This window comes from Triticum aestivum, chromosome 3A (genome assembly GCF_018294505.1).
Source record: "Triticum aestivum cultivar Chinese Spring chromosome 3A, IWGSC CS RefSeq v2.1, whole genome shotgun sequence".
NCBI lineage: Eukaryota > Viridiplantae > Streptophyta > Magnoliopsida > Poales > Poaceae > Triticum > Triticum aestivum.
The window spans coordinates 28517021-28805378 of NC_057800.1; the positions used below are offsets into that span (position 1 = coordinate 28517021).

At 45.2% G+C, this 288358-nt stretch overlaps 1 pseudogene; it reads right to left on the reverse strand.

Annotated features, from left to right (window-relative positions):
- Positions 1-224827: 224827 nt before the first annotated feature.
- LOC123057709 (cytochrome P450 84A1-like) lies at positions 224828-227110 on the reverse strand (annotated as a pseudogene).
- Between the last annotated feature and the right edge of the window lie 61248 nt (positions 227111-288358).

Sequence of the window (288358 nt, forward strand, 5' to 3'; positions counted from 1 at the left end):
CGAAAGGCAACTATGAGCGCATTATTGCAAAGACATGGGCCGAAGCGGAGCGGTCGGGAAGTACAATCAGTGATCAAAGGCTGAAAGAACGACGAGCAGCTGGGAAACAAATTGCCCAGCTCGGCGAACAAGCGAAGCAATCGTGCCCCCCGCTCAAGGTGCCTAGCGACATCGTCGATCCGAGGATGGTGCCCGGTTATGGCAATGTTGACGATTACCTGCCCGACGATGTACATTATGATCCCATGGAGGTGCAGATACACAGATACGAGTACGGGAAGCCTCTCGTCAAAGATGAAAAATCTTTAACAACGATGATGCGAAGATTACATGATTGGTACTTGAAAATCTGCAGAGAGTCTGGGGGGAGGAGTACTTTGTATGCGAGAGTTAAACCGGAGCATGACCTCGTTGGAATTGAACTGTTGCCTATTCCATTTGAGGAGTTCTATCAGTTTTTCAATCAATTGGCCCTCGATAAAACAACGATCACCTGCTACTGTCTGTAAGTACTACTACTTCTGTCATTAAGTCTCTCTATATAGCTCATCTCTTTCATTGCATGTATTTATAATTATCCTCACTATATTATGCAGATTGAAGATCGCCGAATTGAAGAAAAGACAAATCGGTGATATTGGGTTCGTTAACACATATCTCATAGATGCAACTGAGGTTGAACATCGTCCCGAAGATACCGAGGCCAACTTGCTACGATCATTCAAAAAAAATGAAAACAAAGATATAATACTCTTTCCTTACAACTTCAAGTGAGTGTTACTGTCTTGTGCATATTCGGTTTCCCTTATATATTAGTCCAGGTTATAGTAATGTAATTGATGAGTTATGCATGCGTGTGCAGTTTCCACTATATTCTCCTAGAGATTAGGCTTGAGCAGGGAGTAGTAACGTCTTGGACTCTAAACGAAAAGATCCCCAGGAGTATGCGGACATGACTGAAATCCTCAAGAAGTAAGTTAAATCGATCATTATCCACCATATCAGCAACTTTGTTCATTTCCTGATATCAAGTAATTGTTTTCTTTGTCCGGCAGGGTTTGGAGAAAATTCACCAGAAAAGTTCCGGGACTGCCGAAGGAGCTGGAATTTAGACACCCGAAAGTAAGTACTATAGTAGCATGTTCCGCGCATCTCCTAGTGATTCAAGCGCTAGTTTCATCAATACCATTTAGCATTCTTGCTTATCAGTTTGATTGACCTCTATTTCTTGTAAAGTGGTTGTGGCAGGAACAAGGGAATGATTTCTGTGGATACTACGTCTGCGAGTCCATCCGCCACACGACCTGTGAGCGGGGCGGGTACTCTGACGAACAATATGAAGTACGTAAATAACAACATTCACAATTTTATTTTATTACCATCATTTGTGTTGAGTTTCATTCATTCATATATATATATGTATTGACCCCCTTCTTCAAATTAGATGTTTCAGAAGCGGGATGAACTCCTAGCACCATTTCGCATGCGAGCAATTCAAGAGGAATTGGCGGCATTCTTTCTTGACCACGTGATCACTGAAGACGGAGAATACTATGTGGACCATGAGTCCATATGATTATATTTGTAAGAGATAATTATTGTATATATGTAGCCGGTAGTGTCGGATAGATATACGAGAACTTGTTGTTCGACCAATCTCTCGGAGAAGGAGAGGTGGTCGATATCACTACTCTCTGTATGCATATATGTTCATGACGATCTTCTGTTTCCTTCGTTTGCTTACTAGCTAGCTAGCGTGTCTAGTCCTCTCTATATGTATGTATAGTATGTAGCGTCGACCAAGCACGGACATAAGAGAGGACACTTCTCTCTATTAATTATAGCTAGCTAACACAATATATGGAACACCTAAATTAACCCCCCAAAACCCCCCAAACACCCCCCCTTTTAAAAAAAACAAAAACCCCAACCACAAAAATGCTGACGCGTGGATGCCTATTGGTCCCGGTTGGTGCCACCAACCGGGACCAAAGGGTCTCCTGCCTGGGCTCCGCGCACAGGCCATGTGGAGGCCCATCTGTCCCGGTTCTGGATTGAACCAGGACTAAAGGGACAGGGCATTAGTACCGACCCTTTAGTCCCGGTTCCAGAACCGGGACAAAAGGCCCTTACGAACCGGGACAACAGGCCTTTTTTCTACCAGTGTAAGGACACTGATCCAAAGCATCTTGCCACCACATCCTCTAGGCCACACATGATAATGTGTCCTAGCCGAATCTATAATTTATGAAGTAACCCTCATCATGCTATTTCTTTGTGTTTTTATTTGTTGTTTTATATTTTATTAATTAAACCATCCTATTAATAAAGCGTGAGGCATGCTAGTTGCATGTCTTATGTTTACGTTGATAACTTGTCATTTTTTTGGTATAGCTTATCTCTATGTAATTTACAAATTGCCGGAGATTGCCTTTTCTCACTTTTAATACCTTTGTTTTTCATAATCATCATACAAGAAGTATGGCTGATAATACTATTTTTTTATTTTTAATCAGGAAAGCAACGCTACAAAAGTTCACAAGGAAACAACATATTGACATCATTCCCGAGGAAGGTTGAGTAAATAATATTGCCTGAATCTTGTAACAGTAGAGTAGGGTACAATAAGTGAATTGGCACCCCTAGAAGGGCCACCTACCAACTGTGGCTAGGCGATATACTAATTTTCAAAAGAATAATTGTTAGCCAAAAAGGAAAATAAGTGGGGTGTCAGCCATGGAAAGGCTTCAAGTAACCAAGTTTTGTGAACCTGCCACATGATATATATTTTTCCTAAATGATAACTGCCACCCGTCATGTGCATGGCACTCCAGTCCTGACGTTTTCCGATGGAAATTCCAATGATGCAAGGATGGTAAATTCCTGTGACACAGGGCAAGTTTCTGTCAGAAATAAACCAAAGCAATAAAATTTCCATGCTTGACAACTACAGTTGCCATCCTTGCGTAACAAAACTTGCCGTCGAAAACCTTGGGAATTGCCATGTGCTCATACTTGATGTGTGACCATTTTTTTTGCATGAGGACATGTTAATACTGCTCATGCTTTAGCCATCCGTGATGATGAAGACTTCCCTGTGCCTCCTAGTCCTATGAAAAACTAATACATTGGTATTTCACAGAGCTTCTTAAAATACTACGTTATGATTGCTCCACTAGGAAGGTCAAAAGAACCAGTTTGGATTTTGACCTTCAAGTATCATATGGGGGCTTTGGATGAGGTGGTCTGTGGAACCCTGGCGGGTGGGGGGTTTAGTTAGGGGGGGGGGGTAAATGGACGGGTGGATGAGGGACGAACTAGTGGGTTATATAGTGGGCAGTGTTGGGTACCATACATGACCATTCTTTGTAAATAAGTTACACATTTAAAACCTTCATTTATGGTGAGTCCTACCAATAACTATTTCGACCATCCGTAAATAATGAACCAGCAATGGCAGACAATGTTGTTGTAGTGGACGTCCACATAACTACTGAGCTTAGGGAGTAAATAGCATAAAACTACTAGTTTACAGGCTAGGGTTCCAAAAAACTACCACTTTTTAACTTTTCTCAGAAAGCTACCAGTCGCGAGGTTCGCTGTTTCAAAAAACCCAAAACGCCCGTGACTAGCGATTGAACCGTTTTTCTGACCGCCCGGATCCACATGTCAGGCCACCTGGCCACGCGCGCTCACGGCGCGGCCGTTGACGGCCGTTAGCCCGCGCGGTCCAGTCGGAACGAAAGGAGCTGGTCGGGCCGCACTCTCTCTCAGTCTCCCGCTCCTCTCCCCTCTCCCCCGCAGTGACCTAGGTTGGCGATGGCGGCGACGCAGCCAAATGCCGTCGGTGGCGAGCTATTGAGCCAAGGCGTCACCGGCCAGGAGGGCGGTGGACATCCAGAGGTGGCCCCAGGGCGAGGCAGCTCGAGCTTGCCGGCGCAGCGGTTGCAGCAGCCATCACCGCCCGCGGCTGAGGTCGATCCGGCGTGCTCAGATCCGGCAGTACGCGCGGCTAGGGCAGTGGCGAAGTCCATCCACGCGGATCCAGAAGGCGGCCACACTTGGGCTTCATCCTTTGGTGGAGTGAGGTAAGAAATTTCTGGCACTTCATACCTTTAGTTCAAATTACAAAATTCTGGGTCCTTTAGTTCAATTTAGAACTAGGGTTAGTAATTGTTTGTTCTTGGCATGGTACATTGTTTTATTGGTTAAGTCAGTTCAGAAGAAAGTGCATTTGGTTAGTTCATTTGGTCAGTGCATTCACTGTAATTAGAAGAAAGTTTAGTAATGTTCAGTACATTTAGTCATTGTTTAAAGTTTTAGTGAGTTAAAAATTAATTGTTTGTCAATTTAATCCTACAGCTTAGATGATGAGATTTGGGACATGAGGCTACATTTTCAAGGAACAGATAACATGGAGAGAAAGTATTCAGTTTCTTCAGACATTAGTTATCTGACCATATTAGCATTGGCTGAGTTGGAGGGTTATGGAATGGATGCTTGTCTGACTTATGTAAAGGAAGAGGGAAAGGGCTTGGAGGGGGTGGAGGTCCTGGATAGTGAGGAGGCATTAGAGGACATGCTTGACTGGTTTGTTGATAAGAAGATCCTGAACATCACTGTCAGAAAGCCTACTGATCCAAGCCCAGCAGATGTTAACATGGATCACATCATGCTTGAGGAGCAGATCCCCATTGATCATGTTGGTGAACCTGTTGTTTATAGTGTTTCCCAACAAGGGGTCCTGTATCCACTCCCTAATGCAACTTTGGCAGCAGCAATCCCTGAGGAGCCCTATCTTAACACACAACAGAGTTGTAATTTCAACAAGGGGAAAAATGTTGTGGAAGAAGAAGAAGATGTAGAAGTAGAACATGATGAAGATGAAGATGAGATGGACAAATCCTCTTCAGATTTTGAGTTTTTTAGGGGTGATTACAAAGGGCAGAATATATCATACAAGGCTTGGTGTAGGGGTGAAGATGAGGCAGGCACAGGGACAAGCCATAAGACTAGGGGAGAGGAAGAACCTTCAGATCACTATTGTGGAGCAAACTCAGAACCTTCTGAGTTTTGGGAGGAATACCAAATCCTTTCTGAACATGAAGAACCCTCAGTTGTACCAGAGAAAGGAGCAAAGAAGCTTAATCCTGTCAGAAATCCAGGCCCAACTAGCAAGTCACACAGTGAGCCTGAACACATCAAGTTTGAAGATTGGGTGCCTGAACCTGATGAATACTGCTTTCCAGGTGATTTTGGTCTTAGTGATGAAGAAGAAGTTCCAAGGTTGCCTTCTGGTAGGAAGAGAAGGTTGAAGAAGAGGAAGGAGAGGAGGTGGTATGATCCATCAGTCCCTGATGCACATGAGCAGTTTGCATTGCATTTGTGCTTCCTAAATGTTGTGGAGTTCAGAGAAACACTAAGAAATTTCCATGTCAGGACACTTAGGAATTTTGAGTATCACAGAAATGAACCAACTAGGGTTATTGCTTGGTGCTCTGATAGAAAGCAAGGTTGTCAGTTTTATATAGTGGCCTCTAGAATAGCAAATGAGTCTACTTTCAGCATCAAGAAGATGAATTTGGATCACACTTGTGGAGCAAGTGGAGAGAGCACCAAAGTTACAGTAAACTGGGTTGCCAAGGTTTGTGAGGATACCATTAGATCAAACCCTGGAGCTGGTGTTGAGACAATTATGTCATACACAAAGAAAACATTTGGTGTTCATGTGCCTAAAAGCTTGGCATATAGGGCAAGGAGGCAAGCAGTTGAAGTTGTGCAAGGAGATCACAGACTCCAATATCACAGACTAAGGGACTATCTACAGTGTGTGTTAGATACTAATCCAGGCAGTAGATGCATAGTGACAACCAAAGAGGACCTAGAAAATCCAGCTCCTACCCCTAGGTTCCACTACATGTTCTACTGCCTTTTTGCATGCAAAGAGGGCTTTCTCAATGGATGCAGGCCATTTATAGGTACCTGATCCTTACACATATATCTAAGATGGTTGCATTCATGTTATTTACAACTAATGTGATCATATTTTCAGGTTTAGATGGTTGCTTCATCAAGCTCAGCACTGGACAGCAAATATTGGCAGCTACTGGCAGGGATGGGAACAACAACATCTTCCCCATTGCATTTGGTGTTGTTGACAAGGAAGACACAGACAGCTGGACATGGTTTCTCACACAGCTGAGAACTGTTATTGGAAGTGGGAACAAGTTTGGCAAGTACACAATTATGTCTGACAGGCAAAAGGTATGTTGAATGCAATCAATGATGTATTCCCTGACTATCATACTTATCCATCATTCTAAGCCATCATTAATTCATAATTAACAGGGATTGTTGAATGCAATCAATGATGTATTCCCTGACTCCCCACAGAGGTTCTGTCTTAGACATATATATGCCAACTTTCAATCTGCTGGTTTTAGAGGGGAGGAACTCAAGAAACACTTAGATCAGGCTGCCTATTCCTTCACTAAGAGTGGTCATGAAAAAGGGATGGAAAATTTGAAGAAAGAAAGTTTTGAAGCTTGGCAGTGGTTGTCACAGATACCAGACCATACATGGGCAAGATATAAAATGAATACTGTTTGCAAAACTGACCTAGTTGTTAACAACCTCAGTGAAGTCTTCAACAGAATGATATTGGATGTTAGGAACAAGCCAATCAGGACTATGTTGGAGGGCATAAGAACAAAGTTGATGATCAAGTTTCAGAAAACCAGAGAGAAAACAGAGTCATGTAGATGGGAGATTACACCAACCTACTCAGAAATTTTAGAAGAAGGCAAGAAGTGGGCTAAGTATTGTGATGCATACATGGCAGGTGACTAGTAGCTCTGAGAACACATATTGTGTTAACTTGAACAACCATACATGTGACTGTAGGAGGTGGGGCATGACTGCTGTGCCTTGCAGTCATTCCATTGCTGCAATGCAGAAAGTGAAGCTACATCCTGAAGACTTTGTCAATGACTTCTTCAAAAAGCCCATGTACTGTGAAACATACAAGTATATAATTTTCCCAGTTCCAGGACCTGACCACTGGCCTCATACACCTGGACATGACATATCTCCACTAGTGTTCAAAGAAAAGAAGGGCAAAAAGCAAACTGCCAGGAGGAAAGGTGTATTTGAGGTGCCAGCAAAAAAGGATACCTCAAGAATTGGTATTGTCACATGTAGCAACTGCAAGAAGCAAGGGCATAGGTTCAGCAACTGTGGTGACCCTTTGAAGCCTAAGTTTCAAATGAGGATGAACAAGCACCAGGTCATTTGAGGCCATGTCTCATTTCATTGTCTCTTTTCATTGTTCATTTTCTTACAATGTTTCTTAATTGTGTAGGAAAATAGAGCAAATTACTCTCAAGCTGGTTCTTCTATGGCTACAAATGCTCAGAGGCCTCCAAGAGTACCTGCTGCTACTACACCTGAAGCAAGACCAGCTACAGCAAGAGCTACACCTTCTGCACCTTCACCAGCTCCAGTTTCTAATTCTAGGCCTAGGGCAAGAAAAAGGGCTGCTTCAACTATTCCAGCAGCTACAGCACAAGCACAACCAGCTAAGAGGACCAGGACTAACACTTCTTCTCCTGCTAAGAACACCAGATCATCTACATCTTCTCCAGCAAAGAACACCAGATCTTCAAGTGCCCAGAGAAGAACTTTCATTGCACCAAGGCAATCAAATTCAACTGTTGTCCAGGAGGGGTCAAAGAGGATCAGGAAGCCAAGTGGGAGGCTGAAAGACTATTTTTATGCAAGTGGTAACTAGCTCTTGGATTTGGGTAACTTGAGTTCATTTGGCATGGTTCATTGGCATGGTTTGTTTGTTGAACTACCATGGTTTGTAACTTGAGCTCTTGGATGGATTTGGGTCTACTATGGTCTGTAATAACTACTATGGTTTGTAACTTTATTTTGTTTCAGAGATACTCAGTCAGTTGAACTACCATGGTTTGTAATAACTACTATGCAGTCTGTTCATTCAGACAAAGATTCCTTTGTTGAATCAGTCAGTACATTTAGTGAGTGTATCTTCTGTCAGTGAATTCAGTCAGTACATTTCATTGAGAGTAGCATAAATTCATTGAGAGTAGCATAAATACATAGATAGATTGGTCAGAGTAGCATCAAACACCACTTATTACATAGAATAGATCTTACATAGTACACCAACATAGAAAGATAGATAGATAGGTATATAGATGGATGAGATGAGATTGACATATCAGTCATATCGCTCGAAGAAACGGACCCACTTGGCCCTAGTTGCTGGATGAGGAGCCATGACTGCCCTCATCCTTGCCCACCTAATGATCTCCATGAATGACCTTCCCCTGCCACCAGTGAAAACCAGCTCCAGTTCTTCGTCATTGCACTTCTCCAGTACCTTGTCGGAGAGTCGGCGGTTGAACTCCTCTTGCCTGCCTCCTCCTCCTGGGCCGCCTCTAGTGCCCTCTGCCTGCGCCTCCTCCTCCTCTGTGCTGCTGCTGCTGTCCTAACATCCACAGCCTCCCCCTCCTCCTCTGTGACATCTCCCATGTCAGGATCCATCTGTAGGGTTTCTTTTGGGTGGCGGCTGGTGGAGTGACTGCGAAAGGGTGGGGGTGGGGAGGGGTTTATATTGACAGATGGATGGGGTTGGGTTTAGTAGGCCTAGGGTTGCATTTGGTCAGAGAATAGTGGGCCACTAAGCCCAATTACCCACAGAAATAATATATGTAGGCTAACAAATAACATCTAAAAGATAGAAGATCAAGTTGAACACTTAATAGCATACAAGATCCATTTCCACAACTTAGTAGCATAAGAGATCCATTTTCCACTACATAATAGCATAGGAGATCCATTACAACACTTAATAGCATAGGTGATCCATTACAACTTAACAACATAGTAAATAAGGTTCTTACACTAGGTTAAACTTCACATTCCCCCAAAATGTACACCCATAATCACTTGCAGTCATGCCAGGCCACATCCTTATATAAAGGCCTTTGGATGTACTTACTTCACCAACATATCAAAGCCACTTCAAGACTCAAGGATGGCCTTGATTTGCTCTAACTTCTCCTTGCTGCCATACCCTTCTTTCAGCAGCTCAGCAACAACAAGCTCAAGCTTTGCCTTCTCCTTCTTAAGAACATCTCTGTCAACTTGAACATCCTTCATAGCCTTCCTGGTGTTCTTGATGATATCAGCTTGGCTCTGCAAAATGCACCTCTGCTCTTTTGCAAGTTTGAGCTTTTCCATCTGCACCTCCAACATAGCTTTCTCCTCTAGCTCCTTCTTCTTCTTCTCAAGTTCTTCCTCCTCCACTTGTTTCTGGTGCACCTTCTTGTCCACCCTACCATCCTGCCAATCAAACATCTTGGATACATCATCAACAAACTTGGTGTACTCAATGCAAAGCTTGTCATTTTCCCTTTCATGTTCACTCTTAAGCCTGGCCAACTCCTTCTCAAACTTCTCCTTGTCCTGTACCCTTCCAAAGTTCTGCTCATGGAACATCTCCCATAGCTTGCACAAACATCTCTGATGAAGAACAGTTGGCCAAGGCCCATCAACCCACTCTACAACACCACAATTCACACCATTTTCCTGCATTTATAAATGTGATAAGTTATTACAAATGGACTAGGAGCTTATTTCAGTTCCATGATTAACTTGTATATACTTGATAATTTCTAACAATGAATAACATAAATGAGATATGATAAGTTATTATAATGCCATGATTAAGTTTCCAAAGTAACAAAAATACATAGCAGAAAAATGTTTATTGGCATCATATCAAACAAAGTGCTGCATCATATCAATCATCAGTGACCATACATAGCAGAAAAGTTTATTGCCATCTAACCTGGACTGGGCAGCCATAGAAACGCCTTCCTGTTAAAGGCCCTTCAAAAGAAAGACGCTTAATAGGCCTCATTTGATGCGGAATGCACTTGGGATGAGCAAGCTCAAGTTGGCCACAGAAAAGGGGCTCCACAGTGGTGTCTGGTTCCTCCTGCAACCAAAATAACCAGCAAACACTAGTTTCAATCTGCACTCAACCAGAATATACTTGCACGCTTCATTAAACATGAACACTAAAAAAATCCCCAACTCAGCATGAACCCTAACACTATACTGAGATGAACCCTAGCTTACATCAATCCTACAATCAAACCCCAGCCTCACTATTGAACAAGAATCCTACAACACCAACACTACACTTAGCAAGATCCATGGCGGTAGCCTAGGCCTACTAGCACCTAACCCTAACCCTAGGTGGCAAAGAACTTACCATAAGTCCCATGTCCATGCTGACGACCTCGCAGTCCTCCTCCGAGCTAGTTTCCTCGTCGTTCCAGGAAGGCATGGTGGCAAGGAGGTCAACGGCGAGCCACCTCAAAGACGGCGAGCGGCGGCGAGCTTGTACTGGAGCAGGGGAGTGAGAGCAGGGGAGTGAGCGAGCAGGGAGAGAGTGAGTGAGCAGGAGCGCCCGACCGACCGAGGGGGTTTATTTACCCCCGTTCCGACCGGGCCGCACGGGCTAATGGCCGTCAACGGCCGCGCTGTGAGCGCGCGTGGCCAGGTGGCCCGGCATGTGGGTCCGGGCAGTCAGAAAAACGGTTCAATCGCTAGTCACGGGCGTTTTGGGTTTTTTGAAACAGCGAACCGCGCGACTGGTAACTTTCTGAGAAAAATTAAAAAGTGATAATTTTTTGGAACTCTAGCCTGTAAACTAGTAGTTTTATGCTATTTACTCGAGCTTAGGGCATGTTTTGTTCATAGGCAGACTTTTCTTACTAAGTTGCAGCATGCCACCAAAAATGTGATGAACAAACTGGTCGTGACAAGGACGTATTTGCTTCGTAGCGAAATATCTGCTAAACTTTGCCACATGTATGGCAGCTGGTCACGATAAACCGCTTCCGAGCCCAGACTCATCTACAGCCGTGCTAAAAAAAATTCAAAATAAATACTAGATGGGGCTCATTTGAGATCTCACAATGCTTTCTTTCACTTGATTGTATGATACAAACAGAGGTAAAAACTTTCTGGAGCCGCTCATCCCTCGACAAATACGTGGAGTCTCTCACATACTACTCCAGGTGCCTTTTCAGTTTCAGCAGCTAAGAAGACTGATCAAAATCTAAAGAGAAAGCAAAAACAGAGGAAGAAAACAGAGCTGCCCGGGAGAAGCAGAGGCAGTGTTCAGGGATTGATGAACTGCCACGCTAGCTAATCCGACTACCTAGTACCTGCCGAGAGCGGTAGTGGTGGTGGTTGGGTAGTGGTGGTAATCCATGGCAGCAGTTCTTGCTTCTTGGAGGCGCCCCGTGTGGCCATCGTCGCCGACCTTGTTGTGCCAGGCCACGCGGGATCGCCGGGAAGCTTTGACGTCCCGACGTCGGCCTTGTGCTGCGTGTAGGCGGCGTAACCAGCACCGTCATGATAGGCCTTGTGCCCGGCTTCGTCGACTGCGGTGGGCGGCCTGTTGTGGTAGGCTGCCTTCTGATCGGCACCGGCGTAGTAGTCGTTCCTGTTGTTGTTCCCTCTGCGGCCTCGGCGATGACCGCCGGCCTCGTTGCGGTTGGGCCGCTCGCCGCCGTAGTCGTCCCTCCTGCCGCCGCCGAAGCACGAGCCGAACTCGAACACATTCTTTTTGTTGGATTAGCACTGCACCGAGGAGGAGGAGGCTTAGCTGGCTGCAGTGGCTGGATTTCTGGACTAGTGGGTGGTGGTGGAATGGATGCTCCGGAATGACAGTTTGCTACGGGTATATATACCAGACGAGCGAGCTCGTGTCGCAGGACGGAGATGGGACTCTGGTTCACACTCGATGCGACTCCCACGCCCAGTTGCTGCTGCTATGGTCAGATGGATGAATGGATGGATCAGGTTTGGGCTTGGGCCTTTGGGCTTGGGCACGGTGGTGTGGTGGTCGGGGTCGTGCTCCCCGAACCCAAGTCATCAGGGAATAAGAGGGAGGAGATAGACGAGCTGAGCGCTTGGGGAGCGGATAGGGTGGAGTGGTGGTCTGCGAGAGCGACGCGTCCTGGCGGGCGGTGCCGCGCCGCGGACAGCATCGGACGATTCCCGGAGGCGGGCGAAGATGCCACGGGCGGTACTGTTTGGGTTTGGCAATCCACGGCTGCAGGGTGGCTCGTCTTGTTGGGGTTCTGTCCTCGGCCTGCTGCCTTTGCGGACGGCAAGACGGACTGTTGCCGATGCTCCCCTCCCTCCAGGCCTCCAAGGTTCATTGATCTGTTCCCAACTCGCTGTTAGAACATGATCTTTTTTTTTATGCGAGGCGAAAGACTTATCATTTTCATTGATTAAGAAGAAAGTGAGAATCGTCCGATTCATTGACGGAAAACTGAGGCAAAACCAATACAGCACAACCCTCATGACATGGGTATCACCGACCAACCTTACCACCTACACGAAACACATAGCGTCATCGTCATCATCAGTTGCCCCTGAAAGGGTGACGGCGACTTCACGATAAAGCTTCATCATCAAAGCCAACTCGCAAACAGCTGCATAGAAGCCAAGACGGCACATGCCAACAAAATGCCACACCGCTAGCAACCGGCAGCTCCGGCTCTTTTTTAACACGTGGTGGAATTTGGTGCTAGCGTTGGTCATGTGCCAAGTCTACAACCTATGTAAGCAACTGGAACAGAGTGAAGGGGGGGGGGGGGGGGGGGGTAAAGCTCTCTGGGAGGGATTTTTGTGATTAGCCATGGGTATCGAAGTTCGATGTGGCGGAAGTTCAAACTCCCCCAAACACCCCCTTTGTTTGATGCCGGTTTGTGGAATTTCGGACATCCAGACCAATTAGGACAATTTTGTGGACTGTCGTTGGATGAAAAAAGAAGTCCAGGCAGTCCAATACGGGCATTTGCGGGGGATTTGGTGATCTGTGTTAAAGGTGCCAAATATACTCCAATAATCCACTTTCCGGCGCCTACTTTTCTCGCCCCCGTAGCGCAATGTCGCCCGGCTAACCACAACACCGGAGGGAGTGGTCGACGGGGTCGCGGAGGCGGCCAGCTGTCCCATTCTTGTTTGATAACTTACACAACTTTTTGCATACGAAACTCATTTGAAGAACAAATGTAAACTAATTCATTGGACTTTGCAAACCATAAAAATTCTTCAAATATAGTTTTTGGATCTGCTAGAGATGCTCCAAGAGGTGAGAAAGAAGGGAGAAGACACTATCTGGGCATCTTCTTAAGGTACTTCCGGTCGTGCCACAGCAGGTAGCATCAAGGTGAATTTACAAGTGATTTTAAGCCGGTCTGTTCTGGTTTGGGGCAATGATGCTTGGCCGGTCGGGTTATGCTTCTTGTTGTGGTCAGCTATTGCATCGCGGACGGCGGGATACTGATAATTGTCGGTGCTCACTCTGTGTTTAAGTGATGTCATCAGCCTCCAAGGAAAACAACAAATATGACGCCGGAAACATCCGACTCACTTGCCAGGAAATAGAAAAAACAAACATCAAATGGATAATTACCTGTCCATTGCTGCTGCATTCTGTATGCCACTGCCTTTCTTCTCCTACTCGCATGGTGGAATCTGCTGCCCTCTCTCCTGTTCTCACTAGATATGGCCAAATGATTGATCAGCCACTAAACCATACGCATTAGTAGAAAACAGGGCTTTGGTTCGGGCAGGACAAGCCCATTAGACTGTACATGGACTCATGGGGGCATTCATCCCGGTTCTTTAGCCCGGGGGCGGCCGGGGATTCGTGGGCATTGGTCCCGATTCGTATGGACCTATTTGTTCCGGTTCTAGGCACGAACCGGGACCAATGGGCCTCGCTCCTGGCCCACAAGCATTGGTCCCGGTTCTTGGCTCGAACCGGGACAGAAGGCTGGGCTTTAGTCCCGGTTCCAGCGACGAACCGGGACAAATGAGTTGCCTATATATACCCCGTCGCCGCAGCAGAGCACTCCACAATGCTTTGTTTTTTCTAGCCGGCGAGGAAAGGGCATTTGGGTGCTCTAGCTCACCTTCTATGCACATGAGGTGTTCGATGAAATGCCCGAGCCACGCTACTTAAGTTTTCTCCTCTCGAAGCTCGACCTTCAAGCTCCATTTCCTCCGAGATTTGCATAGGTTTAGCGGTCCGTCATGTCCCGTCCCTGTCTTCACCGCCGTCGATCGCCCGCGCCGATCTCGTCGCCGGCACCACCGCGGTGAGCCTCTTGTTCTTATCTTCTTTATGAAAGAAAATAATTCTTACTTTAGATAGATACTTGTCTAATTTTCTAACTTTTATTATTGCTTGTTACTGTATAGTGCGATGGTTTTGGTATCCGCCCCGTCGACCCTCGTCCTGTCTATGATTCAGATGTGGTATATATATTATATTTTTATAACTATTTGCTTCATTTATTGTTTTTGACAATTATGCCGACCAATGTGACATAGATTTTATTTATGTAGGAGGTAGTTGAACCGGAAATCCAACCGACCCTATTGTCGAGAGGTTAAATTTTGTTGTAGAAGAAAACAATTACTTGAAGGAAAGGAAAAAAAATTGAGCAGGAGAAGATGATATTGTAGTTGCATGTTGCGGATGTCGTCGATGATCACAAGATCAAGATGGATGCAATGCGGTTGAAGGTTAGAAAGATTAGAAAATATGTCATTCATGCCGAGGCTTGGTATCATTATGCCGTTGGATCAATTTTTACCTTGGTTGTGATTACGATCACATTTGTTATTGCATTGAAAGGTTTTACATAGTTTCAATGCATGGTTTAACTAGATGCCCTGGAGAGCTATATGTTGTTCAATGAGAACTATGTATGTACTTTATTTTTAATGCGATGATGAACTTCTATTAATTTGGCCACTTTATCTATTGATGAGAGCTATATGTACTAAAATTATGATGTGGCTTTGAATGGTGCATTTTGAAGACAGAAAAACTATGGAGTTCAAACAAGTTAAAAAAAATGAAGTCCCTTTGTAACAGACGAGTTTCTGTATCAGACGAGTTTCTGTATGAAACCCTCATACTTCGAAAGAGATTGTCCGTTTTGTACACGAAGTGCATCCAGTTTTTGCCGTAATCATCTCTACTTTCTTGCACATGCTATGTGGGTGAAATGATGATACTACGCCAACTTTCAACCTTTTCAGAGTTAATTTGAAATGCTTTTCAATTTCAGGGTCTTGTAGCTCAAAATAATTAGTAAATGCATGAAAAATAACAAATGAAGTCAGAAAGGGTTGAAAATTGATGATGTGGCTTTGAATTGTGCATTTTGAACACATAAAAATTCTAGAGTTCAAATAAGTTCAAAAAAATGACATCCCTTTGTAACAGACGAGTTTCCGTATGAAAACCAGATACTTCGAAAGAGATAGTTCGTTTTATACCCGAAGTGGATCTAGTTTTTGCCGTAACCCTCTCTACTTTCTTGCACATGCTATGTGGATGAAATGATGATACCATGCAAAACGAAAATTAACTAAAAACTTTTATAAAACTCTAATAGCAAAAGGACTGAACTAGAAAAGTTTTTATAAACCTCTAGTATTTTTTAAACTAAAATTATATAAAATTCATGCCACTAAAATTATCAAAGTATTTTCTGTTCAAAACATGAAAAGCAGAAAGAAACAAAATAAACTTTAATAAAAACGTAGAAACAAAATTAAATAAATTAAAATTTAGTAAAATAAATAAGTAGAAACAAAATAAAATAAAATAAACTTTAATAAAATAAATAAGTAGAAACAAAATAAAACAAATTAAAATTTAATACAATAAATAAGTAGAAACAAAATAAAATAAAATAAACTTTTATAAAATAAAGAAGTAGAAACAAAATAAACTTTATAAAAGTAAAATAAATGAACTTTAATAAAATAAATAAAAATAGCAACAATAAGTTTTTTGTTATAAGTAGAAACAAAATAAAATAAATAAAGCAACAAAAAAATGTAAAAGTGCCAACTACTGGGCCACCACGGTCTGAATATGAAACCCTACCATGGGCCAGGATTCAGGCCCACAGAAGGCCCAATAGGCCCATCAGGCATAGCAGTGACAATTAGGCCCGTAAGCCTGCAATCGAGAGGAGCTCGAGAGGGGTGTGGCCGTGGGGCTAATAAACCACTACGCGCCCCTCTCAACGAGCGAGGTGGGACTAAAATTTTGGCCACGGGGAGCACGAGGCCTTTGGTTCCGGTTGGTGGCACCAACCGGTACCAAAGGGGGGCATTTGTACCCAACATCCGGTACGAATGCCCCCCTTTGGTACCGGTTGGTGCCACCAACCGAAACCAAAGGCTTCCGCTTCCCGCCCTTTGGGCTGCCGAAAACTAACCTTTGGTCACAGTTGGTGGCACCAACCGGAACTAAAGGGTGCATTGCTCCCGGTTCGTGCTATGAACCGGAACCAATGCTCTGGGTATATAAGCAGGCCTTGTGAAAATTTTCACTTCTCCTCTCGCAGTTCCGCCTCGACGACGCCGACGACATCGATGACGCCAGGCTGCTGCGCGCCCCCGTCCGCCGTCTCCATCGTCGCCGTCGCCCTTGACCCGGCCTCGCCGTACCCTGCCCTGACCTCGACGCGCCCTGCCCCGACCTCGCCGTCGCCGAGCCCTACCCCGACCTCGCCGCGCGCTGCCCGGACCGAACTCGCCGTCGCGCACGCCGAGCGCCCTGCCCCGACCTCGCCGCCGCTCGCCTGCACTGCGAGCGCCTCACCGCACCGTTCCACCTCCTCTCCCCCTTCTCCCCGCGCCCCAATGCCGCCGCGAGCCCGCGCCCCAACGTCGCCGCCCGCCCCGACGCCGACGATGAAGCAGGCCCCCTGTGATCATATATATTTATTTTTTTGTTCATATTGTAGTAGTAGTAGTAGATGATGATGATGATGATGATGATGATGTATGTATGTTCATAAGCAAAAGTTAGGATTCTTTTCTGTTCATAAATATTTTTGGTGATATTATTGTAGAATATGCAAATGTTTGTATGTTCATATGCAAAGAATATGTCATTTTTTATAAAACATTTATGATTTTTTTGTTGTAATTTTATTCATAGATTTTTTATTTTGTTCCTAGAATTGTTATTTTTTTTGTAATTTTGTTCATAAAGTTTTAGGATGAAAAAAAGAAGAAGACATAAAAAGGGAGGAGGAGGAGTTTCGTTTAGTTTAGGATTATTTTAGTTTATGTTTAGTTTAGGAAGAAGGAAAAGAAAAAGGAGAAGAAGAGGAGAATAAATAAGAAGAGGAGAAAAGGAAAAAAAGAGGAGAAGAAGAAAGGAATAGAGGAGAAGAAGAAAAAATAGAATATTTTTTCTATTTTTTCTTCTTCTCCTCTATTCCTTTCTTCTTCTTCTTCTTTCTTCTTCTTCTTCTTCTTCTTCTTCTTCTTCTTCTTCTTCTTCTTCTTCTTCTTCTTCTTCCTTTTCTTAATTTTTATCGGGTATGCCGTTATCAATATACCCCCTCCCTAATAACTTCGACATGAGTGGGGGAGGGGGGAGGGGTCGCCGAGGGTTCGAGGGTCACAGAGGCACTACTAGGGAAAACATTATATACATAATCTTAGCAGCAGCACGGCATAAAAAGAGGCGCTGCTGCTAATTAGTAGCAGCGCGGTTACGGAAAGCGCATTACTGGTGCAAATTTAGCAGTAGCGCGTGATGTTTAAACTGCGCTGCTACAAAAATCCACCGACAGTACACAACGACCTAAGTTTACCGGTAGCGCGGCGTCAGGAAGCGCGCTGCTGCTAATGCCATAGTAGTAGCGATCTTTTTAGTCACGTCGCTACTGCTAATTTTGAAATTGTCCACACGGTTGGCCTGTTTAGCAGTAGCGCGTGATAGGAAAGCGCGCTGCTGCTACACTCTTAGCAGCAGCTCACTTTTGCTCCCGCGCTACTGCTAAGACGTAGCACCCACCACCTTTTTCCACCTCCCCCTCCCCATCTCCTCTCCTCCCTTTCCCCTACCTCCCACATCCTCCCTCTCTCACTCTTCTTCTTCCTCAATACTTCTCCCCCCATTACTCTCCCTCTTCTACCTACCTTTCTCTCTCTTCATTACTCCTAGCTATAACTACACCACCTTTATTAATGCATCTCCTTTCTCTTTTCCTTCCGCCTCCACTAGTTGAAGTTGTCTCCTCCCAAATTAGGTAGCTAGGTAGATGTAGCATTTAGTTCAGTGACCTATTTGCCCCTAACTAGATCTATCTTTGTCAAGAAGAGATTTGTGCACTTTTGATCTCCCTACAACATCATCTCCACCGTGTGCTCGATCCCGAGATAGAGGTGATTAAAATTTCATGCTTTTGCAAAATTGAAATATGTTTATGTGTGTGTGATATGTTTATGGAAATTTTGTGTGTGGCATGAGTTGACGCCAAATTGTGCTTTTGAGTTGCCTATGTTTTGCCGAAATGTCGATTTATTTCCGTTTCGGCGAATTCCGGGCAAACTCTAGATCTATATATGTCCTATTTATAAGGAAGGTCATGCCGAATTTTTGTATGACTTTGACGAATGCACGCATTTTTATAATCAATTTGTTTATTATTACCGTGCAGAGTTGACGATGGTCAGTGGAACGATGGTGGACAGGTGGTTGCGGTCGGCGGTGCAGGACATGAAGGAAAATAACCTGACAGAGGTTTTATGTCCGTGTCGAAAATGAAAAGGAATAGTTTGGCTCGACCCCCATGACGATGGTCGCGTCGAAGCGCACCTGCTCATGACTGGTTTCATGGATGGCTATACTCGGTGGATAATGGAAGATGAGGATGACGATGTTGAGGATGCCGACGGGGCAGGCAATGATGACATGGGGCAAGACGAAGAGATGATCGATAATGGCGGCGTGGAAGAGGCCGGACATGGCGGCGGAGAAGCGGCCGGACATGGCGGTGGAGAGAACGACATGGACTCCACGTAGCAGAGTTCGTCGGTACTAAGTTCAATCGGGTGGGACCGTGATGTTCAAGCATTGCCTCGCAAGGAGACGAGTACCGAGAGAGCTGCTTCTAGAGAGGAGGCTAAGCTGGAGCAACTGGTGGTAGACTCGAACACTCCATTGTATGATGGTTGCAATCTTGAGGTGACCCACTTGAGTTTCACGCTTCAACTCCTGAAGACGAAGGCTAAAAACAAATGGACCGACACTAGCCTCGATGAGCGTCTCAAGTACCTAAAGGATGTTCTTCCCGCGGGTAATCTATGTCCTAGTAGTGTTGATGAGGCCAAGAAGATCGTGTGCCCTCTTGATCTGCCACACGTTAGATACCATGCATGCATCAATGATTGCATAATTTATCGAAAGGAGCACGCGGAAAAAACAAGCTGTCTGGTGTGCAATGCTTCTCGATACAAGAAGGCTGGGAAGAAATGTCCCTAGAAAGTGGTATGGTACTTACCGATCACTCCCCGTCTCCAGAGGTGTTTTGTAGATCCCAAGGAAGCAAAGCTAATGCGCTAGCACACGGAGAGGAAGAAGCCCGACGATGGAGATGATCCGAAGCTGAGACACGTCAAGGATGGAAGCCAGTGGAGAGCATTGAACAGCTTCTATCGATATTTTGGATGTGATGCAAGGAACATCGTGCTCGGCGCGTGTACCGATGGCATGAATCCGTTTGGCAATCAAAACACCACACTACTAGGAAAAGGGCCATAGATGAAATTGACACTAATGGCGCACCAGAGAAGTGGTGCGCCACAACTATATACTAATGGCGCACCATGTGGTGATGCGCCATTAGTGTGGAAGACACTAATGGTGCACCAGGCACAAGGTGCGCCGCAAGTAACATTTTTTTTCATTTTTCCAAACATACTAATGGCACATCCGGGCAGAGTGCGCCAGTAGTAGTTCTAACTAGTAATGGCGCACCAGCCATAGAGTGCGCCACTACTGTATTTTTTATTCTGTTTTTTGCAAAACTACTAATGGCGCACCGTTGCAAAGTGCGCCATTACTAGTTTAAACTAGTAATGGCGCACTCTGCCATGGTGCGCCATTAGTATATATATTCCCTCCACCTCCTTCTCCAAGCTTGTCGGCTGCCTCCTCCTCCTCACCGAGCACAACCTAATGACCTATGAGGCGTACGATATCAACGGCTACACATTCTACACCGAGGACAAGGACATGAAGAGCGATGGTTATCAGAACTCCGGGGTAACGATGGAATCCTACACCGGTAACGACAAGGACAGATACTATGGAAGGATGGAGGAGATCTGGGAGCTGAGCTATGCTGGAGAGAAGGTACCGATGTTCCGTGTCAGATGGGCCAAGAGCATCCTAAAAGAAGACCGGTGTTTCACCACCATGGTTATACCCGAAGCCAAATCGAAGACCGCGGGCGCAAACGTCACCGCGAAATTTCATGGGCACTTTTTGATATTTTTTGATATCACCAAGACAAATACTTTTTGATATCATGAATATTTTTAAATTTCATGGGCACTTTTTGAATTCATGAGGACACTCAATCTCGATCCCCATCCATCTCGATCTCGATTCCACCCGCACCCTCCCCCGCTAGATCCACCGCCGCCGACGACCCACCACACCCTCCCTCGCTCCACCGCCGCCGACGAGCACCCCCCGCACCCTCCATCTCGATCTCGATTCCACCCGCACCCTCCCCCGCTAGCTCCACCGCCGCCGACGAGCACCCCCCGCACCCTCCCCCGCTCCACCGCCGCTGAAGAGCACCCCCCGCACCCTCCCTCGCTCTGGTCAAATTATGTATGCAAGAACAAACCTTTAAACAATTACTAACATTCATAACAAAAATTATTTATAACATCACCACAAATAAATCTTAACTTGGTTTACCCACTAAACCAGTTTCAATCATTCTATAAATCAGGCATAATAACTAACAAATATTTATCAGAATACAAATACACAATAATTATTTAAATGCATGGATTACTGTTTCATATTCATATTCATTTATTAAAAAATAATTAAAAAATATACTAATGGCGCACCGGCCTGGTGGTGCGCCATTGTTATCTAAAAAAAGATTTCTAATGGCGCACCGGCGGTGGGTGCGCCATTGCTATCTAAAAAATGATTTCTAATGGCGCACCGACGGGTGGTGCACCATTAGTAAGCTTCCCCCCTATAGCCAGATCCCATTCGTCCCTCTCTCCCTCGCCAGACTCACGACGCCGCCGCCTCGACCCACGCCGGACTCCACCCCCGCCGCCCCCGCGCCCCCGCGCCCCCACCCCCGCCGCCCCCGCGCTCCCACCCCTTCCGCCCCGACCCTCAATGTCTTCGCCTTCCTCCTCGCCGTCCGCGCCGAGCAGCGACGCATCACCGTACGCCCCCCGACCCTCCTCCTCCCCTTCCCCTCCTCCTCCTCCCCTTGCCTCCCGCCTGCGCCGGGGCTGACGGCCCCTTCTCTATCTCGCAGGGCAAGGTCTCCGGCGCCTCTACGACACTGACACCTCACCGTCGATCCACGTCACCTCGTCAACCCCGGCCCCGCACGAGCTCGCCATCGTCTTCCTCTCGGTGAGCTGCACCGGTTCCCATGCCCCCCTTTCTGTTAACTGAACATTGTCAGGTTTAGGTTCTGTTAACTGAAAAAGTTTAGATTCAGAAACTTTGTTGGACTGATAGGAAGTTTGTTGAACAGAGCAATCTACACCTATAATTTCTACTGTTATGCCTTTGTTACTCCAGTCAAAATTTCAGTCAAAATTTTCCTATCAAAATTTTCAGTCAAGCACAACTGATCATGTAACTTGAGACCTTGCCCTGCGGCATTATAATGTTTGATGCCTGCATCAACACTTCTCTGTATTGCATGCGGTTGTTATAGTTGAGGGTCAAAAGTAGGGGTTAGCTTTAACATGATTCGCTAGTGCTTTCATGACAGAACACATTCTTTGAAAAGGGGATATTCTGAAGTCGATGCTTTCTTGGGATGGGAATAATAGTCTGAAATACACCTGATGGAAACCTTTGTTGATTGTGATCTCTGCACATGTTTAATGTCTATGCTGTTGTGCGGCTGTTATGTGTGTCTATGTCGGTGAGCTTGTGTTATGCACTTCTGCGTTTGACAAGTAATGACTTGCAAAGATGATGATCATCTTGCTAGTTTGCTGGGTTTTGTCTCCGACCATTGTGTCGTAATGAATTTGCAGGTACCCCGAGAGGCCCTTGAGTTTGCCGGAATGTTGATTAACTTCCGTTCTGGCAAATTCGGGTACTCCATATGTCCTATTTTCAGCAAAGGTCATGCTGAAATTTTCCGTGAATTTGAGCATGACTTTGCTAAAAATAGGACATATGGGGTACTTGCGACTAATGCATGGGCCGGGGTATCTTAGTACTTAATTAAGTAGGATCAACTGCTCCTTTATTCTTGCTGCATTAAACCATAGGTTTTAGGGTGCCTCGGTGTCGATAAGAACCTAAATGATGAAAGCTTAGGCTTTTAGGGTGCCTCGGCATCGACAAACCCTAAATTATAAAACCTTGGCTTTTAGGGTGCCTCGGTGTCGACAAGAACCTAAATGATGAAAGCTTAGGCTTTTAGGCTGCCTCGGCGTCGAGAAACCCTAAATGATAGAAGTTTAGCTTTTAGGATGCCTCGGTGTCGACAAACCCTAAATGATGTAGTTTTGAATTATGAACGCAGGATATGTCGTCATCGGACGACGAAAGTCTCCCGGGGGAGTGCGACTGTGTGACGCCCGGATAATCAAGCTACAGTAATCCCCTACTAATGATGACACATCACCTCTGTCACTGTAATTAATCTCGGGTTAATTCGAAACTGTTTCAAATTTAAATCCTAAATCAATCAAACGACAAAAGTTTTCAAAATATTAAACTAAAATGTTCGGGCTGTGCCAAAAATGGCATAGGTAATTATAGTGCAGAAAACACATTTTTATAAAATGCCTAAATACTTTTAAATGAATTAAACGGAAAACAAATAATCAGAGTTGGCTACGAGCCTATACGCACTAACCATCTACGTGGGAGTAGTTATGGGTATCCCGGCGTCGTGGTATCAGCCGAAGCACTTCGTGACGCCAGCGACTGAGTGGCGCGCGCCGGATTGGACTGGAACGCCACTAGGCTAGGTCTGCTTCCGGCCGCGTACGCAACGTGCAGGTGTGCTCAGGGCGATGGGCCCAGACCCCTGCGCGCTTAGGTTTAGACCGGCGTGCTGGCCTCTCTGTTGAGCCTAGGTGGGGCTGCGACGTGTTGATCTTCCGCGGCCGGGCATGACCCAGGAAAGTGTGTCCAGCCAAATGGGATCAAGCGTGTTGGGTAAGTTGGTGCACCCCTGCAGGGAAGTTTAATCTATTCGAATAGCCGTGATCTTCGGTAACAGGACGACTTGGAGTTGTACCTTGACCTTATGACAACTAGAACCGGATACTTAATAAAACACACCCTTCCAAGTGCCAGATACAACCGGTGGTCGCTTTCTCTCAGGGATACGAGGAGGGGATCGCCGGGTAGGATTATTGCTATGTGATGTTGCTTGGAGGACTTCAACCTACCCTCTTCTACCTGTTGCAAGACGGAGGTGACCAGAAGCGTAGTCTTCGATAAGACTAGCTATCCCCCTCTTATTCTGGCATTTTGCAGTTCAGTCCACTGATATGGCCCTTTACACATATATCCATGCATATGTAGTGTAGCTCCTTGCTTGCGAGTACTTTGGATGAGTACTCACGGTTGCATTGTTCCCCCCTTTTCCCCCTATCTCTACTCGATTGCTGCAACCAGACGATGGAGCCCAGGAGCCAGACGCCACCGTCGATGACGACTACTACACCGGAGGTGCCTACTACTACGTGCAGCCCGCTGACGACGACCAGGAGTAGTTTAGGAGGATCCCAGGCAGGAGGCCTGCGCCTCTTTCGATCTGTATCCCAGTTTGTGCTAGCCTTCTTAAGGCAAACTTGATTAACTTATGTCTGTACTCAGATATTGTTGCTTCCGCTGACTCTTCTATGATCGAGCACTTGTATTCGAGCCCTCGAGGCCCCTGGCTTGTATTATGATGCTTGTATGACTTATTTTATTTTAGAGTTGTGTTGTGATATCTTCCTGTGAGTCCCTGATCTTGATCGTACACGTTTGCGTGCATGATTAGTGTACGATTGAATCGGGGGCGTCACAAGTTGGTATCAGAGCCGACTGCCTGTAGGAATCCCCCTTCCAACTCCTTGGCCGAAGTCGAGTCTAGACATTGAAAACTTTTACTAACATGACTGTGTGTCTTACGGGCACACGTCACCATTGGGTGGTAGTAGGATCTTTTACTCCTCGACCTTTACTCTGGGACTCTGATCTCTCCTCTATTCGGGTTAAATGAAGTTTACTAAATCTAACAATAGGATCTCGTTATCACTTTCACCCGGAGAGCCCCTTGTTACTGATGATCGTCTGCTGCACCAGGAGACCCTGAAGATACTCTCCGCTGTTAACCCGAGAACTTGTGTTCATCGCATTTGCAATTCCCCTTCCACCGCAAACCCTTATGGATAACTACTTGCAGTTGTTATTCTTACATTCATCCCCAGTTGGTCTTGTTATTACAAGATAACCTGAAAACTCGTCGTTGTTTTGATAATCCTTTGAGCTTACTGCCTTGCTGTTCTTTGTCACCTGAATACCCCTACGGTTAAATATTGCACTTATCGAGTATCCGCTCATCCCCAGTTGTTCATGAGTTTCACAAAAGTCTTCAAAACACTATTCGATCTTCCGAAAATCCTTTGGAGCCTTTGGCTCTTGAAATTCTTGCTTGCTCGCATTATGGTTAATCCCATAAGTCTCGTAGTCTTATTGACATTCCTTGTCATTGTCATTTTGGGTCTATTGACTCAATATGTTTGCGAATACGCGCAATCATCACTGATCCTTATAAATTACCTTTCCGGCTGAGCTACCATTCTTTTAACTGGAATTGGTTCTCGACCAGTCCAATTGTCGTTGATTGTATCCCCAATTCTATTCAGCTTATCCATTCTTGATCAGAGCATTTGCTCCTGATCCCTTGATTTGAAAATCATAATTACTTTGCTAATTAAGCGTTGAACTATTCAGCTGTTCTATAAACCGATGCATTTGCAATCTTTCTTCCTCTGATTGGGTATCGATACTTATATCAGCCCCATTGTAGATCGCCATATCCACTGTTGGATTATTATCCGACAGTGTCCTTCACATTTGATCACTTTGTGAGTTCTTCCCCTGATACCTAATGCCTTTGTTAAGTTGTATCCTCCGCTTGGCCAACCATACTCTGCTTTCGGGCTTGTGTTATTTACTCTTGAAACTTGTGGTATATGTTTCTAAGAAGCCACTAAGGGTTGAACATATGCTTTCTCTAGACCGTGTGAACCCAAAAGTTTTCACGAGTCATACTCTTCTGGTGCTTCGCCAGATAAAATTTCAACACTGCAACTTAATCGAACGCGAGAAGTGGATGAAAGGTTATGCATTGGAGAAGTGGGAGTCGACCTTGAACTTTGTGTTCATGCCCATGGACCCGATGTACATCTTCTCATCGAAGCTTCTTTTAAAATTAATTATCCCCTTGATATAAGTTCATCTTATATCTGGGGTATGGCCTTTTACAATCGTGGTTCCGACCATGTTCTCCTTTAAATACCATTTTCGGTGCAAGTGTAAGCACTTGTCTTCTGTGGATCAATACCCCGGTACAACCTTTACTTTGATCTGTCGTCGAGCATTACCCCATGGTATCTCGAGATTATCTTGGAACTGCATAACTTCCTATGAGTTCTTCATCAAGTACTACATACTCACTGATTACAATTTTTCATGGGCTCTGAGTTATTAAACACTCAAAGACACCGATAACTGAACCGAGTCCGCATTACGGTTCAACAACTCTTACTAATATTCTTTACTTACGAGTTTGTACCCGATCATGTCATTCCTAGCCTGATCGGCCATATCATTACCATGCTAAATTTTAACTGTGCTACCTGGTCCTTAATCCCGGAGCACAACTTTTGACAATGAGCTAAGCTTACGTCGATCTTCCTCGTCATATCAGTTCGCCTTGAACAACAATCTTGATTTCAAGTTTGTGTCGTACCTATGGTTCCAATAACCTCTTGCTTCATCATTCTTTTGACTTGATGTGATCACGGATCGATTACATCTTCGTGGAATCTCTCGACAAATGTGTCATGATCACCATCTACATTATGATGCTCTTCCAGGATATCAATTGAATTAATGATGAGAAATACCATCCTTGCCCTCGATGATTTGTGTTGTCATCGACCTCTTTATTGCGTTCCCTCCAACAAAAACTTGTTTGTGTTCTGTGTTATACCTCGAGTTCCTTGCTACCTAGCATTTGTTCTTCTTTACCATGGAGTATTACCATCTTTTATGTCAAGAAGGTCATGAGGATTACTCCACCTCTTAAGAATTCTTGGTATGGTGATACTTCTCACCCTCACCATTCTTTCTTGGTACCCGTGTTGTTTCTAACCGGAATACCGACAATTGAACTATGAGGTGTGAATTCAAAACTTCTAGCAACCCTATTGCTTTGAAGTAATGGTCGAGTTTCATTCTAATTCTTTTGTTCGTCAAGTCACCACTCTAACATTGATCGTGCAACCCAACCCATATTCAGGTGCACCTTTCAACCAATGTTTAATTGAGTATGTTTCCTCGAGCATACATCATTATACCATTTGATCTGACAAATGTTATCTCCTTGTTCACATAATTGTGGAAATCCATCTTGTCGGAAATCTCGATGGATTATCGCCGAGCCCATCAGCCACCTCCTCCTCTCCTTGGTTTAATGATGAACTATTGTTTCAGGAACCCACTCCCATAGTTCATTTCCTGAGAATCCTGAAATGTCATTTCGTCTATTTGTGTTGCACCTTTTATTCTCGGACATCCTGAGTCTGAGGTATCATTACACCAATCGGATCCGAATCTCGGTCAGATATGATGGTTGGGACAACTTTCCAAGAGTTATGTTGTTGGCCCTTTGATGACCTGGTAACAGGATGTCATGCCTAGCACCCCCCCTGGCTGGAGGACCTATCATTATGGTTTATTTGCAAGGATAACCATTCTTCTTGGAGGAAATTGTAAGACCTATGTTATAAACTGTTCCTGATGGATCCATTGAGTATCTAAAAACCGGCCTTTGCTTGAAGACCATGTCAATGCTATCTCGAAGCATGTCTGTGATACTCTGATTTTCAACAAGAACATTTGAAGCCCAATGCTAAATGTTTCTTGCTCAATTATCCAAACACCGTTGTATGGGTAATGTCATGAAATTTCTCTCCCCTACCTAAGGAGTTTTCTACATAATATCCTGTCATGGATATCTTGCTCTGCTTGTCCTTGGGAAGGATATACCCCTGATATACATGTTTAACCACATTTTCCTTCCCGTTGTTTTGTTCAAACTTTCTTGTAAACTACTTAATCGAGCAGTGGTAATCCCCTGCTTAGGTAAACACCTCGGTGTACCTTCCTGTCTGGTGTAACCCTGTTTCTACTATTGATGACTTCCGGTAACCGCCGATGGACGTGAACTTTGCCTATTGGTCCGCCTCGTTCAACGAGCAGGAAGGTGGTTCTCTTCGTCCCTCGCCCTTGGTACCAACGTTGTTGCCGACATAACTGACATGGTACTCTCTGACATGCCTTGCTATCATGACCATGAAAGATGTCACTGCTCCTATTAAAAAATAATAATAATAATAATAAACCACATGGTGGGCCCATAACCCACAGTTCCACAGGATCGAAACCTGACTGTCCTGTACACCCCCTATTCCCAAAGTTATTCCTCGCGCGTGGACTCGTATGTAATTCACGGGCCACTGTCCTAGTGATCTATTCTGGTATCAGACGCAATACTTACTCTCGCTACTCTGAACCCCTTTCTCACTCTGGTTCAGGCTTCGAGCAAATATCTATCCGCTTGGAGCCTCTTGTGGTACCTTCGTACCTTACTCTTGAGGTATTTCATATGTTCAACTCGTGAGATAATCTTATACTAATTCATGGGTTAACCCCAGATTGTTTCCCTCAAAAGCATTATGTCGTAGTGAGCTGCCCCTTATCCTTTCGTAAGTACGATGGAGTTCCCGAAGAAATGATGACAAGTTTATCATGATGCATCGGAATAAAGAATTGAAGACATCAACGAAAGGGATTAACTTCTTCGAGAAGATCCGTTAGAATATCGTAACCTAGTCTTTCCCCTTACTCCCCTCTTAAATCTCGGGACGAGATTTCTTTTAGTGGAGGAGAATTGTGACGCCCGGATAATCAAGCTACAGTAATCCCCTACTAATGATGACACATCACCTCTGTCACTGTAATTAATCTCGGGTTAATTCGAAACCATTTCAAATTTAAATCCTAAATCAATCAAACGACAAAAGTTTTCAAAATATTAAACTAAAATGTTCGGGCTGTGCCAAAAATGGCATAGGTAATTATAGTGCAGAAAACACATTTTTATAAAATGCCTAAATACTTTTAAATGAATTAAACAGAAAACAAATAATAAGAGATAATGGAAAAAAAAGGAACAACAAAAAAAAGGGGAAGAGAAACCCCCGGGGCTCCGGCCCAGCAGGCCACCGGCCCAACTGGGCCACGACCTGCCAGGCCGGCCCAGCTCCCCCTTGGCCCAACCGGCCTCCCCATAACCCCCATCCCCGAAACCCTAACCGCACACCTCCCCCCCACTCCCCCCGAAATATCCCCCCTCTCCCCCGATCTGGATCGGGAGGAGACCACCGCCGCCGCCAGGTCCCGTCGCCGTCGAACGCCTCCTCGTCCTCCTCCTCGCCGGTCTTCCCCGACCGCCCCCGAGCCCGCTGCCTGTTGCCCTACTCCCCGCCGTGAGCGCCCCCCTTCCTTCCCCTTTCCCCGCGGTCACCGCCCGCGCTCCGGCGCCACCGCCGCCCGCGCCCTGCCGCGCCGGGCCGTCCCGCCCCCGGTCCCTCCCCGCTTCCCCGTGCGGCTCCCCTACCGTGGCCGCCGCGCCCTTCCCCCCTGGTCGCCTCGGCCAGGTGCACCGGCCCCGCACGGCCGCGCCTCCCCCCCCTCACGCACGGGCCTCGTCCCGCCTCCCGAGCTCGTGCGCCGTCCCCTGCACGTCGTCGCCGGCCCTCCACCGAATCGCCTCCCCCCCGGCCTCTTCTCCCTCCGGCTATGCCGGCCCCTGAACCCTCCCCTCCTCTCTGTCCCTGGCCGCCGGCGCCCGCGCCCAGCTCTCCCTTGCCGCCTGGGCGGGCTACACCCGCACCCACCGTCGCGCCCTGGCGCCCTGCTGCTCCCTCCCTCGGCGTTTCCCCTCCGATGGCCGCCCGGCCATGCCCCGGTCCTCCTCGCCCGCCGATTTGGGCGAACGCCTAGTCGGGCGCCGCAGCGCCCGACCCGCTATGGCCCTCTGTGCCACTGACTACAGGGGCTCGCCCCCAGAACGTTAAGAAAAAAAAAGAGAATTAAAAATAAATAAAAATAAAAATGATTTAATAAAATTAATTATAAGTTAATTATCTAATGAATTAATTAAGTTAATTAATCCAGTTTAATTAATTTAATTAACTAGTTAGGTTAATTAAATAGTAATTAAATTAGCTAACTGTAATTAACCTAAACAGTGTATGACAGGTAGGTCCCACTGGACCCACCTGTCAGGTTGACCAAGTCAACTCTGTTGACTGCTGATGTCAGCATGACATCATGCTGATGTCATTAATCTGTTTTCCGAATTAAGTTAAATAATTAATTAAATTCCAGAAATTAATAAAATCTTTCGAAAATCATATCTTTTAATCCATAACTCGGATTAAAATATTTTCAACATTAAAGTTGCTCAGAACGACGAGACGAATCCGGATACGTAGTCCGTTCGTCCGCCACACACCCCTAACCTATCGAACCCGCAACTTTCCCCCTTTGGCTCCTCTGCCCGAAAACACGAAACACCGGGGATATTTTCCCGGATGTTTCCCTCCTTAACCGGTACCACCTCATACCACGCTAGGGCACGCCTAGCATCGTTACTTGTCTTGTCATGCATCGATATGCATCTGTTTACATGGTATTCATTGTTTCTTCCCCCTCTTCTCTCCGGTAGACTACGAGACCGACGCTGTTGCTGCCCAGTTCGAATACGGAGTTGACGACTCCTCTCTCTTGCCAGAGCAACCAGGCAAGCCCCCCCCCTTGATCACCAGATATCGCCTATTCTACTCTATACTGCTTGCATTAGAGTAGTGTAGCATGTTACTACTTTCTGATTATACCTATCCTCATGCATAGCCTGTCCTTGATACTACTGTTGTTATCTTTACCTGCAATCCTATATGCTTAGTATAGGATGCTAGTATTTTCATCTATGGCCCTACATTCTTGTCCATCTGCCGTGCTATACTATCGGGCCGTGATCACTTGGGAGGTGATCACGGGTATATACTATATACTTTATACATGATACATGTGGAGATTAAAGTCGGGTCGGCTGGTGGAGCACCCGCGAGTGGATCTTTGAGGCGGAGCGGCAGGGCAGGTTGAGACCGCCTAGGAGAGAGGTGGGCCTGGCCCTGTTCGGCGTTCGCGGATACTTAACACGCTTAACGAGATCTTGGTATTTGATCTGAGTTGGCTACGAGCCTATACGCACTAACCATCTACGTGGGAGTAGTTATGGGTATCCCGGCGTTGTGGTATCAGCCGAAGCACTTCATGACGCCAGCGACTGATCGGCGCGCGCCGGATTGGACTGGAACGCCACTAGGCTAGGTCTGCTTCCGGCCGCGTACGCAACGTGCAGGTGTGCTCAGGGCGATGGGCCCAGACCCCTGCGCGCTTAGGTTTAGACCGGCGTGCTGGCCTCTCTGTTCAGCCTAGGTGGGGCTGCGACGTGTTGATCTTCCGCGGCCGGGCATGACCCAGGAAAGTGTGTCCGGCCAAATGGGATCAAGCGTGTTGGGTAAGTTGGTGCACCCCTGCAGGGAAGTTTAATCTATTCGAATAGCCGTGATCTTTGGTAACAGGACGACTTGGAGTTGTACCTTGACCTTATGATAACTAGAACCGGATACTTAATAAAACACACCCTTCCAAGTGCCAGATACAACCGGTGGTCGCTCTCTCTCAGGGATACGAGGAGGGGATCGCCGGGTAGGATTATTGCTATGTGATGTTGCTTGGAGGACTTCAACCTACCCTCTTCTACCTGTTGCAAGACGGAGGTGACCAGAAGCGTAGTCTTCGATAAGACTAGCTATCCCCCTCTTATTCTGGCATTCTGCAGTTCAGTCCACTGATATGGCCCTTTACACATATATCAATGCATATGTAGTGTAGCTCCTTGCTTGCGAGTACTTTGGATGAGTACTCACGGTTGCATTGTTCCCCCCTTTTCCCCCTATCTCTACTCGATTGCTGCAACCAGACGATGGAGCCCAGGAGCCAAACGCCACCGTCGATGACGACTACTACACCGGAGGTGCCTACTACTACATGCAGCCCGCTGACGACGACCAGGAGTAGTTTAGGAGGATCCCAGGCAGGAGGCCTGCGCCTCTTTCGATCTGTATCCCAGTTTGTGCTAGCCGTCTTAAGGCAAACTTGATTAACTTATGTCTGTACTCAGATATTGTTGCTTCCGCTGACTCGTCTATGATCGAGCACTTGTATTCGAGCCCTCGAGGCCCCTGGCTTGTATTATGATGCTTGTATGACTTATTTTATTTTAGAGTTGTGTTGTGATATCTTCCCATGAGTCCCTGATCTTGATCGTACACGTTTGCGTGCATGATTAGTGTATGATTGAATCGGGGGCGTCACAGACTGGTGCCACGACGATGAAGGTCTGTGCGACATGCCTCACATGGACGATGATCGGCACTTCAGCATTAAGCTCGAGGAGAGCTTCGAAGTTGAAACGATACACAACGACAAAAAGTGTTATTTTCATAATTAAGCATGATTTCAACTATTTCAACGTGTAATTTTCATCTTTTACAATTCGAGTATAGCTTATCCCATGCCATGCAAGACGCTATGTCTTGGAGAGGATGGATTTTGAAGACCATGAAATTTCTGAAACAAAGAAAATTCACCTAAGGACTCATCATGATGTGGACTTTGAAGTAAATCTATATAATTCTGAGAGCGTAACCCATTTTGGTTGCAAAAATTGGGAAGCATTTTGCAAGATGTATGGTTTTGATGAGGGTATGCTTATCACCATGGATCTTGGTAATCCTGACATCAACCAAGACAATATGGACATTTGGGTCCTTGTTGATACGCCTCCAGTTCTACCGCTATGTGAGTTTCTCAAACATAGTTATTAGCTAATTTATATTGTTTATTTCAAAATAGTTGATAGCTTATTTCCATTGACAGGTTATTTTTATTGTTCAAAGAATGTGCGGGAGATGGTAGACAAAACCCACTACACCGATGGCTCCGAATTAACAACTTATAAGGAGAAAAATCATCTGGTTGGATTTTGTACTGACATTGAGAATTACAATATCCACAATCAAACTCCTCAACATTATGGTAAATGCGTGCCACTAGTGCATGTGTTCAACTACGGTAACTATCATGGAGATACCCTGGTAAGATTTTTACTATTACGACATTCGTGCATCTTTTGCATACTTCTAAAACTAGTACATCATTGCTAACTATGAAGTTATTACTATGTTTTTCAACAGATAATCCTAGAGAATTGTGTGCCTCATTTGATGTATAAGAAAGGTAGTCTTAATGTTTTAAACATACAGCCAGGTCATCCTACGAATCTCAACTGTCCATACGAGATTTCTAAAAGAAGTGGAGAGATGAAAATCAAAGGATGGAAAAAATGTATGGACAGTCGTAAGGAGGTTCTTGGAAGCAAAAGGAAGCAAAGTGCAAGAATTGGAGACAGGATGTTCTCCATTCTCCATAATGGAGAGTCAGGGTCTATATTGTTTTATGCTATTTTAGCTTAAATAGGGTATTTAGGTCCTGCCTAATACTGATGATCATGTGCCAAGAACAATTAAGTAGGGTTGGTTCGATGACTATCAAGATGATGATCATATGACTTGTTATTAATAATGAGTAGAAGTTGTATGATGATGATTAGTAGGACTTGTTAGGATTAGTATTACTTCCGACAAACTCGCTACTCACGGTCTCGAGACTTGTAATGTTCTATCTTTGTTCGGTCTTTTGAATTCGGAGACTAATATGATGAATTGTATTCGGAGACTAATCTTCTATTTTATTCGATGAATCTGCTCTTGCTGTGGGGTGCTGTCTATATTCTGTCCAATAATATATTTTGTAACCTGTGCAAGATTCAGAAAAGTAAAAAAACATAATATTCATACTAATGGCACATCACCCAACAGTGCGCCATTAGTATGCCAGATACTAATGGCGCATGGTGTTCTATACTAATGGCGCACTGCGTGGTGCGCCATTACTATACCAGATTACCGGTGCGCCATTAGTAAGAAATACTAGTGGCGTGATACTAATGGCGCACCAGTAGCGCACCATTAGTAGGCAAAACTGGTGCGCCATTAGTAGCCCTTTTCCTAGTAGTGACTTCATCCCGCTGAACCTTTTCTTGTCCGTGTCTAGATATCTGCTTATCTTGCCACAGTAACTGGAACTAACTTTGACTCCGGTAAGGCACTTAAAGAATTGATTGATGTCAACCTGACTTAAGGTGAAGCAAGAAGGGGGGCAATAATCCTCTTTCTTTATTTTATTGCCCTTCTTCTCCCGTGCCTCTGTCTCGGTCTCTGTCTCGTCAGACATTTTATGGGGCGGCATGTGCAGATCTTCCCTGATTTTCAAATCTTGCAAGTCTTTTCTTGCCTTCGGTCCATCCTTGGTCTTATCCGGCATGTTCATCAGTGTTGTGAGCAAGCTCTCAAGGACATTCTTACAGATATGCATTTGATCAAGGGAATGAGGTGTATCGAGTTTGTGCCAGTACTCCAAGTCCCAGAACACAGACCTCGTCTTCCATACCTTCAGCAGCGGCTCCGGCGCCTTTCTCACTGTCTTTCCCGACGCGGGGCACTCCTTCCAGTTTTTCAACAGCTTATCGATTTCGGCACCGCTCCGCTTACATGGAGGTCCTCGATGCTCAGCGTGACCATTGAATAGATCTCCATGGTTTCTCCACGGGTCGTCCTGTTCAAGCCATCTTCGATGCCCCATGTACATGATTTTCCCAGACCCGCCATCTTTCCTTGACGTTATAGTCCCATGACTGTTGTGTGATGATGACGCAGATACTACCTGTTGCCCTTAGAGGGATAATGGACAAGCACGTCTGTGACACGCTTATTGGTCTCTGCAACTTTTTTGATGTCATCTCTCGAAAGTCGATCAGTGTGAAGCAGCTCCGAAGGCTATAGGAAGAGATCGTTGTGATACTGAATGAGCTTGAGATGTACTTCCCGCCCGCGTTCTTTGACATCATGGTGCATCTGTGTGTCCATATTGTGGACTACATAATAGACCTGGGCCGTCATTCCTGCACAACATGATGCCATTTGAGAGGATGAATGGGATCCTCAAAGGATTCGTTCGTAACATATCCCGTCTAGATGGAAGCATCGTCCAGGGCTATTTGACACAAGAGTGCATCTCTTTCTGTGAGAATTTTCTATATGGCGCAGACCAGCCGCCTGGTGTTAGTGTTGGTTTGGCCGTTAACAAGCATGATGGGAGGCTCGAAGGAGAAGGTCACTGCAACGGTCGCAGGGAATTGCACGTGGCATACTCAGATCGACGCAGCGACTTTGACTGAGCAAACTTGGTAGTGCTACAACATCTAGACGAGGTAGATCCTTTCGTGGCACTGCACAAAGAAATTATCGCAAAGAAGTATCATGACCGGGGGCTATGCAAGACAGACGCCGAAGTTACTAGAGATCACAACTCCACTTTCCTGCATTGGTTCAAAGAGCATATTATTGCTAATCCCCCGGAGGAGGGCTCTAAGGATGGATTGCTCATATACGCCTTAGCACATGGCCCCTCGCCCAACCTCGTAACTTATTAGGCATATGATATCAACGAATACATGTTCTACATGGAGGCCAAAGATATGGACAGCGATGATCAAAACTCAGGGGTGACGATGGAATGCATGACCGGCAGCGACAATGACGCAGCTGAACGATTTTATGGAAGGGTCGAGGAGATCTGGGAGCTTGACTACTCTGGACTGCACAACACGACGATGTTCCATGTTAGATGGGCTAAGAATGTCGAAAGAGAAAACCGGATTTTCACTACCATGACTATACCCGACGCCAAGAGCGCTACCGTGAACGCTATCGCAAAAAATGAGCCATGGGTACACGCTAAGCACGTGACACAATGCTTCCTCATAACCGACCCATGCAATCCCAGTCGTGTTGTCGTGAGGAGAGGCAAAAGGAACATCATTCGAATGGATGGAGTCGCCAATGAGGAAGACTATGATCAGTACGGCAACCCAATGAGGGAAGATGACGATGATGATGAAGTATACGTCAAAAGAAGAATCAATACTACATTACCTAAGAAAAATCGTACTCCATGGAAAAGCCAAAGTCACAATGAGGGGCTCAATTATTCTTCGACGAACATGAAGGGAAAGAAGCTGACTCAAAAATGAAAACGTCAGCGCTGAGGAATCGGTCAAATGATGTAATATATATATATATATATATATATATATATATATATATATATATATGTTCCTATTTTGTATACACACTTAGCCATTATTATGCATGGGTCCAATGATGTAATATATATGTTCCTATTTTGCATACATATTTAACCGTCAAATGATGCAATATATATCGCCTTCCCTTCGTTCACTGCTCTCGGAAAAAAAAGTGAGAAAAATAAAGGAAAAGAAAAAGGGAAACTGGTTATAGCAGTAGCGCTTTACTGAAAAAGAGCTACAGCTAGTCAAGGTAGCAGTAGCGGTTTCTGTATAAAACCGCTATAGCTGCCTTTAATAGTAGTAGCGCATTTTGTCTAAACGCACTACTGCTACGTCCACTTAACCCAAAATTCTCACTCTCCCTGCTTCATCCCGCCTCTTTTCCCCCAAATCCCCACTCTCTTCCCCCCGTCGCACCGCCGCGCCCGATCCGGCCCCGGCGCTCGCCCCCGGCGCCGGCGCTCGCCACCGACCCAGGCGCTCTCTTCCACGTCTCGGCTAGTGTTGGTTTTCCCTGAAGAGGAGGGGGTGATGCAGCACAATAGCGTAAGTATTTCCCTCAGTTTTTGAGAACCAAGGTATCAATCCAGTAGGAGGTCACGCGCAAGTCCCTTGTACCTGCACAAAACGGTAGCAACTCACAACCAACGCTTAGGGGTTGTCAATTCCTTCACGGTCACTTACGAGAGTGAGATCTGATAGAGATAATATTTTTGGTATAAAGATGCAAAGTAAAAAGTAAAAGCAAAACAAGTAAAATAAAGTAATGGAGATTGATATGATGAGAATAGACCCGGGGGCCATAGGTTTCATTAGTGGCTTCTCTCAAGATCATAGATATTCTACGGTGGGTGAACAAATTACTATTGAGCAATTGATAGAATTGAGCACAGTTATGAGGTTATCTAGGTATGATCATGTATATAGGCATCACGTCCGTGACAAGTAGACCGACTCCTGCCTGCATCTACTACTATTACTCCACTCATCGACCGCTATCCAGCATGCATCTAGAGTATTAAGTAAAAAAACAGAGTAACGCCTTAAGCAAGATGACATTGTGTAGAGGAATAAATTCATGCAATATGATAAATACCCCATCTTGTTATCCTCGATGGCAACAATACAATACGTGCCTTGCAACTCTTTCTGTCACTGAGTAAGGACACCGCAAGATTGAACCCAAAGCTAAGCACTTCTCCCATTGCAAGAACTACCAATCTAGTTGGCCAAACCAAACGGATAATTCGAAGAGACTTGCAAAGATAACTCAATCATACATAAAAGAATTCAGAGAAGATTCAAATATTATTCATACGTAAGTTGGATCATAAACCCACAATTCATCGGTCTCAACAAACACACCGCAAAAAGAAGATTACATCGAATAGATCTCCATGAGAGAGGGGGAGAACATTTTATTGAGATCCAAAAAGAGAGAAGAAGCCATCTAGCTACTAGCTATGGACCCGAAGGTCTGAAGTAAACTACTCACACTTCCTCGGAAGGGCTATGGTGTTGATGTAGAAGCCCTCCGTGATGGATGCCCTCTCCGGCGGAGCTTCGGAATAGGCCCCAAGATGGGATCTCGTGGATACAGGAAGTTGCGGCGGTGGAATTAGGTTTTGGCTCCGTCTTTGGTCTAATGGGGGTACGTAGGTATATATAGGAGGAAGGAGCACGTCGGTGGAGCTCCGAGGGGCCCACGAGGTAGGGGGGCGCGCCCAGGGGGGCGCCCTCCACCCTCATGACCTCCCTGGAAACTTCTTGGAGTAGGGTCCAAGTCTCCTGGATCACATTCGGTGAGAAGATCACGTTCCCGAAGGTTTCATTCCGTTTGGACTCCGTTTGATATTCTGTTTCCTCGAAATACTGAAATAGGCAAAAAACAACAATTCTGGGTTGGGCCTCCGGTTAATAGGTTAGTCCCAAAAATAATATAAAAGTGGAAAATAAAGCCCAATATAGTCCAAAACAGTAGATAAAGTAGCATGGAGCAATCAAAAATTATAGATACGTTGGAGATGTATCAGGCATCCCCAAGCTTAATTCCTGCTCGTCCTCGAGTAGGTAAATGATAAAAAGAGAATTTTTGATGCGGAGTGATTCTTTGGCATAATTTCAATGTAAATCTTCTTAATCATGGTATGAATATTCAGATCCGAAAGGTTCAAGACAAAAGTTCATATTGACATAAAAAAAGATAATACTTCAAGCATAGTAATCAAACAATTATGTCATCTCAAAATTACATGGCCAAAGGAAGTTCATCCCTACAAAATCATATAGTTAGGCTATGCTTCATTTTCGTCACACAAAGATGTTCCCAACTTCTATACCCCTGATGACAAGCCAAGAAATTGTTTCATACTCAAATAATCTCAAACTTTTTCAACCTTCACACAATACATGAGTGCGAGCCATGGACATAGCTCTATGGGTGGTATAGAATATGATGATGGGGATTGTGTGGACAAGACAAAAAGGTGAAAGTCTGACATCAACGAGGCTAATCAATGAGCTATGGAGATGCCCATCAATTGATGTTAATGCAAGGAGTAGGGATTGCCATGCAACGGATGCACTAGAGCTAAGAATGCTCAACAAAAGAAAACTAGTGGGTGTGCATCCAACTTGCTTGCTCATGAAGACCTAGGGCATTTTGAGGAAGCCCATCATTGGAATATACAAGCCAAGTTCTATAATGAAAAATTCCCACTAGTATGAACAAGACAACTTATGAGACTCACTATATGAAAATCATGGTGCTACTTTGAAGCACAAATATATGAGACTCACTACATGAAGAACAAGGTGCTACTTTGAAGCACAAGTGTGGAAAAAAGAGATAGTAGCATTGCCCTTTTTATTTTCTCTTTTTTGGGCCTTTCTTTTTTTTCTTTTTGGCCTTTCTCTCTTCTTCTTTTTTGATTGGGCAATGCTCTAATAATGATGATCATCACACTTCTATTGATTACAACATAATGATTACAACTCGATACTAGAACAACATATGACTCTATATGAATGCCTCCGGCAGTGTACTGGGATGGTGCAATGAATCAAGAGTGACATGTATGAAAAATAATGCATGGTGGCTTTGCCACAAATACGATGTCAACTACAAGATCATGCAATGGCAATATGACAAAAGTAAAGCATGTCATGATGATGATGATGGAAGTTGCATGGCAATATATCTCGGAATGGCTATGGAAATGCCATGATAGGTAGGTATGGTGGATGTTTTGAGGAAGATATAGGGAGGTTTATGTGTGAAAGAGCGTATCATATCACGGGGTTTGGATGCACCGGCGAAGTTTGCACCAACTCTCAATGTGAGAAAGGGCAATGCACGGTACCGAAGAGGCTAGCAAATGGCGGAAAGGTAAAAGTGCGTATAATCCCTGGACTCAACATTAGTCAAAAGAACTCATATACTTATTGAAAAAATTTAGAAGTCATCAAAAATCAAGTACTACGTGCATGCTCCTAGGGGGATAGATTGGTAGGAAAAGACCATCGCTCGTCCCTGACCGCCACTCATAAGGATGCACAAGCCAGGTACACTTCATGCTTCAAATTTGTTACACAACTTTAACCATACGTGCATGCTACGGGACTTGCTAACTTCAACACAAGTATTTCTCAAATTCACAACTGCTCAACTAGCACGACTATGCTATTATCACCTCCATATCTCAAAACAATTATCAAGCATCAAACTTATCTTAGTATTCAACCCACTAAAAAGAAAGTTTCACATATCTTGAATACCAAGTATATTAACATTAAGCAAATTACCATGCTATTAACGACTCTCAAAATAATCTAAGTGAAGCATGAGAGATCAAGTTTCTTTAAAACAAACCACCACCGTGCTCTAAAAGATCTAAGTGAAGCACTAGAGCAAAAATTATCACGCTCAAAAAGTTATAAGTGAAGCACATTGAGTAAACTATCAAGCTCAAAAGATATAAGTGAAGCACATAGAGTATTCTAACAAATTTCAATTCATACATGGCTCTCTCAAAAGGTGTGTACAGCAAGGATTATTGTGGTAGACTAACAAGCAAAGACACAAATAATACAAGACGCTCCAAGCAAAACACATATCATGTGGTGAATAAAAATATAGCTCCAAGTAAATTACCGATGGAAGTGGACGAAAGAGGGGATGCCTTCCGGGGCATCCCCAAGCTTTGACTTTTTGGTGTCCTTAGATTATCTTGGGGGTGCCATGGGCATCCCCAAGCTTAGGCTCTTGCCACTCCTTGTTCCATAATCCATCAAAAGAATTCACCCAAAACTTGAAAACTTCACAACACAAAACTCAATAGAAATCTCGTGAGCTCCATTAGAGAAAGAAAACAAAAGACTACTTTAAGGTACTGTAGTGAACTTGTTATTTATTTGTATTGGTGTTAAACCTACTGTATTCCAACTTCTCTATGGTTTATAAACTATTTTACTAGCCATAGATTCATCAAAATAAGCAAACAACACACGCAAAACAAAATCTGTCAAAAACAGAACAGTCTGTAGTAATCTGTTACTAACGCAAACTTCTGGAACCCAAAAAATTCTACCAAAATTAGACGACCTGGGCAATTTTTTTATTGATCTGCAGCAATTGGAATCACTATTTTATCACGTTCTGGTGATCTTTTACAATTCGGGCACTCAGCACAAGGATTCTGGAAATTACAGCAAGATCAAATAACTATCTTCCAAGAAGATCTAATAGGTTTAATTTGGCACAAACACTAATTAAAAGATAAAACCACATCTAAACAGAATCTAGATGGATTATTTATTCCTAAACAAAACCAAAAACAAAAGACACAAAATAAAATTGGGTTGCCTCCCAACAAGCGCTATCGTTTAACACCCCTAGCTAGGCATAAAAGCAAGGATAGATCTAGGTATTGCCATCTTTGGTAGGCAATCCATAAGTGGCTCTCATGATAGATTCATATGGTAATTTTATTTTCTTTCTAGGAAAGTGTTCCATGCCCTTCTTTAAGGGAAATTGGAATTTAATATTCCCTTCCTTCATATCAATAATTGCACCAATCGTTCTAAGGAAAGGTCTACCAAGAATAATAGGACATGAAGGATTGCAATCTATATCAAGAACGATAAAATCTACGGGCACATAATTCCTATTTGCAACAATAAGAACATCATTAATTCTTCCCATAGGCTTTTTAATAGTGGAATCCGCAAGATGCAAGTTTAGAGAGCAATCATCAAAGTCACGGAAAATCTAGCAAATCACACAAAGCTTTGGGGATAGTAGAGACACTAGCACCCAAATCACACAAAGCATGAAACTCGTAGTTTTTAATTTTAATCTTAATTGTAGGTTCCCACTCATCATGGAGTTTTCTAGGGATAGAAACTTTCAACTCAAGCTTTTCTTCATAAGATTGCATTAAGGCGTCAACAATGTGTTCGGTAAAGGCCTTATTTCGACTATAAGCATGAGGAGTTTAGCACGGATTGCAACAAGGAAATACAATCAATTAAAGAGCAATTTTCATAGTTAAATTCCTTGAGATCCAAAATAGTGGGTTTAGCAATATCTAGATTTTTATTTTTTTCAATCCCTTTTTTATCATTTTCATCATCAGGATCTAAAAACTAAGAATTCTTAGAATGCCTTCTAGGTAAGGGAAGATCATAATCAGATTCATTAAGATTCATATTGCAAAACAAAGATTTAATAGGGAACACATCAATAACTTTCAGATCTTCATCTTGATTCTCATAGTTATTCGGTTTAGCGGCCATCTTATTGACTAAGGTGGCTTGCATATCCGAAATTTCAGCGGTCATTTTTTCAAGATGAGCAATTTGGGCTCTTACACCATCAAATTCTTTGGACATATCATCGAGCTCTTTATTCATATAACTCATAAAACTCTTTTGTTCCTTAAGATCGTTTCTAAAGAAATTATTATGCTCAAATTGCAAGACCATAAACTTCCTGACATTGTTTTTGATATCTTTTAGCCTTTTAAGGTGAAGATCACCAAAATTAGGTAAGGCCATTGTGACGAACAAGCAAGCAAACTAACACACGAGCAAACAAAAGGCAAAGGGAAAGAGAGGGCGAATAAAACGGCAAGGGTGAAGTGGGGGAGAGGAAAACGAGAGGCAAATGGCAAATAATGTAATGCGAGAGATAGAGATTGTGATGGGTACTTGGTATGTTGACTTTTGCGTAGGCTTCCCCGGCAACGGCGCCAGAAATGGCTCGTTGACGGGAGAGTAAATCTTGACTTGACTTGGCGTAGGCCTCCCCGGCAACAGCGCCAGAAATGGCTCGTTGACGGGAGAGTAAATCTTGACTTGACTTGGCGTAGGCCTCCCCGGCAACGGCGCCAGAAATGGCTCGTTGACGGGAGAGTAAATCTTGACTTGACTTGGCGTATGCCTCCCTGGCAAAGGCGCCAGAAATCCTTCTTGCTACGTCTCGAGCTAGCGTTGGTTTTCCCCGAAGAGGAGGGGGTGATGCAGCACAGTAGCGTAAGTATTTCCCTCAGTTTTTGAGAACCAAGGTATCAATCCAGTAGGAGGTCACGCGCAAGTCCCTCGTACCTGCACAAAACGGTAGCAACTCGCAACCAATGCTTAGGGGTTGTCAATCCCTTCACGGTCACTTACGAGAGTGAGATCTGATAGAGATAATATTTTTGGTATTTTTGGTATAAAGATGCAAAGTAAAAAGTAAAAGCAAAACAAGTAAAATAAAGTAATGGAGATTAATATGATGAGAATAGACCCGGGGGCCATAGGTTTCACTAGTGGCTTCTCTCAAGAGCATAGATATTCTACGGTGGGTGAACAAATTACTGTTGAGCAATTGATAGAACTGAGCATAGTTATGAGGTTAACTAGGTATGATCATGTATATAGGCATCATGTCGGTGACAAGTAGACCGACTCCTGCCTGCATCTACTACTATTACTCCACTCATCGACCGCAATCTAGCATGCCTCTAGAGTATTAAGTAAAAAAACATAGTAACGCCTTAAGCAAGATGACATGATGTAGAGGAATAAATTCATGCAATATGATAAATACCCCATCTTGTTATCCTCGATGGCAACAATACAATATGTGCCTTGCAACTCTTTCTGTCACTGAGTAAGGACACCGCAAGATTGAACCCAAAGCTAAGCACTTCTCCCATTGCAAGAACTACCAATCTAGTTGGCCAAACCAAACGGATAATTCGAAGAGAGTTGCAAAGATAACTCAATCATACATAAAAGAATTCAGAGAATATTCAAATATTATTCATAGATAAGTTGGATCATAAACCCACAATTCATCGGTCTCAACAAACACACCGCAAAAAGAAGATTACATCGAATAGATCTCCACGAGAGAGGGGAGAACATCGTATTGAGATCCAAAAAGAGAGAAGAAGCCATCTAGCTACTAGCTATGGACCCGAAGGTCTGAAGTAAACTACTCACACTTCATCGGAAGGGCTATGGTGTTGATGTAGAAGCCCTCCGTGATGGATGCCCTCTCCGGCGGAGCTCCGGAACAGGCCCCAAGATGGGATCTCGTGGATACAGGAAGTTGCGGTGGTGGAATTAGGTTTTTGGCTCCGTCATTGCTCTAATGGCGGTACGTAGGTATATATAGGAGGAAGGAGCACGTCGGTGGAGCTCCAAGGGGCCCACGAGGCAGGGGGGCGCGCCCAGGGGGGGGGGGCACCCTCCACCCTCGTGACCTCCCCGGAAACTTCTTGGAGTAGGGTCCAAGTCTGCTGGATCACGTTCGGTGAGAAGATCACGTTCCCGAAGGTTTCATTCCGTTTGGACTCCGTTTGATATTCTGTTTCCTCGAAATACTGAAATAGGCAAAAAACAACAATTCTGGGCTGGGCCTCCGGTTAATAGGTTAGTCCCAAAAATAATATAAAAGTGGAAAATAAAGCCCAATATAGTCCAAAACAGTAGATAAAGTAGCATGGAGCAATCAAAAATTATAGATGCGTTGGAGACGTATCACTCGCCCCCGACCCTCGTGCGCTCGCCCCCGACCCGCCGGCCCTCGCCTCCCTCCTCTGCTTCCTCCCCTCCCAACCTCGGCCGTCGTCGGGCCTGCCTTCTTGCCCCTGCACCCTCTGTAAACCACCCCCCTCTCTCTCTCTGTTAGCTAGGGTTCTTCGGTTAATTTACTTAGGTTTTAGTTATGTTAATTAGGTTATCTATTTAGTTCTGAATTTAGATAGGTTTCAAAATTAGCTGAATTTATATGCAAATTTGAACTGGACATGTGATATGTGGATATGTCATGTTTTGGACATGTCATGTTTTGGTAAATGATCAGAGTGGCCTATGTTACGTCGGAATGTTGATTCATTTCCGTTCCGGTGAATTTCAGGCGCTCGATATGTCCATTTTTTAGCAAAGGTCATGCCGAAATTTCCCGTGAATAAAGGCATGATTTGTGCTACATAGTTGGCATATCGAGTGCTGGCACATAGATTTCTTTTTGTGTCATTTCTCATTTATTCATACTTTTAGAAATAAATGAGGACACTTAATCATAGGAAACATGTCGAACAACGAAGAACTGGGCCTTCTGACCAAGATGCATGCGAGATGGATTATTAGGGTGCACAAGACTACCTCAACTGTTTGACTGCTAAGCAAGGTTTGCAGGTCCGCCTCGATGATGGTACTGACGCCGACATCGACACCGACGGCGCCGGCACCGACGGCGGCACCGAGACTTGTGGGGAAGGTACCGGCAGGGAAGATACCGGCGGGGAAGGTACCGGCGCCGATGCCGCTACCGAAAAGAGGAAGCATAAGAAGCAGAGGATACGAAAACCTAACAAACTAGGGATTGGACGACTTGTGATCACAAAGATGGCACCTGGCAAGTTTGAGCCGTTAGATCCGGAAGAACCTTGCAAGTGCTATGGGAACCAAGTAGGATGCATCCTACTGGAATGCGCGAGCATCAACGACGATGACTTAAGGAGTAAAGAACATTTGACGCAGTTGCTCCTCACGAAGTTGCACAAGAGATTTAAGTTCCCCGACTGGGATAATAACATAGAACAACCGTGGGATGATCCGAAGATGAAAAATATTAACAATCACGCCATGGGCATGTTCAGCAATGATTTGGCCTCCTGGAAAGGGAGGGTGAAACGAGCTATTGAGGCTGAGGAACCCCTGTCCAAGATTCTGGAGGAAAATCTGACACTTACGGAAGAGGAGTTCAAAAAGTTCAAGGACACTTGCTCTGCCGAGGACGCCAAGGCTAAGGCTGCGAAATTCAAGAGCCTTCAGCAAAGGAACACGGGGAAGCATCGCCTTGGAAGCCGTGGCTACCTCGGTAAAAGGCCCATATGGGATAAGGAGGACACGGAACGTGAAGCCGCGGGTCTCCCAGACCCCTTCGCGAAGTTCACCAACCCCTTGGAGTGTGACTTCATCAGGGCCCGCTACAAGTGGGACAAGGAGAAAAAGGTTTTTTACACGGACCAGATCACGAGGAAATTGATTAGACTACTAGAGAAGCAACACCAGCTTGCAGCCGAAAACCCTACTTCTCCGATGAGGCCCAAGTGGGACACCCCTCTCAACCGGGCCTTGAAAAAACTTACGGGACTCCCTTTGGGCCAGTGGCCGCAATATGGTCGTGTGCACGGCGCTGGAGACAGCACCACGTGGAAGGTGTTTTACAACGAGGGCCCGGAGGCCAAGAAGCAGAAAAAGAAGTTTAGTCAGGCGGACATCGGCGCGAAGGTGAAGCTTGTGTTCGAGAAAAAAGCAGCTGAGGACGTGAAAAAAGCATCCGAGGACAAATATGAGTTGCTACAGCAGGCAGTCAATGCAGCTGTAACTGCCTGCAGAAATGATTTTGCTACTAACTTGGTTCCAGTTATCATCAACTGGATGAAGGAAAATGCAGACAAGATGGTACATGATTTCCCGTTGCCCAGTTTCGTTGGGAGCAACTCCATGAACAACAACACCATCGCACCATCACTTGCCCACGCAACCGTGCCTCCTCTTGCAGCCGCTCCCGCTCATAGCAGCTCGTCCTCAGTCTCTGGGGCGCTCGGTGGGCCTTCGTCTTTGGCTGAGCTCGACGCCATCACGGTAATTACATGTCGCACCAACATATATATATATATATATATATATATATATAATATTCCATTTTTGTTGCCTTTCAGATGTTTTACGCCACAGACATATGTGCTTGCAGGCGAAAGAAACCCCGTGCACCATCTACTTGATCAAAGGCTAGAAGGTGGACGTGGGAAAGGTGATGATAATGGACCCCTTGCAACCCACGTTCCACAACCAGATGATCTCCCCTGGGCACTTCAGGGTTAGCATGTCCAGTGTGAAATCGGGGCACAAGGATTTGCCTCCTCCAGTACAGCATGTGGGAGCGGATGACGAGACCCCGCCACGGATTGGAAGCTGCAAGGGTTGGCTGCTGCTATGGCCGAAGAATCTTATTCATTTGGAGCCGGCCGAGAGCACACCAATAACCACACATCAACAAGCATGTGCGGAGACCACCACCCCGCCTATGCAATTACCAGTTCCTATAGTGCCGGGTGAGAGCGGCGGACGATATGATGAAGGGGGTGCAATAGTACTGGCTGATGTAATTTGTCCTGTGGAACAGAGAATGGATGATGAGACGGAGGTCGACTCTATGGATTTCCTCAATACAAACGCGTATGACTGTGACATAGAATTGATGAGTCAACCATATGATGAATCGGGCTATCAGCTTGATAATGAGGATATGGATGATATGCCCGGGCAGGAAGGTCGTAGCAGGGATTGCAAAAAGTCTCTCTTCATGAAATCCTCACAGGACACACCTGAAGATGCTGCCTCAACACAGGATCAACTAGCCGGGCACGAGGGTCGTACAGTACTTAGCCCAGGAACACTTGGGCAGGGGTTAAGGAAGGGCCTAGAAGGTGTGCCCAAGGAAAAGGAGAGAAAGAGATCGGGGAAGATAGCTGCCTCTAAACAAGCCAGAGCACATAGCAGCCAGACGATGCATTCTGAAGAGCGTGTACCCGTGAAAGGTGCGGCCATGTTCCATCTCAAGGGCGAGCCGATGCTACCGCCGAAACCGCTGGAGGCACTATCAGGGGATCTCAGGAGATTGCACGACCATGTGCTGTCGACTGAGAAAAGCCTACTAGCCTCAAATGATCCAGTATATCCGACATACGCGGCTTGTGTGCCTGAGGGAAGTGCTACGTCGAGACACGGCCCGCGGAGGTGTTCTTCCTGTGATTTGACCATATCTTTGAGATGTTTCTGACAAGGCGGCTCGATTTTACAATCGTCCGCCTTTTTGCGCTACATATGAGCTCCGTCATGAAGAGTGAAGAAGTCTCACAAATTTGTGTGGCGGATCCATACTACATGCACGAGTCTTTATTGAGTCTCGGCGACTTTGAGCGTGATACTGCTAGGGAGTACCTCCAAAACTTCATGGTACAGAATAAGGACCGGGAAATTGTCTTCGTGCCTTATCATCCAAAGTAAGTCAGTTCCGGACAACCCTTTCATACATTTCAATCATTCCTTCTCTTTCTATGGGGAATAATTTGAGGTGTCTTTTCCCCGCAGCAACGGGCGCGCCATCCTTATCGTTCTTTACCCGCAAGTCTCCCACGCCATGTATTTTGACCCTTCTAGAGACTATGAGAAAAAAGACTACACCCACATAATGAATATTCTAGATGATGCTCTGCAAGGCTTCAGCATTAGAGGTGGCCACATGCAGATCAGGAAACAAAGGAACAAGAAGATGGGTTTCGCACATAAAACTAACTTCTCCTGCATCCATGTCCCAAAACCAAGCAAGAAGGATGGATTCTACATTGTCCATCTCATGATTCAGTTCAACACGGATCACCAAAAGCTTCGCATGAGAAGCAGAAATGATGATCATGTCCACAAGTGGCTACAATCTCATGGAGAAGCGGATTATAAACTTAGAGATGACTTCTTTCGCATCCAAAGGTACTTCTTTCGTATACCTTTGTTTAGATGGATGACGTTGTAGTTGCAAGTATACGAGACTTGCATGTATCTCTATTTTCGAGATGATGACAAGATACCACTTTGTGTTGGATGATGATTATGATGAGACTATTTGTATGTCTATGATATGATTAAATTTGTGGTCTCACAGGCATTTATATGTGTATCATGATGGCATTTGTATGTGCTAAAGATTCTTCTATAAAGCCTGTTCAAATACAAAACAAATATGCCAATTTTTTACTAAAATTAGCAGTAGCGAGTGGAGAAAAGTTAGCAGCAGCGCGGTAGTAGCAGTAGCGCGTACAGGAGAAGCAGGCTAGAGCTATTAGCAGTAGTGAGCTTCCACTAGGAGCGCTGCTGCTACACTTGTGTAGCAGTAGCGCTTGTGAGCACGCGCTATTGCTACGTGTTAGCTATAGCGCCTTATTAGTAGAGCCGGTACCCGCGCTACTGATACACCTAAAACTCGCGCTGCTGCTAGCCTTTTCCCTAGTAGTGAGGGGTCGAGGGTCGCCGAGGGGTCGAGGGTCGAGGTGTCGTCGTATGGCATCATTGTCGATATACCCCCTCTCGACCGTGATAACTTATACCACGGGAGCACCCCCCGGCCCTCTTGTTCGACCAAAACTCTCGAGGACACCCAAACCCTAGAAAAAACAATGTCGGTCTCCTACCCCCTCCCGCCGCGCCCCTACCCGACAAACTCTCTCGAGGCCACCCAAATTTACCAAGTTAAAAGAGCGTTGTCGTCGAGGCCACCCCATACCCTTGAAGCGTTGTCGAGGCCACCCCAAAGCCTTGAAGCGTTGCCGAGGCCACCCCAAACACTAGAGAAGCAGCATCGAGGCCACTAATATGATTCCTTATTGTGATTAGCTAGCTAGTTCTACATTTGCCACTAATATATCCATCTGTCATGTTTAAATAATAATTGCCATGTTGTAAATATTTGCAGAAACTATGGAGCACCCCCGAGACGAAGCAACAGAAGCGGTGTTGTTTCTCAACAAAGTGATGTCGTCATGTTGTTTCTCAATGAAACCGATGGTCTGGAAGGACAGGGTGAAGAAGCAGGCTATGATTATGATGGCTCCGGTGACACAATGCCGGTGCAAGAAGGAGACCATGATGACGGCTCCGGTTACCGAACCGAGTCCGACCAGGTATATATATTAGTTAAGCCTGTGCTGACTAGCTAATTGATGCATTCATTGTTTTGGTATATGTATGCATATTAATTAACTCTCGTCTTTCTTCTTTTTTTAGCCCTCCAGATCGAGCACAACTTCGGTAAGAGACGAGGCCCGAAGAAAAAGTTGTGCTCGGATGAAAGGTTTGAGATCACAGCAATCGCACGCGATGGCATGCCGATTGAACGCATCCGAACAAAGGAAGCATTTGCTGCTCAGTGCGGGGTTCTTGTTAGGGACAAGATCCCGATCAATATCCACCAATGGTTAAAGCCTAAGAATGAAGACCCTGAGGTGTCTTATGTCTCTGATATGCAGAAAGATGATCTTTGGACCGCGCTAAAGGCAAATTTCACCCTACCGGCAGAGGAGGATCCGGAGAAGCCAGTTAAAGAGAAATTGATCAAGTCTCATGCTCTTAAGAAGATGTCAGAACTATTCAGGAGGTGGAAGAATGAGCTGAAAACATCGTTTGTCGATGAAGACAAGACACGAGAATTCACCGGCTGGTATGAGAAGATCAGAGATCACTAGCCCGCATTTGTGGCCCAAAAGACATCGGACAAGAGTAATAAGATGTTAGTGACAAACAAGAAAAATGTTGCGAAGAAGAAGCATCACCATCACATGGGGTCAGGTGGCTACCTCAAAGCCCGGCCATTGTGGGCCAAGGCTAAGAATGACCTGATTGATAAAGGGGTCGAACCAGAGATGAGGAACTGGCTAGACTGTTGCTGGACTTGGTTCTTCGGGGTTGGCGGATCCTTGGACCCTGTATCAGGGGAGTGCGCTTGGATGAACGAGCAACTGAGAATACCCGTCACGAGGCTTCAGGAGTATATCGAGGCAGCGCAGCAAGGGACGTTCGTTCCAGACAGAGAGAACGTCGAGCTCACAATGGCCCTCGAGAATCTTGAGCACCCTGGACGAACACGAGGCACGCCAGGCTCCATTCCATGGAGGGCTGGGTTTCTAGACGCAAGCGGTTACAAATGCCAGGAGAGGAGGAAGAAAGTGGAGCAAATCCAAATTCAGGCGCTGCACTTAAGGGTACATGCTATAAAGCAACAAGAAGAAGATCGCAACAAGTGACCCGCCGAAGCTTCCGCCGAAGCTACCCCGCCATCTCGGCGGAGAAGCAGCGTGGCTTCTGCTACCTCTTGAGCACTGCGTTGGATTTCCTTGAAGAGGAAAGGATGATGCAACAAAGCAGCGTAAGTATTTCCCTAAGTTTTTGAGAACCAAGGTATCAATCCAGTAGGAGGCTACGCGCGAGTCCCTCGTACCTGCACAAAACAAATAACTCCTCGCAACCAACGCGATAAGGGGTTGTCAATCCATTCACGGTCACTTACGAGAGTGAGATCTGGTAGATATGATAAGATAATATTTTTGGTATTTTTATGACAAAGATGCAAAGTAAAATAAAAGAAAAGTAAATAGCAAAGGAAATAACAAAGTATTGGAAGATTAATATGATGAAGATAGACCCGGGGGCCATAGGTTTCACTAGTGGCTTCTCTCAAGAGCATAAGTATTTTACGGTGGGTGAACGAATTACTGTTGAGCAATTGATAGAATTGAGCATAGTTATGAGAATATCTAGGTATGATCATGTCTATAGGCATCACGTCCGAGACAAGTAAACAGACTCCTGCCTGCATCTACTACTATTACTCCACTCATCGACCGCTATCCAGCATCCATCTAGAGTATTAAGTTCATGAAAACAGAGTAACGCCTTAAGCAAGATGACATGATGTAGAGGGATAAATTCATGCAATATGATAAGAAACCCCATCTTGTTATCCTCGATGGCAACAATACTATACGTGCCTTGCTGCCCCTACTGTCACTGGGAAAGGACACCGCAAGATTGAACCCAAAGCTAAGCACTTCTCCCATTGCAAGAAAGATCAATCTAGTAGGCCAAACCAAACTAATGATTCGAAGAGACTTGCAAAGATAACCAATCATACATAAAATAATTTAGAGAAGATTCAAATATTGTTCATAGATAATCTTGATCATAAACCCACAATTCATCGGTCTCAACAAACACACTGCAAAAAGAAGATTACATTGAATAGATCTCCACAAGAGAGGGGGAGCACATTGTATTGAGATCCAAAAAGAGAGAAGAAGCCATTTAGCTAATAACTATGGACCCGAAGGTCTGAAGTAAACTACTCACACTTCATCGGAGAGGCTATGGTGTTGATGTAGAACCCCTCCATGATGGATGCCCCTCCGACGGAGCTCCGAAATAGGCCCAAGATGGGATCTCGTGGATACGGGAAGTTACGACAGTGGAATTAGGGTTTTGGCTCCGTATATGATCGTTTGGGGGTACGTAGGTATATATAGGAGGAAGGAGTACGTCGGTGGAGCAACAGGGGGCCCACAAGGGTGGAGGGTGCGCTTGAGGGGGGGTGGGTAGGCGCGCCCCCTACCTCGTGGCTTCCTCCCTTATTTATTGACATAGGGTCCAAGTCTCCTGGATCATGTTCGGTGAGAAAATCACGTTCCCGAAGGTTTCATTCGGTTTGGACTCTGTTTGATATTCCTTTTCTTCAAACCCTAAAATAGGAAAAAAACAATTCGAGGCTGGGCCTCCGGTTAATAGGTTAGTCCTAAAAATAATATAAAAGTGGATAATAAAGCCCAATAATGTCCAAAACAATACATAATATAGCATCACTACAAACAAATACACTTCTGTGATGATACGTGTTTGTCACAGTAGGTCGCGTTTTCTATCATGCATGTACATCCATGACGATTTTATGACAGAATCAAGATAGTCATACCGGTGCTGTCGTAGAAGTGTTCCATGACATTACCAAAATTATCATCACGGAAGTGTCCACTTCCATTACCATAAATCGCGCGTCACAGAAGTGCTTTCGTCAAGGGTGACCGACACGTGGCATCCACCATAACGGAACACCGTTAAGCTATCGTGTCGGGTTTTGGATCTGATAACCCGTTAACAGCCCCGACCAATGGAGATTTTCCACGTGTAAAATCATCATTAGCTGGAGGAGACACGTGTCAGGTCCGTGTCGGCACAGGTGTCACTCATCCAATGGGCGAGACGCGCCTATGATATGTTGACACGTGGACTGGCCCATCAAGTTTAAATGGGCCGTCCCAACTGATGGCCCATAAGATTTTGCGGACCATAATGGGCCGGCCCAGCTAAAGGCCCGCGAGATTTTGCGGACCATAATGGGCTGGCCCAGCTAAAGGCCCACAAGATTGTGCGGGCCATAATGGGCCGGACCAGGTAAAGGCCCACAAGATTTTTGTGTGCCATAATGGGCCGGCCCAGGTAAAGGCCCACAAGATTCTTGCGGATCATAATGGGCCAGCCCAACTAAAGGCCCATGAGATTTCGCCGACATTAATGGGCTGGCCCAGCTGTAGGCCCACAAGATTTTGAGGACCCTAGTAGGCCGGCCCATTAACTGGCTATCATGTTTTGGGCCAAATGCTGGCCCATATTTGATCCGGTCCATTAATGGCCTGCCATGCTCCGGGCCTAATAGTGGGCCATATGAGATCCGGCCCATTAAAAGCCTACCACGTTCAGGGCCAAATTATGGCCCAGATCAGGTCCAACCCTTTAAGAGGCTTTGGGCTCAATTATGGCCCATATCAGATTCGGCCCGTCAACTCACTAGTAGAAAAAGGACCTAATGTGAGACACATTAGTGCCGGTTCGATTTTGGCCCGGTACTAATGGTACCATTAGTGCCGGTTCGAACGGCTATGCATTAATGCCGGTTCGTGTTGAACCTTTAGTACCGGTTCGTGCCACGAACCGGTACTAAAGGGGTGGTGGCAGGCTGGCGTCAGGCCGGGGCCCCACGATCACCTTTAGTACCAGTTCGTGGCACAAACCGGTACTAAAGGGCTATCCTTTAGTACTGGTTCGTGCCACGAACCGGGACTAAAGGGGTCTGATCTATAGTCCCGGTTGGAGACACAAACCGGGACTATAGGGCAATTTTCGAACTCTACCCCCCCCCCCCACGTGTATCGCCATTTCAGTTTAGAAAAAATCAAAAAATAAAATCCTTCGAGAGGTAGTTATATTACTACATCTACTAGTTAGGAAAATTTAAAACCTAAATTTGGACATGTTTTGCAAAAAGTGTAGGGAAAATGTAAAACAGCTATAACTTTTGCATACGATGTCAGAAAAAACATATAATATATCAAAAAATTCAACACGAAAATCCGCATCCGATGGAGACCGCCTACGGCCTGTTTGCAATTTTTTAGAATCCTCAAATTCCAAAAGGAAAAAAAGATATGGTCAAATTTCAGTTTTTTTTAAAAAAGATTGGTTAAATCTGGTCAAACTACTTATTCAAGAAGTATTAATGTTACTACATAATTATTCAAGAATATTAGTGTTACTAAATAAGTATTTCAATTTTTTGAATTTTGGTCAAATCTGGTCAAACTATGGTCAAATTGTGGTCAAACTATGGTCAAACTTATTCAAGAAATATTAGTGTTACTAAATAATTACTGTTTTTTAGAATAATAGTTTCAAACTCAAACGGTGAAACGTGTGACCTAATGCTCAAGCTAAATTGCTGAGGGTTAATAGGATTGACAACTTACATTTGTCAGGAAAACAACAAGTGCAGACTTGGAATGTAGGGGGAATAGAACTCTGAAGTTAAGCGTGCTCAGGCTGGGGGAGTGAGAGGATTGGTGACCGGCCGGGAAGTTAGGCGATTTGGAATGAGTGATCCACACTTGAGCAGTTAAGAGGGGTCATTAGAGACTAAATCATCAAATAATTTAGAAAAATTAAAAATCGAAAAAATCAAAAAAAAAATTCCAAATTTTTCAAAAAAACAATTAAAAAAAAACCTTTAGTACCGGCTGGTAACACCAACCGGTACTAAAGGTCCCCCATACCAGGGCGCGAGCTCACGCCACGTGGTGGCACTTTACCGCTGGTTCGTGCCAAACAGGTACTAAAGGGGGGGGGCTTTAGTGCCCACCCTTTGGTGTCAGTTATGGAAACGGCACTAAAGGCCCTTACGAACCGGTTTTAAAGCTCCATTTTCTACTAGTGACTGGACACTATGCTTTTGGGCCCACTTGCTAAAGGCCCACTTAGTAATTCAGCCTGATATTAGTTTTGGCCTGTTAAGGGCCTGTTTAACATTTCGGCCCTATATTAATTTCAGCCTGTTAAAAGCCCGTCATATAGTTGGGCATAACTACGGCCCGGTTTGCATCCGGCCTGCTCGCAGCCGCTATCTGATTGGGCCAAACAAGGACCGAGACAATTTTGGCCTGTTAAAAGCCCGTGATTTGATTCGCACAATCATGGGTTGGGGTTCATTTCGAGCAGCTGCCGGCCCATGAGCTGTTTGGCACGTTTCAGGCCCAACCTACATCATGATTGCATGACGGCCCGATTATGTATCGTAATTTCACGGTTTGGCCGGTTTACTGCAAAGACATGATATATATACAGTAAAATAACTGCAGCATCGTGAATAATAAAAAACCTAGACTATACAATAAAGAAATTACGGCATATTACATCCACTGGGCATCAAAGTTCGCCACTATGATAATAAAGCACAAGCAGACAACAGACTACATACACCGGGCATCAAAGATCGCCACCAGTGCAAATAAACATGCCGACAAAATAATAGACAAAATCAACAACACTTCAATAGAGTTCAAGAAAGGTTAGCCCTGCTGGGGAGCTACAGCGCAAGCAGCTGAGCAAGATGATGGGACTGCGCTTGTTCAACACTTATATCTTCCTTACTCTGAAAGATAAACAAGCAGATAGATGACAGGTTTTGCACATAAAAGTATCAGTGCTGACAATTCATCACATTTCTTACTGACGAATAAAGTGACACAATTTAAAATTGCATCAACACAATTTGGTATTGGTCAGGTCAAGACATGGTAGGAAGTGACATTGTGAAGGAGTTGCCAACTTCAAGACACCACTGGATTACAGATCAAGAACTCATAAGTATCAATGGTTAGTGTGCTGTCAATTTATACCATTTCAGATTGGCAAATAAAGAGACGGCTTAAATAATAGTAGAATGATATGACATTGTTCATAGTTAAGACATTGCAGAATATGACATTGTGCTATAGTGGGTAGGTTCACCACACCACTGGATTACAGATGAAGAACAGAAGCATACATGCAGTCCAAAAGAAGATCACTTGCTCTGTGTAGTTTAATTTACATGGTATGAAGAAAGAACTTGATTGTACAACTGAAAACTTAAATTGAGAAAGGACAAACTTTTGTTTATGAACTACATAATAAACTTTAAACAAGCAATTTGATGCAAACACCAAAAATAAACAGTTGTTGTAGTCATGCTTAACCAAATATATACAACAAAGTTTGAAGGCTTGAGATGGACAAACTTACATTATTGGTGAAGACAGGCCCTATAAAGGTCTTGTCCATGCTGATGGGGGGGGGGGGCAATTCAAGAAGTTTACCACAGAATCTTCTTCAAAAGCATTGCCTTTATTCTACATTTTGTTAAGAGTAAATATAGATGTGATAATATACGAAAAAATGGAGAATATTTAAGATAAGATGAAGAGTGGTGCTACATAACCAAGTAGCTATAAATGTAAGTGCAGTGATACAGGCAAAAGGTACAACCAAGAGCAATGCACAGCTAAACTTCTTCAGTGCCAACCTTATGGTAAGAGTAAATATACATTTGATGTGTAGAAAATGGAGGGCAAAGGAAAATAAGCTGCAGAGTGATGGTACATGAACAACTACCTGTCATTATAAGTACACTGACAAAGGACAGCATGTACTTACAAGAACAATGCAGAGCTAAAAAAACATTGACATTGGATATATTCTACACTAATGTAACCATTCATACCGATCAGATAATTTGGAGCGAACAATTGATAAGCAAGCTATCATGCATACTACTGTCACATAATGAACCAGGTATGTATGCAAGTACAGTGATACAGGACAACATGTACTAACAAGAGCAAAGCAGCAGGCAGCATATTTGCGATATCCTATCGTTCTTGTCAAACCGGAATTCTTCTTTGAGTAGATTTCCTGCAAAAAAGATCCGCAAGGCACATGCGGAAAAGTAGAAGTTCAAATTGTCATGTGATTTCATAGACAGTACCTCATCCTGGGAATGAGACCAGTGCATAATAAAGTTTTTCCATTCAATGTCTTCTAAATTTAGCACAGGAGACTTCACCGGAAATTCGTTTATAGACTTGCCATCAAAGAGTGATTTCCTTAGGTAACACCGATACTGCTGCAATGCTTCTTTGAAAAGCACAAGCATGCTTTGCTCGTCATGACTATCCAGATTGACCCTCGCCTAGTTACAACAATGTAATGTAAATCATTGATGTGTTCAATCAGCAGAAAACAAGAAAATAATAACAATGAATAATAGCACTTACACGTAAGTTGGACAGGAAGATGTGAAAATGGTGTTTGTCTTCGCAATAATCTTCCCATGATGGGAATATATGCACGTAGTCCCTGACAACATTGAAAGCATTGTCCTTTAAATTGGGAATAAATGGAATAGGTTCCAATCTGCGGGAATTGGCCATCTCTGCAGTTGGGATAGGTCTTCGGCCGGTGGACTGCTGTACTTTTTGCTGGAGTGGGATTTTTCTGTGTTACAGCTGGTGCTATGGCAAATGAAATCGGTATACCTTTTGCTGGAGTGCAGGTCCTCTGTGGTGGGGCTAGTGGTGTGGCCAGTTAAGTATGGGTATAGTCTGCTGGAGTCGGTCCTACGTTTTGTGTCTCTGGTTGTATAGCCAATATAAGTGGGGTGCTGTCTGATTTCTCCGGCACCACCATGTTTTTCAAAGACTTTGCTGGTGCTCCTTCATGTTCGGCAATCACCCTATTCCTTTTTGATGTCTGATGCACAAGAACAACATTTGAGTGAAAAAACATGGTATGATGACAGATGGAATATGTATTGATAATGGATGGGCATGGCATCTCGACATATATGATGAGTAAACTAAGCAGATGGCGGTGCAACAAAGTAGAAGAAATGCAAGACAACATATGCAAGATACCCGCAATCAATAAAACATTGCCAAATTAGAATAGGCACCTTGATGGGTGAACATGACAGGCCATCTGCCTTTGACTCCTCGAGGTTAGAATAGTCATTAGGATCATATTCTGAACAAGAATCAACAGGTGGGGAGCGTATGAGTTTAATTGCATCCAGAATGGCACTCAGTGCCTTGGTGCCAATTTTGTAAGTCATTGCAGTGTTTAGCTTCAAGAGTGGACTGCTGCTAGTGCGACACAAAGCAGCTACATAGATCATAGTGTAGATATAACGGGAAAACCTCAAGCATCAGAGTAAAATCAGCAAAGTGGAACTTGTTGGAATATATGTGCTAGTATTGCTGGTACGACTAGAAAGGCTTCGGATACCAGCTCTCTTCAAGTGAAGGTGCGTTACTGTTAATACCAGTGTAACTCTCAAAGGCGACACAGCTCCCCGCATTTCCTTGCTATTCTTATAGGATTCAAGTGGGCAGGCCACTACAAATCCTAATCCTATATTTACAAGATCCTACGCATCAAAGAGGCTCAAAGTGTCCATCACAACCGACCGTATAGACCTCTACACTGCAAATGTCCCTGCTCATCTTCAGTACAAGGAACATACTGTACTACTATCGTACTCCCGCCGTTCCAAAATATAAGTCTTGGTAGAGATTTCCACTATGGATCACATACAGATGTATCCAGATACATTTTAGAGTGTAGATTCACTCATTTTGCTCCATATGTAGTCCATGGTGGAATCTTACAAAGACTTGTATTTAGGAACGAAGAGAGTACATATTAAAGAAGAACGAAAGAGGAACATGGTAAGGAAGAGCAAGCAGATTTTGGATAATAAAATGTTGGTTGCGCAGTGCCACACATGATGAACTAGAGCGCATTAAGAATGCAACTCCCAGCTGTCTCTCAACCATTTCAGGCGGTTGGATGAAGATCCTATGTATCCTAACCCTTCTTCTTCCTCGTCTCTGATTCTTCCCATACAAAACACCGCACGGGCCGCCGGCCGGACCACCGCCCCCCACCGCCTGTGTTCCCCCACCACCCCCACCCCCACCCCTACCCCAACCCCCACCTGCATCGAGTTTTCTTCGTTCGGCGAGGCCCCACAACCACCCGAGCCCCTTCGATCGCACCGGCGAACTCGGGCGAGCTCTGAAAAATCGACTGACCCAATTTTGAAATTTATCCTACTGTGATTTAACTAGTGTGGAATATAAAAGGGGAAAACCATAAGCATTGGGAGTATAGTGTTGAGCGTGCCATGGCGGATCTGAAGGTGCAAACCGGACAAAGCCAACTTCGCAACCAAGACAAGAAATCAGAGTAAAGCAGTGTCGATCTATTTTCTTGCTGCGATAAATAAGTTGAGCAGATACAAAAGAGTACCGCCTCTGGTGCGGCGCCGTGTACGCATTTGCTGAGAATTTGACGGTGCTGCGGTAGCGATGGCTGTCGACGGCGTGAAAGCAGATCTAGGAGGGTAGACGGTGGCGGTGGGGCGTGGTGGATGAGACGGTCGTAGGAGCGGCGCCGGCAAGGTGGACGACGGCGGGGATGAAGCGAGAGGACGGGATGTAAGGATCCCAGTCCGAAGCCGTGGATGGGAGAGGTCGATCTCTTGTAATGGACGGTGGCGTCGGGGTATCAGCTCCGGCATGGTGTAGTAGGACGGCGGTGGATGGGGTGGCGGACGGCGGCGGACGGAGGAGGGTGGGGTGGAGAGGGTGTTTTGGCGCCCATGGAGTACGAATGGGAAAAGGGAGGTAGAGAGGAAGGGGGGAAGCATGTATTCAGGGCGCGCTTGTCTCAAATGCGAGGAAATTTACAAACTTAGCCCCTGTTTCAAATTTCTACTACATCACATCAACATTAGTCGGTTGGGGATAGGACGGTAATCTCGCATACACCGTATATTTGCCGACGAGAGTTTGTTTTTGGTGCCCATGGTGTATGAATATGAATCGGGGAGGGAGTCGATTTCGGCCGAGGGCACACTGTGTTTTGGCGCCCACCGTGTATGAATCCGGGTGGGAGGCAGTTACGTCACGTTTGGGTGAAATTACAAACCTACCCCTATCGAAACCTATAGAAATCCAACAGATAGGCTTTGCGTGGCAGGGATAGGCAGTAGTGATTTCCATCTCGCAGATTTTGGTTTCGGGCGGTTACTGCGACTTTGCCCACTTCGTTCAAATTTTGCAGAGTGCACGTTTACCGTGCCAACTCAATTCGAATCCCGTTTGTATTCTATATTTTTTTGGGCGGGATCCATTTTCAATTGGAATTACATTCTATATACATCATTTTTTATATATACTTTCAAAAGCACAACAAAGAATTCTGCTCCTTTACATGTATAATATGATTTACAAATACAACGATCTTGAAATCTTAAGGTTGAATTCGAAAAAAATTAACCAAATTATGTTCTACTAAAATGTATGGATCAGTAATATCTACATATTAAATAACATAGTTGTGCGTGAATTCATATGAGTATGCATGTTTGATAGATCAATTTTTGTTCGAGTATGGATTACATGTATCATCATCCCGAGTTCAAATATTTGAATCCCTTTTTTGTTCACTCCTTTCATGCCCATCTCTCTCGCATGCATGCTCCTTCAGGTAGCTATCACTCTCTTTTCTCCAGCTCACCCGCACGCTCACTTCATGTTTCTCCTATCCTCGCAAACATGGTCTCTCGACGTCTTCCTTGAGAAGTGTCAAACTGTCCCTATCATTATACATTACACGGTTTTCATTATCTCTCACGTCTCTACTGTTCTTTGGTATCACTCGGTACCTAAGCTTTCTTTTTCACCGCCACACACACAGTCTCCACTTGTCTTTAACTTTGTCTTTCTCTCTATGGGATTCTCTCACACACCCTATATGTCTCTACATATGACTCATACCACTAAAATTACACTCTCTCTCTCTCTCTCCTGTAGACACAACATTTGTTGCGGTCTCCTTTTCGTCTCCATCCCAGACTGACATTATTCATTTGTTTACCGATCAGACAACCCCGACTACCGTCTCCTCTCTCTCTCTCTCACAGACACACACACAACTCCTGGTTCCACTCCCCTTCCCGACTACCGTCTCTCTCTCTCACACACAAAACTCTCGCTTTCGCACCCTGACTCGTATTTCTCTCACAAACATTTATCGACTAGCTAGCCTCTAGATAGGTTTATACACCCGCACACTCATGCTTCCACCATCGCATACATGTCTCTCTCCCGCTCCTTGTATCTATGTAGATTTTTCTTCCCTTCTTGAGACACACACTCCTTGTGTCTTTGTCACACATGCACTCCATCCTCCTCCACTCTCCCTCTCTCTCACACACGCATGGGCTTTTTGCAACAACTAGCAAGATGCCCATGCGTTGCACGGAACATCAAGATGCATTTGTACGAGTAGTTTATCTTGTGGGGGAAAAGGATGAACGAGGGAAGGCCTTATTTGCAAATGTGGAGAGGGGTGTGGGTATCTTTTTGCAAAATTGCCATAGTTTGCTTCCTATCTGTCAGATATAGATCAGACGGCCTATATTGCAAGATGGCAGGCACACGATCATCACTGACAATGCTTTTTATAAGAGTAGGGATGAAAAATAGAGTTGGTGATGATGGCAGGCCTGCCATCCTGCAATGTAGGTCGTCTGATTTATATCTGACGGATAGGAAGGAAAATATGGCAACTTACCCACACTCTTCACCACATTTGCAGATAAGGCCTTCCCTCCTTCATCCTTTTCTCCCACAAGATCTTGATGTTCCATGCAATGCACGGGCATCTTGCTAGTAAGAGTAGAAATTAGACATATACCACTTCTCGAATCTTGAAACCAACAACATTCCTCCCTTATCTCATCAAAACCGCCAAAGGAATATATTTTGAGTGAAACATAACATATTTTTAGTGACATATGTATTTCAAAACTAGACTTTTTTTCTATCAAATTGGTGAATATGTATTAATCAACTTTGATCGTGTGGCAACACATTGGCACATTGCTAGTACTTATTATAATTTTTTGGACACCATACAAACGGTGGAGTACATATACGAAGAGAAGAGGTGCACGCACGCAGTCGGCCTCTCGCTATCTCGCACACATGAGTGTTACGTAAAGGCGACGTTAACAAATAAACCCTAAAACCCTAGGTGCACGATTGATGCATTCGCGGGTACCGGGTACATGGTGGAGCACCTTTGTAGGAATAGTCAGCTCGTGTGATAATTTGATCCGTAGGAGTTGATGGTCAGGACCACAGGTGAACGACTTGGAGCGCGGTTGCTCGCCATTTGCCACAGATCGAGTAGCCACGTTTAAAATATCGTTTTTTAGCAGGGTTAATTTAATCTGCATGCATGACTCTCCTCCCCCCACGCTCGTCCAATCCGTTGTGACCAGCAATATTTCCACCCCTTCGCTCCCCCGTAATTTACTCCAACAAATATGCCCACGTAGCTGTTACTTAACTGCAGGTGCATTGGGTCACTGACATATGGGCCCAACAGGGGTCTGGCCCACATGTCAGTGACGCAACTGGACCTGCAGTTAAGTCAGTGCAGCTCAGTCCATATCTTACGTAGGTGTGCCATTGCTCGCTATAAATACTGCGCCTCCCACGATATCGCTATCTCCTCCCCCTCACGTTCATGTTCATCGCTATCTCCTCCCCCTCCCTCTCACGTCGACCACCATGGCATCGCCCCTCCCAAGCCCTAGGAGCCCCTCGCTGCACTGTGCGGATGATCACACATCGCCGTTCCATTCCTCGCCGCCACTATTTGAGGAGGACGCGTCGGTGTTCCGCTCCACGCTGCTACGCGACGCGTCACCGTTCCGTTCCTCGCCGCCACTAGTCGAGGAGGACGCGTCGGCGTTCCGCTCCTCACCACGACGCGACGCGTCGCTGTTCCGTTCCTTGCCGCCACTAGTCGAGGAGGATGCATCGGTGTTCCGCGCCTCGCCATGATGTGTCGAGGTGGACGCGTCGGCGTTCCCAATCTCGCTAGCACACGCGCCGGAGGACGCGTCGGCTCCCCTCTACGAGGAGTATGCGGCGCCGCTCGCCGAGCCCCCCAGCCTTGAGGAGCTTTGGAAAGAAATGGATGTCGCCTTGTGGGAGGCTTTGCCTCCAGCAGAGCGCGCCAAAATAGAGGCGGAGAAGAAGGCCGAGGAAGATAAGCGCACCGCGGAACAAGCTGCCTGGAAGGCCTATGTCGCATCCGACAGAGTCAGGCAATTGACTCTTTGGCAGAAGGCTAGTGCGAGGGTCGTGAGGGTGGCGGAGGATGCCCGTGTCGACGCCCTGAGTGCAGTCGGGCCCAAGCGCCTCATCTACGCTTCGCGGTACGTGGACCGGGTGCACGCTTCCAGCGAGGAGGAGTATCTGTTGGTGCCGGATTACCACACCGGTGAGACCGCGCTCGCCCACCGGCAAGCCGCCAATCAGCACCTCGCGAGTTGCGAGGCTGAGGAAGAGGCGTTGTGTCAGCGCGCTGGGAAACGGCCGCGCACCAGGGCACTTGTGGTGCACCGCAAGCGCTCCTGCGAGCGCCGTGGCTTTTAGGAGGAGTATAATTTTTGTTTCATAAGGCGATCTCATTAGTTTTGGGACGCAAATGATGAATCACGAACGTTCAGGAATTTTTAGTGTCCTTAATTAAGTATATAAAAGAGAAAGTTTGGAAACCTTGTGCATTCATACGCATTTTGCAAGTACGTGCATATAGCACAAAGTTTACTATATACTATCGCACTACACGTCTCTCTCGATATATGCTTGCAGACTGTGCTACTCCCTCTGTCCAGGTCAATAAGTCATATTTGGTTGTGCAGCGTGACCAAGAAGGAGGGAAGACTTATACACCTAGACGGAGGGAGTACTACTATTACTTATGTACTCCCTCCGTCCGGGTTTATTAGCCCTCTCAGCATCACAAGCATGTCCCCTTTTATAAGGCCCCGCGTTGGAAAGGTGCATGCATGCAACCATTTCATTGGTTGTATTGAAAGCTATTATTGTTGGTGCCATGGCTGAAAAGTTAATACACTTCATGTGTGCTTTTTCATTGGCTGCATGCATGTGAGAGAGTGCATCGGAGTGGAATGGAAGAATTAATGTGAGCAAATTACTATGTGTCTTGGTCTAAGGGAAGTTGTCTTTAGGACTAATAAACCCAGATGGAGGGGGTACGTGCAAATGCACGTTTTAACATTACGATGCGGTTTTTGTAAAAGTAGAAAAACAACACTAGTCAAGCTTGTGAAACAATTCAATGCAAAACAAATGCAAAAATGCTCGTTTGATTGTTTACTTTTAGCTTCCTTCTCTGTGGTTATTTCTCTGTCGTACTTTGTACGGAGTATCTCACTGGTTGGAAAGGCATGCAAATTCCCAAACCGCTTCCTACACCCTGTATCGAATTTTTGCCTAACAAGTTGTGCCGTGCAATGGGAATTCCAACTTGAGTACTACTACTAGTAGGAGTACCAGGGGCCAGTTCTTTTAGGCTTCTACTCCCTTCGTTCCTAAATATTTTTCTTTCTAGACATTTCAAATGACTACTACATACGGATGTATGTAGACATATTTTAGAGTGTAGATTCACTCATTTTGCTCCATATGTTTTCACTTGTTGAAATGCCTAGAAAGACAAGTATTTAGGAACGGAGGGAGTAGATTAGTAATCCCATAATTACTACCTCCATCCTGGTTTATTGGTCCCCATTGTAATCTGTGTCAAATTTTGATCATAAATTTAACTAATGAAATGTTAGTGCATGTCACATGCACTACTCCATCCGTCTAGGTGAGTAAGTCATCTTAGGTTGTGCACCGTGACCAAGGAGGAGGAGAAAACGAGAAACATTAATGTTTATTTGCTAATTAATAGTATTGCATGCAATGAACTAACCACTGATGTCGTGTTTGATATCTCAAGTCACTAAAAGCATGCACACTCTTTATCTCTTATTAGTTGATATGTCAAGAAACAAGAAACGAGGTAGAAGTTAATGCACCGCGCCTAAGTGTTTTGAGATTATTTGGTTTTCCTAAGATGACTTACACACCTAGACGGAGGGATTACAATGGTGAGGAATAAACTAGTTAAATCTTTGGTCAAAATTTAGCACAAATTACAATGGTGAGGAATAAACCAAGACAGAGTAGTAGTTTAGAAGCCCAAATAAATGAGTGAGGCGCCTTATTGTTACTCTCCACTGTGACTAGTCTTGTGGGAAAAGTTGGGGAAGACGCCAAAAGAACTGGCCCTAGGAGTAGTAGCTAGGGATCGAGTGTGCGAGATGAACCTGAGAAAGTAAATGCAGAGAGATGAAATGCAAAAAAGACAGAGGGATGTGATGGTTTGTTGTTCGTTTATTTTACCAGGCCACTTATTACTAAGAATGGTTGGGATTTGTGATATGACGGCTTTACTGCCGCGCCACGAGCGGGGTGAGAGTTGAGACTCCCGTGCAGCGCCACTCTCTACACTTGTACTACATCGGTCGTGGTTTATTAGTCCCCCATTGAATTTGACTAGAGATTTAACTGACAAAATGTTAGTGCATGTCAACAAGAACTATGTCGTTGGATTCGTATTTGAACATAGTTTTGAATGATATAATTTTAGGTGACATGCATCAGCATTTATCGTACTATATATAATTTTAGTTCAATTTTTGGTCGTACTAATCTATAGTAGCAGGTTACTACAAGATTTAATCCGAATAAGCACAAAATAAATCATGAATTCTACCACGATTTCAAACAGGAAGGACAGAAACACATGCGGTGCAACGGGAGCAGCACCGTTGGCGTTGAGGTTGTCGCCCATGTCCAAACACCACGTAGACACGGTCTTTGAGCACGGTTCATAGTCATTCCACGCTCGGGCATTGAAGTTTGTAACTATTTTAGATTAGAATATACTACTCCTCCAGTGCTAGTAGTAGAGCAGAGTCCTACTCTACTACTCTACTCAAGCAAGTTAGGCCATAGCACTGTAGGAAGTACCTGTACTGTCATCACTCAAGCAAGTTGTCTGGCATCGAGATGACCCTACGATGCTGGTATCTGTCTCATAAGTCAAGCAGTGTGCTGTAGTCATCATCACCTGTCCACTTCCCACAGCACATATTCACTTCTCCATCTTTGTCCGCACATAATCTCGTCCAATCTTACATCCCCGCTAAGGCGCCTCCCCCCTCGTCTGAAACCCAAGCACTAACAATGGCAGAACCGAGCAGCGTCCGCCGAAAGAGTGACTGGAATTCGCTCCCCATAGAGGTAATCAAGCTCATTGTTTCGCGTGTGCACAATCTCAGTACCATGCTGCTCGCCGCGTGCTCGTCGGGGTTGTACCGTTTACTAAAAGCCCTCAGGCCGGAGATTTTTAAGCTAGCTCCTTGCTTGCTGATGCTACCTGATCTTGAGAAACAGCGTGTCATGCAGCATAACGATCGTAGGGTGGCGAGCATCAACGCCCTTGACTGCGATCCGATCCCCGTCAGCCTCAACTACATTAACGGTATGTACTGGGTCGGCATGAACACGTCTTGGATGGTGCTCATCGACGGTCGTGGCAGCTGGATGCTCGTGGAGGTCTACACCCGGTGATTGATCCCCCTTCCTTCGATTAACATTGCACTGCTTTGGCACCGCGGCCCAGAATATTCGGAATCTTACAGTAGCCAACATGATACCAAGTTTGATTTGCTCAAGGTTGTAATCTGCCATGTGCCCACAAGATTTGTGAATTATAAAGACTTTAGGCTAATTGCGTTCTTCAACCGCGGTCTCGCCTATCTGACAGGTCACTGCGGTAAGTGAATAAATCTGCACGTCCATCGCAGGATCATACATCCTCCATGGTTTTCTGATGCCATTGAACACAAGGGCTTCATTTACGCTGTTGACTCCTTCTATGGCTGGACGTATTGCTGGCCTACTCTAGTCATCGCTACAAACGGCTGTTACAGCAGTATGTTACTTTCCTATGATATCATGATGGCTTGCTTATATTACTGTCAACATTTGCTGAAAAAATATTCATGCTCATAACATGATGTTCTTATGATTGACTAACTCAAGAGCCTTTTTTATTTGACTCCAACTTGATATGATGTTGTAGGCCGCCTGGTGTCCCTACCCTTCCTAATCCCAGAACCTTTCAAAGAAAAGCGGCATGGCACAGTTGCAGGTGGTTCCTGGCTCGATCATACGACGGCGAAAGATTGATGATAGTTCGCACGTACCGGACGTGTTGTTTCACGGATACAATCACAGTCACTGCAAGGTCTTTGAGCAGGATCCCAGCTTCTCTGGGCCTTCAGGAATTTTTGACTGGAGGCTGGTAAGTAGCATTGGTACACGCTCTCTGTTTGTCGGACTGAATTATCCGATTAACCAGGAGATAACCGACAGCAAGGATCATGATGGCAGCGCGATTTCGTTCATCAGGCAAAACTATGTGTACACAGCATACCACGCGTCTCTGCATGCACCATACCCTGATATGTCCCGCCATGCTCTGCAGCCCAAAGTAGGATAGAGGGTCGCAAGTATCAGACTTCGACCTACTGGCTGGAGTTTCCCCCGTCAGGCACCCATCTGGTTCAAGCCGTCAGCCAATCTCCACAGCTTAATAAATAGTAATGTCTAACTGAGCAAGTTAGTTAGATGCGTACACTTGGTGCAGTAGGATCTTTATTTAGTTTGATGCATACACTTGTTCTTTTTTGGTAGCCCTTTTATAATGATGGCTGATGTTTGGTTTGGAAGAGAGAGCTGCGTCTTCACTCTTCTAGCATGCTTACTACTTCTGTTGCACCCCCAGCCCTGGTTACTGCTGCTGCCGTTTTCAATGTACAATCAGTAGTATATTTCGTCTATTGGTTGAATAAATGTGTTGTTAGAACGACAAACACAATGATTTGGAAGTCATTGCATGGTGCGATCCTTTAGTGCCCCGCACCGTACGTAGCCCATACAATTTTTCGTATGGAACACATTTTCCACTTGTTGATAACATGCAACCCACTGATGAAGGCCCAATAGAGAAGCCCATAATTAACTGGAAGGGAGGCTCTCTCATGAATCCGGCCCAGGTACATGCTCATGGACCCCTAAACATAAATAAGTAAATAAATAAATAAAGCTAAATGCTCATGCACCAGTTCTTTGGGAAAATAGGCAGCCCAGTATTTCTTTTTGAAGAATACCCAAGCTAGGCCTATTTGTTTTCTCTGAATTACTGGCCTGCAAATCTTTCAAGACGAGGAGGGATGCATTCCGACCTGACTTAAGAGTATGGTCAATGTCTGTTAAAAATAATATCAAAAGGGGTTGAAAATTCCAAAAAATTATAGCAAATGGGATATAAGTTTCTTTTTTTGTTTTTGTTCTTCACTGATATCTTATACGTATTTCATTGGATTTAACATGACATAGTACTAATTTATTTTTAAATTTGTTTTAGTATGGCTATTAATTTTTGGATTAAGAATATTTTGTTCCCCAGCAATAATTTGCGAATTTTCAAAATTTCCCACATATATAGTTAATTTTTTGACCCTGGTACTGACCAGAAAATGGCCAGCAATTCTAAAAATGGAAAACGGGTTGCAATAAATTCCATATGAATTAGAAAATGAGTAAAAAAATATAAAAATAATAGCAAATAGGCTGTACAAGCCACAGATTTCGAGGCTGACTTGTTTACGCAAGACTTTGGCAGTGAACACACGATTATAGCAGCAGTGACTGTTGGATGTCCATCCAACGGCCGACTAGCGCCGGCGGGACTGCCTGCTCCCTCCTCTTGTGGCCCGCTGTGATGCCGCGCAGGGTTCCCCGGCCCACCCTACTCCCTCAGCTGGCCTCCTTATTACGCGAAAAAAATGATTCCTCCCACTAACATCTGGGGCGCACCGGTTGGGAGGCTGACCTGTGGGCCTACTAAGTTAACGCGTACGCAAGGCTTGTCAACTTAGTCAACAAACGATTCTAGCAGCAGTAACCGTTGGATTTGAATCGAACGGTCCTGTTGCTTCTTGAATCGCTGCTCTTCTTGCACCAGCCGCCCAAACCAGCGTCGGGGAGACCGCCTGCTCCTGCCTCTAGTGGCCGGCTGTGCTGCCGTTGAGGCCTCATCGCCCCTACTACTCCCACCGCTAGCCAGGCCCTGCGGCAACGGCAGCTTCACACCAGAGCGAACCAGTGAACCCTCATACTCCTCTCCGCGTGGGCATCCACTGCCGCATCTTCCCCGGCTCCGCGTCGTCCCCTTCCTAGGCCTCGCTGTCGTCCACCGCCTTGGTGCTCCCGGCGCTGCATGGTCAACATGGTCAACGACATTCCATCGGAAGAGTACTGTACCTGGAGAGGCTGACAGCTGGTTCCACGGCCACAACCCCGTTTTTTTGTGATTTGCCAAGTAAGTCGCTTTGTCAAGCCTGTTGGGCTGCAAATCTTTCAAGACGAGGAAGCTTTCATTTGGCTGGCCGAGAAAATGGCCCATCAGTAATGAGAAATGGGCTGTACATTTTTAAAACACATCGAACCGGCAATTAGTTTCAAATATTTTTTTTCATTTCGATATTTTAAATTACATTATTTTTTATGCGTGGAGAATTTGTTGGATTTTATATTGATATACATTTATTTTTAAAATCAGTTTGAATGTGAGTCGAAATTTCGGGATTAAAAACAGTTCAGACCGCACCGAAATATGCAAAATTTCGTATAATTTTTTAACCGTGGCCACAATATGGGATGCAATGCTAACAAAAAGAACATGGGCTCCAATTTTTTTAATAATTAGCAAATGGGCTATAAATTATTAGAAATAATGGTAGATGGGCTGTATGCTGTTTTCCACAAATTTGAGGCTTTCCTAAATAAAAAGGTTGACGCACAAGCAGTGACTATAGGCTGGCCATCCAACGGCCGTCGTGCTTCTTCAAGCTCTGCTCTTCCTGCTCCAGCCGCTCAAACAAGCGCCGGCGGGACTGCCTGCTCCCTCCTCCCTGCGGCCGGCTCTGCTGCCGCGCAGGCCTCACCGCCCCACCATACTCCCATCGCTGGCCTAGCCATCCCTCTACTCACCCACACCTGCTGTTATTCTCCGGCGACGGCAGACGAACCAGTAAACCCTCGTACAGTCGTACTCCCCTCCGCGTGTCAAACAACTGCCGAGTCTTCCCTGCCTCCGTGTCGTTCCCTTCCTAGGCCTCACCATCGTCGACCGCCCTGGTGCTCTCGGCGCGGCCTGGTCAACGTGGTCAATGACCGACATGCATCTGAAGTGGACTGTACGTGGAGAGGCCGACAGCTGGTCCACGACCGCACGCAAGGAAATGCCTCCTTATTATGCGCAAAATAATGATTCCTCCACCTGACATCAGGGACCCACCGAAAGGGCCTCTGTATTTCGTGAAAAAAACATTACCGCCGCTGACAGCTCGAACCCACCAGCTATATCTTTGCACGCAAGGAAGTGCCTCCTTATTACGCATAAAAAAATGAATACTCCCCTTGTTAGTTGGGACCCAGTATAGTGGCAGGCTGACTTGTGGGCCTACTAAGTTGACGGGGACGGAGGGCTTTGTCAACTTAGTCAATATGCAAGATTCTAGCTCCAGTGACCGTACGATCTCCATCCAACGGCCGTAGTGCTTCTTCAACCTCTGGTCTTCTTGCTCCAGCCGCCCAAACCAGCGCCGGTCGTGCATCGTGCTCTTGCCTCCCATGGACGGCTACGATGCGGCGGAGGCCTCACCGCCCCCTACTACTCCCACCGCTGGCCAGGCCATCCCTCTACTCACCCACACCCCCTGTTATTTTGCGGCAACGACAGCCTCACACTGCAGCGAACAAGTGAACCCTCGTACTCCTCTACGCGTGGGCATCCACTGCCGCGTCTTCCCCGGCTCCGTGTCGTCACCTTCCTAGGCCTCGCCGTCATCCACCGCCCTGGTGCTCTCGACGCGGCGTGGTCAACGTGGTCAAGGAACGGCTTCCATCGGATGTGGACTGTACATGGAGAGGCTGATAGCTGGGTCCACGGCCACAGCAAGGAAGTGCCTCGTTATTATGTGCAAAATAATTATTCCTCCACCTAACAGCGGGGACCCACCGGATGGGCCACTGTATTTCATGAAGAAAACATTCCCCCCCTCACTGCTGGGACCCACTGGCTACATCTTCGCACCAAGGAAGTGCCTGACAGTCGGGACCCACCTGGTGGAAGCGTACGTAGCTTTGTCATTCTGGTCACGAACGTGTACGTACATATATACTGGTGGATGTAGAGGCGTGCACGTGTCGTAGTAGAGGCGCATACGTAGCATGTACACGTACGTACAACAACCAGGGTGCAAGAAACAAAATACGGCCACGTATGTGTACATACGGGCGGGGTCTCGAACGCCTACTCGTGCATACGTACGGCCAGGGCTCGTGTACATGGCTGGGTCGGAACGGAGAAACAGCGTCGTCGTCCTGTTCATGGGGAGGCAACGGAATGCGTTGTGTTCATGGGGAGGCAACGAAATGTGTTGTGTTCATGGGGAGGCAACGGAATGCGTCGTGTTCATCGGGAGGCAACGGAACGCGTGGGAGCCAACCGGCTGGGTCCGAACGGAATGCGTGGTCGTGTTCATCGGGAGGGCTTGGACGAAACAGGCGATGGAAACGAGGCCTGGCGTACCGCAAAACGGAGGAAACAGACCTCCTACGTTCAGAACGGGGTCCTGTTGATCGGGAGGGGTGTGGTGTACCACAAAACGGAGGAAACGGACCTCCTACGGTCGAAACGGGGGTCCTGTTGATCGAGAGGGGTGTGGCGTACCGCAAAACGGAGGAAACGGACCTCCTACGGTCGAAACGGGCGTCTGTTGATCGGGAAGGGGTGTGGCGTACCGCAAAACGGACGAAACGGACCTCCTACGGTCGAAACGAGGGTCCTGTTCATAGGAAGGGGTGTGGCGTACCGCAAAACGAGACTCCATGGGATACTGTTCATCTCCACCATCGACCTCCTCCAGCCTCCACGGGCTACTGTCGACCTCTTCCAGCCTCCACGGGCTACCGTCGACCTCCTCCAGCCTCCACGGGCTCCTGTTCATCCAGCCTCCACCGCGTGCTACTCCACCGGCTACTGTTCAACCACCCCTCCACGGGCACCCCTCCACCGTCTACTGTTCATCCAGCCCTCCACACCACGGGGTCCTGTTCAACCACCCCTCCACCATCTACTGTTCATCCAGCCCTCCACATCACGGGGTCCTGTTCATCCAGAGGCAACGCCACCGCTCACTGTTCATCCAATCGATCGGCTTTAGTTAGCAGAAGTAGCGAAGGAATCGCTCAATCAGGTTCAGTTAACAGCCATCGATCGATCGCACGGGTTCAGTAACGCGTAGCCTGCAGTGCAATCGCTCGGGTTCAGTTAGAGCCAACGCCTCGGACACACACACATGTACATGTACAAGAGAAACACGCATCGTTCGGCTCTCGACCTCCCACCGTAACTGGGAACTCCCCGAAATTTCCTCCCCCTTGCTTCTACCATGGTTTTTCTGTCATGGACGGCCCAAAGAATGTCATGCAGCTGCGTCTCCGGCCCGCCCAGGATGAAAAGCCCATTTTCTGTCATGATTTTTTGTCCTAGAAGTAGGAGCCCACCACATCTATGATGATACCGGGTTTTGTCACAATTATCGTCATAGAAGTGTCATATGTATGACAGAAATTTTTTGCGTTCGGCCCAAAATGTCACGGATGTGTCTTTTTTTTTGTAGTGCATGGAGCAATCAAAAATTATAGATACGTTGGAGATGTATCAATCCCCAAGCTTTGGCTTTTAGGTGTCCTTATATTATCTTGGGGGTACCATGGGCATCCCCAAGCTTAGGCTCTTGCCACTCCTTGTTCTATAATCCATCAAATCTTTACCCAAAACTTGAAAACTTCACAACACAAAACTTAAAGTAGAAAATCTCGTGAGCTCCATTAGCGAAAGAAAACAAAAGACCACTTCAAGGTATTGTAATGAACTCATTCTTTATTTATATTGGTATTAAACCTACTGTATTCCAACTTCTCTATGGTTTATAAACTATTTTACTAGCCATAGATTCATCAAAATAGGTAAACAACTCACGAAAAACAGAATCTGTCAAAAACAGAACAGTCTGTAGTAATCTGCAGCTAGCGCGAGATCTGGAACCCCAAAAATTCTAAAATAAATTGCTGGACGTGAGGAATTTACAAATAAAAATGGCAACAGTTCTCGTGAGCGCTAAAGTTTCTGTATTTTTACAGCAAGATAACAAGACTTTCTCCAAGTCTTCCCAACGGTTCTACTTGGCACAAACACTAATTAAACACAAAAAACACAACCAAAACAGAGCCTAGGTAAATTATTTATTACTAAACAGGAGCAAAAATCAAGGAATAAAAATAAAATTTGGTTGCCTCCCAACAAGCGCTATCGTTTAACGCCCCTAGCTAGGCATTGATAATTTTAATGATGCTCACATGAAAGACAAGAATTGAAGCACAAAGAGAGCATCATAAAATATGTGACAAACACATCTAAGTCTAACATACTTCCTATGCATAGGCATCTTATTGGCAAAAAAATTATCATGGCAAGCAAAAACTAGCATATGCATGGAAGAGGAAAGAAACAATATCTCAACATAACGAGAGGAAATTTAGTAACATGAAAATTTCTACCACCATATTTTCCTCTGTCGTAATAATTATATATAGGATCATAAGAAAATTCAACAATATAGCTAACACATAAAATATTTTCAACATGATCCACATGCATGCAAAGTTGACACTCTTCCAAAATAGTGGGATTAACATTAACTAAAGTCATGACCTCTCTATACCCACTTTTATTAATATTGCAAACATTATTATCAATCTCATATTCATCATGGGGCTTAAATAAATTTTCAAGATCAAAAGAAGAATCACCCCAATCATGATCATTGCAACAAATAGTATTCATAGCAAAACTAGCATCCCCAAGCTTCGGGTTTTGCATATCATGAACACAATTGACATTAAGAGAATTTATAATGACATCATTGCAATCATGCTTTTCATCGAAGGAACTATCAAGTATGGGTGCAATAGCAACGATATCATGTTTAACATAAGGAACTATAGCAAATTCATCTCCATAAATATTGGCATCATGGCCACAAGAATAGCAAGCATCATGTTCATTAAGGGATATTTCAACCAAATCATCAGAATCATCATGATCTATAGATTCATGCATATCATTATTTTCTTCCAAAGCAGCTAGCGGTCATTCTTTCAATAAATTCTTGGACATAGACATTATGAGCAAAGTTTTCATTGCTATATTTAAGTATGATGGAATTTTTAGATTTACTGAGAGTAAAATCATACTTTTCAATCAAAGAAGCAACTTCATGAGCACCCTTAAAAACGACAGATTATTCAATTTGTTTGATATCATAGTAACTATAGACACCCTTTGCATAAGAAGATAAGGTAGCAAACTATTAGAGCAACAAGTAAGGAAGGTGTTTTTTAGGGTTCTTAGAGCAATAAGTAAAATCACAAATTTCACAAAGATTCCAAGAATAACATAGCAAACTATCTATATGATACCATAAGAGCTTCCCTTTTTTAGACAAATGATGACGCACAAAATGAGCATGCTCATCTAAAGATTTCCCATCAACTAGGCTAGTTGGGGTTACAGCACGAGCGCATAAGGATCGAAGATGATCCAAGTAGAAAACTTTAAGTGTATCCATAACAATAGATTATTATCAAGCAAAGATGCAAGCAAATAGAAGGCACATCGTAACACAAGAAAACAAGCAACGGGCAAAAAGAGGAAAATAGAGAAAGAGAGGGAGGATAGAGAGAGATAGGGCGAATAAAATGGCAAGGGTGAAGTGGGGGAGAGGAAAACGATAGGCAAATGACAAATAATGTAATGCGGGAGATAAGGGTTGTGATGGGTACTTGGTATTTTGACTTTTGTGTAGACTCCCCGGCAATGGCGCCAGAAATGGCTCATTGTCGAGAGTCAAATCTTGACTTGCGCGAACCTCCCCGGGAACGGTGCCAGAAATCTTCTTGCTACCTCTTGAGCACTGCGTTGGATTTCCTTGAAGAGGCAAGGATGATGCAGCAAAGTAGCGTAAGTATTTCCCTCAGTTTTTCAGAACCAAGGTATCAATCCAGTAGGAGGCTACGCGCGAGTCCCTCATACCTGCACAAAACAAATAACTCCTCGCAACCAACGCGATAAGGGGTTGTCAATCCCTTCACGGTCACTTACGAGAGTGAGATCTGATTGATATGATAAGATAATATTTTTGGTATTTTTATGATAAAGATGCAAAGTAAAATAAAAGCAAAGTAAAAAAGCAAAGGAAATAACTAAGTATTGGAAGATTAATATGATGAAGATAGACCCGGGGGCCATAGGTTTCACTAGTGGCTTCTCTCAAGAGCATAAGTATTTTACGGTGGGTGAACGAATTACTGTTGAGAAATTGACAGAATTGAGCATAGTTATGAGAATATCTAGGCATGATCATGTGTGTAGGCATCACGTCCAAGACAAGTAAACCGACTCCTGCCTGCATCTACTACTATTACTCCACTCATCGACCGCTATCCAGCATCCATGTAGAGTATTAAGTTCATGAAAGAGAGTAACGCCTTAAGCAAGATGACATGATGTAGAGGGATAAATTCATGCAATATGATAAAAAAACCATCTTGTTATCCTCGATGGCAACAATACAATAGGTGCCTTGCTGCCCCTACTGTCACTGGGAAAGGACACCGCAAGATTGAACCCAAAGCTAAGCACTTCTCCCGTTGCAAGAAAGATCAATCTAGTAGGCCAAACCAAACTGATAATCCGAAGAGACTTGCAAAGATAACCAATCATACATAAAAGAATTCAAAGAAGATTCAAATATTGTTCATAGATAATCTTGATCATAAACCCACAATTCATCGGTCTCAACAAACACACCGCAAAAAGAAGATTACATCGAATAGATCTCTAGAAGAGAGGGGGAGAACATTGTATTGAGATCCAAAAAGAGAGAAGAAGCCATCTAGCTAATAACAATGGACCCGAAGGTCTGAAGTAAACTACTCACACTTCATCGGAGAGGCTATGGTGTTGATGTAGAAGCCTTCCATGATGGATGCCCCCTCCGGCGGAGCTCCGAAATAGGCCCCAAGATGGGATCTCATGGATACAAGAAGTTACGGCGGTGGAATTAGGGTTTTGGCTCTGTCGGTGTCAAAACCGGCGGATCTCGGATAAGGGGTCCCGAACTATGCGTCTAAGGCGGATGGTAACAGGAGGCAGGGGACACGATGTTTACCCATGTTCGGGCCCTCTTGATGGAGGTAATACCCTACGTCCTGCTTGATTGTTCTTGATGATATGAGTATTACAAGAGTTGATCTACCACGAGATCAGAGAGGCTAAACCCTAGAAGCTATCCTATGGTATGATTGTCCGTTGTGCTACGAACTAAAACCCTCCGGTTTATATAGACACCGGAGGGGGCTAGGGTTACACAACGTCGGTTACAAAGGAGGAGATATACATATCCATATTGCCTAGCTTGCCTTCCACGCCAAGTAGAGTCCCATCCGGACATGGGAAGATGTCTTTAATCTTGTATCTTCATAGTCCAACAGTCCGGCCAAAGGATATAGTCCGGCTGTCCGGAGACCCCCTAATCCAGGACTCCCTCAGTAGCCCCTGAACCAGGCTTCAATGACGATGAGTCCGGCGCGCCGTGTTGTCTTCGGAATTGCAAGGCGGGTTCCTCCTCTAAATACACCACGGAAGAGTTTGAATACAAGGATAGTGTCCGACCCTGCAAATTAAGTTCCACATGCCACCGTAGAGAGAATAATATTTCCACAAATCTAATCTATTGACACGTTTTGACAGCATGACATCATGCCACGGCCCGGTCATTATTTGAACTGTTTTTCTTTAACCAGCCCCGCACATAACGCAAGGCGGTTTCCTTGACAGGTCTTGTCAAAGCAGAGATCGTGTTCCCCTTATCACGGGATTCTCATCAATACAAACGTTGGTAACCCAACCGTGCATATTGGTATGACCCCTAGATCTTAGGTAAGTCTCAAACGACCACGAGGAGGACGCCTGGTATTCACCCTCTTTATAAAGGGGATAAGGCTCTTTTTTCCCTCCCGCGCTCAATCGAATCCTTTCCCCGCGTCGAGTTCTAATACCCAAAGCTCAGGTCAGGTACTTCAGACCTTCAATCATGTCCGGATCCAACCTTCAAGGTTTGTGGATGCCTTCCTCCGTCATGAAGGAGGACATCAAGAAGTTGAGGGAGGCTAGATATCTGACCGCCAAAATTGCGCATAGGCTGCCCGCCCGAGGGTAGGTCATCCCTACTCCCGAACCCAACGAGAGCATTGTGTTCGTCTCCCACTTCCTCCGAGGACTTGGCCTCGCTCTGGATCCCTTTGTTAGGGGTCTTATGTTCTATTACGGGCTGGATTTTCATGATCTAGCCCCGGATTCCCTTCTTCACATCTCGTCATTTATTATCATATGCGAGGCCTTCCTCCACATTACCACTCACTTCGGCCTGTGGCTCAAGACCTTTGATGTGAAGCCGAAGACGGTCGAGGGGCAGTACGCAGCGTGCGGAGGTGCGGAGGTGCTTTAATAAGCAAAATTGCCGACGCTCCATGGCCAAAGCGTTCCTTTCCAGAGGTGTCCGGATTGTGGCAGTGGGAGTGGTTTTACGTCACAGCTCCCCGAAGTGCCAAATGGGTAGCTGCCCCCACCTATCGCTCGGGCCCCCCACCACAACTGATGTCATGGATCAGCAGGGGGCTGAGCAGGGGTCCAGCCAAGGACGTGCCAATACTGCAGAGCCGTATCCGAGATCTCTTCGAGGGAGATTTCAGTCTGGTTATGGTAATGCAAGTTATGCTAGTTCGTCGAGTCCAGCCTTGCAAACGCCGGCCCCTCCGCATGTGGGAATTCAACCCGGAAGGACCACACACTATTCAACATTTCGTTGGCATGACGCACGAGGAGATGTACAAATCGTTCTTCGGACCCCAAATAGAGTGTCCGGACACCACCGAGGACGTGGGCCTGAGCTGCAACTGCCCCGCTGCCCAAGTAAGTAATCCCATGGCCGAACACACTGTCCTTTTATTTATCATGGCATCATTCTGAAGAATCACTCTTTGACCATGACTGGATAACAAAGGCGAAGATGATCCGGTGTTTGGCCCCCCTTCCTGAGGGCTTGGACAATCCGGTGCTGGAAAAGAAGCTCGAGCCAGCACCTTGTCTAGTGCCCTCAAGGGAAGATGAAGGGGGGAATAAAGAGGGCGAAAGTGGGCCTCCTTCACTACCTATTCCAACCGAGGGAATGAGCGCCTCCGCGAGGGAGGATAACCCAGGGGAAGAATCTGACATTCTTTCTCCCCGGGGAAGGAAGAGGACTACCTCTAAAGATCCGTAAACTAAGGTTTCCAAACGGGATAAGAAATCTCTGCCAGAGGGTCCTGCCTCGGAGGGTATTCTTGCCGCACAATGTCCGCGCGGGGATCAGCCATCTACCGAGCTGTAAGTAATCAAAAAGTACTTAATAGTGAAGATAACCTACCTTACTTCCTGATGTGTACTACAAAACCTTCTTCTTGTAGACGTTGTTGGGCCTCCAAGTGCAGAGGTTTGTAGGACAGTAGCAAATTTCCCTCAAGTGGATGACTTAAGGTTTATCAATCCGTAGGAGGTGTAGGATGAAGATGGTAACTCAAGCAATCCTGCAACCAAATAACAAGGAGTCTCTTGTGTCCCCAACACACCCAATACAATGGTAAATTGTATAGGTGCACTAGTTCGGCAAAGAGATGGTGATACAAGTGGTATATGGATGGTAGATAAAGGTATTTGTAATCTGAAAATATAAAAACAGCAAGGTAACTAATGGTAAAAGTGAGCTCAAACGGTATTGCAATGCGTTGAAACAAGGCCTAGGGTTCATACTTTCGCTAGTGTAAGTTCCCTCAAGAATAATAGCATAATTGGATCACATAACTATCCCTCAACATGCAACAAAGAGTCACTCCAAAGTCACTAATAGCGAAGAACGAACGAAGAAATAATGGTAGGTACGAAACCACCTCAAAGTTATTCTTTCCAATCAATCCATTGGGCTATTCCTATAAGTGTCACAAGCAGCCCTAGAGTTCGTACTAGAATAACACCTTAAGACACAAATCCAACCAAAACATTAATGTCACCTAGATACTCCAATGTCACCTCAAGTATCCGTGGGTATGATTATACGATATGCATCACACAATCTCAGATTCATCTATTCAACCAACACATAGAACCTCAAAGAGTGCCCCAAAGTTCCTACCGGAGAATCACAACGAAATCGTGTGCCAACCCTATGCATAGGCTCATGGGCGGAACCCGCAAGTTGATCACCAAAACATACATCAAGTGAATCACGTGATATCCCATTGTCACCACAGATACTCACGGCAAGACATACATCAAGTGTTCTCAAATCTTTAAAGACTCAATCCGATAAGATAACTTCAAAGGGGAAACTCAATCCATTACAAGAGAGTAGAGGGGGAGAAACCACTAGTAGAAAAGGGGGCAACGGTCCAGGCCGGGTCAGCCCATTAGTCCCGGTTCAGTCTAGAACCGGGACCCATGGGGGCATTGGACCCGGTTCGTGAGCCCAGGGGGCCGGGTGGGCCACGTGGGCCATTGGTCCCGGTTTGTCTGGACCTTTTGGTCCCGGTTGGTGGGACGAACCGGGACCAATGGCCTCGCTCCCGGCCCACCACCATTGGTCCTGGTTGGTGGCATGAACCGGGTCCAAAGGCTCCCCTTTAGTCCCGGTTCATGCCACCAATCGGGACCAATGAGGTGCCTATATATACCCCCTCGCGTAAGAGCAGAGCACACTGCTCTGTTTTTTTCTGGCCGAGGGGGAGAGAGCTTGGTGGTGCTCTAGCTCACCTCCTATGCACACAAGGTGTTCGATGGAGTGCCCGAGCCACACTACTTAAGCTTTCTCCTCTCCAAGCTCGACCTTCAAGCTCCATTTTCCTCAATATTTGTCTTGGTTTAGCGGTCCGTCACGCCCCATCCCCGTCTTCACCGCCGTCGATCACCCACGCCGAGCTCATTGCCGGTACCATCGTGGTGAGCCTCTTGTTCTTATCTTCTTTTTGAAAGGAAAAAATATTCTTACTTGTATGTTTACATAGATACTTGTATTATTTTCTTAATTTTATTATTGCATCTTATATAGTGCGATGGTTTTGGTCTCCGCCCCCGTCGGCCCTCGTCCTGTCTATGATTCAGATGTGGTATATATATTATCTTTATAACTATTGGTTCATTTATTGTTTATGAAAATTATGCCAACCAACGTGACATAGATTTTATTTATGTAGGATGTATGTGAATCAGAAATTCCAACTGACCTATTGTCGAGAGGTTAAATTTAGTGGAAGAAGAAAACAATTTGTTGAAGGAAAAAATAAAAAAAATTGAGGAGGAGAAGATGATATTGGAGTTGCATGTTGCGGATGTCGTCGATGATCACAAGATCAAGATGCATGCAATGCGCTTGAAGATTAGAAAGATTAGAAAATATGCCATTCAAACCGTGGCTTGGTATCATTATGCCGTTGGATCAATTGTTACCTTGGTTGCGATTATGATCGCATTTGTTTTCGCATTGAAATGTTTTACATAGTTTCAATGTATGGTTTAATTAATTAGATGCTCTGGAGAGCTATATGTTGTTAGATGAGAACTATGCATGTACTTTGGTTTTAATGTGATGATGAACTTCTATTAATTTGGACACTTAATTATATATAACGCACGCAGATGAACCGACAATGGATGTACGGTGATAGACACACCTCCGAGTACATTAAGGGCGTGCATGAGTTTCTCGATGCGGCTGAGGCAAACAAGCAGAATGGTTTTATGTGTTGTCCATGCACTGAATGTGGGAATACGAGGTCTTACTCTAACCGGAAAATCCTTCACTCCCACCTCCTTTACAAGGGTTTCATGTCACACTATAATGTTTGGATGAGGCACGGAGAAATAGGGGTTATGATGGAAGACGGCGAAGAAGAAGAGTACAATGATAACTATGTGCCCCCTGAATACGGTGATGCCGCAACGGGGGGAGCTGATGAAGATCAAGAGGAACCAGACGATGTGCCCAATGATGCTGCAACGGGTGAAGCTGCTGAAGATCAAGAGGAACCAGACGATGTGCCCGATGATGATGATCTCCGCCGGGTCATTGTCGATGCAAGGACACAATGCGAAAGTCAAAAGGAGAAGCTGAAGTTCAAACGCATGTTAGAGGATCACAAAAAAGGGTTGTACCCCAATTGCGAAGATGGCAACACAAAGCTCGGTACCATACTGGAATTGCTGCAGTGGAAGGAAGAGAATGCTGTGGCTAACAAAGGATTTGAGAAGATACTAAAAATATTGAAGAAGAAGCTTCCAAAGGATAAAAAATTGCCCGACAGTACATACGCAACAAAGAAGGTCGTATGCCCTCTAGGATTGGAGGTGGAGAAGATACATGCATGCCCTAATGATTGCATCCTCTACCGCGGTGCATACAAGGATCTGAAAGCATGCCCGTTATGCGGTGCATTGCGGTATAAGATCAGACGAGATGACCCTGGTGATGTTGATGATGAGCCCCCCAGGAAGAGGGTTCCTGTGAAGGTGATGTGGTATGCTCCTATAATACCACGGTTGAAACGTCTGTTCAGAAACGAAGAGCATGCCAAGTTGATGCGATGGCATAGTGAGGACTAGAAGAAAGACGGGAAGTTGAGAGCACCCGCTGACGGGTCGCAGTGGAGAAAAATTGAGAGAAAGTACTGGGATGAGTTTGCAAAGGACGCAAGGAATGTATGGTTTGCTTTAAGCGCGGATGGCATTAATCCTTTCGGGGAGCATAGCAGCAATCACAGCACCTTGCCCGTGACTCTATGTATGTATAACCTTCCTCCTTGGATGTGCATGAAGCGGAAGTTCATTATGATGCCAGTTCTCATCCAAGGCCCTAAGCAACCCTTCAAGGACATTGATGTGTACCTAAGGCCATTAGTTGAAGAACTTTTACAGCTGTGGAATGGAAACGGTGTACGTACATGGGATGAGCACAGACAGGTGGAATTTAACCTAAAGGCATTGCTGTTCGTGACCATCAACGATTGGCCCGCTCTCAGTAACCTTTCAGGACAGACAAACAAAGGATACCACGCATGCACGCACTGTTTAGACGACACTGGAAGTATATACCTGGACAAATGCATGAAGAATGTGTACCTGGGCCATCGTCGATTTCTTTCGACCAACCATCAATGTCGAAAGAAAGGCAAGCATTTCAAAGGCGAGGCAGATCACCGGAAGAAGCCCGCCATGCGTACCGGTGATCACGTACTTGCTATGGTCAATGATTTACACGTAATCTTTGGAAATGGTCCCGGCTGACTAGCTATTCCGAATAACGCTGAGGGACACACACCCATGTGGAAGAAGAAATTTATATTTTGGGACCTACCCTACTGGAAAGACCTAGAGGTCCTCTCTTTAATCGACGTGATGCACGTGACGAAGAACCTTTGCGTGAACCTGCTAGGCTTCTTGGGCGTGTATGGGAATACAAAAGATACACCTGAGGCACGGGAGGACCTGCAACGTTTGCACGAAAAAGATGGCATGCCTCTGAAGCAGTATAGAGGTCCTGCCAGCTACGCTCTTACGAAAGAAGCGAAAGAAATCTTCTTTGAATGCCTACTCAGTATGAAGGTCACGACTGGATTCTCGTCGAATATAAAGGGAATAATAAATATGCCAGAGAAAAAGTTTCAGAACCTAAAGTCTCATGACTGCCACGTGATTATGACGCAACTGCTTGCGGTTGCATTGAGGGGGCTTCTACCGGAAAACGTCCGATTAGCCATTGTGAAGCTATGTGCATTCCTCAATGCAATCTCTCCGAAGGTGATCGATCTTGAAATCGTACCAAGGCTAAGGAGTGATGTGGAGCAATGTCTTGTCAGTTTCGAGCTGGTGTTCCCACCATCCTTCTTCAATATCATGACGCACGTCCTAGTTCATCTAGTCGACGAGATTGTCATCCTGGGGCCCATATTTCTACACAATATGTTCTCCTTTGAGAGGTTGATGGGAGTCCTAAAGAAATATGTCCGTAACCGCGCTAGGCCAGAAGGAAGCATCTCCATGGGCCATCAAACAGAGGATGTTATCGGGTTTGGTGTTGACTTCATTCCTGGCCTTAGGAAGATAGGTCTCGCTAAATCACGGTATGAGGGGAGACTGACTGGAAAAGGCACTCTTGGAAGTGACTCAATAATATGCAGGGATGGATATTCTTGGTCTCAAGCACACTAAACAGTTCTATAGAACTCTATCTTGGTGACCCCGTATGTCGATGAACACAAGAACAGTCTGCGCTCCAAACACCCGGAGCAGTGCGACGACTGGATTACAAGTGAACACATCAGGACTTTCAGCAGTTGGTTGGAAACACGTCTCAGAGGTGACAACACTATTTGTGATGAGCTGTACTTGTTGTCTAGGGGACCATCTTTGACTGTATTGACTTACAAAGGATACAAAATAAATGGGAATACGTTTTACACGATCGCCCAAGATTAAAAGAGCACCAACCAAAACAGCGGTGTCCGCTTTGATGCAGCAACCGAGAGCGGAAAGGACACATATTATGGTTACATAGTGGACATATGGGAACTTGACTATGGACATGATTTTAAGGTCCCTTTGTTTAAGTGCAAATGGGTCAATCTCTCAGGAGGCGGGGTACAGGTAGACCCACAGTACGGAATGACAACAGTGGATCTGAAAAATCTTGGGTACACTGACGAACCATTCGTCCTAGCCAATGATGTGGCACAGGTTATCTATGTCAAGGACATGTCTATCAAACCGAGAAAAAGAAAAGATAAGGAAATGAATACATCATACGATGAGCCAAAGTACCACAAAGCGCCACATGTCTGAATATTATGCAAAGTTTCAAGAAATTCCTCCCTTCAATGTCAAGGCTGACCCAAGCATCCTGATAAACGATGAAGATTATCCATGGTTATGGCGCAATAAGCAAATGACACAAGCGAAGAAAAAGTGAAGACTTTCTCCCGCAACTATTATGATGATACCATGCCAACTTTGTAACACACGAGCATGCTATGCCAACTTTTTCAGAGTTCATTTGAAAACTATGAATTTAGGTCGAATTTTCTCTATAGGTGCATCTATGTTCATTTTTTAGTAAAGTTAATCACAAACTTGTGATTCACACAAATTTCAAAGAATTCTGATTTTAGCTATTCAAATTTGAAAACTAATGGCACTAACAGAAAATTTATATTTTTTCTAAAACTAATGGCACTAACAGAAAGTTTATAATTTTGCTGACCTAAAAGCAAAAAGAATTAAAAAATAAAGCAAAAAACAAAAGAAAATAAATAATACAGAAAACAAAACAAAAAAACTGGAAAAAAATAAAAATAGCAACAATAAGTATTTTGTTGTAAGTAGAAACAAAATAAAATAAATAAAGCAACAAAGAAAACAAAAAACTAAAAAAGTGTTTTCAAATTTGAAAACTAATGGCCCTAACAGAAAGTTTATATTTTTTCTAAAACTACAAGCAAAAAAGAATTAAAAAATAAAGCAAAAAACAAAAGAAAATAAATAATGCAAAAAACAAAACAAAAAAATTGGAAAAAATAGGCACTAAAAGCAAAAAAATAAGTGTTTTCAAATTTGAAAACTAATGGCACTAACAGAAAGTTTATAATTTTTGTGACCTAAAAGAAAAAAGAAATCACTAAAAAACTATAAGTATTTTGTTCTAAGTAGAAATGAAAAAATAAATAAAAAAAATAAAAAAATGCCTATAATATTTGTTATGACTAACTAAAATTACCAAATTGAGTATAATGAATAAACACAGTAATATTAAATAGCAGGAAAAAGAATGACTCAAAAATCAATTTTTATAGTAAAGTTATTCATAAACTAGTGATTCACACAAATTAAAAAAAATCAAATTTAAAGTATTCAAATTTTAAAACTAATGGCACTAACAGAAAGTTTATAATTTTTGTGACCTAAAAGAAAAAAATCACTAAAAAACTATAAGTATTTAGTTCTAAGTAGAAATGAAAAAATAAATAGTAAAAAAATGCTACCTACTGGGCCACCACGGCCTGAATATGACTAGAAGCCCATCCATGGGCCAGGATTCAGGCCCGCAGAAGGCCCAGCAGGCCCACAGGCATAGCGGTGTGAGATTAGGCCCAGAGGCCTGCAGTTCTGAGGAGTTCGATGGAGATGGCACGACAACGCTTATAAACAGGTGCGGTCGCTCCTCAGCTAGCGAGGTGGGACTAAACATCCCACCGCACCGCGGCTTTGGCAGGCGCAGGCCTTTGGTCCCAGTTTGTGGCACCAACCGGGAATAAAGGGGGGCATTGGTCACGGTTGGTGACACGAACCGTGATCAATGCCCCCCTTTAGTCCCGGTTGGTGCCACCAACCGGGACCAAAGGCCGCCGCTTCCCGCCCTTTGGGCTGCTGAAAAGAGGCCTTTGGTCCCGGTTGGTCGCACCAACCGGGACTAAAGGGGGCATTGGTCATGGTTCGTGCCACGAACCGGGACCAAAGCCTTTCCTATATAACCAAACACTTGGGAAATTTCCCCCTACCCGCCATTCTTCTCCAACCCCGCCAGGATGCTGCGCTGCTCCTCGATGCCGGCCCCTGCCCCGATGTCGCTGTCACCTTCCCTAGCCGCCCGAGGTCGCCGTCGCCGCCCGCTCGCCGTCGGTCGTGCCCTCGCCTGACGCTGCTCGCCGCCCTGCCCCGACGCGCGTCGCGCGCCCCGACCCGCCCGTCGTCGTCGCCCTGCCCCGCCCGTCGCCGTCGCCCCTGCCTCGCCCGTCGCCATTGCCCTGCCCCTCCGTTTGTCCGGCCGGTGCCCCTCCCCTGTTTTTTTTCATATATTATATGCTTGTGTATATTGTTCTCTGATTTAGTACATTTTAGGTTAGTTTCATTTCTAGAAAAGTTTTATATATTTAGGAGAGGAAAAAGGAAAATAAGAAGAGGAAAAAGGAGAAGAAGAGGAGAGGAAGAAAAGGAAGAGGAGAAGAAGAGGAGAGGAAGAAAAGGAAGAGGAGAAGAAGAAAAAATAGAAAAAATTTTCTTCTTCTCCTCTATTCCTTTCTTCTTCTCCTCTTTTTTTCTTCTTTTTTTTCTTCGATCTTCTCCTCTTTTTATTTCTTCTTCGTATTCTTATGTTTTATCGGGTCTGTAGTCGATATACCCTTCCCGATAAGTTCAACACGAGGGGGGGGGTCAATATACCCCCTCCCGATAACTTCAACACGAGGGGGGGGTTGATATACCCCATCCCGATAACTTCAACACGAGGGGGGTCGATATATATACCACCTCCCGATAACTTCAACACGAGGGGGGGTCGATATACCCTAAATAGTAAGTATCGTCGGTGTGAGATACATGTGGCCGTCGGTGTCGGACAGTACATCCACGTCCCACAAGTGATGCGGGCGTCGACCCGCGTCACTTGTGGGACATGGATGTAGTGTCCGACACCGACGGCCACATGTATCTCACACCCACGATACTTGCTATTTAGGGTTTCCACTATCGCTCGGTGACCCTCGACGACCCTCGTTCCCGAAAAAAAAGAAGAGGAAGAAGAAAAAAAGAGGAGAAGAAAGAATAGAGGAGTTCTTACTCCTCTATTCTTTCTTCTCCTTTTTTTTCTTCTTCCTCTTCTTTTTTTATCCTTGAAGCATTGTCGAGGCCACCCCAAACCCTAGAGAAGCAGCGTCGAGGCCACCCAGAACCCTAGAGAAGCAGCATCGAGGCCACTAATTAATATTAGTTCTATGTTTGCCACTAATATATCCATCTGTCATGTTTGAATAATAATTGCCATGTTGTAAATATTTGTAGAAACTATGGACACCGCCCGAGACGAAGTACAAGAAGAGTTGTCGGGGGACATAATCGCACGAGGAAGTGATGCCGTCTGCTCGTTGTTTCTCAATGACACCGATGGTCTGGAAGCAGCTGGCTATGATTATGATGGCTCCGGTGACCTAATGCCGGTGCAAGAAGGAGACCGTGAGGACGGCTCTGGTGACCCAATGCCGGTGCAAGAAGGAGACCGTGATGACGTCTCCGGTGACCGAACCGAGTCCGGCCAGGTATATATATTAGTTAAGCTTCTGCTGACTAGCTAATTGATGCATTTATTGTTTTGGTATGTACACATATTAATTAAGTCTTTGTTCTTTTTCTAGCCCTCCGGATCGAGCACAACTTCGGTAAAGAGACGAGGCCCGAAGAAAGAGTTGAGCTCGGATGAAAAGTTTGAGATCATAGCTATCGTGCCCGACGGCCAACCGATTGAACCCCTCCGGACAAAGAGCGCATTTGTTGCTCAGTGCGGGGTTTTTGTTAGGGACAAGATCCTGATCAGCATCTTGCAATGGTTAAAGCCGGCTACAGAAGACCCTGAGGTGTCTTATGTCAATGATATGCAGAAAAATGATCTTTGGACTGAGCTAAAGTCAAATTTCACCCTACCGCAAGAGGATGATCCGGTGAAGCCAGATAAAGAGCAATTAATCAAGTCTTTTGCTCTTAGGAGGATGGCAGAACTATTCAGGAGGTGGAAGAAAGAGCTGAATAAGTTTGTCGAAAATAAAGAGACACCAGAATTCAAGGGCAGATATGAGAAGATCAGAGATCACTGGCCCGCATTTGTGGCCCACAAGACATCAGAAAAGAGTAAGAAGATATCGGCGACAAACAAGAAAAATGCTACGAAGAAGAAGCATCACCATCGCACGGGGTCAGGTGGCTACCTCATAGCCCGGCCTAAGTGGGCCAAGACTGAGAATGATCTGGTTGATAAAGGGATCGAACCAGAGACAATTAACTGGCCAGACCGTTGCCAGACTTGGTTCTTCGGGGCTGGTGGAACCTTGGACCCTGTATCAGGGTAGTGCATTTGGACGAACGATCAAACGGACATACTAGTCAAGAAGCTTCAACAGTATATCGAAGCAGCGCAGCAAGGGACGTTCGTTCCAGACAGAGAGAACGACGAGCTCACAATGGCCCTCGGGAATCATGAGCACCCTGGACAGACACGAGGCACGCCAGGCTCCATTCCGTGAAAGGTTGGGTTTCCAGACGCAGGCGGTTACAAATGCAACGAGAGGAGGAAGAAAGTGGAGCAGACCCAACTGCAGGCACTGCACGCTAGGGTACAAGCGATGAAGGAACGAGAAGCAAATCGCAGCAAACGAACTGCCGAAGCTTCCCCTGAAGCTACCCCGCCATCTCAGCAGAGAAGCAGCGTGGCTTCCACCGAGCTGCTTCAGCCGGAGCATGTCTTGACAGCTCCCGCCAGCTATCCCATGGATGCTATCACAGAGTCTCAAAATTGCCACCTTATGACGCAATGGATTAATATGAAGGTCAAGGCGGCTGTTGGCTCTATTTTTCCTACTGAACTCGGTGCAACTTTTCACTGCTGGCCAATTCTAGAAGGATATGCTAGGGTGATGGTGGATGAAATAACGGAGGGATTTGAGGACCTCCAGCTTGACCACCCTACCGGCGAAGGGGAGACTCGACTGGGTTCTGCTCTGAAGACTCCATGCCTATGGCGGAAGGAGCTCATCAACCTTCCGAACTGGACGCCTCTGCCTCCTCCTCCTCCTCCGGCGAGTCAGGGCACTCCGCCTCCTCCACCGCCTCCTCCTTCGGCGAGTGACGATCAGGGCACTCGGCCGTCTCCTTCTCCGGCGTGTGGCGGCACTCTGCCTCCTTATCCGCTTGCGCCGGCGCGCCCGAGCAGCCAGCCTCCTCCTTCTCCGCCTCGTCAGCAAGGGTGGAAGAGACCTGCCGCCGCTCCGGCTACTCCGGCGCGTCGTAGTCCTTCTCCTCTGCCTCATAAACCAGTAAAGAAGACAACCGCTCCGTCTGCTCTGCCGATGTCTAGCAGTACAGCCAGAGGCGGGAGGGCATACAGATTCGGTCCTTCTCTGAAGACTCCAGAGAAGTTACCATACGAGAGGACCCCGGAGGAGAACGCCGAGATCGCGCGAGAAGAAGTGAGGAACTTCTTTGAAGGGGTGAAAGCAAAGAAAAATCCACCTCCGGAGGAGAAGGTAGATTCGGTGAAAGCGAAGCGCACTCTGGCTGCCCTGACAAAACCACCCAAGTCTTTGCCAAAATGAAACTATGAGCGCATTATTGGAAAGGAATTTGCTGAAGCGGAGCAGTCGGGAAGTACTGTCAGTGATCAAAGGCTGAAAGAGCGACGAGCTGGGAAACAAATTTCCCAGCTCGGCGAACAAGCGAAGCAATCGTGCCCCCCGCTCAAGGTGCCTAGCGACATCGTCGCTAATGATCCGAGGATGGTTCCCGGTTATAGCAATATTGGATATTACCTACCCGACGATGTACATTATGATTTCATGGAGGTGCAGATACAAAGATATGAGTACGGGAAGCCTCTCGTCAAAGATGAAAGATCTCTATCAACGATGATGCGAAGATTGCATGATTGGTACTTGAAAATCTGCAGAGAGTCTGGGGGGAGGAGTACTTTGTATGTGAGAGTCAAAAAGGAGCATGACCTCGTTGGAATTGAACTGTTGCCTGCTCCATTTGAGGAGTTCTTTCAGTTTTTCAATCAATTGGCCCTTGATAAAGCAACGGCACCTGCTACTATCTGTAAGTAGTGCTACTTCTGTCATTAAGTCTCTCTATATAGCTCAGCTCTTTCATTGCATGTATTTATAATTATCCTCACTATATTATGCAGATTGAAGATCGCCGAATTGAAGAAAAGACAAGTCGGTGATATTGGGTTCATTAACACATATCTCATAGATGCAACTCAGGTTAAATTTCATGCCGCAGCTACCGAGGCCAACTTTCTACGATCGTTGGTAATAAATGAAAACAAAGATATAATACTCTTTCCTTACAACTTCAAGTGAGTGTTACTGTCTTGTGCATATTCGGTTTCCCTTATATATTAGTCAAGGTTATAGTAATGTAATTGATGAGTTATGCATGCGTGTGCAGTTTCCACTATATTCTCCTAGAGATTAAGCTTGAGCAGGGAATAGTAACCGTCTTAGACTCAAGACGAAAAGATCCCCAGGACTATGCGGACATGACTCAAATGCTCGAGAAGTAAGTTAAATTGATCATTATCCACCATATCTTCAACTTTGTTCATTTCCTGATATATCAAGTAATTGTTTTCTTTCTCTGGCAGGGTTTGGAAAAAATTCACCAAAAAAGCTCCGGGACTCCCGAAGAAGCTGCAATTTAGACAACCAAAAGTAAGTACTATAGTAGCATGTTCCGCGCATCTCTTATTGATTCAAGCACTAGTTTCATCAATACCATTTGGCATTCTTGCTTATAAGTTTGATTGACCTCTATTTCTTGTAAAGTGGTTGTGGTAGGAACAAGGGAATGATTTATGTGGATACTACGTTTGCGAGTCCATCCGCCACACGACCTGTGAGCGGGGCTACTCTGACGAACAATATGAAGTGCGTAAATAACAACATTCACAATTTTATTTTATTACCATCATTTGTGTTGAGTTTCATTCTTCATATATATATATGTATTGACCCCTTCTTCAAATTAGATGTTTCAGAAGCGGGATGAACTCCTAGCACCAGCTCGCATGCGAGCAATTCAAGAGGAATTGGCGGCATTCTTTCTTGACCACGTGATCGCTGAAGACGGAGAATACTTTGTGGACCATGAGTCCGTATGTTAGGAGATTATATTTGTAAGAGATAATTATTGTATATATGTAGCCGGTAGTGTCGGATAGATATACGAGAACTTGTTCTTCGACCAATCTCTCAGAGCAGGAGAGCTGGTTGATATCACTTCTCTCTATATGCATATATGTTCAGGACGATCTTCTGTTTCCTTCGTTTGCTTACTAGCTAGCTAGCGTGTCTAGTCCTCTCTATACGTATGTATAGTACGTAGCATCGACCAAGCACAGACATAAGAGAGGACACTTCTCTCTATTAATTATAGCTAGCTAACACAATATATGAAACACCTAAATTAACCCCCAAAAACCCCCAAACTCCCGCCCCCTTTAAAAAAAGCCCCAGCCACAGAAATGCTGATGCTTGGATGCCTATTGGTCCTGGTTGGTGCCACCAACCGGGACCAAAGGCCCTCCTGCCTGGGTTCCGCGCACAGGCCACATGGAGGCCCATCTATCCCGGTTCTGGATTGAACCGGGACTAAAGGGACAGGGCATTAGTACCAACCCTTTAGTCTCGGTTCAGGAACCGGGACGAAAGGCCCTTACGAACCTGGACAATAGGCCCTTTTTCTACTAGTGAACATCATAAGATCCAACTATAATAGTAAAGCTCGCGCTACATCAAGATCATATCACCTCAAGAACACAAAGAGAGAGAGAGAGAGATCAAACACATAGCTACTAGTACATACCCTCAGCCCCGAGGGAGAACTACTCCCTCCTCATCATGGAGAGCACCGGGATGATGAAGATGGCCACCGGAGAGGGGTTCCCCCCTCCGGCAGGGTGTCGGAATGGGTCTAGATTGGTTTTAGGTGGCTATGGAGGCTTCTGGCGGCGGAACACCTGATCTATTGTGCTCCCCGATGTTTTTAGGGTATATGGAGATATATAGGCGGAAGAAGTACGTTAGGGGGGCCACGAGGGGCCCACGAGGGTGGAGGGCGCGCCCAGGGGGGTGGGCACGCCCCCTACCTCGTGGCCTCCTTGAAGCTTCCCTTACGTGGACTCCAAGTCTCCCGGGTTGCTTTCCTTCCAAAAATAAGTTCTGTGAAGTTTTAGGTCAATTGGACTCCGTTTGATTTTTCTTTTCTGCGATACTCTAAAACAAGGAAAAGACAGAAACTGGCACTGGGCTCTGGGTTAATATGTTAGTCCCAAAAATCATATAAAATAGCATATAAATGCACATAAAACATCCAAGGATGATAATATAATAGCATGGAACAATAAAAAATTATAGATACGTTGGAGACGTATCACTTCCGAAGACAATAACCGATGCTTATAAATTGTGTTCCAAATTGTAGCCCTTCTCGACTGAGTTCATCTTCGGGGGATCTTCTTCCGGAGATGATGGGGAGCGAGACGCCTCCCCCGGACTCCCCAGCTCAAGAAGCGGGCGACCTTGAAGTGTCGTCGCGAAGGGTATCTCCGGATCCACTAGGGCCAGAGGATAACCCTTTGGCTGCCCGGAATCCCCAATATCCGACTCCTAAGGAGAGCGACAGCAAGGGTCTGTACAGTGTGCGGTCGGACGCACTGAAGGATCTTCTGGGGCAAGCTGTCATCTCGGAAGCGTATCGTACGCTAATGGGTACGGTAATTTAAAGGATTTCATCCGCTGAATGCGGTTTGCACGAAGCTTTTATGAGTCTGCTGAAAGGCTTCGAGGTACGTGAAATAATGTATGCCTTTAACAGTACCACATACGTTAGGTATGCCCATGCAGATAGTAGCCCCTGAGACTCTGGTTGTCGTCGAGAATGGCGACAAACAGAGGATCATAGTCCCAGGTAATAACCAGACCGCCTTTATGTGCAGGTGGTTGAAGCTCCGGTTGCTAGCCGGACTGATGGGTTTGCCGAACTAAAGCGGCAGCTAGATGCGACAGATGCCGACATCGTGCTTTTCAAAAGCGGCTTGACGAGGCACAAGGTGAGTGTTTTTTCCTCGTGATCGTCACATAATAAGAGCAGCATGATGCCAGTATCTTTAATATCACTACAAGAAATATGTCAACTAGTGATCTTCCGTCAGTGACCCTAGAAGAATTGGTCATAGATCTATGACCATTTCAGACCAATTGGTCAAAAGCTGTTCGGGGGGGTCCAAACCCTAAACTATAACGACCATTTTGGTCAGAAAGGTCGTAATTTCCTTACACGAAATGATCATAAAGCAGATAGCACTGGTCTGCTGCCTTATTTCTACCTGATCATGACCAATATAGATGGTCATAACCTTGTAAATTGTGGTGGGTTGCTATGACTAGGCGCCACCTCATCAGTTTTGCCTATGTGTCATGTCCATGTGGAAGTTTTTGCCCTAGGTTGTGAAGCAACCTATATTTCTGTCATTCCCAAAATTCCCAAAAAAATTCATAAATTCTTTGGGTCATATCTTCATCAAATATGTAAAAAAACCTTCCTTGCCTAGTTCAAAAATAATTCAAAAATTTTCATTTTCCAATTCTGTTCAAAAAAACACTTTTTGAAGGAAGTACCACTTTGGCATGTCTAAATGGTATCCATTTTCTACAATGCTTTCCTATGCCCAAATAACCATCCTCCACCAAATTCCAGCTCAATCCATTCATTATTTTGAGCCCAGCTTCAATATTCGTATTTATGTCCAGTGTGGTACTTTGCAAAGCAAGTATGACCTAGGGTCCTCCTTTTGAGATGAAAATTTGTGAAGACGGTCTTCTTAGTAACTGATCATCCTCAGCCAAAGCTCACACACATTAGCCATGTGCATTTCCCGTACCGCTAATCAAACACTTGGCTTCTTATTCATGTTTGTGCATCGATCGGTCTCCTCGTGAGAATCTTATGTTGTGATTTTCTTCTTAGCACCTACCTAGGGAGTGCCCAACCCACTAGACATGCCTAGGACACCCAGAACACATGGCAATGCCACGGTCACGCGGTGACCACGCGACAGGCATCCTAGTTTACGCGCTCTAGAGTTGGAGCCCTCGGCCACCGTCCAAACCTCGACGTATCGCCACCAAACCATGTATATATGATTAAATATGTCTTTATGTAACTAGAAATGATTTGTGGAAAAAATAAACAAGAAACTATGATGCAGCTGCAGTTCAAATTTGACCCGCTTCCTACTGAATCGGCAGGAATTTGTCTTTTTCACCAGAGGTGGATCAAAACTTTTGACACCCAACCATTTTGTCAATTGTGCATTATATATGGCCTAGTATTTCATAAAATTGATTAGGTCCAATGTTGCAACAAATATATGGTAGGTCCTTCACAAAAAAACTCATTTTGGGCACTCGGAAAAATGGAAAATGAATTTTTCGTGCAAAGAAAATGAAAACTTCCTTAGGCAACATTGTTTGTCATCCCAAGATGCACCCTTGTGCACGATACGAGGTCATTTAAACAAACTGTGCCATGAATGTGGCCATAAGATTGATCATTTGGCTTGATAGCCATGAATCTTCACGCATGATAGCTCATTTCTGAGAACACTTTTTTAAAAGAATTGTCGTATTACTAGTTTATTATTTTTCCTGGAAACTTGGTCACATATAATGATATAATGCGAAGGTTTTCCATTTTTTTGACTTTTTTTGAATTTTTTATGCCCGTTCCAAAATGCGGTCAAAACGGTGGGCTTGACCGTTCCTGTCTAGTGGTTGAATCTTGGAAATATTTTGATGTTTCTCTGATTAACTAGATATTTATGTACCTAGAAATGATTTTTGGAAAAAATAAAGAGCAAACTATAAGGTAGCTGCAGTTCAAATTTGACCCGCTTCCAAGTGAATCGGCGGAAATTTGTCTTTTTCACCAGAGGTGGATCAAAACTTTTTACACCCAACCATTTTGTCACTTGTGCATTAAATATGGCCTAGTATTTTATAAAAATGATTTGGTCCAATTTTGCAATAATTATTTGGTAGGTCCTCCACAAAAAAAACCTCATTTGGGACACTCAAAAAATGGAAAATAGCTCTTTTGTGCAATGAAAGTGAAAACTCCCTTAGGCAACATTGTTTGGAATTCCAAGATGCACCCTTGTGCACAATATGAGATCATTTGAACAAACTATGCCATGAATGTGGCCATAAGATTGATCATTTGGCTTGAAAGCCATGAATCTTCACTCATGATAGCTAATTTCTGAGAACACTTTTTAAAAATAATTTCCGTATTACAAGTTTATTATTTTTCCTGGAAATATGGTCACATATAATGACACAATGCGAAGGTTTTCCAATTCTTTGATTTTTATTGAATTTTTTATGCCCGTTTCAAAATGCGGTCCGGCGGGAATGACCGTTCATAGCTACTGGTTGAATCTTGGAATTTTTTTTGGTGTTTCTCTGATTAAATAGATACTTTTGTACCTAGAAATGATTTTTGGAAAAAATAAAGAGCAAACTATGAGGCAGCTTTAGTTCAAATTTGACCCGCTTCCTACTAAATCGGCGGATATTTGTCTTTTTCACCAGAGGTTTATCAAAACTTTTGACACACAACCACTTGGTCAATTGTGCATTAAATATGTCGTAGTATTTTATAAAAATTATTTGGTCCAATTTTAAAATAATTATTTGGTAGGCCCTTCGCAAAAAAACCTCATTTCGGGCACTCGGAAAATGGAAAATGCTTTTTGCGTCCAAGAAAATGAAAACTTCCTTAGGCAACATTGTTTTCCATTCCAATATGCACCCTTGTGCACAATATGAGATCATTTGAACAAACTATGCTATGAATGTGGCCATAAGATTGATCATCTGGCTTGAAAGCCATTGAGCTCCACACATGATAGCTCATTTCTGAGAACACTTTTTAAAAAGAATTGCCGTATTACAAGTTTATTATTTTTCCTGGTAACTTGGTCACATATAATGACACAATGCGAAGGTTTTCCAATTCTTTGATTTTTATTGAATTTTTTATGCCCGTTTCAAAATGCGGTCCGGCGGGAATGACCGTTCATAGCTACTGGTTCAATCTTGGAATTTTTTTTGGTGTTTCTCTGATTAAATAGATACTTTTGTACCTAGAAATGATTTTTGGAAAAAATAAAGAGCAAACTATGAGGCAGCTGTAGTTCAAATTTGACCCGCTTCCTACTAAATCGGCGGATATTTGTCTTTTTCACCAGAGGTGGATCAAAACTTTTGACACACAACCACTTGGTCAATTGTGAATTAAATATGTCCTAGTATTTTATAAAAATTATTTGGTCCAATTTTAAAATAATTATTTGGTAGGCCCTTCGCAAAAAAACCTCATTTCGGGCACTCGGAAAATGGAAAATGCTTTTTGCGTCCAAGAAAATGAAAACTTCCTTAGGCAACATTGTTTTCCATTCCAATATGCACCCTTGTGCACAATATGAGATCATTTGAACAAACTATGCTATGAATGTGGCCATAAGATTGATCATCTGGCTTGAAAGCCATTGAGCTCCACACATGATAGCTCACTTCTGAGAACACTTTTTAAAAAGAATTGCCGTATTACAAGTTTATTATTTTTCCTGGTAACTTGGTCACATATAATGACACAATGCGAAGGTTTTCCAATTTTTTGATTTTTTTTGAATTTTTTATGCCCGTTTCAAAATGCGGTGAAAACGGCGGGAATGACCATTCCTAGCTAGTTGTTGAATCTTGGAATTTTTTGGTGTTTCTCTAATTAAATAGATAATTTTGTACCTAGAAATGATTTTTGGAAAAAATAAATAGCAAACTATGAGGCAGCTGCAGTTCAAATTTCACCCGCTTCCTACTGAATCAGCGGAAATTTGTCTTTTTCACCAGAGGTCGATCAAGGCTTTTGACACCCAACCATTTGGTCAATTGTGCATTAAATATGTCCTAGTATTTTATAAAAATGATTTGGTCCAATTTTGCAACAATTATTTGGTAGGTCCTTCACAAAAAAAACCTTATTTTGGGCACTCGGAAAATGGAAAATGTTTTTTTCGTCGAAAGAAAATGAAAATTTTCTTAGGCAACATTGTTTGCCATTCCAAGATGCTCCATTGTGCACAATATGAGATCATTTATTTGAATTTTTCATGTAAAAAAGTAGAAGAAAAACAAAAGAATACTGAGGTAGATTCTTTTTTGAAGCATAATTTGTCTTTTTGATGAGAGGTGGATCGAAAGCATTTTACATCTAAAGATTTGGTCAACTGTACATAAAATGTTGTCTCATAGTTTTGGAAAATGGAGTGGTGCTGTAAACATTTTTGGCACACCGAAAATAGAAAATGACCCCCACCCTAAAAACTCATTTCTCATAACAATTTTTAAAAGATATTTGTCTTATTCCAATTCCAAGTTTGTTAGTTTTCCTAAAACCTATGTCACATTTGGTGACACAATGAAAATGTTTCCTTTTGAATTTCTCATCTCATAAAACTGTTTATGATTCAACACCTTTTTTTGAAAAATAATATGATTCAACACCTTATTTTTAGTCGATTACGACCAATTTAGAAGGTCATAATGTGTACTAGGTTCTGATTGGTCCATTGGCATGTCACGCGGATCATGCTCAAACGCCGTCGGATGCTCTCGGATCCGACGGCAGCCCTTTCTCCCTCACACCCCCTCTTTGTCTCAAAAAAAGAAAAAAGAAAAAAGAAAACTCCCTCAGCCTCTCACCCCAGGAAACCTAGCGCTCTAGATCCGCCACCCACCCCTCGTCTCCCACATCGCTGCCGCCACCCCGATCCCTCCCCTCGTCTCCCATATCGCTGATCCACCGACGCTCTCGCGACCTCGATCCCGATCCCAGCCCCGCCTAGCTCCTCCTTTGGTTGCATTTGGCTTATAGCCGAGGCGGAGCCGCGGAGGAGGCGGTGCTGCTTTGCTTTGCTTCGCTTCACGGGAGGGAGGGGAAGTCGGCCAACCTTCCCGCTGCCAGTGTCGACATCGGGGTAGGTCGCGTCTCCGCCACCCGCAGGTGAGCCGCCGGCCTCCTCTTGCCCCTCCCCTCCGCCGCCTAGGGTTTTTGTGCTTCACCAACCAGAGCTGACGAGCATTTCTTCTCCCCGTCCTGTTGTTCGTCGCAGCCACAGTCACCGCCGCCCCCTTGCTCCTCCTCTCTGGCGAGCTCGTCGACTCCCTCGCCGTGGAATCCGCCGCTCCTCCCGCTTCCGCACGCCCGCAGGTGCAGGTGAGAAGCACGCACCCCCACCTCCCCCTCTCCGACTCCCGCAGCAGCGCCATCCCCTGCTCGTAGTCAGCAGTTAATCGGTGGGACGGAGGGCCCGCGCTTCCGCCCGGGCACCGTATGCTCCACGACGGACGTTCGTATTTGGGGTCGGGATTTTGACCGGGAAGGTTGTGCGGTGAACTGCTCTTGGTCGACATATCATTTCTACAAATTTTGGCCGTGATTTGGGATCATGATTTTGGCTGGGATTCACGTCCCAGGCTCCCGGCTGTTCTGTTCTTAGTTTTTATGTATCATATTACTTGAGCTCCTAAGTTACTGATGTGATTCGTGGATCATGGCAATGATGCTTCCTAGTGTATTGCGAGCAGATATTGGATGGATCAGCAGGGGAGCAAATATTCAGAGCAGCTATTGCAACTGATTGCTTAGTTATCGAGTGGCATGCAATTTTACTTGACTTGTTCTTAGTGCGTTGCTTAGCCCAATATGTGTGCACATTGATGTAAGATGAGATGTGTTGTATGATGTTCCTTTACGATGACAGGTTCTGTATGCCTTGCAATCGGATGCATTTGTATATCAATCTTCTACTGATGTTGAGATTCATTTGCTAATCGCTAGTTTACTCATGTTCTTACTTACTAGTGTGCTTCATGAATGCTTGTTAGCATATTCTGAGCGAAAAATCTTACTGATTTTCTTAGTTTCTGAGCCAAATTGGTTGCTGAATCCATTATGTATCTGCCAACCCTTGCTGAGTGTTAAGTACCTGCTGGTTGTTATTATTGCTCTTTTGTATGAAGGAAGTTAGTGTTTAACATCTATCGCTTTAACGCCTAACGACTAAACAATGTTTTGTTTCTGGTTAGTTAGGATGATTCGTCCACTTGTATCCATTTTCCTGAACTAATTCCATGTATTAGTTCGTTTTAGTTTAATTTTTCTGATGCGTTTGTGCGTGCGTGTGTTTAACAGTGACCTCGGATCTGGTTAAGGGAGCCAAGGAGAAGCAGCTCAAGGTCAAGGGCCTCGATTTGGGCTGATTTACTGATTTGGTTTCCTCTGCTGGTGATGCTTGTTCCTGAAGGCGCTGGCCATGGAGCTGGTGCAGTCCAGGAAGGCGGTCAACCACCTCTACGAGAACAAGGCCCAGCTCAACTCCATCTCCATGCACCTCGGCAAGATCGTCGGTAATGGACACCCCTTGCATCGTATCTATCTTTCTAGATAGCATTAAGTGTGGTAACATTTAGTAATCTACAGCTGCTGTTCATGATGCTATGACAAACTCTGAAATCTGGTACTTTAGTCAAATGTGCTTCCTTTTTGAAGAACTGTGCACCTTGGCGAGCTCGTCGGTAGCAAACAGTTTCTACTGGCCTCGTATCATTCTATACTAGTATGGATAGATATCATCCAAGTTTGTTGTCTACTGACGTCTGCTGGTGTCTTAAAATGCTTGGGAATAGCCCGTCCGTCTGGACATGCAGTTAGTCTAAATCTGTTTTGGCAGCTAACATGCCTCGTCATTCTGACTACCTGCTTTCTCACTTCATGGCACTTGAGAACATTCATGTTCTGTTTTATCCATTCTCACATTCTGGCATATATTACTTCAACGATCTCACAATGGCGGTTTAGGACATGCTTATCCTTGAAAAAAAGCTGAGCTCAGGCAATACTAATGTTTATATCTATCATTCAGTACTACTATTTATATCTAATCAAGACCTTATGATTTACACATGTCGGGTTGTCGCAGGTTCCATGGAGCCCCCTCCCCTCGTTAAGCTCGGCGCCAAGAGCGAGGAGCTGCTCTTCACCTCGCCTCGCCTCGCACAAGCAACGTTGTCTGGTTGCAAGAAAATATTCCCGTCTGCGCTTTCACTAGTGTCGACCCTTGCTTTCATTGTTAATAATACACACATGCTCCACAACTAATACAGAAGATGCATTTCCATCCCATCTAGTAGGTGCTGACTCGATGCAAACAAATAAAATAAAATTAGTAGGTGTTGACTGCTCACACCCCATATATGCTCAACGATGCTAGCTGCTATACCAATGTGATGTTGCTTGCTTGATTGATGACTTGTTGTCACTAACTAGAAAAAAGAAGAAAACCTTGTCAATTTATTTGAGGAGAATCATGTATCCCATTCATTAGACAACCAATACTACTACTTGTATTTGCATGTTTGCTTGCTTGCTTGCTTGTAGCACTATCAAGTGTGAGGAAATCCAGTACTAGGATGTGTGGAGCTGGGACGCTGTTGGATCATTAGCACTTGTAGCACTATCAAGTTTGTACTGATTGCAGATAGAAAACCTCGTAAATTTGTTTCCGTAAGCTAAACTTTGTGATTTAATTTCTGGAACCTAAACATTGTAAGTCTATTAAGAAGCTTGAGAAAAATCAGTCCACAAGTTAGTTGAAGTCACAAGTAAGTCTATTAATAACTTAGCACTGGTCAAGTTAGTTGAAGTCACAAGTGCTATGTCTATCGACTTAGTTTTCTGCTGGAAGTCAAATCTCCTAAACACTAGAATGCCTGAAGTGTCAGGGTAGCAAGTACTAGCCCTATGCTTCATTCTATGTACCGTTCTGGTGTCTGTGCACGTATGGGCTAGCTTTTTGTGTAGAATAGTGAGTTGATGCTTCTTTCTATAGAAATACAACATGTTAGCTCTATGGATGTTTATGTACCTGCAACTTCTGCCAGCTCTAACTTGGTTATATAACAGTTCAATTCAGTCAATCTTTCGGGTGTTGATACACTACTGTGCAAATTCTATGGTATGTGAGTTCCTTCTATTGCTGCAAGCATTGACACAATATGTCATGTGCAGGGAGCTCCGCATCCGAGTCTTGTCCATCGTCGACAGCAAGGAGCTGGGCCACGGGGGCAAGCAGCGCTGCTGGTTACTTGGGGCACCATGGTGTGTGGCGGCCTATTTTGCTTCCAAAAGCAGTACTGTTTATTTGAAATTGAATGATGTACTCGGCTACTGCCTAGTAAAAAATTGAATGATTGTCATGTACTGTCTATGATGTAGTGAATTGTAGGAGTGAAATGAAATTTTATCTGCTGTTGTATGTGTTATTTTCCTGTAATGATGTGTGCATTTTACTTGAACATTAAGTTCTCCAGAAAATGTTCTTACTAGACCTGATAGTGGCCACGGCCCAAATATACTTGTACTATTAAGATGCCATGGCCCAAAATAACCTGGGCTGAAAAGCTATTCAGAAGTACTATAAGAAGGCCTCGAATCAAATAGAAAATAGAAACAAAAAGGAAACAAACTATGTGGAAAGGTAAAGGCTCATGATAGAAAACGCCCAAAAACATTTAGGAAAAAAAAGCATAAATGGGCTGAATTGTTGGGCTAGGCCCATGTAGAAAACTGAATTGGACCGGGCTGAATCTTGTGCCACATCAGCTTGCCACGCTGGATGCCTACGTGTCCTAGGGAGGTTGCTAGTGAACAAAACAAAATAGTAGACATATTTTGGTCATAAACGTCCATGACCTTCTCACAGAGAAGGTCGTCAATTTTAGTTTACGACCGACAGCTTTTGACCTTCTGTTTTTGGTCAAAAAAGGTCGCAAATGAAAAACAATGACCTTTCAGTGACCAATAGTCAAGGTCACAAGTTGACATATTTCTTGTAGTGTATGTTGTGACTGCAGATGGAGCTGCCACCGTGGAGACCCTACGGGCAGAGCTTGCCCGAGCCAAGGAGCAAGCAAGGAGTAGCAATGCGGCCGCTTTAAAGGAGGCCGAAGAGTTAAGGGGACGAACAGGCCGCGCATTGCGAGAGCAAGGAAAAATAGCCAAGATGGATGTAGAGTTAAAACATGCTGCTGACCGTTACCAGCTTCTTGAAGAAGAAAACCGGGCGAAGGCGACGGACCTGGAGAAGGCCAGGGTGGATGCCAAGGAAGCCCACTCCAAAATTAGAGCGACGAAGGAGGAGCTGAATCAAGCTGCAGATATCGTGTCTGGGAAGCCCTTCTTGTTGCTGACTAAGTTCGGAGATCCGAAGTATGCTCCTCTAGACCAGCTATGGAGTTCTGCGGACGCTTACATGGATTTGGCTGCAAGTGCTGCTGATGCGGCCGAGTACTTCAAGGATCGGAAAGGTCCCAAAGTGGAAAAGCTATTCTGGTCACAGTTTCACGCTCCAGTCCATCCACTGCTGTTGAATGAGCGATTGGCCGGGTGGGCCGAGCTCCATAAGTTGTCCAGACTTGCCATGAGGTCCATTGTGGATCACCTGTGGCCGGGAGGGCCAAGGCTGAATATCTACTTTAGCTTAGTGCAACAATTCCTTGGTGTTGTGACACGCATCGATGCTGTAAAGAGATCGGGTGCATAGAAGGTGCGCGGATGGCCCTTGCCTGTTTCAAGACATACTGGGCGGAGATGTAGACCACCACTGTTATGGCATAGGGTTCGACCATAGGCCGGGTGGCTGCCGAGCACTACTTTGAAGAAGTCCTTGAAGGCGCTCGTTCGATAGAGGCTCAGTGCTCAAATAATATTATTTTGCAGTGACATGTAGTCCCATTGTACAAACAATGTTTTACTGAATTAATCAAGGCTATATTTATACTTTTGCCCGAAAGTACTATGATGCCTCCTGTGCAGCCGTTTATGTATATATGTATATAGCCTGAAAGTTTGCAGTCGTCGGCTTCCGCCCCGACACATATATTGCAGGGGTGTTCGCAAAAGATGCATATCCACACTTGATCCAACGTCTTGGTCCGTTAAGGAGGTGATAGCGTAGCGAACGAGGCAATCAGACTATATTGCTTTAACACTTTCACTTAGCCATAGGAGTTTGACAGTGGGGCTACTATATAGCCCCTGGTACTTCTGCGCTCGTCCAAATACGGGGCGCGTACATACATGACCGGGAAACGACCCTTCATTAATGCAGAGGAATCCCGAAGATTCCGATCACTCATCGAGTGGTTGAGCAGTCTCTCGCTATATCATGATAGTCAGTTTTCGGCTTTCTCTACTGAGGTGCTCATCCGGATGAACCAGGGCACAATCGCAGTAAGGTACCAAAACGTGGGAGCCAGGCAAACCTAACATTTGACCAAAGACATGATTCGGAGCTGATGCTTATAGGGCAAAACTCACTATGCCGAACACTCCCTAAGGTGTTTGGTCTTTATAACATATACCTGGCTAAACAATGCCCTTTATAAGAAACCCCATGTGTCCAGGTACGTGCAAAATCCTGGTGTGGCCACATGCCAATAACGCCGACATCCTTCTCGGTTGTGTGGAGTATCTGGAGGATGTGAGAAATAAGAGACATTAAAAAAGGTTTATGCAGGGTCTTAATCTAAAAAGAAACCTTTGGGTGGGTCCCTGCTGCACGTCTGCGCCTATGTCTCCCTTGTGCCGTGTCCTTGACGGGTGTAGCATGATTGTCATCTGCAAAAGGAAAGAACTTAGGTGAAAGTTGCCATGCCAAAAAGAAGAATGAATTATCAAAATTCTAGAGAAGCCTTGTTGAGCCGGGCTGGCCCTCATTACACGCGGGAAGCCCCTGGTATCGTTTTATGAGGGTTCGAAAACCAATCTCATGCATGTATGATGGAACGCCGGACTCGTCTAACCGTGTCCGTGGTCTTGACGACCTGCCATTTTTTCTGGTTGGTGAGGCCGTCTAGTGTGCGGCTGTTAGAGCCGCCGCGTCCTCTTCCGTACGCAAAGAACGGTTGGTATTTCCGCTAACTATGATGACACCTCATGGACCGAGCATCTTGAGCTTGAGAAAAAGCATAATGCGGTATTGAGTTAAAGCGAGCGAAAGCCGCCCTTTCGAGTAGTGCTCGAAAATCACTCCGGAATGGAGTGATGTGGAAAGTTAACGTTTCACTTTGGAAGTTATCGGGAGAACTGAATACCACCTCTACTAGTAGAGAGCCCGTGCAGTGGGCCTCTTGGCCTGGTATTACTCCCTTGAAGGTAGTATTACTGTGGCTTATTTGTGTCGGGTCTATCCCCATTTTGCGGACTGTGTCCTGATATATCATATTTAGATCATTGCCGCCGTCCATGAGGACCCTTGTGAAATGGTACCCATTTATTATTGGGTCTAACACCAAGGCCGCCAGTCCTTCGCGTCGGATATGTGTATCGTGATCCCTTCGATCAAAAGTGATCGGGCAGGCCAACCAGGGGTTGGACCTAGGGGTGATGGGCTCTATGGTGCGTGTGCATCGGAGTGCGTGATTGCTTCTCCTCTTTGTCACATGGATCATGTTTACTGTTTTAACCTTTGGTGGGAACTTTTTCTGTCCTCTGGCGCTTTGCTGGCGAGGTTCATCCTCGTCTTCGCTTGGTGTCTCTTCCCCTTTGTGTCGGCGTTTAGCTTACCGGCCTGCCTTAAGACCCAACATTCTTTGTGGGTATGATTTGCAGGTTTTTCTGGGGTGCCGTGAATCTGATAGAGTTTGTCAAGAATTTTGTTTAGGCCATGTTGTCCTTCTCTGCTGCCTTCGAAAGGCTTTTTCCGCTAACCTGGTCGGGAGCCCCTGAATCCGGCGTTTATGACCGTGTTATCTGGGCTACCTTCTTTATTTCGACACTTGTTTTTATTGCGTCGTGGTTTACCATTACCATCCCTGACTTCGGATGTGCTTGGGTCGCTGGTGCTGCTATGGGCCAACAAGTTGTCCTCACCCGCACAAAAGCGGGTCACGAGGCTTGTTAGGGCTGCCATTGTTCTCGATTTTTCTTGACCGAGCTGTCTGATGAGCCATTCGTGTCGGACGCTGTGTTTAAAATCTGCTAAGGCTTCGGTGTATGGACAGTTGACAATTTGGTTCTTCTTGGTGAGGAACGTGTTCCAAAGCTTTCGGGCGGACTCCCCGGACTGTTGGATTATATGACTTGAATCGTCTGCATCAGGAGGTCGGACATAAGTCCCTTGAAAATTGGCCCGGAAAGCGTCCTCGAGCTCCTCCCAACTTCCAATTGAGTTTTCAGGGAGGCTTTTCAGCCAGTGCCTAGCTGTCCCTTTAAGCTTGAGTGGCAAGTATTTAATGGCATGGAGATCGTCTCCACGAGCCATATGAATATGGAGGATGAAGTCCTCTATCCAGACTCCAGGGTCTGTGGTTCCGTCCTACGCCTCTATGTTCACCAGTTTGAATCCCTCTAGGAATTCGTGATTTAGAACCTCATCAATGAAGCATAAGGTGTGTGCGGCACCCCTGTATTGGGATGCGCCATGGTGTTCGGATGGTCGCGCCGGATTGTTGACGCAAGTTCTCATGTAGATCGTGTGTTAACTTATGCGTGACTTTGTTAGCCGCTCTATCACGTTCATAGGGTGGTGGATCCGGCCGGTTGGGCGTATCACTTTTAGGCTGTATGGGCTCTAAGGCCTCATCGTCGAATTTCGATAATAGCTTGCGCTTTGGATAACTATTTGGATGGTAACTTCCACCATACTTTGTTACTTTGTTCCACTTGCTGTTGAGCGTATCTTGTGCGTCCTTGAACCTTTGCTTCTGTTTCTTCAGGCTTCTGGCTGTGGCAATAAGCCTTCTGTGGAGGTTCTCTTGCTCCCAGTGTGTTTCCGGGATGATGCGTGCATCTTCATCCGGACTGTTTTCTTCCCTAGACGGGGATTGATGAGGCTTATGTTTGGCGTCATCGTGTTCAGACGTCGGATCTGTACTATGTTTGCAGTTTGCATCTTGATCGTGTTCTGCCGCCGGGGTGGTCCAGTTGTCGTCTCTTCTGGAGTCGCATGGACTATTATTATCGCTGTTTTTGCTATGGCGGGACTTAGAGCGGCGCCGCTGACGTCGACGCTTGGGTTGCTTCTTGGAGGTGTCATCCTCCGCTGTCTCATCGCCGTTGGCTTCTTTGGTGGTGTCCACCATGTATATATCATATGATGAGGTGGCGGTCCAGTACCCCGAGGGCGGTGGATCGTGTTCGTATCCGGCTTCGTCGTCCATACCGTCGAAGTCTTCGAAGCCGAAGTCGAGCATGTCGGTTAAGTCGTCGACAGTGGCTACTAAGTGGGTGGTCGGTGGGCAGCGAATTTCTTTGTCGTCTACATCCCATTCAAGCCGGACATAGCTCGGCCAAGGTTCTCTTGACAGGGAGAGAGATATTAATGAATTTAGCACATCTCCAAAAGGTGAGTGCTGAAAGATATCCGCGGAGGTGAACTCCATGATCGGTGCCCCGTCGGATTCGACGGGCATGGTTGTAGGCGGCTCGGAGTCCGTGGTCGGGGATAAATCCATTGCTCTGGTGAGACGGCTCTCGTAAGGGGTGATGTCAGTATCTGGCTCTATCGCCACTGAGAGTGCGGCCTCCATGGTGGGGTCCATCCCTCCACTCTCGGATGGCGTGATTTGCTCGGGATTAAAGGCCGGAGTAGCTACGGATGCGATCTCCCGAACACTATCCGACGGTAGAGTTACGTCTTGCTCGTCGGGACTGTGCGACGCGTCCGGCATGGGCTCGAATCCGTCGAAGATCAAGTCTCCGCGGATGTAGGCCGTGTAGCTCAAGTTTCCAAATCTGGCCTGATGGCCAGGGGCGTAGCTTTCGATCTGCTCAAGATGGCCAAATAAATTGGCCGGTAGTGCGAAGCCGCCGAATACGAAGACCTGTCCGTGGAGGAAGGCCTCACCCTGGACCGCATCACCAGCGATGATCGAAGGAGCCATCAAGCCTTATGGCGACGACACAGTGGAACTCTCAATGAAAGCACCAATGTCAGTGTCAAAACCGGCGGATCTCGGGTAGGGGGTCTTGAACTGTGCGTCCAAGGCGGATGGTAATAGGAGGCAGGGGACACGATGTTTACTCAGGTTCGGGCCCTCTTGATGGAGGTAATATCCTACGTCCTGCTTGATTTTTCTTGATGATATGAGTATTGCAAGAGTTGATCTACCACGAGTTCAGAGAGCCTAAACCCTAGAAGCTAGCCTATGGTATGATTGTCCGTTGTCCTACGGACTAAAACCCTTCGGTTTATATAGACACCGGAGTGGGCTAGGCTTACACAAGGTCAGTTACAAAGGAGGAGATATACATATCCGTATTGCCTAGCTTGCCTTCCACGCCAAGTAGAGTCCCATCCGGACACTGGACGAAGTCTTCAATCTTGTATCTTCATAGTCCAACAGTCCGGCAAAGGATATAGTCCGGCTGTCCGGAGACCCCCTAATCCGGGAATCCCTTAGGCTCTGTATCTGATCGTTTTGGGGGTACGTAGGTATATATAGGAGGAAGGAGTACGTTGGTGGAGCAACAGGGGGCCCACGAGGGTGGAGGGCGCGCCTGGGGGGGGGGGGGGTAGGCGCACCCCCTATCTCGTGGCTTCCTCCTTTATTTCTTGACGTAGGGTCCAAGTCTCTTGGATCATGTTCGGTGAGAAAATCACGTTCCCGAGGGTTTCATTCCATTTGGACTCCATTTGATATTCCTTTTCTTCGAAACCCTAAAATAGGATAAAACAACAATTCTGGGCTGGGCCTCCAGTTAATAGGTTAGTCCCAAAAATAATATAAAAGTGGATAATAAATCCCAATAATGTCCAAAACAGTAGATAATATAGCATGGCGCAATAAAAAATTATAGATACGTTGGGGACGTATCAGCTTCCACCGAGCTGCAGCAGCTGGAGCCTATCTTCACGGCTCCTGTTAGCTACCCGGTGGACTTAATCACGGAGACTCAAAATTGCCACCTTATGACGCAATGGAAGAATTTGAAAGTCAAGGCGGCTGTTGGCTCTGTTCACCTCCTGAACCTGGCGCAACTTTTCACTGCCGGCCGATTCCAGAAGGATATGCTAGGGTGATGGTGGATGAAATAACGGACGGATTTGGGGACCTCCAGCTTGACCACCCTACCGGTGAAGGGGAGACTCGGCTGGGTTCTTCTCTGAAGACTCCATGCCTATGGTGGAAGTAGCTCATCAACCTTCCGAACTGGACGCCTCCGCCTCCTCCTCCTCCTCCGGCGAGTCACGGCACTCCGCCTCCTCCTCCGGCGAGTGATCAGGGCACTCAGGCTCCTTCGCCGGCACGTGGCGGCACTCCGCCTCCTTCTCCGCCTGCGCCGACACGCCCGAGCAGCCAGCCTCCTTCTCCGCCTCGCCAGCAAGGGCGGAAGAGACCCGCCGCCGCTACGGCTTCTCCGGCGCGTCGTAGTCCTTCTCCTCCGCCTCGTAAGCAAGCACGAAAGAAGACAGCCGCAGCCGCTCCGTCTGCTCCGGCGTCTAGCAGTACAACCAGAGGCGGGAGGCAATATAGATTCGGTCCACCTCTCAAGCCTCTAGAGAAGTTACCATACGAGAGGACCGTGGAAGAAAATGTGAAGACCATGGAAAAAGAAGTGAAGGACTTCTTTGAAGGGGTGAAAGCAAAGAGACATCCACCTCCGGAGGAGAAGGTAGATCCGGTAAAAGCAAAGCGCACTATCGATGCCCTGAGGAAACCACCAAAATTTTCCGCTGAAAAACAACTATGAGCGCATTACGGCAAAGGTATATATCGAAGCGGAGCGGTCACGAAGTACTATCAGTGGTCAAAGGTTAGCAGAACGACGAGTTGAGAAAAAAATTTGCCCACCTCAGCCAATAAGAGGACCAATTGTGCCCCCCGCTCAAGGTGTCTATCGATATCGTCGCTAATGATCCGAGGATGGTGCCCGGTTATAGCAATCCTGAAGATTACCTGCCCGAGATGTAGATTATGATTTCTTGGAGGTGGAAGAACACAAATACCATTATGGGAAGCCTCTTGTCAAAGATGAAAAATCTCTAACAACGATGATGCGAAGATTCCATGATTGGTACATGAAAACCTGCAGACAAATACTTTGTATCTAAGAGTTAAAGAGGAGCACGACTTCGTTGGAATTGATTTGTTGACTGTTCCATTTGAGGAGTTCTTTCAGTTTTTCAATCAAAAGGCCCTCGATAAATTAACGGTAACTTGCTACTGTCTGCAAGTACTACTTCTGTCATTAAGTCTTTATATATAGCTCAGCTCTTTCATAGCATGTATTTATAATTATCCTCACTATATTATGCAGATTGAAGATCGTCGAGTGCAGAAAAGAATAAATGTGTGATATTGGGTTCATTAACACAAATCTCATAGATGAATTTCAGGTTAAAAAGAGCGCCAAAGATGCCAAGGACAACTTGGTCAAATCATTGATAATAAATCAAAAGAAAGATAAAATACTCGTTCCAAACAACCTGGAGATTAAGCTTGAGCAGGGACTAGTAACCGTCTTAGACTCGAGACGAAAAGATCCCGAGACCTATGCGGAGATGACTAAAATTCTCAACAAGTAAGTTCAATCGATCATTATCGCACCATACCAGAAACTTTTTGTTCATTTCCTGATATCTCAAGTAATAATTATTTTCTTTGTCTTGCAGGGTTTGGAAAAAGTTCACCGAAGAAGGTCTGGGATTGCGGAAGGAGCTGCGATATACATACCTGAAAGTAAGTACTACTAACTAGCTAGTTCCGCGAATCTCCCGTTGATTCTAGCTACTTTCATCAATGCCATTTATAATGCTTCATTATCAGTTTGATTGACCTCTATTTCTCGTAAAGTGCTTGTGGCAGGAACAAGGGAATGATTACTGTGGATACTACGTCTGCGAGTTCATCTACAATGCGACTTGCAAAGATAAGCGGTGCTACTCTAAAAGACAATTTGATGTGCGTAGGCAATAATATTCACAATTTCATTTTATCACACCATCATTTCTGTTGAGTTTCATTCATATATATGTATTAACCCCCTTCTTCAAATTAGACGTGGGAGATGCGGAATGAACTCCTATGAGAAGATTGCATGAAGCAGTTCAAGAGGAATTGGCGGGATTCTTTCTTGACCACGTCATCAATAAAGCCGGAGAATACCATGTGGAACTTGATTTCAGATGCTAGGGGATTGTAAGAGATCTTACATATTGTATATGTATGTAGCTAGTAGCGTCAGATAGATAATACGAAAACTTGTTGGTCGACGAATCTCTCGGAGAAGGAGAGGTCGACCACTTCTCTCGGTATGCATGAAGAACTTCTGTACTTAATGGTTTCCTTCATTTTCTTACTAGATAGGATGTTGAGGGCCTCTCTATACGTATAGTACGTAGCGTTGACCAAGCACGGAGATAAGAGAGAACACTGCTCTCTATTAATTAATTAGCTACCTAACACAATATATGAAACACCTTAATTAACCATACAAAACCCCCAAATCCTCCCCCCTATTTCAGAAAAAAAAAACAAAAACCCTAGCCCTTGAAAAGTTGACGCGTTGATGCCTTTTGGTCCCGGTTGGTGCCACCAACCGGGACCAAAGGCCCTCCTTCCTGGGCTCGCAGCACCGACCACGTGGAGGTCCATCAGTCCCGGTTCGTGTAAGAACTGGCACTAAAGGCCTCGGGCTTTAGTAATGACCCTTTAGTCCTGGTTCAAGAACCGTTACAAATGGGCCTTACGAACCGGGACAATATGACCTTTTTCTACTAGTGTACGCTTAAACAAGAAGAAACCAAAAGGGAGGGTACATTCTTGGTAGAAAGCAGGACCATAATTGTATTGGGGTCAAATTGATGGGTGACACAAAGGATGGGCATGGATATGCACCGAAAAGTTAACTAGAACTCAATCTGTGAAGGTGATTGTCCACCAAAAGTCCTAATTGCTGGAGATTGATGCCAGTTGTTATGGATTATGTACTATCAAGTGGCACTACAAGAAATATGTTAACTAGTGACCTTCTATCAGTGACCCTGAAAGAATTGGTCATAGATCTATGACCATTTGAGACCAATTGGTCAAAAGCTGTTTGGGGAGCTCCAAATCCTAAACTATAACGACCATTTTGGTCAGAAAGGTCATAATTTCCTTACATGAAATGGTCATAAAGTAGATAGCATTGGTCTGCTGCCTTATTTCTAGCTGATCATGACCAATATATGGAGGGTCGCTATGACTAGGCGCCACCTCATCAGTTTTGCCTATGTGTCATGTCCATGTGGCGGTTTTTTCCCTAGGTTGTGAAGCAACCTATATTTCTGTCATTCCCAAAATTCCCCAAAAAAATCTCATAAATTCTTTGGGTCATATCTTAGTCAAATATGTAAAAAAACCTTCCTTGCCTAGTTCAAAAATAATTCAACAATATTCATTCTCCTATTCTGTTCACAATAATACTTTGTGAAGGAAGTGCTATTTATATATTCTTGATTGCCCTCAAAAATTTTGGGCACTCTCTCCTATCCAAATCATTGCCTCATGACAAAATGCAGCTCCATTTGCCCAGTAAATCTTCCTCGGCAAATTTCCAAAGTTTTTTTCCACCTAAAAGCATTGTGAAGGAAGTACCATTTTTATATATCCAGATGACATGGAATTTATACATTTCTTTAATATGCCCAAATTATCACCCTCCTCCAAATTGCAGTTCAGTCAAATCATCTATGTGAGCCCAGGTTCAATTTATATTTCATGGCCAGATTGGCACATTGCAAAGCAAGTGTTATCCAGATCCCATACCCAAATCATTGCCACATGATAATATTTAGCTCCATTTGCCTCGTAAATATTTCTCAGAAAATTTCCAAATTTTCTATCTCGAGAGAAGCTTTGTGAAGTAAGTACTGGCTAGGCTTACCGAAATGATCTGAAAATTTACCAGGGCATGACCATACCTATGTAACTTACCTACACCAAATTTGAGCTCATTTCATTTATCCAATTTCTCTCGCTAATTTTCCCAAGTTTCTGTCCAGGGAATAGCATTGTGAAGGAAGTACCACTTTGGCATGTCCAAATGGTATCAATTTTCTACAGTGCTTTCCTATGCCCAAATAACCATCCCCCACCAAATTTCAGCTCAATCCATTCATTATTTTGAGTCCAACTTCAACATTGTGAAGACAGTCTTCTTAGTAGATGATCATCCTCAGCCGAAACTCACGCCCATTGGCCACGTGCATTTCCCGTATCGCTAATCAAACACTTGGTTGCTAATTAATGTTTGAGCATAGTTCGGTCTCCTCGTGAGAATCTTATGTTGTAGTTTTCTTTGTAGCACCTGACTGGGGAGTACCCAACCCCCTAGACATGCCTAGGCCGCCCAGAACACATGGAAACGCCATAGCCACGCGGTGACCACGCGGCGGGCATGTGAGTTTACGCGCTCTGGAGTTGGGACCCTCGTCCACCATCCAAACCTCGATGTATCGCCACCAAACCATGTATTTATGATTAAATAGATACTTATATACCTAGAAATTATTTTTGTAAAAAATAAAGAGCAAACTATAAGGTAGATGCAGTTCAAAATTGACCCGCTTCCTACTAAATCGGCAGAAATTTGTCTTTTTCACAAGTGGTGGATCAAAACTTTTGACACCAAACCATTTTGTCAATTATGCATTAAATATGTCCTAATGTTTTATAAAAATGATTTGGTCCAATTTTGCAACAAATATATGGTAGGTCCTTCACAAAAAAACTCATTTTGGGCATTCAAAAAATGGAAAATGAATTTTCTGTGCAAAGAAAATGAAAACTCCCTTAGGCAACATTGTTTGGAATTCCAAGATGCACCCTTGTGCACAATATGAAATCATTTGAACAAACTATGCCATAAATGTGACCATAAGATTGATCATTTGGCTTGAAAGACATGAATCTTCACGCACGATAGCTCATTTCTGAGAACACTTTTTTAAAATAATTGCCGTATTACAAGTTTATTATTTTTCCTGGAAACTTTGTCACATATAATGACATAATGCGAAGGTTTTCCAATTATTTTTATTTTTTTTTATTTTTTATGCCCATTTCGAAATGCGATCAAAACGGCGGGTTTGACCATTCCTAGTTAGTGGTTGAATCTTGGAAAACTTTTGATGTTTCTCTGATTAAATAGATACTTATTTATCTAGAAATGATTTTTTGAAAAAATAAAGAGCAAACTATGAGGGAGCTGCAGTTCAAATTTTACCTGCTTCCTACAAAATCGGCGGGAATTTGTCTTTTTCACGAGAGGTGGATCAAAGCTTTTAACACCCAACCATTTGGTCAATTGTGAACAAAATATGTCCTAGTATTTTAGAAAATTAATTTGGTCCAATTTTGCAACAAATATATGGTAGGTCCTTCATAGAAAAACTCAATTCAGGCACTCGGGAAATGGAGAATGAATTTCCCATGCAAAGAAAATGAAAACTCCCTTAGGCAACGTTGTTAGGAATTCCAAGATGCTCCCTTGTGCACAATATGATATCATTTGAACAAACTATGCCATGAACGTGGCCATAAGATTGATCATTTGGCTTGAAAGCCATGAATAATCACGCATGATAGCTCATTTCTGAGAACACTTTTTTCAAATAATTGTTGTATTACAAGTTTACTATTTTTCCTGCAAACTAGGTCACATATAATGACACAATGCGAAGTTTTTCCAATTTTTTGATTTTTTTTAATTTTTTATGCCCGTTTCGAAATGCGATCAAAACGACGAGTTTGACCGTTCCTATCTAGTGGTTGAATCTTGGAAAACTTTTGATGTTTCTCTGATTAAATAGATACTTACGTATATAGAAATGATTTTTTGAAAAAATAAAGAGCAAACTATGAGGTAGCTGTAGTTCAAATTTGACCCGTTTCCTACTGAATCGGCGGGAATTTGTCTTTTTCACCAGAGGTGGATCAAGGATTTTGACACCCAACCATTTGGTCAATTGTGAATCAAACATGGCCTAGTATTTTAGAAAATTGATTTGGTCCAATTTTGCAACAAATATATGGAAGGTCCTTCACAAAAAGAACTCAATTCAGGCACTCGGAAAATGATTAAAAATAGATAGAAAGATCAGAAATACATACAATTTGGTGCTCATCCATAAAATGTGGTCTAACTTGAGTGAAAATTTGTGTGATGCTCTTTTGCAAAATAGTTTTGATAGTTACTTCGCAAAATCCCTCTACTTTTAGTACTTAGAAACTATTTTAAATCATTGTTTTTTCGAACCAATCAAAACTCTTCCCGCGGATCGATGACATGGCACCCATCCATCAATCCATCCATATATCCATCCACATCCATCCATCCATCTATCTACAGTTTTCAAGGGTAGAGTATTCAACCCAAATTTATTGATTCGACACAAGGGGAGCCAAAGAATATTCTCAAGTATTACAGCTGAGTTGTTAATTCAACCACACTTGGAAACTTAATATCTGCAGTAAAGTATTTAGTAGCAAAGTAATTTGCTAGTAGTGGTAACGGTAGCAAAAGGTAACAGTAGTAAAACTAGTGTTTTTGGTATTTTGTAGTGATGATAGCAATAGCAACGGAAAAGTAAATAAGCAAAGAACAATATATGGAAAGCTCGTAGGCAATGGATCGGTGATGGAGAATTATGCCGGATGCGGTTCATCATGTAACTATCGTAACCTAGGGTGACACAGAACTAGCTCCAGTTCATCAATGTAATGTAGGCATGTATTCCAAATATAGCCATACCTGCTTATGGAAGAGAACATGCGTGACATCTTTTGTCCTACCCTCCCGTGGCAGCGGGGTCCTAATGGAAACTAAGGGATATTAAGGCCTCCTTTTAACAGAGTACCAGAACAAACCATTAGCACATAGTGAATACATGAACTCCTCAAACTATGGTCATCACCGGTAAGTATCCCGATTATTGTCACTTCAGGGTTAACGGATCATAACACATAATAGGTGACTATAGACTTTCACGATAGGATCAAGATCTCTCATATATTGATGAAAACATAATAGGTTCAGATCTGAAATCATGGCACTCGGGCCCTAGTGACAAGCATTAAGCATAGCAAAGTAATAGCAACATCAATCTCAGAACATAGTGGATACTAGGGATCAAACCCTAACAAAACTAACTCGATTACATGATAAATCTCATCCAACCCATCACCGTCCAGCAAGCCTACAATGGAATTACTCACGCACGGTGGTGAGCATCATGAAATTGGTGATGGAGGATGGTTGATGATGACGATGGCGACGGATTCCCCTCTCCGGAGCACCAAACGGACTCCAGATCAGCCCTCCCGAGAGGTTTTAGGGCTTGGCGGCGGCTCCGTATCATAATACGCGATGAATGCTTCTCTCTGATTTTTTTCTCCCCGAAACCAAATATATAGAGTTGGAGTTGAGGTCGGAGGAGCTCCAGGGGGCCCACGAGGTAGGGGGGCAGGCGCGCCACCACCCTCATGGACAGGTGGTGGCCCCCTGGTCTTCATTTTTTTCAAGGATTTTTTATTATTTCCGAATAGATGTTCCGTGAAGTTTCAGGTCATTCCGAGAACTTTTGTTTCTGCACATAAATAACACCATAGCAATTCTGCTGAAAACAACATCAGTCCGGGTTAGGTCCGTTCAAATCATGCAAGTTAGAGTCCAAAACAAGGGCAAAAGTGTTTGGAAAAGTAGATACGACGGAGAAGTATCAACTCCCCCAAGCTTAAACCCTTGCTTGTCCTCAAGAAATTCAGTTGATAAACTGAAAGTGATAAAGAAAAACTTTTACGACCTCTGTTTGCTCTTGTTGATGTAAATATGTAAAGCCATCATTCGAGTTTTCAGCAAAGATTATGACTAACCACATTCACAATAACGCTTAGGTCTCAAGTTTACTCATATCAATGGCATAATCAACTAGCGAGCAGTAATAATAAATCTCAGATGACAACACTTTCTCAAAACAATCATAATATGATATAACAAGATGGTATCTCGCTATCCCTTTCTGAGACCGCAAAACATAAATGCAGAGCACCTTTAAAGATCAAGGACTGACTAGACATTGTAATTCATGGTAAAAGAGATCCAGTCAAGTCATACTCAATGTAAACTAACAGTAATTAATGCAAATGACAGCGGTGCTCTCCAAATGGTGATCCAGTCAAGTCATACTCAATGTAAACTAACAGTAATTAATGCAAATGACAGTGGTGCTCTCCAAATGATGCTTTTTAATAAGAAGATGATGACTCAACATGAAAGTAAATAGATAGGCCCTTTGCAAAGGAAGCAGGGATTTGTAGAGGTGCCAGAGCTCGGTTTTTAAATAGAGGTGAATAATATTTTGAGCGGTATACTTTCATTGTCAACATAACAACCAAGATATGGTAATATCTTCCATGCTACGCACATTATAGGCGGTTCCCAAACAGAATGGTAAAGTTTATACTCCCCCTCCACCAACAAGCATCAATCCATGGCTTGCTCGATACAACGAGTGCCTCCAACTAACAAGATTCCTAGGGGGAGTTTTGTTTGCAATTATTTTGATTTGATTTGCATAAAGCATGGGACTGGGCATCCCGGTGACCAACCACTTTCTCGTGAGTGAGGAGCAGAGTCCACTCCTCTTGAGAATAACCCGCCTAACATGGAAGATACGGTCAGCCCTAGTTGATACATGACCTATTCGAGCATACAAAACATGATATTTATTTGAAGGTTTAGAGTTTGGCACATACAAATTTACTTGGAATGGCAGGTAGATACCGTATATAGGTAGGTATGGTGGACTCATATGGAATAACTTTGGGGTTTATGGAGTTGGATGCACAAGTAGTATTCCCGCTTAGTACAAGTGAAGGCTAGCAAAAGACACGGAAGCGACCAGCTAGAGAGCGACAACAGTCATGAAAATGCATTAAAATTAACTAACACCGAATGCAAGCATTAGTAGGATATAATCCGCCATGAACATAAATATCGTGAAGGCTATGTTCATTTTGTTTCAGCTACAAGCGTGAACATGCGCCAAGTCAAGTCACTTAAAACATTTAGAGGAGGATACCACCCTATCATACCACATCACAACCATTTTAATAGCATGTTGGCATGCAAGGTAAACCATTATAACTCATAGCTAATCAAGAATGGCACAAGAAACTGTGATCTCTAGTTGTCATTGCAAACATGTTTATTCATAATAGGCTGAATCAGGAACGATGAACTAATCATACTTACAAAAACAAGAGAGGTCGAGTTCATACCAACATTTCTCATCTCAATCACTCCGTCATATATCATCATAATTGCCTTTCACTTTCACGACCGAACGATGTGAATAATAGTAATAGTGCAAGTGCATTGGACTAAGCTGGAATCTGCAAGCATTCGATAAACAGGAGAAGACAAGGCAATATGGGCTCTTTTGTCAGATCAATAATAATGCATATAAGAGCTACTTCAACAATTTAATTATGGTCTTCTCCTATCGACCCCCAATGAAAAGAAAAGAAATAAAACTATTTACACGAGAAAGCTCCCAACAAGTAAAAGAAGAACAGGAAATCTTTTTGGGTTTTCTTTTTAATTACTACTACAGGCATGGAAAGTAAACTAATTAAAAGCTACAACTATTTTTTTTGGTTTTTCTTAAGGTTTATTAAACACACAAGAAGAAAGCATAAAAAAGGAAAATAAACTAGCATGGATGATAAAATGAAAAAGTATGAGCACCGACATCTAGCAATGAGTGTGTGAACATGAATATAATGTCGGTGAGAAATACGTACTCCCCCAAGCTTAGGCTTTTGGCCTAAGTTGGTCTATGGCCACGGCTGGCCTGGCGGATATCCATAATAATAGTTGGGGTCGTACTGCGAAGAAGAAGACTCCGATTGCCACTGGTTGGCAATCATCTCTGGATCCCACTGGTAATTAGACTATCGTGGAGGATCAACTTGTGGTTCTGGCTCTGGCTCTGTGGCTAATGTAGGGTTCCGATAGGCATGAATAGCCTCTAACGGAACAAGGTACTGGCCTATAGATAAATCAAACAAGGAAGGAGCAGGCAGGGTAATAGTCTCAGGATGATGTTTATCCAAGAACAATTTGTATTTAAGCTCTCCTTCCCTATTCTTAACAATAAAATCATGTGCCACCATACTCTTACAATCTAAATAAACATGAGGCAACATTTTTTCTTCCTTCTCATAATGCCTAATAGGTATGTTAAAATGTGCAGCTAGGGGTGAAGCATAGATGCCTCCAAAGATGGGGCCCTTTGTACGGTTCAGACTTAACCATTTAGCAATAATACCGCCCATACTAACAGAGTTATCACTGAATAAACCGTGGAACAAAATGATAATATCAGGGACACTAAGGTTTCCATAGTTTCCACGACCAATTAAGAAACGACTATCAAATATTGCAAAGTAGCGTAAAACAGGAAAATGTATGCTAGTGATTCGTGCATCGAAAACCTTCCTTGTCTACCCCACTGTGATGGTATCAATAAACCCATCCACATCGCTGCGATGTGGTTCCTTTGTCGTGCCCTCAAAAGGGACTAAGCAAACCCGACAAAAATCATAAATTGACATCTCCTTATGCTCATCATATAAATAAAACTCCACCGTAGGTGGTGAGCTCCTAGAATGGAAATGAAAGTTTTGCACAAAGATATTTGTGAGTAAGAGATACTGATCGTGTTGGTCGTGGAGGAAAGCGGTGAGGCTTGCATTCTCAGCCAATTCATAAAAATCTTCATAAATACCTGCTGCTCTCAAGAAATCATCAGAAAGCCATTCACAAGACCGAACCTCCGCAGTGCGAGGCAGATTATATTTGGGCTTCTGTGCCTTTTCCTTCGAGTTTCGGCTCGATGAGCCCCTCAAAAGTCTCTTCATTGTTTTCTGAAAAATTCTGAAATTTTTAGTAACTTCAAAATAAAAGTAAACCAAACTCAATAATATTGATATCAACTACTCCTACAAGTGCCTAGAGCCTATATCATGCATCAAAACTACTTTTGACCATATAAATTTGACATGCAAGCTCAAGAACATGGTCACCTAGGCAGCATAAATTTGCAACGAATAAAGCACTAGGACAAAAACTAATTGGACCAATGGAGGGGTCAAATACCAAGGAACAATCTCCCCATGCAGTTTTGTGAGAGGTGCTTTGAGCAAGGAGATCGAAAATGGCAGCAAAATGAGCTTGGACTCGGGTTTGAGCTGGATATTTGTGTTTGTGGGAGGAAGAAGGAGTGTGTGGGTGAAAGGATAAGTGGAGGAGGGCCACTGTGGGCCCACGAGGCAGGGGGCGCACCCGGGGGGGTAGGGCGTGCCCCTGACCCTCGTGGCCAGGTGCCAGCTCCTCCTGATGTGTTCTCAGTGCCAAATATTCTCAAATATTCCAGAAAAATCATATTTAAATTTCAGGGCATTTCGAGAACTTTTATTTTTGGGGTATTTTTATATTGCACGAATAATTCAGATAACAGACAGAGAAATACTATTTTTATTTTATTTTATATAAATAACAAAAAGTAAAAGGAGGGTGCAGCAGGTTGTGCCTTCTAGTTTCATCCATCTCATGATCATCAAAAGGAATGCACTAAAAAGGTTGATCAAGTCTTGTTAACGAACTCATTCCGAATAACATGGAATCGCAGAAATTTCGAATAACACTATGTTACCTTAACGGGGATATGAACATCCCCAATAATAAGAATATCATATTTCTTCTTGACAGTAGGAAGAGGAAATTCAAAACCTCCAAATATAATCGATGGAATTTTTCCAATCGAGTTGATACTATGAACTTGAGGTTGTTTCCTCGGAAAGTGTAGAGTATGCTCATTATCATTAACATGAAAAGTGACATTGCCTTTAGTGCAATCAATAACAGCCCCTGCAGTATTCAAAAAGGGTCTTCCAAGAATAATAGACATACTATCGTCCTCGGGAATATCAAGAATAACAAAGTCCGTTAAAATAGTAACGTTTGCAACTACGACAAGCACATCCTCACAAATACCTACACGTATAGCAGTTGATTTATTAGCCATTTGCAAAGATATTTCAATAGGTGTCAACTTATTCAAATCAAGTCTACGATATAAAGAGAGAGAGGCATAACACTAACACCGGCTCCAAGATCACATAAAGCATTTTTAACATAGTTTCTTTTAATGGAGCATGGTATAGTAGGTACACCGGGATCTCCAAGTTTCTTTGGTATTCCACCCTTAAAAGTATAATTAGCAAGCATGGTGGAAATTTCAGCTTCCGGTATCTTTCTTTTATTTGTAATAATATATATCTTTCATGTACTTAGCATAAGGATTGGTTTTGAGCATATCAGTTAATCTCATACGCAAAAAGATAGGTCTAATCATTTTAGCAAAGCGCTCAAAATCCTCATCATCCTTTTTCTTGGATGGTATGGGAGGAAAAGGCATGGGTTTCTGAACCCAAGGCTCTCTTTCCTTACCGTGTTTCCTAGAAACAAAGTCTTTCTTATCATAGCGTTGATTCTTTGATTGTGGGTTATCAAGATCAACAACAGGTTCAATTTCTATCTCATTATCATTACTAGGTTGGGCATCATCATGAACATTATCATTGATATTATCACTAGTTTCAGGTTTATTTCCAGATTGTGTTTCAGCATCAGAGATAGAAATATCATTTGGATTCTCAGGTGTTTCAGCAATAGGTTCTCTAGAAGCATGGAAAGTCCTATCATTTTTCTTTTTCTTCCTTTTAGTAGGACTAGGTGCATCCACATTATTTCTCTGAGAATCTTGCTCAATTCTCTTAGGGTGGCCTTCAGGATACAAAGGTTCCCGAGTCATTCTACCACCTCTAGTCATAACTGTAACAACATTATCATTATTCTTACTATTCAATTCATTTAGCAAATTATTTTGAGCCTTAAGTACTTGTTCTACTTGAGTGGTAACCATAGAAGCATGTTTACTAATAAGTTTAAGTTCACCTTTGACATTAGCCATATAATCACCCAAGTGTTCAAGCATATTTGAATTGTATTTCAATTGTCTACCAAAATAAGCATTGAAGTCTTCTTGCTTAGACATAAATTTATCAAACTCATCTAAGCATGGGCTAGCAAACTTAGTAAATGGGATTTCAGCTTTATCATATCTATAGAGAGAATTTACCTTTACTACCTGTGTCGGGTTATCAAGACAATGAGTGTCTTCAGTAGGTAATGGATTAAGATCATATGTTTCTTCAACATGCGGTAAATTAAGACCGTGTATTTCTTCAATAGGAGGTAAATTCTTAACATCTTCAGCTTTAATACCTTTTTCTTTCATAGATTTCTTTGCCTCTTGCATATCTTCAGGACCGAGAAATAGAATACCCCTCTTCTTCGGAGTTGGTTTAGGAATAGGCTCAGGAGCTGACTCAGGAAGTGTCCAATTATTTTCAATTGCCAACATATTATTCAATAAAATTTCAGCTTCATCCGGTGTTCTTTCCCTGAAAACAGAACCAGCACAACTATCCAGGTAATCTCTGGAGGCATCGGTTAGTCCATTATAAAAGATATCAAGTATTTCATTTTTCTTAAGAGGATGATCAGGCAAAGCATTAAGTAATTGGAGAAGCCTTCCCCAATCTTGTGGGAGACTCTCTTCTTCAATTTGCACAAAATTATATATATATCCCTTAAAGCAGCTTGTTTCTTATGAGCAGGGAAATATTTAGCAGAGAAGTAATAAATCATATCCTAGGGACTACGCACACAACCAGGATCAAGAGAATTAAACCATATCTTAGCATCACCCTTTAATGAGAACGGAAATATTTTAAGGATATAAAAGTAACGAGTTCTCTCATCAGTAGTGAACAGGGTGGCTATATCATTTAAATTAGTAAGATGTGCCACAACAGTTTCAGATTCGTAACCATGAAAAGGATCAGATTCAACCAAAGTAATTATATCAGGATCAAGAGAGAATTCATAATCCTTATCAGTAACACAGATAGGTGAAGTAGAAAAAGCAGGGTCAGGTTTCATTCTAGCTTAAAGAGATTGCTGATTCCATTTAGCTAACAACCTCTTGAGTTCGTATCTATCTTTGCAAGCTAAAATAGCTAAATAAGCTTCCTTATCAAAAACATAACCCTTAGGAATAACAGGCAAGTCCTCATCATCAATTTCATCAGTATTATCAGATTCAATATTTTCATTCTCTCTAACCCTAGCAAGTTGCTCATCAAGAAATTCACCAAGTGGCACAGTAGTATCAAGCATAGAAGTAGTTTCATCATAAGTATCATGTATAGGAGAAGTGGCATCATCAACAACATGCGACATATCAGAACGAATAGCAGAACCAGGTTTAGGTGTTGCAAGCTTACTCAAAATAGAAGGTGAATCAAGTGCAGAGCTAGATAGCACTTCCTTACCTCCCCTCGTAGTTGAGGGATAAATCTTGGTTTTAGGATCTCTCAAGTTCTTCATAATGATAAGCAGATATAAATCCCAAGTGACTCAAAGAATAGAGCTATGCTCCCCGACAACGGTGCCAGAAAATAGTCTTGATAACCCACAAGTATAGGGGATCGCAATAGTTTTCGAGGGTAGAGTATTCAACCCAAATTTATTGATTCGACACAAGGGGAGCCAAAGAATATTCTCAAATATTAGCAGCTGAGTTGTCAATTCAACCACACCTGGAAACTTTATATCTGCAGCAAAGTATTTAGTAGCAAAGTAATATGATAGTAGTGGTAACGGTAGCAAAAGGTAACAGTAGTAAAAGTAGTGTTTTTGGTATTTTGTAGTGATGATAGAAATAGCAACGGAAAAGTAAATAAGCGAAGAACAATATATGGAAAGCTCGTAGGCAATGGATCGGTGATGGAGAATTATGCCGGATGCGGTTCATCATGTAACAATCGTAACCTAGGGTGACACAGAACTAGCTCCAGTTCATCAAGGTAATGTAGGCATGTATTCCAAATATAGCCATACCTGCTTATGGAAAAGAACATGCGTGACATCTTTTGTCCTACCCTCCCGTGGCAGCGGGGTCCTAATGGAAACTAAGGGATATTAAGGCCTCCTTTTAACAGAGTACCAGAACAAACCATTAGCACATAGTGAATACATGAACTCCTCAAACTATGGTCATCACCGGTAAGTATCCCGATTATTGTCACTTCGGGGTTAACGGATCATAACACATAATAGGTGACTATAGACTTTCATGATAGGATCAAGATCTCTCATATATTGATGAAAACATAATAGGTTCAGATCTGAAATCATGGCACTCGGGCCCTAGTGACAAGCATTAAGCATAGCAAAGTCATAGCAACATCAATCTCAGAACATAGTGGATACTAGGGATCAAACCATAACAAAACTAACTCAATTGCATGATAAATCTCATCCAACCCATCACCGTCCAGCAAGCCTACGATGGAATTACTCATGCACGGCGGTGAGCATCATGAAATTGGTGATGGAGGATGGTTGATGATGACGATGGCGACGGATTCCCCTCTCTAGAGCCCCAAACGGACTCCAGATCAGCCCTCCCGAGAGGTTTTAGAGCTTGGCGGTGGCTCTGTATCGTAAAACGCGATGAGTCCTTCCCTCTGATTTTTCTCTCCCCGAAACCAACTATATAGAGTTGGAGTTGAGGTCGGAGGAGCTCCAGGGGGGCCACGAGGTAGGGGGCGCGCCCTAGGGGGGCAGGCGCGCCCCCACCCTCGTGGACGGGTGGTGGGCCCCTGGTCTTCATCTTTTGCAAGGATTTTTTTATTATTTCTGAATAGATGTTCTGTGAAGTTTCAGGTCATTCTGAGAACTTTTGTTTCTGCACATAAATAACACCATAGCAATTCTGCTAAAAACAGCGTCAGTCCGGGTTAGTTCCATTCAAATCATGCAAGTTAGAGTCCAAAACAAGGGCAAAAGTGTTTGGAAAAGTAGATACTATGGAGACGTATCATTGATGGATGTGTTTTAAGATTCCTGTTGGTAGATACATTGGGAGCCTCCTCTTGTGTGATAAGGGCAATGCATGTTGTTGTCCTACATACCTACTACTATATTTATTTTACTGAATATATTGACATGCCATGACATTATGAAGTAATAGACTGGTTAGCAGAAGCTTTCGCTTCTAAGGATGCCACTAGGAAGAATCATTGTAGTTAAGTGACTGTGTGGTTGTTGTGGCCTTGCTATGTTTGTACCTGAAGTCAAACCTCTATAATTGATTTTTCTTTTATGTTGGAACGTGTCCAGTTATGGCACGGTGAGCTCTCTCTTTCCTGGATTTTGAATTACTTTGTTATGTGATCTACTCATGTTCGTGCTAATTGACCAATACATGCTTTTCTGTAACATTAGATATTTTCAAGAATAGTTTGCTTGGTCCTTCATATCTAAAGCTTGCATGTATTCTAGAAGCTCTACTTTATGCTAATACCTGCTTGTGTAACCTTTGCATGGCATACTTCTAAATGGACAAGTACATGCGATGTCTAGTGTCAACGATGTGTGGACCATATGTTCAACTGTAGCCCCATCCATTGCATCGACACAAAGGTATGTACTCGTCTTGCTGAACAGATATGGGACTAATGCTTGATGTCCTTATGCCTGATGCATGTATCATGTGACACACGCATTAGTAAACCTGAATTAACTTTGACATAGTTTCTCTGTTACAGTAGATGGCAAGATGAATAGCTAGTGTCTGTTTAATTCAATCATGCACCTGGTAGTTTAATAGGAACTATTGATTGAATACGAATGTTATTCCTTATACTCAAATGGAACTTCGATCTGCTGTAACTTTAAATGATGGTTTTTAAACCTTGTCATGTATGTGAAACATTCCATGCTCGTTTGCTGCTAAGTTTGTCATATGTGCCAGTTCAATTCCCAATTTTGATGAATAGACATATTATTGATAAGTAGAATGATCTGGTTAAAAATAATAATAAGTAGAATGATAATATATTGGTGTATCTTTAGTTTTTATTTTAAAACTACTCTGTAATGTTTCTTCTATCTGTGACATACCTTTTCTTCTCTTTTGAATACTCAGATCTTTTGCATCAGCTTGTCATTGCTAAGGGAGAAGCGGGACTTGGAGAAGAAATCTTTCCATTAAGTAGATTGCATGTTTGGTTGCTGTGAAGTACCAGATAGGCTAGTTCTATTTTTTTCACGATCCTGGAGCATTTCAACAGCGCCATGCAAATGCAGTAGCGTTAGGTTTCTGATTCACCTTTTGTAAAAACTTAGTTAGCCCGTAGTCAGTCAGTAGTAGCTCAGCCAGCCAGCCAGCCTCAAATAGTATTGCTGGAATGAATGGTTGTAATATAATAACATTGCACGCTGCTTTGAAAATGTATCAGAACTGGGCTAGGCCCAAGATACCTTGTGGTGTGATGTGTTGTAATGTCAATGGCATAACATTTTTTTGGATTGGATCAAGTTTTTCGGAACTGGGCTAGGCCCAAGTTATATTGGACAATTATTTCTTAGGGAAAAACATGAGAGGCCCAACAAAGAAATGGCACAGAAAAATACATGATCAAAAAGAAAACCTGCTGTTAAAAGGGCCATGCAAAGAAATCAAATGCTGAATTGTTGGGCCAGACCCATGTAGCTAATAAAAGCACAGGAAAAAATACATTTAAAAGGCCGAATCGCTGGTGCTAGGCCCATGTAGAAAACCGAATTGGACTGGGCTGATTCTTGTGCCACATCAGCTTGCCAACGACCTTTTAGAGAAGGTCGTTCATTTTAGTTTACGACCGCCAGCTTTTGACCTTCTGTTTTTGGTAAAAAAAGGTCGCAAATGAAAAACAATGACCTTTCCACTACTAGGAAAAGGGCTACTAATGGCACACCAGTTTTGCCTACTAATGGTGCACTACTAGTGCGCCATTAGTATCACACCACTAGTATTTCTTACTAATGGCGCACCACCGGTGCGCCATTAGTATCTGGTATACTAATGGCGCACCACGCAGTGCGCCATTAGTATAGAACACCATGCGCCATTAGTATCTGGCATACTAATGGCGCACTGTTGGGTGATGCGCCATTAGTATGAATATTAGGTTTTTTTACTTTTCTGAATTTTGCACAGTTACAAAATATATTATTGGACAGAATATAGACAGCACCCCACAGCAAGAGCAGATTCATCGAATACAATAGAAGACTAGTCTCTGAATATTATTCATCATATTAGTCTCCGAATTCAAAAAACCAAACAAAGATAGAATATTACAAGTCTCGAGACCGCGAGTAGCGAGTTTGTCGGAAGTAATACTAATCGTAACAAGTCCTACTAATCATAATCATACAACTTCTACTCGTTATTAATAACAAGTCATACGATCATCATCTTGATAGTCATCGAACCAACCCTACTTAATTGTTCTTAGCACATGATCATCAGTATTAGGCAGGACCTAAATACCCTATTTAAGCTAAAATAGCATAAAACAATATAGACCCCGACTCTCCATTATGGAGAATGGAGAACATCATGTCTCCAATTCTTGCGCTTTGCTTCCTTTTGCTTCCAAGAACCTCCTTACGACTGTCCCTATATTTTTCCATCCTTTGATTTTCATGTCTCCACTTCTTTTAGAAATCTCGTATGGATAGTTGAGATTCGTAGGATGACCTGGCTATATGTTCAAAACATTAAGACTACCTTTCTTATACATCAAATGAGGCACACAATTCTCTGGGGTTATCTGTTGAAAAACATAGTAATAACTTCATAGTTAGCAATGATGTACTACTTCTAGAAGTATGCAAAAGATGTACAGATGTAGTAATAATAAAAATCTTACCAGGGTATCTCCATGGTAGTTACCGTAGTTGAACACATGCACTAGTGGCACGTATTTACCATAATGTTGAGGAGTTTGATTGTGGATATTGTAATTCTCAATGTCAGTAAAAAATCCGACCAGATGATTTTTCTCCTTGTAAGTTGTTAATTCGGAGCCATCGGTGTAGTGGGTTTTGTCTACCATCTCCCGCACATTCTTTGAACAATAAAAATAAGTTGTCAATGGAAATAAGATGTCAACTATTTTGAAATAAACAATATAAATTAGCTAATAACTATGTTTGAGAAACTCACATAGCGGTAGAACTGGAGGCGTATCAACAAGGACCCAAATGTCCATATTGTCTTAGTTGATGTCAGGATTACCAAGATCCATGGTGATAAGCGTACCCTCATCAAAACCATACATCTTGCAAAATGCTTCCCAATTTTTGCAACCAAAATGGGTTACGCTCTCAGAATTATATAGATTTACTTCAAAGTCCACATCGTGATGAATCCTTAGGTGAATTTTCTTTGTTTCAGAAATTTCATGGTCTTCAAAATCCATCCTCTCCAAGACATAGCATCTTGCATGGCATGGGATAAGCTATACTCGAATTGTAAAAGATGAAAATTACACGTTGAAATAGTTGAAGTCATGCTTAATTATGAAAATAACACTTGTCGTCGTTGTGTACCGTTTCAACTTCGAAGGTCTCCTCGAGCTTAATGCTGAAGCGCCGATCATCGTCCAGGTGAGGCATGTCGCATAGACCTCGATCGTCGTGGCACCAGTCGCACTTCCCCTGGAGACTTTTGTCGTCCGATGACGACATATCCTACGTTCATATTCAAAACTACATCATTTAGGGTTTGTCGACACCGAGGCATCCTAAAAGCTAAGCTTTTATCATTTAGGGTTTGTCGATGCCGAGGCACCCTAAAAGCCTAAGCTTTCATCATTTAGGTTCTTATCGACACCGAGGCACCCTAAAAGCCAAGGTTTTATCATTTAGGGTTTGTCGACGCCGAGGCACCCTAAAAGCCTAAGCTTTCATCATTTAGGTTCTTATCGACAACGAGGCACCCTAAAACCTATGGTTTAATGCAGCAAGAATAAAGGGGCAGTTGATCCTACTTAATTAAGTACTAAGATACCCCGGCCCATGCATTAGTCGCAAGTACCCCATATGTTCTATTTTTAGCAAAGTCATGCTAAAATGCACGGAAAATTTCAGCATGACCTTTGCTGAAAATAGGACATACGGAGTACCCGAATTTGCCGGAACGGAAGTTAATCGACATTCCGGCAAACTCAAGGACCTCTCGGGGTACCTGCAAATTCATCACGACACAATGGTTGGAGACAAAACCCAGCAAACTAGCAAGATGATCATCATCTTTGCAAGTCATACTTGTCAAACGCAGAAGTGCATAACACAAGCTCACCGACATAGACACACATAACAGCCGCACAACAGTATAGACATTAAACATGTGCAAAGATCACAATCAACATAGGTTTCCATCAGGTGTATTTCAGACTATTATTCCCATCCCGAGAAAGCATCGACTTCAGAATATCCCCTTTTCAAAGAATGTGTTCTGTGATGAAAGCACTAGCGAATCATGTTAAAGCTAACCCCAACTTTTGACCCTTAACTATAACAACCGCATGTAGTACATAGAAGTGTTGATGCAGGCATCAAACATTATAATGCCGCAGGGCAAGGTCTCAAGTTACGTGATCAGTTGTGCTTGACTGAAAATTTTGACAAGAAAATTTTGACTAAAATTTTGACTGGAGTAACAAAGGCATAACAGTAGAAATTACAGGTGTAGATTGCTTTGTTCAACAAACTTCCTATCAGTCCAACAATGTTTCTGAATCTAAACTATTTCAGTTAACAGAACCTAAACCTGACAATGTTCAGTTAACGGAAAGGGGGGAAGGGGAACTGGTGCAACTCACCGAGAGGAAAGACGAAGGCGAGCTTGTGCGGGGTCGGGGTTGACGAGGTGACGCAGATCAATGGTGAGGCGTCGGTGTCGTAGAGGCGCCGGAGACCTTGCCCTGCGAGACAGAGAAGGGGCTGTCAGCCCCGGTGCAGGCGGGGGCAAGGGGAGGAGGGGGAGGGGGAAGGGGAGGAGGAGGGTCGGGGGGGCGTAAGGTGTTGCATCGCAGCTCGGCGCCGACGGCGAGGAGGAAGGCGAAGATGTTGAGGGTTGGGGCGGCGGGGGTGGGGGCGCGGGGGCGGCGGGTGTGGGGGCGCGGGTGCGCGGGGGCGGCGGGGGTGGAGTCCGGTGGGGGTGGGGGCATGGGGGGCGGGGGTGGAGTCCGGCGGGGGTGGGGGCGTGGGGGCCCGGGGGCAGCGGGGTTGGAGTCCGGCGGGGGTTGGGGCGGCGGCGTCGTGGGTCGGGGCGGCGGCGTCGTGGGTCTGGCGAGGGAGAGAGGGACGAATGGGATCTGGCGAGGGAGAGGGAGGACTTAGCTATAGGTGGGAAGCTTACTAATGGCGCACCACCCGTCGGTGCGCCATTAGAAATCGTTTTTTTAGATAGCAATGGCGCACCCACAGCCGGTGCGCCATTAGAAATCTTTTTTTTAGATAGCAATGGCGCACCACCCGGCTGGTGCGCCATTAGTATATTTTTTATTATTTTTTTTAATAAATGAATATGAATATGAAACAGTAATCCATGCATTTAAATAATTATGATAAATATTTGTTAGTTATTATGCCTAATTTATAGAATGATTGGAACTAGTTTAGTGGGTAAACCAAGTTAAGATTTATTTGTGGTGATGTTATAAATAATTTTTGTTATGAATATTAGTAATTTCAAAGGTTTGTTCTTGCATACATAATTTGACTAGAGCGGGGGAGGGTGCGGGGGGTGCTCTTCACCAGCGGTGGAACGGGGAAGGGTGCGGGGGGTGCTCGTCGGCGGCGGTGGAGCGGGGGAGGGTGCGGTGGGTCGTCGGCGGCGGCGGAGCTAGCGGGGGAGGGTGCGGGTGGAATCCAGATCGAGATGGAGGGTGCGGGGGGTGCTCGTCGGCGGCGGTGGAGCGGGGGAGGGTGCCGTGGGTCGGCGGCGGCGGCGGAGATAGCGGGGGAGGGTGCGGGTTGAATCGAGATCGAGATGGAGATGGAGGGGGATCGAGATCGAGTGTCCTCATGAATTCAAAAAGTGCCCACGAAATTTAAAAATATTCATGATATCAAAAAGTATCTGTTTTGGTGATATCAAAAAATATCAAAAAGTGCCCATGAAAATTTGCGGTGACGTTTGCGCTTGCGGTCTTGGATTTGGCTTCGGGTATAACCATGGTGGTGAAATACCGGTCTTCTTTTAGGACGCTCTTGGCCCATCTGACACGAAACATCGGGACCTTCTCTCCAGCGTAGCTCAGCTCCCAGATCTCCTCGATCATCCGTAGTATCTGTCCTTGTCGTTACCGGTGTAGGATCCCATTGTTACCCCGGAGTTCTGATAACCATCGCTCTTCATGTCCTTGTCTTCGGTGTAGAATGTGTAGCCGTTGATATCGTACGCCTCATAGGTCATTAGGTTGTGCTCGGTGAGGACGAGGAGGCAGCCGACAAGCTTGGAGAAGGAGGTGGAGGGAATATATATACTAATGGCGCACCATGACAGAATGCGCCATTACTAGTTTAAACTAGTAATGGCGCACTTTTGCAACGGTGCGCTATTAATAGTTTTACAAAAAACAGAATAAAAAAATACAGTAGTGGCGCACTCTATGGCTGGTGCGCCATTATTAGTTAGAACTACTAACGGCGCACTTTATCCGGATGCGCCATTAGTATGTTTGGAAAAATGAAAAAAAAATATTACTTGTGGCGTACCTTGTGCCTGGTGCGCCATTAGTGTCTTCCATACTAATGGCGCATCACCACATGGTGCGCCATTAGTATATAGTAGTGGCCACCACTTTTCTGGTGCGCCATTAGTGTCAATTTCATCTATAGCCATTTTCCTAGTAGTGTTCAGCGGCCAATAATGAGGGTCACAGATTGACATATTTTTTGTAGTGTGGTTAATTTCCGTTTTCTCACGCAAGATCTTGATCGGTAATCATATGTAAATAAGACCATGTCCCTGGAGATCGAACATTTGGATTTTTCATGATGGAGATTTCTATGTATATTCCGTGCAAGAGGAATTAGATCAAACTTCGCATAGTGATTGCCCGGGGAAAATTAGAATTAAACTGTCATGTTGCAAAAGAGTATGTGTTCCTTCTTTTAAATAGTGTCGTGCTTTTTGATTTGTCTTCAGTTATTTAATTACACATACTTCTCCAGTTATTCTCAATGAGTATTTTTTAAGCCCCAACATAAAGCCTAAAGTACACACACTTTGTTGAGACGTATATCACCTAATTAAAGGACATACTGAAAATTCTCAATGTATTACAATGATTTGTATCAAAAAAGCTTGTGAGAACCGCTTGTTGGATCACTGTTAATTTGTACCTAATATTAAAGGACGATGCGTTTCTTCCATTTTTTTGGTCCGCCTACCTACCCTAAGCTACCCACAAAGTTGAAATAAATTACCCACAATGTCACCCGTAATTATTAATGGATAGGGTGTTTCTCTGTCTTTTGGTCCGTCCACCTACCCTAGGCTGCCCATAAAGTTTGAACTAAATTATCGATCATGCCATCCGTTAGTGAAACAAAACTATTTGTTAATTGTTTCTCTGGATTTTTTCACCAATCATTGAAATTGCTCCTAAAGTTGAAGTAAATTAACCATCATGCCACCCGTAAGTGAAAAACACTTCTTTAGTTGTTCCTCTGATTTTTCGCTAGTCATTGAGACTGCCCCTAAAGTTGAAGTAAATTACCCGCCCCACCACCTGTAAGTGGAAAAAAAATTCGTTAATTATTTCTCTCAATTTTCCATCTGCCATCAAAACTGCCTCTAAAGTTGAAGTAAATTACCCACCTCACGCACCCATAAAAGTGAAAAATGAGCGCTTCTCTCAATTATTCATACATCATAGGGCCCTCCAGTTTTCATCCATCGTGAGACTGATCTTTTCTTTTCCTTCTCATACACGCATTAAGGATGTACAAAAAAAATGCACGCAATCAGGATCAAGTCCAACATCGATCAATTGTGTCCATGTTAGAATGCATGTGTCTTACGTCCACATGCGCGCCAGTTGGTGCACACATATTAATACGTGTAAATACATGTAGTGTGAATATTTGGACCTTGACTTGAAGACCACGATTTTATTATCTCGTTGCAACGCACAGACCTTTTTGCTAGTACTATTAAAGTGCACATGTTTTTCTATAAAGGAGAATTGTTGCTTGGATTCCTATGATCACTGTTGTGATGGGGTATGTATGTTTCATTATATCTATGATCACTTCTGCAAGCACATATGACCAAATGAGAACACTCATGTACATGCTATAAAAATGATTGTTATTTCCTTATTGGCACAAGAGCTCATAGGATAAACTTTTTATGTCTTTGCAAGAAGCTCTATCACTCCCTCCGACCCATATTACTTGTCGCTCAAATGGATGTATATAGCACTGAATGATTTTTTAAACCCGAAGTTCCTTTTTGGTTTGTTGGTGCATGATCACCTCGATAAAAAATTGTATGGAAGTAGGATCTCAATCAGAGTTTGTTTGTTTTTTGTTTCTCAGTCTTGAAGCTCTAGGGCTCTTCTCTTTAGTACATGTTCTAAGCGAGTGCGTGCGTTTATGTTGTACTTAATGTTGATAAAAGAAGAAAAGTGAAACTAAGAACACACTCTCCATGTTATTTCTATTGGCTTTCATCTTTGGACACTGCTAAAATGTCATAGTGTAACCACTTGGGAAGACCAAGTGTTTATGACTGTTTCTATACTATGGACTTGCATTCTCACGGTGACAATCAACACTGTCACATGTTACAAGTTCTTTACTTTCCTTCTTCTTGTAATAGAAAACATGTCAATAGTATATGTCTAGATTTGCATTTTATATTATAAATTAGCATTCAAGTCATGTTTAGTTTAGCCTATTAGATCAATAAGAATACATGGCTACATAGAACGAGAGAATAATAACAATGTTGTCTGTGCTAGTCTGATATATTGATCTACTACATACTTGTGAGAAACTTACAAAAAACTTCTCTTGTAGCTTGTTTGCTTTTTGTTGATGAAATGAACGGTAGTTTGACCAGACTATATTTTCAATAGAAATTGTCTACTCCAACCATGATTTTTTCCCTCTATTAGCTAGAGGAGTAAACCTGATGAAATCATCAGATATCATGTCATCCATGCACGAACCAATCTAATGAGCCAATCACTCCCAAATCAAATCATAGATATGGACTTTGTCCTTTTGTAGTACTACAATTATAATGTAGTCATTTATCATTTTCCCCATAGTTATACATGGGTCCAACAACTGATATGTGATAAAAATAACAAGCACATCATAGTAAGCGAATTGATAGACACACACCATGATATGTAGCCAATGGGATAGGCATTTCCGGATGAGTGACATGAAAATTATTCAAGCGTGAAGATATCTCCTACCCCCTCTCTCTAATATTTCCCTTTGTCCCTCCACTTCTCTAGTCTCTACTCTCATATCAGACTCACTGGCTCACAAAATACATCCCAAATGACAGACCTCATACACCAATATGTGTTTTAAATCTAGATCGGTTATAATATTTTTGATTGATTAACCACAAGTATAGTAGTTAGGAGCTTTAAACATTGATGCATTCTCTTTAATGATTCTACACTTAAGAGTTGCAGGCATCAGGAACTAGACATTGAAAACTCATAGACTTGGTGCTAGTAAGTTTGCTAAACCTAAGCAAGACATAGTTATGATTAGTCCTGCTTGAGAGAAATGTTCACTTTTCCTTTGTGAATGCTACACTACCTAAGAGCCTCTTGTTTCAACATGCAATGAAGAGTGCTAGTAGTGCTTAGAGCTCCCATGATGTGGGATGTAACTAGCTCGTAAGGTTGCGAGAGCCAAGAGATCGACTCCAGTATGTCGTACTAACAAAACCGCTCTCTTTAGTCATGGCGGAGCCAGGAAAATCGAATGTGAATGGCAACGTGTTGTTAAGCCTTGTTGGTGCGGGCCGGTCCACAAGAATACACCATTTAATTAGCACCAACTATTCACTATTCACATGTATATTAGGCTTAAAAGCTCAGAGCCACAACGAAGTCTTAGAAAAAAGTGGAGCGATAGATGGATCGGAAACGTAAAACTGCAGATCACAATTGCACTGGAAGATATATCTCTTCTGGATACAACAATGGTACAGAGAGCACTCGCGTCTGCTGAAACAGAGATACGCAAACTATTAAGGTGCAAACTCCTAGGTCTATGCTCACTAGAGAGAACCATTGCAAGATAAAGATCACGGATTTTATTCCCGATAGATGGGGACGCGAATACAAGGCTGTTTCATCAAGCTGCTTGCCAACGTCAAAGAAGAAATATGATATCCACGCTGTCAAATGGACTGGAAACAGCAACGGGGCACGAAGAGATTGCGAACATGGTTGACACATACTACGACCAGCTACTGGGATCAGCACCACCACGGCAACAATCCATCAACCTACATGAGCTCCAGTTGCCACGCGTGAACATGCAATACTTAGATGATGAGCTCATAGAGGAGGAAATTTGCAAGGTGGTCAAGTCCATGCCCATGGACAAGGCACCAGGGCCCGATGGATTTACCGGACGCTTCTTCGTGATGTGTTGGGGCGTCATCAAGGCGACATCATGGTGGCGATGGAGTGCTTCCACCGTGGAGATATGCGTGGATTGCCTGCCATCAACAAAGCCATTGTAACTCTCCTACCAAAGAAAGATGGGGCAGTGGTTGTGGAAGACTTCAGACTTGTGAGTCTGTTACATGGCGCGATCAAAATATTTGACAAGGCGCTCTCATACAGACCGGCGGCGGAGCTCCCGAACATTGTGGGCATTCACCAAAGCACATTCGTCAAAGGCTGACCCATTCATGATAATTTCATGCTAGCTAGTGCAACGCATGGCACGGCGGCTACATTCGTTTAAGGAACCAGCGATGATGCTAAAGCTTTACATATCAAAGGCGTTTGATTCAGTCCAATGGTCGGTCATGGTGGAGGTATTAACACAGATGGGGTTCAACACACAGTGGACCGACTGGACTTGTGGACTTGTCGCTACCTCGTCAACGCGGATCATGGTCAATGGGACGCCGGGTAGACCCATCCTAATTCAACAAGGCCTACAACAAGGGGGTCCCCTATCGCCGATGCTCTTCCTACTCATAATGGAGCCCTTGCAGTCATCAAAGACATTATGTCACCACTCGCGCCTGCTGGATGCTCGCAATAGATTTCCATGATTGCGGATGATGTTATGGTGTTCCTCAAGCCAAGTGCACATGACCTTCTAGCTTGTGTGGCCATTCTACATCTCTTTGGAGAGGCCTCAGGCCTGCATGTCAACCTTGAGAAGTGCACAGCCTTACCAATCCGGTGCACCGCCAACCAAATGGTACAAGTGTCACAGAGCTTAAGATGCCCGACAGGAACATTCCCATGCAGATATCTTGGTCTTCCACTGACAATTAGGAAGAAAACAGCTGCGCAGCTCTCGGGAGTTGTGGACCAACTGGCGACGCGCCTACCAAGATGGAAGGGAGCGAACATGCCCAAGAGTGGTAGGATAACCCAGGTGAAATATGTTCTTTGTGCAATACCCATTCACGCAGTGATGGCTCTAGACATACCCTACAAGACGACCATGGCCATGACCAAGATTTGTAGAGGGTTTCTTTGGCGCTAAAGCACAGGCCACCGGGGGAAAATGTCCAGTGGCCTGGGACGAAGTGTGCACGCCAAGATGGGCAGAAGGACTAGGTATTCCCAACCTACAGTGGCTCCACATTGCAATGCGGGCATGGTGGCCATGGTTAAAACATACAGACTCGGCGAGGCCATGGAGCGAGTTTGATATCCATGTACCCAAGGAGTGGACACAACTATTCAGAGCAACCACATGTCATACAATTGGGAACGGAAAGAACACTTTCTTCTAGGAAGACAGGTGGATAGGTGGATTTAGAGTGGAGGATCTAGCGCCAAACATTTATAACAAGGCTCGGCATGCGGCACGGGCCACAAGGATGGTGGATTAGGGTCCGTTGTGCGGGGCATGGGGCCCTTCACCCCTCTTCTTTTTTAATATAAAGTACGCGTACTTGTGCGTATTCGAGAAAAAAAGTATATTAGGCTTAAATCAATGATGTTAGGGGAGGGGCAAGGCCCCTGTTAGCTCATCTGTCTCAGCCACTGGTTGTTAGTTTTGTGGTCTTATAAGAAAGACACAACCTTAAAAATATTTAATGACAAGTCTGCACATTCAAAGATGTATAGAATCCAAACACGTAAAGTTGAAAATATACATTATTGAGAAAAAGGAACACAAACTTGGAACCACTTAAAGCGCCACCGGCCGACCGCATGCGGTGCGACACCGTGTGGAGGCTTACACCATCTTATGTGACTTCATTGTGAATACCATCGCGGGTGTGGTGAGCCGATCTTTATGGTGGTTGTGTGGAGATCTGCCATCTGGAGCCAGGTGTGCTCTATGACTCCGCACAGCATGTACATGCATTATTTCACTGCATAAACATAGGAGGAATAAAAGAATACAATATAAGGACATCAATCCAAGGCACAATAGTGGAAAAAGTGTTAACCACAACTTTCGTTGGTGGCGCGCTAGTTTCAACCAGCGCCAGCACTATTTTTTTTCATGTAGTGGTGGCATTGGCATATTTGGTACGACATTATTAGGGACATAGTCATGGTGTTGGAAAACAGGTGAGCGTTAGAAGTATATGTGATCAATAATTTGTAAAAGGCATAATATAGTGTTGGTGTGGTATAACATGAAACGCCAACACTATTATATTTAGTTGTGGCGTGTCATTGGTTTCGATGCCAGCATTGTCATTTTGTCAATGTGAACATTCTTATATTATCATTTTATAGTGTATTGTAGTTTGAGACTTGAAATATATAGTTTGAGACTTCAAATATGTAGTTTGACACTTCAAAAAAATCCCTTTGAAATTTTTTAGGTGGTGATCATTTTTATAGTATATTGTAGTTTATTTTATTAAATTTATAAATGGAAATACTGACATTTTTCAAAAATGTAGGTTGACTCTTCAAAGAAAAATCCTTTTTAAATTGTTAGGTGGTGATCATCTTTATAGTGTAGTTTATTTTATTAAATTTGTATTATTTTAAATGGAAATACTGACATTTTTAAAATATGTAGTTTGAGATTTCAATTTGACTTTTTTCCTTTTTAATTTGCGACTTGAAATATGTAGTTTCGAGCCTTCAAATATGTAGTTTGACACTTCAAAAAAAAAAACTCCTTTTAAATTTTCTAGGTGGTGATCATCTTTATAGTGTATTGTAGTCTATTTTATTAAATTTATATTATTTTAAATGGAAACACTAACTTTTTTCAAATATGTAGTTTGAAATTTCAAATTGACATTTTTCATTCTTAATTTGAGACTGAAATATGTAGTTTTGAGCCTTTAAATATGTAGTTTGACACTTCTAATTTTTTCCCTTTTGTTTTTTAGGTTGTGATCATTTTTATAGTATATTTTACTTTATTTTTTAAATTTATATTATTTTAAATAGAAATATTGATGATTTTAAATTTATATTATTTTAAATGGAAATAATGATGATTTTAAATTTATATTATTTTAAATTTTGTATTGGGCCAAGCCTAAATATTACTAGGAGGCCATGGGGCTCAAAACCAAGGGGGCAACACCCCACTCCTCCTTTCTCTGCCCTGCTCTGTTCTCGTTCCCCTTTCTCTCCCTCTCACGCTGCTCATCGTCGCCGCTATGATTCCAGCCGGTCCCGACGGTTAAGTAATCTCCCTCTCTCGTCGCTCGTTGCCCTCCAATTTGATTGGAGTACATTTCATTTTGAGCTAGGGTTTTGTCGACGGCGACGCTGGAAATGACGGACTGCTAGGGATCATCGCCTCCATCTTCATCCCCTCCACCTTCATCCCCTCCAGTTTTTTTTATTTGCATCTCTAGGGTTCATCGCTAGGAAGTGGTAGAGCTTGAAAGAAAAAGTTTGGCGGGTCAAACTATAGTTGTCTAGAATTTCACCCTTTATGTGAATTAACAAGTTATTAGCAAGATTCTCATCTTCTACCTTATTGCGCAATTTTGTCTTAATTGTTATTGCAATCTATAAATATATATTGGGTAATACACTTTCACCATCTCACATAAATCACTAGCTTTGAATCTTCTGAATTTGTTTCATTTGAAGTTAAAAGTGACCAATAACATGTGAGAATGCTTCAACAGCCACAAAAAGTAGTTGAATTTGGACAGAATACACCATGCATCTTACTCTTTCCTTTCTCTGTTTATGTATATGTTGGTTGTCTTATGAATCGTCGTAAGCATATGATCTACCTATCATCAATTACTCCTTTTAATATGCATGCTTAATTGTAAAATTCTACTTGATAGATTAAAAAAATTAGGTAGTGGAAATTGCTATTGTAGGTCACCAATTTTTTTATTAGCACTACGGCCAACATGCTATCTAGTTTGCAAGGCCATTGTGATGCTATCTATATTTTTCTATAACCTATACTTGTTATTATTTTGAAGTTACAGCCATGAGTAGCTGGAACAACCACTACGAGTCATCGTGGAGCTTCATGGCCTATGAAGAAGTTGACAAAGGCAAAATGAGCACCAACAAGGTAAGATTACAAAAACGTCGATGGGCATTGCAAACACATGCGCATATACATATATTTAACAATTCATTATTGATTATTTCGAATATTTGACTTCTAGGGGTATGTACGAGACCCATCTCCAGCACCATTCCAGCAGCAGTTACCAGTACGTGATGTGGACATGATCAGCCGTGAGCTTGTCGCGTCAAAGGAGAGTACAATGAAGGCCCTTAAGGAGTTGAGTAACTCCCTGAGGAAATGAGAGGGATGAGATCGTCGATGAGAACTCTGATTTCTACGATAAGAAATTGAAGCTCATCGACCAGAAGGACAAACTGGTGACCGAGATCGAATCTCTGAAGAAGAAGATACGGCTCCTGAAGGCTGAGAGGGCGGAGCTGAAGACCCTCAAAGTCCATTATAGAAAGGAGGGGGAGAGAGCAACAAGAACAAGTTGCGTGAGATGAAGATCATTCTTCATAGTGACATGTAATGCGTGCATATATGTAGGTAGTTTGGAAATTGTGTTGAAGTTTAATTGATCACTTGTGCTTGTAGCTAGCTAGCGGATCACTTTTGCTTGTAGCTAGCTAGCTAGTTAATCTCTACTGTTCGTGGATTTGAAGTTACCACTAGAAGTTTAAATGGCTGCACATATATTAATCGCTGGGTATATATTTTTATTACCAAAAAATACAAATTGCTGGCATTGGTGCACAATAAACGCCATAGCTAACACAATATATTGCTGGCGTTAGCCATGTGGCACGCTATCAATACTCAAAATACTATTGGTGTATCTGCCAACGCCACCACTAAATGTTTTCACTGGCAGCATATAGGTGGCGTTGGGCATATACGCCAGAAAGATTGGTTTTGGCATTGCCATAGCTAGGCTTTTTTTTCACTAGTGGCATTTCACCACCACATACTCTAGGCCATAGATGCAAATACGTCCTAAGCGAAGCTACAATTTATGAGGCAATTTCCGTGTTCGAGAATGGCATTTTGGCACATGGGAGCGCATGCTCCTGGTTTTTAAAATCTGTTTTAAGCATATTTTGAATCTCATAAAATTTCAAAAAAAAATTGGGGCGTACATCTTGATATTGTACATGCTCACAAAGTCGATTCGCAATAAACAACAGCTTATGTGTCACGTGTGAAAAAAACAAAATCCGGTGTTAAAAAATGCTTTTCACAAGACATCCTTTTTGTCCTTTTTACACAAGCCACGAAAAATTGGTTTTCTCCAAAACGTGACATGCACATATATAATGTCGAGATGTATGCATCAAATTTTTATTTGAATTTTTTTCACATTTTGAAATATATTTTTTAGCATGCAGGAGCACGTGCTCCCGGGAGCACCAACGGATTTCTGTGTTCATCATGCTATTTCTTATATATTTTACCGATTGTGTAATAGTTTTTATACCAACCTATTAATAAAGCGTCAAAAACACCTGTTGCATGTCTTATAATTATGCCGGTAACTCATAATTTTTTGGTATAGAATATCTCTATGTAATTTACAGATTTGATAAATATCGTGTTTTCTTACTTTGAATACCCATGTTTTTTGTGATCATAGTATGATAAGTATGGTTGATAATACTATTTGTCTTATTTTCAATCAGTAAAGCAATGATACAAAAATTCACAAGGAAACAACATATTAATGTCATTACCAAAGGTGGAAATAAGAAAATAGTAGTGCCTAAATTTTTGTACCAGTCTAATATAGAGTAAAATATAGAGTACAACAAGTTAGCAATTCTCGTCCCAACATATGAAATGGATGATTTCTTTTCTTGGAATCTCACGAAAAGTGGTACGTTTTCTGTTCCTTCGGTGTATCATGCAAAGTGGGATTATCAATTTGGACATAAGTTGCCAAGTGCTAGTGGGATGGGTGCTTCGGTTTCTAATTGCACATGGGACACTACTTGGAATCTATATGTCCATCAAAGGTGAAAATCTTCATATGGAGAGCCCTTCTTGGCGTATTCCTTGTTGAGCGATCCTAGTGGACATGCATTTGAAAGTGGCGGCTCAAGGTGCACTCTGCAAGGCTGATGTTAACACTATAAGACACCTTCTATTTGATTGCTCTATGGCCATGGAACTATGAACCTTATTAGGACTTGATGATATTATTGGGAGACCTTGTCTTGTGGATCGAGCTGGGGAAGCTATAGGAATACCTGCTAAGCATCCCAGATGATGCAGTCTTGGTAATAGGCCATTCAAGTTTCAAAGGAATTGTAGCAACAACAGTTTGGTACTTATGGTGGGAATGCATGAAATTTTATCATGGTGAACAATGCATTAAAAATCTCAAGTGTGGTTAGGTATGAAAGCTCTTGTTGCAATTTTGTTTCCAGCCTGCTCCCCAGAGACTATGGTTAGAACAAGGGCCTTAATGAAATCACAACAAGATTATGTGGAGTTTAATGTTGATGCCCCTTTTGATGCAGACTTGTTACAATTAAAGGGCAATCTGTTCAATATTGAGGGATTCAAATGGAAAATTTATCGCAACAACCAATGAGAAAATTGAGTTTTTTGTGATGCTTTCACAACAGAGGCCTTAGCACTCAGGTTTGCATTGGCATGAAATTAGGACACACGTGTGGTAATAAAACTGAGATCAACTCAGATAATTTGGATGTGGTTTCAACGATGCAAGAGAAGCACTCATCATCAGCAACTAAGGCCTTAACACCCAAGTTTTGCATGAACTTGGCACACACGTGTAGTAGTAATAAAATTGAGATCAACTCGGATAATATGGATGTGGTTTCAACGATACAAGAGGGGCACTCATAATTAGCAACTAGTGATGTTTGATTGTTTTTCTATGTACCTAGATTTTACCCATGTCATATATGAACATTGTCTTAGGAAATGTTATACTATAGCACATGAGTTAGCTACTTTGGAAATGTTATTTCCTCCTAATACTTGGCTAGATTAGGCCCAACTTCTGTAATTCCTATGTTTGTAAACTATGAAACAATTCTCTACAAGAGCTCTCTTTACTTATGCTCCATGGTTTTTCAGAGGAATATTTGGGTTATGTGTACCTAGTCATGACTCGTGGCATGAGAATGTCAGGTTCGAAAATAATAATCAGTGTTTAAACATTCTTCATTTGCATATTCTTTCCCGCGAAGACCATGACACACCTGACCATTCTTATATTTACTGAACATTGTAATTAATTTAGACAATTCGTACGTTTATAACTATTTATTTGAACCTCCGGTGGAGCATGACATCATCAACCTCTAGGAAAAATAACAATTGTGGCTTCAAAAACATATGTGCCACTTGTCAGGAAATATAGAAAAGAAAGCAGATCCTTAGACAAATTCGTACTCGAGACTTTGTAGCAAATTATGTTGTTTTAATGGAAATCAGGGCGGACCTTTCTTAGAAAGAAACAACTTACCTATTAGGTGCTGATGTAAAATTTTAATAATGTTTTTGTCGCATCAAAATGATAGATATGTAAAAATGTTTTAATGTCTCGTCTCTACATTCGAAGACCCACACATTGGAAAAAGAGAAAAAGTACACAAACATGGAAACACTTAAAAGTGCCATTGCATAACCGTGTGGCCTCTTGGCCATGCATGCTAATATGTTCTAACAGAATCTATAATTTACGAGGTACACTTCATTAGGCTGTTTTTATAGGTTTTTATTCATTGGTTTATATAACATTGGACCAACCTGTTAATAAATCATTTTTTGGTATACCTTATCTGTATTTCTTTTCCAAAGATTGACTTTTCTCGCTTTGAATACCTATGTTTCTTGTAATCATGGTACATGTAGTACGGTTGATAATACTAGTTTTCTTATGTTCAATTGGAAAAGCAACATTTCAAAAATTCACTCGGAAACAACATATTAATATAATTACTAAGTGAGGTTAAGTAAATTATATTTCCTAAATTTTGTAGCAGGAGAATATGGTACAATAAGTGAATTGGCACCTTTAGAAGGCTCACCTACCAATCATGTCCAGTCGATATGCTAGTTTCTATACATAGTTCATAAAAGACAAGCTATACTAATATTTCACTTGCTATTTCTTTACGAAGAATCGTTAGCCAAAAAAGACACGTGGGGTGTCAACAACTAAAAGGCTCCATGTAACCAAGTTTTTTGACCTTGCTGCATGATATTTAGTTTTGGAAGGACCACATGCTTTTGTTGTTCATACTTCGTTTGTCGTTGATGATCCAAAGTTCCCCGTGCTTCCTAGTCCTATGAAAAAAACCATTTTGGTATTTCATTGAGATTTTTTAATTTAAATGCTATGTTTTGATTAATCCACCAGGAAGATGAGGGAGAGCTGCTATAGATTTTGACCTCCAAGTACCATACGACAACTTTGGATGAGATGTTGGATGCCGGTGTGGGGCCCCTAGTAGGTGGAAGATTTGGATTTTGGTGTGTGCTGGGTGGGGGGAGGGGGTACGACATAAGAGTGGGTGGATGAGATGTAGTGTTAGAACATTGCTTTATATGATGGGAACGACTGGTGGGTTATATAGAGGGCAGTGGACTTGTGGGTTATATAGATGATAATCTTGGGTATAGTACATGGCCATTGCCATCAGGAAAGTTCCATGTAAATAAGATACCTATTTGAAACCTACGTTTTTGTCAAGTCCTATCACTAACTATTTTGACCATCCATCGACACTAAACCAATAATAACAGACTATTCTGTTATAGCTAGTGGACTTCCACGGAACTACTGAGCTTAGACATCATGCTTGAGTAGTTTTTGCCTTACAAGTTCCAACTCACCGGAAATACATATTTTCACATGAAAATTTAAAATAATTATGGAGCAAGAATGCATAAAAAAATTGTCACCCACCAAGCTTTCATGTCGAAGTGCATTGTCAAAGGTGATGTATTCCCTCCATCCAAATATATATGACCTAATACGTTTGTTGAGGTTGCCAGATAAAGCAACAATATATAACATGCATGTTACAAAAAGTGCATTGTCAAATCCATATGTTAAAAGGAGTTTCCAGTAACATAATTGTATATCATAGATCGCATATATTATAATCTTATCAACGATCAAAGACAACCTCGAAAAACATATTGGGCCTTTATATTTGAATGGAGGGAGTACAAAATAATGTCCAGTTCGAATCATCATGACGCTGCTTGGAGCTCCCCTATGAAAGTTTTGGCTCACCTTGGATGGTTGTGTAATTGGGCAAACTCAGCCAATGACGGCTATGTTTTCTAATGCTCCGTGGTTTTGAGGGTAATATTTCACTTATTCAAACAATCACTCAATACATTGGGCTTAGTCATGACTCGTGACATGATAATGCGTGACTGAAAAAAGATTTTAGTGCGGGCACTTTCTTCATTGGAAAGGTAACAAGTAACCAAGTTTGGTGGGTACGCCACATGATATTTATTATTCTCATGAAGACATGTTAATGTTGCTCAGGCTTTATCCATCATGACCGACCACTTGAGGGGACATGGTGGTGGGTAGAAAACGTCACACTCGTGGCGGGAGGTGGCGTGTATCGGCATATTCGATAATCAATTTCGAGGCAGCAAAGATACCACAGGTGGTACCTTTTAGGTTTGGCAATCTAGCAGATGGTGTTAGTGTGCCTATTTCCTTGTGGACGGAAACCTTGAATATATATGGGCGATACTCCCATCACGTTCATATGCTCATGGACTATCGCAATGCGATTTCTTAAATACAGATATAACTTGGTTCTAGCTTTGGTCGTCTACCAAGCCATGTCTTCTCAAACATATCTTCTAAGTAATTAGAATGGCCACTAGAAAATCCCCTCAAATGCAAACAATGCACAATCATGATTCGAAACATTGTTTGGACGTCGGTATTTTCTTGTGTAAGGGAGTAGAATGGATGAAGGTCAAGAGATAGATTGAACAGACGCTTCTCAGCCTTTGTGTTCTGAACCATACTCTGTCTTAGTATCTTTGGAAAAAATGAACTTGTCTACCTCTCTCCTGGTAACAATAGTGAGTGTACATTCATGGAGAAGATTTCCCACAAACCCATGCAGGTGGCATTTGACCTTTATTTATAATGCATTTGCCTTTGCATACTTGCAACATTTATACCACATCAGCTACCGTTAGGTCATGGAAACAACAGAGTAGGTATATGGATCTATGAGATCGCTGATATTACGTGCCATGTGCGAACTGCTATCTCAATTGTCGTTAAAAGGCCCTATGTACACACCCATCCCCCCTCTAAGATCTCCACATCTCACACAATGAACTTGCAAACACAGATCAGTAGTCATACTCTAGTGTGTATAATGAGAGTTCCAAATTAATTTATATCACCATCAAATCTTGTCGATTCATCCACCAAAACTAGTAGTCCAATAGTTAGAAATGACGAGATGTAATTCCTTCTCGGGATCTCATGTATAGGAGATGGATGCATTAAAAAGTTAGCAAGGACATGTTGAAACGATAACGCGTGAGACACACACAAAACAAGTCTTCCCACCCCAGTTCCCGTTGTTGAAGTACCGGTCGATTAGGGTCGAGTTCTTTTGTGTGGCTTAAAAATAAGCTTCCTCTCCCCAGCTTAAAAACTAAGCCATTCCTGAAATTTATTGAGACTTCTAAATTAGATATCCCATGACTAGTTTGAAAGCCCCAATGAATAAGAGAGGTGGCTTATGGGATAAACTGGGTAGGCGGCGGCTTATTTTTTAAACTGCCAAGAGAACTGGTGCTAGGTATGTCCAACTACTAACACGTGCCTTCTGTGGCTGATCTATGCTCGGCTCATCATTTTAAGATTTGGCACCCACTGGTGGTGGCATTATCTAGTGTGTCAGGATTGTGCCTCCCATAGTGAACTCTGTAATGGCTACACTGTAAATTCGTCAACCCCAAACACCCAAAACATGTCGACACTACCTCCTCTAGGCCACACATTTTCCAATCTAAACATGTCTATAATTTATGAATCTATTATGCTAATTTTCATAGATTTTTGCATTGTTTTGTATTTTATTGGACCAACATATTAATAAATGTCAGAAAGGCAAGTTGCATGTGCTATATTTACACTAATAACTCTCTATTATTTTGCATGGTTTATCATAATACAATTTACAATTCTGCCAAAGATTGCCTTTCATGGCTTTAAGTACTAGTGTTTTCGTAATTATTCAGTAAGAAGTGTGGTTGATAATGCTCTTCATCTCATCTTCAACCGGCAAAGAAACAGTACAAAGATGGACAAGGAAACATCACATTGATATTATTACTAACTTATGATTTAATTAAATAGTATTTCCTGAATTCTCTAACTGTACTTTACTCTACCGCTAGAGAATTCAGGAAATACTATATTACGGGAAATTAGTATGTCGCCTACCAACCGTGGCCAGGCGACATGCTAATTTCCCGTAATATAGTTTATAAAAAGACCACTAATACTAACTCTTCACTTGCTTACCTGTTTTTTTAGAGAACAGTCATTAGCCAAAAAAAAGACATGTAGAGTGTCCGCTACAAAGCCAGCAAGTAATCAAGTTTGGTGACCCTGCCACATGATACTTTTTTTCCACATGTGGACATGTTTGTGTTGCTCATGCCTTAATCATCATTAATGATACGGACTTCCCGGTGCCTCCTAGTTCCATGAAAAAACATCCATTTGAGCTTCTCAAAATACTATGTCCACCTGGAAGATCAGAAGAACTGTAGATTTTGACGTTCATGTACCATACAACAGCTTTGGACGAAATGTTGGGTGGTGGTGTGTGTAGTCCTGAAGGGAGGGGGATTTAGGTGTAGGTGAGTGCCAGGGCAGAGCGAGGGGGTGGATGGTGTCTAGGACATCACTTTTTTAATATTTTATTGAGGAGAGGACATCGCCTTATTTATTTATTTTGAAGGAAGGACATCGCTTTATATGATGGGGATGAACTGGTGGGTGCCTTTGCTGTCACAGAAGAGTAGTCTTTAGAAACATCTATCCACGATGTCTAGCTATATTAGTACATATATGCAAGAAAAAAAGCGAAAAAAGCATCACTCATATCTATCTACCACGAATGAATGTGAAAAAACCGCACATTGAAAACCTCCCTTTGTGGCTATTCATGTCACAACTCACTACTGATTTTAGTATCCGTCAATGGCACACCATCAATACCAAACTTCTTTTTGAAACCTTTAGCAACAAGTCTAGCCTTGTATCTGTCTATGCTTCCATCAGATTTTCTCTTTATTTTGTATACCCATTTCCAATCAATGATATTGTGACCCTGCCTTGGTGGTACTAGATGCCATGTTTTATTTTTCATGAGTGCATCATATTCATGATCCATAGCTTCTTTCCAATCTTTATTGGCAAGAGCATCACGCAAATTAGTTGGTTCACCAATACTACTGAGAAAAGCACGTTTAACTTTGCCACACCTGACCGTACCGTCAGTGTACTCTTTTGCTTTGATAATACCTGACTGTGACCGAGTATGTCGTTGAGGAGCCGCTGGTGCTGTAGGTGCAGAAGATCCCAGTGCAGAAGATGTTGTAGGAGCCGCTGGTGCTGTAGGTGCAGAAGATCCCGGGGCAGAAGATGATGTAGGATCCTGCGCAGAAAATCCAGGCTCCGGATCCAAGAAGGATTCGCGCACAGAATCTGCAGAGGGGCCCGGCTCGTGATCCGAGGATGATCCTGACCCCGCAGACCCCGAAGGCGCCCCGATGTCGGCGGCTAGCTCGATCTGCGGGCACCTGGCTTGTGAGGCGCCACGTGGAGACGCGGTTAATTTCTCCGGCGCGTGGGGTGGCGGGGTCCACCAAGTGGAGGCTGTCGGCCATAGCCGCGTCAGGACGAAATGGGCCCGTGCTGGTGTGCACCTGATTGGTTGCATGCTGATCTGCGTCGTATCGCGTGACAACAGGAGCAGGGCTGACGCGCGGGTCAGGGCCGGATCGTGCGCCGCAGCTGCTAGGTGAATCAGCTCCATTTTCTGCACCATTTTTGTCATGTTCTGCACACATAAAATGACGCCCCAATCTTGCACAAACATCATCAGAACCCCTGTTTCCGGCAGAATTTTGCACATAGTCAGTTTTATTTAATTCACCCCTCTGATCTGGAAGTAGTGCTATCTCAGCACGAAGAAGGGCTCCGACGTTTGGATGAAGTTTAGCAAACGGAAAGAGGGTTTCATCAAAAAGACACATTGAGTTGAACAAAGCTCATGTTTATGACGATTGTAAGGACGGAGATTGGGATGGCAAGCACACCCAAATTTTTTGAGAGAATTGCAATCGGGTTTTTGATGATATAACCGCTCTAATGGAGTGATGTTGCCAATAACTTTAATAGGGAGACGATTTATAAGATAGGTGGCAGTAATGAATGCTTCATCCCAATACTTGAGAGGCATAGACGCATGGTCAAGAAGGGATAGACCAACTTCAACAATGTGGCGATGTTTCCGCTCAGCAGAGTCGTTTTGTTGGTGAGCACGAGCGCAAGACACATGGTGTTCAATGCCTATGCTATGGAAGAAAGAGTTGAGCTTTTCATACTCCCCTCCCTAGTCACTTTGGACTGTCAAGATTTTTGTGTCAAAGTGTCGTTCAACAAGTTTTTGAAACTCTTGAAACACAGAGAGGACTTCAGATTTGTGCTTGTGCAAATAAATCTAGGCAAACTTGCTAAAGTCATCAATGAAACTAACATAATATTTTTTCTGCCAAAGGAATCTCTTGCATGACCCCATACATCACTAAAAAAAAGTTCCAAAGGAGCATGAGATACACTATTTGACATGGGATAAGGGAGTTGGTGACTCTTGGCACATTGACAAGCTTCACAAATAGACTCACTAATGGGACTATATGACAATTTGAGATTGCCTTTATTGACTACTTGTTTAACAATGATCGAAGATGGATGTCCTAATCTTTGATGCCACCTTGCCAAAGAGGGCTTGATGACGGAGAAGTCTTGACGATGCTTGCGACTAAGTGCTCCAGATGTGATGGGGTAGAGACCTTCAATGCATCTATCGTGATGGAGGAGTTCCCTCGTTGCCCGATCCTTTATAAAAAAAGTAACAAGGGTGAGTTTCAAAGAAGATGTTATTATCATTGGCTAAACGAGACATGGATGCAAGGTTTTTGTCGGCTTGAGGAACATGAAGTACATCTTTTAACACTAGATCATGTTTAAGTATAGGGGAATTAAAAAAAGCTTGACCAATGTGCTGGATATCCATACGTCCACCGCTTGCAGTGTGAATCTGATCATTGCAATGGTACTGTTCATGAGGGCGAGATGTTCCAGTTCACTTGTGACATGGTCCGTTGCACCAGAGTCAACGTACCAAACTCCTTCTCCTCCTTGTTCACGCATGGCGGACGCAACATGACGAGAATCATGTAGAAATTCTCATCATACCTGTGCAAACAGTCCATGACTTCATGGCCCGCCTTCTTGCAGAGCTGGCACTGAGGACGAGCACAGGAGGAAGAGGGACGGCGGCTGTTGTTGGAGTTGAAGTCGCCACCCTCTGCCCTGTTGTTGTTGTTGTAGCCGCTGCTGCCGCCGGTGGTGTTGTAGCCGCTGTTGTTGTTGTAGCCGCCGCCGTTGTTGTTGGTGTAGTCGTTGCCGCCACGCCCGCGCCCACCGCTGCATTGCCCCTGGTGACCGCGCCCACGACCACAGCCACGAGACGAAGCGTTGGAGGAAGATTGACGAACATGAGTGCCGTGAAGAAGGCTGAGGCGAGCGTCGAAGCTTAAGAGCTGGTTGTACAGCTCCTGAACAATGATCGGTTGCACTCGAACAGCAAGGGCGGAGACCATAGGATTGTAGTCCATGTCCAGGCTGGCGAGGATCTTCAACACAATCTCGGGATCGGAGAGCACGGCGACGGTGCAGGCTACTTCATTTGTAAGGGTTTTAATTTTTCCAAGATATTCGACCATGGTCATGTTACCTTTCTGAAGATTCGTGAGCTCGATGTGGGTGTTGATTGCTTGAGCTTGGCTTTGGACAACAAACATGGCATGGATCGCATGCCACACTTTGGCCGGCGTCGGGAGCATCGCGACCTGTGCCAGAATCTCGTGGGATAGGGATCCCATCAAGAATCCTTGGAGCTGCTGCTGCTGCTGTGCATACCAGAGGGATCGGGCGAAGTTGACAACCTGTTCTTCCTTGCCGTCCTTGGTGATGGTGAGTGTGGCTGGCGGTGGCGGATTCTGCGCGTCGAGGTGGTCCTCTATCTGTGCGCCCTTTATCTGGGGCAGCGCGATGGCCTTCCAGAGAAGGAAGTTACCCCTCGTGAGCTTCTCTTGCGGTGGCGATCCGAGGAGGGGGGTGTTGGTGGAGGTGGAGGAGGAGGAGGCAAAAGCGGAGGATGAGGTGGTGGTGAGCGCACCCATGGTGCTGGCTGTCATGGCGGCGGAGGTGGTGGACATGTCGCTCGGTCGCGGGGTAGCTAGATTCGATCTATTCCTTATCTATCGAGGAAGAGGCTCTGTTACCATATTGAATTCATGCTCCAGCCTACTCATCCAAAAGTCCGAACTGATGAAGGGAGACGGGCAATATATTTCAACAACCTGTGCGGTCGTGGTGGCGATGGTTGCCGAAGTGCTCCTCCTTGCGGTAGGGCCGCTCGCCGCCTTAGTCGTCTGTTCTGTCCCTGCCAAAACACGAGGTGAACTCCAAGCACACTTCTGTGGTGACTGAGCTGGCGACTAGACAATCTGGATTGCCACTAGCTACCCGAGGAGGCGAGGAGGAGATGGGAAGGCATAAACTGGCTGGATTACTGGACTAGTGTTGTTCTTGATGCTTGGAAATGATGGTGTCTAGGTTTATATGCTATCTCGTGTTGTGGTGATGGGCAGAGACGAGCTTGTGCTGGGCACGACGTGTTCGCGAAGCCTAGGAGAAGCGAGTCCGGTTCGTCCTCTCCTCGTCTACACTGAGCGCGTGAGTTTGAGCTTAGGCACAGGTGGTGGTATTGGTGTGTCGAGGCCGTGCTCCTCCAACCCAAGTCCACCGGTCTGATTGAGGTTGGCCATGCGTGGCAGGGTAGTGCGTCTCGCGTGTGGTCGTGTCCCAGGCTTGTTGCCTTGCAGACGACAACGTGACTGTTGATGACACCCCTCCATGTTCATCAATCCTCACAGACCCTTGAAACACGATTTCTTCAAGACAGATGGAACTTGGTTTCTATAATTGGTCATCTGTCAAGTCTTTTGTTTTGTGGGGAAAAGTTTCAATCTATTCATCTGCAACAATTGTAGTACAACGAACGCTTAGAAATAATAAAAATTACATCCAGTTTCGTAGACCAATATGCAAGCCAGTATGTTACCCACAAAAAGCTTAAGGAGAACCTAGTACAACGCCACGCTACGGCCTATATATATCACCTAAGATCCATGACAACACCCCTAGAAGGGAGAACGACGATGTGCGTCGCCACTGCTGATTCCACACCGGACAAAGTTTTTCACTCGGAACCCACGCACAGAATGGAGCATCACGACGACGTCTTCAAGAAGAAAGTTGCACCCACGAGCGTCACCATCATCCGCGACAAAGCGCAGAGCTTTTGCTCAGCAACTCCCCCATGCCAGCAGGAGGTTTCCAGGAAAAACGCGACAAGTAAAGAACTGTAGATCCGGATCAGGGCCCTGCCACTGCGAGAGACAGAGAACATGCTCAAGCCACCCGCCGCTCCACCGCTCGCCGCCTACATGGCCAAGGGGGATAGCCACCACCATCCCCATGGTGCTCGCCGAAGAGCCAACCATGCGCTTTCTAAGGTTGCCGCCTAGGCATCCAAGGTATGAAACACCGCCTATCACCCACTTCAAAGTGCAATAACCATGGTAGTAGGGACAGAGGCAACCCATCCACTCCTAGCTCGGCATCAAGCACTGGGCCTAGGTCAACGCCTCCGGTAGGAAACGGCCACACCTATGTCCCAGCCAGCCCCGATGGACCGGAGAGACACAATCCAATGCCTGCCGACAACCGCCACGAGGAAAGCACCAACCATAGTCCAGTAACCTTGGCCCAGGCCAGCAATCATGATGCCACATCCATGGCCATCGTCACCGATCTTCTCGACAGTGTGGCAATGTCACGACGACCGCCACTTTGCACCATGTCCACACGGAGAGAAACCTCGCTACGCGTGGGCACCACCCAAACTGGCCCCAACCACCCCTACCCAGAGTTGGAACCTTCATCCCACCTTGGGCAAAGATCTAGTCCGACTGAGCACGAGCCCTAGATGCAAGACGTCCATGATTTGGATAAAGGAGAAGGAATGGCGCCACCACTACCCTGCGTTGCCTACCGGAGCTAGGCCACTAGATCCGCGACGCCAAGGTCCCATGCAGGACCGCATCACTCTCACCACGCCCATCACCTCAACCCAAGGGTCTCTGCCATCACCCCGCTCGCCCGATGTGTACCATCCACCAAAGGGGATGGCTTAGAATGAAGCCAGCACGCCACCGCTAGGTCCGACGTGCATCATGCCATGCCCAATCCCTCCGCCCACTGGATCAACGCCGGAGCAGGTAGGCCAGAGCCAATCGCGTCGCTCCCCATCCGTTGTCACTGATCACCACCAACAGTGACCAAGAGGGCCCTGCCCAAGCCCCGCACCATAGGTGAAACCCTAGCAGGAACCCACACCGGATCTGGTCAGGATTAAGCCCGCATGCATCTGCCCTAAGACGACATACCCGCAGGCTCCACACTTCGGCGTGCTAAGACGCCGATGCGCCACCCGGGTATGACCACACCGCCGCCCAGACGGCCTTCGCCGCACCACTGTGCCCAACAGCAGACAGGGCGTCTGCCTTAGGCCACTGTCCGGCGTCAACAACCCGTCGAGGGGAGGGGAGGAAGAGGCCACGCGGCCGCCGCGCCAATGGGGCTTCCCCCATCGGTGTCGGCCGACGCCGGAAGGGGAGGAAGGGTGGGAGGGAGGTTTGGAAGGCTTGGCGGCTAGGGTTCCTCTCCTACTGCCCCGCGGGAGCGATGGAGGAAGTGGGTGGGAGGAGGAGGATATCAGACAATTTGGGAGGTGTCGCCATGTTTGCTGCCTCAAACCTCCCCACCCTACACCTTTGCAGCTTCCGGCTTACATCCATGACATTGGACGATGGCAGAATCTTGGTGCCGTCTTCCCTCCTCATAGGACCCTTTTTTAAGCCGGCATCAGCAAGAGAGACATGTGGAAGATGGTAGTTGTGGTGTCGGGATTTCTGTGGCAACGATGTGGGTGTGAGCAATGGTAGGGTGATGGCAGTTGTTGTGGTAGTTGACTCTTTGGCGTGTCCACATGATTTTTTCGAGTTGTTTGTTGCAGAGAAGTTGGACCTGATATGAAGGCTGATAGAGGTGGCAATGAATTTTTCTCACGGGCGCTGTCTATGGATGCAGGAGGAAAAAACCTCGGCACTCCATAAGTTGCAATTTCTGTAAGGGTGTTTTGGTAAGTGGATGTGTTTACTTGATATATGGCCTTTGGCCTATCCGCAAGAGGTGACAAAGCAGACATGAGATGCTATGTGCACTTACCCATGTGGCACTGTCTTCATACTTACACGGTCTATGAGAGATCAATTGCGATGAGTCATGCCGGGCGGTGCTGCGGCTGGTAGCATCCACTGGACTGTTTGAGTTTGGGACAATAATGCTTGCATGATCGGTTGTTGTGGCTTGTTGTGGTCAGCTATTGCGTCTCTGACAGCAAAAGACTGACTGTTGCCGATGCTCCATCTAGGTTCATGATACATACCAACTTGTTAGAACTCGGAACACAAGGTTTCAAGACAAGAATAATTTAGTCAGGGCATTTGGCGTTCAGCCAAATACTCACCAGGCAGATAGACTAACAAGCTTCACTCTGAAGATAGATATTTTTTTCTGGAATTTTTCATGGCAAGCCAAGCACAGCCCATATCCTAAAGACACTATGGATCCTAAAAGTAATGATTTACTGTGTGGCCTGTCAATCTACTGTGTGTACATTGCTCTAGGGAATATTTTGATTCTCACAACAATCATTCAGTTCACTGGACTGGGTCATGAGTCATGAGATCTATGTCTACACTTGCTTCATTAGTTCGAAAATGCTGACCATTGATCTGGACTGGCACTAGAGTATCAGTTTAAGTCATGGTCACTGTTGCTAAAGAAGGTACTTAACTTTCATGATTTTAACCTTCAAGGAGGAAAATAATATCGTTAACCACCAAGAAAACAAATTTGACATGAGAACCATATGAGCCACTAACAAGGAAATAGAAAAGAAATCACATCATTTGGCACGTGGGCATATTCAATTGCATTACTCAGTATATATGTAGAAAGAAATGAATAATCAACTGTCATTTGCTTCTGCACTCCATATGCTACTTCATTTATTCTCTTACACAAGCCTGGTGGAATCTTCCGCCCTCCCTCCTCTTCTAATTGGATATGGCAAAATGATTGTTCGGACACACCACAATATGCTTAAACAAGAAGCAACCATAGGGAGGGAACATTCTTGGTTGAATAGAGGAAGCCAAAATTGGATTGGGGACAAATTGCAGGGTGCCACCAAGGATGGGCATGGATGAGCACCGAAAAGTTAGTTAGATCTCAGTCCGTGGAGGTTATTGTCCACCGAAAGTCCTAATTATTGTAGATGATGCCACCCGTTATGTAGTATCAAGTGGTTAATTTCTAGTTTGCGCTGGACCAAGATCTTGATATGTAATACTATGTAAATAAGGGCATCTGTTGTGGAGATCGTACCATTGCATTTTCCATGATGGAGATTTCTTTTGCATATCCCATGCAACACGGATCGGGTCGAATTTGGGTAGGGATCGCCTGTGCCAAACTACAAAAGGCTGGAGTAATATTGTGCAGAAGAGAAAAGTGTTGAGCTCTTCTGAACTTAATTTATTACACAAACTTTTGCACTTATTCTCAAAAAGTATTTTAAGCCCCAGCATAAAGCACACTTTGTTGATATGTACTATCAAAGCTTGTGAGCACTAATAAAATTATGGAACCACTAATAGGATAGGGACGATCACTGTTCTTATAGAGGATCTACTATAGTAATGATAGTTTGTAATGAAAAGTTATGTCATAGACCCGTACATCTCCAAGCTCACATGCCAAAGCAAAATAACTTCTTTACAAAAAGCACCCATCGAATTAAGCACTTCTGTACATGCTCTAAGAACGATTGTTATCGGCACAAGTGTTCACAGGATATATATTATTCGGTTGCTGAAGCTTGATCATCAATCTTAGCAATCTCCAAGTTCCTTTTTGTTTTTCTCCTGCAAGATCTCGATCGTAAATCCTGTGAAAATAGGATCATTTCCATCTGAGATCTAGCAATTGAATTTCTTATGAGGAAGATTTCTCTTGTATATACTACACAGGAGAATATGGATCAAACTCTGGCTAGTGATTGCCGGGTGGCCAGGCCGTACAAGGGAAAGTTGTAAAATCCTGAAAAAGAGAAGTTGTTTCTTCAATATAGCTAGTGCTTTTTTAGTCGTTTCCCAGTTAATTATACTTGAGGAGTGAATGTATAATGCTTTGCACCATCAGGGAAGCTGCGGCCTGCTATCAAGTTGATAAGAAGAGACTGACACGGATCAAAGATCTTAGTTGTTGAGCTAGAGGTAAAGGCACCAGAGCACTGAAATCTCTGCTTTATACCATGAGGGCTACTACAACCTGCTCAATGGTTCTGTGTTATGCTAATCTTCCTGAAAAGCATTCCTTGATGTTGTTAAATACGCTTCTGTCGCGCACACTGAAAAAGGTACATGCTTCGGTGTGTGTATTTTAGTTTCAGCAAAGCGGTCTTCGCTTCTTGGGCAGAATTGCACTGAGCAGCCCAATGTGCATGTTTAGCCAGAAGCCACATAATGGCATTTCGGGAACCATGATTGACACTCCTTTACAGCAGTAAAAACAACTAGACTGTGGATGATTATTCACCTTTCACTTTTTTCACAAATCAGTAAGGTAAGTTTTTACCGTCTGCGTAACTTTTCTATATGCTCTGGTTCCTCTTCAATAATGGTTAAACACTGTGCAAGAGACTGAAAGAAATAAGTTGCAAGAAAGGCAAGTAGCTTTCTGGGTGTGATACTACACCATCACAGGTATATGCATTCAAAAACGAAAATGCTATTGAAAATGTGATTCATGGGCAGATCTGCACTTTCCTTTTTTGAGAACTACAAAATTGCAGCTGTAAACATGATAGAGTTGCGTAAAGCGAACTTAAAAAGAAAGGGAGGTAGTTTCCTTTTTGTTTGAGATCTTTTTGTTTCAAGAACATCCTTTAAAAAAACACTACCAACAACACATGATAGAGTGATTTATTCATTATCTATAGTAGAGTGAGTTGTGTTATCTACACCTGTCACTTTATTCTCTAATTTGCCGACAGAAAATATGTCTATCTAGGGTATCTGGCTGCCTTTAACCCCACTTTGTTGTCCAAATTCCAATGCATAGTTGCATACACGTATGGGCGGCTTTCTCGTGCATCCCCATGACATAAGATGTTTGTTACTGACTATGTCACACCAGTGACGAAATATATTGGGTGAACAGTCATTCTCTTTGGTAAACTGTCAGTTAAATAGTAACTACTCCATATAGTAATGCTATTCATCACCCGGGGTGCAGAATAAGTTATTTAATTTTACTATCGTTTCATAAATAAATTACATTTGAAATACCAATAGTTGCATTCATATTGATTCACTACGTAAAATTTGACATAAGAAAACAAAATTATACTGTATATCATAAGACCAGAAAAATTGCATTTTATGTATATTTTACACTATGTTTTTACTTTGAAATTTTATGTAACATAAAATATATTTTTACGGCGACTATATCATTTCTTACGGTTTATTTTTACGTATGAAATAAGACAAAATTTACGAAATGTAAAATTATGGTGCATTGATATTAAAATAGAGGGAGGATGAAGAATAATCATTCCTCACCCGGGGTGATGAATAGTTATTCCCCAATTCCATATACGGTTTTAGCAACTGGTATGCTTGACAAGTGAGAAGTGATTGAAGTAAAGAAGTCAGAGAAGCCACATGCACATAGCAAGAGGAGAAATAAAGATTCATCTGAGATTTGACAGTGCTTTCTGTGACTTGATTATATACGATACAAGGCGAAAGCAGCTAAAACTAAATCACAAGCAACTACACAAAAAGACTGTTGAAAAAAATGACAGCGAAGCAAGAAGAAAGCAGAAATGGGGACTCATTCTTTCACTTGATTGTATGATACAAGAAGAAAACGGCCACAGCTAAAGTAGTACTGTAGAAGCTACTACATAAACAGAATGGTAAAAGCATCCTGGAGCTGGAACTTGTGACGCTCATCCATCGACAAATACGTGGAGGCTCTGATCAAAATCTATAGCCCCCTGGTTCCGGGCTCTTACACACTATTCCAGGTACCTTTTCAGTGTCAGCAGATGAGAAAACAGAGGACAAACAGAGCTACCGGAGAGAAGCACAGGAAGTGTTTAGGGACAGGGAGGGATTGATGAACTGCTAATCTTACCGACAGTGGTGTATTAGCCGCATAGCTAACCTTGACTAGCTCTAGCTACTACCTTCCGAGAGTAGTGGTGCTGCTTGGATAGTGGTGGTAATCCATGGCGGCGTTGTTCCTATGATCAGTATCAGCAGCTTCTTGGAGGCGCGCTGTGTAGGCGTCGTCGCCGACCTTGTTGTGCCACGCGGGAAGCTTTGGCATCCCGATGTCGGCCTTGTGTTGCGCATAGGCGGCGTAACCGCCGCGGCCCGCGGGCACCAGCGCCAGCGTGGTCGGCTTTCCGCATGCCGTCGTGGTAGGCCTTGTGCCCGGCCTCGTCCACTACGGCGAGCGGCTGGTGGTGGTACGCCGGTTTGTGGCTATCGGCGCCGGTCCCGTGGTTCCCTCTGCGGTCGCGGCGCGTCGCGGCCACGAGTACGACCACTAGTAGAAAAAGGGCCTATTGTCCCGGTTGATGAGGGCCTTTAGTCCCGGTTCATGAACCGGGACTAAAGGATCGGTACTAATGCCCTGACTCCTTTAGTCCCGGTTCAATCCAGAACCGGGACAGAAGGGCCTCCACGTGGCCTGTCCCCTGAGCCCAGGCAGGAGGGCCTTTGGTCCCGGTTGGTGGCACCAACCGAGACCAATAGGCATCCACGCGTCAGTGTTTATGTGGCTGTGGTTTTTGTTTTTTTTTAAAAAGGGGTGGGGGGGTTTGGGGGGTTTTGGGGGGTTAATTTAGGTGTTTTATATATTGTGCTATAGCTAGCTAATTAATAGAGAGAAGTGTCCTCTCTTTTATCCGTGCTTGGTCGACGCTACGTACCATACATACATACGTATAGAGAGGACTAGCTAGACACGCTAGCTAGCTAGTAAGCAAACAGAAGATCGTCATGAACATATATGCATACAGAGAGAAGTGATATCGACCACCTCTCCTTCTCCGAGAGATTGGTCGAACAAACAAGTTCTCGTATATCTATCCGACACTACCGGCTACATATATACAATAATTATCTTTTACAAATATATAATCTCCTAAAATACGGACGCGTGGTCCACATAGTATTCTCCGTCTTCAGCGATCACGTGGTCAAGAAAGAATGCCGCCAATTCCTCTTGACTTGCTCGCATGCGATCTGGTGCTAGGAGTTCACCCCGCATCCGAAACATCTAATTTTAAGAAGGGGGTCAATACATATATATATATACATATATATATATATATATATATATATATATATATATATATATATATATATATATATATATGAATGAATGAAACTCAACACAAATGATGGTAATAAAATAAAATTGTGAATATTGTTATTTACGCACTTCATATTGTTTGTCGGAGTAGCCCCACTCACAGGTCGTGTGGCGGATGGACTCGCAAATGTAGTATCCACAGAAATCATTCCCTTGTTCCTGCCACAACCACTTTACAAGAAATAGAGGTCAATCAAACTGATAATTAGCAAGCATGCTAAATGGTATTGATGAAACTAGCGCTTGAATCACTAGGAGATGCCTGGAATATGCTACTATATAGTACTTACTTTCGGGTGCCTAAATTGCAGCTTCTTCGGTAGTCCCGGAGCTTTTTTGGTGAATTTTCTCCAAGCCCTGCCATACAAAGAAAACAATTACTTGATATCAGAAATGAACAAAGTTGCTGATATGGTGGATAATGATCGATTTAACTTACTTCTCGAGCATTTCAGTCATGTCCGCATACTCCTTGGGATCTTTTCGCTTGGAGTCTAAGACAGTTACTACTCCCTTCTCAAGCTTAATCTCTAGGAGAATATAGTGGTAGCTGCGCACACATGCATAACTCATCAATATTACATTACTATAACCTGGACTAATAAGGAAACCGAATATGCCACAAGACAGTAACACTCACTTGAAGTTGTAAGGAAAGAGTATTATATCTTTGTGTTCATTTATTTCCAACGATCGTAGCAAGTTGGCCTTGGTTTCTTGGGCACGATATTGAACCTCAGTTGCATCTATGAGATACGTGTTAATGAACCCAATATCTCCCACTTGTCTTTTCTTCAATTCGGCGATCTTCAACCTGCATAATATAGTGAGGATAATTATAAATACATGCAAATGAAAGGGCTGAGTTATATAGAGAGACTTAATGACGGAAGTAGTACTACTTACAGACAGTAGGAGGTGACCGTTGCTTTATCGATGGCCAATTGATTGAAAAACTGATAGAACTCCTCAAATGGAATAGGCAACAGTTCAATTCCAAGGAGGTCATGCTCCTTTTTAACTCTCATATACAAAGTATTCCTCCCCTCAGACTCTTTGCAGGTTTTCATGTACCAATCATGCAATCTTCGCATCATTGTTGATAGAGAACTTTCATCTTTGACGAGAGGCTTCCCGTACTCGTATCTTTGTATCTGCACCTCCAAGATATCATAATGTACATCGTCGGGCAGGTAATTTGCAGGATTGCCATAACCGGGCACCATCCTCGGATCGACGATGTCGCTAGCAGGCACCTTGAGCGGGGGGCACGATTGCTTCGCTTGTTTGCCGAGCTGGGAAATTTGTTTCCCAGCTCGTCGTTCTTTCATCCTTTGATCACTTTTAGTACTTCCCGACCTCTCCGCTTCGGCAAATGCCTTTCCAATAATGCGCTCATAGTTGCCTTTCGGCGGAGACTTGGGTGGTTTTGTCAGGGCAGCCAGAGTGCGCTTCCCTTTCACCGGATCTACCTTCTCCTCCGGAGGTGGATGTCTCTTTGCTTTCAACCCTTGAAACCAGTCATCCACTTCGGTCTGCGCGATCTTCGTGTTTTCCTCCTCGCTCCTCTCGTACGGTAACTTCTCTGGAGTCTTCAGAGAAGGACCGAATCTGTATCTCCTCCCGCCTTTGGCTGTACTGCTAGACGCCGGCAGAGTAGACGGAGCGGATGTCTTCTTTCCTTGCTTACGAGGTGGAGGAGAAGGACTGCGACACGCCGTAGAAGCCGGAGCGGCGGCGGGTCTCTTCCGCCCTTGCTGACGAGGCGGAGAAGGAGGAGGCTGGCTGCTCAGGCGCGCCGGCGCAGGCGGAGAAGGAGGCGGAGTGCCGCCACGCACCGGAGAAGGAGCGGGCCGAGTGCCCTGATCGTCACTCGCCGGTGGAGGAGGCGGAGTGCCCTGACTCGCCGGAGGAGGAGGAGGAGGCGGAGGCGTCCAGTTTGGAAGGTTGATGAGATCCTTCCGCCATAGGCATGGAGTCTTCAGAGCAGAACCCAGCCGATACTCCCCTTCACCGGTAGGGTGGTCAAGCCGGAGGTCCTCAAATCCCTCCGTTATTTCATCGACCATCACCTTAGCATATCCTTCTGGAATCGGCCGGCAGTGAAAAGTTGAGTCGGGTTTAGTAGGATAAACAGAGCCAACAGCCGCCTTGACCTTCAAATTGCTCTATTGCGCCATAAGGTGGCAATTTTCAGCATCCGTGATAGCATCCACGGGATAGCTGGCAGGAGCCGTCAAGGCATGCTCTGGCTGAAGCAGCTCGGTGGAAGCCACGCTGCTTTTCCGCTGAGATGGCGGGGTAGCTTCGGGGGAAGCTTCGGCAGGTCGTTTGCTGCGATCTGCTTCTCGTTCCTCTAGCCCCATTACCCTTTCGTGCAGCGACTACAGTTGGCTCTGCTCCAGTTTCTTCCTCCTCTCGTGGGTTTTGTAACCCCCTGCGTCCGGAAATCCAGCCTTCCATGAAACGGAGCCTGGCATGCCTCGTGTCCGTCCAGGGTGCTCAGGATTGCCGAGGGCCATTGTGAGCTCGTCCTTCTCCCTGTCTGGAACGAACGTCCCTTGCTGCGCTGCTTCGATATATTGCTGAAGCTTCTTGACTGGTATGTCCAATTGTTCCTCCGTCCAAATGCACTTCCCTGTTATAGGGTTCAAGGATCCGCCGACCCCAAAGAACCAAGTCCGGCAACGTTCTGGCCAGTTCATTGTCTCTGGTTCGATCCCTTTATCAAGCAGATCATTCTCAGCCTTGGCCCACTTAGGCTGGGCTATGAGGTAGCCACCTGACCCCGTGCGATGGTGAAGCTTCTTCTTCTCAGCATTTCTCTTGTTTGTCGCCGACATTTTTTTACTCTTTTCCGATGTCTTGTGGGCCACAAATGCGGGCCAGTCATCTCTGATCTTCTCATATTTGCCAATGAATTCTGGTGTCTCATTTTTTTCGACATACCTATTGAGGTCTTTCTTCCAATTCCTGAATAGGTCTGCCATCTTCCTCAGAGCAAAAGACTTGATTAATGGCTCTATAACTGGCTTCTCCGGATCATCCTCCGGCGGTAGGGTGAAATTTGACTTCAGCTCAGTCCAAAGATTCTCTTTCTACATCTCATTGACATAAGACACCTCAGGGTCTTCGTTCTTAGGCTTATACCATAGCTGGATGCTGATCGGGATCTTGTCCCTAACCAGAACCCCACACTGAGCAACAAATGCCTTCTTTGTCCGGTAGGGTTCAATCGGTTGGCCGTCGCGCGCGATTTGTATGATCTCAAACTTTTCATCCGAGCTCAACTTTTTCTTCGGGCCTCGTCTCTTTACCGAAGTTGTGCTCGATCCGGAGGGCTAGAAAAAAGAACAAAGACGAGAGTTAATTAATATGTGTACATACCAAAACAATGAATGCATCAATTAGCTAGTCAGCACAGGCTTAACTAATATATATACCTGGCCGGACTCGGTTCGGTGATCACCGGAGCCGTCCTCACGGTCTACTTCTTCACCCTCTCCTTCTTCCACCGGCATTGGGTCATCGGAGCCATGTAAATCAATGAGGAGAGGGCCAGCTGCTTCTTCACCCTCTCCTTCCAGACCATCGTTGTCGTTGAGAAACATCGAGAGGGCATCACTTCCTTCTGGGATTATGTCCCTCAACAACGCTTCTTGTGCTTCGTCTCGGGGGGTGTCCATAGTTTCTACAAATATTTACAACATGGCAATTATTATTCAAACATGACAGATATGGATATATTAGTGGCAAACGTAGAACTAGCTAGCTAATCACAATAAGGAATCATATTAGTGGCCTCGACGCTGCTTCTCTAGGGTTTGGGGTGGCCTCGACAACGCTTCAAGGGTTAGGGGGTGGCCTCGAGAACGCTTCAAGCTAGGAGGGGGTAATATCGACCCCCCACGTGTTGAAGCTATCGGGAGGGGGTCGGCGTTGAACAGTACATCTATGTCCCACAAGTGACGTGGGCATCGACGTGGGCATCGACGCCCACAAGCTATTGGATTTCTTCAATACTTTGACACTATAGGAACCCTCGACCCTGAAACCTTCAACCCTTGACCCCTTAACGACCCTCGACCCTCTACCCTAGTTCCCGACCCTCGACCCCTCGGCGATCCTCGACACCCTCGTTATATCGACAACGACGCAACATACATATACATGGGAAAATAATGTTATCGGGGAGGGGGTATCGGTACCCCCCCCCTCGTGTCAAAGTTTCTTCTTCTTCTCCTCTATTCTTTTCTTCTTCTCCTCCTCTATTCTTTTCTTCTTCTCCTCTTCTTTTTCTTCTTTTTTCTTCTTCTTATTTATTTCTCCTCTTCTTCCTATCCCCTCTTCTTCTCCTTTCTTCCTCTTCTTTTTTCCTTTTTCCTCTCATTCTTTTTCTTCTTCTTGTATTGCTTGCTTTTTTTAAATAAAGTTCAAATAAAAATCTATGAACATAAAACATATATACACACAGAGAACATATATACATTTTTATAAAAATGCAAAAAACAAAAAAAATTCTTTGCATATGACTATACATACATTTTTCTTTGCATATGCTTTGCATATAAACATACATACATACATATAAACATAACATACATACACAAAAAATTCTAAAAATCTGCCTAAAAAATCTAAAAATCTGCCTAAAAAAATTATACGAAAAAAAGCATACATCATCCATCCATCCATATAATGAACATATACATCATCCATCCATCCATATAATCAACATATGCATATGAAAAAAAATATATGAAAAAAAATTATATGAAGAGGATCGAGGGGACAGGGAGGAAAGGGGGTCGCCGGAGCCGGACCGAACGGGGAGGAGGGGCGGCGTCGAGGCAGGGGCGGCAGTGGGGGAGGGCGCCGGCGACGACGTCGACAATGGTGGGGGCGGGCCGGGGCGCAGGGGCGCGGCCGTGCGTGCTCGGGGACGGGGCAGGGGCACGGGGCGGCGGCCGGCGTGGGCTCGGGCGCGGGGCAGGGGCACGGGGAGACGGGGATGGCGGCCGGCGGCGGCGACGGCGACGAGGAGCGCGCGAGCGATTTGGGCAGCCTGGCGGCGGGGGCAACTGGCTAGGGAGGCGAGGGAGATGTGAAATTTTCACAAGTCCTGGTTATATAGCAAGGGCATTAGTCCCGGTTCGTGGAACCAACCGGGACTAATGCCCCCCTTTAGTCCCGGTTGGTGCCACCAGCCGGGACCAAAGGCCAATTTTCAGCAGCCCAAAGGGCGGAAAGCGGCGGCCTTTGGTCCCGGTTGGTGGCACCAACCGGGACTAAAGGGTGGCATTAGTCCCGGTTGGTGCCACCAACCGGGACCAATTCCCCCTTTAGTCCCGGTTGGTGCCACCAACCGGGACCAAAGGCCTTGTGCTGCCCCGCGCCAAATGTTTAGTCCCACCTTGCTAGTTGAGAGGGAGCCGCACTAGTTTATAAGGTGTGGTGCGGCTCCCCTCTCGAGCTCCTCTCTAAAGCAGGCTTTCGGGCCTAACACTGCCATCTGTGCCTGTGGGCCTACTGGGCCTTCCACGGGCCTGAATCCTGGCCCATAGGGTTTCTAGTCGTATTCAGGCCGTGGGGGCCCAGTAGGTGGCATTTTTTTTGTTTTTTGTTTTATTTGTTGCTTTATTTAGTTTATTTTGGTTTTGGTTTATTTTTCTTTTGGTCTTTTGCTTTATTTTTTAATTCTTTTTGCTTTTAGTTTTAGAAAAATTATAAACTTTCTGTTAGTGCCATTAGTTTTCAAATCTGAAAACTCTTTTTTTGTTTTCTTTGTTGCTTTATTTATTTTATTTTGTTTCTACTTACAACAAAATACTTATTGTTGCTATTTTTATTTTTTTCAGTTTTTTGTTCTGTTTTCTGCATTATTTAGTTTTTGTTGTTTTTTTCTTTATTTTTAATTCTTTTTGCTTTTAGTTTTAGAAAAATTATAAACTTTCTGTTAGTGCCATTAGTTTTCAAATCTGAAAACTCTTTTTTTGTTTCCTTTGTTGCTTTATTTATTTTATTTTGTTTCTACTTACAACAAAATACTTATTGTTGCTATTTTTATTTTTTTTTCAGCTTTTTGTTCTGTTTTCTGCATTATTTATTTTCTTTTGTTTTTTGCTTTATTTTTTAATTCTTTTTGCTTTTAGTTTTAGAAAAATTATAAACTTTCTGTTAGTGCCATTAGTTTTCAAATTTGGAAACTCTTTTTTTTTCTTTGTTGCTTTATTCATTTTATTTTGTTTCTACTTACAATAAAATACTTATTGTTGCTATTTTTAGTTTTTTCCAGTTTTTTTGTTTTGTTTTCTCCATTAATTATTTTCTTTTGGTTTTTTGCTTTATTTTTTAATTCTTTGAAATTTGTGTGAATAGTTAAATTGAATTCTTTGAAATTTGTGTGAATTTGAAGTTTGTGATTAACTTTACTAGTGCCATTATTTTTTCAGTTCTACTTAGAAATAAATACTTACAGTTTTTTGGTGATTTCTTTTTTCTTTTAGGTCACAAAAAATAAAAACTTCTCTGTTAGTGAACATAGATGCACTTATAGAGAAAATTAAACATAAATTCATAATCAATTTCTATTTATAAATTTAGGTCCAATTTCCTCTATAGGTGGATCTATTTTCACTTTGAGAGGAGATCAACAACACAGAGAGGGGCGGGCTTATAAACAGGTGTGGGCGCCCTTCGGTTGGCGAGGTGGGACTAAAAGCTGGGTGCAACGAGGGCAAACCCTTTAGTCCCGGTTGGTGGCATGAACCGGGACTAAAGATAACCCTTTGGTCCCGGTTCATGCCACCAACCGGGACCAATAGTGGTGGGCCAGGAGCCAGGACCATTGGTCCCGGTTCGTCCCACCAACCGGGACCAAAAGGTCCGGACGAACCGGGACCAATGGCCCACGTGGCCCGGCCGGCCCCCTGGGCTCACGAACCGGGGCAAATAGCTCCATTGGTCCCGGTTCTGGATTGAACCGGGACTAATGGGCTAAACTGGCCTGGACGAAAGCCCTGTTTTCTACTAGTGGACGGCCGCCGCCATGCTCCTCCCTGCAGCTGGGCCGCTCGCTGCCGTAGTCGTCCGTCCTGCCGCCGAAACACGAGCCGAACTCAAAGCACATTCTTTGGTGACAGCTGGCGACTAGACTATCTGGATTGCTATCTTCCCGAGGAGGCGAGGAGGCTTTACTGGCTGGATTTACAGGCCTAGTGTTGTTTTTGATGCTCCGAAATGACAGTGCGGTTGGTTTATATACTATCTCGCGTGGGGGTGGTGGGAAGAGACGATCGAATACTGAGGCAAGCAAAGATGCCGCGGGCGGTACTGTTTGGGTTTGGCAATGCGTGGCTGTAGGGTGATTTGCCTTGTTGGGGTTCTGCCCTAGGCCTGCTACCTTGCACACGGCAAGACTGACTGTTTGCGATACTCGCTCCATGTTATGGATCCTCACAGACTCCTGGAACACGATTTCTTCTAGACAGGTAGAACCTGATTCTATAATTGGTCGTCTGTTAAGTCTTGTCATGGCGGAAAAGCAAGACAACGAACATCCCCCCCCCCCCCCCGGGCTCCCCTGTCGTCCCCAGCAGGCGACCCGGGGGCGACTCCACCCCTTCCTACATCTCCTCCCCTCACCGCCACCTGAGGGACGCCTGGCAAGCCCCGGCGGCCGCCGATGAAGGTGGCAGCGAGGCCTCTCATCGCTTTGTTACCGCGTTGAAGGGCCCCGGACACCGGGGCGGCGCAGCCTCTGCAACAGGCGGCGTGCGCGGGACGTGACGGCCGGCGTCCTCGGCTGCTCGGGCAGCATGGATCCGGCGGGTGGTGGTCATGGCGCGGTTTTCTTCCACTTCAGATCTGAAGGTCGAACTGCTCTTCCTCCTCTGGTCACTCCTCCCCTCCGGCTGTGTCCGATCTATAGCTTTTGCTGCCAGTTCCGGTGATGGCGGGGTGCCGGTGGCATATCTCGAGTCCGGGGAAACCCTTGGTCGGATCTCCGACCACGGCGGTGAGGGCGCGTGCGCGCATCGCCTTTCTCCTTCGAGGCACCGCTGAGGTCTCCCGTATCTATCCCCGCCCCAGATCCTGGGTGAAAGCCCAAAACTCGTCTCGGGTTGGGCGGTGGCAGCGTCCTGCACGTCGTTCCCTCCTTGGAGGCGCCGCCTTGGGTTGTCTGGTTCTCTGGGTGAGTGGTGCCGAGGCAGAAGAGCGCTCGTCGGCTGCGAGTCCAAGCAGAGGCTGCCCAAGCTTTGCCCTTGGGTCTTTGCAGCTTGTTTCTTCGACAATCCTCCCAGTGGTTTTTCTTCTGCTCTCGATGGCCTCAGGCAGGTGGTAGTGCAGCTAGTGGTGTGCCTACGGCGTGGTGAGGACTGTGAGCTATGCCTGCTCTGGGTTTCGACCAACACCTGCTCTTGCTCTCGGGTGAGCACCCTACGACCCGACGGTGCGGCGCCTTTGAGCCTAGGCGAGAGGATTGGGGTCTTCTTCGGCTTTGGAAGACAGGTTCCGTGATCCCAATCCCACGATCCGGCTGCGCGCAGTTCTTGCAGGCCTTTGGCTGATCCTTGACGCTACTCTGCTCCCTTGCTCTTGGTGCCGATGTGCAGCGGGCTTCGCCATTACTTGCAGGTCTTTCATGTGTATTTCTATGTGTGCAGTAGTGTGCGTTGCATTGTAAACTGCTCTGTCAGCTCCCTTGTATCTTTCGGTCGCTCTTACTTGGTGGCCTTGTGTAATCCTGACCGGTTGATGGCTTTGTTAATTCAAAGTCGGGCTCCCCTTGAGCCTTCGTTCTAAAAAAAAGTCTTGTCATGGCAAACGTCAGAATAGGAGGATCGTTTTTGAAGCGGGCCATCGGCAAGATAGACTTGTGGAAGAAGGCAAGGGCTTCTATGGCAACAATGGCCGGGTAAGCAAGAGCGATGATAGTGTCATGGCAATGGTTGCGTTAATCGAGTCTTTGGCGTGTCCAGGGACTGTTTACGGTTGTTTGTTTTATAGAAGTCGGACCTAAAATGGAGGCCCAGATGCGGTAACAAGTTTTCTCGCAGACCTGCCGCTGGTGGATACACAAGGAAGAAGACGTCAACACCCCAAAACAACGAATGTATTTTAAGGGTCCAGCCAACACGAGATCGCCATGGCGCACTTTGAGCTCGTGTCTCGGGTCCAACAGCTTTGCACTTGCATCGCCTGCGGCGACAGGTGCAACGTGGACACATCGTCCACGGTGTCCATCGCTACTGCACGCGGTCGGAGGTCACACGCATGCACCTTGTGCTGACATAGAAGTTCAAACTCTCTCAAATTGTGCGAATCTCCAAATAAAACAGTTAGCTATCTGTAAGATTTGAATATTAGCTTGAGGGTGCAGCTAATGTGCAGGGCCGGCCCTGAGGGGGGGCGGCCGCCCCGGACCCCCAAGATCGAGGGGCCCCTCCCCAGGTATACATGTAAGCTACGGCCCAATATATTTCCGGTCAGAAAAAAATTGAGCATGGAAGGGATCCAGCGATCCATTCGTTCGTTCCTACTAGTTACTACGTACACGTCGAGAAAAAAGGAATTGATTGATTCTTTCCGATTCTTTCCTAGGTTAGTACGTGCATGCCGAAAAAAAGGAACAAATTGATCCCATTCTATTCCATCATGCACGCATTTCAGGCAGCGATTCTCATCTCAGCGGCCACTGACGGTTATCTCTTCGCGACTGCGAGTTCAGCACTCCTTCTCCCTTTTCTTCTAATTCGAATTTTCCACACAAATTCAGATCGACCGCATATTTCAATTCCCTAACTCCATGGGGGCCGTCGGAACCCTGCTTTGATCTCCGTCCATCGACAATTCGACCATCCTGTTGGAAATATGCCCTAGAGGCAATAATAAAATGATTATTATATTTCCTTGTTCATGATAATTGTCTATTATTCATGCTATAATTGTATTATCCGGAAATCGTAATACATGTGTGAATACATAGACCACAATGTGTCCCTAGTGAGCCTCTAGTTGACTAGCTCGTTGATCAACAGATAGTCATGGTTTCCTGGCTATGGACATGGGGATGGCATTGATAACAGGATCACATCATTAGGAGAATGATGTGATGGACAAGACCCAATCCTAAGCTTAGCTCAAAGATCGTGTAGTTCGTTTGCTGTAGCTTTTCTGAATGTCAAGTATCATTTCCTTAGACCATGGGATTGTGCAACTCCCGGATACCGTAGGAGTGCCTTGGGTGTGCCAAATGTCACAACGTAAATGGGTGACTATAAAGGTACATTACAGGTATCTCCGAAAGTGTCTGTTGGGTTGGCACGAATCGAGACTGGGATTTGTCACTCCGTATGACGGAGAGGTATCTCTGGGCCCACTCGGTAATGCATCATCATAATGAGCTCAATGTGACCAAGGGGTTGGTCACGGGATCATGCATTACGGTACGAGTAAAGTAACTTGCCAGTAACGAGATTGAACAAGGTATTGGGATACCGACGATCGAGTCTCGGGCAAGTAACGTACCGATTGACAAAGGGAATTGAATACATGATTGATTAAGTCCTCGACATCGTGGTTCACCCGATGAGATCATCGAGGAGCATGTGGGAGCCAACATGGGTATCCAGATCCCGCTGTTGGTTATTGACCGGAGAGGCATCTCGTTCATGTCTGCGTGTCTCCCGAACCCATAGGGTCTACACACTTAAGGTTCGGTGACGCTATGGTTGTAGAGATATTAGTATGCAGTAACCCGAAAGTTGTTCGGAGTCCCGGATGAGATCTCGGACGTCACGAGGAGTTCCGGAATGGTCCGGAGGTAAAGATTTATATATAGGAAGTCCAGTTTCGGCCAGGGGGAAGGTTTCGGGGGTTACCAGTATTGTACCGGGACCACCGGAAGGGTCCCAGGGGTCCATGGGATGGGGCCACCTATCACGGAGGGCCCCATGGGCTGAAGTGGCGTGGGAACCAGCCCCTGATGGGCTGGTGCGCCCCACCCAAGGGCCCAAGGCGCCTAGGGTTGGAAAACCTAGGGGGCCGTTGCCCCCCGAGGGGGCATGCGCCCCCTGGTTGGAAACCCTAAGGGGGCCGTTGTCCCCAGGGGCCGCCCCCCCTTTAGATGGGATCTCCAAGGGGGCATGCGCCCCCCTAGCCCCTATATATAGTGGAAGGGAGGGAGGGCAGCCGCACCTTGCTCTTGGCACCTTCCTCTCCCTCCGTAACACCTCTCCTCCCTGCTTGTGCTTGGCGAAGCCCTGCCGGGATCCTACTGCGTCCACCACCACGCCGTCGTGCTGCCGGATCTTCATCAACCTCTCCTTCCCCCTTGCTGGATCAAGAAGGAGGAGACGTCTTCCCAACCCTACGTGTGTTGAACGCGGAGGTGCTGTCCGTTCGGCACTTGGTCATCGGTGATTTGGATCACGGCGAGTACGACTCCATCATCCCCGTTCATTTGAACGCTTCCGCTCGCGATCTACAAGGGTATGTAGATGCACTCCTATTCCCCTCGTTGCTAGAATATTCCATAGATTGATCTTGGTGATGCGTAGAAATTTCTTAATTTCTGCTACGATCCCAACAGTGGTATTAGAGCTAGGTCTATGCGTAGTTACTATGCACGAGTAGAACACAAAGTAGTTGTGGGCGTCGATATTGTCAATTTGCTTGCCGTTACTAGTCTTATCTTGATTCGGCGGCATCGTGGGATGAAGCGACCCGGACCAACCTTACACGTACACTTACGTGAGACCGGTTCCACCGACTGACATGCACTAGTTGCATAAGGTGGCTGGCGGGTGTCTGTCTCTCCCACTTTAGTCGGATCGGATTCGATGAACAGGGTCCTTATGAAGGGTTAATAGAAATTGGCAATTCACGTTGTGGTTTTGGCGTAGATAAGAAACATTCTTGCTAGAAACCTATAGCAGCCACGTAAAAACTTGCAACAACAATTAGAGGATGTCTAACTTGTTTTTGCAGCAAGTGTTTTGTCATGTGATATGGCCAAAGGTTGTGATGAATGATGAATGATATATGTGATGTATGAGATTGATCATGTTCTTGTAATAGGAATCACGACTTGCATGTCGATGAGTATGACAACCGGCAGGAGCCATAGGAGTTGTCTTTATTTATTTACGACCTGCGTGTCAACATAAACATCGTGTAATTACTTTACTTTATTGCTAAAGCGTTAGCCATAGTAGTAGAAGTAATAGATGACGAGACAACTTCAAGAAGACACGATGATGGAGATCATGATGATGTAGATCATGGTGTCATGCCGGTGACAACGATGATCATGAAGCCCCGAAGATGGAGATCAAAGGAGCAAATGATATTGGCCATATCATGTCAGTATTTGATTGCATGTCATGTTTATCATGTTTTACAGCTTATTTGCTTAGAACGGCGGTAGCTTAAATAAGACGATCCCTCGTAATAATTTCAAGAAAGTGTTCCCCCTAACTGTGCACCGTTGCGAAGGTTCATTGTTTCGAAGCACCACATGATGATCGGGTGTGATAGATTCTAACGTTCGAATACAACGGGTGTAAGACAGATTTACACACGCAATACACTTAGGTTGACTTGACGGGCCTAGCATGTACAGACATGGCGTCGGAACACAGAAGACCGAAAGGTCGAGCATGAGTCGTATAGAAGATATGATCAACATGAAGATGTTCACCGATGTTGACTAGTCCGTCTCACGTGATGATCGAACACGACCTAGTTAACTCGGATCATGTTATACTTAGATGACTGGAGGGATGTCTATCTGAGTGGGAGTTCATTTAATAATTTGATTAGATGAACTTAATTATCATGAACTTAGTCTAAAATCTTTACAATATGTCTTGTAGATCAAATGGTCCATGTTGTCCTCAACTTCAACGCGTTCCTAGAGAAAACCAAGATGAAAGACGATGGCAGCAACTATACGGACTGGGTCCGGAACCTGAGGATCATCCTCATAGCTGCCAAGAAAGATTATGTCCTAGAAGCACTGCTAGGTGATGCACCCGTCCCACAGAACCAAGACGTTATGAACGCTTTGCAGACACGTGCTGATGATTACTCCCTTGTTCAGTGCGGCATGCTTTACAGCTTAGAACTGGGGCTCCAAAAGCGTTTTGAGAGACACGGAGCATATGAGATGTTCGAAGAGCTGAAAATGGTTTTTCAAGATCATGCCCGGGTCGAGAGATATGAAGTCTCCCAAGTACTTCAGCTGTAAGATGGAGGAAAATAGTTATGTCAGTGAGCACATACTCAAAATGTCTGGGTTACATAACCGCTTGACTCAGCTGGGAGTTAATCTCCCGGATGACGCGGTCATTGACAGAATCCTTCAGTCACTTCCACCGAGCTACAAGAGCTTTGTGATGAACTTCAATATGCAGGGGATGGAAAAGACCATTCCTGAAGTATTTGCAATGCTGAAATCAGCAGAGGTAGAAGTCAAAAAGGAACATCAAGTGTTGACGGTGAATAAAACCACTAAGTTCAAGAAAGGCAAGGGTAAGAAGAACTTCAAGAAGGACGGCAAGGGAGTTGCCGCGCCCGGTAAGCAAGCAGCCGGGAAGAAGCCAAAGAATGGACCCAAGCCCGAGACTGGGTGTTTTTATTGCAAGGGAAGTGGTCACTGGAAGCGGAACTGCCCCAAATACTTTGTGTACAAGAAGCCCGGCATCACGAAAGGAGCTGTGGAATAAACGGAGACTGGCGAAGGACGAGGTGACGATGCGCGTCGGGAATGGTTCCAAGGTCGATGTGATCGCCGTCGGCACGCAACCTCTACATTTACCTACGGGATTAGTTTTAAACCTCAATAATTGTTATTTAGTGCCAGCTTTGAGCATGAACATTGTATCAGGATCTCGTTTAATACGAGATGGCTACTCATTTAAATCCGAGAATAATGGTTGTTCTATTTATATGAGAGATATGTTTTATGGTCATGCTCCGATGGTGAATGGTTTATTCTTAATGAATCTCGAGCGTAATGCTACACATATTCATAGTGTGAACACCAAAAGATGTAAGGTTGATAATGATAGTCCCACATACTTGTGGCACTGCCGCCTTGGTCACATAGGTGTCAAACACATGAAGAAGTTCCATGCAGATGGACTTTTAGAGTCTCTTGATTACGAATCATTTGACACGTGCGAACCATGCCTCATGGGTAAGATGACCAAGACTCCGTTCTCAGGAACAATGGAGCGAGCAACCAACTTATTGGAAATCATACATACTGATGTGTGCGGTCCAATGAGTGTTGAGGCTCGTGGTGGTTATCGTTATGTTCTCACCCTCACTGATGACTTGAGTAGATATGGGTATGTCTACTTAATGAAACACAAGTCTGAGACCTTTGAAAAGTTCAAGGAATTTTAGACTGAGGTTGAGAATCAACGTGACAGGAAAATCAATTTCTTGCGATCAGATCATGGGGGAGAATACTTGAGTCACGAATTTGGCACACACTTAAGAAAATGTGGAATAGTTTCACAACTCACGCCGCCTGGAACACCTCAGCGTAATGGTGTGTCCGAACGTCGTAATCGCACTCTATTAGATATGGTGCAATCTATGATGTCTCTTACCGATTTACCGCTATCATTTTGGGGCTATGCTTTAGAGATTGCCGCATTCACTTTAAATAGGGCTCCGTCGAAATCCTTTGAGACGACACTGTATGAATTATGGTTTGGGAAGAAACCTAAGTTGTCGTTTCTAAAAGTTTGGGGATGCGATGCTTATGTTAAGAAACTTCAACCTGAAAAGCTCGAACCCAAGTCGAAAAAATGCATCTTCATAGGATACCCTAAGGAAACCATTGGTTATACCTTCTACCTCAGATCCGAAGGCAAGATCTTCATTGCCAAGAATGGATCCTTTCTAGAGAGGGAGTTTCTCTCGAAAGAAGTAAGTGGGAGGAAAGTAGAGCTTGATGAAGTACTTCCTCTTGAAGCAGAGAGTACTGCAGCTCAGGAAAATGTTCCTGTGGTGCCTGCACTGATTAGAGAGGAAGTTAATGATGATGATCAAGATACTTCGGATCAAGCTCCTACTGAACTTCGTAGGTCCACAAGGACACGTTCCGTACCAGAGTGGTACGGCAACCTGTCTTGGAAATCATGTTGTTAGACAACGGTGAACCTTCGAACTATGAAGAAGCGATGGCGGGCCCAGATTCCGACAAATGGCTAGAAGCCATGAAATCCGAGATAGAATCCATGTATGAAAACAAAGTATGGACTTTGACTGACTTGCCCGAAGATCGGCGCGCCATAGTAAATAAAAGGATCATTAAGAAGAAGACAGACGCGGATGGTAATGTGACCATCTATAAGGCTCGACTTGTCGCTAAGGGTTATCGACAAGTTCAAGGGGTTGACTACGATGAGACTTTCTCACCCGTAGCGAAGCTGAAGTCCGTCCGAATCATGTTAGCAATTGCCGCATTCTATGATTATGAGATATGGCAAATGGACGTCAAAACGGCATTCCTTAATGGCTTTCTTAAGGAAGAATTGCATATGATGCAACCGGAAGGTTTTGTCGATCTTAAGAATGCTAACAAGGTGTGCAAGCTCCAACGCTCAATCTATGGGCTGGTGAAAGCATCTCGGAGTTGGAACATTCGCTTTGATGAGATGATCAAAGCGTTTGGGTTTATGCAGACTTATGGAGAAGCCTGCATTTACAAGAAAGTGAGTGGGAGCTCTGTAGTATTTCTCATATTATATGTGGATGACATACTGTTGATGGGAAATGATATAAAATTATTGGAAAGCATAAAGGCCTATTTGAACAAGTGTTTTTAAATGAAGGACCTTGGAGAAGCTGCTTATATATTAGGCATCAAGATCTATAGAGATAGATCGAGACGCCTCATCGGTTTTTCACAAAGTACGTACCTTGACAAGATATTGAAGAAGTTCAATATGGATCAGTCCAAGAAGGGGTTCTTTCCTGTATTGCAAGGTGTGCGATTGAGCACGGCTCAATGCCCGACCACGGCAGAAGATATAGAAGAGATGAGTGTCATCCCCTATGCCTTAGCCATAGGGTCTATTATGTATGCCATGCTGTGTACCAGACCTGATGTAAAGCTTGCCGTAAGTTTGATAGGTAGGTACCAAAGTAATCCCGGCAAGGAACACGGGACAGCGGTCAAAAACATCCTGAAGTACCTGAAAAGGACCAAGGATATGTTTCTCGTTTATGAAGGTGGCGAAGAGCTTGTCATAAAGGGTTACGTCGACGCTAGCTTCGACACAGATCTGGATGACTCTAAGTCACAAACCGGATACGTGTATATTTTGAATGGTGGGGCAGTAAGCTGGTGTAGTTGCAAGCAAAGCGTCGTGGCGGGATCTACATGTGAAGCAGAATACATGGCAGCCTCGGAGGCAGCACAAGAAGCAATCTGGGTGAAGGAGTTCATCACCGAACTAGGAGTCATACCCAATGCGTCGGGGCCGATGACTCTCTTCTGTGACAACACTGGAGCTATTGCCCTTGCCAAGGAGCCCAGGTTTCACAGGAAGACCAGGCATATCAAGCGTCGCTTCAACTCCATTCGTGAAAGTGTTCAAAATGGAGACATAGAAATTTGTAAAGTACATACGGACCTGAATGTAGCAGATCCGTTGACTAAACCTCTCCCTAGAGCAAAACATGATCAACACCATAATTCCATGGGTGTTCGATTCATCACAATGTAACTAGATGATTGACTCTAGTGCAAGTGAGAGACTGTTGGAAATATGCCCTAGAGGCAATAATAAAATGATTATTATATTTCCTTGTTCATGATAATTGTCTATTATTCATGCTATAATTGTATTATCCGGAAATCGTAATACATGTGTGAATACATAGACCACAATGTGTCCCTAGTGAGCCTCTAGTTGACTAGCTCGTTGATCAACAGATAGTCATGGTTTCCTGGCTATGGACATGGGGATGTCATTGATAACGGGATCACATCATTAGGAGAATGATGTGATGGACAAGACCCAATCCTAAGTTTAGCTCAAAGATCATGTAGTTCGTTTGCTGTAACTTTTCTGAATGTCAAGTATCATTTCCTTAGACCATGAGATTGTGCAACTCCCGGATACCGTAGGAGTGCCTTGGGTGTGCCAAACGTCACAACGTAACTAGGTGATTATAAAGGTACATTGCAGGTATCTCCGAAAGTGTATGTTGGGATGGCACGAATTGAGACTGGGATTTGTCACTCCGTATGACAGAGAGGTATCTCTGGGCCCACTCGGTAATGCATCATCATAATGAGCTCAATGTGACCAAGGGGTTGGTCACGGGATCATGCATTACGGTACGAGTAAAGTGACATACCGGTAACGAGATTGAACAAGGTATTGGGATACCAACGATCGAGTCTCGGGCAAGTAACGTACCGATTGACAAAGGGAATTGAATACGGGATTGATTAAGTCCTCGACATCGTGGTTCATCCGATGAGATCATCGAGGAGAATGTGGCGTCTCGGTCATGTCTGCGTGTCTCCCGAACCCGTAGGGTCTACACACTTAAGGTTCGGTGATGCTAGGGTTGTAGAGATATTAGTATGCAGTAACCCGAAAGTTGTTCGGAGTCCCGGATGAGTCTTGGACGTCACGAGGAGTTCCGGAATGGTCCGGAGGTAAAGATTTATATATAGGAAGTCCAGTTTCGGCCAGCGGGAAGGTTTTGGGGGTTACCGGTATTGTACCGGGACCACCGGAAGGGTCCCGGGGGTCCACCAGATGGGGCCACCTATCCCGGAGGGCCCCATGGGCTGAAGTGGCGTGGGAACCAGCCCCTGATGGGCTGGTGCGCCCCACCCAAGGGCCAAAGGCGCCTAGGGTTGGAAACCCTAGGGGGCCGTTGCGCATGCGCCCCCTGGTTGGAAACCCTAAGGGGGCCTTTGCCCCCAGGGGCCGCCCCCCCCCCCCTTTTAGATGGGATCTCCAAGGGGGCGTGCGCCCCCCCTAGCCCCTATATATAGTGGAAGGGAGGGAGGGCAGCCGCACCTTGCTCTTGGCGCCTCCCTCTCCCTCCGTAACACCTCTCCTCCCCGCTTGTGCTTGGCGAAGCCCTGCCGGGATCCTGCTGCATCCACCACCACACCGTCGTGTTGCTGGATCTTCATCAACCTCTCCTTCCCCCTTGCTGGATCAAGAAGGAGGAGACGTCTTCCCAACCGTATGTGTGTTGAACGCGGAGGTGCTGTCCGTTCGGTACTTGGTCATCGGTGATTTGGATCACAACGAGTACGACTCCATCATCCCCGTTCACTTGAACGCTTCCGCTCGCGATCTACAAGGGTATGTAGATGCACTCCTATTCCCCTCGTTGCTAGAATACTCCATAGATTGATCTTGGTGATGCGTAGAAATTTCTTAATTTCTGCTACGATCCCAACACATCCGAGGTATATCCTCTATTCATATTGCCTTGTCTCCTAGATGAATAGCTGGCACATCGGTATTTTTCAACAATTGTCAATTGATGCAATTTATTTATTTATTTTCAGCATTGTGTCTTATCCTGTCATCCGTAAGAAAGTTGTAGATGAATTAGTACAATCACAGCGTGGAAATATTCATATTTATTTTTCTAAGAGAGTTGGAAATATTCATGGAGGAAGGGCAACCAACTAATGGCAATTCAGAATTTGATCAGCGAGAATAAAATATCGAAACCAACAGGAACGATAGCAACATAAGTTGCTCTGAGCATGTATGTAATTCATTGGATATACATGCACAGTCAGCTAGTGATCATGAATAACCAGTTTATACTACTGATATTTATGAAAAATTGGGATAATCTTGATACAAATACAAGAAACATCTTAGTTGAGAAAGGGTCCATGAGAGAGGACAAAAAATGGCATACCATCTAAGATGTTATTCGAATTCTCATTATCATAGGAAATTAAGCAATGGGGAGGAACATGATAAAAACGACTATTTTATTCAAAAGATGTCGACAAAGCTTTTTGCTTCCGCTGTAAGATCTTCAAGTCTAGCATTAGTAGGAGTTTATTCCAAAGATGTTGACAAAGTTTTTTGCTTCTACTATAAGATCTTCAAGTCTACCATTAGCGGGAATCAGATATCCTTAGCACATGATGGATTAGGACATTTTTAGGTAATATGTATAATTTGTTTGATATATACTGATTTTGGATGGTTGTAGGTGTTAATGGTATTATTTCATACATATGCATATTAATTTGTATTGTTATGGTGTCTACATTAAGGGCCCCGGGTTTTAATCTCACCACGGGCCCCCAAAATCTCAGGACCGGCCCTGCTAATGTGAGGTCTGCAGCTCGAATATTCTTTGATCTTTTTGTTTATTTTATACTCCCTCCGTTCCTAAATGTAAGTCTTTGTAGAGACTTCATTATGGACAACATACGAATGTATTTAGATGCATTTTAGAGTATAGATTCACTCATTTTGCTCCGTATATGGTCCATAGTGGAATCTCTCCAAAGACTTATATTTAGGAACGGAGGGAGTATATTGTACGTTCTTATTTACTCAACTCTTTCAAATTTTGGCCAAAACCCATGCGACATGTCAAGTTTTGGTTAAAAACCGTGTCCACGTCAGATAAGAATCATAAAAAGTGGTATAGGGAACGAAAGTTATCCGGTTTGAGAAGTCGAGGGACCATGATTTGCCGGTTTTGAAGTTGAGGGACCATTTCTATACTTTCAAGAGAACTGAGGGACGGAAAATATACTTTTCTTATTTTTTAATTTCTGTAGGGATGATTTTGTAAAAGGATGTGTTTACATAAAATATGGCCTTTGGTCTGTCCGCAAAAAAGTTATTCCCTTTGATAGGAAACAAGTGTCGTGGCTTTAGTTCAAAGGGAGTACTATGAATTTGAGAGGGACCAAGAGGTGAGCAAAGTAGGCAAGAGATGCTATGTGCCCTGTCCCTTGTGGCACTTTGTTCATACTTACATGGTCTGGGAGAGATCAATCGCAACGAGTCATGCCGGGCGGTGCTACGGCAGGTAGCATCCTCCGGACTGTTTGAGTTTGGGACTATCCCATGGCAGGTAGCCGTATCCCCCACATCCCCTGGCCGATCGCCTTGCTCTGGTCAGCTATTGGTTCACTGATGGCAAAACACAGTTTGTTGCTGATGGTCCAACCATGTTCATGATACCCACCCACCGACTTGTTGGAACACAAATTTTCAAGGCAAGAAGAATGTAGTCATGGCATTCTTCGTTCACTATCATAATTGTTTGTTTTTGCGGGAATTTTTCATGTTAAGCCAAGCACAGTTCAGATACCCCCCAAAAAATAAAACATTCCAAATACAAAAGATGCTACGGATCTCAAACGTAATGATTTACTGCTTGGCATGTCAATCTACTGGCTGTTTATTGCTCTAGAAAACATTTTGGTTCCCAGAATAATCAATTTGTTCGGTGGACTGGATCATAGTCATGAGATCTATGTCTACACTTTCTTCGTTAGTATGAAAATGCTGACCATTGACCTGGACTGGCATTAGAGTGTTAGTATAAGATATGCTCAATGTTACTAAACTAACACTCTAGTGCCACCAAGGATGGGCATGGATGAGAACCCAGAAGTTAACTAGACCGGGTCTATGGAGGTGATTGTCCACCGAAAGTCTTAATTATTGGAGATTGATGCCAGTCGTTATGTAGTATCAAGTGGTTAATTTCTAGTTTGCACTCGGCGAAGATCTTGTCAGTAATCCTATGTAAGTAAGATCATCTGCTATGGAGATCGAATAATTGGATTTTCCATGATGGCGATTTATATTTTTGCTATTCCATGCAGCACGAATTGGATCGCATCTTGGGTAGGGATAGCCTGTGCCAAACTAGAAAAGGCTGGAGTAATATTCTGCAAAAGAGAAGCCGTCCCTTATTTTAAGTAGTGTAGTGCTTTTGGAGCTCTTCTTAAGTTATTTATTACACAAACTTTTGCAGTTATTCTCAAAAGGTATTTTTAATCGCCAGCATAAAGCACAGTTTGTTGATATGTACTAACAAAGCTGGTGACCACTAATACAATTATGTAACCACTAGTAGGATATGTATGATGGCTGTTCTTATAGAGGATCTACTATAGTTATGATAGTTAGTTTGTAATGAAAAGTTATGTCATACACCCGTACATCTCCTAGCTCACATGCCAAAGGAAATCATTTCTTTACAAAAAAAACCCAATCAAATTAAGCACTAGTGTACATGCTCTAAGACCGATTGTTATTCGTACATGTGTTCACAGGATTACTATTTTCAGTCGTTGAATAAAGCTCGATCATCAATCTTAACAACCTCCATGTTCCTTTTAGTTTTTCTCCACCAAGATCTCGATCATAAATCTTGTGAGAATAGGATTATTTCCCTGGGAGGTCTAGCAATTGGACTTCTCATGATGGTGTCCTGGCCAAACTAGGGAATGTTTTAAAATCCTGAAAAACAGAAGTTATTTCCTCAAAATAGCTAGTGCTTTTTGAGCCGTTTCCAAGTTTTTTTTTGCGGAGTAAATGTTTCTAGGTTAATTATACTTGAGGAGTATATGTTTAATGCTTGACACAATGAGGACAACTGCGGCCTTCTATTCCAAGCTGGGAAGAAGAGATCGACACGGATAAAAGCACTAGAGCACTGAAATATTCACTTTACACCATGAGGGCTACTGAAATATCCACTTGATCTTAGTTGATTCTGTGTTATGTTAATCTTGCTGAAAAGCATTCCTTGGTGTTGTTAAATACGCTTCTTCCACTCACCCGCATAAAAATAATATGCTTCTGCCACACACACCAGAAAAATCTACACGCTTCGGTGTTTGTATTTTACATTTCAACAAAGTGGTCTTCGCTTCTTAGGCAGAATTGCACTGAGCATCCCAATGTGTGTGTTTAGCCAGAAGCCTGTTGGAATAATCCAAACATAGAAGAGTTAGTGGATGTACTGTGTGCGTTGGATACATGGCAAAGTTGTATCCGGTTAGGATTAGCATTACTGTGATCAGCGTGGCCGTGTAATTAGATTAGGAAAGTTATCTAGTTGAGTCCGGCTAAGAGTTGTACTTGGCTGTTTACGTGTGTTGCTGTGTACGTCCGTGTCAGTTTTAGCTTGAGTCGGTTTGGAGTTTCCTTGTGTGCTAGCTTCTAGGTGATGTGCACGGTTTGTGCTTGAGTCGGATTAGCACCAGTTGGAGGTTGGGGTGGTGTATATATACACACCCTGGTGTGTGAGTTTATTGTAACCATGAGCATAGAGAAAACCAGAAAAAGAAATAAAGAGGGAGAAAAGAGGGCACGACAAGGACCCTTGGCTATCAGTTTTCGTGTCTGCGTGTACATTGTAATTTGATGTGATCGATTCTGTGGGCGAATTTTCAACAATTGGTATCTAGAGCAAGGTTTGAGTGAAGCTGCGCTTGCTCCGAGGTGGCGATCCTGCTAGCACCTCGTGGCGGGCAATAGAGTCGTCATTGTAGCGACGAAGAGGAGCGGGCGATACAGTCGCTGGTATACCGACAACGAGGACTGGGCGATATAGTCGCTCGGATGCAGCGACGAGGAGGAGCAGGCAATTGTCGTTTAAGCGGCGACAAGGGGGATCAGGCAGTTGTCATTCGGCGAAGCAGCGAATAGAAGGCGGCGAGGACGTTGTCGCAAGCGAGGCGACGGGTGATTGTCGTTCGAAAAAACGACCTGGAGGAGGTTGACGGGAGCGGTAGTGCTGAGGTGCGGTGCTAGAAGATCTCGCACTAGTAGGAAAAGGGCTAAAGATAAAATTGACACTAATGGCGCACCAGAGAAGTGGTGTGCCACTACTATTTACTAATGGCGCACTACGTGAAGATACACCATTAGTGTGTAAGACACTAATGGCGCACCAGGCACAAGATGCGCCACTAGTAACAAAATGTTTTTTTTTCATTTTTTCAAACATACTAATGGCGCATCCGGGCAAAGTGCGCCATTAGTAGTTAGAACTACTAATGGCGCACCAACCGCTGAGTGCACCACTACTGTATTCTTTTTTTTTTACTTTTTTGCAAAACTACTAATGGCGCACCGTCGCATAGCGCGCCATTACTAGTTCAAACTAGTAATGGCGCACTGTGCCACGGTATGCCATTAGTATAAAAATTATTTTTAATACTTTTTTGCAAAACTATTAATGGTGCATGTATGTGTGGTGCACCCTCCCCCGCTCCACCGCCGCCGACGAGCACCCCCCGCACCCGTCCCCGCTCCACCGCCGCCGACGAGCACCCCCGCACCCACCCCCGCTCCACCGCCGCCGACGAGCACCCCCCGCACCCGCCCCCGCTCCACCGCCGCCGACGAGCACCCCCCGCACCCGCCCCCGCTCCACCGCCGCCGACGAGCACCCCCCGCACCCGCCCCCGCTCCACCGCCGCCGACGAGCACCCCCCGCACCATCTCCCCACTCCACCGGCCGCCGCCGCCGACCCCCGGCCCGCACCCTCCCCCACTCCACCATCGCCGACGACCCACCGCACCCTCTCCCCCACACCTCGCCAGATCCGGTCCCCCTCGCCACCGAGCACCCCCCGCACCATCTCCCCCGCTCCACCGGCCGCCGCCGCCGACCCCCCGCACCCTCCCCCACTCCACCGCCGCCGACGACCCCACCGCACCCTCCCCCGCTCCACCGTCGCCGACGACCCACCGCACCCTCTCCCCCGCACCCTCCCCGGCCCGCTCCACCGTCACAAATGAATGCAACTAAAATTGCAAAAAAAAACAAATTTGATTATATTTTTCAAATAACAAATTTGATGATATTTTAAAATAATAAATTTGATGATATTTTTTCATATTCATAAATATTTTTAAATAACAAATTTGATGATATTTTTTAAAAAATTATTACTCTTTTTATAAAAAATATTACTGTTATGATTTAAAGAAGTTTGAACATATTTAAACACAAATAAATATCAAACAGCATTTTAAATGCATAAAAACAAAAATTGGGGAGCCTGGGAATCGAACCCAGGACCTCTTAATGTGTGTGTTGCGTGTTGACCAGTTGGGCTAGTGGGCGTGTTCTGATGGAGATAGGGTTAGGTGGAATATAACCTGACCAGTCGGGCTAGTAATTAAACAAAATTCTAATGGCGCACCATGGGGAGGTGCGCCATTAATTAGAATCATCGTATTTATGGCGCACTAGGGGGAGGTGCGCCATTGCTAACCCTCCCCCACTCCACCTATTCCCCTCGCACTGTGTGGCCTCCCTCCCTCGCCAGATCCCCCACTCGACCCCAAACATACGCCACCGCCCCCTTGCTCCGCCCCCTCCGTCCGCCGCGCCTGCACGCTGTCGGCGCCGCCGCCGCCGCTGTGGTCTTGCGCTGCCCCGACGCCACCGCCCCGACCCCCGCGGGACTCCACCCCCGCCGCCCCCGCGCCCCCCGAACGGGATCGGCCGAGCGCGCGCCGCCCGCTCCTCTCCTCTCCTCCTCCCTCCGACGAGCGAGGGCCTCCTCCGGCCCCTGCAGCAGCCGGCGAGCGCGGCCCCGACGCACCCACCCCGCCTGCCCCTGCCGTCCTCCGCCACCGGCCCCTGCTCTCCTTCCACCACGGTGAGCGAGGACCCGGACGAGCTCAGACCCTAACCCCGACCCTTTCGCCGACCCTGACCCCGACCCCTCCGGCGACCAGGTACCTCTCCTCCTTCCTCCTTTCTCCCTCTCTCCACCATTCCCCATTCCGCTGCTGCCTCCGGCGGCCGCTCGCTGCCTTGCACACCCGCGCACGCACCTAGCCGTGCCGGCCCTGCTTGCCGTCCCGCGCGCGCCCCTGCGCCTGCCTGAGCTGCTTCTGCTTACTGTACTGCTAGCTAGCTTTTCAAATTTTACATTGACTAACCTCCTAGATAGACCCTAATCTGTGGTTAAACAACTGGTAAAATGACTGAATAAAATATGAGTAGGTAGTATATGATCAATAGGCAATACTAGTGGATATTAGGCCTTTTTACAGGCAATAATAGTGGGTGATGTACCTGGATGTCTGTGGGCGATGCTCTGGTGGTATGTATGATGTCTCCGCTTTTTTTAAGATTGCTACTGCTATCTCACCAGATTATATGTAGTGTGTCATTCTTGCTATGGTCATGTAAGAGAAATGCTTTGCCTTGCTAATTTTACCATGAGATTTGGGGTAATCAGCTAGTTCTGGTCAAAGCAAGTGGTTTTCCTGAGCTATGCCTTGGTTAGAAAATGATGCATGATGGTTTGTTCAGAAGAGGAATAATCCGAGGATAGCACGTATCATGGGGTCAAACCTGGGACCCCTATTGTAATTTGATTTTGATTATTAATTTTTCTGTGAGCAGATGAATTACAGTGTTTGTGTTGTAATGAAACTTGAGCTGAAATAGAACTTTACAACCTGTACAGTGAATATATACAGTCATTGTAATTTTTGGGAGTAATTTTTGGTGTCAAATCACTCAAGCAGTAACTGAATTTTTAAACTGAACTTGACACAATACTATTCAGTTAATGTGCTTGGACAGTAGTATGTATGCTCATCACTTTATGTATGGTTTTATGCACTGTTATCTCTGTTCAGTTGACTAATGAAGCACTAGGATCATCCATGGTACAAGTTCACCTGTGAACACTTGAAATTAGTCAGGACATCCCGTACTGATAGATGTAAATTGTGTCCAGTAGGCTTTGAAGCACCGGTTTTTCCTGTTTCTAACTCCGAATCTGATATAAACCATACTGTTGGCATAAGTGGTCTTTTGTATATGTGCTGATGCTTTGTTAATATAAAGCTATAGATGATGTTGTACTTGTGATGATGCTACTTGTGATCTTCTGAAATGACCCATTGGCGACTTCATTACGCGGGGATAATGATATTGCAGGTACCCCGAGAGGCCCTTGAGTTTGCCGGAATGTCGATTAACTTCCGTTCCGGCAAATTCGGGTACTCCATATGTCCTATTTTCAGCAAAGGTCATGCTGAAATTTTCCGTGAATTTTAGCATGACTTTGCTAAAAATAGGACATATGGGGTACTTGCGACTAATGTTGATTATCTTCTGCTCAAAATTTATGCTGCTATAATGTTGTAAGGGTACTAATTGGTCTCTTCTGCTGCTTATCAGAGATGGGGGGAAGCAGCCACCGCCGCTCTGCCTCACCGGAGTACGAGTTGGATGCTTTTGAGTTCTTCACTATCATACTTTCTTCTTCAGTATCAGCCACGAGGCAGGTATATAAAACGAGAGATCTCCCCTTCACCCTTCTCATTATGATAACTCTGTTGTTTCTTACATCACTCCTTGTCCAAAATTGCAGAGGCTGCCTGACGCTTTTATGAAGATGCTGGGTGAAGATCCGCCAGATAATGTGAAGCTTCGACAGGCCGGCAGCGGAGTTCGTAGGCTGTGGGGCGTGGAGTTGGTGATCGAGGAGGGCCACATGTACCTGTGCTGTGGCTGGGAGAAGTTCTACAGTGCCTACGACCTGCGGACCGGGTACTTTCTTCTCTTGAGGTATGACGATGATGCCACAATGCTCATCGTGAAGGTTTTCAACAAGACTATGCGTCACATGCGCTATGCTAAAGACGAAGATGCCAGTGCGTTCTGCCTCTTCTTATTCCTCCATATTTGGCTTTGTCTCACATCGATTGTTAACGGTCATTGTTGCATTTGGACAGGCAATGGGAGCAGCAGCAGGGACACTAGCTACAGCCAAAGCAACAGCGATTATGGCTGTAGCAAAAGCAACAGCGATTCTGGCCTTAGCGAAAGCAGCAGCGATTCTGGCAGCAGCGAAGACAACAAGAAGGATGATCTGGACTGGAGTGGGGGAGAAGAGGAGCAGAGTGGGGATGAGAATCTGCAGGATGACGATGGGCATCAGGCTGAGGATGACCTAGCGCTGGTGGTGGCTGACCAAGGGCAAGAGATGGTGGTGGCTGACCAGGTGCAAGAGATGGTGTTGGCTGACCATGGGCAAGAGATGGTGGTGGCTGACCATGGGCAAGAGATGGTGGTGGCTGACCATGGGCAAGAGATGGTGGTGGCTGAGGGTGGCCTCGCGATGGTAGTGGTGCCTGCAATTACCACGCACCAGTGGTGGCGCCGGCGATCCCACAGCTGGGCGACATGACCATGCCAATTGTGGTAGAAGACTACATCCCACAGCTGCCTCCACTGCCTCCACCGCCTCGCCGCTCTTGGCGCATCAGGCTGCGGAAGGAGAAGGAGAAGAACAATGAGAACTGAACTATGTCAGGTATGTCAGATCTCCAAAATGATATATATATATATATATATATATATATATATATATATATATATATATACTTAGTTACCTATTTATCTCTAATATGCTTATTTTCCTATAGGTTAGCTCCAAAATTACTTATGTTAGCACAAAATGATCAAGTTTACATAATAAGCTTATAGTCTTCTTCTTATTCTTCTTCTTACCCAAAATGACATATGTTAGCTTCATTTTACCTAAGTTGGCTCTAATATGCTAACTTAGAGCTTATATGCTTAGTTTCCTATAGGTTAGCTCCAAAATTACTTATGTTAGCACAAAATGATCAAGTTTACATAATAAGCTTATAGTCTTCTTCTTATTCTTCTTCTTATCCAAAATGACATAGGTTAGCTTCATTTTACCTAAGTTGGCTCTAATATGCCAACTTAGAGCTTATATGCTTAGTTTCCTATAGGTTAGCTCCAAAATTACTTATGTTAGCACAAAATGATCAAGTTTACATAATAAGCTTATAGTCTTCTTCTTATTCTTCTTCTTATCCAAAATGACATAGGTTAGCTTCATTTTACTTAAGTTGGCTCTAATATGCTAACTTAGAGCTTATATGCTTAGTTTCCTATAGGTTAGCTCCAAAATTACTTATGTTAGCACAAAATGATCAAGTTTACATAATAAGCTTATAGTATTCTTCTTATTCTTCTTATTCTTCTTCTAGTCTTCTTCTTCTTCTCTTCTTCTTCTTCTTCTTCTTCTTCTTCTTCTTCTTCTTCTTCTAACTTCTTGTTTATCATTTTGCAGATTTGATTTAATTCACGGAAGCTTGCATGGATGGAGTGCTTCTTTTCCATTTGTGTTTTTATTTTGTATCAATGTGAAACTTTTGTGAATTGATGGATAACGGTGTTGAATGAACATTGTGAAACTTTTATAATATGTAACGATGGAACTATGTGTTGGGTATGTATGTATATATGATGAAACTTGTGTGTTGGATATGATCTGGTGGACGCAGGTAACATCGTTACATATGGCCCCCTGTATGTAAGCTAAGCAGATCTGTGTTGTATATTATCTCTAATATTTTTTAACCTGTGAAAATATCAGAAATGAAAAAAAATCTCTAATATTCATACTAGTGGCGCACCAGAGAAGACACTAATGGCACACTGTTATAGTCACACTAATGGAGCATCACCCAACAATGCGCCATTAGTATGCCAAAGCACATGGTTAAATATGGCCCCCTTGGAGGCATACTAATGGCGCATGGTGTGCTATACTAATGGCGCACTGCTCGGTGCGCCATTAGTATACCAGATACTAATGGCGCACCAGTGGTGCGCCATTAGTAAGAAATACTAGTGGCGTGATACTAATGGCGCACCAGCTGTGCGCCATTAGTGGGCAAAACTAGTGCGCCATTACTAGCCCTTTTCCTAGTAGTGTCGTCAAGATCGTCGTTCGGGGGTGCGTGGAAGAGGCGACAAATTTAGAAGCTGTCGTCAAGGTGTGCACATGAGTTCTTGTAAGGTGCGTCCAATATCTTAGGTGTGTGAATCTTCTGCTGCAGTTGAGATGCGTCACTGGCGGAGGAGAATTGCAAGCGAGAGCGGGTGGAAAAAGGAATGTGTGCCTTGTGTTTCGATTCGTGGTCGCAGAGTTCCGACGAGTTCATATACGATGGAGATGAGTTGCACGTATATGGCGAGTTATGTTGCTGCTGGGCATGAGGTGTCGCTTGATAAGATGTGGCATCGGCGACACTGAGAAGATGCGAAGGTGTGACGGGTGAAAGATGTGTCTCCCCGTGTGAGGGAGTCCTGAATTAGGGGGTCTCCGGACAGCTGGACTATATCCTTTTGCCGGACTGTTGGGCTATGAAGATACAAGATTGAAGACTTCGTCCCATGTCCGGATGGGACTTTCCCTGACGTGGAAGGCAAGCTAGGCAATACGGATGTGTAGATCTCCTCCCTTGTAACCGACTCTGTGTAACCCTAGCCCCTCTGGTGTCTATATAAATTGGAGGGTTTAGTCCGTAGGACAACATACAATCATACCATAGGCTAGCTTCTAGGATTTAGCCTCTACGATCTGGTGGTGGATCAACTCTTATAATACTCATATCATCAAGAACAATCAAGCAAGACGTAGGGTATTACCTCCATCAAGAGGGCCCGAACCTGGGTAAACATCGTGTCTCCTGCCTCCTATTACCATCCGCCTTAGACGCACAGTTCGGGACCCCCTACCCGAGATCCGCCGGTTTTGACATCGACATTGGTGCTTTCATTGGGAGTTCCACTGTGCCGTCATCATAAGGTTTGATGGCTCCTTCAATCATCAATAACAATGCGGTCCATGGTGAGGTTTTCTTCCCCGGACAGATCTTCCTATTCGGCAACTTCGCACTGCGGGCCAATTCGCTTGGCCATCTGGAGCAGATCGAGAGCTATGCCCCTGACCATCAGGTCAGGTTCGGAAACTTAAACTATACCGTCGATATCCACGGAGACTTGATCCTCGATGGATTCGAGCCCATGTCAGGTGCGTCGCACAGTCACAACGAGCATGACATAACTCTGTTGTCGGACAATGTTCGGGAAATCGCATCTGCAACTACTCCGGCCGTCAATCCGGAGCAAATCGCACCATCTGAGAGCGGAGGGATAGACCCCGCCACGAAGGCCGCACTCTCAGTGGAGATAGAGCCAGATACTGACTTCACCCCTTACGAGAGCCGTGTCACCGAACCACTGGATTCACCTTCGGGCACGGACTCCGAGCCACTTACATCTGTGCCCGTCGAATCCGACTGGGCGCCGATTATGGAGTTCACCTCCGCGGATATCTTTCAGCACTCGCCCTTCAGCGATGTGCTAAATTCACTAAGGTCTCTCTCCCTGTCAGGAGAACCTTGGCCGAACTATGTCCGGCTAGAATGGGATGCAGATGACGAAGAAATTCGCTGCCCACCCACCACCCACTTAGTAGCCACTGTCGACGATTTAACTGACATGCTCGACTTCGACTCCGAAGACATCGACGGTATGGACGACGATGCAGGAGACAAGTAGGAACCACCGCCCACAGGGTGCTGGACCGCTACCTCATCATACGACATATATATGGTGGACACCCCTAAAAAGGCAATGGCGACGAGACATCGGAGGATGACCCCTCCAAGAAGTAACCCAAGCGCTGACGTCAGCGGCGCCGCTCTAAGTCCCCCCACAACAAAAGTAGTGATACCGGCACAGGAGATAATAACACTCCGGATAGTGCCGAAGACAACCGCAATCCCTTCCAGCATGATGTAGAGCCGGAGGATGAACAAGCCAGCCCTCCAGAGCAGGCAGCAGATGGAGAACCGGAGGAGAACAATTACATGCCTCTCTCTGAAGACGAGGCGAGCCTCGGCGACGAAGGATTTATCGTGCCTGAGGACCCCGACGAGTAGGAGCGCTTCAAGCGCCGGCTTATGGCCACAACAAATAGCCTGAAGAAAAAGCAACAACATCAAGCTGATCAAGAGTTGCTAGCAGATAGATGGACCGAAGTCCTTGCGGCCGAGGAATACGAACTCGAGCTCCCCTCCAAGAGTTACCCAAAATGCAGGTTGCTACCTCACCCCGAGGAGGAAGCATCGAAACCTCATTCACCAGTGTACGATGCGGCTGACCGGCCACTACGTGGCCGAGCTAGAGAGGCATTTCAGCCTGAAGTTCAGCCTGCACCCTGCCGCCACTCAATCAAAAATACCAAGGCCCGGGGCAACACACGGGACCTACGAGACATATTGGATAGTAAGGCAAAACTTGCAAGGTCAATGTACGGGTCACGGGCATGCGCGCTAACACGGGACGATGATCGTCGCGCTGGATACACCAAAAGCAAATCCGGCCGGGCCGAATACAGCAGACAAGACTCATATGAATTGCGTCGGGATATAGCCCGGCACAGAGGCGCCGCACACCCCCTATGCTTCACTGATGAAGTTATGGATCACAAATTCCCAGAGGGTTTCAAACCCGTAAATATCGAATCATATGATGGTACAACAGATCCCGCTATATGGATTGAGGATTTCCTCCTTCACATCCACATGGCTCGCGGTGATGATCTACATGCCATCAAGTACCTCCCACTAAAACTCAAAGGATCAGCTCGGCATTGGCTGAATAGCTTGCTAGAAGATTCCCTCAGCAGTTGGGAGGATCTGGAAGACGCATTCCTTGACAACTTCCAGGGCACTTATGTGTGACCACCGGATGCTGATGACTTGAGCCATATAACTTAGCAGCCAGGGGAATCGGCCATACAATTTTGGACTCGGTTCCTGACTAAGAAAAACCAAATTGTCGACTGTCCAGACGCAGAGGCCCTTGCGGCATTCAAGCACAACATCCGTGACGAGTGGCTTGCCCGGCACCTTGGCCAGGAGAAGCCGAAGTCTATGGCAGCCCTCACAACACTCATGACCCGCTTTTGTGCGGGCGAGGATAGCTGGCTGGCTCGCAGCAATAACACATCGAGGAATACGGGCACTACTTCGGATGCCAAAGATGCCAATGGCAGACAACGTCGTAACAGACCAAAGCGTCGCAATAACGGCGATAACACTGAGGATACGGCAGTCAATGCCGGATTCAGAGGCTCTACATCCGGTCAGCGGAAAAATCATTTAAAAGAAGTACTCCGGCTCCATCCAGTTTGGACTGCATACTGGATCGCTCGTGTCAAATCCGCGGCACCCCCGACAAGCCAGCCAATCACAGCAACAGAGAATGCTGGGTGTTCAAGCAGGCCGGCAAGTTAAATGCCGAAAACAAGGACAAGGGGCTGCATACTGATGACGAGGAGGAGCCCCGGCCGCCGAACACGGGAGGACAGAAGGGGTTCCCCCCACAAGTGAAGACGGCGAACATGATATACGCAACCCACATTCCCAAGAGGGAGCGGAAGCGTGCACTAAGGGACGTCTATGCAATGGAGCCCGTCGCCCCAAAGTTCAACCCATGATCTACTTGCCCGATCACCTTTGATCGCAGGGATCACCCCACTAGTATCCGTCATGGCGGATCCGCCGCACTGGTCCTAGACCCCATCATCGACGGATTTCATCTCACTCGAGTCCTTATGGATGGCGGCAGCAGCCTGAACCTACTTTATCGGGATACAGTGCGAAAAATGGGTATCGATCCCTTGAGGATCAAACCCACCAAAACCACCTTTAAGGGCGTCATCCCAGGTGTAGAGGCCCATTGGACGGGCTCAATCACACTGGAAGTGGTCTTCGGATCACCGGACAACTTCCGAAGCGAGGAGTTAGTCTTCGACATCGTCCCCTTTCGCAGTGGCTATCATGCACTGCTCGGACGAACTGCATTTGCAAAATTCAATGCAGTACCGCATTACGCATACCTCAAGCTCAAAATGCCAGGACCTCGAGGGGTCATAACAGTGAATGGAAACACAGAACGCTCGCTCCGCATGGAAGAGCGCATTGCGGCCCTCGCTGCAGAAGCACAAAGCAGCCTTTCAAGGCAAACCACTAATTCGGCGATACAGCCCCAGAAAACTTTCAAGCGTGTCCGGAGTAAACTGCAACAGGATCGCCTGGCACGTTCAGAGCTCGCCTAGCAATTCGGCCCCCGTCCTAGTCCAGTCAAGCGACAAAATCCGTGCCGCGCGTACATAATTATGCATCGAAAATACCATGGACATAGGCAGGGGCACGATCGGGGCACGTCCCAGAATGCGGCTTAACCGCCCTAGGGGCTGTAGATATTTATCATTTCTTTTCTCTTTCAGGGCCTAACTCTCTGGAAGCCCTTTCCGGCAGTATGGTTCCCGGACACATTACGGGAAGGAACAACCAAGGCAGCAAGAAGCTAAGATGTACACGGGAACCCCCAGGTGGTCTCTAATAATAATACCCGCTTTCTACTATCCATACGCAGCTTGCCCTTGGATAGGACATTTCGAATAGTCCTACTTTCTGCTTATTGCACTACCTGTACTAGTACGCTTCGATGTATTATTTAAATAACAATGCATAGCATTAGTCTATTATTGCATTATTCATTCTTTTTTCCTTTTTGTCCATTTACGACAATCCGCACTCGTAAATTCGGACACGGTCAGTACACCAGGGGCTTTCGTTTACCCCATAATACGGCGTGAGAAGTCCGAACACTTTCGACAGTGCGGCACCCCGAACTTATAGCATTATATGCATCAGCTCCGAATCATGTCTTGGGTCAATAGTTGGGTTTGCCCGGCCCCCATACTTTGGTACCTTACGTTCCGCTATATCGGCTAAGGTAGCGGTGGGAGAACTACTGCGATTGTGTCCCGGTTCTTCCGGACGAGCACCTCAGTAGAGAAAGCCGAAAACTGACTGTCATGATAAGGCGAGAGACTGGTCGCTGTTCGAGAGGTCTCAAGTCCTTCAAGATATTTTCTGCTTCGGGCGAGGAGTCGGCCTTGTCCGGCTTAGGCGTGTATAGCACCCCAAATTCGGCCTTCTGAATACTAGGGGCTTTGCCAAAATTTAAAATTGTAGACTTCTATGGCTAAGTGAGAGTGATAAAGCCATATAGTCTGATTGCCTGGTTCGTTGTGCTGAACACCTCCCTTGAAGGACCCAAAATTGGGGTAAAGAGTGCTCAGGTTTATCCCGAACACCCTAGTACTACTTACATGGGGGCAAAAGCCGACGACTGGCCAACTCTCAGATTTTGTAAACGGCCGCACATAAGGTAATATTTTAAATTAAAAAATCGTTGCATAGCGCAGATGAACTTGTTTCACATCACAGGATCACACGAGCATGTTCATTCAGAAATTACATCCCTGGCACATTCGTCGGCCACAAGGCGGGAACCCTTCAGGACACTCTCATAATACATCTCGGGGCAGCGATGCTCCTTGCCCTCCGGCGGCCCCTCCTTCACCGGCTTCACGGCATCCAGCTTCGCCCAGTGCACCTTCGCCCAGGCAAAAGCCCTGCGCGCACCCTCGATGCAGACGGACCGCTTTATGACATCAAGCCATGGGCAGGCGTCGACGAGCCGCCTCACCAGACCGAAGTAGCTATCGGACAGGGGCTCGCCAGGCCACATCCGGACTATAAGGCCCCTCATGGCTTGTTCGGCTACCTTATGAAGCTCGACCAACTGCTTCAGCTGGTCGCTCAAGGGCACGGGGTGTTCGGTCCCAGTATACTGAGACCAGAACAACTTCTCCGTCGAGCTCCCCTCCTCAGCTCGGTAAAACTCCGCGGCATCCAGTACACTACCGGGAAGATCTGCAAACGCTCCTGGAGAGCTCCGAACTCGGGTAAGAAAAAGGAAAGTTTCCATCACATGTTTGCTTTGCATAATCACTACAAGAAATCTGTTAATCCATGACGGATTTGCGATGACAAAATCAAAAACTGTCATGGATAGTCTGATACAGCCCCGCAAGCCCGCCTAAGCCCGCTAAAGCCCGCACAACCGTACCCCGTATAAAAAAGGCTAACCCTAACACACTTCTCATCCCCCTCCTATCTCCCTCCTCCCCATATCCCCTCTCGATTCCCCATCGCCGCCACCCACCACCTCTTCCCATCCCTTCTGCCACAACTCCCCGCTGGCCCTCCCCCTACCCTCCTCTCACCTTGATGCTCCGGTAGCTGTCAGATCCGTCTAATCCCCCACTGTACACCCTCTGGCAACCCAACTCTACCTCGCGCGCGACCCCTCATGTCGCGACTCCAATTCCGGCGACGACCGCTACCGCGCAGCGCACCGACGAGCTGGTCTATGATCCCTCCGTCCTCCAGTCCGGCCGGATCCGCCACTCCCTATCTATGGCGCTCGCCCACAACCCCTAGACCGTATCTAGGGTTTCGGCCGCGACATCATGTCCATTGCCAGCGTCTCTCCGGCGATTGCTCTCCGTTGGACAATGCTTCCTATCGCGTCCTCTCCGCGTCCTGGAGATGTGCTCGCGCGAGTTGCGTTGGACGGAGACCCCGACCTCCCTGTCGCTTCTTCGGTGTGACCGCACATCCTGTGGCAACCTCCTCCGCGGGACAGTGGTGGCCGACCTGCACTGCGACCACTGCATCACCGATGAACCTCTTCCCTGAGGAGTTGTACCTCTACCTCCCTCCTCTATCACATCCTCTGTTTATTTTTCTTATCTGTAGTTCCTGAATTATTCATGGTAACTGATAAATATCATGTGTACAATTTGGAAATCTGATTCGCTTGTGACCTATCACTTTTGATTCCAGATCTATATCTAGCATAGGTTAAAGCTTGCATTTTCACTTTGATAGCATAACAAATGTAGATCAGATAGAAATCTGATGAATTCTGCAAGTTTGAACTATGCATGATTGAATAGAGGACATCCTGGGCAAGTGAAGCTTAGTCTTGGGCAGGTGAAGCTTAGGTGTTTCATTTTAGTTGGGACATTTGAAGGACTAGTAATTTTGTGTCTGATATATGTGTTTTAGTATTACCAATGCAAAGATGAAAAGGTGTTCCTTTTATTATTATACAAAGGATGGTCAGTGTTGCACAGCTTCAGGTTTCTGATGTTAGTTCATTAATTTTAAATAATAAATAGATACTTGTGACCTTGTGCATTACAAACTTCAAGTACATTGTGAAGAAAGGGAAAGTAATGTGCTGCTACACATTGTACATTGTTGCTTCTTTGCTCAGTTAGTATGCATTCGAATAAATTCTATAATAATTCAGTTAGTAAAAATTAGACATTTGGGAAGGCATAGTACTTCAAAAAATTGGCTCTGTTTTGACAACTTTGCATTTTAGTAATAGTGAAATGAAACTGCACATCCAGTTGTCACACTAATATCTTTGTTTTGCCCATTACAGTCTGTACATCTCTAATATGATGGATGCCGACTCCACCCTTCTCAAACAGAACAGTGTGAGCTTGATACCCTTCCAATCTTCCTATTGTCTTATTATTCTTGATGTGAATTATTCAGGCTGTAGATTTTGGGTTGTTCAAGGTGTGGTCTATTGTGAGCTATTCAAGGTGTGGATTATTGTGTGGCTCCTGTAAAATTATAACTGCATGATATTTCTATGTGCATAAAACATGCGTTGGACCATGCCCCTGATATCATGCATTACCCTGATAAACTACTTGAGTTGTCATCTCCTGGTGTTCATGGGTTCAGATTCTGCCTGTATCTTATTAACCATTAAGTTATTACTTAAGCCATGAAAGCAAATTTATTTGTTGTTCTTATGAAAGCTGATGAAGGTTTGCTACACATCCGGAAGGCTTTCAATTCCTACTGTTGTCACCTTGTTTACAAATATATTGGTTCATTTCATTGTTGTTTCTTGTTATAAATAATAGTCTCTCAATGCTGGTCAAATTGGAAACCCCTAGCACTGAGCATAAATAATTGTCATGTAGCCTTTTTAGAGTACTTTTCCTTATATTCATTTTATTGCAAGACAATAATCAGGGAGTGGCATGTATAAAATTTCAAGTGCTGATGCTACAACATAAAAAATACTGGAATTGCTGCAATGGAAGGCAGAGAATGGTGTATCTGACAAGGAATTTGGAAAGTTGCTGGTAATGATAAAGAATATGCTTCCAAAGGACAACGAATTGCCTGAGAGTACGTACGAAGCAAAGAAGGCTGTCTGCCCTCTAGGGTTAGAGGTGCAGAAGATACATGCATGCCCTAATGACTGCATCCTCTACCGCGGTGATCAGTACGATGATTTGAACGCTTGTGCGGTATGCGGTGCATTGCGCTATAATATCAGTCGCGATGACCCTGGTGATGTCGAGGGTGAGCGCCCCAGGAAGAAGATTCCTGCCAAGGTGATGTGGTATGCTCCTATAATACCATGGTTGAAACGTTTGTTCCAAAACAAACAACATGCCAAGATGATGCGATGGCACAGAGAAGACCGTAAGAACGACGGAAAGTTGAGAGTACCCGCTGACGGGTCGTAGTGGAGAAAATCAAGAGAAAGTACAGGAAGGAGTTTGCAGGTGATGCAAGGAACATATGGTTTGGTCTAAGCGCAGATGACATTAATCCTTTTGGGGAGCAGAGCAGCAACCATAGCACCTGCCATGTGACTCTATGTTTGGTATAACCTTCCTCCTTGGTTGTGCATGAAGCGGAAGCTCATTATGATGCCAGTGCTCATCCAAGGCCCTAAGCAACCCGGCAACGACATTGATGTGTACCTAAGGCCATTAGTTGAAGAACTCTTACAGCTGTGAAATGGAACATGTGTACGTGCATGGGATGAGCACATGGGGGGAGAATTTGACCTAAAGGTGTTGCTGTTTATGACCATCAATGATTGGCCTGCTCTCAGTAACCTTTCGGGATAGACAAACAAGGGATAGTGCGCATGCACGCACTGTTTGGATGATACCAACAGTATATATTTGGATAATTGTAGGATTTGAAGGTTGTCTTTGGAAAGGGTCCTGGCGGACAACCTGTTCCAAATGACGATGACGGACGCGCACCCATGTAGAAGAAGAAACCTATATTCTGGGACCTGCCCTATTGAAAAGACCTAGAGGTCCGCTCCGCAATCGACGTGATGCACGTGACGAAGAATCTTTGCGTGACTTTGCTTGGCTTCTTGGGCGTGTATGGGAAGACAAAAGATACACCTAAGGCATGCTACCTCTTGAGCTTGCGTTGGATTTCCCCGAAGAGGAAGGGATGATGCAGCAGAGTAGCGTAAGTATTTCCCTCAGTTTTTGAGAACCAAGGTATCAATCCAGTAGGAGGCCATGCTCAAGTCCCTCGTACCTGCACAAAACAATAGCTACTCGCAACCAACGCGATTAGGGGTTGTCAATCCCTTCACGGTCACTTACGAGAGTGAGATCTGATAGATATAATATTTTAGGTATTTTTGGTATAGAGATGCAAAGTGAAAAATAAAAGGCAAAGTAAAAAAGCAAAGAAAGATTAAAGTGATGGAGATTGATATGATGAGAATAGACTCGGGGGCCATAGGTTTCACTAGTGGCTTCTCTCAAGAGCATAAGTATTCTACGGTGGGTGAACAAATTACTGTTGAGCAATTGACAGAATTGAGCATAGTTATGAGAATATCTAGGCACGATCATGTATATAGGAATCACATCCGTGACAAGTAGACCGAAATGATGCTGCGTCTACTACTATTACTCCACTCATCGACCGCTATCCAGCATGCATCTAGAGTATTAAGTTAAAAACAGAGTAACACTTTAAGCAAGATGACATGATGTAGAGAGATAAATTCATGCAATATGAAATAAACCCCATCTTGTTATCCTCGATGGCAACGATGCAATACGTGCCTTGCTGCCCCTTCTGTCACTGGGAAAGGACACCGCAAGATCGAACCCAAAGGTAAGCACTTCTCCCATGGCAAGAACTACCAATCTAGTTGGTCAAACCAAACGGATAATTCGAAGAGACTTGCAAAGAAACCAAACGGTCATAAAAGAATTCAGAGAAGATTCAAATATTATTCATAGATAGACTTGATCATAAACCCACATTTCATCGGTCTCAACAAACACACCGCAAAAAGAAGATTACATCGAATAGATCTCCACAAGAGAGGGGGAGAACTTTGTATTGATATCCAAAAAGAGATAAGAAGCCATCTAGCTACTAACTATGGACCCGAAGGTCTGAGGTAAACTACTCACACTTCATCGTAGGGGCTATGATGATGTAGAAGCCCTCCGTGATGACGGCCCTCTCCGACGGAGCTCCGGAACAGGCCCCAAGATGGGATCTCGTGGATACAGAAAGTTGCGGCAGTGGAATTAGGTTTTTGGCTCCTCTTCTGATCATTTGGGGGTATGTAGGTATATATAGGAGGAAGGAGTACGTCAGTCGAGCACTGAGGGGCCCATGAGGCAGGGGGGCGCGCCCTAGGAGGGTGGGCACGCCCCCCACCCTCGTGACCGCCTCTTTGACTCCTTGGAGTAGGGTCCAAGTCTCCTGGATAACGTTTGGTGAGAAAATCACGTTCCCGAAGGTTTTATTCCGTTTGGACTCCGTTTGATATTCTGTTTCTCCGAAATACTAAAATAGGCAAAAAAACAGCAATTCTGGGCTGGGCCTCTAGTTAATAGGTTAGTCCCAAAAATAATATAAAAGTGGAAAATAAAGCCCAATATAGTCCAAAACAGTAGATAATATAGCAATCAAAAATTATAGATACGTTGGAGACGTATCAGGCATCCCCAAGCTTAATTCCTGCTCATCCTCGAGTAGGTAAATGATAAAATGAGAATTTTTTATGCGGAGTGCTACTTGGCATAATTTCTATGCAAATCTTCTTAATTGTGGTATGAATATTCAGATTAGGAAGATTCAAGACAAAAGTTCATATTGACATAGAGAATAATAATACTTCAAGCAAACCAACAAAGCAATTATGTTTTCTTAGAGTAACATGGCCAAAGAAAGTTCATCCCTAAAAATCATACAGTTTAGTCATGCTCCATTTTTGTCACACAAGAATGCTCTCGTCATGCACAACCCCAATGACAATCCAAGCAGTTGTTTCATACCTTAATAATTTCAAACTCATAAACTTTCACGCAATACATGAGCGTGAGCCATGGATATAGCACTATGGGCGGAATAGAATATAATGATGGGGGTTATGTGGAGAAGACAAAAAGGAGAAAGTCTCACATCAACGAGGCTAATCAATGGGCTATGGAGATGCCCATCTATTGATGTTAATGCAAGGAGTAGGGATTTCCATGCAAGGGATGCACTAGAGCTATAAATGTATGAAAGCTCAACAAAAGAAACTAAGTGGGTGTGCATCCAACTTGCTTGCTCACGAAGACCTAGGGCACTTGAGGAGGCCCATTGTTGGAATATACAAGCCAAGTTCTATAATGAAAATTCCCACTAGTATATGAAAGTGATAACTCAAGAGACTCTCTATATGAAGAACATGGTGCTACTTTGAATCACAAGTGTGGAAAAAGGAATAGTAGCATTGCCCCTTTTTATTTATTTTCTTTTTTGGGGCCTTTTTTGTGGGGGGACAATGCTCTATTTAATGATGATCATCACACTTTTATTTATTTACAACTCAATGATTACAACTCGATACTAGAACAAAGTATGACTCTATATGGATGCCTCCAGCGGTGTACTAGGATATGCAATGAATCAAGAGTGACAAGTATGAAAAAATTATGAACGGTGGCTTTGCCACAAATACTATGTCAACTACATGATCATGCTAAACAATATGACAATGATGGATGTGTCATGATAAACTGGATGGTGGAAAGTTGCATGGCAATATATCTCGGAATGGCTATGGAAATGCCATAATAGGTAGGTATGGTGGCTGTTTTGAGGAAGATATAAGGAGGTTTATGTGTGAAAGAGCGTATCATATCACGGGGTTTGGATGCACCGGCGAAGTTTGCACCAACTCTCGATGTGAGAAAGGGCAATGCGCGGTACCGTAGAGGCTAGCAATGATGGAAGGGTGAAAGTGTGTATAATCCATGGACTCAACATTAGTCATAAAGAACTCATATACTTATTGCAAAAATCTACAAGCCATCAAAAACCAAAGTATTACGCTCATGCTCCTAGGGGGATAGATTGGTAGGAAAAGACTATCGCTCATCCCCGACCGCCACTCATAAGGAGGACAATCAAATAACACCTCATGTTTCAAATTTATTGCATAACGTTTACCATACGTGCATGCTACGGGACATGCAAACTTTAACTCAAGCACTTCTCAAATTCACAATTACTCTACTAACATGACTTTGATATTACTACCTCCATATCTCAAAAAAATTATCAAGCATCCAACTTTTCTTAGTATTCAACACACTCAAAAGAAAGTTTCACAAATCTTGAATACCAAGCATGTTATTATTAAGCAAATTACCATGCTATTAAGACTCTCAAAATAATTTAAGTGAAGCATGAGAGATCAATAGTTTCTTTCAAATAAATCCACCACCGTGCTCTAAAAAATCTAAGTGAAGCACATAGAGAAAAATTATAGCGCTCAAAAGATATAAGTGAAGCACATAGAGCAAAACTAATTAGCTCAAGAAGATATAAGTGAAGCACATAAAGTATTCTATCAAATTCTAATTCATGTATGGCTCTCTCAAAAGGTGTGTATAGCAAGGATGATTGTTGCACACTAGCAACCAAAGACACAAATAATACAAGACGCTCCAAGCAAAACACATATCATGTTGGTGAATAAAAATATAGCTCCAAGTAAATTACCGATGGAAGTGGACGAAAGAAGGGATGCCTTCCGGGGCATCCCCAGGCTTTGACTTTTTGGTGCCCTTGGATTATCTTGGGGGTGCCATGGGCATCCCCAAACTTAGGCTCTTGCCACTCCTTGTTCCATAATCCATCACAAGAATTCACCCAAAACTTGAAAACTTCACAACACAAAACTTAAAGTAGAAAACTCGTGAGCTCCGTTAACGAAAGAAAACAAAAAACCACTTCAAGGCACTGTAATGAACTCATTCTTTGTTTATATTGGTGTTAAACCTACTGTATTCCAACTTCTCTATGGATTATAAACTATTTTACTAACCATAGATTCATCAAAATAAGCAAACAACACACGAAAAACAGAATCTGTCAAAAACAGAACAGTCTATAGTAATCTGTAGCTACCGCAATATATGAACCCAAAAAATTCTAAAATAAATTGCTGGACGTGAGGAATTTATCTATTAATCATCTGCAAAAAGAATTAACTAAATAGCACTCTCCAAATAAAAATGACAGCAGTTCTCGTGAGCGCTAAAGTTTCTGTTTTTTATAGCAAGTTCAACAAGACTTTCCCCAAGTCTTCCCAACGTTCTACTTGGCACAAACACTAACTAAACACATAAAACACAACCAAAACAGAGTCTAAAAAATTTATTTATTACTAAACAGGAGCAAAAATCAAGGAATAAAAATAAAATTGGGTTTCCTCCAAACAAGCGCTATCGTTTAACGCCCCTAGGTAGGCATAAAAGCGAGGATAGATCTAGGTATTGCCATCTTTCGTAGGCAATCCATAAGTGGCTCTCATGATAGTTTCATATGGCAATTTTATTTTCTTTCTTGGAAAGTGTTCCACGCCCTTTTTTAATGGAAATTGAAATCTAATATTCCCTTCCTTCATATCAATAATCGCACCAACCGTTCTAAGGAAAGGTCTATCAAGAATAATAGGGCAAGAAGGATTGCAATCTATATCAAGAACAATGAAATCTATGAGCACATAATTCCTATTTGCAACAATAAGAACATCATTAATACTTCCCATAGGTTTCTTAATAGTAGAATCCACAAGATGCAAGTTTAGAGAGCAATCATCAAAATTACGGAAATGTAGCAAATTACACAAAGTCTTGAGAATAGTAGAGACACTAGCACCCAAATCACACAAAGCATAAAACTCATGATCTTTAATTTTAATTTTAATATTTGGTTCCCACTCATCATAGAGTTTTCTAGGGATAGAAACTTTCAACTCAAGTTTTTCTTCATAAGATTGCATCAAGGCATCAACAATATGTTCGGTGAAGGTTTCCTTTTGACTATAAGCATGTGGAGAATTTAGCACGGATTGCAACAAGGAAATACAATCACTTAAAGAGCAACTTTAATAATTAAATTCCTTGAAATCCAGTATAGTGGGTTTAGCAACATCTAGATTTTTATTTCTTTCAGTCCCACTGTCATCAATTTCATCATAAAGATCTAAATACTCTGAATTTTTAGAACGCCTTCTAGGTAAAGGAAGATCATATTCAGCTGCATCAAGATTCATATTGCAAAACAAAGATTTAATAGGAGACACATCAATAACTTTTAGATCTTCATCTTGATTTTCATAGGAATTGGAAGAACACGCTTTAATAAAGGCGTCTTTGGAAGCACGCATCCCAGCGGTTCTTTCCTCGCACTCATCAATGGAAATTCTCATGGATTTGAGAGACTCATTGATATCATGCTTAGGAGGAATAGATCTAGATTTTAAAGAATCAACCTCAAGAGAAATTCTATCAACGTTCCTAGCCAAATCATCAACTTTAAGCAATTTGTCTTTAAGCAAAGCATTAAAATTCTTTTGTGAATTCATAAACTCTTTAACACTATTCTCAAATTCAGAGGGCATCTTATTATAATTTCCATAAGAGTTTTTGTAGGAATTCCCATAATTATTAGAAGGATTACTAGGATATGGCCTAGGATTAAAATTCCCACTATAAGCGTTGTTACAAAAATTATTCTTACCAACAAAATTCACATCCATAGATTCATTGTTGTTCTCAATCAATGTAGACAAAGGCATATCATTAGGATCAGAAGAAACACTCTTAGTAGCAAATAATTTCATAAGTTCATCCATCTTTCCACTCAAAACATTGATTTCTTCTATCGCATGCACTTTTTTATTAGAAGATCTTTCAGTATGCCATTGAGAATAATTAACCATAATATTATATAGGAGTTTAGTAGCATCTCCTAAAGTGATTTCCATAAAAGTGCCTCCAGCGGCCGAATCTAAAAGATTTCTAGAAGAAAAATTCAATCCGCATAAAATTTTTGTATAATCATCCACAAATTCAAACCATGAGTAGGGCAATTACGTATCATTAATTTCATTCTCTCCCAAGCTTGTGCAACATGTTCATGATCAAGTTGCTTAAAGTTCATAATATCGTTTCTAAGAGAGATGATCTTAGCGGGAGGGAAATACTTAGAGATAAAAGCATCTTTGCACTTGTTCCAAGAATCAATACTATTTTTAGGCAAAGACGAAAACCAATCTCTAAGTGAAAAAGGAAATAGCTTCAATTTAACGAAATCATTATCGGCATCTTTTTTCTTTTGCATATCACATAAATCAACGAAGCTATTCAGATGAGTAGCGGCATCTTCACTAGGAAGGCCGGCGAAATGATCTTTCATAACAAGATTCAATAAAGCAGTATTGATTTCACAAGATTCAGTATTGGCAAGAGGAGCAATCGGAGTGCTAAGGAAATCATTATTATTGGTATTGGTGAAGTCACACAATTTGGCAGTATCTTGAGCCATCGCGACAAACAAGCAATCCAACACACGGGAAAACAAAAAGGCTAGCGAGAAAAAGGGCAAACGGAGAAAGGGAAGGAAAAGGAGATTGGGAAAGAGAGGGCGAATAAAACAGCAAGGGTGAAGTGGGGGAGAGGAAAACGAGAGGCAAATGGCAAATAATGTAATGCGAGAGATAGGGATTGTGATGGGTACTTGGTATGTTGACCTTTTGCGTAGACTCCCCGGCAACGGCACCTGAAATGGCTCGTTGCCGGGGTCAAATCTTGACTTGCGCGAACCTCCCCGGCAACGGCGCCAGAAATCCTTCTTGCTACCTCTTGAGCTTGCGTTGGATTTCCCTGAAGAGGAAGGGATGATGCAACAGAGTAGTGTAAGTATTTCCCTCAGTTTTTGAGAACCAAGGTATCAATCCAGTAGGAGGCCACGCTCAAGTCCCTCGTACCTGCACAAAACGATAGCTACTCGCAACCAACGCGATTAGGGGTTGTTAATCCCTTCACGGTCACTTACGAGAGTGAGATCTGATAGATATAATATTTTTGATATTTTTGGTATAGAGATGCAAAATGAAAAATAAAAGGCAAAGTAAAAAAGCAAAGCAAGATTAAAGTGATGGAGCTTGATATGATGAGAATAGACCCAGGGGCCATAGGTTTCACTAGTGGCTTCTCTCAAGAGCATAAGTATTCTACGGTGGGTGAACAAATTACTGTTGAGCAATTCACATTGAGCATAGTTATGAGAATATCTAGGCATGATCATGTATATAGGCATCACGTCCGTGACAAGTAAACCGAAACGATTCTGCATCTACTACTATTACTCCACTCATCGACCGCTATCCAGCATGCATCTAGAGTATTAAGTTAAAAACAGAGTAACGATTTAAGCAAGATGACATGATGTAGAGAGATAAATTCATGAAATATGAAATAAACCACATCTTGTTATCCTCGATGGCAACGATTTAATACGTGCCTTGCTGCCCCTTCTGTCACTGGAAAAGGACACCGCAAGATCGAACCCAAAGCTAAACACTTCTCCCATGGCAAGAACTACCAATCTAGTTGGCCAAACCAAACGGATAATTCGAAGAGACTTGCAAAGATAACCAATCATACATAAAAGAATTCAGAGAGGATTCAAATATTATTCATAGATAGACTTGATCATAAACCCACAATTCATTGGTCTCAACAAACACAACGCAAAAAGAAGATTACATCGAATAGATCTCCATGAGAGAGGGGGGGGGACTTTGTATTGAGATCCAAAAAGAGAGAAGAAGCCATCTAGCTACTAACTATGGACCCGAAGGTCTGAGGTAAACTACTCACACTTCATCGGAGGGGCTATGATGATGTAGAAGCTCCGGAACAGGCCCCAAGATGGGATCTCGTGGATACAGAAAGTTGCGGTGGTGGAATTAGGTTTTTCGCTCCTCTTCTGGTCGTTTGGGGGTACGTAGGTATATATAGGAGGAAGTAGTACGTCGGTGGAGCCCTAGGGGAGTGGGCGCGCCCCCCACCCTCGTGACCGCCTCTTTGATTCCTTGGAGTAGGGTCCAAGTCTCCTGGATCACGTTCGGTGAGAAAATTACATTCCCGAAGGTTTTATTCCGTTTGGACTCCGTTTGATATTTTGTTTCTCCAAAATACTGAAATAGGAAAAAAAAACAGCAATTCTGGGCTGGGCCTCCGGTTAATAGGTTAGTCCCAAAAATAATATACAAATGGAAAATAAAGCCCAATATAGTCCAAAACAGTAGATAATATAGCATGGAGCAATCAAAAATTATAGATACGTTGGAGACGTATCAAGGCACGGGAGGACCAGCAACGTATGCACGGAAAAGATGGCATACATGAGGGTCATGCCAGCTATGCTCTTACCAAAGAAGAGAAGGAAATCTTCTTTGAATGCCTGCTCAGTATTAAGGTACCATCTGGCTTCTCGTCGAATATAAAGGGAATAATAAACATGGCAGAGAAAAAGTTCCAGAACCTAAAGTCTCATGACTGCCACGTGATTATGACACAACTGCTTCCGGTTGCATTGAGGGGGCTTCTACCGGATAACGTTCGATTAGCCATTGTGAAGCTATGTGCATTCCTCAATGCAATCTCTCAGAAGGTAATTGATCCATAAATCATACCAAGGTTAGAGAATCATTTGGTGCAATGTCTTGTCAGTTTCGAGTTGGTGTTCCCACCCTTCTTCAACATCATGACACACATCCTAGTTCACCTATACGAAGAGATTAACGTTTTGGGTCCTGTATTTCTACACAATATGTTCACCTTTGAGAGGTTCATGGGAGTCTTAAAGAAATATGTTCATAACCGTGCTAGGCCAGAAGGAAGCATCTCCAAGGGCCATGAAAATGAGGAGGTTATTGAGTTTTGTATTGACTTTATTCCTGACCTTAAGCCGATTTGTGTTCCTGAATCGCGGCATAAGGGCAGACTGAATGGAAAAGGCACGCTAGGAGGGAATCAAATAATATGTATGGACGGCCATGCTCTCATTGAAGCACACTACACAGTTATACAGAATTCCGCCTTGGTGGCTCCATATATGGACGAACACAAGAATTTTCTATGCTCCAAACACCCGGAGCGGTCTGATGACTGGATTACACGTGAACAAACCAGGAGTTTTGCCGGCTGGTTCCAAACACATACCATGCATGACGCCTCTATTGAAGATGACATGTACTCGCTGTCCCAGTTACCATTTTCGAATATAATGACTTTCAAAGGGTACGAGATAAATGGTAATACATTTTACATGATCGCCTAAGATAAGAAGAGCACCAACCAAAACTGTGGTGTCCGCTTTGATGCAACAACCAAGATGGGAAAGGAAACATATTATGGTTACATAGAGGACATGTGTGAACTTGACTATGGACATGGTTTGAGGTCCCTTTGTTTCGGTGTAAATGGGTCAATATGACACAAGGCGGGGTAACGGAAGACCCGTAGTACGGAATGACAACAGTGGATCTCAACAATCTTGCGTATGCAGACGAACCATTCGTCCTAGCCAATGATGTGGCACAGGTTTTCTATGTGAAGGACATGTTTACCAAGCCGAGAAAAAGAAAAGATAAGGAAGCGAATGCATCATACGATGAGCCAAAGTGCCACATAGTTCTTTCTAGGAAGAGAAACTTCGTGGAAGTGGATGACAAGACAGATATGTCAGAAGATTATGAAAATTTGATGAAATTGCTCCATTCACAGTGAATATTGACCCTAGCATCCCGTTAAATGATGAAGATTTTCCATCGCTATGGCGCAAAGGGACACACGCGAAGAAAAAGTTCGACACCCAAAGATCTGGGATGTGATCGGCTTCACTATCATCACTTTCTTCTATGTTTCACACCCAGTAGGGAATCTCTGTAATAGTTAGGGTAGTTATGTGTTTTGGCATTTGAAACACGAAGAAATTTTATGTGCAAACAAATTATTTCATGCATTTACTGATTTTTTCAGCTAAATGACCCTGAAATTCAAAAGCACTTCAAATTAACTCAGAAAAGGTTGAAAGTTGGCATGGTATCATAATTTCACCCACATAGCATGTGCGAAAAAGTAGAGTAGGTTACCGCAAAAACTAGATGCACTTGATGTACAAAATGGACAATCTCTTTCGAAGTATCAGGGTTTCGGATGAAAACTCATCTGTTACAAAGGCATTTCATTTTTTAAATAACCTAAGCATTTTTCCAAATTGAATATAATGATAAAACACACTAATATTAAACATAAGAAAAAAGAATCACTGAAAAATCTATTTTCAAAGTTAAGTTATTCACAAAGTAGTGATTCACACAAATTTCAAATAATTCAAAATTTAAACTATTCAAATTTGAAAACTACCGGCACCAATAGAAAGTTAGTAATTTTTTGTACCGAAAGAAAAAATATTCAGAAAGAAACTCTAAATACAGCAAAAAAACAACTCAAAATAAATAAAACAAAAATAAATAAAGCAAAAAAATTAAGAAAATAAAAAGCCCGCCTACTAGGCCAGAGCGGCCTGCATACGAGTAGAAACCCACTGTGTTATTGGGCCAGGATGTAGGCCCGCAAAGGCCCAGTAGGCCCACAGGGCAGCAGAGAACAGATTGGCCCAGTAGGCCTGCTTTGGAGAGGAGCTCGAGGGAGCTACCGCACTAGGGCTTATAAACCAGTGCGGACGCCCCTCGTCCAGCGAGGTAGGACTAAACTTGCTGCACCGCACCTGCGCCACCGCACTCCCTTTAGTATCGGATCGTAGCTCCAACCGGTACTAAAGGGGAGGGGTCTTTAGTACCGGTTGGTGCCACCACCCGGTACTAAAGGGGGTGCGCTTCCCGCCGCTTCGCCTGACCAAAACAAACCTTTAGTACCAGTTGGTGGCTTCAACCGGTACTAAAGGGGTGTTCTATATAAGAAAACCCTTCAAAAAATTCGTCAGTTCGTTCTCCCTCTGCTTCTTCTTCTTCTCCTCTGCCCCGTCGCCGCCTCCCCTCGTCGCCGCCCCCGTCGCCGTCCCGTCTGCCTCGTCGTCCAGTCGCCTCGCCGTCCCGTCGCCTCGCCGTCGCCGTCGCCCGCGCTGTGAGCCCCTCTCCCCGGCCCCTCTCCTCCTCCAATCGAAGCGGCTGCGCCACCGGCGCTGTAGGTGCACACCATCACGCGCGCACACACACACACAATCATGTTTTCTATTTTTTCTATTGTTTGTACAAATGTTTTAGATGAAATAATTAATTAGATTAGATTAATGTCAAATAGTATAAAGAAATATTAGAAATGTTATAGAAATGTTAGAAATTTTAGAAATGTTAGTTTTAGCTAGATGAATTAGATTAATTTCAAATTGTTATAGAAATGTTAGAAATGTTATAGAAATGTTAGAAATTTTAGAAATGTTAGTTTTAGCTAGATGAATTAGATTAATTCCATATTGTTACAGAAATGTTAGTTTTTAGTTTCTTATAATTTTAGTTATAGAAATTTAGAATTTGCATATAAGTCACAATCCAATAACTTAAAAAATATTACTTTTGCGGCATATAGTATTTTCCCTCGATGATGCCCGGCCGCATCCTCGTCGTCGACCCGTTCGCGACGACGTCCTGCATCAGAGGACCCATGTCCGGGAATGGGCTCCGTCAGGCTGTCACCGGGAGGTGCTACCTTCAGGGGCTCGCCGCTTGGTGAGGAACCCGGGTCCCGTCGTCGACCCTGATCTCCTTTCGTGGCGTTCACGTGTGCCGCATTCGGTGTAGAGGGAGCCAGCCCCATCGGAGGTGGTGCGTCGCCGTGTCAGGGAGGAGGACGAGCACGTCCATCGCTACATGGCTGCTATGGACGTCAGGTTCTCCAATACCTGGCGGGTTCTATGGGCAGATGACCGGAGATATGATCCTATGATGGTTCCTTCTCTTTGGGTGTCCATTGCCACGCCCCAGGAACCGCGAATGGCCTAGATTCTTCTGTAGTATTCGATCTTTATTAGCTACCTAGCCAGTGATTATTCGAGACGATGTATTCGAGATTATATATTATTCGAGATGATGTATTCGAGATTATATATTATTCGAGACGATGCATATTATGTACTATATGATTCCGTTTTTCCTTATTGATTGCATCCATGCATTGTAATTTGAATACCAAATTGTTTTATATTTCTTCTGGATTAGTTAAATAAAAGCTATGGCGGACAATACCGGCAGAGAGGGAGAAGAGGCCCTGTTCGAGATCATACGAGATCATACGCAGCCAGATGATCTGAATGAAGCAGATGACGGCTAACAATATCTGAACAATACCGGGGAGGGTGATGATAAGATATTCGATCAGGACGACCGAGCTGATGAAGTCATGAACTATGATTATGATGACCCAGACAATGTTGATCTTCAAATAACAAACACTACCGGCGAGGTATATTTACATAAGCAGGCATCTGGTGATCATCACATGTTTTTTTTATTTGAAGATATATTAACGAATCGATCTTTCTTCTTTCAGCCCACCGGATCGAGCAAATTTGGTTCTACAGACAGCAGGACAAAGCGAGGCCCGGGAAAAAGGTTGAAGGAGGGTGTAAAGTACAACATCGATTCCATCAAATCTAGCGGTGAACCCCTCATGCCTAAGAACATTGCGAACAAGTTCGTTCGTCAGTGCGGATTTTTTGTGAAGGACCAACTCCCGATCTCCATTCAAGAATGGAAAGAGCCAAAAACTAAATGTCCAGATGTTACTTGGGTCGACGACAGAGCAAAAGAAAAGCTTTGGGAATCTCTGAGGGAACATTTCACCCTACCATATTATTTCTCTGATGCAGATGTGCAGAAAGTCAAGGACGCTGCTCTTAAGAAGATGGCAATTGCATTCAACACCCACAAGAAAACTGTATGGGCCAACTACGTCGCTACAGAAAGGAAGACTCCTGAATTCAAGGGAACACTGGAGAAGCAAAGAGAACACTGGACCACTTTTGTGAAATTCAAGGAATCAGAATTATCTAAGGAACGGTTGCAAAAAAACAAGGCCAATGCCGCAAAAAAGACGCAGTTCCATAGGCTGGGGCCAGGTGGCTACGCGGTGGCAATGCCTAAGTGGGATAAGTCTGAGCAAGAGATGGAGGATGCAGGGGTCACTCCGGTTACTAGGAGCTGACCCCCCAGGTGCAGAACTTGGTTCTATGCGCATGGGGGCATTGGACCCGGAGACAGGCATGGTTTCGAAGAAGGCAAGTATAAAAGGAGCCGAACAAAAGTTACTTGATGTAATAGAAGATGCTCGAAAGGGGGTGTTCACGCCCAACAGAGAGAACGACGAGCTTACGCGCGCCCTGGGAAATCCTGAACATCCAGGAAGAACACGAGGCAAGGGCGTTATTCCCTGGTATGAGGGCTTTTTGGAATGGAACGACGACTACATGTGTCATGCAAAAAAGAAGATGGAGGAGGAGAAGAGGAAGCTGGAGGAGGACCAGAGGAAGTAGGAAGCAGAACGCCTTCAAGGCCTAGAAGCAAGGCACGCGGACTTGGCACTCAAATTCCAGCGGCAGCAGCAGCAGCTCGACTCACTTAGCCAGGAAAGGGGGTCTCAGCAGTGGCAGCAGCAAGCGGATGATCCAGCATTGGATAGCACCGTCCCATCCATGCCGAGAAGCAGCATTGGTTCCGCCCCGGATGACGCACTGCTGGATACATACCCTGTGGATGACATCATAGAGAACACTAACTATGAGCTACACTTCAAAATGAAGAACATGTCCATGAAAGTGGCGGACACCGTTGCTTTTACAAATACCCCCGAAGCAACCTTCCATTGCACCCCGATTCTAGCAGGCTATGCTCGTGTCTTGGTTGATGAGGTGGTGGACCAATATTTGGGGCTAGAGCTTGACATTCCTGGAGGTAACGACGAGCACACACTGGGAGAGGCCATACATCGTATCATCCGATGGTGAAAGGATTGCATCATCTTTTGAAGGCCACCAACACCGTGTCAGCTGACTCCTCCTCGAAGTCTGCCACCGAGTCAGCAGACTCCCGCTCCTCCAAGTCCACGAACGCGTGAGCCGACTCCTCCTCGAAGTCTTCCACCATGTCAGCAGAATCCCGCTCCTCCAAGTCCATGAACGCGTGAGCCGACTCCTCCTCGAAGTCCGCCACCGTGTCAGCAGACTCCCGCTTCTCCAAGTCCACCAATGCGTGAGCAGACTCGTGCTCCAACTCAGCCATGTCAGCCATCTCCGCCGCCTCAGCAATCGGAGAAGAGACACGCCGCAGCTATGGTGCGTAGCGGTACGAGTCGAGGTAGTACAGGAGGTACAGGCGGAGGCAAGCGATATAAATATGGTCCAAGCCTCGCTCCTCTTCCTCAAAGGCCTTACAACATGACCGAGGAGCAAAGTGAAGCCATAGTGAAGGCCCAAGTGGATGCCCATTTTGGACCGAAACCGGCACCGCCGCCAAGGGAGAAAGTGCCTGAGGAAAAGATTGACCACTTCATTCAGATGGCTAGACCACCAGCTCCCAAGCCTGTTGACTCAGACTATGAACGCCAAATCAGGAAGGCATATCGAGCACGACTACAGAAGGAAGCGAGCTCGAGCTCGACCCAACAAGTAGCTGGCAAAAAATGCGGGAAAACCGCTCCCCAGCTGGGATAACAGGCGGCGCAATCGATCCCCTGCTTGTTGTGCCAACAACACATGAGAGTACGCGTGCCCTATATTATTGTGGGCAAACTGTTCCCCAGCTGAACAATCTGGTAATAACCGAGGAGCATATAAGGCAGACTGAAATGCTTGATATCAATGTTGGACAACTCCTTGAGATCGAGCCCATGTCTCCTCTTATAGAGGAGGAAATAAAAAGGAAATATGTCCGGGGCCAACCTTTGGTCAAGCCCGAGGAGGTCAAGAACCTCCCAATGAGAATGTATGAATTTCATCAGTTGTACATGAACATTACCAAGATTTTCAATCGAGAGTCCCTCATGGTGAATGTCAAGGAGGAGCATTACTTCCATGAGAAAGCTCTGTCCGTTGAGTATTCAAAACTATTTCAGTTATACAATCAAGACGCACTCGACAAATCTCTCATCAGTTGCTATTGTCTGTAAGTGGTTTCTTTCTGTAATTTAAGTCTCAAGCTAGCTGCAGTGATTATTTTGATCAATCATTACCTGTAATTATCCTCACTATATTCTTTTCTATGGTATTATGCAGGATGAAGATGTATGAAATGAAAAAATCTGGACGCTATGGCATTGGGTTCATTGACCCAAATACCGTTAATGAACACACATGGAAAATTCCAAGTTGTCGAGCAAGTTTACAGGAAAGCATGCTAGAGTTCTTCAAGCGCCTCAATAGCAATGAACATATACTACTTCCTTACAACTTCATGTGAGTCACACTGTCTTGTAGTACAAATTCTGTTTTTGCTTACTAGCTAGCTAGATGTTAATAATTAAGTGTATAGGGTTTAGGCTAGTTGATTAGTGTTGTGCACATGCCCGCATTAATTAAGACATGCAAACGTGTGCGCATGCAGTTACCACTGGATCTTCTTAATCATTAAAGTTGATAAAGGAACAATTCAAGTACTGGACTCACTACTTAAGGAAGAAAGTGACTTCACCATCGTGAAGGGGATAGTCGGCAGGTAATTTCAATCATTATTAACTATATCTCGACCTATTTAATTAGTTCGTCATTTCCTGATATCAACTATTTGCTAGCGGGTAGGGCTTGGGAAAAGTTCATCAAGGTGACTCCAGGAAAATGGCGACAAAAGTTGTTTTGGTTTCGACCCAAGGTAAGTAATTAAGTATTACTAGCTAGCTTACCATCTCTTTAATTCTTGTTTCAATACCATTAATTAATTATCATGCTTGATTAATTATTATCTGATTAAATTCCATTCTCATAAAGGCTCTGAAGCAGGCTCCGGGAACAGATCTGTGTGCATACTACGTTTGCGAGAACATTCGCATGATGGCGTCCGAAATGAGCAAATCCGATAGACATGAATGGGTATGTTTGACAGAACACTATTCACAATATTTACATCATTATCGATATCTAGTCACACAACTAATACACATGCATATTGATCTCCTTCTTAACAGTTCAAAGAGGTGCGGGAGAAGCTCCTACCTACGGAGCGCATACTAGCACTTTAAGAGAAAATAACGGGATTTTTGCTCGACCAGGTCATAGATCCCAAAGAAGAATAATATTACCCGCTACCACCCCCATGAACCACATGTCATCGTGCTCCGAAGGCACCAAGGCAACATGTAGGAGAAATTGTATATATATATATATATATATATATATAGACACACACACATATACATATATATATATGATCGGTTCTACGAGAAAATCTATTTATATATATGCATAACATGTACAATACGTAGTATCGTAAAATACCAACAAACAAAAAAGAATTAAATGGAAAATACAAAATTAATGGAAAAATAAAAAATAAAACCAAAACCCCCCAAGCATTCAGTACCGGTTGATGTTACCAACCGGTACTAATGGTCTACCAGCACCAGGGCCTAGCTCTTGCCACGTGGTGGCACTTTAGCGTCGGTTCGTGTCGAACCGGTAGTAAAGAGGGGAGGTTAGTCTCCACTCTTTAGTGCCGGTTGTAGAACCGGCACTAAAGGCCTTTACGAACCGGCGCTAAAGCCCGGTTTTGCACTAGTGGTAATCCAAGTGTAAGAAGTATGGTCGATAATACTATTTTTCTCACTTTTCAATCAGAAAAGCAATGTTACAAAACTCACGAGGAAGCAACATATATTGACGTTATTACTAAGGGTGGTTAAGTAAAAATTATTGCTTGAAATTTTAGTGGTAGAATCTAGTACAATAAATGAACGGGCACCCCTAGAACGGTCACCTTCCAACTGAGTCCACATTATATACGTTTCTTTTAATAGTGTACAAAAGAGGACCTATAGTATTTTTTTCACTTGCTTCATTTTCTTAACAGAATAATAATTTGCCAAAGAAAAGACATGCGGGGTGTCACCCGCAGCAAGTCTAGAAGTAACCATGTTTCATGGCCCTGCCACATGATATTTATTTTTCGCATGAGTACATGTTTATGTTCCACATGCTTTGTATGTCCTTGATGATACAGACTTCCCCGTGCTTCCTAGTCCTATGAAAAACAATCATTTGGTATTTCGTTGAGCTATTCGAAATACTTTGTTTCGATTGATCCACCATGAAATCAAGGAGAGCTAATCTAGATTTCCACCTCGAATTACCATACGACAACTTTGGGCGAGATGTTTGGGTGGTGGTGTGTGGAACCGTTGCGGCCGTGGGATTTAGTTGTAGCTGTGTTTTGGTGTGTGTGTGTGTGTGTGTGTGTGTGTGTGTGTGTGTGAGAGAGAGAGAGAGAGAGAGAGAGAGAGAGAGAGTGTGTGTTGATGGGGCATGGATGGATGGATGAGATCTAGTGGTAGGACATTGTTTCATATATGATGGGAGCAATGTGGTGGGTTATATAGAGGGCAGTGTTGGATACAGTACATGACCTTTCCCACAAGAGAAGTTCCATGTAAATAAGATACTTGTTTGAAACCTCTGTTTGTGGTGAGCCCTATCATAACTATATTGACCATCCGTAGATAATGAACCATCTATGACAGACTATTCTGGGGAAGAGGACTCCATGGAACTAGCGAGCTTAGTTTTGGCCTTACAAGTTCCAACTAACAGCAATCCGTTTTTTTCTTCTGGAATGCGCAAAAGAACGCATATCATACATTCATAGAAGAGGGGGTGGGTAGAAGCATCCAGACAATCTGATTTTTCTCATGAAAATTGTGGGGCCATGATGCATAGGAGACAATCACCCACCTAGCTGTCGTGTCGCAGCATCTTGGTAGCTTCGAGCTCACCAGGGACAGTTTTGGCTCACCGTGGATGGTTGTGTAATTGAGCAAACTTGGCTAATCGTAGCTTTGTTTTCCAATGCTCTATGGGTATTTTAGGAGAAAGGCAACAGCTTTGCCGAATTCATTAAGAGAGGAAACCAAAACACATAATGGCTCGATTTATGAGGAAAAATAGGCTGAAAACCAAATGCTTGATAAGGGACAATCATGCAAAAACCCGAATAAATAAATAAATACGAATAAAAATGCCGACATTGGCCAACTCGAAGATCCACCACCATCATGTTCACAACCCAAAGATGAGTGGGCTAACTCATTGGAGATGCCTTCAAGAAGGATAATGACGCCCATGGGCACCGTCGCCACCGGCATCGACCCTCTGAGATTTAAGCTTTCACCCTGAGTAACCCAACAACAAATCCAGCAAACCTCGAGAGAAAGCCGGCCACACTAAAAGCTCCCACAGCAACCCTCAGACCAACAGACCGCGGTCTAGTGAAGAGGAGGAAGACATTGGCGACATCTCCAAAAAGGGAGAGAATTCCTTATTTAACACTGTCTTAAAATTTGTTGCCTTATTTGACACTGAAAACTTTTTTCTTCCTTATATAACACCGTGTCTAAATTTTATGCCTTTTATGACACTTCCATCCATCTAAATCCATAACGGTGTTAAATGACACCTGAAAAGACCTATTTACCCCTCATGTAATAGATGACCTAAATTTGTGTGTATTCTGTGATAAAGGGAACGAACACTTTCAAACTGCTTATGCGGAGCGTCGCGGTAGGCAACGAGGCTGTGCCTCGGCTTCGACTGGACGCTGGCCGCCTGGCTCCTCTGGATGACATGGAGTACAGCACATCATAAGCAGATGAGCAATACGTGTGTGCTCGTCGATGCGCAAGGATGGACTTATGCGAGCGATACGTGCGTGAGGATGGGCTTGTGCGTGCAACATTCGTGAAGATGGTCCTACGGCAAGCTGCTGATACATGGGTGGCCGGCACGCGCGTATTTCAATATGTACGCCTACTTTCCGGCTACAGGCTAATCAGACTGTACGGTTGCCGACACTCAAAAGCCACGAGCCCAACTAATATGCATGCAGATACTAGCACCAGGCCTGACTAGCACGTAAGAGTACGTGAGCAACCTAATATGTATGTACGTGCAAAACTAAGCAAAGATGAGCTACCGCATGCATGTACTTATGCATGTTTGCTTCACTGTATATTCTGCATTCATTTTATTTGTCAGTAATTAAATTCTTTTTGGTACAAAATCACGTTGAACACCATCCAAATGAAGTCACATATTGAAGCTAAACAACAACGTAAACTTTTTGGTCACATACCCAATGAGAGGCAAATTGGTCTTTTCAGGTGTCATTTGACACCGTTAAGGCTTAAAATGGATGAAAGTGTCATAAAGGACATAAAATTCAGACATGGTGTTATATAAGGAATAAAAAAGTTTTCAGTGTCAAATAAGGAAACAATATTTAAAACAGTGTTATATAAGGAATTTTCTCCCAAAAAGGAGGGCACCACAATGCCATCGTCGCCGGTATCCATCGACCCCATCGAACCAAGGATTTCTCGCGTTGAGCCCTATGCCTCTGCACCTGTTAGAACTTCACCCTCGGGGTCGATCACATGAAAATAGATGAAGAACACACGCACAAGAAACTTTTTGGCCGAAGGCACATGTCCTGCATTGTTCTTCTTCTCTTTATTTTATTTTTTATGTCTTGTCCACGATGTTACAAATATTCCAGCCCTGGTCGTCTATATATACACTCCAACCAGAGCAAGCAAAGACTAGGACTATACACTCCAACCAGAGCAACCAAAGACTAGGACTCCAAACTAGCTAACCGACTAGACACAACTCATTTTCATATAGGAACAATTTATCCATCACGGACTAGTCCTTCACAGGACATCGACACTTACCTAGTTAATTAACCGGCATAGTTCAAACCGGGCTACTAATCAGATGGCAACCTTGATCACTACGTACCAAACTTGACACACATCTAGCCAAGTCCATGGCAGTTTGAACCAGCTACAAACTTCACGCTAACACTACCTTAAGATTAAACTAACAATCTCCTCCTAATCTTGAGTTCGTGTCCTCTGTGCTCCTTCTGATCTTGACTTGTTTACGATTCATCCGCTTGCACCATGACATGTTAAATTGCTGGCTTGGTTGTTCGCAACTGTTAGAAAGGAGAGAGGGATTGATGTAACGTTCGCTATATTGCTTGAGGCTCGTGGGCATATATACAGGAGTATATGATCATCTTGGAGTACAAGGCAAGGTAGAATAATATCCTACGCTATCCTAGCTTTCCTAATAATCACGATACTGAACATCCTCCCGCAGTCACAACGGTAGCAATGCAGACTGTGAGACTGGAGAATAATCCGAAGGTAAGCCAACGGACACCCCCCACAGTCGTAAGGGTCGATGCATCGCGGAGTCGTGGCTGGAGTGAAAACTGACGAGGTTACTCAAGCAAAGCGGTAGCCCTTTGTGCCGTTTGTCGATATAGCCGAGAGCGTAGGTGGTGTAGCCGTAGTCGAGGTAGCCGTGCAAAGAACGCCGTGGTCGGTGTCGAGTCGGGGTTCGCCGGTGTCGAGGTAGTCGCCATGGAGCCGCGGCAGAAGAGCAGCGGCGGCGGCGGCCTTAGGAGGCGGCGGCGGCGGCTAAAGAAGGAGCACGACGGCGGTACTCGAAGTAGGCGATAATGAACCCGACAGCGTAACGAAGACCGGCGCGGACGGTGACGTTCCCGCGCCAAGGGAGGCGGCGCGGCGCATATCACGTGGAAGTCAACGCGCGTGGACGGCGGTGGACCACGGGCCGCGGCGTTACGGCCCGAAGGGGCGACACAACGGCGGCGGGCTGGTCGGGGCGACGGCGGAGAAGACCTCAAGGCGGTTGCAGGGATCGCGTGCCACACTCGCTACGGCCCGACGGGACGATGCAGCAGCAGCGCGAGGGTCGGTGTAGCCTCAGGGACGGCCTGGAGCGGACGACCTCGATGTGGCGGTTGACCGCGGGCCGCGGCACTACGGCCCGAAGAGGCGACGCAGCGGCAGCGCACGATGTGGTGCAACCACGGGAACAACCTGAGGGCGGCGGCGGGGATCACGTGCCGCGACGCTACGACCTGAAGGGGCGACGTAGCGGCGGCGCAGATCGATGCAACCACGGGATGGCAGCGCTACGGCTGACGAGGCGACACAGCGGCAGCCCGTTGCTCGATCGGAAAAGATGCACGGACACTTGACGATCTTCACAAAATTCGATGCAGGCACACGAACAACGTCCGTCCCGCCCTAGACGCAGCATGCATATACGAGCAGTTAACACCACCAATTCACAAGCACCAATGTGCACAGCCATGCACGGGACGAGGCCACGCGGTGTGGAAGGACTGGCCAACAGAGATGCTCGAGTAGCAAACCACGCCCGCGCGAGGCCCCTGGATGGTCGCGTGGCATGTGGCGAGGATTAAAGGACATCGCGAGCGGCCGACGTACCAGCGTATCGGGCGCGCGACATGCATGTAGCCCGTCACCGTGTGGCGACCGATCCAGGTGGAGACGGCGAAGATGTCGATGGTGTAGAGGTGCACTGTAGACGATGAACCGCGATGGGCGACTCAATTCTGTTGACATATGTATTTAGCACATGTATTCTTGTACTTCAAGTCTCCTCTTTATATATAATTGAGGATATGACTTATCCTATATACTATATATATTTATGTATATGCACCCATCAATATATTGTGGTTTGCATCCTATCCCTCTACATGGTATCAACCTAAACCCCGATTCTACCCTAGCTGCGCCGCCGTTGCCTCCTGGCCGCCGCCGCTCGCCCTCCCCTGCGCCGCCGCATCCTTGCCGCCGCGCCCCGCCGCCGCACTCCTGCCGCCGCGCCCCTCCACCACACCGCACCTCCCTCCCGCCCCACCCGCGATCTCCCCGCTGCCCCTCCCGAAGCCCTACACCCTGTGCGCCGCCATCCCCTCCCTGCCGCACACCGCCGCTCACCCCGAGCCGCCTCCCTCCCGCAACCCTAAAACCCCTCCGATCCCATCTCGCGTCTCCATCCCTCCCTGCTGCCATGTCGGCCCTCGGCACCTCCTCCTCCTTCAGCGCACAACCTAGCAACCCGTTCGACTCTTCCAACGGGTCCGAGCCCGATGAGCCCCAAGCCGCCGACATCCGCAACATCCACCTCTTCGATCACGTCCCCATCATCCTCTCCCACGCCTCCGCAAACTACTATGCCTGGAAAACCTACTTCAATCTCCTCTTTCCTGAGTACAACCTTCGTGATCATGTGGACGGTCTCGCCAATTTCTTTGCCGGCACCCACGACGCCAACTGGCTCGCCATCGACGCCACCCTCATCCGGTGGTTCTTCGTCACCGTCTCTCTGGACATGTTCCACACCGTCGTTCGCGATGGGGACGATGCCTACACGGTGTGGACCAAGATCAATGGCCTCTTCACCGACAACAAGCTTCAACAGATTGTTTTCTTGCAGCAGGAATTTTTTGGGTGTCACCAGAACGACTCCACCATCGACGCCTTCTGCCTCCGGCTCAAGACCCTCTCCGACGAGCTGAACGACGTCGGGTTCAAGGTGGGCGACGAGCTTCTCCTCTCGACGCTCACCGCCGGCCTCAACGAGGACTTCAGCAACGCCGCCTCCAACCTCACCCTCATGGCCAACCCTACTTACGAGCGGGCGGTGGCCTATCTTCGTCTTGAGGAGCGGCGGATGAAGCACCTCCGCACCCGCGCCGTCCACACCGCGCTCGTCGCTGGCCTCTCCACCGGCGCCTCTACACCACCCTCGGCGCCCCGTCCTCCGGTCGTCCCGCACCCTACGTCGATGTCGCAGCTGCCCCAACCACCACGCAACGATGGGAACGGCGGCAACCGTCGCCGCGGTCGTGGCGGTCAACGCCACGGCGGAGGCAAAGGGGGAGGCGGCGGCGGTCAGGCTCCCCAGCAGAAGCCCCCGCCACCCTGGGCAAGTGGCTATAACCCCTGGACGGGGGTCATGCACGCATATAGTCTGCCCGTGCAGCGGCCCCCCTCCCCGGGCATCCTCGGCCCTCGTCCGAGCCCTCACCAGGCGCTCCTCCTGTCGCGCCCTCCTATGGCACGTACGGCGCCCCCGGCGTGTACGGCGCCCCTGGCGCGTACGGCGCCCCCTACTACGACCCAGCCCTTCTAGCGGCCCTGCAGCAGTCGCCGCCCTACCCCGGTGGTGGCGGCGATTGGATTATGGACACCGGTGCCACCGCTCATATGTCCGCTCATCCGGGTAACCTCTCCTCCGTCTCCCACTTCCACTCCCTCCCACATCATCATCAGTAATGATGTTGGTCTTCCCATCTCTCATGTCGGTTCTGCGCCCTTTCCCTCTAACTCTCGACCTCTTTCTCTTAATAATGTCATTGTTTCTCCTCATCTTATTCAGAACTTAGTCTCCGTTCGTAATCTTTCTCGTGATAATTCTGTAACTGTGGAATTTGATGAAGTTGGCTTCTCTGTTAAGGATGCTCGCACCAGGATGATTCTTCACCGCTGTGACAGTCCCGGCGACCTCTACCCAGTTCAGTCGCCGTCATCTCCGGGTGGTCCTCGTGCTTTTTCCGCCGGCGTCGATCTTTGGCATGCTCGTCTCGGGCATCCTAGCACTTCTTCACTTCGTCAAATAATGAGAGGATTTTCCTTTTCATGTAAAAAAATGGCCGCTCACTCCTGTGAAGCCTGCCGGTTAGGCAAACATGTTCGCTTTCCTTTTAGTTCCTCTTCCACAGTTGCATCTTTTCCATTTGAGTTGATTCATAGCGATGTATGGACATCTCAAGTTCCTAGTAATTCTGTTTATCTTTATTATCTTGTTATACTAGATGACTACTCTCACTTTGTGTGGACATTTCCTCTTCGTAGGAAATCCGATATTGCCGCCACTCTCATTGCATTCTATGCTTATGTCTCCACACAGTTTGGGCGACCCATACTCGCACTCCAGACGGATAACGGGAAAGAATTTGACAATCTCACCATTCACCATCTTCTTTCCTCCTACGGCACCGTGTTTCGTCTCACGTGTCCATACACCTCCCAGCAGAATGGCCGTGCCGAGCGCATCCTACGCACCCTCAATGACTGTGTGCGTACCCTTCTTTTCCATGCCTACATGCCCTCTCGGTTTTGGCCAGATGCCCTCGCCACTGCCACCCTCCTCCTTAACCTTCGGCCATGTCGTCCGCGCTGGAACTACGCGCCTCATCATCTCTTATATGGCACTCCTCCCTCCTACGATGGTCTCCGAATTTTAGGTTGCCGTTGCTACCCCAACACCACCAACACCACACCTCATAAACTCGCTCCTCGTTCCGTTCCATGTGTCTTCCTTGGTTACCCAGCCAACACTAAGGGTTATCGCTGCTATGACCCCGTGTCTCACCGTGTCATCACCTCCCGGCACGTGTACTTTGATGAGCTTGTGTTTCTCTTTGCACAGGCACAGGTGGCGCCGTCTTCCCCTCCCGCGGCGGGTCCTCCTCCGCGCCGCCGCCCGCTGCTGGCCTTGGGTGCTCCGGCCACCCCGCCCGTGGTGCCCTCCTCTGGATCGGGGCCAACCGCGGCCCCCTCCTCCGGTTCAGCACCCACATCGCCTGGAGCCGCGTCGACGTCGCCCACGTCGCCCCGGTCCTCGACCATGCATGCTGGGCCGCATGTTGGGCCGCCGGCTGGACCGGCCCACCCTGGCGCGGCCTCCCCTGGCGCGGCCTCTCCTGGAGACACGTCGCCCTCGCCTCGGTCGCCCGCGCCGACCCCGATCGGTCGCCTGCTGGCGCGATCGTGGCCCCGATCGGTCGCCTGCTGGCGCGATCGTGGCCCCGATGTCGCCTGGTTCTTCTGACGCCGCGGCCTCGTCCTCCGCACGGCCCGCCTCTCCCGTCGACGCCGTGGAGGCCACCGCCTCTCCCGTAGATGCCACGGCCTCGCCACCACCCGCGGCTGCCCCGACGGCCGGCCCCGTCACACGCTCGCGCACCGGCATTTTTCGCCCGAGCTCCCGCTATGCGGATGACTATGTCTGCACCGCCTCGACGTCCGCTCCTTCCCCGCTGCCGTCCTCGGTTCGGGTCGCTCTCCGCGACCCTCTTTGGATGACCGCCATGTAGGAGGAGTTTGACGCTTTGCAGCTTGTTCCCCGTCCCCGGCATGCTAATGTGATTACCGGGAAGTGGGTTTTCAAACACAAGCTTCGTCCCGACGGCACTCTTGATCGCTACAAGGCACGATGGGTTGTTCATGGTTTCCGGCAACGCGCCGGGGTGGACTTCACCGACACTTTTGCTCCGGTGGTTAAGCACGGGACGATCCGCACTGTCTTACAGTTGGCGGTGTCTCGTGCCTAGCCAGTTCATCAGATGGGCATCTCCAACGCCTTCCTCCATGGTCATCTTGAGGAGCAGGTCTTCTGTCAGCAGCCCACGGGGTTTGTTGATCCAGCGTGTCCTGATCATGTGTGTCTGCTCTCCCGCTCATTATATGGGCTCAAGCAGGCTCCTCGTGCCTGGTACCAGCGCATCGCAGCGTTTCTTCATCAACTCGGCTTCCGCTCTACACGCTCCGATGCTTCACTGTTTGTTTATCACCAGGGCACTGACACGGCGTATTTGCTGCTCTATGTTGACGACATCATCCTGACAGCTTGTACTTCTGAGCTCCTTCGCCGGCTTACTGATCGTCTCCATGCTGAGTTCGCCATCAAGGACTTGGGTCCGTTGCACTACTTCCTCGGTGTTGAGGTGGTGCGTCGTCTTGATGGATTCTTTCTTCATCAACGGAAGTATGCTCATGAGCTCATCGACCGTGCTGGCATGCTTAACTGCAAACTGGCCGCCACTCCTGTCGACACGAAGGCCAAGCTCTCCGCTACTGATGGTACTCCTACCTCGGATGCTGCTTTCTACCGGTCCATTGTAGGTGCTCTTCAGTACCTCACCCTCACACGACCGGAGCTCCAGTATGCTATTCAGCAGGTCTCCCTACATATGCATGCTCCTCGAGACGTTCACTGGACTGCTGTTAAGCGGATTCTCCGCTACATCCGCTGTGCTATGGATCTTGGTCTTACTCTGCGCTCCTCCACTGCGACTGATCTGGTCGCCTACTCCGACGCCGACTGGGCTGGCTGCCTGGACACCCGTCGCTCCACTTCGGGTTACTGTATCTTCCTTGGACCGTCCCTGGTGTCGTGGTCGTCCAAGCGGCAGCCCACTGTCTTGCGGTCTAGCGCTGAGGCTGAGTACCGCGTTGTGGCCAACGTTGTTGCGAAGTGTTCCTGGCTTCGCCAGCTTCTTCACGAGCTCTCGTGTCCTGTTGATAAGGCCACGGTTGTCTACTGCGACAACGTCTCCGCCGTCTACCTCTCCTCCAATCCGGTTCATCATCGTCGCACCAAGCACATTGAGCTTGATATCCATTTTGTTCGGGATCAGGTGGCTCTTGGTCACGTTCGTATTCTACACGTTCCCACCTCCCAACAATTTGCCGATATTATGACCAAAGGCTTGCCTACGACGCCTTTTGAGAAGTTCCGGTCCAGTCTCTGCGTCAGCAACGGTGTCGGTTCGACTGCGGAGGGGGGGGGGTCCCTATGTACTATATATACTTGTGCATATGCACCCATCAATATATTGTGGTTTGCATCCTATTCCTCTACAAATTCGATTTTAGATCAAAAAACCAAAGAAGAAGTGCCGATCAAGACGACCGGCGTGAGAGAGAAAACCCGGATCAAGGATCGGGAAAAAGACTCTCTAGGGCAGCCGATCAACAAGATCGGCGGACGAACCCTAGGTACGGGTCACGCGGCCCCCGGCGGCGGTCATGGAGGCCGACCGCCCCAGGGGCGGCGCGCGGGTGTGGAAGCGGGGGCGGCTAGGGTTTAGAACCCGGAAACTGATACCATGTTAGAAGGGAGAGAGGGATTGGTGTAATGTTCGCTGTATTACTTGAGCCTCGTGGGCATATATACAGGAGTATATAATCATCTTGAAGTACAAGGCAAAGTAGAATAATATCCTACGCTATCCTAGCTTTCCTAATAATCACCACCGGGGAAGGACCAAGTCGACGCACAACACAACCACAGCCGAGCCCTTAAGATTGTGCCCGCGGCCACCACTGCGCATCTGCGCCACGGCGCCAACAGGCAGTCTCTGCACCAAGCCGCCAGCAGTAGTCATGCCGTTGCAGGGGGGATATTTTGTTCATGCGAACAATCACTCAATTCATTGGATCACTTAGTCATGACTCGTGCCCACACTTCCCGCATTTGCACATTCTTTCCCTGGGAGACCATGACACATCTTACTATTCATTTTTACTTAACACTGTAATTAATTCAGATAATTCCTATGTTTAAAAAAATTGTTTGAACCTCTCATGGAGCATGACGTCATCAACCTCCAGGGAAAATAACCAGTATGGCGTGAGAAAGCACATTCAACGGAAATTCTTTTTTTTATTTTTGAAATAGACGCAGGAGAGCTGCCTATTTCGATTGATTAGAAGAAGCGGTAAAGAAACCGATGCTCGGTTAATTAAGGGAAACCGAGCTAAAACCTTTACAAAGAGTACACCACACCTAGGCTCGGGCAGAGCAGGACATACAGGAGACCGCCACAAGCAGACACGAACTCCAACGACCACTGACTGAAAAAAAAAAAGGACAGCGAAGCAAGAAGAGAGCTGAAACACGGACTCATTTGAGATGTCACAATGCTTTCGCTCACTTGATTGTACGTATGATACAAGAAGAAAGCAGCCAGCTACACAAACAGAGTGGTAAAAGCTCGCTGAAGCTGGAACTTGTGCCGCTCATCCATCGATAAAAACGGGGAGGCTCTGATTCCTGGCTCCTGGCTCATTCAGGTGCCCTTTCAGTTTCAGCAGCTGAGAAGACTGATCAAAATTCGAAAAAAGAGAAAAAACAGGAGAGAAAAACAGAGCTATGGGTAGAACAGAAGCAGATGCAGTATTTAGGGAGAGGGAGGGATTGATGAACCATGCTAGCGAATCCTACTGACAGTGGTGCATAGTCGCATAGCTAATCTGACTACCTGCCTAGAGCGGTCGTGGTGGTGGCGGTTGGGTAGTGGTGGTAATCCATGGCAGCAGGTTCCTGGAGGCGCGCGCGTATTCATGTTTCATGAAAAAAAAAATACCTAAACGAGCTCGCTCCTGTGGCGCGCCTAGGAGATGTGACTCCTGTTCACACTTGACGCGCAAACCCACACACACATCTCCGACGCCCAGTTGTTGCTAATCGATCAGTTTCGTCTTGGGCACTGTATGGTAGTCGCGGTCGCGCTCCCCCAGTCCAAGTCATCGGGGGGATCAGAGTAAATACAACAGCAGGCTTATAGCTCGCTCACATGTCAACTTTGTCTGTGGAGAAGATTTTTCTTTGAGAATCTATGCTGAGGAGATTTTAGGTTCTGGTATGACTTGAACTCCTCCAGGTCACATACCCATCTAGCTTTAGCCAGCTCGTATGCTTGTGCGATGCCACTTACATGCTAAATGAGAAAGGCATATCTACACTAGTGAATGGTATTCTGTTTTGAAACGTACATATTATATCTTTTTTACCGAAGTCAAACATTACAAAATTATATACAAGAAGATCAGCATTTGTAAGACCAAATATGATTCTCTCTCTCTCTCTCTCTCTCTCTCTCTCTCTCTCTCTCTCTCTCTCTCTCAAGCTCCGATGATGGTTCACAATGACAATGGTCGGATGTGTTATGCTTGTCACATACCAAAAAAACACGTGATAACGGGCCAAACTTTGCTAAATTTAGGGGGCAGAGAATTATAGTTTGAAAAGTTAAGTAAACATTTATAGGTTGTTTGTAGGTGTAGCATTATTGGCAATATAATGTTACGTCTCTGTGGGCACTGCACGCCTTGTCCAATAATTATCACATTACACAACGCAGGTGAGCCGGGGCGTGGGCACGGCATAGAGCCGTGTGGAGCGTGACGCGGTGAGGCCAAAAATGTCGCCCATGTCAAGCTCTGTTGGCTTCATGCCGTTCGGCAGCTTCCAGTTGAAACCATGCACCAGCTGCGCGACGGCGAACTCAACCGCATGTTGGCCGAGCCCCTGCGCAGGGCATGAGCGTCTGCCAGACCCAAACGGCAAGAACTCGTAGCAGCTTCCCTTGAGGTCTAGCCCGGTGGCCTCGCCCTCACCGGCCATGAACCGTGCTGGTCGAAATGTGTCGGCATCCTTCCAGGCCCCGCAGTCGCGGTTGATCGCCCACGCATTGACCAACACGCGGGAACCTCTCGGTACGAAGTAGCCGCCAACAATACAGTCCTTGGCGGCCTCGTGGAGGAGCACCGGGATGGGCGGGTGCATGCGAAGCGCCTCCTTGACGACGCACATGAGGAAAGGGAGCTTGTCGAGGTCGGATTCTTCAACAGCCCGATCGAGCCCCACCACATCGGCAAGTTCCTGCTGCAGCCGCCCGAGCTCGTCTGGGCTACGCATCATCTCTGCCATCGCCCACTCGGTTGTGGACCCCACCGTCTCCGGTCCACCAAATAGCATGTCCTATATGCCGTACAAAGATAGCCACGTCACCACAGTAGTAGGAAAAAATATTCCTTTTCTTTTAGGAAGTCATATACCAGTACAATGATAAAACCAAACAAATGGAACTCTTTTTAAATATGTGTGGAATTTCTTCTTTTTGTGGGTGTGGAAATTCTTTTTAGCATTTCATATTATGGATAGACGCTAGCTATCTTAAAAATTGTACTCCCTCGGTTCCAAAATACATGTCCTGCTTTTAGTTTATTATTAGTATTATTAGTACGAGCAATGCTACACATACATATTTCTACAGGAGTTTACATGATTGATTTGATGTGGCAGTTTTTGATTGGGTGTAAGGGGAGGACATGGGCCCATCCCCATAAAAATGGAGGGTGTGTGTGTGTGGGGGGGGGGGTGTTATGAGTCTGTAACAGCCTTTAAAGTCCCGTGTAGCATTTTTGTATTAGTACTCCGTCGCAAAAAAAAAAGCATTAGTAGTACTCAGTAATAAAAAAAGTACCAACTGAAGTTCGTGAGATTGTGTGAACAGAGATAGTATACCAGTACAGCAAATTACTCGCGTACCATGATCATAGCTTTGACATTATCCCGCGTGAAGCGGAGAGCGTCCTCTCTGCGCTTGCCGCTGACTGGGTTCGCGTCAGCAAGGAAGGCGAGCAGGCCATCTACCAAGTCGGCGTCGGGGTCTGCCGGGTTCTTGCCCCTCCTCATGTGCTCGTCCACGATCTTGTCGATGAACCTGTCGAGAGCGCCGCGCGCCGTGCTGAGCCGGCGGTCGAAGCCACGACGGCCCACCCAGGCGAGCCACGGGAAGAAGTCACCGATGTGGAACAATCCCAGGAGCCTCGAGAACTCCTGGAGGATGGCGACGAACTCGATGAGCCCGTCGTCGTCGCGGGTGCTGAAGGCCGCGCGAAGATGACGCTGACGGTGAGGTTGAAGATGAGCTCGCCGAGGTTGACGGCCTCGCCGCTGCGCCGGCCGACCTCGCGGGCCAGCGCCCCGTACCCTTGGCGCACGGCGACCCACGTCTCGGCGCGCCGGCGGCTGAAGATCCTGGTGACGCAGAGCTTGCGCATCTGGCGCCAGTAGGCGCCGTTGTGCGCGAACGCCATGTCGGAGCGGCCGTAGGTGAGGTAGACCACGGCGATGGTCGCCGGGCGGTTCGCGAAGGCGCCGTCCTGCGCGTGCAGCACCTCGCGCGCGTACTCGGGCGTCGACACCGCGAACACGTGGAGCCAGCCGAAGCGGACGTGCAGCAGCCCGCCGAACTGCTTCGCTAACGCGGCTAGGCCGCGGTGGGTCAGCTGGTCCACCAGCGCCATGTTGCCGATCACCGGCAGCGGTTTGGGGCCCGGAGGAAACGGCGCTCTACCCAGCCGCCGCCTCTGCATGGCTACGAACGCCAGCGAGGCGAGGAACAGCCACATCAGTGGATCCCCGACGAGTTCCATGGCGATCTTTGCAAAGGTCGCCATTGACAATACTCACGATCGAGCACGATCTATCACTGCCTAGCTTCAAACAAGAAACTCCGCTGTTATCCGCGTGGATGCATGTGGCCTTTATATATAGGAGTACTACCGTAGTTGAAAAACAGTAGCGCGTCACACCGCATGATAGCAATTGCAAACGAGGCCGACTATTTTTTTTTTCTTTTTTCTTCTTCTTGCGGGTGAAGTGTTCCTTTGTTTTATTCCACTTGCACGCCCACGCATCACACGTGAACTAGCATTAGTGTTTCTGTTTTCGCATCAAATAATTAATACTACCACCGGATGGGTTTTCACAATGCTTTACTTGATTTTTATGTTTGACTCTAATTATCGAGAAAAATATCAACATGCACGCTATCAAGTCAATTTCACTAGATCCAACGTAAAATATTATTCTCATGCTGTATTTACGCAAAGTACCTATTGAAAATAATATTTTTATTGATAAACCTGAAGAACCTTAAATTGGATATTTCCGTGCTTGGGAGCCTTAGCCTCGCATGAGCCTGGACCAAGAATAATCAACAGATACTTTTGTGGATTTCATAAAAATAACCTAAGTGAGATATGTTGAAACATCTAAATCCGTGACTTTTCAAAACAAAATAACAATGTAATTTATACTCCCTCCGTTCCTAAATATTTGTCTTTCTAGAGATTTCAACAAGTGACTACATACGGAGCAGAATGAGTGAATCTGCATTCTAAAATATGTCTATATACATCCGTATGTGGTCACTTGTTGAAATCTCTAAAAAGACAAATATTTAGAAACGAAGGGAGTAATTCATAAAAGAAAGCGCATGATATATGTTTGATGCCTTAGATCAGTAGCCGAGGGCTCTTTTATGGGTGGAGTTTTTTTTTTTTTTGAGCTGTTTGGATGGGGTTGTTAGGATTTTTTTTTAAATGGAGTTGGTGCTACGGGGGACGGTATAACTATATATATGTCCAGTCAGCAATATATAGCTTATGTAGTGCTCCCAATAGTTGGGGATTTCAAGCTAAGCGCCTTCAATTAGTAAGGTATAACACAACAGTGTATTGGGGATTTCTAGCTAGGCACCTTCAATTAGTAAGCTGACACAAGCAGTGTATGTTAATTCTTTTATAACACGTGAACGTGTGAACATTAAAACTTACAGTTTTGCTAGAACTCATCTAGATGAGATTTAATTTGGTCTCATTCATCTTTTATAGCCATTGGATGTGATGCTATAAGATGCGTGTGTGCTGACGTGGGTTGTATCCATTCTTGTTTTTTAGATGAATGAGACCAAATTACGTCTCATCTAGATGAGTTCTAGGTACTCCCTTAAACTTAGGTTTCAATGGGGCTCTGTGCTCTTGGATTGACGCCACAGCTGTACGCGGAAATCAGATCTCAACAACCTCATGGGGTGACGTTGTAGGGGATGGAGGTGTTGTGGCATCTACTGTGTTTGCTGGGATTCTCAAGATCATTATAGCATTCGGTGGTAGCAGAGAATTGTCGCCCATACCCCTTTAAAGGGCCTCTATAATTCGCGGAATTTTCAAAACACGGATATGATTGAATGTGCAACAAAATTGTGGACTAGGGATTTTTGCAAAATTGTGTGTTTGATTTATAATAAAGGGAAAACATATGAATAAAAAATTACTACCTCGAGTTGCCAGTGCACTTGGCACGCACCACAAAATTACTCCTCGTCGAAGTTTGGGTTGCAAGGGCACATGTGTCAAGCTAGGCACATGGCAGCAAGTTAGTTTGAGTAGTGGAGTTTGGACAATACAGTGATGTGATCAAACGACACATTTCTTTAGGAGGGAAAGAAAAAGAACAACGGAATATTGCCTCAAGAACCTTAAATTGGCTATTTCCGTGCTTGGGAGCCTTAGCCTCACATGAGTCTGGACCAAGAATAATCAACAGATACTTTTGTGGATTTCATAAAAGTAACCTAAGTGAGATATGTTAAAACATCTAAATCCTAGACTTTCAAAAAACAAATAATAACGCAAATTATTATTCATAAAAGAAGGCGCATGATATATTGTTTGATACCTTAGAGTAGTTGAGGGTTCTTTTATGGGTGGAGTTGTTAGGATTTTTTTTTTTTTGAATGGAGTTGGTGGTACGGGGGAGGGTATATATATGTCCAGTCAGCATATGTAGTTTGTGTAGTACCCCCAATAATTGGGGATTTCAAGCTAAGCGCCTTCAATTAGTAAGCTATAACACGGGCAGTGTATTGGGGATTTCTAGCTAAGCACCTTTCAATTAGTAAGCTGACACAAGCGGTGTATGTTTTTTTTTTTTTTTTGCGAATGAATTCTTTCATTACTCAAGTATCAGAGAATACAATTCGTCCCACAAGTGCCAAAACATCATCCGGACCAGAGCCTAGCCAAACCAAAGTTCGGCGTTGCAACCTACCAAAATTTGCCAAGGCATGACTAACCCTATTACAGCTCCGACGAATATGAGTAATGCAAGAATTCCTTTCTCCCAAACTACTAATGATCTCCCTGATAATGAAAGCATATTTAGATTTGTTGCTATTCCCTGTCTTAATCATATTGACAGCCTCTAAACAATCAGATTCCACATCTATTGGTAAGATGCTCCACTGAAGGGCCAAAGAAATACTTTCTCCCAAACTTTCTCCCAAATTATCGCGCAAAGCCGGGGTAGCCACAGCCCTGTCCAAACGCAGTGTATGTTAAGGGCTCCTTTGATTCAAAGGATCTACACATGAATTTTGGAGGATCATAATCCTTAGGATTTTTTCCTATGTTGGCTGTTTGATTTAAAGGATTGAATCTTACGGGAGTTTTTTCCTAAGGATTTCTTTGTACTACTTTCCATAGGATTTCTACCATCCATTCAAACCTCTTTGAAGGAATCCTTTGTTTTCCCTATGATGCAATCAAACAACCATAAATCCTATAGAATGGAGATGAGTATGACATTCCAATCCTATGTTTTTCCTATTCCCGTGTTTTCAGAATCCTATGAATCAAAGAGGCCCTAATTGTTTTATAACATGTGAACGTGTGGACATTAAACTTAGGTTTCAACGAGGCTCTGTGCCGTTGGATTGACGCCACGGCTGCACACGGAAATCAGATCTCAACAACCTCACGGGGTGACGTTGTGGGTGATGGAGGTGATGTGTCATCTACTGTGTTTGCTGGGATCGTCAGGATCATTCTAGCATTCGGTGGCAGCAGAGAATTGTCGCCTATACCCCTTTAAAGGGCCTCTATAATTCATGGATTTTCCAAAACACGGATAGGATTGTATGTGCAACAAAATTGTGGACATAGAGAGTTCTGCTTATGGCTGCGCATCGTTCCGATGCAAAGGCCGGGGGCAAGCCTCCTTTTCCAAAAAAAGGGAATTCTACAGAATTGTGTGTTTGATTTATATTAAAGGGAAAACATATGAATGAAAAATTACTACCTCAAGTTGCCAGTGCACTTGGTACGCAACACAAAATTTACTCCTGGTCGAAGTTTGGGTTGCAAGGGCACATGTGTCAAGCTAGGCACATGGCAGCAAGTAAGGTTGAGTAGTGGAGTTTGGACCATACAGTGATGTGATCAAACGGCACATTTCTTTAGGAGCGAAAGAAAAAGAACAACGGCATATTGCGTCCGCTTGTGACGTACACTCTTCAACTACTTTAATTATGTGCAATATATAGAACATAAAGTGACATGTTGCCGCAGCCATCCATAAGATATACCGCTCTTACCGGGTCAGTCGGACTTACGTTGGTTTAGGTGTTACACAAAAACATATCACTGGAATCATATTCGAATGAAGTTCTTAAATATATATTTACTTTTTGTGGCATATAAGACATATTTTATTACTAAGCGCTTAGAACAGTGGCTCGTTTTCCTGGAGCTTGTCGCGATAAGGCAAGCAGATAAACTTCCCTTGGAGCATTGCTGTGTTAAGCCGTGATGAACCTGACCGGCTGTCTTCTCTTTATATACAGAACACCCAGGTTGAGTGACAGTAGCAGTTACAAACACATGATCATGGAAAGTAAAGAGAGAACTCTAGACCTTCTATATTCTAGCACTAAGCTCTAATTGCTCAACATTACAACTCATGTGAGGAGCAGCACTAACTCATAATTATTCTAACATCCCCCCTCGATTGAAACGTGGGAAGCACATTGAGATCGCTTCTGAATCTTTCAAACTGTTGATCATCAATGGTTTGGTTAGTATATCTGCGAGTTGATCATGAGTTGAGATATGTCTAATTTCAAGAGCCTTTTTCGCCACTCTTTCACGCACGAAATGATAATCAATCTCAATATGCTTCGTGCGAGCATGAAAAACTGGATTCATGGAGAGATAAGTCGCGCCAATATTATCACACCACAAGGACGGCGGTCTGCTGTGTGGAATACCAAGTTCTCCCAGTAATGCTTGTATCCACATGAGCTCTGCTGTTGCATTTGCTACGGATTTGTACTCGGCCTCTGTACTTGAGCGAGAAACAGTAGGTTGCTTCCGAGAATTCCATGCAACTAGATTACCACCAAGGAAAACAGCATGACCACCAGTGGACCGTCGGTCATCTGGGCACCCAGCCCTATCGGCGTCAGATAAAGCACTGAGCATCATGGATGGAGAACTTCGGAGCAGAAGTCCATATGTTAACGTTCCTTGAAGATATCGTAGGATCCGTTTTACAGCTGTCCAGTGAGCTTCGGTTGGTGATTGTAAGAACTGGCAGACCTTGTTCATGCTATATGAGATATCAGGTCTTGTCAGAGTAAGGTACTGAAGTGCACCGACCACACTACGATACCGTGTGGCCTCAGTTGAAGACAAGGGCGTCCCAGTCTTCTTGGATAGCTTCTCAGTTGTTGCCATTGGTGTAAGGCATGACTTGGAGTATGCCATATTGGACTTCTTAAGAAGATCAAGTATATACTTGCGCTGGCAAAGAGCAAGACCACCTTCAACAGTCTGAACTTCAACACCAAGAAAGTAGCTCAATCCCCCAAGATCCTTAATGGCAAAATCTTGACGAAGCTGATCAAGTAAACGACCAATGGCTGCATCACTCGAACTGATCACAATAATATCATCAACATATATGAGGAAATACATGTGGATGCCCCCTTTCCGAAATATAAACAGAGATACATCAGCAGCCGATGCGCGAAAGCCTAGATCAAGAAGACGAGAGCTCAGGCGGGAAAACCATGCACGTGGCGCCTGCTTCAACCCATAAAGAGACTTCTTAAGTTTGCAAAGATAATGAGGGAACCGTTGGTCGATGTAGCCCAGCGGTTGATACATGTACACATCCTCATTCAGAAAACCATACAAGAATGCATTCTGAACATCAAGTTGCCGCATACTCCAATGATGAGTGACTGCAAGAGACAATAGAACACGAATAGTAGTGGGCTTCACGACTGGACTGAAAGTATCATCGTAATCAATTCCTTGGCGTTGTTTGAATCCTTTAGCAACTAGACGAGCTTTGTACCGATCAATAGAGCCATCCACCTTGTGTTTGAGCTTAAAAACCCATTTACTATCAATTATATTGAGTCCTAGACGAAACGGAACCAAACTCCAGGTTTCATTTCGATGCAAGGCGGCAATCTCATCATCCATTGCGGCCTTCCAAGATGGATGTTGTGCAGCTTCAGTGTAGCTAGTAGGCTCTACTGGTTCATTAGATGACGTCGTGCACACATATGTAACTGTGCCATCAGTGCGGATGTATGGCTTGACAATGCCCGACTGAGACCATGTGTGCGGACGCATCTGCTTTGGAGCAGGAGGTGCTGGGGCCACGGAGTTATTTCCGACGGAAGAACCTGAGCTCGAGGTGGTGGAAGTAACTGAGCCAGGAGACAACCCAGAAGTGTCAGAGTCGGCCGCTGTAGAGCCAAGCGATGCTTGTCGGAGAGAACGGTCCATGCAATGTGGTGAGGATGGTGCCAACTCCGAATCAGCCGCAGAGCCTGCATGAGCATCAAAAGACACAGACTGCACATCGGCCATTAGATCATTAGTACTATTAATACTTCCGCTTGCTGGAATATGGGCTGGTGAACTTGTTGTGGGGGGGTAAAAGTTGGACGTATGATTGTGTTGATGAATTTGTAGGTGCAAGCGTAGCTTCAAGCTTGCGAGCAAACGGAAAAACTGCTTCATCAAAAACCACATCGAAAATATATATGCGTCCAGTACTAGCATCAAGGCACTTGTATCCCTTATGGTGTGAACTATAACCAACAAAGATGCATTCTTTGGATCGGAAAGCAAGTTTTCTAGAATTGTAGGGGCGAAGATGCGGCCAACACGCACAACCAAATGACTTCAACATGGTGTAGTTGGGTTTGTCACCAAAAAGACGCTCCATGGGAGATGCATTATCTATGACTCGAGTTGGTAGACGATTAATAAGAAAGGTAGCAGTGAGGAACGCCTCATCCCAAAAGCGAACGGGCATGCAAGCATGTGCAAGAAGAGCAAGTCCGGTTTCCACAATGTGCCGGTGTTTTCGTTCAGCTGCGACGTTCTGCTGATGGGTGTAGGGACATGAAACATGGTGTGCAATGCCTTGAGCTTGAAGATATTTATGCAAGCCTTGATATTCGCCGCCCCAATCAGATTGAATACATTGAATTTTTCGGTTAAGAAGACGTTCAACATGGGCTTGAAAACGGATGAAAATTTGCTGAACATCAGATTTAGCACGCAACAAATAGATCCATGTGAATTTGCTAAATGCATCAATAAAAGAGACATAATATTTATAGCCACCAACTGAAATAGTAGCAGGGCCCCAAACATCCAAATATATGAGTTCTAAAGGAAATTTTGCGGAAAAACTAGATGAACCATACGGAAGTTGGTGACTCTTGGCCTGCTGACATGCATCACATATGGATGCATCATGAGAACAACTACACGGAAGTTTATTCAAACTAAGAATTGACTGAACGACTTGGGACGACGGGTGACCGAGGCGATGATGCCACTGCTTTTTATTGACCGACGCAAGCATGGAAGCCTTCACATGGTGGAGGGTGGATGGTGGAATGGGGTAGAGGCCGGCTCTACATCTGCCTTGGAGCAGACTTGTCTTCGATGCTTGGTCCTTAATGACAAAAAAATCAGGGTGAAATTCAACGAATACATCATTGTCTTTGGTAAGTTTATGGATGGATATGAGATTCTTTTTTATATGTGGAACATGAAGTATGTTTCGAAGAATAAGAGGTTTAGAAGCGGAAGTATTAATAGAACTTTGACCAATATGTTCGATGTGCAAACCTGCTCTGTTGCCGACTTGGACGTTTTCGTGGCCGTTGTAGTGCTCGCGGAAGGAGAGGCGGTCCAAGTCGCTAGTGATATGGTCTGTAGCGCCCGTGTCCGAGTACCAGTTAGGATCAACCTGGTACCCGGCGCTAGTGCCAATGATATTCGCCGAGTGCTGCTCCTCATCGCCATGGAAGGAGCTGTCGAAGCGCTTGCGGCACTTCAAGGCAACATGTCCTTTTATGCCACACAGCTGACACGTGGGCCGCTGTCCCCCACCATTTCCATTGTTGCCACCGTAACCACGGCCTCTGCTACGACCATTTTCACCATTTCCGCGGCCGCGGCCTCGACCGCCACCATAATTGCCACGACCTTGTTCGCCTTGATTGATGCGTCCTGAATGTTTGCCGGAGAAGTTGGCGGAGTGGTTGGAGCCCGTACCGACATAGCTAGCCAAGGAGCTCGAACCAAGCTGGAAGTCGGAGCTGTACTGCTCATGACGATGCTCATGGCCAAGAAGAGCAGCATAGACATCATCAAGAGTCAAATCAGTCTTCACGTTCAGTGAGTCCACGAGGGACTCGTACTCCGCCCCAAGGCCTGACAACAGGTAAGAAACGATCTCATCAGCATGAAGAGGCTGCCCGATGGATGCAAGTGTGTCAGCCAAGGTCTTCTTCATCTTGAAGTAGTCCGTGCCCGTCATGTCGCGCCTTTTCGGAGTAGCCAGTTGTGCGCGTATCTGAACGAGGCGAGAACGAGAGCGCGATGCAAACATCCGCTCCAGCTGCCCCCAGGCCTCAGCCGCAGAGGTGGCAGCCATGACGTATGGCAAGATGTCCTCGGAGACGGTAGCGAGGATGCCGCCGAGGATCGTCTGGTCCTTACGGTACCAGATGGTGTACTCCGGATTCTCCACCTGAGTGGTGGTGCGCGCATCGCCTGTGCCCGTGGTCTGGTCCACGGTCGAAGCAGGCGCCATCTCTCTGCCAGATGCGATGCCAAGGAGATTGTAGGTGCGCAGGAATGCGAGGAACTGTGCCTTCCACATGAGATGGTTGTCGCGAGAGAGACGCACGGTGACGACGGTGGTAGCCGCCGGCACGGAAGCCATGAGAGAGGAGGAAGAGGTTGACATTGGTCAGATGGCGTCTGATACCATGTAAACAGAAGTATTGCTGTGTTAAGCCGTGATGAACCTCACCGGCTGTCTTCTCTTTATATACAGAACACCCAGGTTGAGTTACAGTAGCAGTTACAAACACATGATCATGGATAATAAAGAGAGAACTCTAGACCTTCTATATTCTAGCACTAAGCTCTAATTGCTCAACGTTACAACTCATGTGAGGAGCAGCACTAACTCATAGTTATTCTAACACACCTGAAAGAAGCAGAGCAAACTTCCCGTCGCAGTAGTCATGTATTGAGTGAAAATTTGAATTTGAATTAATGGATGAAGGTTCTAGTGATAAGTAAAATCACGCCTGATGGGCGGGCGTGTGAAGGTCAGTGATCAGGAGTGGTGCTCGGCTTGTTGGTGTTTCTCTGTGTGTGACCTGTGGTCACTGGGGTTTTACGTGACTTAACGGCTGATCGTCAAGATGCAAAAAGAAATTCAAAGATTCATATCAGGGAGAAGACATGCCAAATTCAGCAAACTCCAATTTTTCTCATATCAGTGTAACCAAGGATCAAGAGCGCACATTTTTTTGACCCGTGAAGCATCAGCCGATTCACTGTCTTTTTTTAGGTGGAACAACCATTCTATTATCACTCTGGCTCAACAAACGTGTTGGCTTCAATGTATCTTACATCAGGTGGCAGGTTTGTTATAGTTAACAAGATTGTAGTCGTAGTAGGCCAAAGTGTGTCCTAGATAGTTCTTTCTTTCTTTTTCTTTTTCTTTTTGCAAAAAACCACTCAGATCTATTAGCAACACCAGCAGTACAAACAATCCCAACAAAGTAGAAAATTACAACAAGGTCCAAAGGGAGTCAACCGCCGGTGACGCACCTCAGCTGCGTCTACATTGCCGGAGCCAGCATGTCCTTGTTGTGGCAGATGGGATGTCACTGGTCCCCGATCGTGTTAGATCATCACCCCAGAAGAAAGAACCGTCCATGGCGGAAGTGCTACAAATCCAGAAGAGCTCCACCCCTGCCCAAGCGGATCACATCGATGACAAAGGCATCCTAACCTCGCCAGCCCCATGGGATGGTAGGAAACTACGCCGACGATCCAACGATTCCGTCTAGATCGATGAAGTTGCAGTCAATCAGATCCCAGGAAAAGAACTCGATGTCGCATCGCCGCCATCCACCAAGCGTCAAGGCCACGAGAGACAAATCTCGCCGTTGCGCACGAGCAGCAAGAAGACCGAGCTGCGAGATTCTTCGCGCCGCCACGAGAGACGCTGTGATGAAGGTGGATCCGCTGCAATTTATTCTGACGCAGCATCGTCGCCACCACCCGAACGGCACCTAGAAACCAAACCCTAACCCTATCTACAAGTTGGACGCAAAGAACCGGTGTTCCCCACCCTCACGCTGCTGGCGGCGAATGGTTGGGAGAGGGACCACCGCCCTCGCCGGCTGGACGGGAGGGACACAATCGCTTGCTGTTTCGCCTCACACGTGAAGGTTATGGAATATGCATTGGGCACGACAACCGCTCACACTTGCATATAATTTTTCTGGAATTCAAAAGCAGTGTCCTTGATAGTTTTATTGTATAGATTCTGTTTAGGAAAGATTTTAGGACACGTTTAACCGGCGGCCGGCTGCCCACTAGCCCTTCGTGGTGGCTGGTCGAAAAAGATAAGTTTTTGTCTTCCTGACTCATATTAGGAAAAGTAAACAGGTGTGGATATATGTGAAGAGAATAAATAATTGCAAATTATACATGTGAATGAATGTGAACGCATTTAATTCGTGTTTTCAGTTTTTTAAAAAACCATAACTTTCAAACCGCGCATCGAAATTAAGATCCATTTTCACTGTTGGAACCCTCGCGACGTGCTCTTCAAATGTAAATCCAGCATGAGGATGTTCCGACGAATTAGTCTTCTTGCCAACTAAACATCAATGTCTGTGCAACTAGACTACATTACCGCGCCAACTGAGCATATGTGTGCGCCAATAGTCGTGCCAACTAAACATCAATGTGTGCAACTAAACTACATTGATGCGCCAACTGAAAATGTGTGTGCCAATAGTCATGCCAACTAAATATCAATGTGTGTGCAACTAGACTACATTGTCGCGTCAATTGCGCATGCGTGTGTGCAACTAGTGCCTTGCCAACTAAACATCAATGTGCGTGCAACTAGACTATATTACAAGCCAAGTAAGCATATGTTTGTGCAACTAGTCTTTCTGCCAACTAAACATCAATGTATGTGCAACTAGACTACATTACAAGCCAACTAAATATCAATGTGTGTGCAACTAGACTACATTACAAACTATGACATTCATATGCGACTATGCGGACCAGATTATGCAAGTCTGTGGCCATGGATGTGCCAACTAGGACTACTATGTGTGCAACTACAACTACTGTGGATGCAGCTCCAAAAAATTGGGTTTAAAAAAATTGCACCATGTAGTAATAAAGTTGCACAAAGCATTACTGAAGTTGCACAATATAGCGCCAAAGTTGGCATCAAAAAGAATTTCATCGAAACATACCCATGCGGGATCTAGTTTCAAAGATCTCGTCGCAAAGAATTCAACAGTGAAGACGGATCTGAATTCCGACGCACGGTTTGAAAGATATGACTTTTTAAAAATTTGAAAAACCAAAATAATTGTAGGTGAAGCTGTTTCTTTTAAATCGGACTAACCAGTGTGAACGCATTAAATACTGATAACGACATGCACTAGCAGACAAAAAAACAACTCATGCATAGCTAAGAAGCCCAGCCGCTCATTGTCTTCAAATAATGCGTATGCACTTTTTAAATTTTAGAAAGATTTTATGTGAACAAGCTAGATGAGGTGCTTGTAGCGAGTCGGGTTCGTGTGGTGTTAGTTACCGAGTCGGTAACGTGTTGGATGTGGTGTCCCTGTATCCCGTTATATACTTGAGCAAATAAACAAAAAGATGCAAGGTCACGCACTATTAATCATGGATGCACGTACAGAGAGGAAAATGAATGATTGGTCCTTTATGGATACTCAGATAACGACATAATTGGTGATGTAGATGATGAGAAGAGCACATCACGTATGGTATTCTACCTTGGCCCCAACCCCATCAGCTGAAATTCCAAGAAGCAAAAGGTAATGGCACTGTCATCTTGCGAGCCAGAATACATAGCAGCTTGTCAAGCTATGTGGCTGGGAAGACTCCTAAGCAGTCTTGTAAAGCGGGAGGTGCAGAAGATGTCACTGAAGATTGTCAACCCACTGCAATTTCATTGTATAAAAATCCAGTTCATTACGAGAGAAGCAAGCACATAGATACTTGGTCCATCACATCCGGAAGTGCATTGATGAAGGGATAATCGATATTCAGCACGTGAACATGAACAACCAGCTTGCCGACATTATAACCAAGTCCCTGAGGCAACAAAAGTTCATCAAGATGAGGAAGAAATTCGGACTACAAGAAATAGAGACAAATAAGCAACCGAATTAACGAGGTGAATGTCATAATTAATCAGGTCGTAGTCATACTATGTGTCAAGAGTCCTAGATAGTTTCATTGTTTATATTCGGTTTCTGGAAGATTTCACGTGAGTATACCACACGAGGTGCTTGCACCAAGTAGGGGTCGCACCGTGTTGGTTGTGGAGTCGGTAACGTGTTGGACGTGCCGTCCCTGTAACCCTTTATTATATATTATAGAAAATAAACAAAAACATGCAAGATCACGCATCGCAAAAAATCTTTCCTCTGATCTGTTTTTCAGTGTCGCCAAGTACGTGAGAATTCGCCGAGGCTTTCCGTCGAAAGAGAAAGATCGATTCGATCAAGCTAGTTCTACCTGGCTCGTACGTACGTGAGGCTACCCGGCTAGACGGACGTGGCACTGTTATCAATTAAGCTGTGTGCTTGCCTGCTTGCTTGGAAGCTAGCTTTGCACGCACTCGGTACATAACTCCTGGTGATTTGATCTAGAGTTTTGAAAAAAAAAAATCTACAATTGGTATTTAGAGCCTCAATGATTTACGATGATGAACAATGAAGTTGAGTCATCATGTCCGACAACGACGGTTTCAAAGCAAACAAGTCAGGCAACGATGGCTCCAAGGCGAATAAGAACGACTACAAGGTGAAGAAGACGGTAAATCAGCGACTAGTGGTGGAGAAACGGGTGGTGCAAACGTACTGTCGCATCGCAACATCCCCATCAAGTACCCGATGCTGGCCGATGTGAACTACGACGGGCAGTGAATATGAATATTATTTTCCAAACCCTTCAAGTGTGGTAGGAAATCCCGGTTGACGACGTTGACAATGAGTGCGAAGAAGTCTACATCCCTCAACACTTTTTTCCCTTCGCGAGCTGCTGCGGCATTAAGTGCATCGCCTCTCAGACAAGCAGGGTCAGCATCGCCATCCATGACAAAAACACTCGTGCAAGCCCCTCCGGGCATCCGTCTAGTTTCAGGCAATGCTGAACTACATTCAACTTTGTCCACACAAAAAAACGACTTGAATCATTTGAAGCATGATCATTCCCTGCTGCACCACCATCAAGCGTAACCACCACACCCTCATGACAATCAAAGTCGGCTTGCTTGCCTTTGGAAAAGGTCAACACTGCATAGTCTTGCCGCACAAGCTATGGCTCATCAGATTTGCCGCATTCACCTAGGGCTAGGGGCTGAACTGGTGTAGAATCTGCCTTCTTAAGGTCAACAATGTCATCAACAACCTCGCAACCCTCATCAGAATCACCGCCCAAATGGTCATCATCCAAGACATCGTCATGTCTAAAGCAGACGTAACACCCTCGCAACCTTCATCAGAATCAAGTGACACATGAGAAGACGTAACACACTGCCCTTCAAAAACCAGTCGAATACACATCCAAAACCAGGCTGATGGATAATGTCTTGATGTCGTGTCTAAAGCAGAGCACCAGCCTCAGATACCTCTCACAAAGAACACCGAACAATTACGTTGATCCTCTTAGAAGCACTGGCATTGTACACCACATACTTTGCCATTTTTTTCTTTGGACCATGGGCAGCGACATGATCCCGAGGCTTCCTAGCAGCAACCTATCTGCAAGGAAATGAATGCAGTTAGCACGCGCCACGTCGGTGCAGTTATCTAAAAACACAGAAATAACAAAAGGAAAAGAGGGATAGAACAAACGAAAAAAGGGTAGCACACATACATTATTTCCATCAAGCCTAGTGACATGAACAGATGGCCTTGCACATTCACCTCCAACATCTAAGCCCTCGAAACAAGCATGCTTTCCACCGAGTTTAACACTCGGAGCGACTTGGTCTTCCACTAAACCGCTGGCAATATGTGGACTCTGACATGGGGATGCAACAATGATCTTAGTGGATACAACACTAACAGTATGAGTGTCGAGACGGCCGTGCTTAATTTTTGAAATAGTAAACTTGTGCCTCGCGTGGCTAGAACATAATTCTGGGATACCATCACTGGTCAAAACCACACTTGCAGGTACATTCTGACAATTACCAAGATCCCTAGGTATACCGTCCTGCGTATGGCTTCCAGCTGCCTCCAGATCAAGTACTTCACTGGTGACATTTGTCGTATCAACTTGACATTTCGGAAACCTTAATCGCTTCTCCCCCTCATGAGCAGCAACTTTCTCTAAAAAAATATCCGCTTCCCTAACTTCCTTATCTCCTCATCCCTTAATTGCTGTGAAACCATGCTAGCCTTTTTAATAGTCTCATCGCCCATGATTGACTGCGATTGTCTATCACACCACAATGACATTGGGCTGCATGAAATGTTGTCACCACCAGATGCTGCAGAGGCTCCAGCATTGGAAGGCACAGTCATGTTGCGCGGGAGTGGGGAATCAGACACAACGTTGTCACCAGCAGATACTACAGATGATTCAACATTGGCAGGCGCAGTCATGTTGCACGGGAGTGGTGAATCAGGCGCAACATGCAGATCTCAGATCAGGGTTTCATTAGATTAGAATGGCAACTCCTCGTATTCCCAAAACTGCATTTAGAACACATCTAGGGCATTATGAATACATTATTATGACATTCGTCTTAACCAGTGCCCCTGCCACTTTCCAAAATCTGATGAACCTAATGTTTGGCTGGTATACTGAAGTTCATCTTGGTATTCTTTGATAATGTACTGGTGTTCAGTGAGACAATAGAGGAACATCTTCATCACTTAAAAGTAGCACTGGATTTACTCAAAGTGAACTGTTTATCAGTGAAAAGGAGCAAGTTGTGAATTTGCTATGATCGATGTTAAATACCTTGGCCACATTACCTCTGCTGACGGGGTTGCCACAGATCCTACCAAAGTCCAAGACATCCTGACGTGGCCTACACCTGACAACATCACTAAGTTGAGGTTTTTTTTTGGTCTCACTGGCTATTATAGGAGATTTGTCGAGAACTATGGAATTATTTGTAGACCTCTCTATGATGTTCTGAAGAAGGACAAATTTCAGTGGGAAGAACAACTATGACATCTTGTCTTGTATTGGCACTTCCAAACTTCACTAAACCCTTCACCATCAAGGCTGATGCACGTGGAACAGGGCTAGGAGCCGTACTAATGGAAGACAGCAGGCCCATTGCCTATTACAGCAACGCCATTAGCCCTAACTCTCTTGAAAATCTGTCAATGAGAAATAAACAATGGCCATACTGGAAGCTCTTAAAAAGTGGAGACATTACATTCTAGGAAATCCTGCAACCTCTGAAGTTCATGACCACTCAGAGGTTAACTGATGGCATCCAACACAAACTTCTCTTAAAACTCCTAGATTTTGATTACTGCATTGAGTAGAAAAAGGGGAAGGAAAACATTGTTGCTCATGCTTTATCTAGAAAAGACCAAGCTAGCTCTAGCACTTGCAATCAAGTTACTGTGATACAAACTGAATGGTTGTAAGATGTCAGAAATAGTTATGTGCAAGACCCTGACAGCTCCAAACTACTTGACAAACTTTCTCAAGATGTCCAAGAGCAATCCAATTTTTCCTTGACAGATGGTATCCTCAAATTGAAAAACTGAGTCTAGATCGGAGCTGCCACCAAGTTCAGGGAAACTCTCCTTGATACCTTCCACAATTCTGCTATTGGGGGTCACTCTGGCATAAGAGCTACAATGAATAGGTTAAAGAAACACTTCTATTGGCCTAACATGAAAAAGGATGTATAACAATACATATCTGTTTGCCCTGTCAGCCAGCTCACCAAATTGGAGCATGTGCACTCTCCTGGCCTACTAGAGGATAGATCCTCTGAAAATACCAGTTGTGCCCTGGTCACATATTTCCGTGGACTTTACTGAGGCTCTTCCAAAATGTGAAGGGAAAGAAGTTATTCTGGTAGTGGTAGACAGATTAACCAAGTATGACCATTTTTTACCACTCAGCCACCCTTACTCAGTGGAATATGTTATTAGGCTGTTCCTGGACAACATTGTCAAACTACATGGCATGCCAGTAGCGATTGTCTCAGACAGAGACATAATCTTCACAAGAAAGTTCTATCAAGACATACTTACTAGTTTCAAAGTAAAGCTTAGTTTCAGCACAACACATCACCCCCAATCGGATGGGCAAACAGGACATGCAAATTAATGTTTGGAATAGTTTCTGAGGAATATGGTTTTTCAAAATCCAAGGACTGGATGAATTGGTTATCAATGGCCGAGTGGTGGTACAATACTACCTACCACACATCTTTAAAAGTCTCTCCATTTGAAGCACTGTATGCTTATCAGCCACCTCAGGTTGGAGAAATATCTTTGCCCATAATAGTGCTGCCAGAAGCTAGAGCCCTAGTAGAGCAAAGGGAAAAGATGAGGGAGCAATTAAGAGGAAATCTGCTGCAAGCTCGGGATATAATGAAGTATTTTGCAGATCTCAAGAGAACAGAAAGACAATTGGAAGTTGGAGACGATGTCTATCTCAAAGTACAAGCATACAGGCAGAATGCTTTTGGACTAAGAGGCTCTTTGAAGCTCAGGTCCAAATACTATGGCCCTTACAAGGTATTCAAGGTGGGCACAATTGCGTACAAACTGCTCTCATCCATCCAGTATTCCACATTAGTGACCTGAACAAACATCTCGGCTCACAGGCTATCCCTCTTCCCAATGTACCACTCGTTACAGAAGACGTCAAACTCAAAACATCACCTTTTGCAGTCCTAGACAAAAGAATTATCCAGAGGAGAAACACCCCTGTTTTGCAGTCCTATTCACTGGGAAAATATGGCTGCTACTGACGCAACATGGGAATACCTCTCTTTTTGCAGGTCAATTTCCTGGCCTTCGCCCCACCACCACCACAGCCACCTCATGTTCCTATAGCTGCTCGTGGACAAAAAACACCTTAAGAGGGTGGAATTGTCAGGCCCTGAAGCTAACTGAATACTCCCTCTGTCCCAAAATTCTTGTTTTAGATTTGTCTAAATACGGATGTATCAAGTCACGTTTTAGTATCAGATACATTTGTATCTAGACAAATCTAAGACAAGAATTTTGGGATGGAGGGAGTATATCTGATGACCAAATATTGAAGATGTAGCTAACTGACGAAGACTGAAGAAAACGCTTTGTCAGTTATCGGACGGTGTACAGAAGAGCGGGTGATTGTGACCGGAAGGCCAGGATGTGTTACCTGGTCGAGTGAGCGAGTTTACCAATGTAATTCAAATTACCAGCTGTATGTCATTTGTTTTCACTGCTCTAACTCTCAGGCGTTATATAAGCCAGACCCTGGGAATGGAGAAGTAAGAAGAAAGTTCACATTATCTCACTAGAGTAAATATAGCTAGGGCTCGCATTCTTCTTCCCCCGATGCCCTTCTCAATCCGCTTCCCAAATCAGGAGCGAGATCACCCAAAACTCCAACCTGAGACTTGATCGGGGCCTGACAGCAGGCACCCCGAGAGAGCCAAGCGCAAGCCTGTGGTGGAGGATACGGTGGTGGTCGGCGAGAGCGACGACTCGTGGCAGCCGGTGCCGCGCCGCGGCAGCATCGACCGGTCGATTTTGGAAGCAGGCAAAAATGCCACGCGCGGTCCGATTGGGGTTGCCATGCGTTCCAGGGTCATGGGTCTCGCTGTGGCCGTGTCCCGGGCCTGCTGCATTGCGGGTGGCAAAGCTAGATGTTGGCGATACTTCCTTCATGTTCATAGATCCTCACCGACTCCTGAAACACGATTTCTTCAAGACAGATGAAACTTGGTTCTATAATTGGTCATCTCTCGTCTGCAATGTCTTGTCATGGCAAACAACAAAGGTGAACAATCGAAATGGTCGTGCAGACAATGCATCGCTCATTGTTGGACCCGACACACGGCTCCTCTTCTTCCTGGCGGCCGCTTCCCACAGCTCACTCACGAACGAGAACACGGGAGGATTGGTGCCACCAGTTTACAACACAGCGGACACACACACACACACACACACACACACACACACACACACACACACACACACACACACACCACTAACTCACGCATGCATGACCCGGCCACCACATTTGCCCACTAACTAACTAACTCATCCATGCACTGACTCCATGCACGTAGACCACATCGATCGGTCACTAACGCATGACCCGGCCAGCACTCCCGCCTCTTCGCACGAATGGAAACTGCAGCTCACGCAGCCCTCAAGAAGCGGTCCTGTTTCTGGCCGAGCACGTCGCTCCGAGTCTTCTGCTACCGTTTCTCCAACCACGACACACGCGACAACGGACCTAGCTCGTCGAGACTCGGCTGTCACACCCATCGCCGGACGCTCCGACGTCCACTGTTGCTAACTACATACATGACCCATACACACATAACGTGTCGACTCACACTGACAGAAATAAAAATTCTAAAACATGTGCAAGTCAAGATTAGTGCTAACAATCATGACCCAAAACACAATTTGGGACATTGGGAGGCGTCGCCAGGTTTGCTGCCTCAACCCTCCCCGCCTCCACCTTTCTTGCTTCCGGCCTAGATCCATGACATTAGACTATGGCAGAATCTTTGCGTCATCTTCCCTCCCCAGAGGATCGTTTTTTAAGCGGGGCATCGGCAAGAGAGACTTATCAAAGATGGCGGTTGTGGTGTTTGGACTTCTATGTCAATGATGCGGGATGAGCGAGGGTAGAGGGTGATGGCAATGGCTGCGGTAGTTGACTCTTTGGCGTGTCTGTGGGATGGTTTCGGGTTGTTTGTTTCCGAGAAGATGGACCTGAGATGGAGGCCGAGAGGCGGCAATGACTTTTCTTACGGTGCGGCGTCTATGGATGCAAGAGGAAAAAAGCTCAGCACTCCAAAGAATTTAGATGTACTTTGGAATTTCTGTAAGGGCATTTTGTTAAGGGGATGTGTTTTGTTGATATATGGCCTTTGGCCTATCTGCAAAAAAAAGGAATCTGAAAGGGGCCAAGAGATGACAAAGTAGGCATGAGATGCTAATGTGTGCTTATGTGGCACTTTCTTCATGCTTACAGGTCTGCGTGAGATCGATTGCGATGAGTCATGCCGGGCGGTGCCGCGGCAGGGAGCATCCCCGGACCATTTACAATTGTTTAAATTTTACGGGTTTGGATACAGTTTCTGTTCTGTCGCGGCGATTTTGAGCCTGTATAAATGCCCCCGTGCAAACTGTAAATGCAGTTTACAGTTTCGCAGAATAGGGGGTCTGCTAGAGATGCTCTAATGCTTGTGCAATCAGTTGTTGTGCCTTGGATTGGTCAGCTATTGCATCGCTGACGGCAAAAGTCTTGTTAAACGAGTATATGTTGGTTCGGCCAACACAGATCTTGTAGCTCAAGCATTGTATAGAGATAGGACTCTTATGTTTATCTTTCTATCTCTACCCTCCTGTAATATCTCTCTCCGTTGTTCCCAACAGAACACAATCGATCTCATGTAACACATCGACAGAATCAATATATACCATGCGGGCACCCATGTTGGGGGTTGAGACGCTTTACCCATCTTTGACATGGTATACAGAGCCTCCTCTTCCATCGCATCTAGCTAAACCCTTCCCCCTCGCAGCCATCACCTTCCCCTTGTGCAGCCATGTCCTCCTCCTCGCAAGTTTCCTCCCCTGGCCTCAACTACAACACTTTTGAGCCACTCAATCGCAGCAACTACATCCTCTAGAAAGCCCAAGCTCGTTCCCAGATTATGGGAGCAGGGCTATATGGGTACATCGATCAATCAGTTCCTGAACCACCCAAAACCATCGTGACCAAAAACTCTGAAGGGAAAGACCAGATCGTTCCCAACCCCGACTACAACCCCTGGCTTGTCCAGGATCAGCAGATCGTGGCCTATCTTCTGCGGAACCTCTCCAAGGAAGTTATCATCCAAGTAGCATCCTTAGAGCAATCTCATGCCATCTAGTGTGCCCTAGCGAAGATGTTCACAGCTCAATCCCGCTCCCGTAAGAACAATTGTCGCATAGCTCTCTCCAATGCCCGGAAAGGCACCTAGAATGCCTCCACCTACTTCGGTCACATGAGAGCCCTCTCCGATGAGTTAGCTGCCGCTTGAAAGCCCATCACCGACCAAGAACTTCTCTCCTTCATCATTGGGGGGCTGGATATGGACTATCAGCCTCTCATATCTGCGCTGGATGTGCGCGTGGAACCCCTGTCCGTGGACGATCTCTTTGGCATGGTCGCTAACTTCGACCAACGCGTCGAGATGTTCCAAGGGACGGGGGCAGGAGCCTTGAAGTCGTCTTCCAATCTTGCTGCCCAAGGCCGCGGCGGGTCTCCCCAAGGCTACCGCAAGGGTGGTGGTGGCGGGGGCTCTCGCGGCAGCAGCAGCTATGGTGGTGGCAGCAGCAGCGGCGGGGGGAACAACTACAACACCGGCAACAACCACTACAGCAACAATGGCAACACCTGCGGCGGCGGTGGTAGCGGCCACTACCAACGCAACAGCAACAACTACAACACCTCATCATCATCATCAACAACAACAACAGGGGACGCCCGTTCCAAGGTTACGATGAGTATGAAAATAAACGTCAAATTTGTAAAAAGAATAATCACATTGCCAAGGATTGTGACTAGCGCTATGCCGAGAACAATTCCCAACGCAAGAAAGTTGCAGCAGCTGCAGACACCTCATACGGAGTGGACACAAATTGGTACATCGACTCCGGTGCCACGAATCATATCACCAATGAGCTAGAGAAGGTCACCATGCACGAGAAGTACCATGGCCAAGACCAAGTTCACAATGCAAACGGTGAAGGTATGAAGATAGATCATGTTGGTCATGCAATTGTCACTACCCCTCATCGCAATATTCATCTCAAAAATATTTTGCATGTCCCACAAACTAAAAAAAATCTCCTTTCCGTTCGTCGCATTGCCATAGACAACAAAGTTTTTTCTTGAGTTTCACCCATATTTCTTTCTGATTCGTGATCAGGCCACGAGGAACATTCTCTACCGCGGTAGATGCGTGCATGGGCTCTACCCTTTGATTCCCTAGTTTAGAAGATTCAATAAACAAGCACTACTAGGGAAAAGCCTAGCAGCAGCGCGGATTTTAGGACTATCAGTAGAGCGGGCAGGAGCGCTACTGGTACGACGCTACGGCTAAAGGTTAGCAGTAGCGTTGGTTAACCCACGCTACTGCTACACCGACTTAGTAGTAGTGCTTTCTCGACGCGGCACTACTGGTAATTACTAGTAGCGCTTCTCCCAGCCCGCGCTACTACTATTATTCCGTATTTTATTTCTTTTTTATTTCATGTTGTATTCATACACCTCTATACAAGTTTTCATACAACAACAATTTAGAGGTTGTTTTTACATCATAATGAGTTATTACATCATTGGGTGAAAGAACCGTGGACTAGTTTCAAGTGGATGGACATCCACTTGAAACTAATCCACGGTTCTTTCACGCAATGATATAATAAATATCATCATCATCATATATTTAACAACTTATCATCATAATACATCATTGTCATATAACACCCCTCATGATCATCGTTTTGATCGATGAGACATCACATAGCAAGTTGGTCACTAGTCATAATCACAACTACTCCTTATCATCAACTCTAACACATTGTACCACATAATAAACATATTGTACCTCATAGGACCTACTACATTCTCTTATGACCTACTATATTCTCTAAGGTAAAATAGCAAAAAACAAGATAGCCCCTAGCTCTCCATTATGGAAAATGCAGATTATCCTGTCTCCAATTCTTGCCTTTCGCTTAATGTTGCTTCCAAGAACCTCCTGACGAATGTCCAAACATTTTTCCACTCTTTGATTAACATGCGTTCACCGGTTTCAGAAATTCGATATGCACATGTGAGATCCGTAGGATGACCTGGTTGTATGTTCAGAACTTCAAGGCGACCATTGTAATACATCAGATGAGGCACACAATCCATCTGGATTTTCTATTGAAAAACATAGTAATAACTTCATAGTTAGGAATGATGTACTAGTTTTAGAAGTATGCAAAAGATGCACGGATGTCGTAATAGTAAAAAATCTTACCAAGGTATCTCCATAGAAGTTATCGTGGTTCAACACGTGCACTAGTGGCACGTATTCACCATAATTTGGAGAATTCGATAATAGGTATTGTAATTCTCAAAGAAAGTACAAAATGCGATCAGATGATTTTTCTCCTTATAAGTTAATTCGTAGCCATCGGTGTAGTGGGTTTTGTTTATCATCTTCCGCACATTCTTTGAAGAATGAAAATAAGTTGTCAATGAAAATAAGCTGTCAATGAAAATAAGCTGTCAACTATTTTGAAATAAACAATATAAATTAATTAATAACTATGTTTGAGAAACTCACATAGCGGTAGAATCGAAAGCGTATCAACAAGGACCCAAATGTCCATATTGTTTTGCTCGATGTCAGGATCACCAAGATCCATGGTGACAATCATACCCTCATAAAAACCATACATTTTGCAAAGTTCTTCCCAATTTTGGCAACCAAAATGGGTTACGCTCTGAGAATTGTACAGATTTACTTCAAAATCCATATCATGATTGGTCCTTAGGTGTATTTTCTTTGTTTCAAAATTTTCATGGTCTTCAAAACCCATCCTCTCCAAGACATAGCGTCTTGCATGGCATGAGATAAGCTAGTCGAATTGTAAAAGATAAAAATTAGACGTTGAAATAGTTGAAGTCGTGCTTAATTACAAAAAAACACTTGTCGTCGTTGCATACCGTTTCAACATCGAAGGTCTCCTCGAGCTTAATGCTGAAGCGCCGATCATCGTCCAGGTGAGGGCACCTGTCGCACAGACCTCGATCGTCGTGGCACCAGCTGCACTCCCCGGGGAGACTTTCTTCATCCGAGTACGACATTTCCTACGTTCATAATTCAAAGATTAAACTTGTACAATTAAATATATGTACTAAAAACCTAAATTAGATCATTATTTTTCAAGAAAATCCAGGCCACTCGATATTTCCTACATATTCTAGCACAAGTCATGCCAGAATTCACGAAAAAATCTGGCATGACCTTTCCTACAAAAGGACATATCGAGCGCCTGAAATTTGCCAGAACGGAAATTAATCAACACTCCGGCAAAACATAGGCCACTCGGAGGTCTAACCTGAACATGACCGGCCACTTGGGCAACCACATATCCTATTTGAGCAACACAGGATATACATGTTTTTATCTACATCATATATATATTATAGGACTCATATTGACATGGAGATTTGGCTGGTCTCACCTCGAGGTCGGAGGGGGTCGGTGACGGGGACGACGACGGGGATGATGGAGGGCTCCTTGATTTCTGCAAAACCAAAAACCCTATAAGTTATCACTAATACATCCCGAATAATTGCTTAAAATAAAAAAATAACAACAAATATGACATGTTCAACTAGTTCTATTAATTCAACTAGTTCTTACTAAATATAAACTTACTATAAATAGAAAAAAACTAGTTCTTTCTAAAAATAAAGTAGGTCAACTAGTTTATTAATTTTACTTACTAATTATTTTAAACGCTTACTAAATAAACTAGTTCTATTAAGCACTTACTATAAATAAACTAGTTCTATTAAACACTTGCTAAAAATTCTACTACCCTAGTTCTACCCTAAATTTTCTTACTTCTATTTTATTCAAAACACCTAAAATAGTCAAAAAAAATTATTCTATTAAAAAACCTACATCCTACAATGTCTACATTCTAAAATCTACATTTAAATTACCTACAATTTGCAAGAACAGAGACAAGGGAGGGAGGGAGGAGAGATGAGGGGGAGGGGCGGCCTGAGGAGGGGGGGGGAGGGGTCGGCCGGGGGAGGAGGAGGGAGGGGCGGTGGGAGGAGGGCTGCAGGCGAAGGAAGGAGGAGGAAGGAGGGGGCGGTCGGAGGAGGAGGGAGGAGGGGGCAGCCGGAGGCGGAGGGAGGAGGCGCGGTGGGAGGAGGAGGGAGGGAAGGAGGGAGTACCTCGGTGGAGGACGGACGACGGTGGCGGCGGACGACGGGTATCGGCGCGGGCGAGAGTGACTGAGAGGGAGAGTGAGTGAGAGAGGGTCGGCCGCGTGGGGAGGATAAGGTAGGGTTAGTAGTAGAGCGTGTGCGAGAAAAGCGCTACAGCTAAGGAGAATAGCAGTAGCGCTGGGCGAGGATATGCGCTACTGCTAAGTTGGGCTAGCCATGTGCGCCCAGTTCAAATATAGCAGCAGCGCTTTTTGCTAGTATGCGCTACTGCTAAAGTTATAGCAGTACCGCGGTTTATTTACAGACGCTGCTACTAAGTAGCAGTAGCGCATGATTTTGTCCAGCGCTACTGGTAAGATTCTGTGTATAAGGTTTTCCCTAGTAGTGAAGTTTGTGGCGTTATCAAACTTTCATCGAAACGGTGGCATGCGAGATTAGGACACCCCTTTTTTTTATTGTTCACCAAGTGCTTAGAAATAATCAGCTCCCATGTGTTGGTGAGCGTAGTCTTGAAACTATTTATGATTCTTGTCAAAAGGCGAAAGCCCATCAGTTACCATATCCAGTTTCTACTAGTATTTCTACCAAACCTTTACAACTTGTTTTTACTGATGTCTGGGGTCCAGCCCCTTCTTCTATTGGTAGACATACTTATTATGTTAGTTTCACAAATGACTACAGTAAATTCACTTGGATTTATCTTCTTAAGAAACGTTCCGACGTTTTCCAAGTTTTCCATAACTTTCAAGCACTTGTTGAATGACAATTTGGCACCAAAATTCTCGATGTCCAATCTGATTGGGGTGGCGAGTATGAGAAGTTAAACTCCTTCTTTCAAAAGTTGGGTGTTTCTCATCATGTTTCATGCCCTCCCGCGCACCAACAAAACGGCTCTGCCGAACGCAAGCATAGGCACATTGTTGAAGTAGGGCTTGCCCTTCTTGCAAGTGCCTCCATGCCTCTTAAATTTTGGGACGAGGCATTCCTTACGGCAGTCCATCTTATTAATATGCTTCCTAGTCGTGTCATTAACAATGACACACCCATGCAACGCCTTCTTCATACTCAACCGAACTATCATTCACTTCGTGTTTTTGGCTGTGCTAGCTGGCCTAATCTTCGTCCTTATAATACTCGCAACTTAGTTTTCGCTCAAAACAATGTGTTTTCTTGGGTTATAGTGCCCAAAACAAAGGTGTCAAATGCCTTGATGTTCCGACCGGTCGTGTATATATCTCTCGTGATGTTGTTTTCGATGAGACTGTTTTTCCTTTCGCAGATCTCCACCCTAATCCGGTGCTCTCCTTCGCCAAGAAATCCTTCTCCTCCCACCACATCTATCTGGCATATCTCATGGGGACGACAATTGTAATGACCACGTGACTAACTCTCCTGACCATGTTTTTGGGGCTTCTGATGATGTAGGATCCAGTGGTGAAACTCTACAACAAAATGTGATGCAAAACAATGAAGAAAATGGCTCAAACAGTCGTTATTTCATGTGTCCGCCGCTTGGGGACAGAGCTGCAGCCGAATCCCCCTCGGGATCGGTGGCGACAGCGCAGCCGCCATCTACTTCGGGATCGTCGCCGCGCCTGGCGCGCTGCGCCACCGAATCCTCACCAGGTGACGCGGACGGCCCCTCTTCGCTTGACACGTCTCCACCTAGGGGGTCGCCTTCGCGAGCCCAGCCGACTAGGCGGTTTGGCTCGACCCCGCGGTATACGCCAGACGCCAGACAACAGGGGCCCATCCGGATCAGGCGTGTCCGGCTGGATTCTCTGCGCCGCCCACAGCTACCTCGTCTCCTGATCTAGCCGCAGAAAATACGGCGTCACCAGCGGGGTCTGGATCAGCCTCGGGATCCTCTGGATTCTCTGTCCAGGAACAGCAGCTCGTGGGATCTTCTGCGGACATGCCTGGGTCTCCTGGTTCTCCTGCTACAGTACCCGCATCTCATGTTACGCCACAAGTTACAAGGCTTCGTGTCGGGGTAATTCAACCTGTTAAGTATAAAGTTAAATATGATCTGACCTGTTCTACCGGAGAACCCAACACGTTTCAGGAAGCAAGCACGGATATCAAGTGGAGGAAAGCTATGCAGGAAGAGTTTCAAGCTCTTCAGAAAAATAAAACGTGGCATCTTGTTCCTTCACAGCAAGGTAAAAATTTAATTGATTGCAAATGGGTGTTCCGGATAAAGAAAAAGGAAGATGGCACCATCGATCATTACAAGGCTAGACTCGTTGCAAACGGATTCAAACAGAGGTATGGCATCAATTATGAAGATACTTTCAGCCCTGTTGTCAAAGCTTCTAGCATACGTCTTGTTCTGTCTATTGCCGTATCTAGAGGATGGAGTCTCAGGAAGCTAGATGTACATAACACATTCCTTCATGGTGTTCTTAAAGAGGAAGTATATATGAAACAACCTCCTGGGTTTGAAGACAAAAACAAACCTGTTCATGTTTGCAAGCTGGATAAGTCTCTTTATGGCTTGAAGCAAGCACCTAGAGCGTGGTACTCACGCTTGAGTTCTAAGTTACCAACACTGGTTTTTGTTCCCTCCAAGTCTGATACGTCATTGTTCATATACAATAAGTTCAAAACATCTATATTTGTGCTCATTTATATTGATGATATCATTGTCACAAGTTCATCAAATGAAGCAGTCACTACCTTTTTGAAAGATTTGAATTCAGAATTTGATCTTAAGGATCTAGGTGACTTGAATTTTTTCCTTGGTATTGAGGTTAAGAAAAACAATGAAGGTGGTCTTCATCTTTCACAAGAGAAGTATGCAACTGATCTTTTGAACAGGGTTGGCTTGCAGGGTTGTAAACCATCGCCTACACCACTGTCCAGTTCTGAAAAACTTTCTCTATTAGTAGGAGAACCTTTGAGTCAAGAACATGGCACAAAGTACAGAAGCCTGATAGGTGCACTTCAGTACCTGACACTTACTAGACCAGATATTTCATTTGTTGTAAACAAAGTCCGTCAGTTTCTTCATGCACCAACCACAGATCATTGGACTGCTGCTAAGCGCATACTGAGATATGTGAAAAACACCTTGAGTGTTGGTCTAACTTTCAGCAAATCATCATCTACACTTGTGAGCGCTTTTTTAGATTCTGATTGGGCAGGTTGCGTAGATGACAGAAGCTCAACTGGTGGCTTTGCAGTTTTCTTTGGGCCCAACCTTATCTCGTGGACCACAAAGAAACAGGCTACAGTTTCTAGGTCTAGCACCGAGGCAGAATACAAGGCATTGACAAATGCCACAGTGGAGATTATCTGGGTAAAATCCATGCTTAAGGAGCTTGGAATACGTCATACAGAAACTCCCTGTCTTTGGTGTGACATTCTTGGTGGTACATACTTGTCTGCTAATCCTTTGTTTCATTCAAGAACTAAACATATTGAGATTGATTATCAGTTTGTAAGAGAAAGGGTTGCTAATAAGGAATTTGAAATAGGTTTTGTTCATTCCAAAGATCAAGTTGCAGATGGTTTTACTAAGGCATTGGCTACAAGACCGTTTGAAGAATTCAAACGTAATCTTAACTTGAGGAGTTTAGATTAAGGGAGGGTGTTAAACGAGTATATGTTGGTTCAGCCAACACATATCTTGTAGCTCAAGCATTGTATAGAGATAGGACTCTTATGGTTATCTTTCTATCTCTACCCTCCTGTAATCTCTCTCTCTCTCTCTTCCTCTCTCTCTCTCTCTCCCTCTCTCTCGGTTGTTCCCAACAGAACACAATCGATCCATCCATGTTCATGATACCCACTGAATTGTCGGAACACAAATTTTCAAGACAAGAAGAATTTAGTCAGGGCATTTGTTGTTCTGCCAAATACTTGCCAGCAGACAGACTAACAAGGTTCACTGCAAGCCAAGCACAGTCCAGATCCTAAAGATGCTACAGATCCTAAACGTAATGATTTACTGTGTGGCATGTCAATCTACTCTGTGTTCATTGCTCTAGGGAATATTCTGATTCACACAACAATCAATCAGTTTGGTGGACTGGGTCATGAGTCATAAGATCATTGTCTACACTTGCTTCATTAGTTTGAAAATGCTGACCATTGACCTGGACTGGCACTAGAGTCCGAGTCCAAGACATGGTCACTATTACTAAAGAATGTACTTTCATCATTTTAACCTTCAAGGAGGAAAATGATGTCATTAACCTTCAAGAAAATCAACAAATTTGACAACAGAAACATATCAGCCACCTGCAAGGAAATATAAAAGAAACCACATCATTTGACATGTGGGCTTATTCAATTGCATTACTCAGTCTATATGGAGAAAACAAATGGATAATCATATGTCATTTGCTGCTGCATTCCATATGCTACTGCCTTTATTCTCCTATACAGGCCTAGTGGAATCTGCTGCTCTCGCTCCTCTTCTAATTGGATATGGTGAAATTATTATTCAGGCACACCACAATATGGTTAAACAAGAAGAAAGCAAAGGGAGGAACATTCTGGGTACAAAAGAGGAAGCCAAAATTGGACGGGGGACAAATTGCAGGGTGCCATCAAGGATGGGCATGGATGTGCACCGAAAAGTTAGTTAGACCTCAGTCTATGGAGTTGATTGTCCACCGAAAGTCCTAATTATTGGAGATTGATGCCAGCCGTTATCTGGTATCAAGTGGTTAATTTCTAGTTTGCGCTCGAGCAAGATCTCGATCGGTAATCCTTTGTAAATAAGATCATCTGCTGTGGAGATGGAACAATTGGATTTTCCATCATGGATATATCTTTTGCATATTCCCTGCAACACAAATTGGATCGAATTTTGGGTATGGATCGCCTGTGCCAAACTAGAAAAAGCTGGAGTAATATTCTGCAAAAGATAATATGTTCCTTATTTTAAATAGGGTAGTGCTTTTGGAGCTCTTCCCCAGTTAATTTATTACACAAACTTTGCAGTTATTCTCAAAAAGTATTTTTTAAGCCCCAGCATAAAGCACACTTTGTTGATATGTACGATCAAAGCTTGTGACCACTAATAAAATTATGGAACCACTAGTAGGATATTGATGATCGATGTTCTTATATAGGATCTACTATAGTTATGATACTTAGTTCGTAATGAAAAGTTATGTCATACACCCGCACATCTCCAAGCTCACAAGCCAAAGGAAATCATTTCTTTACAGAAAGCACCCATCAAATTAGGCACTTGTGTACATGCTCTAAGAATGATTGTTATTGGCACAAGTGTTCATAGGATATTTTTTTCGATCGCTGAATAAAGCTCAATCATCAATCTTAACAATCTCCAAGTTCCTTTCTGTTTTTCTCGTGCAAGATCTCGATCAGAAATCCCTGAGAGATCTAGCGATTTGATTTCCTATGATGGAGATTTCTCCGGTATATTCTATGTAGGAGAATATGGATCATACTCTGTGTCTCTGCCTAGTGATTGCCCAGGCCGAACTAGGGAAAGTTGTAAAATCCTGAAAAAGGAAAGTATTTTTTTTCAAAATAGTTAGTGCTTTTTTAGCCGTTTCCCAGTTAATTATACTTGAGGAGTACATTTTTAAAGCTTTACACCATGAGGGCAACTACGGCCTGCTATTCCAAGCTGGGAAGAAGAAAACGACCCGGATCAAAGATCTTAGTTGTTGAGCTAGAGGTAAAGGCACCATAGCACCAAAATCTCTGCTTTACACCATGAGGGCTACTGCTGCCGTCTCTGTGGTTCCATGTTATGTTAGTCCTGTTGAAAAGCATTCCTTTGTATACGATTCTTGCCACAGAAAAGCTACACGATTCGGTGTGCATATTTTAGGTTTGAACAAAGCGGTATTTGCTTCTTAGGCAGAATTTCACTGAGCATCCCAATGTGTGTGTTTAGCCAAAAACCAATAATGCCATTTCAGGAAACATGATTAACACTTTAACAGCAGTAAAAACAACTAGACTGTTGGCAATTATTCGCCTTTAACTTTTTCCACAAATCAGTAAGGTAAGTTTTTGCCGTCTGTCTAACAGTCAATATGCTTTAGTTCCTCTTCAGTAGTGGCTAACCACGGGGCAAGAGGCTGAAGGAATATGTTGGAAGAAAGGCGGGTAACTTTCAGAATGTGGTACTTGTGTATTATGCATGCAAAAAACATATGCCACCAATCTTTCAAAAAAATGATAACAGAAATATGATTCATAGGCAAATCTGCACTTTCCTGTTTTGAGAACTAAAACTGCGGCTGTTAACATGTTAGAGTTGTGTAAAGCAACTGGAAAAGGAAAGGGAAGTGCTTAGAAGGTAGGATCCTTTTTGTTTGAAGAACATTTTAGAAAAATATTCCAAGAACATTGGTAGAGTGAGTTATTCATTATCTAGAAAAGTAGACAGAGTTGTAACCTACATCTTGTTGGAAATCCGTCCTCAGAATTGATCACATAAAATTATACGAACGCATGCATACATAAAACTGACAGCTAAAAACCCTTGTCGTGCCCTCTTTTCTCTTTATTTATTTTTCTCTTTTCTCTTCACGGTTACAAAACACACCGCCGGGGCTGTCTATATATACACGAGGCCATGACCGACAAGACAACCTGACCCTATACATACGTGTATGACCCCTTGTCCTACACAGACACAACCAAAGCTAACCTAGCATACCTACCCCAACTAGGACTAGTACTCGTACATGGCACCTAGATTGCTTTCGTAATCTAATTACCAGCAACGCTGATCACATTACTAATCCTAATCAAACTCAACACTGTGTCTCACGCAGCCTGCTAGTGCTAGCTTGCACATAACTAGAACTTACCTAGTTAAAACTAACTTATGTTTGGATTACCTAACACATCTGTCACATTATTCTCTAGTTTGCTGGCTGAAACTATCTGGGGCATCTGCTTTAACCTCACCTTACTGTCAAACTTCCAATACATACATACCGGCAACTTTCTCGCGCATTCCATGGCATAAGATGTTTGTTACTCCCTCAGTTAACTATTATATATAAGATGTTCTAACTTTTTTTTTCTGAATCGGATGTATGTATTTAAGTGTTTTTATTCACTCATTTCAGTCCCTATATAATCCATAATGAAATATCCAAAACATCTTATAATTATAAACAGAGGGGGTGGCTCTTTTAGGAAAACCATACGAGATAAGTCTTTGGGCTCGCTCGCCCGTGCCGCTCTCGCGAGCGGCAGGGCGAACCCTAGCCGCCGCCGGCTAGCGGCCCTCCACCAACCCTTCCTTCCCCTTGCCGCCGCCCGAGGGCACCGCCGGGTGAAGCCCGGCTAGCGTCGGCGGCGCGGGACGCAGGGCCACGGAGAGGAGCGCGTCGTTCGCGTGGGACGGCGCGGCGGCGACCCGGGCGGCGCGCCGGTGGTGCGGCCGTGCGGCGGAGCGGCGGCGGCTGCATGGTTCTGGTGGCGCGGGCTTGTGCGTGGGGAGGGCGAGGTCCTGGCTTCTTCGGGGCTTCCTCGTCAGATCCCGGCGCAAGAGCCGCGGGCCGCGGCGGCGCGGGCTGGGGACGGTGTCTAGCTAGGCTGGGCCGGCCTCCAGCATGGTGCGGCGTGCCGGCTGGTGCGCTCGTGGTGGGGCCTGGCTGTACGGGCGTGGGGGCTGCAGATCTGGTGGTGGCTGCGGTGGCGCCCGTGCAGTCAACGCGGGTGGTGGTGGCATTGGTCTTCGGGAGGGGGCGGCAAGGCGCGTGGCTCCGGTGGTGCGTGCCCGGCGGCTCCTGCGCTTGGAGCTCGCTGGGCGACGCGGATGGGTAGCGGCCGGGCGTGGCTGCTGCTTCGGCCGTGGGCGGCGGCATGGGTAGGTCTCGGTGGCCTACCGGTGTCGTGGCGGCTTCACGGTGGCTCGATGGATCTGTCCGCGGCAACGGCCGGCTTCTCCGGCGTCGGTTTGTCTGCGTTCGGGCCGTCTCGACCTTCACCCCATCTCCTCGTCACCCGGGCGCTACTCCCATCAAAGTGTTGGTCCTCTCCCAGCTGCGATCCACCGCCGTCTCGCGCCCGATGCCGCAGGACAGAGCTCGTCTCGTGCACGATGCAGCAGGACTGACCTCGTCCCCCTCTCGTTGCTGCGGGACCGAGCTCAGCTTGCGCTTGGGGCAGCAGGATGGGTCGGTGGATGCCAGTTCTGGCCGACCTATTGGGTCTCGACGCCGGGGGTCGCCCAGGGGCGCGAAAGGTGGGACCTTTCCGCTCGTCTCTTTCGTTGGGGTGCGGCGGGTCATGGGCGAGGTGGTGTCGTGGTCTTGGATGCTGGGGCGGCGGCCCTGGTGATGGTGGTTGCGCGGTGCTCTTGGACAAAGCCCGTGCCTTGGTGCTGCCCGGTCACCATGGTCGTGTGGGCGGCGTGGTTGCCGGGGTGTGGCGTTCGGTGGCAGTGATTGTTGGCCGAGGTGAAAACCTGCTCTATCTTCGGACGGACCGGCGGCGGCGAAGATCGTTCCCTTCTTGAAGGCGTCGTCGCGGCTTTCACTGCCCGTCATGCGGCTCTGGGGGAAACTCTGATCCTTGGATCGAGCGGTGGCGGCGCTCTGGCGTCGTATCCTTCCTGAAGGCGCCGCCTTGGAGCGCATGGTTCGTCATATGTAGGTTCATTCTTCGGGGCGGTAGTGCTAGGAGTGGTGTTGCTGCGCTCAGCGCCTATATATCTTGTCTTGGGTCGGTGTGTGTGTTGCGGTGGCGTGGCGTGTGGTTGTACTGGATACTTGTGGTTTGATGCTTTATATATAAAGCGGGGCGAAAGCCTTTTTCGGTAAACAGAGGGGGTGCTGATTATGTCACACCAGTTCCAAGCAGTTCTTCTTTTGGGGAAAACTCTTAGCTAATTATAGTAGCCTGCACAAGATCAACATAGGGCCCCCGCGTCGTCCCTGCTAGGGCGACCCGGGAGGCGCCCAGACCCTAGCCGCCGGGGTCATGCACTCCCGCCTCCCCTCCCTTCGTCACCGCCGGGGGATGCCGCCGGGCTATGCCCGGAGGCCGACGGCGGTGGCGGGTGGGCATCCTCTCTCCCACGTCTCAGGGGTGGTGCGAGTCCCCTACACGCGTGGAGGCACGATCGATCCTGCGAAGCAGCGGCGATGGCTGCGGCGACGAGGCGGTGGCCGACCCTACCTCGGGCGACAGCGGTTGCAGGCTCATCGGGGAGCCCGGTCTTGGGTGGCGGCATGCGGCGGCTGGCCCGGTTCGGGCGGTAGCGCTATGCGGTCAGCAATCGTGGCTAGCTATGCTGCGGCGGCGCACCATCTGGCTTCGGATCGGTGGCATGGAAGGCGTAGTGGACTGCTCGGTGGCACCTCCAGTCAGATCTATTCTGGCCGGTGCAGCCGGCGGTGTGGTGATCTCCTCCTTCGGAGGTGGTCGGCCTGAGGCTGGGTGGTGTCGGATCTCGAGATCCGTTATCTTGTCCTGCCTGTGAGTCAGGGAGACATAGCTGCCGGTGAAAACCGAGGCGACGGTAGGCGATGGCGGCGTTCTGCTTCGTTACCTTAATCAAGGCATCATCATGTAACTACTGTTGACCCACTCGTACTGCTCCGGGGCAAATCTTAGGATCTGGTCTTGCAGATCCGACGATGGTGGCACTATGATGTCGTTTCTCTTTTGGGAGCATCATTTGTGGAGCAGCGCTGGAAGACAGAGGCTGAAGGTGGAGCGGCTCCGTCTTGAACGGAGTTTTGGTGGAGATGTCAAGTCATGCCTGACCGACATGTGCTACGATGTTTCATGCCTGTTCGGCAGGTGCTACGCATGACAGATCTTCCAGAGTCTCTGGGTCGGGATGGACAAGCGCATTGTGGTGACGTCGTTGGGCGTCGTGGTGGTGTCGACGGATGGCCGGACTGGCAAGAATGATGCGGAACTCTATCCTGAAGATGGGGCAGCGGTTCGATGATGGTGGTGACTTCTAAAACGTGTGCATGTGGTCGTGGTGTATGCTTTAGGTCTATTGGAACGGCTGTTGGTTCTGATACGTTATATGGATGGATCGGTGACGACATCGATTATAAATATGGGGAGTAAGAGCCCTCCACATTATCAAGTTTGTAGGTGTGAGTGGTGACTTCGAGTGATTTGATGTATGTTTTTGGCAGATCTTGGTGAAAAAATTAATAAAGATGGCTGCTTGCATAAAAAAACATATCTGAATTAGAGAAGTTAGAAAAAAGCCATATGCACTGGTAACAAATAAAACTATATGCCGGGGGAAACAGAGACGGCGACTCATATGAGATTGACAATGCTTTCTTTCACTTGATTATTATTTGTATGATAAAGGCGAAAGCAGCTGCAGCTGAATTACAAGCAACTACGCTACACAAACAAACTGGTAAAAGTAAAGCCATCTGCCAACAAAACCTTCCGCCGCACATCCATCGACAGAAACGACGTGGAGGCTCTGTGTCAAAATCCACAGCCTCATGTTCCTCTCACACATCACACACTAGGTAGTGGCAAGCAGCACTATCCTCGAAGTTGCTGGCGTATATCAGTGGTGTTGATGGCCTAAGACGGACAGCGTTGGTGCAGTGGGTGATATATTCGGGTGGGGAGATAAGAGGTGGTGCTGAACGCAACGTGTTCCTACGAAGGGAAGCTCAGCTCCGTAGAAAGAGCGGGGCGTTGGATTTATGTCCCGTTCGATCAGCCTCATCCAGCACAACGTCTCACTCTCAATGTGGTGGGGTGTTGCTTGGATACTGCAAGGGTCGCGCTCTCTGGTCTGCATTCAGGGGTGAACCCCTGCGAATCGTGCAGAGAGGGTGGTGCTGCTGGATGGCAACGGGAACGAAACCCGCCGAGTTTTGTCTGCCCAAATCCATCTTCACAAAAAAATTGTAAACCTGTTCCCATCACCAGTAGAAAAATTACTTTACGTGAGACACATTAGTCCCAGTTTATAAATGAATCGGCATTAATAATACCATTAGTCCCGATTCGAACGGCTATGCATTAGTCCCGATTTATTTGTGACCTATAGTACCGGTTGATGGCTCCAACCGGTACTAAATGGGTGATAGTCTTTAGTACGGGTGCCAGTTGGAGCCACCAACCGTGGCTCCAACCGGTACTAAAGGGGTGATGGCCTTTAGTACGGGTTGGTGGCTCCAACCGGTACTAAAGACCCCTCTTTAGTACCGGTTGAAGCCACCAACCGGTACTAAAGGTGGTGCGTTGCCACCCGCAGGCACAATATTTAGTCCCATCTCGCTAGTTGAGAGGAGTTCACACCGGTTTATAAGCCCCGCCGCGGCTACCGTGTCGAGCTCCTCTCTAAGTAGGCCTTTGTGGGCCTATTGCAAGTCTTCTGTCCTATGGGGCCTACTGGGCCGTACGGGTCTGCATCCTGGCCCAACTAGAGGTTGGGTTTCTAGTCGTATGCAGGCCGTGCCGGCCCAGTAGGCGGACTTTTTTATTTATTTAAAAAAAAACCCCAGACCACGGTGCGCCTTGTGCCACGTGGTGGGCCTTTGGTCCCGGTTCGTGTTGAGCCGGGACTAAAGGGGGCAACCTGAACCGGCACTAAAAGTCCTTATGAACCTGTACCAAAAGTCGTTTTTCTACTAGTGCATCTCCGTCACCATGCGCGGGGCTAATTTTTTGCCCGTCTTCTAAACCCGTCGGGTTTTCTAAACCCACAAGGAATCAACGGAGAAATCGGCATATTCAAGCAAACATAGTAGCAACAAAGAATAGTATTTCAGCAGCAAAAAGCACATATTTCAGCAATATAACGTAGAGCAAATTTGAACACAATACAATACTACATGGTTCGGCAGCTACAAGGAGCATTTTCAAGTAGCATAACTTGAGCAAAAAGAGCAATAACAGCAGCTACAAGGAGCATTTTTTAGCACAATATAATACCCCATTTCACCAACAAAGATAAACATATTTCATAATAACAGTAGCTACAAATTGGCATATTTAAATTTATTTTGCCGGCTATTGTCAGGTTTCGGGTTCGGGGACTATTGAAACAAGTGTGAACCCACGAAACATGTCGGGTTGTATAATGCGCCTAACAACAGTCCGCGGGGATGAAAAGACACCCATCCCCATCCTCTAATAGGGTAAAAAACCGGCGGGGGCGCAGGTTTCGGGCCCCATTGCCATCTTGACGCTGGATGGCAGAAAATCAGTCCTAAGGCGTGCAGGACTGCCGTTGAGTCAATTTTGGGGGGCGCGCGGGTCTGGGCCTGGCTGTCGATGTTGGACTGGCCGGTCTGTCGTACCATGTTTCAGTTTCAAAGATCTATAAAAATATTTCAACGTGGCGTACTTAGGGCAACAACTAAGTTGATTATTTTAACACAATCTAGACGCAGACCCTTATTGGAAAAAGTACAGACACATATGCTCATGCGCAAACATACACTTCCTCTTATGAATGCATGCACACACGCACACTCTATCCTTATGAGCACCTCCGAGAGACTGTTCACGTCGTATTGAGATTAACAAAGTCGCCACAGGAACCATTGAACACACATTGTCAGAAGGGCTGAAATGTGTGCAATAAAATGCATGATGAGGGCATCCCTACTTCGATACAACATCCACCAATGGACCTAACATAAGAAGTTGTGCCAAACTTAAAAGTGACCAGATGAATGCTAACTTAAGATTATCTTGTAACATTGATAACACAACTATGCTTTCATCTCTATTGTTTCTGGTTGAATTTAGGTATCACATGGAAGATATCCAACAACCTATGAGCTCTTGAAGAAACCGAGTTGAAGAACAAAGTTGCAGAAAACAAGTTTCAAGTGAAGCTACTGCAGTCAGTTTTTACCTCATATGTGTCACACCCGTTTGGAGGAGATATGGGGCTATTTACTTTCTAATGCAAAAAATATCACATCATTTGGAGTTGTGAGTCCACACTTTCAAGGCTTCACGGATTCCTTAGGAGCTCTCCAACAACTCTCAAAGTTGAGTGCTTATTCTTCCAAGAAATCCATGCAAAATTGGTTATTTTTAAACCTTTTCACACCTATCTAAGTGGGGTTATCCCTGCTATAAAACACCATCTCCCACACCCTTTTAAGAACATTTTGTCAAACCATTCTGCTACAAGCTGATGCAGCAAGACTACTAGAGATCCTTACTACCTTTGCTCTTGTGAGTTCATCGTGATTCTCGAGAAGGAGCCTCTGGTTCCCCCTAATTCGTGCTCTACGGTTTTAACCGTTTTGTGTCGGTTAGTCCCGTTTGTGGTTCTGCAATTGTTCAAACAGCGAGTTGGAGTTTTTATAGCTCTGGTCAGTCATCCCCAACGTACGAGTTGCATCTAACCTTGACAGGTATAAAGCTAGTTATCGCAACAGCTTGCAGCTAGTTACGCTTTTGGATTCGATCTTACGACGTGATGATCGGGTCACCGTCAGGCGTGAACACGTTCAATGGGTTTGCACCAACCAATGCACCACCAAGGTCAAGTTTAGGACATGAACCCTGGTGAGTTGGTACCATTCAGGGGGCAACGGTGCGTCACGTGAAGGGAGACTCTTTCAGTGGTCCGCCAAATCTACGGCCAACTAAATTTCTTTATCCGTAAAAAAAATTCGCCGTAAATAAATAAATATTTTTCAATGATGTAAGCTTTTAATGATTTTAGGGTTGCATCAAAATAATACATTCGTTAAAATAATCTAACGTCTCTTCTCAACATTTGAAAGACGTACGCAACCCAAACATTTGAAGTTGAAAACATACATTGTTGGAAAAAATGTACACAAACACAGAAGCACTTAAAGCGCCACCACATAGGGCATGGCACCATGTGGCGGCTTACACCACCTCATATGGCTTCACTTTGAATGCCATCACAGATGTGCCGAGCCAATCTCACGGTGGTTGCATGGCGATGGTGGGGTGCGCAGCCGCACCGTACTTTAAGGACATCAATCCAAGGCATGTCACGACCACATCCTCCAGGACACGCATGCTATCCTAGCCGAACTTATAGTTTAAGAAGTAATCTTCATCATGCTATCCCTTATAGTTTTATTCATTGTTTTGTATTTTATTAAAAGGGCCAACCTATTAATAAGGCGTCAGCAAGGCCAGTTGCATGCCTTATATCTATGCCGATAAATCATCATTTTTTGGTATAGCTTATCTCTTATGTAATTTAAAATTTGCCAAAAATTGCATTTTCTCGATTTGAATATCTATGTTTTTCGTTATCATAGTATCAGAAGTATGGTTGATAGTACTACTTTTCTTATTTGAATAAAAATAAAACAGTTTACAAATTCATGAGGAAACAACATATCAATATTATTAAGGGAGGAATTAATTAAGTAAATAGTATTGCCTGAATTTTGTATGAGTAGAGTACAATAAGCCCCTAGAGTACGCCTACCAACTGTGGACAGGCGATACAGTAGTTTCTTTTAATAATATATAAGAAAGACAAGTTGTACTAATTTTTCACTTGATGCTCATTTTCTTAAAAGAATCATCGTTAGCCAAAACAGGAGACATGTGTGGTGTCACCTGCAGAAATTGCCCGAGTAGCCATGTTTGATGGCCTTGCCAGATGATATTTATTATTGGCACAAGGGCACTTTGATGTTGCTCATGCTTCGTCTATCCTTGATGCTGCAGATTTCCCCATGCTTCCTAGTCCTATGAAATAAATTCAGTTGGCATTTCATTGAGCTTTCCGAAAGTACTATGTTTTGGTTCATCCACCAAGAAAGATCAATGAGAATTGATTTAGATTTCGACCTCCAAGTACAATACGAAAACTTTGGATGAGATGTTGGGTGTTGGCGTGTGGGGCCATGGACGGTGGGAGGTTTAGGTTAAGGTGTGTGCCGTGTGTGGGTTGGGGGGGGGGGGGGATGGGTCATGGGAGTTGATGGATGAGATCCACTGTTAGGACATTGTTTTATAGGATGGAGACTGACTGGTGGGTTATATAGAAGGCAGTGTATGGTACAGTACATGACCATTGCTATAAGAGAAGTTGCATGTAAAAAAGATATCTGTTTGAAACCTCCATTTATGTTGAATCGATCACTAACTATTTTGACCATCCGTCAGCAATGAACCAACAATGACAGACTATTCCATGCTAGTGCACTTCCATGGAACTACGGAGCTTAGACATCATGGTTGACTAGTTTTGGCCTTACAAGTTCCAACTCACCGGCACTCCGGTTTTTCACATGAAAATATTGAAAAATCTATGGGGCAAGGATACATAGGAGACAGTCACCCACTTAGCTTTTGTGTCACAGAAAGTTCTTTATCAGTGGCTTTCCGAAGGTAATGGCGGTGGAGGTACGAAATAAGGTCCAGTTCCAACCGTCATGAAGCTACTTAGAGCTTTCCTGGGATGGTTTTGGCTCATCTTGGATGGTTGTGCAATTGACCAAACTCAGCTGATGATAGCTCTGTTTTCCAATGCTCCATGTTTTTTTCAAAGGAATATTTAAGTCATCCGAACAATCAATTAATTCAATGGACAAAGTCATGACTCGTGCCCTGAGAATGTGAGATCGGATAGAAAATTCAGTGTTCACACTTTTTTGTTTGCACATTCTTTCACACATCTTACCATTCCTTTTTGACGCAACATTGTAATTAATTCAGTCAACCCCTATTCCTGAGAAACTTATTCCAACCTCCAGGAAAAATAACTAGTGTCAGAAACATATGGCCACTTGTCAGGAAATATAGAAAAGAAAGCACATTGTTAGAGAAATTCGTACTCGGGACTTTGTACCAAATTCCGGTTTCCTCTAATGGAAATCGGGGTGAAACTTTTGATGAGAAAAGATCAGTATACAGATTTAGGACCAGATAATATGCCGCGAAAGTATGATGTTCAGACTTAATCCAAATTGTGGTGGGCATTCTGTGCTTCAGAATGCCTGTGAGACAACAACCCGAACGAATAAAGAAGAAATGGTTGTTTACACGCGAATTGGCAGCTAATTTAATTGAGGTATAAATTTCCTGGCAGCATGCACAAACATGCTTTGGAAGTGGCTGAGTACCGCAGCTAGGGTTTCCAGCCACCAAATCGGAAGCGAGACGCTTTCGTCACTCCGCCCGCTCCCTCTTCCCCATTCCCCCTCCACCGCCCCTCGTGCGCTCCTTCGCCGAGGTGGTGGCCATGGGCTCGAAGGCCGACCGACGGGCGGACAAGCGCCCCTTTCCCCCTCTCGATCCGGTGGCGGAACGCGGCTGCGAGCGTGACCTTCGGTCGCGGTCGCAGGCCAAGGCGCAAGGTGCGCCGCGCGGTGGCGAATCGGGCGGTTGGGGGCCGCCGCCGGCATGGTGGTTGAAGGAACAGGAGCACAAGAAGCGGAAGAAGGAGGAGCATAAGAGGAAAGGGCTCAAGCTCAAGCGCATCGAGGAAATGCCGCAGTTCCAAGGCGACCGCATCGGCGACCCTTTCGCGCCGAAAAAGAAGAAGCTCAAGGCCGCGGGGCAGCATGCCTCCAAGCCACCGGCCGCGCTGCAGGCGGGGTCCTCCAAGGGCATGGCGGCCGAGCCAATCCCGGTGGAGGAGGCCGACGATGGAGAGTGTTTCAAGTGTGGTCGGGCGGGGCACTTCCAGAGCGCTTGCAAGTTTGCGCCCCTCTGCATCCTCTTCTCCCAAGAGGGGCACGTCTCGGCGAACTGCCCCTCCCGCGGCAAGCCGCTCCTTCTCCAGACCATGGGGCAGGCCATCCAAGGAGGGGGTTTCTTCTGCTTGCAACTCCTAGACGAAGTTGAAGATGCTCAGTGCGGGTTCAGCGTCAACGCGGCCATCTTCTCTGCGGCCTCGGGCATGCTGTCGAAGGAGCTTCTGGAAGTGGAGCTGCCGCACCTGTTTGAGGGGGAGTGGGACTGGCAGGTGGCCCAGATCGACGACGACACCTTCTCCGTGGTCTTCCCGGACCCGTCTATGCTGCGCATGGCAACCCGAAGCGGGAAGCTGTTTCTGTCCATCAACAACATCACCGCCCTCATCCGCGACGCCGCTGCTGACAAGCCCAAAGGAGAAGCGATGCCCAAGGTCTGAGTGAAGCTCTGGGGCATCCCCCCAAGCTCCGTACGGTGGACCGGCTGATGGCGGGGATGACGATGTTAGGTCGCCCAGTGGTGGTGGACGAGCTGACCTTGATTCGCTTCGGTCCGGTTCGGATGCACTTCTCCTGCCGCAAGCCCGAGAAGTTGCGGGGTTTGGTCCAGCTCTGGCTCAACGGGGAAGGCTTCCTCATCAAGCTAGAGCCGGAGCTCGCTCCTCCCTGGCGCGTTGCTCCGGCGCTGCCTCCACCCCTGCCTCCAAGTCACAACAAGAGCCCGGATCACGGCGACAAAGACGAGACTCAAGACAAGGAGCACGACAAGGACCCAGACGCGAGCATGGAGGACGTCTCCATCGACACGGCGGCTTGGGAGAAGCTCGGCATCCGGGGTGCTGGCCAGCCGCCGGCCCAGCAGCGCCAAATCCTCGCCCCCTCTGCGGCGGGGGAAATGGCCATGGAGGTGACTGACCAGTATGACTCAAACTTGGGCATGGTGCCCTCCCAGGCAGTGGCCGACAAGGGGATCACGACTTCTTGCAACACAGGAGTCCCAACGTGCGAGCGCACGCCAATCCAGCTGTCTGCGAGCACCGTCCTCCCATTCTTGGCTGGCTCGCTGGCTTCGGGTGGTCAGGGAGGTAGCAAGAGAGGATCCATGAGGCAGGCGAAGAAGCTCGCAGGGCGCAAGATGGTCGCGGACGGGATCAGATCCATGGAGTCGCTGGGTGCGCCGCCGACGCCGCGCCAGTCGGTGATGGCGCTCGCTGATTCCCTTGCGCAGCCCATCGTCGAAACCCTGCTCCAGGAGGCTTCCAAGGCGGCCCCGATTGTGTAGGCCAAGCGATCCAAGGCGGTGTCCGCGGCGCTTGTTCGCTCTAGCTCGCGCTCCAGGGGCGCTAAGGCTGGCCTGCCGGCGTTGCAACAAGCCTAGCTCATCCAAGCGCAGAAGAATCTCGAGACATCAGGTAACCCTCCCCCTCGCTTTACGATTCTGTAGTCCTTTACTGACGATCATCTTAGTGAGGTGCTACGGGCGAGCAGTGTAGATGCGTCGAGCTTGGGGGGTATGCGTGAGATGTTGCCTCTATTGCGTGCAACAGAGCAGGCTCAAGCGGCGATCACAGTTGCGGCTGCTGCGCGCGCTGACCAGCTGGAGCAGGAGGCAGGGGCCTTGCAGGCTCTAGCGTCTCGGCCCAATGAGGAGGTGTTGGCAATAGGGGTTGCCCCTCCTCCCTCGCCCTGCAGGGTCAAGGCAAGGCACGTGGCCAAAGCGGTGTCCTCTAGGGGCATCCGTCTCCGGAACAGAATCCTTTAGATGTGCGCTATCTTTTGGAACATTCGTGGTTTCGGTCATGTTGGTCGGCGATCCCAGTTGAAGGATTACATGCGTAGAGAGGGATTGATATAGTCGCTCTGCAGTAAACCATTAAATCTGACTTTTGGCATCATGATCTGCTGACGATCGATCCCCTAGAGAGGTTCTCTTGGTATCACCTTGCTGCTAATGGGCACTCCGGGGGTACGCTGCTGGGCTTTGATCAAGCAGTCTACGAGGTGGTCGTGTGGGACGTTGGCACCTTTTTCCTGGCCGGGCACATTCACCATCGTCAGTCTCAGAGCGAGCTGGTGGTGATCCAGGTCTACGGGCCAGCGGATCATGCGCGTTCGGTAGAGTTTCCGTCCGAAGTGCAAGCGAAGGTGCTTGCGGTAAGCACCATGCTCACGCCCCTGGTGGTGGGGGCGATTTTAATCTTATCCGTTAGGGTACGGATAAGAACAACAACAACATTAATTGGACTAGAGTCTCTATGTTCAACAACGCGATCGCCTCGATGGCTATTAGGGAAGTAGCCAGATCAGGGGCACGCTACACTTGGACGAACAAGCAACTGGATCCGGTGCGATCGGTGCTGGACAGAGTGTTCATTTCCCCTGAGTGGGAATTTATGTTCCCGCTCTGCTCACTTGTTGCTGAGACCAGGATAGGGTCGGATCATGTGCCCCTAATCCTTGCCTCAGGGGAGGAAAGGATCCGATGTAGTCCTCGGTTTTACTTCGAGACGGCGTGGTTTGAAAACCTTGATTTTGACTCCATTTTTTGTGAGAAGTGGCAGGCAAGTGTTGGCCAGGTGGGTCAACAACGGGGTCCCATGTATCTCTGGATCGCGGCAGGGAGCCGCCTTCGGGCTAGCCTCAAGGGTTGGGGCGCCAACTTGGGTAGGCAGGACAGAGCGCTACGAGAAGGCATTGTTGCCGAGATCGCTAGCCTCGACCAACAGGAGGACGCACGGCCGTTCTTAGCACAAGAGTTGGCTCAACGTTACACGTTGGAGAACCAAGTTCAGTCCTTGCTGCGGGCGGAGGAGGAGTAGTGGAGGCATCGGGGAGGCCTAAAGTGGACCCTTAAAGGGGACGTGAACACTAAGTACTTCCGCGCATACACCAACGGGCGTCAGCGACGATGTGCAATCCTCCGCCTTCAATCCGATCAGGGTCTACTGCTGTCGCAGGAGGCCATTATGCGTCATGTTTACAATTTCTACATTCATCTTATGGGGACGAGCGAAGAGCGGCGTGCCGGGGTACGTGCTGACTTACGGGATCCCTCCCAGCTTGTCACGGACCGGGAAAATGAGGAGCTGGGGCTCACCTTTTTGCCTGAGGAAATCGACGTAACTCTCAAGAGCATGAAAACCGACATGGCGCCCCCAGGCCCGGACTGATGGCCTATGGCCATGTTCAAGAACTTCTGGTCGGTCCTGCAGGGGCCAGTTTTCGATGTGTGTAATGGCTTCATGCGTGGTACGGTAGATATCTCTAGGCTAAATTTTGGGATCCTCTCGCTGATCCCTAAAGTGGGAGGAGCAGATAACATCCGTCAGTTTAGGCCGATAGCGCCCATCAATGTGCCGTTCAAGATCTGCTCCAAAGCCACTACCTCCCGTCTGGTCCCAATACCGCATCGCACCATTAGCCGTACCCAAACGGCCTTCATACGCGGCCGAAACATCTTGGAGGGATCCCTTGCGCTTCAGGAGGTCATCCACGAACTAAAACGCACTAAGGAACCGGCCATACTCCTGAAATTAGACTTCGAGAAAGCGTACGATTGAGTGAATTAGGATTTTTTGCGTCAAATCCTTTTGAGCCGAGGTTTCTCGGCCATGGGGGTGCACCAAATTATGCAGCTGGTCTCGGGTGGCCAGACAGCTATTTCAGTAAACGGAGAAATAGGGAATTTCTTCCGGAACAAGCGGGGACTGCGTTAGGGCGATCCCATGTCTCCGGTCCTGTTCAACTTCATGCTAGATGCCCTCGCGGCAATGCTGCGCAAGGCGACCGAGGCAGGCCACATCAAGGGAGTGGTTGGCCACCTGATCCCCGAGGGGATCTCGCACCTGGAGTACGCAGATGATACTCTGCTACTGTTTCAGCCGAACATCCACAATATCGCTACGGTGAAGGCTCTGTTGTTAAGTTTCAAACGGATGTCCGGTCTCAAAATTAATTTTCACAAGTGCGAAGTGCTGTCTATGGGTATAGACAGTGAGGAGGGGCATCGCATCGCCAACCTCCTTAATTGTAAAGTGGGTAAATTCCCCTTTACGTATCTGGGGCTGCCTCTAGCGCCACGGCGAGTGACGATAGACGAGTGGGCCCCATTAATGGGGAAGGTGGGAAAGAAGGTGAGCCCCTGGTGAGGCAAGTACATGTCCTCTGCTGCTAGATTGGTTCTCACCAACTCGAGCCTTTCCTCGCTTCCCATGTTTGCTATGGGCCTTTTCCTTTTGGCAGAAGGGGTTCATGCCAAGTTGGACATGCCACATGCCCAATTCTTCTGGGAAGGCTCAGGCCTTAAGCGCAAATACCACATGGTAAGATGGGCAGCGGTGTGTAGGCCCAAATCCTTGGGAGGATTAGGGATCATCAATACCAGACTGCAAAACATTGCGCTCATGTGTAAATGGATCTGGAAGCTCTCGCAAGGGGCGACAGGTCTGTGGGCTCACATCTTACAGGCTAAGTACTTCCCTAATGGGAACTTCTTTGAAGGGGAAACTAGGGGCTCCCCTTTCTGGCAAGACCTTCAGGCCATCAGACCCGCTTTTGACCTCGGATCCAAGTTCTCCGTCCGCAACCGTCACTCCACCCGTCGCCAAACCAAAGGGTGGCAGAGGCTTTGGCAACCCCATAGGCCATTGCTTTCTGTCGCAATCTGAATGAGCAGGAAATCGCAAAGTGGATCGCTTTGCTGGACCTCGTATCCCCCGTGTCGCTTTCCGAGGAGAAAGATAGGGTATCTTGGTGCCTAAATGAGTCCGGGAAGTTTTCCGTCAAGTCTTTGTACCACCAGCTGTGCCAAGGGACGATGCAGAGCGAGGTTAAAGGCCTTTGGCTGTTGGGGGAATGTAGTAATTTCAAAAAAAATCCTACGCACACGCAAGATCATGCTAATGCACAACAACGAGAGGGGAGCGTGTTGTCCATGTACCCTCGTAGACCGAAAGCGGAAGTGTTTGCACAACACAGTTGATGTAGTCATACGTCTTCACGATCCGACCGATCAAGTACCGAACGTACGGCACCTCCGAGTTCAGCACACGTTCAGCCCGATGACGTCCCTCGAACTCCGATCCAGCCGAGTGTTGAGGGAGAGTTTCGTCAGCATGACAGCGTGGTGACGATGTTGATGTTCTACTGACGCAGGGCTTCGCCTAAGCACCGCTACAGTATTATCGAGGTGGACTATGGTGGAGGGGGGCACCGCACATGGCTAAAAGATCAACTTGATCAATTCTTGTGTCTCTGGGGTGCCTCCCTGCCCCCGTATATAAAGGAGCAAGGGGGGTGCGGCCGGCCAGGGAGAGGGCACGCCAGGAGGAGTCCTACTCCCACCGGGAGTAGGACTCCCCCTTTTCCTAGTTGGAATAGGATTCAGGAAAGAAGGAAAGAGGGAGGGGAAGAAGGAAATAGGGGGTCGGCCCCCTTGCCCTAAACCAATTCGGTTTGGGCCTTGGGGGGGCGCGCCCCACACTCCCCTTGCTTCCCTCTATTTCCACTAAGGCCCATGTAGGCCCATTAACCTCCCGGGGGGTTCCGGTAACCTCCCGGTACTCCGGTAAAATCCCGATTTCACCCGGAACACTTCCGACATCCAAATATAGGCTTCCAATATATCAATCTCCATGTCTTGACCATTTCGAGACTCCTCGTCATGTCCTTGATCACATCCGGGACTACGAACAATCTTCGGTACATCAAAACATGTAAACTCATAATATAACTGTCATCGTAACGTTAAGCGTGCGGACCCTACGGGTTTGAGAACTATGTAGACATGACCGAGACACGTCTCCGGTCAATAACCAATAGCGGAACCTGGATGCTCATATTGGCTCCCACATATTCTACGAAGATCTTTATCGGTCCAACCGCACAACAACATACGTTGTTCCCTTTGTCATCGGTATGTTACTTGCCCGAGATTCGATCGTCGGTATCTCAATACCTAGTTCAATCTCGTTACCGGCAAGTCTCTTTACTCGTTCTGTAATACATTATCCTGCAACTAACTCATTAGTTGCAATGCTTGCAAGGCTTAAGTGATGTGCATTACCGAGAGGGCCCAGAGAAACCTCTCTGGCAATCAGAGTGACAAATCCTAATCTCGAAATATGCCAACCCAACAAGTACCTTTGGAGACACCTGTAGAGCACCTTTATAATCACCCAGTTATGTTGTGACGTTTGGTAGCACACAAAGTGTTCCTCCGGTAAACGGGAGTTGTATAATCTCATAGTCATACGAACATGTATAAGTCATGAAGAAAGCAATAGCAACATACTAAACGATCGGGTGCTAAGCTAACGGAATGGGTCATATCAATCACATCATTCTCCTAATGATGTGACCCCGTTAATCAAATGACCACTCACGTCTATGGTCAGGAAACATATCCATCTTTGATCAACGGGCTAGTCAAGTAGAGGCATACTAGTGACAATCCGTTTGTCTATGTATTCACACATGTATTATGTTTCTGGTTAATACAATTCTAGCATGAATAATAAACATTTATCATGATATAAGGAAATAAATAATAACTTTATTATTGCCTCTAGGGCATATTTCCTTCAGTCTCCCACTTGCACTAGAGTTAATAATCTAGATTACACATTAATGATTCTAACACCCATGGAGCCTTGGTGATGATCATGTTTTGCTTGTGTAAGAGGCTTAGTCAACGGGTCTGCAACATTCAGATCCGTATGTATCTTGCAAATTTCTATGTCTCCCACCTGGAGTAAATCCCGGATGGAATTGAAGCATCTCTTGATGTGTTTGGTTCTCTTGTGAAATCTGGATTCCTTCGCCAAGGCAATTGCACCAGTATTTTCACAAAAGATTTTCATTGGACCCGATACACTAGGTATGACACCTAGATCGGATATGAACTCCTTCATCCAGACTCCTTCATTTGCTGCTTCTGAAGCAGCTATGTACTCCGCTTCACATGTAGATCCCGTCACAACGCTTTGTTTAGAACTGCACCAACTGACAGCTCCACCGTTCAATGTAAAGACGTATCCAGTTTGCGATTTAGAATCTTCCGGATTAGTGTCAAAGCTTGCATCAACGTAACCGTTTATGATGAGCTCTTTGTCACCTCCATAAACGAGAAACATATCCTTAGTCCTTTTTAGGTATTCCAGGATGTTCTTGACCGCTGTCCAGTGATCCACTCCTGGATTACTTTGGTACCTCCCTGCTAGACTTATAGCAAGGCACACATCAGGTCTTGTACACAGCATTGCATACATGATAGAGCCTATGGCTGAAGCATAGGGAACATCTTTCGTTTTCTCTCTATCTTCTGGAGTGGTCGGGCATTGAGTCTTACTCAACTTCACACCTTGTAATACAGGCAAGAGCCCTTTCTTTGCTTGATCCATTTTGAACTTCTTCAAAACTTTGTCAAGGTATGTGCTTTGTGAAAGTCCAATTAAGCGCCTTGATCTATCTCTATAGATCTTGATGCCCAATATGTAAGCAGCTTCACCGAGGTCTTTCATTGAAAAACTCTTATTCAAGTATCCCTTTGTGCTATCCAGAAATTCTATATCATTTCCAATCAGCAATATGCCATCCACACATAATATCAGAAATGGTACAAAGCTCCCACTCACTTCCTTGTAAATACAGGCTTCTCCAAAAGTCTGTATAAAACCAAATGCTTTGATCACACTATCAAAGCATTTATTCCAACTCTGAGAGGCTTGCGCCAGTCCATAAATGGATCACTGGAGCTTGCACACTTTGCTAGCTCCCTTTGGATCGACAAAACCTTCCGGTTGCATCATATACAACTCTTCTTCGAGAAATCCATTCAGGAATGCAGTTTTGACATCCATTTGCCAAATTTCGTAATCATAAAATGCGGCAATTGCTAACATGATTCAGACAGACTTAAGCATCGCTACTGGTGAGAAGGTCTCATCGTAGTCAATCCCTTGAACTTGTCGAAAACCTTTTGCAACAAGTCGAGCTTTATAGACAGTAACATTACCGTCAGCGTCAATCTTCTTCTTGAAGATCCATTTATTCTCAATTGCTTGCCGATCATCGGGCAAGTCAACCAAAGTCCATACTTTGTTCTCATACATGGATCCCATCTCAGATTTCATGGCCTCAAGCCATTTTGCGGAATCTGGGCTCACCATCGCTTCTTCATAGTTCGTAGGTTCATCATGATCTAGTAGCATGACTTCCAGAACAGGATTACCGTACCACTCTGGTGCGGATCTTACTCTGGTTGATCTACGAGGTTCAGTAGTAACTTGATCTGAAGTTCCATGATCATCATCATTAACTTCCTCACTAATTGGTGTAGGCGTCACAGAACTGGTTTCTGTGATGAACTACTTTCCAATAGAGGAGCAGGTATAGTTACCTCATCAAGTTCCACTTTCCTCCCACTCACTTCTTTCGAGAGAAACTCCTTCTCTAGAAAGGATCCATTCTTAGAAATGAATGTCTTGCCTTCGGATCTGTGATAGAAGGTGTACCCAACAGTTTCCTTTGGGTATCCTATGAAGACACATTTCTCCGATTTGGGTTCAAGCTTATCAGGTTGAAGCTTTTTCACATAAGCATCACATCCCCAAACTTTCAGAAACGACAACTTTGATTTCTTGCCAAACCACAATTCATAAGGCATCGTCTCAATGGATTTTGATGGCGCACTATTTAACGTGAATGCGGCCGTCTCTAAAGCATGACCCCAAAATGATAGCGGTAAATCTGTAAGAGACATCATAGATCGCATCATATCAAGTAAAGTACGATTACGACGTTTGGACACACCATTACGCTGTGGTGTTCCGGGTGGCATGAGTTGCGAAACTAGTCCGCATTATTTCAAATGTAGACAAAACTCGTAACTCAAATATTCTCCTCCACGATCAGATCGTAGAAACTTTATTTTCTTGTTACGATGATTTTCAACTTTACTCTGAAATTCTTTGAACTTTTCAAATGTTTCAGACTTAAGCTTCATTAAGTAGATATACTCATATCTACTTAAATCATATGTGAAGGTGAGAAAATAACGATATCCGCCACGAGCCTCAACATTCATCGGACCACATACATCTGTATGTATGATTTCCAATAAATCTGTTGCTCTCTCCATAGTTCCGGAGGACGGCGTTTTAGTCGTCTTGCCCATGAGGCACAGTTCGCAAGTACTAAGTGATTCATAATCAAGTGGTTCCAAAAGTCCCTCAGTATGGAGTTTCTTCATGTGCTTTACACCGATATGACCTAAACGGTAGTGCCACAAATAAGTTGCACAATCATTATCAACTCTGCATCTTTTGGCTTCAACATTATGAATATGTGTATCACTACTATCGAGATTCATCAAAAATAGACTATTCTTCAAGGGTGCATGACCATAAAAGATATTACTCATATAAATAGAACAACCATTATTCTCTGATTTAAATGGATAACCGTTTCGCATCAAACAAGATCCAGATATAATGTTCATGCTCAACGCTGGCACCAAATAACAATTATTTAGGTCTAATACTAATCCCGAAGCTAGATGTAGATGTAGCGTGCCGACCGCGATCACATCGACTTTGGAACCATTTCCCACGCGCATCGTCACCTCGTCCTTTGCCAGTGTTCGCTTAATCCGTAGTCCCTGTTTCGAGTTGCAAATATTAGCAACAAAACCAGTATCAAATACACAGGTGCTAATGCGAGCTCTAGTAAGGTACACATCAATAACATGTATATCACATATACCTTTCACCTTGCCATCCTTCTTATCCGCCAAATACTTGGGGCATTTCTGCTTCCAGTGACCAGTCTACTTGCAGTAGAAGCACTCAGTCTCAGGCTTAGGTCCAGACTTGGGTTTCTTCTCCTGAGCAACAACTTGCTTTCTGTTCTTCTTGAAGTTACCCTTCTTCTTCCCTTTGCCCTTCTTGAAACTGGTGGTCTTACTAACCATCAACACTTGATGCTCCTTCTTGATTTCTACCTCCACAGCTTTTAGCATTGCGAAGTGCTCGGGAATTGTCTTATCCATCCCTTGCATATTATAGTTCATCACGAAGCTCTTGTAGCTTGGTGGAAGTGATTAGAGAATTCTGCCAATGACGCTATCATCCGGAAGATTAACTCCCAGTTGAATCAAGTGGTTGCAGTACCCAGACATCTTGAGTATGTGCTCACTGACAGAACTATTCTCCGCCATCTTGAAGCTATAGAACTTATTGGAGACTTCATATCTCTCAATCCGGGCATTCTTTTGAAATATTAAATTCAACTCCTGGAACATCTCATATGCTCCATGACCCTCAAAACGTCGTTGAAGTCCCGGTTCTAAGCCGTAAAGCATGGCACACTGAACTATCGAGTAGTCATCAACACGCGACTGCCAGGAATTCACAATGTCTGCAATTGCTGGTGCAGGTGGTACACCCAGCGGTGCTTCCAGGACGTAACTCTTCTGTGTAGCAATGAGGATAATCCTCAAGTTACGGACCCAGTCCGTGTAATTGCTACCATCATCTTTCAACTTTGCTTTCTCAAGGAACGCATTAAAATTCAACGGAACAACAACACGGGCCATCTATCTACAATCAAACATAGACAAGCAAGATACTATCAGGTACTAAGTTCATGATAAATTTAAGTTCAATTAATCATATTACTTAAGAACTCCCACTTAGAAAGACATCCCTCTAATCTTCTAAGTGATCACGTGATCCAAATCAACTAAACCATAACCGATCATCACGTGAAATGGAGTAGTTTTCAATGGTGAACATCACTATGTTGATCATATCTACTATATGATTCATGCTCGACCTTTCGGTCTCAGTGTTCCGAGGCCATATCTGCATATGCTAGGATCGTCAAGTTTAACCTGAGTATTCTGCGTGTGCAAAACTGGCTTGCACCCGTTGTAGATGGACGTAGAGCTTATCACACCCGATCATCACGTGGTGTCTGGGCACGACGAACTTCGGCAACGCTGCATACTCAGGGAGAACACTTTTTATCTTAAATTTTAGAGAGATATCATCTTATAATGCTACCATCAATCAAAGCAAGATAAGATGCATAAAAGATAAACATCACATGCAATCAATATAAGTGATATGATATGGCCATCATTATCTTGTGCTTGTGATCTCCATCTCCGAAGCATCGTCATGATCACCATCGTCACCGGCACGACACCGTGATCTCCATCGTAGCATCATTGTCGTCTCGCCAAAACTTATGCTTCCACGACTATCGCTACCACTTAGTGATAAAGTAAAGCATTACAGGGCGATTGCATTGCATACAATAAAGCGACAACCATATGGCTCCTGCCAGTTGCCGATAACTCGGTTAAAAAACATGATCATCTCATACAATAAAATTTAGCATCATGTCTTGACCATATCACATCACAACATGCCCTGCAAAAACAAGTTAGACGTCCTCTACTTTGTTGTTGCAAGTTTTACGTGGCTGCTACGGGCTTAGCAAGAACAGTTCTTACCTACGCATCAAAACCACAACGATAGTTTTTCAAGTTGGTGTTGTTTTAACCTTCGCAAGGACCGGGCGTAGCCACACTCGGTTCAACTAAAGTTGGAGAAATAGACACCCGCCAGCCACCTGTGTGCAAAGCACGTCGGTAGAACCAGTCTCGTGTAAGCGTACGCGTGATGTCAGTCCGGGCCGCTTCATCCAACAATACCGCCGAACCAAAGTATGACATGCTGGTAAGCAGTATGACTTATATCACCCACAACTCACTTGTGTTCTACTCGTGCATATGACATCTACGCATAAAACCAGGCTCAGATGCCACTGTTGGGGAACGTAATAATTTTTAAAAAAATTCCTACGCACACGCAAGATCATGGTAATGCACAGCAATGAGAGGGGAGAGTGTTGTCCACATACCCTTGTAGACCGAAAGCGGAACCGTTTGCAGAACGCGGTTGATGTAGTCGTATGTCTTCACGATCTGACCGATCAAGTACCAAACGTACGGCACCTCCGAGTTCAACACATGTTCAGCCCGATGACGTCCCTCGAACTCCGATCCAGCCGAGTGTTGAGGGAGAGTTTCGTCAGCACGACGGTGTGGTGACAATGTTGATGTTCTACCGACGCAGGGCTTCGCCTAAGCACCGCTACAGTATTATCGAGGTGGACTATGGTGGAGGGGGGCACCGCACACGGCTAAAAGATCAACTTGATCAATTGTTGTGTCTCTGGGGTGCCTCCCTGCCCCCGTATATAAAGGAGCGAGAGGGGTGCGGCCGGCCAGGGAGAGGGCGCGCTAGGAGGAGTCCTACTCCCGCCGGGAGTAGGACTCCCCCCTTTTCCTAGTTGGAATAGGATTCGGGAGAAGGAAAGAGGGAGGGGAAGAAGGAAAGAGGGGGCCGCCCCCCCTGCCCTAAACCAATTCGGTTTGGGCCTTGGGGGGGGGGCGCCCCACACTCCCCTTGCTTCCCTCTATTTGCACAAATGCCCATGTAGGCCGATTAAGCTCCCGAGGGGTTCCGGTAACCTCCCGGTACTCCGGTAAAATCCCGATTTTATCTGGAACACTTCCGACATCCAAACATAGGCTTCCAATATATCAATCTTCATGTATCGACCATTTCGAGACTCCTCGTCATGTCCTTGATAACATCCGGGACTCCGAACAATCTTCGGTACATCAAAACATATAAACTCATAATATAACTGTCATGGTAACGTTAAGTGTGCGGACCCTACGGGTTCGAGAACTATGTAGACATGACCGAGACACGTCCCCGGTCAATAAACAATAGTGGAACCTGGATGCTCATATTGGCTCCCACATATTCTACGAAGATCTTTATCGGTCAAACCGCACAACAACATACGTTGTTCCCTTTGTCATCGGTATGTTACTTGCCCGAGATTCGATCGTCGGTATCTCAATACCTAGTTCAATCTCATTACCGGCAAGTCTCTTTACTCGTTCCGTAATACATTATCCCGCAACTAACTCATTAGTTGCAATGCTTGCAAGGCTTAAGTGATGTGCATTACTGAGAGGGCCCAGAGATACCTCTCCGGCAATCAGAGTGATAAATCCTATTCTCGAAATACGCCAACCCAAGAAGTACCTTTGGAGACACCTGTAGAGCACCTTTATAATCACCCAGTTATGTTGTGACGTTTGGTAGCACACAAAGTGTTCCCCATGTAAACGGGAGTTGCATAATCTCATAGTCATAGGAACATGTATGAGTCATGAAGAAAGCAATAGCAACATACTAAACGATCGGGTGCTAAGCTAACGGAATGGGTCATGTCAATCACATCATTCTCCTAATGATGTGACCCCGTTAATCAAATGACAACTCATGTCTATGGTCAGGAAACATAACCATCTTTGATCAACGGGCTAGTCCAGTAGAGGAATACTAGTGACAATCTGTTTGTCTATGTATTCACATATGTATTATGTTTCCGGTTAATACAATTCAAGCATGAATAATAAACATTTATCATGATATAAGGACATAAATAATAACTTTATTATTGCCTCTAGGGCATATTTCCTTCAGTCTCCCACTTGCACTAGAGTCAATAATCTAGATTACACAGTAATGATTCTAACACCCATGGAGCCTTGGTGATGATCATGTTTTGCTCGTGGAAGAGGCTTAGTCAACGGGTCTGCAACATTCAGATCCGTATGTATCTTGCAAATTTCTATGTCTCCCACCTGGACTAAATCCCGGATGGAATTGAAGCATCTCTTGATGTGTTTGGTTCTCTTGTGAAATCTGGATTCTTTCGCCAAGGGAATTGCACCAGTATTGTCACAAAAGATTTTCATTGGACGCGATGCACTAGGTATGACACCTAGATCGGATATGAACTCCTTCATCCAGACTCCTTCATTTGCTGCTTCCGAAGCAGCTATGTACTCCGCTTCACATGTAGATCCCGCTACAACGCTTTGTTTAGAACTACACCAACTGACAGCTCCACCGTTCAATGTAAAGACGTATCCGGTTTGCGATTTAGAATCGTCCGGATCAATGGCAAAGCTTGCATCAACGTAACCATTTATGATGAGCTCTTTGTTACCTCCATAAACGAGAAACATATCGTTAGTCCTTTTCAGGTATTTCAGGATGTTCTTGACCGCTGTCCAGTGATCCACTCCTGGATTACTTTGGTACCTCCCTGCTAGACTTATAGCAAGGCACACATCAGGTCTAGTACACATCATTGCATACATGATAGAGCCTATGGCTGAAGCATAGGGAACATCTTTCATTTTCTCTCTATCTTCTGCACTGGTCGGGCATTGAGTCTTACTCAACTTCACACCTTGTAATACAGGCAAGAACCCTTTCTTTGCTTGATCCATTTTGAACTTCTTCAAAACTTTGTCAAGGTATGTGCTTTGTGAAAGTCCAATTAAGCTTCTTGATCTATCTCTATAGATCTTGATGCCCAATATGCACTAGTAGAAAAAGGGTCAAACGTGAAGCACATTAGTGCCGGTTTGAATTTGAGCCGGCACTAATGTGTGCATTAGTGCCGGTTCCAACGGCTAGCCAGCCGCTCTCATTAGTACCGGTTCGTGCCACGAACCGGTACTAAAGTGAGTGGTGGCAGGATGTTGTCAGTCCGGGGCCCCTCTAGCACCTTTAGTACCGGGTCGTATCACGAACCGGTATTAAAGGTCGTCCTACATAGACCCTTAGTCCACCCGAGCTCGCTCTATTCTTCCCATTTCCCCTCTCCTCTCTGTTCTTTTCCCTCTTCCTCTCAAGCTCATCACACATTTTGCCCAAAATTTGTCAAGATTTGAAGGCCCCCATCCATTCAAATGATCACAAAGGTTAGCATCTTTTTCCTTTCATCTCTCATTGCTAGATTAGCTCGTGCAATGCTTTATATAGTGATTGATTTTTGAGTTTAGTAATTAGGGAGGAATTATATATATGTGCTAGTATTTGATTTATATGCAATTTGAGGTCAAAAATAACACTTAGTTTGCATATGTAGGTGTGGTTTACTTAGTACCTTCTAAGTCCCCGTCGTAACCATCGTCGATCGCTCGCAATGTCCCGTCGGCGGCACCACCTTGTGGTGAGCCTCTTGTTCATGAAGTTTTATATAAAAAATTGATGTTTGTGTGATTTGGATATATAGTAACTCGTATAATTATCTTACCCATATGTTGTTTGTTATATAGTGCCATGGTTTTGATATCCGTCCCCGTCTGCCCTCATCCGGGTTATGATTCGGATGTGGTATATTCTCTTTTAAAACTATTCATTGCATTTCGTGTTTATGACAAATTATGCCCATCAAGTTGACATAATATTTGTATGTAGGAGGTAGTTGAACCGGAAATTCCAACCGACCCTATTGTCGAGAGGTTAAATTTAGTTGAAAGAGAAAACGAGGATTTGAAGGAAAAATTGAAAAGAATTGAGGGGGAGAAGATGGAATTGGAGTTGCATGTTGCCGATGTCGTCGATGATCACAAGATTAAGATGGAGAAAATACGCTTGAAGATTAGAAAGATTACAAAATATGCCAATCATAGTGAGGCTTGGTATCATTATGTTGTTGGATCAATTGTTACCTTATTGCGATCTTGATCGCATTTGTTGTTGCATTTAAATTCTTTAGCTAGAGAGTTATTTGTTTGTTGCATTTAAGTGTTGTATGATCTTTATGTATGAACTTTATGTATTGTATTAATTTGATGTTTTCGGTGCTGTGTATTGAAGATGAGCCGGCAATGGATGTACGATGACCGATGCTCTCCCAAGTTCATTAATGGCGTGCGTACTTTTCTGCTTGCAGCTGAGGCAAACAAGCGAGCGGATGGTTTTATGCCTTGTCCTGTGAGAATGGTCACAATTACTCTACATCAAGAACCATTCACGTCCACCTGTTTGAGTCCGGTTTCATGCCCCACTATAATGTTTGGACCAAGCATGGAGAAAGAGGGGTTATGATGGAAGACAATGAAGAAGAAGAGGACGACGACAGCTATCTAGGCCATGGGTTCCCTGAATACGATGATACAACAATGAGGGAAGAAGCTGAGCCGGTAATGCGGGAAGAAGCTGAGCCGGCAATGCGGGAAGAAGCTGAAGAAGAGGCATCAGATGAGCCCGTTGATGATCTAGGTCGGGCCATTGCCGATGCAAAGAGAAACTGCACAAGTGATTTGGAGAAGAAGAAGTTGCAGCGCATGTTAGAGGATCACAAAAAAATGTTGTACCTGAATTGCGTAGGTGACAAGAAAAAGCTGGGCACCACACTGGAATTGCTGCAATGGAAGGCAGAGAATGGTGTATCTGACAAGGGATTTGGAAAGTTGCTGGTAATGATAAAGGATATGCTTCCAAAGGACAACGAATTTCCCGAGAGTACGTACGAAGCAAAGAAGGTTGTCTGCCCTCTAGGGTTAGAGGTGCAGAAGATACATGCATGCCCTAATGATTGCATCCTCTACCGTGGTGAGTACGAGGACTTGAACGCTTGCTCGGTATGCGGTGCATTGCCCTATAAGATCAGCCGCGATGACCCTGGTGATGTCGAGGGCGAGCGCCCCAGGAAGAAGATTCCTGCCAAGGTGATGTGGTATCCTCCTATAATACCACAGTTGAAATGTTTGTTCCAAAACAAAGAGCATGCCAAGGCGATGCGATGGCACAGAGAAGACCGTAAGAAAGACGGAAAGTTGAGAGTACCTGCTGATGGGTCGCAGTGGAGAAAAATTGAAAGAAAGTACGGGAAGGAGTTTGAAGATGACGCAAGGAACGTATGGTTTGGTCTAAGCGCAGATGGCATTAATCCTTTTGGGGAGCAGAGCAGCACCCGTAGCACCTGGCCTGTGACTCTATGTTTGTATAACATTCCTCCTTGGTTGTGCATGAACCGGAAGTTCATTATGATGCCAGTGCTCATCCAAGGCCCAAAGAAACCCGGCAACGACATTGATGTGTACCTAAGGCCATTAGTTGAAGAACTCTTACAACTGTGGAATGGAACGGGTGTACGTGTGTGGGATGAGCACATGAGGGAAGAATTTGACCTAAAGGCGTTGCTGTTCGTGACCATCAATGATTGGCTTGTTCTCAGTAACCTTTCAGGACAGACAAACAAGGGATACCGCGCATGCACGCACTGTTTGGACGATACCGACAGTATATATTTGGCTAATTGTAAGAAGAATGTGTACCTGGGACATCGTCGATTTCTTCCAAGCAGGCATCCCGTAAGAAAGAAAGGAAAGCATTTCAAAGGTGAGGCGGATCACCGGACGAAGCCTCGCCACCGTACTGGTGCTGATGTACATGATATGGTCAAGGATTTGAAGGTGGTCTTTGGAAAGGGTCCTGGTGGACAACCTATTCCGAATGACGCTGACACACGCGCACCCATGTGGAAGAAGAAATGTATATTTTGGGACCTACCCTATTGGAAAGACCTAGAGGTCCGCTCCGCAATCAACGTGATGCACGTGACGAAGAATCTTTGTGTGACCCTGCTTGGCTTCTTGGGCGTGTATGGGAAGACAAAAGATACACCTGAGGCACGGGAGGACCAGCAACGTATGCACGGAAAAGACGGCATACATCAGGGTCATGCAAGCTACGCTCTTACCAAAGAAGAGAAGGAAATCTTCTTTGAATGCCTGCTCAGTATTAAGGTACCGTCTGGCTTGTCGTCGAATATAAAGGTGAAAGTGCAACTATCCGTAGGTGGTTTTGGTAATTCATAACAACATATATCTCATTGAGCTAATGCTATTCCAAGATGACTATTTCAGGAAAGCTCAATGATTGGCATGGCATGGATGTGAAAGTGGAACCCTCAAAATGCTAAGGACAAAGGATTGGCTCAAGCTCAAAAGCTCGAGACTCTTCATTTTATATTTTAGTGATCCAAGATCACATTGAGTCTTTAGGAAAAGCCAATACTATCAAGGAGGGATGAGGTGTTGCTTAATGAGCCTCTTGCTTCATGTGCTTAGTGATATGCTCCAAAACTCTCAACTACTTTTCCATATCCACATATGACCTAAACCCTAAGCCAAACTCGGTTCTACCGATTCTTTCTATCCGGCGCCACCGAGTTTCACTTGTCATAAGCCACTGCCAAACCCTAGCAATTCGGTTCTACCGATAGGGATCTCGGTCTCACCGAGATGGGATTGCAAACTCTCTGTTTCCCTTTCATAACTTTTCGGTCTCACCGAAAGAGCGAATCGGTCCCACCGAGATTGAAGTGTAAACTCTCTATTTCCTTTTTGTAACTTTTCGGTCTCACCGAAAGAGCAAATCGGTCCCACCGAGTTTACCTGACCAACTCTCTGGTTAGCTTATTACCAAACTTGGTCTCACCGAGTTTGTGTAATCGGTCTCACCGAGATTACGTTATGCCCAAAGCCTAACCATATCGGTCCTACCGAGTTGCATGTCAGTCCCACCGAAAATCTCTAACGGTCACTAGGTTTACCTTTTCGTTCCGACCGAGTTTGTTGATTCGGTCCCACCGAGATTGGAAAACTGTGTGTAACGGTTGGATTTTGTGTGGAGGCTATGTATACCCCTCCACCTCCTCTTCATTCGTGGAGAGAGCCATCAGAACACATACACAATTCCAACTCATATGTTCTGAGAGAGAACAACCTACTCATGTCTTGAGACCAAGATATTCCATTCCTACCATATGAATCTTGATCTCTAGCCTTCCCCAAGTTGCTTTCCACTCAAATCTTCTTTCCACAAAATCCAAATCCTATGAGATAGAGTTGAGTGTTGGGGAGACTATCATTTGAAGCACAAGAGCAAGGAGTTCATCATCAACACACCATTTGTTACTTCTTGGAGAGTGGTGTCTCCTAGATTGGCTAGGTGTCACTTGGGAGCCTCCGACAAGATTGTGGAGTTGAACCAAGGAGTTTGTAAGGGCAAGGAGATCGCCTACTTCGTGAAGATCTACCGCTAGTGAGGCAAGTCCTTCGTGGGCGATGGCCATGGTGGGATAGACAAGGTTGCTTCTTCGTGGACCCTTCGTGGGTGGTTGCTTCTTCATGGACCCTTCATGGGTGGAGCCCTCCGTGGACTCACGCAACCATTACCCTTCGTGGGTGGAGCCCTCCGTGGACTCGCGCAACCGTTACCCTTCGTGGGTTGAAGTCTCCATCAACGTGGATGTAGGATAGCACCACCTATCCGAACCACGGGAAAAACATCCGTGTCTCCAATTGTGTTTGAATTCTCCAAACCCTTCCCTTTACATTCTTGCAAGTTGCATGCTTTACTTTTCGCTGCCAATATACTCTTTGCATGCTTGCTTGAATTGTGTGATGATTGCTTGACTTGTCCTACAATAGCTAAAATCTGCCAAGAACTAAAATTGGGAAAAGGTTAAGTTTTTATTTGGTCAAGTAGTCTAATCACCCCCCCCCCCTCTAGACATACTTTCGATCCTATAAAAGGGAATAATAAACATGGCAGAGAAAAAGTTCCAGAACCTAAAGTCTCATGACTGCCACTGATTATGACGCAACTGCTTCCGGTTGCATTGAGGGGGCTTCTACCGGAAAACGTTCGATTAGCCATTGTGAAGCTATGTGCATTTCTCAATGCAATCTCTCAGAAGGTAATCGATCCAGAAATCATACCAAGGTTAGAGAATGATTTAGTGCAATGTCTTGTTAGTTTCGAGTTGGTGTTCCCACCATCCTTCTTCAACATCATGACACACGTCCTAGTTCACCTATGCAAAGAGATTAACGTTTTGGGTCCTGTATTTCTACACAATATGTTCCCCTTTGAGAGGTTCATGGGAGTCTTAAAGAAATATGTTCATAACCGTGCTAGGCCAGAAGGAAGCATCTCCAAGGGCCATGAAAATGAGGAGGTCATTGAGTTTTGTATTGACTTTATTCCAGACCTTAAGCCATTTGGTGTTCCTGAATCGCGGCATAAGGGCAGACTGGATGGAAAAGGCACGCTAGGAGGGGAGCAAATAATATGTATGGACGGACATTCTCTCACCGAAGCACACTACACAGTTCTACTGAATTCCGCCTTGGTGGCTCTGTATATGGATGAACACAAGAATTTGCTACGCTCCAAACACCCGGAGCGGTCTGATGACTGAATTACACGTGAACAAACCAGGAGTTTCGCCAGCTGGTTGCAGACACGTACCATGCATGATACCTCTATTGAAGATGACCTATACTTGCTGTCCCAGTTACCATCTTCGAATATAATGACTTTCAAAGGGTACGAGATAAATGGTAATACATTTTACACGATCGCCCAAGATAAGAAGAGCACGAACCAAAATAGTGGTGTCCGCTTTGATGCAGAAACCAAGACGAGAATGGAAACATATTATGGTTATATACAGGACATATGTGAACTTGACTATCGACGTGGTTTGAAGGTCCGTTTGTTTCGGTGCAAATGGGTCAATATGACACGAGGCGGGGTAACGGAAGACCCGCAGTACGGAATGACAACAGTGGATCTCAACAATCTTGCGTATGTAGACGAACCATTCGTCCTAGCCAATGATGTGGCACAGGTTTTCTATGTGAAGGACATGTCTACCAAGCCAAGAAAAAGAAAAGATAAGGAAGCGAATGCATCGTACGATGAGCCAAAGCGGCACATAGTTCTTTCTGGGAAGAGAAACATCGTGGGAGTGGATG